The sequence below is a fragment of the Molothrus aeneus genome, chromosome 1, assembly GCF_037042795.1.
Source record: "Molothrus aeneus isolate 106 chromosome 1, BPBGC_Maene_1.0, whole genome shotgun sequence".
In the NCBI taxonomy this organism is placed as follows: Eukaryota; Metazoa; Chordata; class Aves; order Passeriformes; family Icteridae; genus Molothrus; species Molothrus aeneus.
In genome coordinates this window covers 41710636-41976194 of record NC_089646.1, presented here as the reverse complement: position 1 = coordinate 41976194, position 265559 = coordinate 41710636, and the positions used below count along the sequence as shown (strand labels likewise).

At 38.7% G+C, this 265559-nt stretch overlaps 3 protein-coding genes and 1 long non-coding RNA gene across 5 annotated transcripts; 1 reads left to right on the top strand and 3 right to left on the bottom strand.

The window, feature by feature from the left end:
* Positions 1–1619: 1619 nt before the first annotated feature.
* On the bottom strand, positions 1620–3874 carry LOC136571216 (uncharacterized). Its single transcript, XR_010785691.1, has 3 exons — positions 3733–3874; positions 1966–2138; positions 1620–1803 (listed from the first exon to the last, which is right to left on the bottom strand). It is a non-coding gene; the product is annotated as an uncharacterized lncRNA (long non-coding RNA).
* Positions 3875–15469: 11595 nt separating this feature from the next.
* Positions 15470–39995, bottom strand: GPD1L (glycerol-3-phosphate dehydrogenase 1 like). The gene is made up of 8 exons (XM_066555647.1): positions 39883–39995; positions 35031–35208; positions 34151–34291; positions 30981–31119; positions 29670–29782; positions 21797–22030; positions 21309–21415; positions 15470–18441 (listed from the first exon to the last, which is right to left on the bottom strand). The coding sequence occupies exons 1-8, from the start codon at positions 39933–39935 to the stop codon at positions 18345–18347; spliced, it is 1062 nt and encodes a 353-aa protein (XP_066411744.1). The 5' UTR covers positions 39936–39995; the 3' UTR covers positions 15470–18344.
* Positions 39996–64341: 24346 nt separating this feature from the next.
* OSBPL10 (oxysterol binding protein like 10) lies at positions 64342–176241 on the top strand. 2 transcript variants are annotated; one of them, XM_066571535.1, is made up of 12 exons: positions 64342–64637; positions 95234–95415; positions 97126–97205; positions 108256–108447; positions 127777–127987; positions 136370–136530; positions 154645–154791; positions 161291–161774; positions 170171–170357; positions 171801–171983; positions 173784–173937; positions 174647–176241. In XM_066571535.1, exons 1-12 carry the CDS (start codon positions 64342–64344, stop codon positions 174689–174691), a joined length of 2322 nt encoding a protein of 773 aa, XP_066427632.1. In that variant the 3' UTR covers positions 174692–176241. The 2 variants fall into 2 exon arrangements, with proteins under 2 accessions (XP_066427632.1, XP_066427639.1); XM_066571542.1 differs by lacking the exon at positions 64342–64637 and adding an exon at positions 76305–76396.
* Positions 176242–179521: 3280 nt separating this feature from the next.
* Positions 179522–230812, bottom strand: STT3B (STT3 oligosaccharyltransferase complex catalytic subunit B). The gene is made up of 16 exons (XM_066555633.1): positions 230533–230812; positions 208423–208531; positions 206404–206691; positions 204623–204688; positions 200924–201023; positions 196338–196436; positions 194610–194756; positions 192623–192671; positions 190743–190897; positions 188912–189123; positions 188634–188821; positions 187960–188131; positions 185452–185625; positions 184371–184484; positions 183149–183361; positions 179522–181185 (listed from the first exon to the last, which is right to left on the bottom strand). Exons 1-16 carry the CDS (start codon positions 230763–230765, stop codon positions 181105–181107), a joined length of 2400 nt encoding a protein of 799 aa, XP_066411730.1. The 5' UTR covers positions 230766–230812; the 3' UTR covers positions 179522–181104.
* Positions 230813–265559: the final 34747 nt, after the last annotated feature.

Here is a 265559-nt window from a genome sequence, read left to right as displayed (position 1 = left end):
GGACTTTTATACACTCGGGATCCCGTCTGCTTCCAGTGCGGCCGAGGAGCCAGGCTGAGCCACTGCTGTCTGTGCCACAGCCCCTTGGAAGGTCCAACCTCATGCCCCGGCCGTCATCGTGGCTCCGGGCTGTCACCCCTGGCTCCAAAAGCCCCAAAGGCTGGCAGGGGCCATGCTGTGCCGCAGGTGGCCGTCACCCCTGGCTCCAAAGGCCCCAAAGGCTGGCAGGGGCCGTGCTGTGCCGCAGGTGGCTGTCACCCCTGGCTCCAGAGGCCCCAAAGGCTGGCAGGGGCCATGCTATGCCGCAGGTGGCTGTCCCCGCTGGCTCCAGAGGCCCCAGAGGCTGGCAGGGGCCGTGCTGTGCCGCAGGTGGCTGTCACCCCTGGCTCCAGAGGCCCCAAAGGCTGGCAGGGGCCGTGCTGTGCCGCAGGTGGCTGTCCCCGCTGGCTGCCAGCGCCTGCGAGAGGAACCGCCACGAAGTGCCGCGGCGGGGAACGGGAGTCTAGGAGCTAACACAGCCCTCCCAGAGCTGGAAATGGGGGTTTGCTGGGGTCCGCCAAATAACCAAGAGACTGAACAACGCAAAAGACTTTTAAAAGCCATACAAGTCACTGGATATGTAAAGTATGAAGTCATTATTTACCCATGGCAGTGCTGAGCTGTCCCTTAACCTGTATTTTTCAGTACTCCAGTCTGAAGTGTCATTAAAAAAAACAAATCCAAACACTTCTGGATCTTTTAAAAGCTTCTAAAGAGATCTTCCATTCCACAAAAACCATGGGGTTTCAACAATAAGCAAGCAGGTTATAGTTATTTTCAACATTCAGGAACTCTAATTAGCAAAGGATTTTGTGGCCATTCAGTAAAAATGAAGTGTTTTCCACATGTCTGGTGGCTATTGTCCTTGAATTGTTTACTGCTGCTCTCCCACTGGATAACAAAGGCTGGATTTTGTGGTATTACCTTTCAGCAAGGGACTGAAGCAGCTGGGAAGGGAGGAGAAGGAGTATGGGAGAGTTTCTCCCAGAAATACAGGAAACATGAATTACCCAAAGGAACTGTTCTTGTGCATTATTGTGCCTCCACTCACAGTGTGTGTGTGTCACAGTACAGGCTCCATGGGCTTCTTGGAACGTGTATCTTGGCTCAGGCTCTGTGGAGCCTTCGTGCCCTTTACACTCTGACTAGGAAAAGAAGTATACTCTGATTAGGTCAAAATATGCAATTTGGTGAAGCCTTTCAATGTAAATGTTTTAGACACTGGTGACTTTTTAATTTAAGATGGCAGAAGAAATGTGGCAGAGTTTTGCAAACATGAACTGCAGGTCATCATAACACGATGCCTGTCACTTGACATGATAAGATATACAGATAGCATCTTTTTTCTTTTGTTTTTCTTTTTTTTTTTAATGAAAAAAAGAGACCATTAATACACACTCAAACCACTGAACACAACTCCTTAATCATGAAACAAGGAATTTTATACTTCTTGGCAAAACCTTTTTTTTTTTTTTTTTGATGACATTAACAGGATTATGGGCTTTTTTGTGTTCCTATTTTATCTCTTTCTTTTATATAAGAGTTGATATTTAAAGGTACAGAACACACCTGTGCACTGGTCTGTCTGGAGGCCTGCTTCAACTGGCTTGCAAGTAAAAAACGCTTTATCTGATTGTTCAGCACTGCCAAGGTTCCTTCCAATGCCAGAGCTGCTTTGCCATGCCCCTGTTGCTGTTTGTGAGGATCCATTGTAACTGCATCGATTTTCCTCTCTGAGAGATTCCTGTCTTTTCAGTTTTCCACCTAGAAGATCAGTAAGTAAAAGTGAGGAAATGTGGGGCTAAAATTCATGCTGCTATCAAAATTAACACTAATTTCAGTGTTTCAATTTCCATTTTGTTTGAGCCATTCACATCACTTTCCCTTTGAGAGCCAGTTTATTTTACACTAGATGTATATTCTTACCATGTTTCCAGGATGTTATTCACTGGTCTCAGTGTTCATGCATAATTCTAAAACTCTTTATTTATACCCTAAACTCTTGAGGGTCAGTGTTGGTTTTCTTTCAGCTATCAGAATCAGAGCAGTAAATTTCATTGCTTTTGGTCTGCACATCTGTTGTTTGAGCATCCCAGCTCCTGTAGGGGAGAAAAAAAAGTAGAATAAAAACACAGATAGGAAACCAATTGTTTTCTGCTTCAGCTCTATTAATAAACTGTACACTTTCAATGACTGTTGTAGAGGTCTAGTATCATGATTAATTCAACAAGAACTGGAGGGCTACACTTGTGGGCAATTTCTCTGAACACTGGCTGCCACTCTGACTTCCCTAGTTAGCTTATTTTTCTCCAGCAAACATATTCAAAGAATGAGTTTCACTAAAAAATGGGTGAACACTCCAGAAGCTTTTCTGTATCTGATATTCCTGGAAGCAAATTTCATTCTTTAACTTGACAACATAATACTTGACATTTTGAATGTTAATTGTGAGGCTCTAATTTTTTTGTTTTGCATCCTTGCACTGAGGGCTAGAACTGGAAAGCCTTCAGGGACCAGCTAAGCCTAGCTAGATTTTTTTACATGTAGATAGCATCAGAAACAGAATAATTGAATGCTGCTGCTTGAACAATCAACCTTTTATTACAGAACTACCAAGAGAGAATAAGGTGGCCCATTTTCTTTATTTTAAATTAACCTTTCAAGGGAAGGATCGGCAAGGCTTTTAAACACCAGTCAAGATTGCAGCCTCTTATTTATCAACTGCTATAAGGAAGTAAAGTCTGATTAGGAAAAAAATATGCAATTTGGTGAATGCAAATGTTTTAGTAAAAGCAGAATAGTGGATAAAGGTATTGTCAGGTTTCTCAGTAAAGGGATTATTCCTGAATGTCTCATTATCTAATTAACAGAGTCTTCCATTTAAGCTGGTTTTGTTCTCAAATCCTGAGGTATCAACATTTTTAACATTACTGATCAAGCTCTCTAGAACTACTTTCTTAGCAACAATCTGGCCAGCTGGAAGTGCTAATTAAAGTAGACTCACAGGCCCAAGGAGTGGAGCTGACTGGAATTTCCTGAACTGTTTTTCTGATTTTGAAATAGAGCTTCCCTTCCCCCTTCCCAAATCCTAGAATTTTCAAATGTGAAACTCATTCAGACTATTTTTTAGGTAAGTAAAACACGTTAACATATAAAAGATGAGTGAGATTTTTCAGTGGTTATCAGCAGGTTTCACCCCAAACAAAAAATTTACTATATTTATACCACCTGAGTGAGCTAAGAAAGCTAAGGAAACTTAATCTGAAGAGAGCAAGAAAGGAACTGTACTTTCCATAAAACCCAGGTCTCACACAAGGAATGGGGATTTATGTCAGATGTCCAGGACAAATATTCTCACCCTTGACATCCTACTGTGCAAATAATCTGAGGATGAGTTATTTTTAGTTAGCATTAAATCAAGAAATGATTGAAAATTTCCTATTGGCTTTTCAGAATTAGCAAAGTGTAGGCTTTGAGCTACAAAAGTACTCAAGTAAATAATTTATAACATATTTTACCCTTCGGCAGTTTACAACCATATGGAAAAGCTGATTTATACTAACCCAAACCAGAAATACTTGATTTGTACTTTGGTAGTAACATGTGCCATAGGCACATGATCAATCAGGGCAAATGTCTCTGTGTAGGAATCCATATTTCACAAAGAAAAGATGGTTTTCATGACTGAGATACCTGGATTTTCCAATGCTGCTGCAACAAAGAGAGAATAGGTGAGATGCTCATATTTTCAAAACATCCATTATTTGGCAAATCCATAGAGAATCCTTTTTTGTACATGGGGTCACTGAACATGAAGCTTGTTTTGTTTTGCAGCTTGGGCACCTAAAATTAAAGAACATAAAATCAATACCAATTGAAACAATAATCAAAGTAATGACAGTGCATGAGATTTTATCAGCAGGTGTTTGTTACTACCCTAATGCTGGAAAAGGCAGGACTTAGCTGTATATGTTCTGTACTCCTCTTATCACAAATATTTCTTTCTTTACATGAAGTTTACTTGAATTATATGCACAAAGTCCTGACTGTAGACACACAGTCATTTTACCTGCCAGAAAGCTGTCTTACAACATATTTTGCCATACAGATAATTAACTCTGTGCTGGGAACAGCAACATACTGACTTTTAGATTTTATTTTTCAGTTTTGAAACCCATGACACTAAGTAAACTGTGTGGTGATAGAGATTGTGCTAAGAAAAGAAAGCACAGAGTACATAAGCCTTGTATTTTCTTTGCATTAGGCTTTCACCAGCTGTTTTATCTGCTCTGGTAATCTAAAGATCTCTCCCAGCCCTGCAACACAGCTATGTCACAGATATTGTACTGAGGAAAAATTGCTTACTTCTTTCAGAGCTGGCTTGTACTTAGAACACACTGTCCCTGCACACTGAATATATGTGCTTAACTTCAGGGCAGAGAGCACATCTACTCAACTTAAAAAGAGTTTGTAGTGAGTAGTGTGAAGTCCACGTACAAATCTTCTCAGAACAGGAGTTGTGGTTTTCATATTTAGGGGCCTCAGCTCTGTAGTGCACCTGCAAGAGATGTCTGCATTTCATTTCCCAGGCTGCTTCCCAGCTGCTCTCAGCTGTCCTGCTCTCCAGTGAGCCTGCAAGCACAGCTCCAAGCACAGCTGCTGGCTGTGCCTTCTCACACCTGCAAATCAGAGGCCACTCCAATACTCAGGAGTGTCTGGTGTCATGTTGTGTGAGGAAGGAGCTGATTCTGCCCCTGAGCACGTCCAGGCAGGCTGTCCCTGAGGCACACTCATAAATACTTTCATTAGGGTCAGCAGTCCGCCACAGACCTTTAAATATTATTATGGAGCAAACGCATACTAGTGATTACATCATTGAGAATATAAACAACTTTCACTGAAGACATGTGCATTTTCTACCTGCTAAGGGTGGTGCTTGCCTAAGTGTTTATGTAAATCACGGCAGGTAATGTTTATATAGCAACCACGCCCAGTGCAAAACAGCTGGAGGAAAATACCACCTTCAACAATTGTCAATGCCATATTTGTTTTTAGATAATTAATGAAAGACTGTATAATTCTACCGTGGTTTCATCACAGCACCATCCAAGTTTAAGGAGAGAGTTCACAGCCAACTCAGTTTGCTTGAAGGCTTAAAAAAATATTAAACAGTCAGCTATGTTGCTCTGCTTTGGTTAATACAACACCATGACAGAGGCCTGAGACTTAAAGCGTCCCTTATCTCAAATTATGAGGAGGCCACTTGAGCTTGCTGTGTGTGTATATACACTGAGAGAAGACATGGATGGCAGGTAAAAACCTAACCAAATACTATGGCTAAAAGCTGACACTAGACAAATTCAGACTGAAAACAAATTGGTTTTGTTGTTGGGGCTTTTTGATTGTATTTTTTTTCACATAGCATGATTAGCTATTTGAAGGATTTCTTAAATAAAACATTAAACTCTCCATCATTTTATATCTATAATTCCAAGCTATAGGTTTATTTGAAATGTACCCTTTACCAGACTTACATTGACAAATTTGGTGGTCTTTATTATACAGAACATGACAAGAGATGACCCAAATGATTTGAGAAACCACAGAAATTAATTCCAATTATTTCCATAAAGTGCCAGTCTTGTTAACGCTCTAGTCACCCAGCTGTACAGTACACATGCAGTACCAATGCCTGACACATCTCCTGGAGTGGCAGCAGAATAAAGGATCTAATGAATCTTGCTCTGTCTGGACAATGAAAACTGGTGATGAAACTGCTGTACAGGGAGAACATACTGCAAGGTTTAAGAGTGGAAAAATTCTCATCCAGAGAAAGTTAAAAAGCCAGTGGGCTGACTGCAGGACCTGCAGAGAAAGGGGCCAGCTGACTGGGGTGAGGTGCCAGAGTGTACATGCTCTGTCATAGGGGGCTGAAGTGCAGGAGAAGAGAACTGAGCCTGGCAGGGCACTGACCTAAATCTTGGGGAACACAACAGTGGAAGGAGAAGACATAGGAGTGCAGGCAGATGTTTTACTGCTCCTCATCCTGGTTGGCACAGCCTTTCTGTTAGTATGGAGTATAGACTTTTGACATCTATCTATTAACAGGAGAGGAAAATGTTAACAGAGGACACGGTACACCACGTAGTGGCCTGAAATCTGCAAGCAGCTGAGCAATATAGCATTGGTATTTTCAAATCAGCACTTTATCTCTGCATTCAGACAAGTGTCAAACGACTTCTGTGCAACAAAGAACAAAATGACCCTGATGTTTGTATTTACAGAGCAGTCTTAGCCCTGAAACAAAACAAAAGCAAATAAACAATTCTCCCTAGTACAAAACACAGTCAAGTTCAATTCAAAGCAGGACACAGAGGTGCAGGCACCAGTGTTTTAGGACATACAGGATACTGCTCATGACTGTCAAATCATTGGATGCTTTCAGAGCATTACTGTTACAGATATGCAAAGAACCAGCATGCAAAGCTCCTGATACCTGGTAGGACTTGTGTCAGTGCATGAAAAAAACCCCTGCAGTGATGCAAGGCACTTAATGAATCCTCCAGTTCTAGCTTCCAAAAATCCTTTGCAAGAGAAGCGGGAGTTTGAAGAAACAGGGGAGAGAAAAATGTTTCTGTTATGACTGCATGTATTTATGGGGAACAGAGTGTGTTTTCTGCTGCTGGCCTAATAAAACCTGCTGGGATTTTTAAATGAATCAGAAAGACAAATTTAGTTAAATTTCTCAATTCATTTAGTTTTCTACAAAAATTGCAGGCTTTGGGCTGTGTGAGAACAGTGCATGATGTGAGACTATAGGACTCAGGGTGGACGATGGGCTGCCTTTTGCAGGGATTGGGATTTCCTCAGAACAAAGGCTTATTCCATTTACGCCATGTCTTGAGAAAGCTTATCCTGTCAAGTCATTTATCACCCTGCTAACTAGCTACTGAGAATGGATAATGCTTCTTCCCTAGATCAGTGAGGGAAAAGAGAATTTTAGAAGAAAGGAAGGTTTTCATTTGGGGATTTTAGGAGATTGGGAGAAGAGCCGATAGGAGTTAGGATATCTAAGCTCTTTGAACGATGAGAAAAACATACCAGGAAGGATTTTTCTAACAGCTCATAGTGCAGCTAATATAGTCTTTCTGCTGGGGGCATCCCTGGTATTTAAACTATGTGAACTGGCACAGCCCTGTGGTTTGCACTACTTGATTTGGAGTAAGTAGAGGATGCTCCATGATGGATGTGGCTCTAATTACAGATATTGAGGTGAATGAAATCCATTTGCAAATGTCTGGCTTAATGCTAACTATGAGACAATTATGATGTGAGATTTTTAATTATACAGATGTCCCCATACATCCCTACAATGAAAAAGCTTCTTTTCCTATAAACTTTGAGGTTGGCTCACCTTAATGATCAAGAAAAGTACAGACTCCATTGGTTGTGCTGGCTGCAGTGGGGATATTTGTAAGAGCAATCTATTCCATGTAGATTTTTCTACAGAGAGCATATCCTCAGTTATCCACATTCTTGGCATTTACAAGAATTTGATATCTTCTGGTAACCTTCCTCTGTTCACCTGGAATTGACTGATCAGTTGACACTATGAAGATGAGGATGTGACAGCTTCATCTCCTCAGCACATCAGAAATCTGATTTTTTAGAAAAATATATATATATACACACAGAGGCATACAAAAAAAGCATGTTTCATAGATCCAGACAATTATTAAAAAAAAAACAATAGTGGTCACTAAATATATAAAATCTATGATGTTACAAAAGCAGTGTGATTCTCTGAATATACCAATCAAATAATTGCTCACTTGCCATCCTCACAAGGATTCAGTCAGATGCCCAGGAAACAAGCTGTATCAGTGTGTGCAAATGAAGGTCATGCATCAAACTGCTGGGCTTTCTTTTTAAGTGATGCTATGATTGCTATTTCAGTGAAGGAGTAATCAGGGAGGTCATCATTTCATGATTCATTGTTCCAGCAGGCAGTGCAACAAAAAAATATTGAAGTTAGCAATAATATATTTAAACCAGGTATTACTTTGATGAAATCTCATTTGCTCCAAGGGAAGTTTAGATTTGATATTAGAAAACATTTCTTCACTAAAAGAGTGGTCAGGCATTGGAACAAGCTGCCCAGGGAAATGGTGGAATCACCATCCTTGGAATTGTTCCAAACAACATGTGGCTATGGCACTTGGGGGTACAGTTTCATCGTGAAGATGGCAGTGCTGGGTTAACAGGTGGACTCAATGATCTTAGAGGTCTTGTCAAAACTAAATGATTCTATGATTTCTTGCATGCAAGTATCCTTCTTGTGCTAGAATACTTCTTTTATGGGCTGTCTGAAATTACTAGTGAAGGTTTTCTTAATGTAATTCACAAGTAAGGGAAATATGAGTAAGTGGATTACATCAGTTCATCAGTGCTGAAATGCAGGATTTAACAAATTATCTTCATCAACAGCAATGAACAACACTGGGATACCTCAATGGGTATTTCAAGGTATCTATCTAACCAGCAGCTGATTTATAGGTGACATGCTCCAGCCTGCAAAAATACTCCAATATATAAAGCAAACCAGTCTAAGGCAACAAGTGATAAGAAGAACATACACATGGAAAAGGAAAAAAAAATGCCAGTGAAGACACCTGCACTACAAGGACAAGTATTCCACAGTGCTTTTATATGAGCACAGAAAGGGAATCATGAAAGGGGTCCTCTCTAGGAAAGGGGAAAGGAGAGTTTGTAGATCCTCAGTCTCCCTCATTTGCAGATCCTCCCTCCCTACAGTTGAAGTCCACCTCCGAATTTGGGGAAATGAAGAAGAAGCAGGACTTGAAGAACTACACCCCCCCCATACTTGCTCTCTGTGGATCCCTGCCTTGAAAAAGAAGCCATTATTTCCCAGATTTTCATTGATGTGATTGAAAATAATTTTTTAAGATGAGAGACAAAGAGAGGCATGGACTCTCCATGATCACTACACAGAGAAACTACCTTTACCCTGTGTGTTGGTGGTAGTGAATCCCCTGACTTAAGTTGTTCTAAAAAAAGCCACAAATTCATCAAGAATACTGGACTAAAGCAGATACAGGAAGTTTTGTTCATTCAAAGGCAGCACAGAAAATAAAAAAATTGCCAACCCAAATCACCAGCAACCCCAAACACTCTGAATCTGTATTAAATTGAAGATCAGCTATTTCTTGAGATTCGCCTACTGGATTTTGAGATATTTTACTAATCATCTCAAAATAGATAATTCCTTTTAAAGCAAAATAATCTTTCCAAAGCTCTGTCTAGCTACACGAACACTTGGAAATAGGTATGCCCAAGAAAACTGCATTGAACAGAGATAAATCATATGATAAGACTAATACTTCAGACCTGAAAGCAGACTTGAAAATTAAACATTTTTCCTGTTCAAGTGCTGTCTGTGCATGCATTTCCTTCTTAAAAATGTGAATTTAACACACAGAAGCAGGTAAACAGCAAGCAGTCCCAGGGAATGATGTCACTGGTTCCTTAAGGTATGTCCAGCAAAGTCAGCAATCCAAGGAATTACCTTCTAACAGTCCAGTTGAAATGCTTTTATCCCGACTCAAGCAGGCTGCCTTGAATAGTTTAGAGTCCCTGACTAGTTATATTCACCATATAACCTCTGTAACAATAAACCACATTTTCATTTTTAGTGATGCATTCAAGGAGGACTCGTGTGAAGCCTGGTTACCTGGTGCAGAATTCCCAGTCATTATAACATAATGAGTTTTAAATCAGTCTAGTTTAACTCAGTAATTAACATAAGGTACCTTGAGCTGAGCTTCTCAAGTGTTCCTATTCTGTTTCCTAAAATCTGCCTGTCCATTAGACTCTGGGCCTAATTACTGTCCCAACATTACAAGAACAGAGATGTTCAAACCTCCCAATATTTGCTCACTGCTCCTTGGATGCTCTCCTGATCCAGCCCACATGCTGACATGACAGGTTCTAGCTAAACATGTTCATTTCACACTAATGCCTCTTCAAAAGTCATGTACCACATCCACCACTCTTCACTTTAGGATTGATTACAGTAGCAATTAAAAAGAAAAAAAAAGCCCAAAACAGTGATGCTGGCCTTGTGCTAGGGAAGAGAGCTTGGGTACAACATGCAAGTTCTCAGATGGAAGCAACCAGGAAGATTTCTAGCCTTATTCTAACCTATATTAGATGAATAAAATCACATCTGGAGTCAGGAGTGTCCCTGGAGGAGTGCTCTTGCTCAATTATTTTCATTTAACCTCAGCCTCTGGTGACAACAGGGCAGAGCTGCTGGCAGCATTATACTTATTTGGTTTTAAGATTACAGAAGAACGTTAATAGCCAGGGTTATGGCTACCTTGCTGTTACCTAGGGCTCCTGCTCCTAGCTCTGAATCTGCAATTGCAAAAGAGAAGGAAGATAATTCTCTCAGAAATTCAGGAAGAGCATTTTGAGGAGCTTTGCTTTGAGGGCTTATCTCTAACTACTTAGTCAGACCTAATCCTGTTTAGCTTAGCTCTGAGAAAAATCACAAACTGATGAGGAGGTAACCAACACTTCTGATTACTTCTCACTTGTTAAATACAGTATATGCAACCCCGAGGAAGTTGCAGCTTTTTCTCTTGCCAGCCTTTCTCATGACCATCATCACATTTTCATGAACTCTCATGATCCCACAGCAAAGTGAGTGAAGTGCATATTTCCTCTGTATAAGTTGTCTATAACACATGAACAGCATATTTTTCTCATCTTAGTTTTCCATTTCTTGTTTGTAGAAACAATACATGGAATGGAAAGCGAACTTCAACAGCAATGGTTTTATCTCTATGCAGTTTGATAACACCAAGTGCGAAATCTCTCTTCTACTTCAGCAACTGCTAAATCCTCTGAGGAGACATTTTCCAGGTTTTAGCTTTGAAAGGAATGGTGCTGCACTAAGCTGTTACCATGAAGCCATGCCTGGTACAGACTGACAGGCCAAAAGGGGCTTCAATCAACTCTCAACAGCTTTGTCTTCACTCATGCTGTGTTACAGGGCATGTTCTTGTATTACCATCTCTTGCACTGGTTAAAACTGACTTAGGCTCATTCCTAATGTTCCAACAAATGCAATACTTTGCATTCTGTCTCCTCTCTTCTCCACACATAGTACATACAAGTTAACACTTAAAACAATTTACCTGTAGGGTTTGCAGTGCAATCCCATTCCACTCTAATCTGATTGCTTTCAGAAAGCTAATTGTGCCTGCTAGCAAACATGTCTGCTGCTCTAGCCTTGCCCAGCCTTGTCAAGGCAACCACATTGTATTTTGGAAGAAAAGCCACACCTGGAAATTGTCATACCTGGAAACTGCACATTCCTCTGTCAAATGGTTTCAAGGAGCTGAATTACCAGTTTTTTAATGCATCTCTGAATAATGTATAGTCATTCATAATGGAGATAAAATTTCTGAGGGGAAAAATTATGTGAGTATAGTAACTAGGTAGACTACACCTAAGTGTAGGATACTCTGGCTCCAGAGCAGGAATATATTAGAATCAACATAAGCAGCTTTTGTTACAAAGCTTAAGCAGTGATGGGTTAAAGATCATTGCTAGCTACCGAGATCTTGGTGTGATCACCTACTCAACAGACTTAAAGCAGACTGAGCAACTGCACCAGGAAACACCACTAATAAACAACTTCAGCTTCTGCCGTTTTAAAACAGTCAATATATGAATAAAGATGGGAGTGGCATAAGGATTAAACCCAAGAGTATGAAGGCTTGGAAGACCTTATTCCATTTAACCTCCCTGCTGGGCATCAAACATAAGACAAGGCTAAATGCACATGGCAGCATGCTGTTCCTTTTTTTCCATGCTGGCTAAATCTCTGGGAGTAATGAAAGGTATTCCTTATCTATAGTAGCCTACAGCCTGAAAAAATGCAGATAAAGAAAACAGGAGGGTAAGACTAAACAAAGACAAGGGAAGACTGGCACGACCAAGCGCTGCTGCAATTACCACCTAGCTGAAGCTTGAAGAAAATGATGTTGATGACACCTACTTTACATTTTATAAAAGTCCAGAAACAACAAAATACCCAAAGCATCTCTGTCACATGCCATTGCAAATCTGCATGGTAAGTGGAAATTAGAAAAAAAATATAAATTTGGTTTAAAAATACCACTAAAAATACTTCTATAAAACCTGGGCTTTAATCCAAAGCACAAGCACAGCCAAGGCTGGCTCTGCTCAGCAATCACAGTACAGAGCAGCTTGCTTTGTGCTCTCTTTGCTTTCAAGTATTTAGAGCTTCCTAAAGCATGGATCACAATACATGTAGGTTTATTTCTTGATGCAACAATACAGGAAGTGGGTACCATAAAAAAAGAACAGCATGTTAAAAAAAAAAAAAGCCTCCCAGTCCTGAGCAGCTGTGATGCAAGTGTTTGTGTTTGACTTTGCATTTCAAATGCTAGTATTTAAAATGATGTAGATCAGGAACCCAGCCAGTGCTTGCTAACAGATTTGGCTTGCTTTCCAGCTCTCTCCAACCTTTAAATAGCAAAAGAGCAAACTGAAAGTCCCCAAGGCTGTACTTTTTGAGCCTACTACATGCCTGTGCTCAGTAATCATCAAACTGAAAGATACTCACCAGGTCCTCAAAACCACAAATCATACAGAAAAAATCTATCACACTGAGAGCTGAAGTATGGTCCTATGATAAGAATTCAGTTTATAATAAACCTGGAATTGGAGAAAGAAAGGGCAAACTAGTTCAATTAATGTCACTATTACTTTCACCTGAATGTGAAATATGCACTGTTCTCTACAAACACGGCATTTCAAGAGCTTCAGGGACTGGCAGCATGGATGTGATACTGCTCCCCTGAAACAGTAGCAATGTTTTCAATTACCCCAACCTGACTTATTGCCATCACAGACACCGAGGACAGGCTGAAAGAAATCTATGCACTAGCTTCACAGCCAGACAGCTTTAAATGGATAGACAGACATTAGCGAGTGCAAATGGCAGCTGAACATTAATCCTCTTGGTAGCCTTGCTAAAATCCTGTGCAAAATTCCCAGCACCTAACAAGGCTTATTTGTGCACACAAACATTCAAAAGCAAGGTAAGCAGGGGTTTACCTGTGTAGATGAGCATGTGTGAGCATGTACACACATCCACCTTCTGATATGAAGAACTCTTCTTAAGGGTCACTACAAAACAGCACACACAGGTGCAGCTACACAAAGACAAGAAGGAAGCTGAACAGGCACGAAGAAAAGCTGTAGGGTGATGGACACTACATGACTCTCATCCAGGTGAGAAAAGGAAACGTGCACTGTAGCAACAAACAGCAACACTAACATCAAAGGGCAATGTGGATTAGACTGAGCAGACTCTGGCAGCTACATCCACCTAAACAATCAGGACTGCTCACACAGGTCAGAGCAGTACGTTATTTATCATTCACTGATTCCTTCAGCATAACTTACAGGAAGAGCATACTTTTAAAATCAGTAATTCACACAGAAAATCAGAAACTCACACAGTAATTTCCAGAAATAATCAACAAATAGTTCCCAATGTCCCTACAAGTACCCTTCACTAAACCTAAAACAGATACTGTAAGTAACAGGTAAATATAACAAATAGGTAAATTCAATTTAGACACAGGGAACTCTTGACAGAGATACCATTATGCTGGGTGCCACCCTATTGTACTCTTCTTAAAATCAAGTTCTGCCACTGTTTTCAGTAAGAGCAGGATTAGATTGACAGATGGAGTATCTAAAAGTCCTTACCCAAAGCAGGGATCTAAAATCAAGTTAGAACAGACTGAAAGAGAAACATATTTCATTCAACCTGAATGCCAAACACCTCTCCTTTGCACATGTTGGGATTGAAGGCAGATGCTCTTCTCATCCATTATTCAAAACAGAAGTGTTACCTTTTAGTGCTCAGATTTCCATCAGCTCATGGCAAATCACAGGAGAAAAATCCATGCAGCCAGGAGACAGGCAGAAACGAAACAGCTTTACACTTTCTAATAATATGACGTACCATGTGTTCCAGGACATTTTATTTCAGCTTTATCCAATTTTACTGCTGTGAAATCTATGTAATTCATTCATATGACTCCAGGCATACAATGAAGTCCAGGTTGGGAGCATTAAGAACTCTCAGCACAGACTGGCTTCTTGCCTGCCGTGTTTCTTGTGCAGCCTGGCTGTTATTTGCCATCAGACAATGAGAGACACCCAGCCTGTTTGCACTGATTTAGTGAGAAAGCACCACCCCCTTAAGAAGATACACAAAACAAGGTTGTCCATCCTAATTCTCTTGTGATGGCTTTTTACTTTGCTGTTGACTCAGGCTAATAAGAATTTAAGCCCTTTTGGATAGTATGTTTGAGATACTTACATATTTATTCTATTGATTGATTTCATGTATTCTTAAAATAAATATAATTTTGAGGTAAAAGAAGAAGAAATGACCTAATGGCTAAAATTCTGTCTTAAAATTAGGAATAAAATGCAACCAGGTACAGATTTGCTGGGCAACCATCTTTACTCCTCTCAGTATCCCTACGTGTAAATAATGGATTAAGACATTGCTCTCATTTTATTAACTCCTCTGAGGCTTTCAGTAGACAATGCATTATTCTGGTCACCAAGAAAACCATACTTGTTTTACAGTATGATGTCCCACACTAAGTAGCAGACCTTTCTTTCTCTGGATAAACACTTGTGACACCTCCCACCCCTTTGGCTGAAGTACAAACTGACAAACCTGAGCACAATGCGCTCTTGTTACTTCCCAAAGTCTTTCAACTTCAACACCCAAGAGAAAAAAATGTTGGGTACACAGTACAGGAACCCCAGTGATACTGAAGGATCTCACTGACTATGTTGTCCAGCAGCTGAGGTAGTGGCTGTTGCCCTGTAACAAGCTCCTTCCCTCAATTCCAGTGGTCTACAACACATGCATCTGGTGCTGAATTATAGCCATCTCCTAAATACAAGGAACACACTGTAAGACAGGTGCAGTCACACAGGAACCTCGGGAAATTTAGAAATGGTCAGAAGAGTAACTCCAGAGGGGATGGAATCAGCCACTTACCGACCAGTGCCCTCCAGTGGCTCCCAGAGCAACTGAAGGAACTGAAGACAAGAACCTGTTTTCAGAGGTCAAACACAGCACAGTTGTCTCACTAATGGAAAGAAAGAAAATGCTGACATCTGGAAGCCAAATAGGTCTTTTTAAAATTTATGTTCTTGCATGGCAACTTCCCATCTGCTATCATTACATACCACAACCAGAAAAACCTACATTCTGTCAAGTGAATAAAATATGAATTGCAAGCCTTGTAAAATGAGACAAAGAGAACAGAAACCAAAGTGATTCCCAAAATGTTTATTTGTACTAACTCTTCAAACAGGTATACATTCAACATCTCTAAACAAAATCAGTACATATGATGAGGGCAAGTTCAGTAAGTATCATTAGAATCTAATGCCTTCCTTAGCAAGTAAAGTTCATAACCCAAGAATTAGTAACAAATTTATGACCCCCTTACACAGGGGCTAATGATTTCAGTAAGACTATCTAGTACCAGGCAAAACAGAGTGTTTGCAGAGCAGGCTCATTTCGTTCCAGTACCATGTCACAGTCTTTTAATGAGCAGTAAATATTAGTGGGGGAAAAAATACATAGTGCCAAGCTGAGTGTTCTCCAGCACTGAAAAGCAAATGTAAATAGTGAACTATCAATGGAATTTAAATAAACTATTTTAGTTATTTTAGTTACTGAAACCTCCATTTTTGTCTGAAAAAAAAGAATATAGTAACAGACTGGAGCAACGAATTCCATAAAAACCTTTACTCTGGATTTGCCTTAGAATATAAGCTTCTCTAAAAAACAAGAACAATTAAGATTTGAGACTTTCAGTGGTAGAAGTAGTATTGGAATAATAAAGAAATAATTTAAAAATATATATTAATTTACCACATTTAGCTCATATAGCCCTTTATGTATCTTACAAAATGCTACTGTCCTACATACTGCATGTAAAAAAAAAAGTTTATATATATAATGTATATATACACGTACAAAGCAAAAGCCACCAATTTGGTATTTAAAAAACAGAACAAAACAAAGCATAAGCAAACACACTGAAAGTTATGCAGTAATGAGGAGTGTATGCTCCATGTGTGCGTTAGCGTAACAGTGCTTCCAACCTTAAAACATCCTCTTAAACCTCTAAGCAGAGTGCTTGCTCCAAGTCAGCTCTACCAGTGATGTTCCCAACTGCCACAAATGTCTGATGTCACTTAACTTCTGGCCATCTCTTATGTTTAGCACTAAATCAGAAGTAAGGCAAAATAACTTTTCACATCCCTGAATATCTGAGGACATTCATGAGATCTTCCAAATATGAATTCAAAATAATACAGGAGCACAAAAAAATGGTACCCCTAAATGGAAGGGTCTTCCTGTCCACACAAAGTTGCCCCAAAGCTTCCCCATTTCAGAGTAATCCAAGATATGTAAGTACGACAATTATTCCCAGGCATCCTCTTTGTTTTAGCAAATTTTGAATGACAACCTGAAGTTTCAGGATGGGTGTGTGCTCATGATTCCTGGTCTAAAACCACCACTGAGAGCAGTGAACAACAGTTCCAATACTGCTCAGATGTTAGGTGTGGATATTCAGAGCAGATGGGCAGTCTTGTTCTATAAATTCTAATGCCAACCCTTGTCTCCCAGTTGGAAGAAGGAGTCCACCCTTAATGTGTCTAGCATATATTTCACAAAAAAAACCCAAACCCCACACTTTAATATACAAGAAAAGCAAAACAGATTTTACTTATCTACCTTCTCTTGCATCAATCTTAAAAAAATCTAAAAAGACCAACCAAACCAACCACCCCCTGCCCCCTACCTTAAACTTCATAAAAACACAAATTTTCCAATAACAAATAAAATTAACCTCCCTGATAAAACAAAGGTTCCTGAAAAAAATCTAGTTGAGATCCCTGGGGAATAAAAGAGATGGATGCCTTTGAGAAGCTTTCTGGGAGATGAGTTGTAAAGGATTTGATTCAGCACCCATAAAAGTTTTGTCCAGTGAAAGAGTAACTCCAGAGCTGGGAAGGCTGGATCAGGACTACAGCCCAGTGGACGTGCCAGTGACTGGCAGGCACTGAAATGAATGCAGTCATCGTACTGGCACACAACCCTTCTGACGACACAACTGTGTTGTACCAGGGAATTTCCCTGACATTGCTTGGAGTGTTGTGTGGAGCTCAACACATTGTAGCTAAGCTAAAATCACAGCAGAACAACTTGGAGCAGTGGATAGCCAAGGCTATTCTTCATCAAACAACCAACAACAGCAGTGAAGAACAACCACAGGTAAAACGATAAAATGAACTGTAGGCTCAAGGGCTCAGAACTCCCAGGTGAACACCTCTGGCTTGCTTTGGGGAATGGGATTCTAGAAGAGCCTAACACAGAGGAATAGTAAGGGAGAAATGGAGAAATACAAAAATGCAAGGATTAAAAAACAGAAGGGGAGGCAATGATCCCCCTCTAGAATATTCCCTTTAAAACAGTGTAATTAAAAACTTTAAATTCATTTAGAAATTGGTTTCAAAGTAGCTTGACAATTTCAACAACTTTCAAAAATCAAAATATTCTTCACTAGAGTTCATTGAAATATCCCTGTAGCCCCATGAATAACTGCTACAACTTGTTTTGCATTAACATTGCTTAAATTAATATAGTCATAAGCATGCAAAATGTTAACATTTAATTGCGTATATAGAATAAAACAAAGTTCCAACAGATTCCTAATATTTCAAGGTCACACGCTTGATTCAGCCTCTGATCAAAACCACTGGGATTCTTCCCGGAGTGCCCGTGGACTGTGGACCAGGCTTTAATAGAAGACAACAAAGCATTGTGTTTTATGGTGCAGGAGCAAACTCAAAGTACACCTGTGTATATATAGCAGGCAGGTAGTGCAACTTTTGTATTGCGTTATCTTAGAGGAGTTGCACGTTAGCCAGTAAAAGGACAATCACCAAGCCAACACCGCGTGCTGTGTCACACCAGGCTGGGGACAGACACCGACACCTGCTCACAGACATTCGTGGTGCTCCTGTTGCCTAAGAGCAGCTCTGAACAAAGCTTAATGACAGCTACATCCACTGGAACCCGGACACGAATTCGAAAGGCAGAAAGCTGCATTAGTACAGCAGCCTGATGGATTTTACTTGTGCTCTGGATGATTTTGAAGGCAGGATATTATGTCTGTAACAGGTCTGCCTTCATAGCAGATTTCATACACAGCAGTGAAGAGTGGAAACCTGAGGAAAGAGGGTGGGGAAAGTGAACACAGTGTGAATTTATTCTGTAACATTTTATTAAATGAAAGAAATATAAAGGGGTGAGGAAAGGGAGGGGGGAAAGGGAGAGGTGGAAAAAATATTTCTTTTTTCTATTTTCAGGTGCAAATGCGAGGCTGAAAAGCAGGGCATAACTGCAGAATCTGCATGCATCTCTGAAATAGAACGACTCTCAGAAGCCTAGCTAGCTATAATGGAGCCTGAGACATTCATTATGTATGGCACAACCATAAAGTGATCTAAAAAATAAATTTAAAACATTTTTCCTGGCTGTTCTCACAGCAGTACCCATCTGTGGTTAAAAAGGATGACTGGCACATCTGTTATGCAGTACTTCTCAGCAATAACTTGATAATACAGTATATGACAAAAAAAGACCCAGGAAGACATTGAAGGTCAAGTTTTTTTAATAAGAATTGAAAATTAAACCTGGATTTTGAAATACAGAATTCCACATCTACTTTTTTTTTCTTTTTTAGATTGGCACATCTCCAACAACCTTCAAATTATTCAGGCTTCTCTGATAATCTGAAGGTTTGTTACAGCCAGGATACTTTACAGAATTTGTATTTGCTTTCTGTCCATCCCAAACAGTAACAGCCAGACAAGTTCAATTTCCATACAAAGCTTGGTAAATTTTGGGGGTTGATTTGTTCATCAAGTACATGTACCATTTCAGCATGGCTTTTTATACTGATGAATTTTAACCAATGGAGATAAAAAACAAGGGTCATTGGAGATGGTGAAATAGTAATTTCCAAGTGATTCAGTATACATCTGTATTAGGACTTTCTCCTTAGGAAATGTGTCCCACCAGCGACTCTACAGCTTTATCTGTAATGCCCATTTCAGAGTTGAGCAGTCCTGAGCACCATGTATGATGGCCTATACATTCTGCTGTCACTATTACATTGAAGTAATGCTGCTATCAGCACATCACCCTGAACTAGACCGACTTGAGTCTTGTTTCTACTTCATTGGTGGAAAAAAAATTAACACACAGCCACATAGCTGCTCTCTCAAATCCAATGCTAAACTGCTCAGATTGTAAAACCCCTACTAGGAAATCTGCAGAAAAAATTTATACAATGACTTCTGCATTTCTTAACAAACCTCACTCACCTTGTATGATGTACTGGGCTGAAGGGGGCATTACATTTGCTGCTGCCATAAAAGCTCATGTGTAGGCACTAAGAAATTTGCTGTGACTATGCGAGAGGTGGCCACAAAACAGGTGAACCTCCCGAAGCAAAGCAGGTTTCTCACAGGTTTAGGTACAATACTGGCAGTTACTTCTCAGTGAAGAAGCACCACTACTACAAGCCACAACCTGATATCTAAGTCCTGCTGCTTATCCCAGAGAACATTACTGTGCACAGGTCTGCCACACTTCACGTGCAGAAACCTGTACCAAGGCTGACTGCAGGCTCAGGGCCAGCAAACTCCAGATGCATCTCAGGCCTGAGCACATCAAGACAGCAAGGACTACAACTGCTGAAAAAAATTGCACCACGAGTATCAATAGGCATCAGCCCTGCTACCAAGGCTCTTCTGAACTTGGACGTTTGCACACTTCTACACAGACTTGGAATAGTTTTGTAGGACCAGAGTAGGAAATTCTACCCTTATGAGACTCTCTCCTCTTCACTTTGAAACTGTGGCTGCTCCACTGTGTTTTATGTTTTAAAGCAGTAGTTTTTTCAAAACACTTTGAAAGTTGCCTTCAAAAGTCTTGTTGAATGAGACCTTTTGTGAAGAACTGACATATATACGTTGGCATGCCAAAAGGAAATTAGCAACACTGTTTTCATGTCTTTTACTAAAAACACAACCCAAAATCATCTCTAATGCACTTAATTTGCTGTAAGATAGAACAGGATACAAAACAACCCTCAAACACAGCATCCTGTTTCATTTAGGAAATCATAAACAGTAAAGAATTAAGCCAACATTCTAATTAATTTTTTCTGCAGTTAGCTTAATTACTGTATAGTAAGGAGACAGACTTAGGTACCTTACATCCAAAGATAATATTAAAACATTAATCATTTAATGCAGCTGACGCATTAAAACTAGAATTTAAAAAATGCTTTTGAAAAAAAAAAGTAACAAGGGTTGGTCTTTCGACTGGCAGTTTTTAAATTTCTGATTTTTCCTCTTTAACAAACAGGAAAATGTATCCCTTAATTTTGTAAGGAGACAACTGCGTGTGTGGCTATAGGAATCATTCATTTTCTGACTTGAATACAAGTGAACCAAGCCAGGACAATCTGCTTAATGTCATAGCACAAAAAACCACCCTGACCTACAGAGGCAGATGGGAGGTTTTAGCCTACAGCAAACTGGAAGTCACATTAAGAAGGAGAACTGCAGTATCTAAGCTAGAATCCATGTGGTGGAGGCAGTCACTCTATACAGATGATCACCAAGCTCGTCTCCTTAGAGGTAAGTAACGAATTTACTACAATGAAATGAGATGTAGCAACTTTTCACAGTCTCTTTAAGAAGCTCTACTTCTACTTTCATGCATTTTTTTCTTTTCACATATTAAAACACACTTGCTGTGCTTTTCTGTAGTAGCAGAAGGCAACAATACAGTCTGCAAATAGGACATTCCCAAATTTAACGTCACACTAATAGCTCTATCTATACCAATATTATTTTCAGGTTCTATTCACTTCTCTTTGATTTTAACTTCTAATCTACTGTTATTACAGTGATTTTCTTTTTGGCTATTACTTTTATGAAGATATAAAACCAAATATGCAGAAAGAATTATGGAGATAAAAAAGGGGTATGTGGAAATTGTTTTATCTGTTCTTACTCACTTGTCCAGCATTTCTTTCTTCTTCAGGATCTGATGCACTTCTGCAGAAGTCTGTGGTCCTTGGAGTTTCTGACCATGCAACATTTCTTTCTCTAATTCTTCAAGAGACTAAGCAGCAGAGGAAAAAAAAAAGAAAGCAAAGAAGAGGTATGATAAACTTTTCACAAGCCTGGCAACATAATCTGGATTTAAAAAAATAAGTTACTGAGAGTTTTTTTCTTTTTCAAAAGTAATCTTGAGTGAGCATATGGAATATTCTCCTATGTTCTTATTTGTAAGTATTGTCTGTCAAGCTTTTTTTTTTAAATCACCACCCGCCCACCTTTTAATAGCTTTACACTCATTCTAGCCAACAGACTCAGAAAACACAAGGAAAGAGAAGGGTGCCCACTCAGTGAGCTACCATGACTCAGATAACTCTACTGTTACTCCAGCAATTGAGGAGTGGCAGTACTTATAGGAACAGATTTCACCCAGAGAATTAGGTACCTTTCCAGTTTTAACGAATGCTTCTGCTACACGTCGATTCCGGCCAGCGTAACACGTTGTGATGAGATCAGCAATGCCACAGCTCTCCAGAAAAGTGGCAATAGAAACCTGTCCCGTGCAAAAAATTTTGGCAAAGGCGATCATCTCCATTAGGCCAAGGCGAATAACAGCAGCTTTGGTATTGTCACCGTAGCCAAGGCCATCACAGAAACCAGCTCCCACTGCTACTACATTCTAATAGGAAGAGAAATGGGAAATGACTCAATTACTGCTTACAGATGTCCTTAAGAACAGCAAACACTTTACTACTGAAAGACTAGGTTGCTAGTTTGGGTTATTTTGGTTTGGCAATTTTGATGTCTATGGGATAACCTAAAAAAAGAAGAAAAAATATAAGGCAAAACATTTCCAAGGATAAAAGCATAGTTAAAACTCTGACACAAGTTGCCCCTGAGGCTGCGGAGCTATTATTATTGACCATCTTTAAGGACAAACAGGTTGCACTACACCCAAACAAAGTTTTAGCTAGACTGAGCTACTCCTGCCCTGAGGTAAGAGTGAAGTTAGACTGACATCCTACAGTCCCTTTATTCAGATTTTCTTAATGATTAAAACACCAGTACAGCTAAAAAGCATTTAATGACATCTATGATGACATGCTACAGGACCAAATTCAGCCAAGCCAATAGTATCCAGCCCTTTTAAGTATGCAGAGTTTCTATAACCTTAAATAGTTCGTAAAGGATTCACAAAAGGTTCAAGACACAGGAAGACCTCCCTTAGCAAAAAAATTGTTTGCTTTTTCCTTAGACCTGGTGATGACCTTCTACAAAGAATGTGCTGTTAACATTCAGCTATATGGTCCCTGCTTTGGTTACAGAACATAGATATTTGATGAGACAGAATTGAGTGAAGCAACTATAAAACCTATTTTCTGGCTTGGGAGTCAGAGCAGACACTAGCCCTGGTTCCACTATCCCCACTAAAACAATCCATCTAACACAAAAAACTCCAAAAAGATGGCATTCTGACATACAGATAAAGAAAGCAAGGAAGTAATGAATGTTAATATCTTCCTGCATGCAACAGCAGCAGCAGTGATCTCAACAGAATGCACAGGAGAACCAACATTATGACTCCTAATGTAGCACCCGATGCAGGGAAAAAAATAACATTAAAAAATCAACTTTAACTGTTGATGAAGAAAGAACTATAATCAGAAGATGCTACTGAAAACAACCACTGATTAACAGCTGGTTTGGTTTTGGACTGTAAGAACCACACATGCCAGGCAGCTGCAGAGCTAGGTGACTCTGAATCACATGAGGCTAGAGGATCAATCATTGGTGATCTTTAGGATCTAAAGGTGATCCTAAAAATTGCAGACAGATATCCCAACATTAGACCTGAAGTAGCCCAAGGCAGTCAACTTTAAAATTTGATTGTTCAAATCATCTTGGCTTAGATCTGTGGTGATTCAGTCAAGGTACACTTCCATCAGGCACCTCTTGCAGAGCAACCTTTAATATTTTTTCATTTGATGCCAAAGCAAGAGGAAGTCAAACAGATATTTAAGAAGTTTTCAGATGGGATAACCCATTTAAATGGATTTTACGTGTATGTGAAATCTCAAAGTATTTATCACTCATCTAAAAACACAAACATGACTGAGCAACCTTTGGGCTTTTTCCATATACTTCTTCAACACTCCCATACTAAAGCTTCCCCTTCCCTCCAGTTTTGTCTGCTTGACTTTCCACTTTGAAGCAGTCTGCTTGATCATAATTTACAATACAATTTGGCCTACGGTATTTTGTTGTCTATTTGTACCTTTTGCAGTGCTTGTCTTTGGAGGAACAGAAATACTCTTTTAAGTAAGTCATACCAAGACTATTTACATCTGAGGAAATGGGCTAGGGAACAAGGGAAGTTGTGAGTCCAACTCTAAAACATGAGCTCCTTGTTTGTACAATGTTCCCATTGTATATTTTTACACAGTTTGCAAATAATGAGGAAACAAGGCAACAGATTATGCTCTAGAACACACCCCCGTGCCTAGGAGACTGTTATGTCCTGGCAGACATATCCCTCAAGCCACAGCTAGTAATTTACAAGGTCTACCATCTGGTTTTATTTAAATCCTTGAAGAATCTCTGACAACTGTCTGGTACCTAATATACTGTAGAGAACTAATTATACCACATTGAAAATTATACCTTACTCAAAGACGAGCCATCCCTTTAAAAACAACAACAACGACAAAAAAAATCTCCCCAAACTTACAACCCAGTTATCTTTCAGTCCCAAACAAGATCAAAACAGTTAGTTTGTTACTTGAAGTCTCTGGCTGTAGGCACTAAGCTGAGCTTGTTTCAGGAAGATGCACAAGCAGAACACAAACTGACACACAAGAGCCTAGTGGCACTATCACTATTGTGAGATTGTGAGATTGTCTGGAAGTACATGAGGCAGGAAGGGTGACTGACCTGGCAAAAACATCTTTCTGTATTTCATATGGTTGATTTTGAATGTTGCCACTGACAAAGACTACACCTGAAGTGTCCTGGTTTCAGTTACCTTCCTTCTTAGTAGCTGGTACAGTGCTGTGGTTTGAGTTCAGTAGGAGAATAATGCTGGCAACACACTGGTGTTTTGGTGGTTTGCTAAGTACTGCTTACTTTAAGAAAGGAACTTTTTAGTGTCTCATGCTCTGCCAGTGAGTAGGTGAACAAGAGTCTGGGGAGGGGGCAACACAGCCAGGAGAGCTGATCCAAACTGGCCAAAGGGATACTCCATACCATAGAATGCTATGCCCAGTATATAAACTGGAGGCATTGGCTGGGAGCCATCAATTGCTGCCTGGGGACAGGCTGGGCACTGGCCAGTGAGTGCTGAGCAACTGTAGTGTGCATCACTTGTTCTTCTTGGGTTTTCACTCTGTCCTTCATTACAATTACTATTACTACTGCTGATCTTGTTACTGCACTTTCCTTGATTTCGATTATTAAACTGTTTGTATTTCAACCCTTGAGTTTTACTTTTTTTCCACTTATTCTCCTACCCATCCCTGACAGGGGGTAGGGGTTTTGTGAGTGAGCAGCTGCCCAAGATGCAGTTGCCAGCTGGGATTAAACCACAGCATGAAGTTACAGGAATTCCTGCAAATGCAGTGGGTATGTATTTGTGCAAGAGGAGAGAGCCCACATTTCCATGAGATTAGAAACTGACTGTATTTACATGCACACATGGGAGTCTGAGAGCCCAATAAGCAAGTGCCTACTGACAAACATGTTCCACAGGTTCAAAGATACTGTCACAATAACCCCAAAAGGACTGCAACACAATGTTCCTCTTGGCCTGAGGCATTCAGAGCTCTCAAAATCACTACATGCTTAAGCACACACACTTCCCCTATCTTGGCATTAACAGCTTTTTGCATGAAAGCATACATCCTGACCATGATTTACAGCGTGGTTTTATATTGCACTTGATTTTAAGCTACTAAAATACTTTGCCCTAACAGACGAGCTGTTCTGCTATCCTGGTGTTAGTCCTGGTTATTCTAGAACACGAACAAGGAATGGATTTAGTTATTTTTTCACTGGGCTAGTGAAGTTATGCTCCAGAAAAGAAATGCTGATCCCAGGCAGTGCTCACAGTATGTGTCAGAACAAATAAGAGAAAGTGTTCTTTACTTGCACACAACCTGCTGCAAACATGCAAGAGGTCACAAATGCAAGGACAACAGATGACCAAGAAAACAAGGACAACAAGTCTGCAGACTTTGCTGACAGATTGTTCTACTACAGAGTCAGTCCTCAGAAGTATCCAATATCCAGTGTACAGCACGTTTGTGGAGTGCCCATGAAGACAGCTTCAGCAGCCATTTCTGAGGCAACCATTACTTCTCCATAATTAAATGGATCATATTATTTCACCTTCCTTGAGGCAGTGTCACAGCTCAGCGTAGCCTGCTTTCTCTCTGTTTACACATGAACTTGGAGAAGCTCATTGCTTCCCCCAATGGCTGAGAAGAGGTCAAATGAAAAGATTCAAAAAATCAAAGACAGTATCAGCAGGACTGTCAGAGAGGTTAAGTATAAACTGTTTGCTTGCTCCTGGTTAACTTGAATTTCATTTCCAATCAATCTCAGGAAAAAGGAAAAACCTCTCATGATCAACTTCTAGAGTACCTACACTGACTATTCAACACTGACTGCCCTAAACACATTTTGCAAGTAACAATGCTGAGTTACATAACCTGGTAAACAATAAATCCTCACTATACTTCTTACTTCTTTATTAAAGGCTTAGCTGAAGCTGGAAGGTTTAGATGAGCCTGATGCAACCTGAAAGGCAACCCCTGCTGCTGCTTGCTGCTGCTTCTTCCTACAGTAACTCACATCTGTCTTGGTCTTTGGCTGCTGCCACTTGAGGGTTTTTAACTCTCTGGATCCCTGATCATCAGGCAGCTGTTTTTGGCTAAAATATGGCTATTTTTCCATATCCAGAGGTTAGATTCTTAATCCTCCTCCTCTCAGGCACCCCTTGCACTGCTGCACTGGGTAAGTGAGCTAAACTGGGGTATGGTCTACCCCCGAGACTGCAACTACCAGCGTTTAAATGGCCTCTCAAGGATGTGGCCAGGTTCATACCCCAGCTCAGTCTGGCTTCACATCTGTGCTGCTTCTAACACCACACTGGCACAGGTGGTGAGGACTCTAAGGACACTTCTGAGGTGACAACCTTGGGTCCATGCTGCTCTGCACTATCACATCCATCAGTATCCAACAGCACCTCCATATGTGAGCATAGCTGCACATACTATTTTTAGGTGACATAAACTTTAAGCATTTTCTAGGAAGGCCCATTCATCATCTGGTAAATGGCAGGTGTACTTGTAGGTGGCCTTGAGTCATGCTGCCTGTAAAGCCAACTGGGCACCTTGAAACAACTATCCAAATTTCAACTTTGTCAGTTTCTGTCCCCAACCCTTAGAAAAGGTCAACAGACAAATGTGAAATGGTCATCAGCCTTCAAAAGAAAAAAAATATCCTCACGAAGAACATGCCAAGCACTTTTGTTCCAACAGCCAGGTTACCGTAGAAAGCTGGTCCTCCTCAGTGCCATCAGATTTTGTAAAGCCACTGCCACTGTCTATTCAGCCAGTCTCCAAGCTGGCACAAGACTGCTTTTTCATGGCACTGATTTCTGCACTTCACTTTATCTCCACCAGCCCATTGTCACAAATCTAAATACAGTAAATGAAGTGGATATTCTATACATATCCATATATAAATAGCAATCAAGCACATGTTTTCCTATGATCATCCAGCTGCACTACCTAATACTACAGTCTGAACTCAAATAGGCTTCCAAAACCAAATTTCAAACCTGTAATTATCATTGTAAGGGAAAGCTGTGCTCAGAGCATTCTTTGTTACCCTTTTGTATTTTTTCCCAAGCTTTAGGCAACCACCCACGCTGAAAATCTTCCCTGCATAGAAAGGCTTGCAGAAATAAAAAGAGAGGTAGAATACAAGCTTTTAACAGCTAGTCCAATATGCCAGTAATAACAGGAAAGTCTCCTTTTCCTAAGCTGGTATTTGCAGGAAAGTGCAGAAGCTGGAAGAATGTAGTTTTCCATAGTGTACTGTTTCTCATCCTTCAAATACCAACACAGGAATTGTTTTTACGATTTCCACATCCAAAAAGACAGGCTGGAGTGACAATTTTGCCTGTTTACCCTGTCCTCCTTGCTGTAGTTCACAGTGCCACTACTAACATTTTGAACTGGCACTGAAAGAGAGTAGTGCCTCTCTTTTCATGCCAGTGTCTCCATGCAACACGACACCGTCACCTTCTGAAATTGGAACTTCCTCCTTCCAGGAAGTTAAACAAAGCTAATTTTTACTATTTTTTACTGAAGTAGCTTCCCAAGTTTAACAAACTGTCAGCTGACTGAAGCTACACATTAGATTTTACTCTCAAAAAAAAAAAGTCTACTTTTCAAATTTTTATTATGAAGACTATCAGATGAATGATAAGAAAGCAAAGCTCTGGTTGATACCCTTAGCAAACAATTCTTTCAACAGAAAATATGTACAGCTTCTAAGAAAAAACACTATTCATATCTGAGTTTTGCATTTTGCTTTGCACTATGGTAATAAAACCTTATCTACAGGTTTAATTTTAGCTTCTTTATTTTCTTTCAGAGCCAGACATGTTCCCAATGCATTAATAAAATTTTTCAGTCTTTGAGAGTAAAACACCTGAGGACATTATTTACATGCTGCCACCACAAGATTTAGGATAAACTAGAAAGGGTTTTAAATTAAAAACTACTTTAAAAATACCATTTTATTAATATTTTCTTTTAGATTAAGACAGACTTGTATGTTTAAAGACATCACCCATACTAGAATGATGGGTCTATGCCACTTTATGCCAGTTTTGCCTTTTAATTATGCAAGAAATCCACAGTACTTTTAAACCAGTTAATCTATCTTTAATTCACTTTTTGTTTAGACCTTATACCATGCATTTTTTGGAAATTTCAACTCAATTAATAAAATATACTGCAATTAATATGAAATGACGAGAGCACACAAATATAAACACCTTTTCAGAAATACAACTAGACAGTTCAGTCTGCAGGATGCATGATGAATAATGAAGCAGAAGAGAGCAATAAAGCAAGGTTACAAAAATCCCCTAAAGTCTCACCTTAGAATCTTTCCAGGTCAGGAAAAACAATCTATTTAAATGCTACTGCAGTTCCAAAGAAATATTGGTATCTTGCCTGACTTAGACCTTTACAGTGGAGTTTTGAGTGTCTGCTGCCTACCTGCCCAGTTGGACGGGCGTGCTCATCTCTAATGCCCTTTCAGGAGATTTGTGTGAATGAAAATTTCCTGGGACAGAACTCCTCTATCAGACAAGAATTTAAGCTAGTCAGAAAACATCCTGCTGAGCGGATTCCAAAGAAAAATAACTCTGCAAAACTTTTTCAAGGGTCTATACACAGGGATTTCTTTTCTGGTAACCTTCCCATATCACCCACATCATTTTAAAGCAATGTCTGTGGAGCTGAATTACAAGCTCCATAATCTCAAGAAATTTCTCTCTGTACAGTAACTCCAAAGCATGCTGCCTCAAAACACCTAATCCCATCAGTGCACAGACCCATTACCTCCTCTTTCTCAGGCCTTCCAGTATGACAGCTGTCAAGACAAAATTAAGGAAATTAATATGCCAAAAAATGCTATTGTATCTATCCAGCTACTTTCACTAAGCAGGAATCAGAGTTCCTTATCTTAAGACATCATTGCTTGGTGTGGTAGCTTTGCAAGCCAGTTAATTTAGTTTAGACAAAATTTCAACAGCAAAACCAAAGGCAGACAAAATAATTATTCAAAACACAAAAAATAAATGTTTATTCACTACACCCATCAGAAATCATTCAGGATAGGTATGATATAATGTGAGCTACTGTACTGTTTGCTAGGGCGCCAAACAACTTCTTTCACCCTTTCCTTTGGTGAACACACTGTTGCAAAAAGAAAAAGGGAACTAAAATAGATTTAGAAATATATCAGCCAGTTAGATGAAATCAATACCTGCTTCATGACTGTGTGTAAGTTAAGTGGAAGATGTAGAAAGAGAACCTGGCAGATGGTGACACAGATCTAAAAGCCAGCTCTCAGAAAATGCTGCTCCCTAATTTCCCCTCTGGTTCTTCTGGAAATGTTGTGTCGCAGTTCTACATATTATATAAAACACAATGAACTTCCTTTTTTACATGGAAATACCCTCTTTTCTTTTCCTACAAGGATCACTATTTCATCTGTGTATCACCTGCAGCCAATCTTACCTTCAAAGCACCACACACCTCAACTGCATCTGCATCATCTACTACAGTTATTCGGAAGTTTGGAGTCTGCAGGAGTTCTTTGAAGAGAAGGCCATTTTCCAAGATTTTGCAGCCTATTGAGAGAGAGAAAGGAAAGCTAAAAAAAAGGTAATAATTTATTTGTATGTTATTTAGCCTTTCCTGTGCAAGCCAAAATGCCTAAAAGTAGAGATAAGGTTGTTTTATTTCAACCCTAAATAGAATCCCTGTTCTAAGGGACCAATCACGTTGACATTGCACTTAAAAGCTCTGCACTGAGTTATTCAGGACTTTTTCACAATTTATTGTCTGCTCAGCAACAGGTTCTAAATAATTCCATTAATTCACTCTCTATTTCCATTAATTCACTGTCCGTTTTTTGATCACTGTCTTTAAAAAGAACAGCAAATAATAAAACAGAGATTAATTAAGAAGGAGCAATTCTACCAATTATTTCAAAGTCAGCACTCCAGAAAAATACCTACTGATAAAGGTAAGTTAAAGCTGCTTTATTAATCAAGCATCCTGCCCCTGACAATTGTTTTTAAACACTAAGATGCTGTTCAACCATTGAAAATTAAGTTCAATGCAAAAGCTGTGAATGAGATGTTACAAAGCTAGCAGTGCATAAAACTCTAAAAATTAACACTAAAAAAAACATAATATGAACTCTGTGCTATAAAGTGAGAGTATGTATGAGTACCTGCATGCATATACATACACACATGCCTTTCTAGAAACTGTAAAACCCAAGACTAGGCACATCCTTATGCTGCAAAGGTATGCAGACATCAACACAGAACTAAAACAATTTCTAGTTTTTGTGGGAGCGAAGTATTTTGAGAAATTAAAACAAGATACCTTAAAAAAACAAACAAAAAAGTTAAACCAAAACAAACATGCATGAAGGTACTATCTTTGACAATAGCACCTGAGCTGGAGTACAGAATTTATAATTGTTTATCCATGTAAAGCCATTCAGACCCAAGAAAAAATCTTAAACACAGTAATAAAACGAAGCAGTTTGTTATGTGAAGGGTGATAAAAAACATGCTTGTATTTCGCATACTAAGGTAATAACCCTTGTAAGAATAGGTAAAATTGTGGTTTTCTGTCTCCCTCTCTTCCCAGTATTGTCCCAGTACTTTTGGAAGTATAAACATTCTAGGAAATTCAACCAACAGCTTCTGATAACAGTCAGCTAATGTCGAAAACAGTGAAATTTGAGCTATTTGGTGTGCGCCTGTGAGGACAGGTGCATGTTTTAAATATTCTTACAACTTGGAACAGTACCTATTGTGGTTTCACAGAATTTGTCTGCTGCCACCTCATTGGCAATGTTAGCTCCCATCAGCACACTGATGTCTATTCCCATCTTCTCTCGAATAATGTCAGAGATCAGTTTGAGTCCCTCCGGGCCATGATCTATCCCCTGCAGCCAACATTAAATGGAATTACTAAAAAGTCATTCATTAGGCACAGTAGAGATGCAAGCAGAACACAATTAGTCTTGTCCCCAGGTGAGAAGTGAAACAAGGACTATTCAGACAGAGACTAGAATGACAGGTGTACTACCACAGGCACTTCTGCTATTTTGACCTCTCCAAGATGTCTCAGAATTGTAGGAGGCAGCACCTTAAGGCTTAGGACTAAACTCTAGTTGATGAAACCAGTTTTTATTCCATCCTCAACGACCTGATTCTAAGAAGTGCTGAACATTCTGCTTTTTTAGTTCAGAAATCAAGGGCTTATTATCAGTATATCCCTAATCAGTGAAGCCTAACCAATCCATCAGTTATGAACCAGACCTGAACTTGGATTTGAAATTACACTGAAACTCACAAAATGGCATCTGAATAATTTGTTTTGTGAAGAGATATCTGAACTGAAATAGCTGAGGCAGGTTCCCCAGTGTATAACCAACAACAGTTTAGTAGTAGAAATACAAAAGGAACAGCCATTCACAGACATGTAGAAAGCTGAACAACTGAGAATAATTTAACTTGCCCCTCTTCCTAAGCAGGCAAATAATAAACAGAAAAGCATGCACCCATTGGGAACAACTCCAAAAATGTAAATACCTATACAACAATTATTCATGCAAGTGAAAGGAGACCAGAAAAGCTTAGGTGCCAGATTTTGCTCCATTGTGAAATAGACGCAACTCCTGACAAAGTCAAGGAGAGCTGTACCTGTTTCTTGTAGAGTTAAATCCAATACTGAATGACAGAATAAAAACCGAACACCCCTTCCTCCCTGCAAAACCAAGGCTCCACCATGGGCATTTTCACTGGGCAGCAATGGTCTGCAGGCAAAGCAAGCAGACCTTACTGCTTGCATTCTAACATGCCTGCCAGAGCAATCCTTGGAGCCAGTAATAGGAAAATGAAAATGAGACTGATGTTGAGGTTGCCTGAAGAGTATTTTGAATGACTTTCAGCTAGCCTGCAACTTATGCTCACTGCTATACTGCACTCTAAGTTTTATATGGTTCCTCTCCCCACAGCCACACAGTCACTTGTAAGATTTTCATCGACAAAGAGCTAATGTAAAACAACACAGATGCAAATGTTTCAATAGAAACGACTATTAACCAGCAGATAAATGTTTTTATTTCCCAAAGACTCAGTTTTATTGTCAGACATTAGGCTCTGCATGAAGATTAGACTGTCAGAAAGAAAAAAAAAAAAACAAAACAAAAAAGGACTAAAAGATGACACACTGGTAACTTGACAGCCAATTTAGAAAGCACAGAAACAAGATGTCCCACAAATAATCGTTTTCAGAGCAGAACTGCACTTTAACTATCAAAGTTAACACAAGCCACTTTAACAGCATTAGCATTGAGCATGAGACTCAAAAATTATGACACTGATGAAAACAGCATGCCTAAAGAATACATAAAAGTAGAGGAAAGAATTTTGTGTTAAATCTCTACCCTTTCTTCTCAAATGACACTTTTAATCATGTTATGTTATGCCTTTTCAGTTATGCCTTTTCATAAATACTGGCATGCACTTTGCATTCTCCTGAAAAATATTAAGGGGCCTCAGAGCATTTCTTTGGAAAGGCTGCCTATGGATGCAGTGCTGCAATGTGACAGTGGGAAACTGCCCAGTAACCAACTCTGTGCTGCATGGCAAGTGGCAGAATTTCATTTCCACCACTACACTATGCATGGACTTCTTGTTTTGCTGGGGGTTTCTGTCTGTTTGGAGTTTAGCTTTTTTTTTTTAATGTAAGGATTTCTTCCCCTTCCACACCCTCCCTTTTTTTCTTTTTTGTTTTTGTTTTGCCAAATATAGCTATTAATCAACACTCCATTAGAGAACTGGTAATTAGTATCCAGAACTAATTCCAAGGGAATATAGCCCAGGACCCTGACTTCACATATGCTGACTTAAATCTCGTTTAGTCCAGCAATTTCATTAGTTACTCCTATCACTAGGAGAATATAAATCACATTTAGCAAATTAAAGGAGAATAAACATCTTGAGCACTTTTAACAGTGCCTTATTTTACCTTTCTATGATATGAAGAGTTTTTCTACAATTTGGAGTAAGAACACTTTGGAAGCATTACTTTTCCACACCTCACAGCAATACACTAGTCAGCACTGACAAAACAATAGATTTTGTGGGCTTTGTTAGCCAAACTAAAGAGACAAGCTTGCAGCATGCAGTGATTGAGGTTTTTTGTTCTTTTTTTCAGCACAGATCCATAAATGTATGATTTTCCAGAGATGACAGGAAACAAGGGAATGTGTGCCAAGAAAATGGCCTTCAAAGCAACAACAAACCACAATCTTCCAAACTTCTTGGGAATTGCTTATTATTTCCAGCTAAACATACAGAGGAAAAAAGCCCACCCACCCAAAAACAATCCCAAAAATAAGCTAATCCACATTTTAAAATTTTTCTGCCAGCAAAACTACAAACACTCCAGTGAAATGCCTCCCGCACCTCTGCCCTTTCCTATTTCCTATGCTCAAACTGTCTTTGGGCGGTGTTGAACAGACTCTCTTGTTGCAACATAATATTTGACATGAACAAGAGCACTATTCTCTCAATCACATGAAATTCTCTCAGCAGTTCTTGAAATGATCAACTCAGCATGTGGGATGTGCATTAACAATCAAAGCATTATGCTTGTGCTCTGCTCTTCATCTAATGATGCTTTTGGAAACAACAAATAAAAGACTGGAAAGCTTAGCGGTGCAAAACATATGGACTCCCTCTTTCTTTCTAAAAGTCTTGTGAAGAGCCTCATTTTCCCCTTCCTGCAAGCGTTGCATAACAATCCACTAATGACCAAGACAAATTCTAATCTTACATCTAGAAAGGTTTAATGGACCAATCAAGTGAATAATGCACCGAGACTTTGCAAATCAAAATATCAAGTCACCTTGTCTTAGAAGATTCCATGACACATTCTCGGTTATTAATGCAGGGTATTTATTGTACCTTTATGAGAGTTATGCCGAGGGCTTTACTGGGTACTTGTCCTGTGATTTCATCGCAGACTTTATGGATGAACTGGTGAGGAACGACAAAAACCAGCAAGTCTGCATCCTGTACCGCTTCACAAAGGTTTGGGATAGCAACCTGTGTAGTTATGGGAGAGAAAGGCTGCATAACTTCTCAAAATTAACACTACACACAAGTGGTATCTAATAAAAACTAAAATCATGTAATTAATTAGTTTGAAAAAGACCTCTGAGATTATTGAGTCCAACCTTGGAACAAACACCACCCAGTCCACTGGGCCGCAGCACTGAGTGCCACATCTAGTCCTTTCTCAAACACCTCCAGGGACGGTGACTCCACCACTTCCCTGGGCACCCCATTCTAATGTTTAGTCACTGCTTCTGTGAAGAAATCCCTCCGAATGCCCCAACTGAATCTCCCAGTTTGATCTTGAACTTGAACCCGAGCAGTTTGGTCGCATGCTGAATGCTACAAACTACTGCATTTTGTCACTGAGAATAAGCAGTAGCATAGACTTCCCAGACCAACAGCTCCAATCCAAGGTTGAGGCCAATTTTTTTTTTGATGGGTATAGTCAAAGCTGTTAATTTTGCTCTTGTTTCCACACTTGCTTTCTTGTACAGAAATTGAAATAACATAAAGACCAATAGTGATAGGAAGAAAGAGTACATTGGATTTACTTAACTGCAAAATTGCATAATTTTATTTGTTTAAATTTTTGATGTCATCAGTAAAATACCTTAGTCTGAAATATTATAGACCCTAGAGGTGTTAACAAAACAAATTTCTAACTCCATTTACAGCACAAGCAATATTCCCTGTGCTCCATAACTATAATTTAACTTTTGAGCCTTACCACATTATCAGGCAGCTTGCATCCAGGGAGATACTTTACGTTTTCATGGTCCGTATTTATGATTTCTGTCAGTTTTCTCCCATTAATATTCTCCTCGAAGACCCACATGTTCACTGTGGGAGCAAACTTCTGCAATTTTTTTACATTATTACCTATTATTTTGGCAACTGCAGAACCCCTGCACAAAAGAAAACAAAAACAGTCTTAAAAAATTATGATTTCGCTGTAGGAAAAAGAAGACTTTGTTTTTAAAACAATCACAAATTCACAGATTATTTGACCAGCTACCATAAAACATTCTGATCTAGTAAAATAAGTGGGAAAATACACTAGTCATTCACTAGTCATCTGCTGCTTTCTCTCAACTACAGCTAGAGTAGGTTGGACTGAAGCATTTACTGAAACATCCTTACTTATTTTGTTTTCTTATTGGCTATCTACTGAGAGTTTAGGTTACTGTATTTCCCCAAATCAAATTAACTGTATCTTCAAAGCCGAGGTAAAAGTGACATACTAAATTTTATTAAATGTGTCACTTTCACCTCTAAAAGAGATGAGAAGCTTCTTTGCTGAGATGACTGACTCATAAGTTGTTGTACAATACCAATAGGCATTGAAAGCCATGAATCGTTTATACGTCGCAGAAGTTGTGAGCTTCATGGCTGTGCAGCCAACCTCACAGAACTGAACTATTGTAACAGCATCCTCTGAAACTGCATGGAGACAAGTCCATTACTGTTACCCTCATATTCTCCCCAAGAACAGCATACAGTAAGATCTGTACTACAGTGATCAATTTTAATTCTGAAATCTCTAAGCAGTAACAAAATTAATCACAATTACAAGAGGGGGAACAAACACAATCTTCCCTTTCATCATTCTATTAAACCTCTTAACCTAAGTTCCTTTCCTGGGATAGGAGGTAATTTCATAATTACTGATAACCTACTACGGAGACACAAAAAAATTTAAAGATGTGATAAAAATACAGAGTAATGATCTGAGGCTTACATGTGTGTGTGTGTGTGTGTGTGTGTGTGTGTGTGTGTGTGTGTAAACCGCATACTTTATTAGGAAGTAAGTACACTAACATTTCCAATCTAGTTATACTCACATGATCCCCTGAATTTATATTGCACATTGCTTATAATAAACCCATAGCTGGCAACTGAACAAAGTGGGTTCATTCTGCTTCAAGATCTTATGATATGGCACAACTCATTGGGCTGTATTAAAGATGTGTGCTAGCACATGACTAAGGTCACTTTCTAAGTAGCAGCAGAAAAAAAATTTAGTACCCTAAGGAGACCTTTTATAGTCAAACCATAAACTGTGTGTCTTAAAAGACTGGAATTTACTTCTCTAATAGCACTTCACACACTAAAAATGTCCCCAGGTTCAGGAGGTGATACAGAAGACAATTGCAAGCCATCTCTTATCAAGCTTGACCAGCATGGTTTCTGCTGCACTGGTATACAGCTCACCAGCTCAGCCTCTAAATGTCAGATCCATACAGACAGCAGCCCTCACATTCAACACAGCTCAGGTATGTGTTCCTCAGAGTGTGCTTTGAGTTCCTTGAACAAAAGCACATTTACTCCTACAGATTTATATACACAGTTAGGATCCTGGCAAACCCACTGCCTTCTGTTTTCAACTTCACTACATATTCTCTGTGCTTGCTGGTGACAGAGCAAGACAGAAATAACTGATTCAGCAACTCTCTGACTGGGATTTTCAGTCTGCCAGCAGAAGGTCTGGCAGTGTGTACTACTTATGTGAGACATTAATTCTATTACTTTTTAACACTTAAATGCCTGAACTGTCTTTTTTTTTTTCTCACCCTTTGAATGCAGTATTAGGAAAAGTGGAGATTTGCCTAGTCTTAGTTTCTGAATTCAAGAAGACAAGAAGATTCTCCTGACTGGCTTCTCTGGTTCATCATTTCCCATGATGTTGCAATCACTCTTTCAGGACTATTTCATAGTTGGCCTGCTGTCCCCTCATCACTTTTTAACTAAAGCACAAAGGCAAAAAGTTCCTTAACTTGCCCTGATAACAGCAGCAGTGGAGGTCACAACATGCAAGTGCAAATGATATAATTATCTAGCTCTACCACTGTTCCTATAAAATCACCTCAGTTAAACCACAGTTCCTCCCAGTTTTCTACAAGTTCCCAGCTGCATAAACCCCTCTGTCCAGTAACTTCCCATCTCTTCCCAAATTTTACAGTTTCTGTTCAAGTTTGGCAATCAGGTTACTTAAAGACTGGTTCCAAGAAAATGATGAGGGACAAATTGTGGCTGTGCATACCTCATTAACTTGCCCTGGGAGTGTTACCAGAACAGGCTGCAGTACATGATCAAGGCAGGCTTGCAGTGCTTTAAATGACTCTGGGCACTGTCCTGGAATCCCAGGGCTCCAAGGCATACCCAAGGTGTACTCTCTCAACACTCCAGACACCTTACTTTATCCCCTGTCTTAAAAGATCCTAACAGAATCACTGATCCACCAGCTGAGCAACCCTAAAAGGGCAAGGCCAGCAGACAGCACAGCTCCTGCTCTCCCATGCTGAGCCATCTGTCCTGTCCCATGATCTTCCATCAGGTGTCAAGTGACCCCTGCCAAGTCAACTTCATTGTTAAGGTGACCTTCCTGTAGCAAACCAACCAAACAAGTCTGACTGGAAGTAGTCGATCAACCAAGGTGACTGGCTTAACCCTTCTAAAGCTACTGTCCTGCCAAGCTCCTTTAGGGTTTTTTTCATCCCAGATATAGGTTAAAGGGCTATGAGAAGACTTGTCTGAAAGAATCATCTCACACAGAACTCCAAAACCCACTGTCTCCAAACTGCTCAAGATGCCAAACCCCACTCAGATCAACTACTTACATGCTTACAATTTAGGCACCACCTATCACACACTCTTACAACTCAAGGTTCAAAAGTATATAATCCCGAAATATCAATGATCAGATATTTACAAATGCTTCAATCTCTTTCTAGTTACCTGCTTTAATGCATTAAATACTAATATTTTAATTAAATATTTTAGGACCACAGGCCCCAGTTCAAAAGGCACCTACAAGGTTTACAAATTTAGTCCAATTTAGTGCAATGATTACACATACACAGTGCTCATACACAGAATCACAGTGCTCTTTGCAGTCAGGGTTTGGTGTCTGTCATCCCATGGACTTTGAGGAAGAAACCACCTACCTCTCCAAGAATTACTATTTTCAGTTTTTGCTTACTTTGGTTTCTACTTTAGACACATGAAAACCCCTGCCATTACATATGAAAGAAGCTGTAAGTTATTTAAATACATTTATCCCCAAAATGAAGGGCGAATGCTGCTACCAGGCAGCAGCTTTTTTCTTTCTCTCAGCACAAGAGATATGGGCATTTTGCCACCAACTCATACTATTAGGCAGGAACTTTTGTCATTTATTAAACTTATCCAGTGAGATGAAAACAAAATACATTTGCATATGGTTATTGCTAGTAGGCAGTATCTCCAAATCCTCTTGCTTCTGCAAGTGTTTCACAGTCAAATACAAATGGAGTCAAACTTCCTGTGAAACTTTTTCTAGACTTCAACTATAGAACAACAGCCACCCACTCCTAAAAGACAAGCTCTAACTGCATAATTTCCTTGTCATATATAGTGAAATGCACGCATTTTACAAGCTGGTGCAAGGAAAGCAAGAGATACTGCACTGAAACATCAGCCATTCCCTCAACGAGGGGATCACAAAGAAAAATAAAACTTGGCAGCTGCTGGTGTTCTTAACAGCAGCAAAAGCCAACTGCACGGAGTGGGCGGGCAGAGGGTGAGCAACAAGTTTAAGATCATCCTGACAAAAGACTGGCAAATTTGGTTTAATAAAACAGTGGCTTGCTCTACATGGAATTCTTCTGAGTTTAATGTCTTAAAAGCCAATGCTACCCGAATAATGTGTGCTTAGCATTAGTAATTGGAAGTGACAAACTGTGAAGACCTATTTCTATAACACATTGTACCTAATTTATTCAGTGTAAAGAGGGATCTGGTGTAAGAAAGAGAAGTAACTAAAGAAGACAAAGGGTTATTAACACGATACTCCTCTGGAAGAATGATGTCAAGTAAGTCTATTGTTTTCAGTGGATGAAGAAGCAAGTTTATTTAAGTCTAATTATAAACTAGAGATAGGGACAGCAATAAAACCTTGTCTCAAGCTCTCAGTGTGCTTCAGCATAATCAATTTGGAGGGAAAAGAAAAAGAAGGTATTTCGAATAACCCAGGGTCTCGCAATTCTTTTTTGAACTGTCTTTGACAATAGATACATAAGAACACAGAAAACCCCGAACAACACTTTTGTAGACAAGCGAGATTGTTAGTGAAGCTCTATGAACAGGGCGTAAGTTGAAAAAAAAAATTAGAAATGTACAGCATCTTTAATGTCTACGTCATCTGCTATCGGACAAAGCGCATAACAAATACCAGGTTAAAAATATCCTAGAACAACTTCTTCGCAGGACACGCGGGTGTTTACAAGCACTAAAACTGCGGGCTCGATTCTGCCGCTTCTTCCTCCGAGTAAGTCACGGCAGCACCTCTGCTCCGAGGGAGCCGGGGGCACGGCAGGACGAGCCCTCCCGCACGGAACCAGCGCGACCCAGAGCCCGCCACGGTCCGGCGACACCGCGCTCCACCGCCGGCACCGGGTGGCCTCACGGCCGCCACCCGAGGGCAGCGCGGCCGCGGCGCCGGGCGGGAACCGACAGCAAGGCCCGGGCGGGCACCGCCTCCGAGAAAGCCGGGCCGCGGCGGCCGCCGAGGTGCCCGCCTTGCCAGGGGCCGCCGCACTCACCAGTTGCCCGAGCCCACGATGCAGACCTTGAGGGCGCTGGCGGAGAGCGCCATGACAGCGCCGCCCGCGCCCCGCCACAGCGACCGCGGTCAGGAGCTCCGTGAGGCGCCCGCCCCCTGCTCCCGCCTCCGCCGTCAGGGCATCGCCCGCTCTCCCTCCGCCCCTGCGGCGTGACGGGAACTGTAGTTCCGTCCCCCCGCCGCCGGGACCGCGGCAGCTGAGGGTGAGGGGGGCTCTGGAACAAAGCAGGCAATCCCGCAGGCACTGCGGCGTATCGCAGAGCCACGGAATCATTTAGGTTCGAAAAGACTTCTGAGAGCATCGAATCCAGCCTATGGCCGAACACTACAACCAGAGCACGGCACTGAGTGGCCACGTCCAGTCTTTCCTTAAACACCTCCAGCAACGGTGACTCCACCACCTCTCCGGACAGTCCATTGTAATATCTAATCACCCTTTCTGTGAAGAAATTCCACCTAATGTCCAACCTGAATCTGGCATAGCTTAAGACTGTGTCCTCTTGTCGTGTCATTTGTTACTTGGGAGAAGAGGCTGGCCCCCACCTGGCTACAACCTCCGTTCAGGTAATTCTAGACATCAATAAAGTCTCCTCTGAGCCTCCTTTTCCCAGGCTAAACAACCCCAGCTCCCTCAGCTGCTCCTCACAGGACTCATGTTCCAGACCCTTCACCAGCTCTGTTGCCCTTTTCTGCACACACTCCAGCACCTCAATGTCCTTCCTGAATTGAGGGGTCCAGAACAGGACACAGCACTCAAGTTGTGGCCTCACCACTGCCAAGTGCAGCAGAAGAATCCTTATTGTCACCATTATCTGCTGAACTAATATACATTTCAGCCATATCTGTAACAGCAAAACTTCTGCTCTCTCCTAGTGCCATATAGCTTTGGAGTAAGTCTGTGAAGGCTCCCAGGTGTGGAGGAACCAATGTATCAGGTAATAAAGCATGTTAGGCCTGGAGGGATCTTAGAAACAGAAATATGAGTGTTTCCAAATACTCCTTTGCCCTCAGCCTTCAGCCAAAATCATATTGTTCTCTATCCCACATGCTTCTCCAGATGGAAATAAAAGTGGATATGTTGTTGGTCTGATAGATGGGTGTGAGTCATCTGTAATAAACTTTTCCATCATATGTGTATTTCTACTGACTCTTTTAGCTGTATTTAATAATAAATTATCAAGGAAAGACTGAGGATCTCGTCATGGTCTGCAGCTTCCTGAGGAGGGCAGGTAGAGGGGCAAGTATTGATCTCTTTTCTCTGATGACCAATGATAGGACTCAAGGAAACAGTGGGAAGCTGGGGTGGGAGGTTAGGCTGGATATTAGGAAGAGTACTTCACCCAGAGAGTTGTTGGGCATTGGAACAGGCTTCCTAGGGAAGTGGTCACAGCACCAAGCTTACCAGAGTTTAAGAAGAGTTTGGACAAAGCACATGGTGTAATTTTTGGGGCTGCCCTGTGTAGGGCTAGGAGCTGGACTTAGTGGGTCCCTTCCAACTCAGCATATTCTATGATTCTATGACAATGCTCTTGTTCCCATACCAGAACAGTGTCCCCTTCTCTTTATGAAAATCAACCATGTATCAAGACCTTTTGAGCTTTTCATTACAGCACTTTTCTTCATTTGTACTTCTTCCAAATTGCTTGCTCGGGGTTAGCTGTCAATGAAATGCTCTTTCAATTAGAGGCTATAAAAGAAGAAAAGTTGGATCAGCTCTGTTGCCTTTTGAGCTATCATTGCTGAAGCAGTGTGAATTGCTACCTGCTGTTTTCCTTTTAGTTTAAAAGCACGGTTTTCATTTACTCCATTTACTCCACTGCCAGTTTGCTATCAAATTAAATCATAACAGAAGAGAAAAAAACCCCCAAAACAACAACTAAAACCAACATGCCTAAAATCCAATCTGCTTGCACTAGTATCTTTATTTCTACTGCAAGCACTTCCTAATGTGGAGAAAGCCCTCATCTCATTGTTTCAGCCCAGTGAGAAAGTGTTTTGCTTATGATTGCTTTAGGCATTCAGAGACCAGGGTTGATAATATCTGGCCTAAGTTTTGAGGGATTGAGGAGGGGATAGTTCTATAAAATTGAGTGATGAGTGACTGGAATCGAAATGCTTAATGAAATAGGGAACTGAATATTATGCAAAATGTACATCCTGAATATGAGCACTTCAGAATAATTTTGAGAGTCTGGACAGAAAGGTTAAAGTCTTTATTAGGTTTAATGTAAAATATAAAAAAATACAGATAAATTATAATTTCTATAGATTTTCTCAAAAAGCTGACAGTTCTTCAACAGTCTAGAAGGCTATGGACCATCAGTCTGCAGCATATTGTGAAGCTGTGTGTGTACTTCTCTATTTTTCAGAGAATTGCCATTGTCTTACTGGCAGCCTGCAACCTGAAATTTAACATGCATTTACACCATGAACTAAACTGCATTCTACTTAGATTGAGTTTACACAAACTCAAAAAAAAGCCAGAATATAAACTCATATTCATCTTGAAGAATCCTCAGATGTATTGCAGAAGTACATTGTGGAGATCTGCTGTGCCACTTTAAATTTTACAGAATAGAATAAAGTAAAATAGACTATTTCCGTTGGAAAGGAACTACAACAACCATCTTGTCCAACTGCCTGATGAATTTAGGGCTGATTACTTGAAACTGCTTCTGAAGTAAGAAATGACCAATCATTTAAATAAAAACATTGCAGACAATAGAGAAGAAAGGGCAAGAAAGAACTTTTCTACTGTTAAAACAAGTGCTACCAGATCATTAATGTTAGCAAGAATACAAGATTTTCTTTTATGCCTCGTCTGCAGACTCAGACAGCTGTGTTCAGGCAATCTAGTTATAGTAACAGAAGGTGCTGTCCTCCTGTCCTGGCGGGCCAAACTGACCCCAGATGGAGATTTTAATCTTCTTCTCAAGGCTGGCAGAAGAAATTACATGTCAGTGGCTTGAGTTCAGAGTCTGACATCTCACTGTAAATTGCTAATGAGAAGAGTCAGGAGCAAAGGCAATCTGAAAGATAATCTCAGGGAAATCAGACTTGCAGCATCTTTCATAAAAAACTGCATCCTGATGGTGTAGCTGTGACAGTCCAGGTATAATCAATTAATTGAAGTCACAGATACTCACATCCATATTCCATTCTGCTAAGCCTTGTAGAGCAACCAGACACAGGGAAGTGACAGACAGCTGGGTTCTAATAGATAAGTCAAGCAACTGTTGCCTGAGTTATGGGTTTTAAGGCCTTCAGATTCTGGGCTTTGTATGGAAGCAGCTGCAGCAGGAGCACATGTTCCCTTATGCCAGCCTTGCTATGGCAACAGTAGGAGCTCCTCTGACAGGTGAAGCAGGCAGCTGGGTTTGTTAAACCACCACTAAGATTTGACACATTGGATCTGTCAACAATCCCAAAATACTAAGTCAATATTAACTTTATTTAGTGCATATCAGAAAGCAGCTAGTGTGGTACCCATAATTCCATTACAGAAAAAAAAAAAAGAAAAAAAAAGAAGGAAGTTTGTTAACATAAAAATACATTTTGCTTGGGGGAGGAAGTAATATACAATGGTATCACTGTTCTTGTTTTCCAGTTTTCCTCTGCATCTAAGTGGTTTGTAGCTCCAGTGTCAATGCACATAAATCTATTTCTTTTCTTCAGTGCCTCATTTGACTTCACACACGGTGATGAAAAAGACAGCATGGATTGAGCAATCATTAAGAAGAAAAAAAAGCAACTCCTGAAAGGGCAGCATAAAGCTCTGATACTCTCTAGTTGCATGTTCTAGACTACTTATAGGCAGAGTCACTGTGCTTACAGCTTTATGTATTGATCTATTTTAACGAGACTAGATATTGCTGGGATGCCTGTTCCTCTTTTTCTCAGGAGTTCTCTATTTGCCTGATGATCCAAGCATTTTTCAAAACCTGACAAGCTCCTTTCAAAACTCAGTACCCAGAGATAATAAGATATGTGAGTGCTAATCTGCAACTGCAAAGAGTCCTGTACAAAGCAGAAACATCTGGCAAGTGTAAAATACAGAAGAGCTACAGTAATATAAAATATTTAGCTTCAATTGCAGGTTTCTGAAAGAGTCCTGATTACATACTTGGAAATTTTCCCTTTAATAGGCTGCTTTTCTTGTTGAATGTATTAGAAAGTTTTTTAAGATCTAATTAAATACATTAAATAGCAGTTTTCTTTTAGTTTATTCTTAGTATTCTGCACAAAATATAAGAATTTGAGTTATATGTAATTAGATAATTATTTCACCAGAACATGTTAACATCTTGAAACACATTTTGAGTCATTCTAAATTCTGGCGATATTCTAGGAATTTCTTTTATGTACATGCTGTTGTGAGAGTGTGGGACTTATAAAATTCTGTGATTCCTTTAGTACTGTGAACTCCTGTCTATGGATATGGATTAGGCAGCATAGCTTAGCCTCTCTGAGTAGGTGACCTCAAGGGGAAGCAGATTAAGATATAATAATTAATACTTTCTTAAGGCACCTCAGTTTCTAAAGCATCTCAAATACAGACCTGATGATGAAGTCCTGCCTAAATTAAACAAACATAGATGTAACTGAATAATTTAATTAAGAAAGTCACAGTCTTTGACTCTTGAAGGTGTACAGGATGAGAAGGAGTTAGGTTTGACTTTTAGCTTTTGGGATTTTATTCCCAGTGACTGCTGGGTAACTTTGAAGTTCCACAAAAAGAAGTGTAGATGAAGGCCAGGAAATGGTGAGAAGCACAAACATTTTACCTTTCCTCCCCTTCACATCCACTCCCTATTCATCCTTTCTTCACATAACCTGTTTTCCCACTTCTTATCTGTGCTTATTTTGTCATGTCTCCTCAAGTTTATTAAAAGGTTTCTCTTTCCAGTCCTGTTCTATTTTGATTGCCAAATCTGCATTTTTGAGTATAAAATGTTAATGAGGAAAGAAAGGCGATTTGTGGGTTAAAAAGCCATTTTGTTTTTCCTTACATTGCTTTATGTTTAGAGAACTACCCACCTCATTCAAGCACCTTCAAAATAAGTCAGTCTTCTGAACAGATCACACCTCTATGCTCAAAGAAGAAAGAATGTTTTCAGCTCTATCATATTGCATTTTGGCAGACCTTAAATACAATTTTAATCTAGCTGTGAACCTATGTCAAGCACAGATTATAAAGCTTAAAAAATAAGGAGAAATCTGGAAAAGAAATATCTGATTTCAGCTTCATAAAGACCTGTCTGTATCTTACATGTTATACTGGTACTGTTTTTTCCTGCACAACTTCTTTCAGGTAATTTGTTGCAGGTTACTCCATTAAATTTCTGCGTAACATCTCTATTAATTAAGGTCATAGCATGATAAACATTTTGTGTCAATAAAAAGGCTGACAATTGTCAGCCTCCCTCAATTGTCCATTCCCCTTTCTGCACTTTCTTCCCCCCACTTGTGCTAATACAAAAGTTGTCATTTCTGCTGTCCATGCAAAAATCAGAAAATCAGAAAGGAGAATCAGCTGTGTTTATCTGTTTTTCAAACTTAAACTGTTGAACGACTGTCTCAGCCCATAGTAAGAAGTCAAATATCCGACTAAGCAATTTAGTGCTGTTAGATTTGTATTCTGGAATACAGAGTCTAAATACAAAACGGCGACAGAATTATGTGGGCTGAGGGCAATACACAAAAATGATCTTTGCAAATACGGGTGTCTGCCAGGAAAGTGTTTCTTGCCTACAATCATTAGGCAGCGGAGAACTATTTTTAGAAGATTTGCTTGTCAATGGTCTGTACTATATATAAACAGCATTAAAGTCTATTCCTTACAAAACAAAAGATAAAGGCAAGTTTTGCTCTAGAGATGTGGATTTTTCCCTTGTTCTTCGAAGATTACCTCAGATCATTCCTTTCTTTTCTTTTCTGGCTTCCAGTCCTCTTGAAATTGTACTAGCCATCTCACCTTTCTCACTGAACCACTCGATGGCATGCAGAGAATGCTTTCTTTCTAACCTTTCCTCAGCAAAGCACACAATAACAAGCTTTGTCTTTGCAAGCTGGGAAAATGGTGTAGGAATGATGATGTAGGAATGTAGGCCTAGTTCCCTGCTGTTTAACAGTCAGCTTTAATAAAGCCTTAAATTTGCTATGCACAGGTCAGCATCTCTGATGTGACCCTTACAGCTGCTAGAGATTAACTAGTGCCTCTACTCTGGTGCTTATTCCAGAGTATGTCCTGCTCTCCTCATTGGGTTCTGCTTCATGGATAACTCTTGCTCAGTAGTTTCTCTGCCTTCCAGATAGTGCAATGAGAGGATTTCTTACAAAACTATAAAATGAGCCTCCCACTACTGTGCAGCCTCAATCCATGGAACTGTGTTCCTGTAGCTGCACAGAGCTATTATCAGGCATGTATAGTGCATAAATGAGGTTTAAGATGAGTAAATTGAAATAATTTACAGTTTATCATTTTTATTAGTCAAAAAGTTTTTAATCATGTGGTATTTTTCCCCCTGTTGTCTGCAAAGGGATTATTGAGGGAGGAAAAAAGACAAATTAATTACAATCTGGTTCTTTAGGTAAACTGCATTGGCTAATGTCCACATAGTATAATTGTTCTCATCTGTCTTTGTGTATCATTAACCATAGAATGCTGCAAATAGGAAAACTCTGCTTTAACTTGAGTGGAAGTTTTGTACTTCTTTGTTTATGACTGTGACGCCACAGATGGCTGCAGATCTGCTGCACATTCACTGGCATCATTGCCTCCACTTTTTAGTGTAAGAGAGTTGTAAGTGGGCTTGCAATCTCCTAACAAGCAGCAGTCAGGATTAACCACTACTGGTTTCTTGGATTGCTGAGTGCAGAGCTGTGCCCTATCATCATGCTGACTCTGGGCACCTCTGGAGAGGCTCTTGGCACCAGTACATTGTTACAGTGAAGGATCTGAGAGTAAAGTATCTGGACTTGAAGTGAAAACTGCATCTAGCTGGTCAAGATGTAAAGTGTCTGACTGGTTAGTTGAATCGGGGAATCATAAGTTCGTGGATGTCAGTGACATTCACAAGATGGGAAGCACAGCTAAGTGCACGGTTCTGTCAGCCGTAATGTAATCTGATGTGCTGTCCAGTGATCTGGAATCAGGACAGATCACTTAGAATCTCTCTCTACGATGCTCCAGTGACTGTTACTACATTTAGAATGAATTTTAACTGGCATGTGTAGCATTCACATTCTCTGAAAAAATTCCTTTGCTCAAGATTTTTCTCCTGGGAAGCTGAGAGGCCTCAGAGAAAAAGGAAAACAATTCTTATCTCATTTGCTTCTCCTGTGTTATGCTCGTCTAGAATGTGTTTGGAGATTGTTCACCCACAAGTGATTGCCTGGTTGGATTCTGGTGTGAGTTGTTTTAACTCTTTGGCCAATTGGGGCCAAGCTGTGTTAATACTCTAGAAAGAGTCACGAGTTTTCATTATTATCTTTTTAACATTCAGTAAGTATCTTTTCTGTATTCTTTAGTATAGTATAGTATTCTTTAATATAATGCAGTATAATAAAGTAATAAATTAGCCTTCTAAGAACATATTCAAATGCATCATTCTTACCTTTGTCGGGGCATCCCAGCAAATACAATAGGCATGCAACTAGACTTCCAGGTTTCTGAAAAGACAGTACCAGTTCTTCCCAAGTTTTTAGTAACATAAGATGTGAAGTTTGGAACTTCCAAAGTAAGGATTGAGACAGTAAAGGCATTTCCATTAACATAGGGAATGGTGAGTTATATATGCATATCCTCATTTTTCTTCATATAACACTTATTCAGCCTTATGTAGCCTGAAGAAAACATTCAGATAAAGTTATTGTAGGAAGATGTATTGACTGATTTTTTTAGATGTAATTGTGCCCAGCAGTCCCTGCTAGTCAATAATATACTTAGCTGATGCTCTCAATAGCTGTCTCTGAAAGTTAGTTTGTTACTGCTTAATAGCTTTTATTGACATAGACTATGTGAAATTGTATGCAGTTCCAAAATTGATTTTTTTTTTTGTTGCATTCAAATTTGGTTACGTGCCATTGTCATTTTTTTGGAGCAAATTAGTGAACTGTCATGTCTATCAAGAGAGACTGAACTGAGAACCATGGAATGTGTTTTTCATCATGTTAGCACTGTGCAACAATAAAAAATAGGAATTCGCTATGAAACAGTCAATATAAAGTACTAAAATAAGAAAGTAACTGTTCATTTTAAGCAAAATTACAGCCTCGGTGTGCATGGACTGGTGAATATTTGATGTAGCAAGGAGAAAAAAATATAGAAAGGGTACTCCATTTTTAAATGGAAATGAGTAGCTAGAAAAATCTTTACAGAACATTTGAACTCAGCTGCTGTCAGGGCCCTCAGTGGACCCACAGGTTTCAGTTATCTTGACCAATCTGTAACCATCATTTTCCATGAGCCTTCTCTGGAACGTCTTCCCCATCTCCCAGGCTTTGGCTGCCTCTGTTGGCAGGTAGCTATGGTGTGGCACAGCTGTGCAATGTAGGCTCAGGCTGCTCAGCTGTAAACAGCTAGGTCAGGAGCCAGCTGTGAGAAGCCTCAGATGGGACTAGGATGCACATTTCCATCCTTGCACATGCCACCCGTTGTCTCAGGAGCTGCATTTCAGCTCAGCCCTTGCTGTTATGTGGATGCACCTGTGCTGATCCTGCATCACTGAGAGGAGGAGTGAGACTAGCAACAGGACAATGATCAGCTGCACAGAAAGGCAGTCTATTTGTATTTCTAACTGACTTTATTTGTTTAGCAACCACAGAGACAGTTTATTTGCGTAATATTATGCAGGATTAGGCATTAGGGCCATATGAAGCTACAATGAGTACATGACTCATTCATGCAAGGAAGGTACATAAAAAATGTAAATTATTCCTGATTATAAAACTATTTAAGGCTGGAAGTGAAAATATCTTCTTATTCCCTTGTACTATGATTATGTGAGATTAAAGTGAAAATAAATCAGGTAGGATAAACCAAATCTATATCTATACTGTTATATATACTATTTAGTAAAAAGCAGCTTGCTAACTCCTGCAACTACACCAGCCAGTGTTTTATTAGCCACAAAATACCTAACAGATATTGAAATCTAGTTCCAATAGCCTTAAGAGATTCTTGGGAGACTTAAGAGGATCACCTTTTCCCATGGCTCCACCTGGGCAGTCAGGCTGGTTACCTGGTTAAATCTCAGTTAACCTCCTCATAATGGTTTTTTTTATGGCAGGAAAGAAGTTTGTGAGCCTTTGACCTGAATACCAAGCCAGGATGGTTGATGGACACCAGGTTGTGGACTATCAGTTGTGCAAAGCCAAAGAGTCTGCAGTAGTTCTACTATGTGGGACTCACAGGGTGGCAGTGATCCCAGGGTAAAAAAAAAATTAAAATATAGGCTGCAGGAGTAAGAAAGCCAAGTTGCACTTGGCTCTTGCACTGGGATAGACATGCCATTTTGTGGCCTCACTGTCTGCATCCCTTCTATTTGTTCTGTAGAGATCCTAATGCTCTGAATGCTGACTTAGTGCTATTTTAGCTGATTCACTGTACAGAACTATGCCACACTGCAGCATACAGATACAGATGTTGCTATTCTTGATCTGTACAGGGCATCAAGAGCAGATGTTGCTGCTCTTGATCTGTACAGGCTCTGTAGTGATCCTAATGCTCTGAATGCTGACTCAGTGCTATTTTAGCTTGTTCACTGTACAGAACTCTGCCACACTGTAGTATACAGATGCAGATGATGCTGCTCTTGATCTGTACAGGATATTGCCCCGTGCTTGTCTGCTTTGTAAGTGGTCACCACATACACTACAGGAGGGACAGCTTGTACCTCAGCTTCTGACACAAAGACAGCTGGGCAGCTGCTTGTTTCCTGTGTTCATCTTTTTCCCTGTAGTAGGTCATGGTAAGTGACCCTGTAAAGGTCTAAAACCACATTTTTGGACATCAGGTCATGATCTAATTTTGGATTATTGTAATGGGAGTTTCTTAGTGAGATCTTTCCTATAAGCCCCATCTCTTATTCTTTTCCACCTTTTTTTACAACTTAGCAAAAGATGGAGGCAGATCCAGCATTGCAGGCTAGTCCCCCTTCTGTGATGGAGGCAGGACAGCTGCCCTGCAGGACACCTTTAATGAGGTGTAACCTTATTTCTTCCCAGCACTCTACTGGTTTTTTGCCTTTACCACTTAGTTTCGTGCTGTTCCATTGCTGTGCCTCAGAAAACAAAGCAAGCTGTGCAATCCTAATGTACACAAAGCTTCTCTGCATTGAGTTTGACAACTCCAGTAACCCTTGTATCCAGTATGTGCAGTCTAACAGTACCAGCAGTGTGCAAACCCGCTTATCAGTGCACCAAGCCAGCATGGAATGCCCCCAGTGGAACTGATCTGCAGCAGCTAGTTTGTAACTCAAGGGCATAGGAGTTTTATTTATCTTATCTTCAGAGGATACAAACTCCCATAAGGCTTGCAACTTTCTGCTTTGTTATTCTGTGGTAGATTCCATGCATATTAACCTGCTGAGTATCAACACCTAGGACAAATTTAGCATCCAGAGTAACTGTGACTGATTTCAATGTGGTTGTTTGCTTGGAAATCATACACTTGGCATAAATTGTAAAAGCCACAGGGTTCTGAAACAGTTTTCAAAGATGGCAGAGAGCCAGCTTTTCGTTCCAGTCTGATAGGGCTTGAGTGTGTAAACCAAAGCTTTGCAGTGTGCCTAACATGTGTTTCAAGAAAAAAAATCATCTATGTCCAAGTGTGTCCTAATTTGCAAACCCAGAAGTTATTTTTGTTTCTATTAAATTTTAGTTCCTGTTAACACTTGTGTCAGCAGATACAACCAAAACTAACAGGAAAAAGACTTTTGAATGCTACTTTATAACAAGATCACAACATTAATTAGCAATGAATGACTTTCACAGGAGATTAATTTAGTGTGCTGTAAGGGAGGAAGCACCTTTGGCACTAGAGGGAGTTGCTGTTTTCTGGCAATAAACCTGTCCCATGCAGCTGAAGTTCAAACATATGGGGACTTTATTGGATTACAGGGTTTGTATGCAAACTGACAGAGCAAAAGACAAGATAGAGACAAAAGAAGCATTAGACCAAATGTTTCTGAACAAGATGTGCTACAAAGTGAAGTTTACAGTCAGTGAATATGTCACCTTTTATTGTGATTCTTAAAGTTAATGAATGAGTTGAACTAATTTTGGAACTAACTTTGGATTTAATTTGGACTTAATTTAATTTGAGCCTCCAACTTTTATGTTCAAGAAAGACTGGGACATCCTTCATTAGCAAAATCTAAAATCTAAAAATATGTAGTTTATTGATAGCTTCACAGGTTTTAGCAGCCAATTTAAGTCCCTGCTCAACAGAGATATTTCCAAAAGAGCTCTGAGTTCCAAATTCCTGAGTGATACCTTAGTTGGCTACTTGGGTGCAGGAGAAAAAACAGATACCCACAAGTGCTTGGAAAAAAAAACTATGAACTATGTTGACGTTAACAATTTCATCACTAGTTTTGATTTTAATAGAAGCATACAATCATAATAGAATCATACAATCATCCATACAATCTTAGAGGCCTGGAAAAGGCCTCTAAGATCACTGAGTGCAACCATTAACTCAGTACTGCTAAGCCCATCATTAAACCATGTCCCTAAACAGCACATCTATAGGCCTGTTATGTAACTGCAGGGAAGGTGACTCAGCCACTCACCTGGGCAGTTTGTTCTTTAATTTTAGATAGAAATCTATTTTCTATGAAGAAAAACCTTTTTTTTTTGTGATGTTTATGTATACTAATATGATTTTCAGACTTAAAATAATGTTCTAGAACTCAAAGTATTAATCTCCAAAGCTCATGCAACTTATCTGTTGCAGATAGGGTTGTGCAGGCATAAAAGATGGGCTTATAAGATGCAATCATGTTGATTAATAAATAGGGTGAGGAAGGGCTGATTTTTGGCACCACTGATAGGAAATAAACCCAGTAAATATCAGTAGACTGATATCAATAGATAACACTAGATAACAATGAATACCAGTGGGTATCTTCAGTAGAAGATAAGGGATAAATCCACTTTCATTTACATAAATCCACTTTGTGAATCAATAGCATGCCACGAAGTAATGTCTCAAAAGAATATAGCTATGATTTTATGTAGAGGACAGGCTTTCTCACTGTTTAATAGCCTAATTTGTATCCATTAGTTTAAAAAAGAAAATTCTTTTCAATTATTAGCACAAAGTGATTATCCTCTCTATAGTTATCCTCATCTCTGCAAACTTGTCTCCTCTGCTTTGATATTCTAGTTTATACCTAATACATAAGAATGGATAACAAAATGGTGTAGAAAACATTTGTATTGAAAAGTAGATTAACTCAGGAGATAATGAAACCTCTTGTTATTTGTATTTGTTTTCTTAACTGCTATATAACTTGCTGCATCTTTCAGAAGAAATGTTATCAGTTTTCTTGGACATTCAGATCCTCATATTTGCTGCTAGTAGAGATGATGCATTGTCAGTTGCATTGTCAGATGCATTGTCTGTGCACCCATAAACTCCATGGCATGACTAATTAATCTGCTGTAATAACAGTGAATGTAGTAGTTTATGGCTTAACTTTCAAGTTTGCAAGAGTATTTGAATGTTTTAAACTGTTTAGTGTGTTGGCCTTGAGGGCAGTAAAATGTGCACAGCACACACAAGCTTTGACCATTCAACATTTATCATCAGTAACACAATTAGAAGTCTTCTCAAGTGTGTGAGCTGTCCAAATAATAATGTAATGGAAAGTTGGCTTTCTAGTCATTAATTACTACATTAACTGGGCAGTTTCTTGCACCTTTAAACCTTGGAAATTTAATTAGAATATTGGATTAAAGAAAAATATTTAGCCTTTCATCACAGGGAAGAGCAAAATATATAAGCTTTGTAGGATGGGCTATTGCAGATGTATACAGGCAATTTTGAGAATGCATTCAGTGAAGAAAAATCCTTGGCATCAGCCACATTCCCTGAGTGTTCTTCCCTTTTGAGGAAATGGAACATGTTTCTCTTTTAAATATTTGCTGAATTCTTTGGAATCCATGCCTAAGTGGAATATTTTTTTCAATGATGCTGAAATGTTTTTGCTTTTTTGGTTCTTCTGATTGCTCTGTGGCTCCCAAAATAATACATTTGGGTTCTCTTCTCATGCTGTGGTAGGCACTTTTCTGGAGGCATGAAATCTGAAGTCCTTGAATTTTTCCAGCTCTTTTCAATACTCTGTGAAGATTTTTATACTTACCCAGGAAGATGTCTTCATAATAATCTGAATTATTTTGCTTTCCCTTTTGCATCTGAGGGTGACGTCCTTAGTAAGACCAAGGATATGAATTATTTTAAATCCAAAAGGGGCTTTTTGGTTGGGGCTTTTCTTTCCTTTGACACTGTTATAATTTATAGAAATATAACCTAATTAATGTATTATGTCTGTGGGGAGAGCTAACCACTGTGAAGTCTAGGTCCTATTGCTTAACTTCTATGATTAGTGGCTTTTTATTAGAATCTCTGCAGTTCTGGCAATACATTGGTTTTAAGCTGGACGCTGGTGCACAAAGCAATACATTTCCCATTTGCTTTCTAGCTGGCAGTCCATTCATCTCCTGGTAGAACTCCTCTGAGAAATTAATTAGATTTAATGAGGCCCTCATTGTCTCCTTTTTGGTGTTATGCACTCTGCTGGTACACCCTTGCAAAATGACAAAATGTATTAGAAGTTTTGCTTTTTTCTACATGCATTTTATGACATGTTTTCCTAGATTGTGCTGACTATCACAGAATGCAAGGCTTCACGTGGTATTTTGTTTGACTTTGATTTTGAGCTTTGTAAGCATATTCCTTAATACCCTGCGGAATTGAGCTTCATACTCGAGCCATCCTTTTTATTGACATTTTGAATTTTCAGTCATGTCTGCTGAGTTAGATTGCCATCCATCTGCTAGAAGCCTTGCTCTGGACTGAGTAGATCTTGAGCTAAGTCTAAATAATGTGCCCAGATTTAATTCTAAACCTGCCAGTCTTTCAAGCCCTTTGTGAAGCTTTTTAGTTGTGCCCTGCATTTCAATATTCTTTTCCTTCATGAGAAAACAAATTTGATTCTCCCATTTTCATTCAGCCACAGATAATCTAATGTACCTTGTACCATAGGTAAAACCACAATTTTACTTCTTACATTTCTATGCTGCAGTTTCCCTGCCTCCTTTGATCTGTATTAACAAGAGGTGCCTAAATGTACCTTGTATTTCAGCACCAGCCACTGTAAAAAGGTGACCTTCTCAATGTCGTTTTTACTTCCAACAATACCTCTTGCTTTTCTGTAAACTGTATAACAGTGTTTGAACTTCCTGCCATTGTCTGCTGGATTTCTGAAGAGTAAGAGCTGTGATTAAACCTTTACAATGTGTATTTTGATTTTATTTCTGATGCTATGTGACATTAGGTAGACTCTGGCAAACAGGATGCATAGCACAGATCAACTACTTTGATTCTAGTTGGGTTTGAATTTCTTTATCTTCTACGTTATGTAGCACAATTTTTTCAGAGGCTTAGCTCTTCCCAAAGGGTGCCACAAACAGTACAGGGAATGCACAGGAAGTTCAGTAACCAGTGAATCAGGAAGCTGTGTGCTTCCTGGTCAGTCCTTCCAGGAGTGTATTCCTGGATAGCTAAGGGCAGAGAAAAATAGAACTTTATTCTCTTTATTTCTAGGGAGAAACATTAATTGCATTGTGCTACAGACTGTTAAAGAAAAATGTACTGCCTTGGTTTTATGTTACAAATGGAGATTCACCCTTTTCTGTGAACTTACACTGTTTATTTCTATTGCCCCAGTCTTGGTTGAAGCAAACTGCTCTTGGCCAAATAAGAAGCTGGTAACCTTTGACTTGAACTAAAGTGGAGAATTTTCCTGAGAAAGAGGCTGATACAAGAGTATTTTCCTACCTTTCCTTCACTTTTATTTTTTTTCTTTTATCAAGACTCAAGCCTGAAGGACACATACTGCACTTAATCAACTTCATAGAGTTATGATTGTTCCATGTTAGGGACATGTTAGGAAAAAACAAAGTGGAAAGAAATTATTTCATTGATTTTTTTCCTATATGTATTAATTAATAAAGCCATAGTATTGCTGAATGCACATTCTTCCTGTCCTCTGTGAAGAAAATTTACTTGAGTACAAGGAATGTGTCAGAATCGTTATGCATAAAATTTGTGTTTGTGCAAAAAAAATAGGAGTGGTATTTTTCTTCAAAACTACTAAACTAAAGAAAAATAATCTTAAAACCTGTGCCATCAGCTCATCAGTTTACTTTCATGCAGAGAATACTCCTTTTTTTCTTAAAACCTTCTCTTTCTTGTGTGATGTCTTGGGTTGGCTTGCTTACATATGTTTCCCTTTGTAATATTTTCCTAAGATTCAAATTACCCTGAGATGCTTGCCTGGATGATGGCCTCTGACTTATTTCTGATGGACTGCATCATCAAACAACTTCAGTTTTCCTTCTGAAACTCTGTGAAAGTGAGAAAATGCTGTGGTTATGTCAGGGGACTTGTCTTCTCTTTCTCCCTGGGTTATAAACTTCCTGGCAGTTAAGTGCCAGGATTTTGACACGTTTGGTTTGTGTGTAGCCTCTGAAGACTTCATCTAACCTAGCCTTTTTTGGCAAACTCCCCATGACACACTTAGGCTGACACTGGAGCAGCTCCATCTCCACTGGGATTTCTAAAGCCAACCAGCTGCTTTTGTTGCTATCAGAAGTGTTGTCTAAACTTGGTTAGAACAGAACTTGCTGGCAAAAATAAGGCCATAGCAACTGCCAAAGACATTGCTGGTGCTCTGAATGTGGTGTGGCAGACCTCAGTGTTAGCAAAAATACATGAATATCTAAACCTCTTTCCAACTGACTGATTCTTGTCTTTGTTTCTGCCCACAAACCCCATTTTTCCCAGTCAGAAATACAATTCTAAGCCCTTCTCTACAAAAAGCAGTGCGAATTTTATTTCTGACATGCAGGAATCTGGGAACAGATTAAATTAGTATGGGCTGTGTTTTCCCATAATAAGATCCTATTCTAGTTTATGAAGCACATGCTGTGTATGAGCTTATTTATAGCTTTTAGATGATGATTTTGTTCAAGGAGTTTTCTAAAAAAAAAAAAAGAAGCAGTGCATGATCTTTTGAAGACCTTTCCTGTTCCATTTAATATTTATACTAAAACCTCAAATCCTTTCTACTTGTTTTTCATTAAGCATTTTGAATTGAAAAGTCTGTGAAGAACATATTTGGACAGGGAAAGTTTTTATTGAGACCATTCAAAGCTTTGTTATATTGTTGGCTTAAATTTTCATTTCTGATGACAATTTAAAATATTTGTGAGATATCTTAGAGATCCAATGTCTGTCTTCACAGACACAGATTGACCTCTCTTGATCAGGATTTCAAGGTCCCCCAGAATTGTTTCCTATTTTTCCCCAATAGCATAGTAAGATTAAATATTTGTCCTTCATTTCATAGAAATGGGATGTCAGAAAAATAAAACTATTTTCTCCAGCCTCCTGTGTAGCTTATAAAGTAGGAAGAAAATTGTCTGCATATGCAAACTCTTAGATTCTTCTTCTCATTGTCATTTCAGGTTACTAGCATCTGGAATCTGTTTTATAAACTTTCATAGCGTTAATGCTACCTCATTTTCTGAAAGTATAACCCTATTTTTTGGCTGTAACACAGTATTGTAGGGAGAAATATGATTGATTGAAGCTGGCAGAGCTCAGAGTTTAGAATGTCTGGATTTGTGGAACTGCAGCTAAGGAGTGCATGTTCCAGGCATCCTCTATGGAAAAGGCCAGGAAAAGTTAAACTGAAAAATGGCTGCTTCCTGAACTTTTACTTGCTTATTCTAAAAATTTGTTTCTACCTTTGAAATAATGGCAAATACTCATATCAAGCCATGTATGAATGCACATTCTATTTTTCAGAACAGGCTCTCAAAAGTCAAAGATCAAAGCTGACAGCTGAGTTTTAGAAACCAGAGGGACAGAATCATAATTCAGCTCTTTGCATATTTGAGGTTATCTCCACTGGATACTTCTGTCAAGGCTGAGTATGATATGAGAGAGTAAGCATTACAAACAAATTCACCAGAGAAGAGGGAGAAAAAAATATGCCTGTCTTTTTCTGTCCAGCAACCAGAAGATGATTGGATAAATGATCTTGTCAGGCTTTTATAAACCTCAGTTTATACTGTTCTGCAGAATCAGGGAAGATAACAGTGTGTGCTGTGGGATGCTGTTGAACATAATGTTGCCTATCTGTTATATTAGCTTTAAACCTGCAGACCACATTTGCATGAGGTGGGCAATATGCAGCACATCCCTTTTTTGTTTTGTTTTGTTTGGGTTTTTTAAAGCTAATCTTAGTTATTGTAATATGTAAGAAAATTTTGGTTCATATGTTTTAAACAAGCTATTATTATTTGTCTGTTATCAGTCAAACTTAAAATCACTTTGTGGTGAACCTTGGTAAAAAATGGTGTTATCCACAGCTTGGGATAATTACACACCTCACATAGTCTATAGTTAATTAAAGTATGACCCCCAAAATTATAAACCCCCAAACTGTAACAAACTCCCAAGCTTTACTGCCTTTTACTCCCTTTTGCGTGCTTATTGACTGGTTTTTATTGGTAGGAGCTAAAATTTAGAACTGAGTGGTAAAATACATTTTAGCAGTTTATTGAATTTACATGAGATTTATTTTGATAGTAAAAAGCAGTTAAAATATAGGTGTCATGACTTGCTCTAAAGGTCTTACTTTTTTGTGTATTTACAGTACTCATAAAGAACTAGGAAGTCTATATAAGTCTGCACATCTTCCAAAATATTGCCTGGAAAATGGAGTGAACATTATGAATGGTTTAATATGAGGTTCTGCAGCTTCAGGAAGTGTTTCAAACAGACTCTGTCATTTGTCATGTCTATATCTTTTAATCCCACATATTGAAATAAATGAATGTTCTTAATGCAGATTTGTGAGTAAAAAAGGAGGCAGTTATGTTGCATTAGAAACTAGTATTTGTTTTAATTAGGTTCTGTAGATGAATCTATTTGCAGAATGGCAAGTGAAATTATCAAAAGTAGTTTCTGCATAAATAGTTGTCAGAAAATTTTATTGACTGAAGTTTTCCTCCTTTTCTCAGTGCCAAAAAATCTTAAATGTTTGTGTTTTGCTTTTGATTTCTAGTGCATAGTTCTTTCATTTTTTTTAACTGTCATCCTATTGTGTGCTGGATTCTTACATTATCTAAAGAGTAGTTTCAAAGATGATGCGAGTGAAATAGAGCTCTGCTATAGGTAACAGGCTTAGAGACCAGGTCAATTTGAATGAGACTTGTTTTTAATCTGTAAGATACTGCTTGCTGATATCAAACAACTACAAAAATTGCTGTTGGTGGAGTGTGAGACCAGAACCCAAGTGTCATAAACTAGTATTATTTTATCAATAAATACACACCCTGCAGCATAAATGCTCTATAGCAATACTTTTGGGATGTGCAAATGGTTTTGCAGCTTAGGCATAAGATTACAGGTGCATAGATATCGCATTTAGAAAGTTGGGTGTTATTATAGTGATATACGGCCTCATGCCTTACGAATAATAAAATTGAAATATGGCAGATTCCATTGGAACCACTCAGCTCTCAAAAAAAGTGGGATAAAAGAGAGCTTTAGCACTGGTTTGAGATATGAGAGCAACACTGAGTGCCCTCAGTTTGGTCTTGGATCTGAATTTGACCTTTAGTGGGCTAGTATACTTTTCAAATCCCTAAATGTTTAATCACAGAGCTAGAAAAACAGGCAGTAAAAATGCCTGCAGACTGTTAAGATTTAGTATATTTATCTGTAATCCAACATCAAACCAAAAAGGGTTTCTGTTATCCAGCTGGTTATGCTGGATAATCTCAGTGTTCTCTTCTGGCCTCGGTCTATGAATGAATTTATTTTGAAGAACTGTATTTGTGACTGCCTATAAAAACTGTTCAAAGATGAGCTGGCACAGAATAAAGCTGTTCTCACTAGCTAAAATACACAATATATAGTAATATATAGTGTAAGTGATATTTGTGCTCTCTTAGTTTTTTATGCTCACTTAGTATCTTTATGTACTGACTTTGTATTTGTTTCCCATTGCAGTTCAAAGGGTTGATTCTAACCATGCAGAAAATGCCTTTCGTCATGCTTGTCATACACATCACTTCCTCATGCACATTTAATGACATCCAATGCAAATATATACATAACATGCCTAATATAAACTAGCATTTTCTCCAGCTAACCATCCCAAATTTTTTATTCCAGAGGATCAGCCATTTTGATCAAGTTTTGTTTCAACTGGTCTAAGCTGCAAATTACAGAGAAGTGCACAGTAGCTGAGTAAACAAGCTGTGAGAGTCTAGCTGTGACAGCAGAAGCCTCAGCCCACATGCAATGCCTTGTGGTTGAGTATATTAACCTGCAGGCAAGCCTGTCTCCTAGGCTCAATGTCCCTGGCAGTAAAGGTAGTTTGGGTGCTCTTTGCCATATGCTGTATCTCTCTTGGCTGTTTCCCTTGTCACCAGCTTTGAGCTGAGTGAGGCTTAGATGGGTGGTTATGCTGGTGGATGAGAAGCTGCTGACAATGGGATGAAGTGTGGCAAAGCAGCATGTTTGGCATACATTTCAGGCTTACATGCACCATGGAGGGAGGATGAGATGGATACTGGCTCAGCAAAGCTAAAGCTAAAGTTGGCAGACTGCAGAGTTAGTGGCTGTTTCTCTGTTCTCAGAATCGTTGGGCGAGAAGCCTGCTACTCATGGATGATGTGCTGGTTAATTCTAAATAAAACAATTATATGAGGGAGAATATTGCAATTGTTGTACTATGTTATTTAAAAGGTCTGCTTAGAGAGTCACTGTTTCTTTTGAACCTTCAAACTCAGGAACCTATGACGCTGAACCTAAGGGCTGAAGGACATGCTGGTGCACACCGTTCCACCTGCTACATTCACTCCCTTCTAGTTGCTATGAACAATTGGGAAGCCTTAGTGACAGTAGGCTTGGTGCAGGTGTTACCATGGCATGAGATGAACTTCAGGGATAATGTCCCAGTCATTCTGGTGCTGACACCTATAGACAGCAGGGAAAGAAGTGCACATTGACATGCTTTTACCATAAATATTGCCTACAGTTTAGTGACAGATGGACTTATCTCCAAAGCTCATGTGAAATGAAGCAGTGTCTCAGAAGGACTTTGTAGGGCAAGAAAGAACAGCTGAGCAAGCCTTGGGGCATTTCCATGGAATATATTCAATACCTGAATGTAGGCTGGGCAGAAATTGTTTCTGTAGACCATATAGCTAAATTCCTCCATACAATTGTGATGGTGGGAAGTTGTGCGGAAATTTGGTGGTGGAAGGAGATAAAAATAAATTGCAAAGTAATTTGAGAAAACTGTGTACCAGGAGAGTGTTAAAATGATATAGAAACCCAAACCAATGTGTCCAGGAAACATAAGTTAGCAAATAGATTATGAGCTGACCTCATTCTAGAAGTTAAAACTGTAGTTTAGCAAAGGACAGAGAAAGGTCTCTGTTTCCTGATAAGAGCGAAAAGCACTGAATTTGTTGTCTTAATGGATATTTTGCTTTCTAAAAGGTAGGATAAATAATGAGTTATTTTGATTCTTTTTGATTCTTAATAAAAGAAGCAAAATTTTGGTTTGGTCAGAGAGTGCAAGTAATGTTCTAAAGGAGGACTGTAACATAGCAGCTATGTTACCTTGGAAACAGTGTGAACCTTCATCATGCAGGTTGCATTAATAAATAGGTAATTAAGAATGCTTGTAACAAGGCATACATCATGTGGTATTGCATCAGAATAAGTCAGTGTGTATTACCCTGAACTCTAGCTCTACTAGGACAAACCATTAGCTAGTAAAATAAATACAGGTTCAGTCATTTTAAAGACCATTAAGAACTTAAAGCAAATGAGGTTAGGAGCTCACTCATATCAAGATTGCTATAAAAGGTTGTCCAGCTCTGCTAGGCTGCAGTATGTACAAATTAGGAAAGGGGATGAGAAGAATAACACATTCTTTTGCTTCAATACAATATAAAAGTTGCAAACTGTGTCAATGTTTGACTCAACCATACTTGTTGACCAAGAAGGAGGAATCCTTAGTACATGAAAAACTATACAATAGGTTAAGCCAAAGGTCTTTCTAGTCCAGCACTTAATTCCTTCCACAAGTAGGTGTTTAGAGAAAGACTAAGAACAGGGGAGGGATTAATTAATCAATAATGTAAAAACAGTCTTTGAAGAGTCAGAAGTTTAGAGCCTTTCTGAACTTCAAATACACCCAAAATACTTTGCTCAACCTTGTTAAAAGGTTCTTCAAGAACAATTGCTTTTTTAATCTTTCTAGGTATTTAGCATCCAAGCCCATCTCCATAAGAATGAGTTTTATGAGTGTAAATCATGTGAGAAAGTAGTTTCTTGTGCTTGTTTTAAACCAGTTGCCCCCATAGTTCTTGTTTCATGAGAAACAGTGAAGAATAACTTCTATTAACCTGAATATTATTTTATACATTTGTTGTTTATTTTTCAACTGAAAACCCTACTTAGTGACCTCTCCTCATATAAAAGCTTGGATTTACACTTTTCTCTTTCTACTCTGTCCTTTTTGAAAGAATATTATAAATGCAGGGTTGTATAGATACTGGCTGTACTGTGGATTTATATAGCAGCAAGCTGTTATTTCTGTTTTTCCTAATGAGCTTATCACAGCTGTTTGTTTGATTACCCTTGAACACTGACTGAGATGGAATTTTCAGAGGACTACTTAAAATGTCTCCAAGATCTCTTGCTTGAGAGGCTATAGCTAATTTATAGATCATCATGCCTGCATAGTAAAAGTTATTTTCTCACCAGGTGCTTTACTTTGGCTTTTGGCAAGATTAAATTTCAGGTGCCATTTTATCGGTGATTTAGTTACTACTGTGATATCCTTCTGCTATTTTTTTCACATTTGATTCTAGTTTTAACCATAAGCAAATGAAGAGATTCTGACTTAAGAAGATACTGAACAACACAGAACCCAACTCATAGCTGGGCTCTCAACCTACAAGAGAACTTCTTATGTTACCACATCCCAGCACTCCTTCTAGCAGCAGTGAACCATGGCAGAACTCTCTGGGGGCATAATATACTTACAGCCTGTTACCCCTTTTATTTCAGAGACTTCCTGATAAGTGCACCATTGCTACTTGAGTTTTATTGTACAGAAATGTATGGAGAGGCTTCTCTGTTCTTTTTTAAGGTCACTTTCTTTTCCTGAGGAATTTCTGAAGAATTATGTTCTGATGAATTTCTGAAGAATTATGTTCCAATGAATTCTGTGGAAGGCAGAAAATATTACATTCATTACCTTTAATGTAGAACACACACATGAAAGGTGTTGAAGTGGCTGATGTGGTGACACAGTTTATTAAAATATTGTTCCACAATTTTGGCCCCTCATTGTAACGTTATGAAGACAAGTGAAGGGGTCTCACCTTTATCTCCACCAAGCAGGATCTGAGCTTGCCAAAGGAGCATTCCTTGTTCATTTAAATGTTTCCTAAAAACTCTGGTCATCAAAAGTAGAGTTGAGCCTAAGAATGAGGATTTTCATGTTGTGGTAATAGAGTTTCTTTCCATAGCAAACAATGATTTGGGAATTTTACATGAACATCTCAAGTAACAGATGCAGAAAAATAATTACTCTAAAATATTTTATCTTTTAAAATAATTAAGTTCTTAATCTTTGTCTGTTCCACAAGAGTTGAGTGTTATATGTCCAACCCATGAAGTATTAAAATTCAAGTTTCCAGACTGCAGTGCCTTAGTATTTAACTGCAACATGAGAAGTCTAACCACCCAAAATTCAGGATCAGGTTGCCCAACATTTCAACCACAACACATATGGTAGGATTTTCCAGAGAGAAAACTGGGAGAATCTAAGTTAGGATCCCTCCTCTCTGTGCCGATTTATATGGGGAATGTACATATCTGGCTGTGTGTGGATTTGGATAGTATTAGTATCTTCTGAGGTGCAGAACAGAAGGCACATGTGATACTCTACACTCAAAATATCTCTAGTACAAAGGATTGTTAAAACTTTCCACAGGGTTGAAGCACAAAAGCTAAGGCTCAGTTTATACTTTTCAAGGACTCTCGAGTCTCCTCTACATTTCAGGTCTACAATTATAAACTGACAAGAAGAATAGTTACATCTCTGGTACGCTGGGAAGATACACATTGTAACATAACTGAGGCACTTGTCTAAGACAGCAAGGATGGCCGCAGAAGTGATTCGTGGGTCTGGGCTGACTGTACAGGATCTGCTTAGCTTGTTATGGTGATCTTGAGGTTACATCCTCTCCTTTTAGGAGGTGTGGACTTGTAGTATTTTTTTGTAAAGTCTGGATGAATGACATGACTCATGTGGTATGTTCATACACACTACCTGCTGTGGGTTGAGCAAGAATATTGCGTTCCCGAATGCTGGGCACAGCACTCAGCTCACGAGTGCGGGCACGACTGTGCTGCCGGTGTACAGTACCACCGACAGTCACCTCCTCGGCGGTGTCGGGGCACGGCTTGTGCAAGCGTCAGGCACACGCTGTGTGGCTTGGGCAGCCCGCTGTCCGCCGCTGTCCCGGCACACATCCCGCCGCTGCTCGGGTGAGTGCCTGTCATGTGGCGGGCGCGTCACGGGGGGCGCGGTGCGGCCGCTGGGGCCGGAGGCGGTCTCGGTGTGCGCTCTGCCCCCGCCACACGCGTGGGTCTGCACGCCCGCCCCATACCCGGCCACCGCGTCCTTCGGGGTCGCTCCCCGTGTCGCACGGCGTGTGCGTGTGTGTGCCGGCCGCGGGCACCATGCAGTCCGTGTGCGTGCTGTGCCTCTCCCCGTTCGCCCTGTGCCTCCGCGTGTGCGTGTGCGGCCCCCGCCCCTGCGCGGCCCCCGCCGCAGCGGCGCCCTGCCCCCGGCTCGGGCGGGCGGGGCGCCCGGGGGGGCGGCGGGCGGGACCCCGCGGAGCCTCGGGGCACCGACCGCCGCCCAGCTCCCCGCAACGCCTGGCGAGGAGGAGGCGGCGCGGCGGTTCACTCGCCCGCCGCGGCCCAGCCCCTTCTCCCCCGGGCGCCGCCCCTCTCCGCGCCGCCTGTGAGTCAGGGCTTTGCCGGGCACGGGCGGCAGCCGGGGCCGGAGCGGACGGGCAGCCTCCGCCGCGGGGCTCCATGGAGAAAGCGGCGGGCGAAGGCGGCGGCAGCAACAGCAGCAGCCGCAGCAGCAGCCGCCCCACGTCGGCGGGCTCGTCCCCCTCGTCCTCCTCCGCCAGCCGCGGGCTCCCGGGCCGGGCGGCGGCCGCGGGCAGGCTGGATGGAGGCGGGGGCGGCGGCAGCAGCAGCCCCGGCTCGGCGGCGGCCAGCCCGGGGGGCGCGCAGGCGCCCGGCGGCGGCGGCAGGCGGCGGGAGCCGGTGTTGGAAGGGACGCTCAGCAAATACACCAACCTCCTGCAGGGCTGGCAGAGCAGGTAAAGCGCCGGGCCGGCCCCCGGCGGCGCTGCGGGGCCGCGTCCTCGCCCCCGGCAGCCCCCAAGATGGTGCCCGGGCAACCGGCGCTGCCGCCCGAGCCGACCCCAATCCTCACCGGCCGCCGCGTCCCGAGGCCGGGCTCCGTTCCCCTCTGCGCCCGCTCTCCTTCCTTTTGTTGGACTTGTTTATTTTCCCAGCCGAGTTTGGCATTAGGGCGGGCGGGGAGGTGGCCCGGCGCAGGGTCGGAGCGCTGTTCCCCGGCGCGGCCGCCGCAGGTGCGGGCGGGGGCAGGGGAGGGCTGAGGCTGCACATACTGCTGTCCCTGTATGACAGGGCTCCGCTTTTGAGCTCCTTTGTCTGTCACGTTAGTATCCATCTCCTGTGAAGTTAGCTTGGATAACTCAAGAATGAAAAACTGAGAGCCTCCCAAAATAAAGGGGGGAAAATGTCATGCTTGTGATTATTACTATTGTTTTTGTCGCTATGAGGTGGGACAGCAGAAACAGTTTCCTTTGAGTTCAATAAAATAACTTCTGTTGCTATGTCCTAAGTTTGACAAGCCCTAATTTATGCTGATATGGTGACAGGCCCAGGTCCTGCAATTTGTTGGGTGTGGACAGGCTGACTTGCATCTGTGGAAGTCCCGAGGAGGGTCTGGTTTTGGTCCAGTTGTAGTGTAAAATTTTTACAGAGTTGGAGCCAGACTGTGGAGTTAATTGGGCTGTGTTGGGATCTGTTGAAAGCAAAAGAGATTTCCTGTGATGTTCCACTTTTTGTTGTTTAAATTTGTCGTCTTAATGGATGGACAAAGATGTGTGTCCAAAATGCAACTTCTCAATATAAAGCAACACTGTGGTGATTTTAAAGAGAGGATGCTATAGAGAGAACGAGTATTGGACTAATTATAAAGCTCTGTACAGACCTTTAAGAAAACAAACAAAAAGACTAAAACCTGCTGTTGCTTATATTACGTGATCACAAGCAATAAGAATGTGGGAATGGCTGGGATCTTGATGTTCTGACAGTAAATTTAAAGCATTTATAAGTGACAGAGTTGCAGAAATGCCAGTGATGCTCTGGTGCTGAATCGTGTGTGGCTAAATCAGTGCTAGGACTACTGTAGCAGTACTTCCTGGAGAATTTCAGGAGCTGGTCTAATTCCATACACTGGAGGCCATGCGTAGGTGTACCAGCTATAAATTAAAAAGCTTGGTATGAACTGGAGACATGCATCTCCATTGACTGCTTCAGCAGAGACATAGAGAAGGCCTTTTTTGCTGTCATTTGTTACTGTAGTTCTGTTCTAGATGCACATTAGACTTTTATCTATTTGTTGATTTATATGCTACTCCTGTAGTTTTGTTTAAGAAACAAATGCATTTTGATACCTAAAATGTAGGACTGAAATCCATGACTCAAAATTAAAAGCCCCCTTACCCCCTTTTTTTCCCCTGACACTTCCATCTCTTTTTATAGAGACAATAGCTTCTTTTATGTGTGTGATTTTAAGGGTTGTAATCTGAAATTGCAAAAGAGAGGTAATTGCTTATAAATCTTTGGGTCTAAAGCTGCCTGTTTTTTTGTATTTGGAAACATTAAATATTTGATGAGGCTAACAGCTGGAAATAGTGTGCATAATCTGTGCATGCCCAAGAAATTTTACCTGAAAGCATGATGGAAAAAAGACAAATGTCACTTAAACAGTTCTACCACAGCACTTGGAAATTAATGATAATTTACTTCTAGCAGTCTTTTTTTATACTGCTTTATTGTGCTTTGTCAATTGCTGGTTTTATTTTCTGTAAGTCTGGCTTTTTGAGAAAGTGATTTATCATGAGACAGCTTTTAGGATAAGTAACTTTTTTAGTTTGCTCACTTAGTCTATTCTGTTGATACGTGTAGCTGTGGTTTGGGATTTGGAATCTGATACAAGTTCTAAACAGATCAGTTGAAACTTGAGGCTCACAGAAGTTGATCTCATTATATAATGTTCAATAAATGAATAGTGATCCATGGTTTTGAGCATGGTTGTCCGTTTGGCCTTCTGTTATTCCATTTGTTATGGAATGTGTTTACTGTGAATTGGAGCTCATTCTGTAACAGTCTGTAAGTGACTTTGTAGCTGGCACTTTCAGCATGTTTGTTAGCAGACAAATTAGTTTTGCATTTACTTCATTTGAAAAAAACACAAGATTGTTCAACTGCATGATCAATACAACCAGATGGCATGAATATAAATAAAATGGGAAAATAAAGTGAAAACTGACAGAGTTCACTTATTGTGGATTTGGAATGTTCTTCTTTAAAGCTCCTTATCCATTAGCCTGAATAATTTAAATGTAGTTAATGTTAGCTCTTGCCGTGTGGTATTGAAGTTGAAAGGCTTTCCTAGGTTATCCAAAACTTAGTGTGCAGAGTAGCCTTTACAAGTCTGAAGCAATTACTGTAATTTGAATTATAATAAAGTAGTGTCACTTCTGGATAAATGTTCCTTTAGCAGGCATATGCAAGATAGTCTGATTGTGGATGAGGGAGCTGAATATGATTACTGAAGCATAACACTTCATTTATAAGCATTAACTGAAGTAATTGAAGGCCTCAAAATCAGTCAATCTGGATAGCTGTATTACTTCTTATTTTGAGAATTTCCAAGTGTTTATTGTTTGTTACTAAAGAAATCCATTTGTTCTGCTCAGGCAGATCAGGAACAACCTGATCTGGAAATTAGTGAGGTGATTCCTCACCTTTATGACAAACAGAAGGAAACAGTGGGTTTTTTTTGTTTCTTTGTTTTGAGGCAGTTTGTTGTGTGAGAAGGGTGTCAAGGGGCCTGGGCGCCATGTCTCCACTTGAGTCTGTGACTTTCTGTGGATTTATTCAGGTATGGATACAGGGAGTGGAGCTTAATCTGAAACAGACTCTTTGACATAAGAACACTTGTGTCTGGTCTGAGACAGTAGGGCATCTGGCTGTCTTTACTATGAAATTACAAGTAATTGTGTTCTCAATTGAAGTACTGTTATAAATAATTTCTATTAGGATTTACTTGTTACATGTTTATGGGAGGGTAGAGCTTGTATTTTAAGCAGGAGTTATGTGGATTTGATGGACAAATATGTCTCTGTAGTGTCATCTCATGTCATGCAAGACCTATTTTTCATTAATTAATTTGAAATTATTGATATACTTATTGCCTGTGATGTTACTATCCTGTCTTTTGAGTAGACTGGCAAAATGTTGTAAAAAATCTTAAAACCCCCATTTGCCCAAGGTAATGGGAAATTCACACTGTCTGCATCCCCCTCTCTGCTTTTTCCCTGAAAATACTTAGTACTTGCACTTGTAGGGTTTTATCCTGCAAGCATGTATAAAGTCCTGGGTCATCTGCATTTGAGCTGGGACTTAAATCTGGGTTCGTAACAACAATAAATGGAGCCCTGGCTGATGGATGTTGTTGCTTTTCTGAGCTGAACTGCTTTGTGTAAGTTGCTCTGTAGCCCAGGTGTTTTTTTTAAACATTATTTTGGCCTACTTCTGTTTCCTCTCTCAGTTGGGAAATGTATTGTGTTACCAGCCTGCATGAATCATGCCTGACTTCTTGCGCTTGGACACCACCAGACTTCTTTTGGGGTTTAGTTGCATTCCCTGTAGGTCAACAAAAAGTGTACTTTGGGGCAGTCTGGGGATTTTTTGCACTCAGGATCTTTATCAGGCTCTCCAATGCTGTGGTGTAATATCTTTTCTTGTGTAGTTGCACAGAGCAGTTGCAGTCTGACTCCTGCCACAAGAGAAAAGCCCTTTTTTATTACCAGTGTCCCAAGCAGGAGCTAGCCATCAGGTTTTAGTGCCACTTTAGGAGCTGATTTCACTGGGTCCTAGACCGTGTGCTACTCTGACTGCAACTCTTATGGGAGGGTTTTCTATGTACGCTGACAAAATGTGTCAACAGTGTATTGTGCTGTAGCACAAAAATCTGTTTGTAACATTTTTATTATTATTATTTTTAAAAATTTATATGTATATTCCGGAGAAATATATTGTGACCTCCTAGAAGAATTGACACAGGTACCTTCAAACACAGTAATAGCCTCTCTCTCCCTCTTTCTGAATCAGCTAACTAGTCTTTCACAGAGTTTTGTGATTGACACATCTGCTTGTGGAGTTTTGGGGTAGTTAGCACCCCTGGTATTCTTAATATTCTTCAGTGTAGTATATACTATATATAATACTAATATAGTATTCTTCAATGGTACCAGTCAAGTTGTTCGAGCAATGAATTGGGGCATTTTTCCAGTATAAAAAAACCAGTATATGGTTACTGAACAAACTATATGACTGTGGTAGACCTGTATAGCTGCTGAGGGGGAAATCTGTCCTAGAGAAATAAACTGGGGTTTTTTAGTATAAAAATAAGCCACACTCCTAATAAGCCATTTTAGCCATATTAAATAGCCTAACAGTAGACTGTATCTGAGAAGGAGAAAATAGCCACACAATTAATTTAATGTTTGTGAAGTTTGCTGAAATGGGAATTTTTTGTGTTCTTACTGGAATTAGATTAACACCAGCTCCTCCACTGCGTATTTTTTCATCTTAGTGTGATTCTGTGGCATGTCTATCCAGGGCTTTGTGTAGTGTTGTAACACCCTCCAGGATTTATTTGCAGAGTCTGTGAACAGGGAGACTCCCTTTTAAGGAGCTGGAGATACAATATATTCTGTTTCTTCTGTCGTTCTGCATCTCCTGCTTGAATTTTGGAGCCTTGCTAATAATTTGTTAGCAATTGTGTAAACCTTAAAATTGTCAAGGTGTTTTTATACTATAGTGCTAACATTTTATTAAAAATTTTACTTGCAAAATAGATTTTACTGGAGACTGTGTTGTCCCTTCATTTATAGGCTCTCTTTGTAGGAGGAGGCAATGTGAAAAGAAAGAAATCTACTTAAACCCAACTTATTTTAGTTCTCTGGAGCAAATGATGTTTCCTGTGCTAAATACTCAGTAGCTGCATATTTTACAATATTTAAATCAAGATGTATGTCATTAGTCTGAAATAAACTTTGCATTTAAAATGCCAAAAAGTCAGTTATTAGTAAGTTCTATTTTGGATTAAGGCACTAATCTGTTTTCTTAATCCTAAAATCTATGTAGCAAAAATAATCACATTGAAATGTAGGCTTTCTTTTTTCTTCCTCTCCTTCTTTCACTTTTTGCAGTTGAAACTTTTCCCCCTTAAGGATCATTAATGCTCACTTAAAAAACAAATGAAATTAAAAAGAAATAAATAAATCTTTTAAAATGTACATCCCTAGTTTCTTTGTAGGAAGATTTAAGTTAAGGTGTACCTTCTCTTTGTTTAGTTACTGGCTGATTAAACCTAACTAATTTAATGACAGGCTGGTTGATTAGTTTGAATAGCTTTTGCTGTTGCCTCTAAACCATCTCTGTTGGGAGAATGGAGAAGGCATTTCCAACAGCAAAATCAGAGAAAGAATTTTAACAAGGTAAGAGAGAGGCTGAGGAATCCATCATTCTCTGCCCTTCAGTAGTGCTTGCAGGGAACATTTGGAAGAAGACAACTTGGAACCTCAGGCTAAAATTGAAAAGGAGGGCCTCGTGGTTAAGGAATTGGTTTGCATTGTGGGGGTGTGGATTCTGGTTGGAGAGCTGCCATGGACATTTCTCTTGTCCCCAGGCAGGTAACCCAAGCTCTTTGTTCCTTAGCTGCTTGTATCACACGGTGCTGGGGCTGTTTATGCCTATGCAGAGGATAAATTCATATAATGGATAATAACCTAATGCAGAAGATGCTTGATGATAACGTAGGAAAAATCTGTTTGAAACAGATGAGACTCGGGCATTTTCACTCAGGCAGTATATTTGGGATTTGCGAGTGCTCTTCAGAGCTGAGCAGCAGTCTCCTACCAGAGGGAATGAAGTGACAGTCAAAATAGAGTGTGGTCTTCCTTTCACCCAGATGTCACACTTAGCTCTCAGGCAGTGCAGAGAAGTGGCAGTTGGCACTGGCACTGAAACAGGCACTTGCCCTTCTCTGGGTTTTGTTATTACTGGCTCATTTTGCTGCTAGCTTTTTTCAACGGTGATTTCTGTGCTTAGCAAGGCAATGATAAGTGTGGTTAGAGGGAGCACACATGCACTTGCTGGCTCATTTATAAAGCCCCACCAATTTATGAATATGGATTTTGTTAATGTAGGAGAAGTGACAGTAGGTTAAACTAAGTAATGTGCCAGGAATAATTTTATGAGTATATAAGTATTCAAAAGTTTTCCCCAGTCATTTTATATTTGAAACGAATTGTTCAGTAAGAATCTATTTGGTCTTTAGATTCACCTTATACTCTTTGTTCTTTATAATATATTTAAAAGACTGAACTTTCTAAGTGAAAAAGTTGCTAAAAATTGCCATGACAATGGCTATTTAATGTACAACTATATTTGTTAAATACGTATTATAATGAATGATGAAAAAAAAGTAATGAACTTGGTTCATTGAAAAATGCAGTTTGTTTCCATATAATAAACTAATGCAACTGTTTTTACAAGTATCTTGACATTGTGCTTTAGATCTTGGAGGCTTTTGTGGATATCTTTCTGAGATGTTTGATTACTTTTTGGAACACAATCTAGAGAGACAAAGTTTGCTTAGTACCTAACTGTTGCATATAAAAACGTTGCTGTAAATGCTGTCTAAATGCTGCTGCACTTCACTTTCCAAGATAGCATTTAATTTGTAGGTAATTTAAAGCTGAAGGGTGGAGATTCTTTACTACTCAGTTGTATAGCACAAGCCATAGTATTTGCCATGGTTTCTGTTGCATCTAGACTTGTGTTTCTCTTTGGATATTGATCTGAGGATTTATCTTCTGGTGATAGAGGATTCTTCATTATAGCCATGGGAACAATTTGCCCAGAGTTAATTACTACTTACACACTAAGTACAACAAGCAGTTTTTTATCAGCCTTTAACTCTTCACTGAATCTCATGGTGCTGGACTGAAGGTACCTTGTATCACATTTGGGCTCTACATTCATTATTTTTGGGCAGACTAAGTGGTTATCTTTTGTCTGAATTTGGAGTATGTAGACCAATGGAGTTTTCTTGCTGCTCTCCCAGTCACTCAGTTACAGTCCCAGTCACAAGTCAGCTCTCCCAGTAACTTCAGTAATTTATGATAGTCCTGATGGTTATTCAGTGTTTCAAAGTTTTTATTTACATGGGACACCAGAACTGTGTACGCATTCAGTTGTAGTTGCACTTGGGATCAAATACAAGAATAATGCATTCTGTTTGCTCCAACTCAATATTTATTCCCACTTTAAAAAGTTCAAGGACCATTAGCTTTTTTGATCTTTGTTGGTTATTTTTTAAAAATTAGGTTGTTAGTTTTGCCTTTTAAGTTTTATTGTTAGTCTGATTACAGGCAACACTGAGACCTCATGTTCCCTGGTGCTGCTTGGGTTCTCCTGACAGATATCTCCATACCCACACTCTTGTTATTTTCTGTTTACCTAAGCTGCAGCATCCTGGTGCATGTTATGCCATTTTCTCCTAGTATCCAGTATATTACTTTATCCAGGAACATATGGTATAGTACTACCCAAGTGAGTGCCAGAAGTGTCAGAATGAAGGGTAGCACTTCACTACCCCTTTTTTGTTTGTCTGGGAAGGTGCTGGAGAGGATTGCTGTGGGAGCTGTCAACCTGCAGACTGCTCTCTCCACAGTTAGCATGTTTTTGCATATCCCCAGTGATTGTTCTTGGGCTTTCTCAAGGTGCATGCAGGCCCTGTTTTTTGAGGGGGGAAAAATAGCAGTTAATTATTTGTTAGGAAGACAATAATTTTAAAATATAGTTGAGGAAAGTTATTATTAGTTGGAGGAATTATTTGACCAAAATAATCAGTAGGTTTTCCTTACCCTGAATTTTTATGAGTAATTTCTTTTCCAGGTGAATCCTGTATCTTGTAATTATGACTTTTTTGTCACTAGATATATAATTTTATTTTGACAGTATTGGAAAGCTTGATGTTGGCTGATGATAGCCTATTTTCATATCATCAGCAATCTTTATGGAAATTTTTCCTCCCATGTAGGTCATTGCTAAGCACTCCAAAGCCAAGTACTGATTGCCAGAATACCCTATTAGAAATACATTCACTCAAATAACCTCATTTAGTTATATTTTGAGGCTAACTCCCATCTTTTAACTGTTTTCCAGTGCATTTAATGTGTAATTTTCTGTGGTTTGGGTGCTTGCCCATTGTTTTTGATGAAGAGGAGCTGAATGCACCAAGTATTGATGAACCTTAACCTTTTTTTGTCATTCACTATATGCGTGGCGTAACCTAACAGTTTTGTTGGTGGTGTTTTTTTGTTAAAATTGCAGTGAAATGTGGAGTATGGAGTATGAGTCTTCAAAATAAAAGACAGGGATACACTGATGTGTAGTAGTAATTGCTAAATGCTTGATGCTTGTTTGGGACATTCACACAGGCTAAATGTGGTTGTTGTTGGGTATCTGCATTTGTAGGTGTCTGAAGAAGTCCTTCTAAGTTGAAATCCTTAAATTACTATTTTTATTGTGGTTTTGAGTAAGTTACTACTGCAAGTTCATGTATCAAGTACATATTTCTCAGTGACTGAGGAAATGGCTTTTTTCAACTGCACAGCCTTTCAGGGGTTATCTGTTCCTTGTATAACCCCCTGCTCTTTCAGGGGTTAAGAGCTGTGCCTTGTATAGTGTGCCTCTAGTCTGGTTTACAAGATTTTTTATAAAATAGGTTGATGTTTATTTGATTTGCTTGAGAATGGACTTGGAGCACGGTCAAGAATAGTGGTGAGGCAGGAAGTACATAAATGTAAGGTGGGATTGTGTGTTGATAAAGCTTCAGTGTTTATCTTACATACAGAATTGTGAACCACACTCCACTTACAGCTATGTTGTTTGCTACATCTTTCATTGAGGTAGAGCACATACACTGTGAGAAAATCTGCACGCTGCAGTCAGAGTAGTGTGTTTAACCTCAGCTGGAGAAAGGTGTGTGTGTTTTTCCAGCCTTGGAATATGGAGAAAATCTTCCTAGTAAAAGGAGACTTGTTTAAGCAAATGCAGGCAAGACCAGGCATTCTGCTATTTGTGTGCATGAATTTATTAAATGAAAAAAAAAGAGGAGGGAAGAAGAGAGGAAAAGGCCATTTTCTTGTCTGTTGCCATTATTTGGAGTTGTGTAAAGTTTCTGTCTAGTGCTTTTATCATGGTGATAGGAGGAAAATAATGAACTTAATCATGAAGAAGGTCCCAAGGTGTCGAAAAATTGACTTTATCCCAGCCCAGACCAGCACAGTGGAGGAGCAAAACAGGTTATTTACTGCTGCAAATATCAAGTATTTGGCATTTTTGGTTGGTTGGTTCATTTGGTTTTGGTGTTTTTATTTTGGTTGTTTTTTAGCTGAAAGGTTTGCCTTCCATGTCATAAAGTGTAGTGTGGATTTTGTCTCTACTTTCTTCGCTTCTCTGCTTTTCTCCTATTTTATCTTACCAGCTTAGTGAGCTTTGTTTTACATTGTTAGTGTATGAAATTCATCCTATTTTTATTATGCAAGTAGAAGGAAGCAATAGTTTGGCAATAGAACAAGGGAAGAAAGAAAAGAGTAGAATGGCTGGAGAGTTTTAGGAAAGGGGTTAAAGCACCTGGAGGATGGACTGATGAAGGCAAAGCACACTGTAGTGACAGGACGAGAGGAATTAGTTTCACGCTGAGAGTAGGTTTAGATGAGATGTTGGGAAGAAATTCTTTACTGTGAGAGTGACAAGGCACTGGCACAGGTTGCCCAGAGAAGTTGTGGATGCCCCATCCCTGGAAGTGTTCAAGGCCAGGCTGGATGGGGCTTTGAACAACTTGCTCTACTGAAAAGTGTCCCCCACAATGGCAGGGGGGTTGGAACTGGATGATCTTCAAGGTCCCTTCCAACCCAAACCATTCTGTGATTCTGTGTAAGGGAAGAAACAGGGGTGGGACAGAAGTAGATGCTCAACTGAGAACAGCACAAGGCTAGATGCTTACTTCTTAAAAAAAAACAAAAAACATCTGGAAGTTGTATAACATGAATTCAGAATGAAGTCTTGAAAACCCAAGTGAGAGAATTTGCTCTTATTTATACATTTTAATACTGCCATTAAGAATGGCACACAAGAAGTAGTGAGGAAAGTAGTGTTTTTTAAATTGCAGAATGTGTAGTGAGGATTTTTCTGGTTTTGCTTTCTTCCCTTTGCCCCTTCTGTAGCAGAGCTGATTTCAGGTAAGTAGAGGACTGATGTGAATAGCAGTCAGAGGAAGCTACTGACAGTATCCACCTGGATATATATTAACGTGCCAGACTTACCTTTGCCCTTTTAAACACAGTATTGATTATATGGGAATTCAGGCTTCTGTGATGATTATTTTCTTGCTAAAGGTTATAAGTATTGTTTTTGCATTTTTGATTGGAACACATTTTTGATGATCTGGATTTTTGTGGAACAGTATTTCTAGAAATATCTATATATATGTGTACAAAGCAGCAGCCTAACGTATAAAGGTCTTCAAAAATTGTTTGCTCACGAATTTAAATACTCTTTCTTCAGAAAGATCAAGGCTAATGCTCTGCATATCTTGCAATATGTTGATGAAACCGCCCTCTTACGGGTTCTGTGGACTCTATGTATAATGTTTGTAAGAGACAGTGTTGACTAGATACTTGTTAAAAATTGCTGCATATCAGCTGACAGGATAAAGACCAAACATGGAAACTTAAACTTCTCATTTCAGTCAATGAATTAATAGTCCTAGGAGTAAAGGCAAGGGAAACACTATTGGATTGTGAAGTATTGGCAGAGAAGGTTGAAAAGTTCCAACTATTCTGAGATGATGTAAGAAAGGTCTGATTTCTGCAAAGCTTTGTTTGAACAAGCTGGGTGCAGAAGAGCTGGAAGGAAACTAGCATGCTGACCTTGTTATCAAGATTCTTACTTTGTATATTGTATTTTCTCCCATATGATGTGTAAAGAAAATGCTGCATCAAATATGTTCATTCTTCCCAACTGAGAACTTTTTAGATTGTGGATAAAAAGAAAAATTTCAAATGCTAGGAAGAATGAACAGAAGGGAAGACATAAAATTGAGGACTTAAGAAATTCCCAAAGTAAGACCTTAACTTGCCTTTGCTTTTTTTTTTCTTCTCTGTGTTTCTCTCCGTAAATATAAGAAGTATATGCAGTACACAAAAATGGCATTAATATAACATAGGTGAGTTCTCAGCCCCTTGTATATGGCAGTGAAATTAATATTTCTCGTTCAACAGGTTTTGCAAGTGAAATAATATTTTCAATGTAACTTACAGTTGGGAGAAATGCCAACATTCATGTGGTTCAAGTTTGAGAATCTAGATGATAAATTATCTGCATTTTGAAAGTGAAAATAACAGCTCCTATAACCAGCGCAGTAAAAAACAGAACAAATTTAAAACCAGATGTTTTATTCCATCAACTTGCACAAAAATTATTGTTGAAATAGATGTATTCCGAAGCAGTTTGCCTGCTAGAAATTATCTGGTATTTCATGTATTCACTTAGAATATATGATAATACTTTTTGTCTAGAACAGCTATAGAGAATATGCCCTCAATTAATTATATAAGAAGTACGGAGTGGAATGGAGGAATGAAGAATTGGCTGGAGGACTGGTGTCTCCTGGCATCAGGTATGTATCTTTTTCTCCTGGAAATGACCTCTAAAATTTTTCCCTTTTTCTGGTTTCCCTTTTGCTGGTGGTAATCAGATTTTATTACTATGAATATCTTGCACATAAATTACATGAGTAATGTAGGTATGTCCATAAGCCAAAAATAGCTAAATGAATGTGAGGCAGGTATCAGAAAGCCAGATTCCTGAATACAGGAGCTTTGTATAGGTATTATAACTCTGCTGACCTAGATTGATGAAGATAAGCACTCTTCTAATAAAAGGTGTTTCAAATTAATTCACGTTCTGTTTTGTTAGAAATGGTAAAAGAAAAAAATCTTGCACCCATGAGCTTACGTTTTTGTTGGTATTGCAGTGCATTACTCAATAAAATACTTACTAAAACTGGTTTGTAGCACAACTGTTCTATTGTTTAAACTTTTAACACCATATTTTGGGGTAATAGTGTTTTCTTAAGAAACCCAAAGTTTTTTTTTTTAAAGTTTTTATCTTTCATCTGAAAACACCACAGGTACCTCACAAAATTTGAAGCATCAGATGTGATGCATAACATTCCTGAGGTTAGAGTAAGAGATGCTGGATCTCTAACTGACCACATCTTTCCTCATTAAATGATTGCTAGGTTATAAATATATAGTGTTTTTCTTTTCCTGGTGTAATGGTGAGGTCTAAAAATGACTCTCATTGATTGATTGCAAGATGGTTTTCAAATCTAAACATTAATTTTTTAGTTTACAGGAAGGTTATTATTTCTTGAGGTTTTTTATTCCTTGATGTTTTTAGCTGCAGTCTAGAAAGTAACAGTGAAGAGTTTCTATCTCCTGGCAATGATTCTTGCTGAGGATAGGGCATTGCAAAACAAGGATGAACTCTGAAGGTCTGGCAGAGAAGTCGGTGAACTGTGATACAACCTCAGTAGAACTCTGCTGACTCAAGGCAGCTAATTGAAAATTTATGCAATAATATCCATGGATAGGATGTGGTTATGCTTTGAACCTCATTGCATTGCATTATTGTAATACAGTACGGTCAGTATCTTTCTTTAACAGGATCTTGTTCTTAAAACGTTGACTTCAACAAAGTAGCTTCTGAATATTGAAAAGATGTCAACTTGAAATCGAATGGATCTAAAAACAAACTAGGAGTAGTCTTGAATATATTTGAAACTTTTTCTGTCATTTAAAAAACATAAATGAAGTGCTTACCAGTTCTTAACATAGCATGTACTAAGAAAAAAAAGAAGAATAATCTTACATAGATTTACAATCTTTATTAATACAATTACTTCCTTTTGTAGATCACTATGTAAAATTCAATTTTTAAAAAATTAACTGTGTAATCATGCTGTACTTCCCTGTCTACCCTTCTGTTGCTGGTACCTCTGTTCTCTTTTGTTTTTTCAAGCTATTTTGAACATCCTAAGTCATGTCTGTGATTCCATATTCTGTTTGTAGAAACTACATTTATATTTGATGCTGATGCAAGTCCTGTCCAGTTAAGTCTGTGTATACATTTAATACTTACCAGGCATCGTGCAGTATATCTGCAATTGTTCCACACCCAGTATGGAATGCAGTTTACTATGCCAAGTGAAGTCATCATCAGGGAGATAGTACAAGGGATCTGGAGGCTGCTGATAAAATGTGTAGTTCATATTTTTCTTTTCTGTTCCTTCTTTTCTCTCTGGGAGGTGACTTTAATCCAAACATGCTATTGAGGCTTATTTCAGAATATCTTTTCTCCTCCCAAGTCCCAAATTGCACTGGTTAGCGGAAAATTGATAATTTTCCCTAGAAGTGAAGGCTGGGGCACCTGATCTGGGAGTAGTTCTGTCTAGCTGGGTCTGTGCTCCTGGATGAGAAAAACACATCCAGAGACTGGAACACCAGAAACTTCTAATTTCTTGTTTTTCTTCTGTCATTAAATATCTTGCTAACAGGACTGCCAGTTTTCCCCCCAGTTGTTACATGTTGATAGTAAAATCCCTAGTGAAAATGTAATTATGCTGGGAAAAGCACTGGTACACTTATCCTTCTTTTCTAATTAAGATACTAATTTAGAGTTGATAGTTATAGGAGGCTGTGAGAACAGCCAGTATCTTAAAGCAGAGCTCACAAATGTGAGAATGGGTTGCAGTGAGCAGTTGATAAGCTGTGGGTTGTGACAGCCACGTTGTCCTTGCCAGGGGTTCAGGGGCTCAAACTGCTAATTTGGTTCTGCAGCTTTCCAGAGCTTTCCCAGCCTTTATGCCCATACCCCGTGCTGCTTAGGGGGTGTGGGCCGGTGATGCCCACATTCCCCACGCTCAGGAGCGTTTTGCTCTGGTGGTTTGTGCTGGCTGCTCTGGTGTGCTCAGCACTGCATGGCCTGCGGTTCATCTGTGCCTCTGAGCTCACTGCTGAGAGCTTTCAGCTGTTCTGAGCTGATTCACAGCTGCTGGGCCCAAAGGATAGATGGCAGGCATGGCATGGCTTGCTTCATTCAGCGCTTTAAATGTGTTGGCCAAAGGAAATCCTGTGACAGATCCTGTAATTTTGCTGTGCTCTGAACCAAAAGGCTGGCAGATTATTCAAATGTATCTCAGAGTTTCCTGTAGCACACTGTGCTCCTGTCTGTGAGGGAGAAGTATTGGAAGTGTCTCCCTGGGCTTTGACCTTTTTTAGAGGGGTCAGATGACTGTGAAAACTGGTGGGAGCAGCTTAGGTGGCTGCTCCTTGGGCATGGGGTTTCTAGTGGGAATCCCTGAGTTGAGAGATGAGCTGCAGAAAGTAGCTGGGCTGTCTAAGCAGACTGGAGCAGCTTACAACTGCTCATCACTTAGGTTCTTATCTTTTCTCTATGCTAGTTTTTAAATGGAGGAATTAAAGCCTTGAGGAGAAGAGCTGAGCAGCTGCCAGCTGCAGTCTTGCTCCTTGAGCTGAACAAACAGGTTGGCAGTGCAATATTGAGCTTTTCTGCAGGATCAGATAAATGATATGAGTCTGTCTGCCTTCCTTTCCATCTTCTGAGGCTCTCTCTCTTTCCCATTTATTTGATCTTGCTTTTTGATACTGTGACAGCAGGTATAGGGGGGAGTAGTGCTATAAGAGATGGACTGAGGAGAAGAAAACATTTGAAAGAAAGGAGATCAGATGTGAAAATATTACAGGTGCTAAAAATTAGAGGTAGATGAGCTGTGACCTTAGGTTCCAGAGAGGAGGCTAATGACATGATGATGCTTTTTGTAGGTTTTATTCCCCTTGAGCCTAAAAATTGATTTTTCAAAAGTGGCACTTGAACAGATTGAGCACAAGAGGCGGGAATAGGTGTCTCAACTGAGGGAACTGGAATGCTTAGTGGAACTGTCTCTAGTAATCGAGAAAGCAGCTGGTATAGGCAAAAATATAGTGCAGTTTCTCATAGATATTTTTTACTTGTGATGGTGTCAGGACACCAGGAACAGATGTCTGAGAGACTGAAAATACCTACTCTGAACTCTCATGTTGAGTTTTGTCTTTCATTGAATAATTCCCTCAATTGGATTTAATTATTAGAATGCTGAATTGTCTGCTTTTTAACAGAAAATGAATAGAATTATGAAATTAACTTGGTTCTGGAAATGTGAAAATGATTTCTGCTCTGGCTATTTATTTGTTTAATACCTCTGTTTGTTTTGTGCTTACATTCTGGTTTGTTGGTGGTCTTCTGTTAGGTACTTGGATTCTTGGATGGATCTCTTCTTTTTAAAGGAGTATTTTACACTTGTGAATTGGTTAATGCACTCCTCTTGTGCCTCCTTTCCGTACACGTGCCAACAGTGGGTTCAAATGTTCACTTGATTGTGTCATGGTTATACTGCTCAAGGAAAAAATCAAACTACCTTTTCTCTTTTCCTTCACAGGAAAAAGTTCAGCTTCTTGAAATCTCTGCTATATAATTTTTTCCTGAAATTCTTCTTGTGTGTTGTTATCTGCTTTTTCATTCTTTCAGAGACCGCATTGGAGGCAAGCTGGCTACTGCAGTTCTAACAGCAAGCATGAGGTTTACTCTTAGAGGAGTTTAAGAATATGCATAAAATTGTTGCTGGTGTTTTAGTCTGCTGTTAAGTTTTTCCTCCAACTAATTTGTGGGTTTTTTGATGTTTGTTTGTGTTTTATTTTTTGCGTGTGTGTTTTGTTTTTTTCCCTTTTTACATTGTTCTTTTGTCATGCTGTCTGCCTCTCAATGCTCGAAATGAAATGAAAAGCAGAGAAAAGGTACCTTGTCAAATGCTGCAGTGCAGGACCAGTGTGAGTACTGAGGAGTGTGGTGAAGGCAGGTAGTAGGGTACCCAAGAGCACTGCAGAGCAGGGGTGACCTTCAAATGTCAAATCTCTCCTAGGAAAGAGACTTAACAGCTTGTGATCCATAAAGTGAATGAATGCTGCTTTACAATGTTTTATTTTGAGAAATAGTAAGTTTTTGAAATGGCTGTTAAAAAAAATGCATCTCTCTGTAGTTCGAATTTTCATTTGGGATGTTTCTTTGTGGACTTCTCCCTACTCTCTTTTTTTTTTTTACCCTACCCTTTTTTTGCTTGAGCATTTCTGATTGTAATCTGGATATCTCAGATACAGTGAGCAAGAGGAATTATTTTTTTGGGGGAAGGAAGAAGTGGAAATAAATCATATGATGTCTATTTGTGGTGTCAGGTAAGAGAAACTATCAGCTAAGGAGCAACATCTATTAAGACTGTTTGCAAACAGTTGATAACATTTGATAAACTAAAAAAAGGCTACAGACAAGTGGAGAAGTAGAGAAGTACTTAACACACCATTGATTTTTTAATAGTAATTAGGGACAAGGAAAAAGCTAGATTTAAACTACATTTGCAGGAAAGACATTGGAATAAATTCTAGGTCATTACTGAAGAGAACTTAGTGTGGTTGAGTAATTTTACTTGCTTCTTTTTTTAAAGCTGTGGACTTCTGGTAACTGAAGGAAAACATACAGCTTATGTCTGCTAGTTGAGGAAATGGTTATGCTATAGTAATTTTCCTTCTTCCAAATCTCCCTGTAGCATTTCATTATTATAATTGTGGAGTTTCATGAAAACGTTTGAAATGTAACCTAAATGTTCAGGCACTAAAAGTAAGATTTGGGGTTTCAGCTGTTACTAGAACCATTAAACTTCAAGTCTAATAGATATCTCACAACTTGATGTTACTTCCTGTCATGTGGAAAAATGCCTGCTGTTTTTCTATATTTAAGCAAGGTTTTTACCTAAGGGGGAGAGCACAAGCCTGACCTGAGAGACTATAAACACCTGAAGCTGAACTAGAAGCAGACTCTAAGAGATGTTTTATTTGTCTCATTAAGTTAGTTCATTGTTCCATAGTTTTATCTTTTCCAGGCTGTTCATTCTGCTTTATGCCATTGATAAGCAGAGACATTGTCAGCATGTTTAAAATAATTTGATTTTGCTATAATATTGTCATTAGTGGCCTAATTTCTTCAATACCCATGTACTATTTTATTTCAAAAGGGAAGAAGTTAAACTTTCCTTTTGAAGCTGTTGGTTCATAGCTGTTCATAGCTCAAAAGTTCATAGTTTCAGTTATGACAAAGGAGTTATTTTTGTGTGGGAGGGTAGATTAGATCAGAAATTCCCAAATTGTTTTTAATAGTAGTGTGATCGTAACCATAGGAATGACAGCAGAAATTGTTAAGCTTTAAAAAAGTTACTAGTGAGTTTGACCTTTGCAGAACAGACTGCTTTTGTATTAAGAATGGCATCAAATTTTATTTGAAAGTACCTGCCAGCTGATCAGCCACTATGACTCTTCTCAGTCATTCAGTAAGATGCAACAAGAGATTTGACAGAAACATATGTAGTGTAATGTAGGAGGCTCCTGAAAAAAGGAGTTTTGTAATTTTAAAATGTGAGAACAGCAGAAGTTATTTTGGCAGGACTGAGTGGTGTAAATTGTTCTTACTATAGGTTTTTTGACTAAGATTCTTAGTGAAGTAGTTGTTATTGTGGGGCAGGCTCTGTTTTCACCCTGGGAAAAAGTAGTTGCACATAATTGAGTAAAAGCCTTCTTGCCAGGAGTTTTGGGTAGTTGAAAGTTGGTAATGGGGCAGCAAGTGAGTTTCTCTCTGCTGTCGAGTCAGGACTGCTATGTACAATCACAAATGCATGTGACCTTGTTTTGGATGAGTAGAATATGCACCTCATTCAAAAGAGAGAAGCAGTAATATGCTTAACTGAGGCAAAATTAATAAATTGACAGAGTTAAATTAATTTGATGGAATTAAAAAAGGTTTGGCAATAGTTTGACAAGGTTCAATAAGCTTGATGGCAAAGTTCATCTTATTAATTACTGAATGGAAGAAATATACACAGGAAAGTTGAAATAGAGTGAAATTGGAATGATTCACATGTAGACCAGAGATGCAAAGAGAAATGAGGACCCTCATGTTATGTCACAGCATTCAGAGAGAACCTTGCTTTCTTAACTCCTTATGGAGAATATGTGGAGCTGGATCCAATCTTAGTCTCAGACTTGGACAAAAATTGATCTGTAATGGAATTATCTGTACAATATCTATAATAATATTAGGCAGCTAAGTGACTTGGCAATGTTTCATTAGAGTTAACTCAGCATGCTATCATTCTGTCTCCAAGAATCTGTCAAATGTAAGGGATCTCTCTGCTTTGTGTAAGGAAGGATCTCTTGGTCAAGTAAGGAATCTTAAACCTGGAGAGGCATCCCTGCTCAAGGGGAGAGTCACCTGGCAGTTCAGTTGCAGTTCAGGGAGAGCTCCAGTTGGATCCATCCTGATAGGAATATTTATGCAGTGAAGTTGTTGGCTGCTTGGCAATAGTGTATACCAGATGGGTGTCTTCATTTTAGCTATTATCTTGTTATGTGCTTTGATTCCTTCCATTTTTGGGCTTTGAAACCACCTTTAGAAATATTTTTCCCAAGGCACCTTCACTCACTTATACCTGAGCCAGGAGCTTTCCAGCTCACAGGTTCACCACAGGGTATGAGACCTGTGGCTTCTTAGTCAGGCTGTACCAAATTACAGCCTGGGGCCAAGTATTCACACAGACCTACAGCTGAAAATACTGACAATGCAGTGGTTTCCATGTGATGTTTGTAGTTGCAGAGGAATTTTGTTGTTGTTGTTGTTGTTTTTTTTTTCCTCTGCTGTATGCATGACTCTGCAAAGTTTCCCTTCTACCCAAAGACTGACCTGGCTGTGTTATTCTGAATCCAGCTCTCATTCCTGGATTGGTGCTGTAGTGGGATGTGTTGCTGCGTGCTGCTGCTGGGCAGTGATGGGGACAGTGCAGGGAAGGTGACAGAGCAGGAGCTCTGCCTGACATCAGATAGGGGAGGCTGGTTCAGCTGAACTGGGTTTTTAAAGAGCAAGCCAGTAATTTTTCCTTGAGGAGGGAGAGAGAGCATTTACAACTGATTTCACTTGTGCTTTTTAAGGGCTGCCTTTTAAACTATACTGCCCAAATATGTGATGTAACACTTCATTGAGATTTTTGAGGAATGGTTGCTGTTTATTTTGCACCATTGCTGTGGACTGTGTTGTAAACATATTTCAGCCTAAATTAAGTGATTGGAATTTGGAGATATAAGTTGGACTAATATCTTAAGTTTAATTTTGTTTTTCCCCCTTCATTTTAGTTAACTGATCGTATATTGAGAAATACCAAATCTACTTCATGTATTTTCTTCAGTAACGTAGTTTTGAAATGGAATTGTTCACATAGAATGGAAGCAATGATAAGAGGATGGCTGTGCTGATTTCCTAAGTCTTCATCCATGGAGATTATAGAAAATGTAAATAAGATTAAATATAGTTTTTGAAAGAGTTTTAGTTTCCAGGGGAGTGTCACATTCTTTAGAATTTCATATCAGTAACTTGAACAGAATTAAATACCTCTGAAACTGGTGGGAAGTAGCAAAAGCCCTCAATTTTCACTAACCTAATAATTAGCCTAATGTACATATAATCTGGTGCAGAAGAGTGTTTTGCTCTGAATGGTGGTTGGAAGTCTAGCTATTAAAATGCTTTTTTAGACTGCAGTGCCAAATGATTCTTCAGACTTCTGTTTATTTAGTTTTAGGTAGATTTAATGAAAACCTTTTGGCACATGCCATTGCCAAACTGTTCCGCTTGTCTGCTCCTTCATCCCTCCACTTCATTTCCTCTCTAGATTGTTTCTTGCTTGTTGGCAGCAGAGTGGTTGTAGTAAAACTGATGTTCTGTCTTAATAAATCATGACATGTGACTGTTATAATTAATTTTCAGCAACATATTTCTGTTGAAAACTTGTAGGTTGGTGACATCTTTTTATTAAGACAGTTTATGAATCCTATCTAAACCTTATATTTCATGTTCAAAAATAAAAAATGAGGGCAGAGAGAAGTAATAGTGAAGATAGCTCAGTGATTTAGCTATTTAGTTCAATAATTACTATATACAAAATAGTGCAGTTAGAATAGAATTTTTATTAGAGTTGCATGTCTTTCCTCTGAGGTTTTGCATTGTGTGTTAAAGCAACCTTGGTTTCTAGTAAGCAGTAAAAATAAATTTGAAAGAACTCCAATGGCCATTTTGCTTGCATTGACATTTAGTCCTTTTTATTTATGTCCTGGTCAACTCCCTGAAGACTCCTAACTTAGCACTACAGGCTGTTATTGTTAAATATGGGACTATATTCACCTATGAGGAACATTAGAGTTTACCTGCATAGATAATATCCCTGGCTTTTAAGGCTGAGGCCAAATAGTTTGGGCTGAGATAACAGACTCCTTTTGTCTCTGTAATTGGCTTAAGACACGACTTGAATGATACTCCTAATTCCTGTACTCTCATTGTTAAATTGAACAAACAGCAGTACTTGAAAGTAGCTGAACTACTCTACAGCTACTCTAATTGAAGCTAGAGTAGTCTTGTAATTTGAGCTACTTCTATTTGCAGTCTTTGCTGTCTGTTTTGTGGTCTGATTACCTGAATAGTTTGCTTGATATTCATGCCTGGAGGTGTTAGGCCATCTCCTGGTTTGTCATCCAGTCCTTGTCTCCTTAGTGTCAGCATTTGTGCTGTGGTCCAAGGGTCACTCCCTGTGCCTTTGTTGTTTGTTTCATAAATATTTCAGTCCCTGAAAGCATTTTATCTCCAGGTGAAATCCTAACTAACATCGGGTCTGGAATAAAAAGTCGAGGTCATGCTGGTTTTCTCATAGCTGAGTGCTTTTCTGTATATGGTCTGTAATTCCTGGCAGCAGAAGAGAGCTCCAAAAATCTACAGATGTATAAAGGTGCTTCTCCTAGATGGAACATAATATTCAATAACAGCAGTTGTTGGAGAAGACAGGGGAAGAGTCGGGAGGTGCAAGTCAGGGGAACGTAAACCAACTTCACATCTGCAATAAGGGTCCAGTTCATCACTGGTACATCATAAGAGGGAAGTGATAATAAAGCTTAGGATCAGTGGAAGTTAGTGTGTGTTAGGGTGTGTGACTCTGTGAGGGTTTACTGCTTCCTTCATGCATTTTATGACCTGCTAGTAAAGTAGTTCAGAGGGCAAGCTCTAGTTGCTGAGGTGAAGGAGAGGGTTGTGGTATATTTCAACCGAATATAAGTTTTCTGTTCAACAGCCTTTTTCAGGGGTGTTTGTGTTTGGGATTGCTAAAATTCAGTGGCTGCAAATTGTAGAGAATTTGGATTACAGATGATAGTATTTTGAGATAGAACTGTGATTTAGACCTGGCTGACTCTCATCAATTCAGTGGGATGTGGTTTTCTTTAAACTCTGTTGCATGGTAATTCCAGACTCTGAGACTGTGTGTTATGGGGACATTATGTTAGGTGACTGAATTTGCTGCAAGTCTCTCATTATATTTCATGAGAACCAAGCTGTCAAATAAATATATTTGAGTCATTTGTGGATGTTGTAAAAGCAAGTAGCAGAAAGACCAAGCAAAGGTCACATCTTCTCTAGTCAATCCGTGAAGTCTCCTCCAGGATGTGACAGGTAGCAGACAGAAATCTCCATAAAATACTGCCCTTGGTCAAATATCACTTCATTATTGATTTGTCTTCATATTGGAAGACATATCTTCTTCATCTTGGAAGTGTGTTCTCTGTGTGTGTGCATATCCCTACTTAAAGGAGAGAATGTTGAAAGAGTAATACATAGTAGTGTCAGTCACTGTTGGACTCATTAGTGCTCTAAGCAGTTGCCTTCCCAGTGGCTGCCTTCAGTGCTGCCTTCTTTTTGATTACTTTCCTTCAGATTTGGTATTTAGTTTGTTGGAGAATTGTATTTTTTGATATGTCAGGCCAACTTCTAAGCTGTTTATTTAATTCTATATTTTTTATAAGTATTTAATGAAAGATGAATGCATGCTAGGTAGCAGGTGATTTTTGATGTGAAGTGTGCTTGCCAAACCTGTCAGATCTTTTGAAATGTTATTACAGAAAGTGTAAAGCAAAAAAGTGACATGTTTTTTCAGAAGGTCGAACATTTGGTGGGGCTTTGTGTTACAGAAAAGAAAAGGCAATAAGATTCCTTCCATAGCTGGTATAATTTTGGGAGGTGTTTGGGAGCTGTGTGGTAATGCAGCTGTTTGCTCAAGAGCAATTTTGATAACTGCTAATGTGACTAGAAGGATTTACAAATATTAGTATGTAAAAGTTTCTTTCACAAGCTAGGTATAATTGATTGTCTCATTAGATATACATATTTTTTATTTATTTTGGGGAAGAAACTCAATTTTTTTTTCCCTGATTTTTAGTGTATGTGTTGCCCTTACCCCCAGTATTTAGATTTAGGGGGCTTTTTGTATGTTTTTGCTCTTGGATTGTCTTAGTGATTTGTTACAAAAATGAAAGCAAATTAATTTTTGTCATTTACTTACTGACTCTCACAAAGTTTGCTAATAAGGTCTTCTAACAGTTGTTCCTCTGGGTATTCTTAAGGTACTTTGCAACTAGAATATTCCTTGACTAACTACATGCATTCTACTTCTTTGCATCCTCTTCAGGATGACTAGGTGAAAGCTAAACATCTGAATGTAAAGCCCAATTTAGCTAGATGTAGGGATGACAGAAGAAAGTGAAGCACTTGATTTCTGATAGCTGCCTTGTTTACTGGTGGGGTTTTTATTGCTAGTTGTGACTGAACAATACTGCACTTAGACTTGGAGCAGAGAAGCAGTTGTCCATACAGGCTGCAAAGTAGGTTTCTGTAATTTTACTTTCTCAAAGGAGCAAAGCCTTGTTCCTGGATAAAGTAGAAAGGTGGGACTGGGAGAAGATGGACCAGACAGCTTCCTTCCTTTTGGTGTCCAGGTGATTGCAGACAGCTCCTGTGGGCTTGGCTTCAGTGAGAACCAATTTTGCTACTGAGCTTTGTGTCACACAAAGCTGCCTTCCCCTCTGAAGGGGAATGAAGTTGGTGTGTGTACAACTAATTTTCTTGTGTATGTTTCCTTGACCTTGTTTTAGAATCTCATAGAATTGTGTCTTTCTAAAGGTTACCATCCTTTCATTACATGCAGATCATTAGAAGTGACATGTAAGTACTTGGTTCTTGTTTTGGTTTAGGTCTTCATTGTTTTTCTTATGAAGGAAAGCATATTTTCCTGCCTGGAAGCTCTGTTTTCAGTCTGGGACCTGAATCAAGCTGGGTAATAACATTTCCAGAATTCAAATTACAGCAGCCTGTTTATTCCCCCCGTTATATCTCTTTTCTCTTGACCTGCAATATGAGAATTTCAGTCTGCTTAATTGTTAAGTAGTAGTGAATTTGGAACAAGGAAAAGGAAGGTGGCAAGGATTACTGGTAGCCAGCCAGTGTGATGAGCTGTGAGCAGTAGGTGCTGTTAATGGTATTAAACTCAACTGTGTACCTTTTGTTTATGTTTGTCCCAAAATTGCAATTGCAACCCCTCAGCATGGCCATGTTGTACTGAAGCATGGATTAGTATGATGAATGTACTTCTCCACAATTCTCTATGAATTCAAAGCCTGATGGGTACAAATGGATGTGTTATTTTTAGGCCTATTCTTCCTCCTTCTTTCCTAAAAAGCAACCCCTAAGCAATTTTTAATGTTTATCCTTACTGTAGTCTCTTTTTCTGTAAAATCTGGGCAACATATCCATTTGTCACTACAGAGAAGTTCAGACAGTTGAAAATAATTGGCATTGCAAGCAGAGGTTGATGACCTGATGAGCTGGTCAGTAGCAATTGTTTCTTCACTGAGAAAGAAGTGACATTCTGGTTCATAAAGAGGGCTTGCTGGGACTTGACAAGACAGGAAAGGAGATTTCTCTTAATATTTTATTTGTGTGAGAATTCTGCAGGTGTTAAAATAATGAAGGGCCTGATCAGCAAAAATGAGCCGTTCATCTGTTAGTTGTGGATAATACTTCCTCTATTTCCTAACTGCATTTTAGATGCAGAACACCTCTAAAAGTATCAAGCAAATTGTAGTTCATCGTGACTGAATTCCAGTAATGCTGAAAAATTACTGTTCTAAAAATTCAGTTTTCATACAGAGATGCTTGAAGTCAGTAAAGGTTTTAATGAATACTGTGATTCTTACACTTTCCTATGTTAAAAAATGATAAATTGAGGAACCTCAGTGCAGACAGGGTGGTAGAGCTACTGAAATGTAAGCACGTTCTCCTGATTATCAGTCTTTAAATGACAACTTTGGAGATAAATTTTAATAATTAAGTCCTTGGCTGTGGAATGTGTGCGTTCTATGCTTTATCTTTATTGGCTTGAATAATTCCATTAGTTTTATGGATCAAGGTAAAAATGGAAAAAAAGAAGCTCTTGTATGAATATGGTGTACAGGATGTCCTAATAAGATACAGTTTCCTAAAAATGAAACATTTCTGTGTGACATCTTATTCAGTTACAGGAGCCATAAAGTTTGCTTTTGTTTGACACAGTAATTTACTTTATATCCTACAGTTCTTATATATTTTTAAACTACTTCTAAAAAAGGAAGAAAATTACAGAATAGTTTGATTCCTTATTCTTGAAAATCTTCCTTTAGAGGGTTATGGAATCAGTGAAGAATATGTGTTGGCAGTGACTGGGGGGAGATTGGAATGGAGTGAAAGGAAAACATGTTTGGAAACTCAGAAATGTTAAGAACAGTGGTTGAAGAAGAAGGTAGTGAAATTCCTCTGTTGTGAGCTGCTTCTGTTCTTGAGTTAATTTGGTGCTGAAGTATTGAGTAGATCATAGTATTTGTCACATTGTCTGGAATGATGAGTTCAGTAGTCTGAGAAGGGAAAATGTATGAATTGTTACTATTCCAGTGTGTGCCTGTCAGGGTCTTTTAAGCCTGAGTGAATACTGTCCTGTTTCAAATAAATGTATTTTTATTTAAACAATTTGCATTTTTATGGCTAAAGCAAAATAAAAAGCAGATCATAAAGTATGTATTGTGAGATTGGTTTAGGAGAAAAGATGTCTGCAGAAAACCTAAAGTGGTGTTTTAGAAAGAAAAGTTCCTCTATGTATCAGTGAGTTAAGAAACTGGGGAAAAAAATCTCCAAAAAGGTGAAACAAAGCTAGCCTGCTGTAGAAGCAACCCAGCATCCCTCCCCATCCAGAAGTACTTGCTGTGTTAGGTCATAATAAAATGAAAAAAATTTTGTTTTGGAAATTATGGAAAATTGGAAGATTTTTGTCGTTAGTCAGCAGGATTTGTCTGTGTCTAGTGTGCAGTATTTGGACATCCATACAATTTTAAACATAAAGCCTGGGATTAGACATGGTCCAGCTATGAAGCATGGACTCCAGCACAGGCTACCTTTATGAACCCAAGGACATGATTAATACAAAGCTGCTTTCCAAAAGAGTTGAGGTTCTTCCAGAAGATTGTGTCAGAAATTGAAGATTTGACTGGGACTGTAGTTGTCCAGCTGTAAATGTCTATAAAAAACCTCTGTCACATTATGGATTCAAACTGGAAGTTGTACAAAATCTGGTCCAGAAAACTGACTTAAGTGGGAAAGAAGGGTGTAAGGAATATTCAAATTGCTAGGAATGCATTACACAATGGAAAGATTTAGCAATCCTACACTGAAAATTTATTTGGATTACAAAGTAGTGAAAACATGGGTTCAGATAGTTGGTTTGTGAGATGTGTTCAGAATAAGGGAAGAAAAGGAGAAACTTGTTTTGAGGTGTTTTTTTCTGTTGGGAGCATAATTTTGGGTGCGTTGCAGGTTTGCATCCAAGTGACAGCTTCAAGGAGCAGAGCACCATGTTATGATGTGTAATTGAATGATGAAATACATAGAGATGTGATTTATTTTTTATTTACTTACTAAAGTATTCATTTCCACTGGAGAATAAGGAAATTATTAATTTGCCTTGAAGTGGGAAAATTAAAATTCTTTAATCCAGTGAGGTGAGCAAATTATGTGGGAAATGTTTGTATCATGTGCTTCTGATAATTATGTGTGGCTTTTAAAATTTTTTTAAAAATTTTTTATTGCCTCAAATCTGTTATAGTGTTGAAATGTCAGTTTTTCTCATGGAAGACCTGTTAAGCTGCTGTTGTTTGTTGACAATCTCTTGTGGTAGAGCATGTTCATGTCCTGCTATACTACCAGCATTTTATCACTCTTTAAAGCATAGTCACTGCTTTTTCTTAAAGTCTTCTTGAATAGGGAACTAATAATAAATTATTTTAATACTCTATAATTATATGAACATGTTATATTTATTAGTCTAATAAATGCTCTTATTAGTGGAAGCAACCCCAGTTGAAATACTTTATTACTACAGTGTTTGACCCTTCCCCTCTAAGAATTCAGAAGGCAACATTTCCACTTCCTAGCATATCATTCTTGTTCTGCTTGACATTTTAAAATTTTTTAAAATGGCTATAAATGAATGAGTGAATGGATGAAGGGCATGGTGAAACATAACTGTTTAATTAAGACAGTTGTAGAATTTATAAGACTTAGGATTTATGCAGAGAGGGCATTAATTTTGAAATATGGGAAGTAAAAGAGAAAGAAACTGTCATCGGGCTATATTGACAAACTCCTGAGTGACTTAAAGTAGCAATTCTAGTCATGTCAGACTTCAGTTCTGCAGAGTGTGGTGAATGTTTTCTCTTGTAATTCATGTCACTTGGTAATGGCTCTGCTTTTGGTTGGAGTGCCATAGGGGGACTATCCTGATGGATCTCAGGAGCTTAAGGGAAGCTGGGCCAGAGGAAGCTTTTAGTTTCTGAATGGATTTGAATCTGAAGTGAGAAATCCATTGGCTCTTCATTTGTGAAGCCTGCATTTTCTTGCCTGTAATTTTGCCTGTCCATTTTGAACTGTGCTTAAGCAGTTAAAACTGCTTAAAATATGCTTAAGTGGTGATTTTCTACCTCTCCTCTAGATGATTTTCTACCTTTCCTCTTTTAAGGACTATTAATTTAAAAAAAAAGTTATTCTGCTTTTGGAATAACAGAAAAATCCAGCTGTCTTTTGGAAGTGTCTTTCATTAACAGTCATTTCACAATTTCTCTGTAGCACTGATTTTTTGTGTGAGAAGTATGACATAACTGGGCTCTGCCACCTTCTGCCTGACTGTTCTCTAAAGAGTACATTTGTTTTCATCACTGGTATCTGAGATTTAATTACAGAAATATGACATCATGGGTAAATGTGAGCAAGGCCAAGTAGAGCAGTAAGGATGAGGTGGCCAGATGAATCAGTTGTAGAGAGGTTAGTGCTGTTATTTCCCTGGTAGGCAGAACAAATGACTTTTAGAAGTTAAAAGAGATCTCTGTCCTTTTGATTCAGCTGCACAGTGCTTCTAAAATGGGACATGTACCCTGCTCTTCTACTTTATATGTGTAATGCTTTTCCATCCTCAGTTAATGAAAGACTCTGGTCTTCATTTCTTCTGTGTTTTTGTGATGGTCTGAACTGGGTCATCATTTGGTCTGTGATGCGAGAAAATGTTTTTGAAAGCTGCTCCTGTTTTTCCTATCTCTTTGTGTTCCTCTCTCCTCCACCTCCTTTGTATGAAGCCTTGCACTGCTTGATTTGACATTTAATTCCTTATTCCTTCTCCTGGCTCTTTCTATCCTTTTAGCAGTTTTCAAAGTGTGTTATCTCCCTGCATCTTTGTGAGACTATAGTTGTCTGTGCAGTTTATTCTTGTCTTTTTCTGTGATACCACTGTGTGAAAGGTGAAGAGGGGAGTTGCACATCAAACCATAATCTTTGGAAAGGAAACGCTTGATTCTGTGTGATGTGAACAGTGTCATGGCCAAAATGCTTGTGAAAAGTTCCTGATTCTTTTGGGACAAGAAAGAAGGCAAGATACTTGAGGGTGATGTGAGGGCTTCTGAAAACTAGTTACCTTTTTCTTTCTTAAAATTACTGCTTGATTTCTGAATTGCTTGCTTTTGCAGGCTTCTAAGATATCATCACAAAAAACCTAAGGTACAAGGTCATTGGTGATGTTCTGTTTTTCTGAGACTGTACATAAAATAGGTTGTGGTTGGCTAGAAATCCAGTTAACACTACTGCTGTAGCAGTGATAACAAGGATGTGGAAGGTTGCAGTCTCTGCATTTGGGAATTTGCAGAAGTTGCTGCTGTCTGATGTCATTATGCTGGTAAAGGTATTATTCTGTACTCGAATGGCTGGTTTCCTTCCCTGGGGTAGCTTTAAGCCAATGCAAAGTCCATTTTTGTGGAGCTTACAGTCATTCTGGGAGTGCTTTGCTAGTCTAGCATGCAGAAGTTTCTGAGCTGAAGTGCTCGTAGTGTTTATGTAACTTAATAGATTCTGTTCTAATAGACTCAGAGGAACTTTTTTCTCCAAATCCTTTGGTCTTAATAGGAGAAGAAGAAACTTTTTTTTACCTCTCTTTTTCTTTCCTTTTTTTTTTCTCCTCTAGCTGTTGTTCCTCCTTTTGTTAATTGTAGATATGCACTTTAGTAACCACAATGGTGATGTCCAAGGTAGTAATTGATTAAAAAATGGCCAAATAACAAAGGCTGAAATAAATTATTTGTACCTGAACAATAAAAGGACGATGAAATTATAATGAGGATGGCATGGGCTGGGAATGAACATCACTGCATATAAAGTCTAGACTTGTTTGCTGAGCTCGGAGACGATGGGGAGAAGCATTAGCTCTAGGGTCAAGCTACTGTGTCATTTTCTCAGGGGCGTGGCATCACTTCTGTCTAGTGCTCTGCTTTTTCTCTTGAGTATGTAACAGATGTTCCCAAAATATCTGGAAAAATGAGAATGAACAAAATTAAAATTTACTATGAAATATGCAAGTCTGAGTTTTAAAAAAAATGTTTTCCAATTCTGCTATTTTCCCCTGCAGTTAAGTGCATTGTTTTCTCCTACTAAGCAACCTGGAGAGAAAAAGTGCTTCTTAAGGGGAAGAGAAGTATTGTAATCATTTAAAAATCAAACACAACAGGAAGGTTATGTACTGGTACAATACTAGTCAGTAAGGTAATATGAAATTTTGGCAGTTTCCTTTTAGGGCATCCTTATTTCTAACACTACTGTTGCAAATGTGGTTGTCATTCAGCTTCCATTCCTCCAGTCCTTCTTTGTGTTGAAGATAACCTGCAGAGGGAAGGTGAAGTGATGTGCTGCTACATGATTACAAAAGGGAGGCTTTCCATTTGTTTCTTGAGGAAAAGGATGCAGAAGAGCTTGTGGGAGATGGTGTCAGGGCAGAAGTGAAGGGTGTGGTGGCGCACTAGCTTAAAATTCTTTGGGACAGGGTTGTTAATCTGTAACAATTGAAAGAGAATTTGATCTTTGCTCAGATGTGGAGGCAGTGGCAGTAGAGAGTTAAGCATAACTGCAGCAAAGGAAGGAAGGGGTCCCAAGCAAAATGTCTGAAACTCTGTAAGTCTTAGGCAATAGCTGCTTGCATCATGTCCAGGCTTATTTGGCATGAATAAAGAGAAGAGCCAATAACTGCAGGCTGTGAAGATAATCCTGGAAATGTTCTGTGATGGTGAAGGTTAGATGGAGATGTTCTCAATATGGGGATATTGTGAAGACAAAATGTGGTAACTTGAGCAAGTTTGGGATAGACAAAGCAACAGAAGTCTAAATAACCACAGTTTTTGGAATATTTTACACAACTTCATATGACCTGTGGTAATCTTCTCTTAGAGGAACAGTAGCAAATATTGTGTGTTACAAATGCCCATGTTAGTGGGATTAGCCATATTGTTAGGGGTGGTTTTTTAGAAGCAGCTAAGGAGGGTTACCTGCATTTGTGTGATCTTTGGTCTAGGCTATGGAGGATTGTAGTAGACTGACCTTCGTGTGAGCCTGGAGGCTGCTGTCTGTTCCCTCTTGGTCAAGGGTTAGTGTTAAATAATTGTTCTTTGTGATACCATAGAAGATTTCCAGAGGGAAATGAAATTTAGGATCTGTGCTATTGTGAAAGAAGGGTTCATCTGTGGGGAAAAAAGAAATATTTTCAACTCCTGAGGCTGACACACCAACTTTGAAATGCCTTCACTTTCATTTAGTGCACTTGGGCAACCCAGTTAGTTTATTTTTTGTTTGTATGATCTTTCAGTCTTAGGTGTTGGTTTATTGTGAAATGGCTTGTGTTATGAATAAAGGAATAGATCATCTACCCCTGAAAAACCAAGCCTAATAACAGTACCTTATAAAATTGTAATTACAAAAATTACTTTAACTTTCTTTGTATATTTATGATCTTGATTTAAGATCAATCTGTGTCCTTTGTTGGGTAAATGCATGAAAAGCTTCTGTGGAAATACTGTATGCTTGTAATTTCTTTCAACAGGTACTTTGTGCTGGACTTTGAGACGGGGATTCTGCAGTATTTCATGAATGAACAAACTAAAAACCAGAGCCCAAAGCCACGAGGAGCCTTGTCTTTAGCTGGAGCTATAATATCGCCCAGTGATGAAGTGCCACACATGATGGTGGTCTACTCTGCTAATGGAGAGATGTACAAGCTAAGAGGTACAGTGCTGCTCACAGTGCCTGCTGAATTGTTCTTCTCTTCCACTCCCACTTCTGCATCTCTTCTCTCATGTCTCATTTCCCTGTGCTGTCAGAAAGTAGTGGCTATCCAGCTCTGTTATTACCCAGTATATTTTAAAACACGATAGAGGAGTAATCTGGAGTTAAGTACATGTGACTTTAAAATGTATAGACTTTCAGGGCTGGAAGGTACCTCAAGGTGGCTTCTGTAATCTGTTACTGTGGCATTTTCATTGAATGCTGTATCTTATTTGCTTCCAAAGGAAGAAAAAGGTGCTTTCATTGCTTCCACACCATAACATTTGTTTTCTAGTACTGTTCTTCTCTGCCACCATCCTGCAGATAATGTGCAGTAATGAATCTGATGATGGGTCAGAGAAGGGAAAAATGCCAGTGAGGGGTGGCTGAGATATTATGTTCTACTCAGTCTTGGAGTAATTGAATGCTCCTGTGATATAAAATGTTCTCTTCCCTTGTTCCCAAGTATAAGACAAACAATACAGGGTATATAGGAGATACTTTGGAATATTTACAAAAAGGAAGAAAAAAAAATGGCAGTGTTTTGATTTTAAGGTATTTTCAGTATGGTTGATTGATCATGTTGCTTCCAAGTCAAGCTAATTTATAAAAAAACCCTGTTATCTAAAAGAAAAGATAGATAATGCAGTGTAACAGAAGTATTCTTAGTTTTATTCTGACCACAGTTTACCAGTTGTCCAGCAGCACTGAGCATGCTGGAGTCCTCTGTGCTACAGTGTGTTGCTCTTTCATACGCAGAACTGAATTTTGAAACAACCAGGGAGAATTTCTGATAAAATGCTTTGAAAGTTGCACAGCTAGAAATCATGAGCACTTGTGTTTCATTATGCTTTTCCAATCACTTGAAATTATCAAATGCTTACAATATGCTGCTTTTAATTTAATGATGTCTGTGAATTTGATTAAAATCAGTAAACAATTTTTATGCTGAGTCAATAATCATTAAGATACTCAATAGCAGAGGAAGTAAGAGAAAATATTTACTGAAATTATCAACTCTGTATTGCTATTCTTAATGAGGATTCCTGTAGTAGTAGTTTAGGGAAAAACAAAAGCCTTTCTCCTAAACAGACTTAGTATATTACACAGGAGCCATCTGAGAGCAGTCAAACTCTTCAATGGTTTTTAAAGCTGGTTTTTAAAGATGTGTATGGGAAATTCCTATGTCTTTAAGTTGCATGTGAATGACATGGGTTTAGAGAGAGATTTAGTTGAACTCCATTAAAAGAGAAGCACTTAAGTATCTGGGAAACTGGTAGCTTGTCTGGTAGCTGATTGACAACCTGAGTGTAGAGCTTTTATGGATTTAAATGCTGTGGTGTATCCTTCACAAAGACAGACAAATAAAACAGAAGTGGATGAAAAATTTTGAACAAAGTAGTCTTCTTGAGGTAGGTAGTTCTGCCTTTGCTAACGCGTGGAAGAGATAACTATGAAGACTCATGCTTATTTCTTCCAACTGGCCTCTTAAGTACAGGTTTAGATGTGTGGCACTGAAAAACTTAAGTGTATTTATGTAGCATAAATTAGGATTTATACTTCATCCTACTCAATAATTAATCTTTCCCCCTCTGTCCTGCGCTGTCACCTCTTGGGCAAAAGAGTATTGATTTATGTGTGATTGCTTGCATTTTCTTGTTTCTGTTCTAGCTGCTGATGCAAAGGAGAAACAGTACTGGATAACTCAGCTTCGATCCTGTGCCAAACATCACAAGGAAAGTGATTCTAAGGTAAATAATTAAGAGTGAGAAGTAACTATTATGTTTTAAGTGGAGTAGGTGAAGAACAGCATAGCCTGGATGGCTGGCTGTTGTCATTAGTGGGTTGATGTTAAGAGGGTTTTGAGTAAAAGCAGCAAGTTGTCATTTGTCACTAATGGAGCAGGATAGGTCAGTTTGGGCGATCCTAATAAATAAACATTTTCCTGTTTATGACAAATTAGTAAAGTGCATAGTTAATTGAGTGGCTGAATCAACCATTTATTAATAAATATATTTATTATTAAATATTTAAAAGTTAACAAATACAGTTTTACTTAGTTTTATGCAACTTAGTGACTTTTATTATAGGAAGCTTCAGATAGGTGTTAGCAGCAGTCAGTCTTCATCTTCTTCACTAATTTGGAAAGAGCTCATCATATGAAGAGTTATGTTATTTACTTCTCTTTGGAACTAATTTTCCACAATTTTTTTCCTCAAGCAGCTAAATATTTTGGGCAGGTAAAAAGACCAACTGTGTAGACTTGAAAGATAGCAAAATGATGGGTTGAGGCTGTCTCCAACCTCCAAGTAAAAAATTGTATGAATTGTGGTACAAATAAAACCCTTTTTGAAGGAGAATTAAGTAGCTGGAATATTTCAGTACTTTTAAAATTCTTACACATTGGAATTCAATATAGTTTTTATATGGATGTGGCCCAGTACTACTCAGAAAGGTGTCAACTCTACTTGATCAAGGTACTCTTACAGTTGCTGTTGATTTGCAGCTCCTGTGCCAGATAATGATGCCAACTTTTTATACTCAATTGCCAGCAAGGAATTATTCCTCAGTATGTTTTCTGGTCACTTCTTAAAAGCATTTAGATGTTTAGCATCTATAACTGTGATGAGGTGGTAAAACTGCTGTTCAGTATATATGACATTGGAGACTTGTGCAATGGGATACTGATTCTTATGCTTCTGCACTCTATTAATTTTCATTATATTTCTTAATACTGGTTTTATTTTTATGCTTTTCCGGCTTGTGATAAATTATTCTATTTTAATAGCAAAATCTCATTTAGAATAGCAGTAATTTAGTTGAAGCTGATCTTTGTGGAACTGAAATTTGGATCATATTTCTTCTTTAGGTAAAAACTGTTACACTTGGTAGTAATTTCTGTTCAGACTATATTTCCATGTTGAGCTCCTTCAACAGGAGTAGTATCTGCATATTTAGTCCTGAATTAATTCATGTGTCAAGAGAAAAACCTTGGTGTTGCAACAATGAAAGTAAACAGCAATTAGTAGTGGTCCAAAGAAAGCAAACAAAATTTCAGAAATTATCAGGAAAAAGAAGAATAGCAAGAATACTTAGCTTGCTCTAACTCTGTCAAATACTTGTAATGAATACTTTTATCAGTCCCCTTCCATTTCTGAAATAAAAAATTGGAGTGGGGATAATGAAGTACTTTTCATCATATTTGTTATTCTTCTGTACAGGATGAACTCTGTGTGATGAAATTTGACTTCACTGTAGTCTTTTTTTTCTGGTGATGAGAATGGAAAGGGCAAATCAGTATAGTAAGTGCTCTACAGTGGCTGAATAGGAAGTATTGCTTAGCTGTTAATAATAATGTTGGTATGGGGAGCCTCAAAGAAAAAAGGAGTTGAAAACAGGCCAAACAAAAAACCAAAAAAAAGGCACCAAAAGGACATAAATAGAAAGTGGAGAATATGTTGGGATGCTTTGGAAGCCAGAAGTGTTCAGGAATTTGAAAAGCATTTGAAAAGCAAAATTTTATTAGAAAGTCTTGACTAAATGAGTAGGAGACTGGTAAATACACAGCCAGTTTCTGCCACAGAAGATCTAAGGCACAACTTTTGGAAACAGGAAGGCTTTAGAATGGGGAGCATCTCACTGGTCCACTTGTATTCTTGCATAGTGACCAACAGTGCTGTGGTTTGCTCTTTGTTCCTATGCTCATCGTGCAAGAAAATAAAAGTATTTCCTTAACTGAGGGGTGGTGGACATATGTAGCAGAGGAACTAAATGGAAGAGTATTTCAGATAGTAGGAAGAGGGTTCTTGCATTTTTCTTTAAGACTGGTAAGTTACAGAAACTTGGCATAGGAAGTTGGGAGTATAGATGTATTTTGGAATAGATATGTTTTAATTGGCTTGAATCTGTTGAGTATAAAGCAGAAATGCTGAAGAAAAGTATGCTTCTTAGTTCTGTGTTACAAATCAGACTAGGTCACTTTTCACTTGAAATGTTTGTTACTGAAGCACTTTAAGTTCTCTGCTTTTGTAAGTCACAAGCAAATAGAGAATATCTATCTTCTGTGTTTTTAAACTTAACAGTCCAGAAAATAAAATTCTGTGTTTTTAAACTTAACAGTCCAGAATTTATGTGCTTCAGATGACATCACTGATGACTCTGTTTCTTACTCAAGAAGTGGACTGTACTTGAAGCAATTTTGTGCTTACCTGTTCCTAGAAACTTTTCTTGTGACAAGATTTATCTCTTATTTTTAATATGCCTTTTCCCTTTTCCCCCTCCTGTTTTCTCAGTATTAGAGTATTAACTGAGAAGAATATTTTAACTGGCTTTAGTATCGCATATACGGTGAACTTGAATTTCATCTACAAGTAAGATTTTAAATTTCTCTCTGCTTTTCTTTATAAAAGGAAGGGATCAAAAGCTTAAATGCTACAATAATTAGACTTTGGAGATCAGATATCATTTGCAAGGTAACAATTCTTCACAGAAATTCCAGAAACTAAGGGGAAAAAAAAAAAGACATTTCTATTCTTTTGCTTTTAATTTTTTTTTCTTAAAGTTTCTTTCTTCATATTCACTGCCTGGTAGGAGATACGAGAAGCAAGAACTGCTTCATTTCATTGTATTGGTTTTTTTCTTTCTCTTGTGGCTCTTTATACTAAATGATTATTAGCACAGGAGTGGAAACATGCTCTTTAAAGTGTTTTAAATTTACATAAAATAGCATTCTGCTATTTTTAGCCGCCTTACTGTTTCAGCTTAGGGTCTGGATTTTCAAAGAAAGGTCTGTAATGACACAGAGATGGGTGTATGCTTGACTTACTTTTGCATAATCGAGGACTTCACAAAAATCTGTATTTTTGGGTTTTGTTAAAATAGCTCTACCACTGATAGGATTGTCATGATGTGATTTGTTATTCTGCTGTCAGCAAGGTTGGATCTCTTTATTCCTCCCTCTCTGCATACTTTATACTCTGTAGTAAGTGGAAACTGCCAGTTATCTGTCTCTCATCATGCTGTAAGGAACAGGCAGATACTCGTGTGTTCTGAGCTTCTGGAGTTTGAACAGAATCCAAGCTCTGTCTCTGCTGGGAACAGCCTCTGGGAAGTTGAAGTCTGAATGTTTGCTCCCAGCTTCTCCTGCAGCTTAAATTCACCTTTTTCATAGGAATACTGAGATGCAGAAATTTCTAGCTGTTCTTGAGGAGTCATAAACTTGAATGAGGTAGAATGGGAAGTGAAAAATATGCAGTGAGGGGTATATTTTCTATTATGCAAGTGGGATATAGTTTAAATGTGAAAAAACCCAATAATGGGATAACCAGGCAAGCAGTAGGAGGTTTTCCAAGAATACCAGCAAAGTAAGTTAGCGACAGGTTATTCATACTGGAGAGAGCACACTTTAAAAATCTTGAATAGATATTATTGGAAGGGAATTTGTAGAAAAACATGATAATTTGGAGGATGTGTTTCAAAGCTGAAGCCATGTCACCGTTTCTGTGAAATATTCAGAGAAGAGCATTCCTACTGGCTGCACTGGAGGTAGATCAGACTTAGTTTACTTTCTTTTTTTCAGCTACTGCCTGCTTCAAAATGCTACTGAATGACTGTTTTTAAAGCTTCAGCTGGGGATTGGAGTGGTGGAGGAAATTAAATAGAGAAGTGATTGAAAAAAGAAAGAAAAGGTTGTATACTAAAGACTAAATTTAGTTGTGTCCTAATGAATGGTCCAAAGGTGAGCGGTACAGTTAATGAGTGGATGTAACTCAAGCTAAGTCTCTGACTTTGTTTTAATTAAATTTTACATGGTAATGATAAAAAAAAAGCAGTAAAAGAATAGTGTTCACTGGCAAATAATTCCCATGTTGTCACGTAATCTTAATGTTCTTGATATTCCCATACAAGTCTCATTTCACTTAATTACAGATTGTTCAACCTCCATAAGTGCCAAATCAACTGTTTTGGAAGAAATCGTCTATGTCTGGATAGGATTGCTGGCTCTTTTAGACTATTCTAAGTGAATATTTTGTACAAGCTTTAATTAAAACATTAGTCAAATTTGCATTCAGTGATATAAAGTGCTTTCAAGAAAGAGTAGGCTTAGGAGTAATTTTTGTGGTAACTTCCAAGAATAATTTTGTATCCAGAAATTGTCACAAGCTTTTTAGTTCTTCTGTTTCATCTTCCTTTTTTCTTGACTGTTTAATGATGGTGGCTGTAAAAGCACTACTGAAAACAAACACAGGTTTTTAAACCAGCTCTTAATGCCAGTGTGTGGACTGGTTGCTGGATTTGCATATAGCCCTTGTATATCTCAGTGTGTCTGTATCAGGAATGTGACAGGGAACAGAACCTTTATCTTGTGAAGTCACTTCTGTGCTCAGATGGTAACTTTCAGCTTAGGTCTGTGTTAGAATAAGGAGACAGACTCTCAATTGTTTTAGCTTTTTGGTTTTGAGCTGCACAGTGAGCTAGCTGCTTAAAATTGGATGATGTGGATTCATCTTTAAGCTGAACTCATTTGCTGATTCCTTGCAGCTGTAGGTTGCAATCCAATTCCCTTCCTTCTGCTGCCACCTTTTGTGTGGGCTTTGTCATGTTTCCAGTTCTGGATTAACCTGGGCATCAAAAGTAGAAAAAATGGCATCCTACTAAAAAGAGCTTAGCTCTCTGACCAGCTCTCTGAGGAATGTGTGTCTCTGGCTCTGGCTCTCTACTGGCTTACCTCCCTGGAGTAATGGTGGGGAAAAAAAGTCCAAACCTGCCCCTGGAAGTATCAACTGCAGTAGCAGTTTGGCTATAATGTAAACAGCACCAGCAGTAATACCTCAAACTTAACACATCTGTCATATTGTTATGAGGCAGAGGTGTAATTATTCTCCACAGCTGGAAGAATGACTATCATGGATCTTTGGTTTTATCACGTTTCTTTTTGCTTTAGTAATGAATGGCCACAGAGGTCCCTTTACATTTTTAAGTGGATCATTGGCTGAGTATATTTAACATCTGCATGGTAACTTTCCATAAAGCTAAATTGGTGAAAATTTCAAGTCCTTTTTAGTGTTATTTTGGTTCTTCTATGCATGCCAAATTGCTTTGCCTTCTGAGCTTCAAGTGTTCCCTCTGTTGGTATGCTTGTCTGATTCCTCTTCTCATCCCTGACCTATGGAAGTCAACTAAAGAATGGCATTTCTAATTAAAGCATGCACTGAAATCCTTACAGTAGTGGGGTGAGAGGGAAGCAGTGCTTGGCTGTTGATAGTTGTGTGTGTTTGACATCTTTTTTCCTCCCTTTGGAAGCTTCATGAAAATAAGAGTTGGTCACTGCTTCTAAAATCTTTCTACAGAAATGGAAGAAAATCAATTTAGGATTGAACATGCTCAAATGATTCTTGATGAAGAGAAGATTTTATGATAGAATGATTATCATAGTCTCTTGCTTAAAAAAAGACATATATTGCCTTACTGAAGATGATGAAACAGTATGATATTCTATCAGAAAAGTTAGTACTGCAGAGTGGTGCTTGACAGGAATATGCAAAACATCATAAGCTAGTCCCTGTGTAGTGTTGAAGTTTGGATGATATGTAGGTTCTGTCATTTGCATTTTAATATTTGTGAATGATTATAATGTAAATGAAGCAGAACTGTGTCTAGGTTTATCTTTTATCAGTGTTTGTTTACTTAGGATGCATTGGAAAAGAAGTAGATGTGAATTAAAACACTGAATGGTGGTATCTCAAAATTGTAATTACTTTCTGATAGTGTGTGACTTCCCATAACTCTCAAGCTTCATGCAGGGATTGGTTTTCTGTGCTGTATATGTGCAGAGGAGTAAAGGAGTGTCATTTTGGTAATTATTATTCAGAGAAAAACATCTGTGGCAAAGTGCCTGTGAAAATGATGATTATCAACCATAAGCAGATATGACAATCACTTCAAAGTTATTTTATTGATCTCTGGAAAATTGCATTTACTTTCAAAAATAAACAAAATTGTTTGCTTCTGGTAAATGGTGAAAAACACTTCAGCTTCTTTGTGAACAGGAAGGGCAATCTCCTGGGAGAATGAGTCATGAAAACATTAGTATAGTTCGAACTTACTGTTCTGCAATTCCATTATTTTAATTGTTAGGATTTTTGATATCCAAATGGAAGCACTCATTATACTGCTTTTTTATCTTGGGGATGGACAAGCTATTAAAATAAAAATCTTAACCCAAATCTGTTTTAGCTAAGCATACTTTAGCTAGCTTTAGGTCATAAAACCCATATGAATGCAAGTTACAAATTAATCTTTTATTAGCTTCTTTATTATTCTTTTATTGGTTTCATTTTATTAGCAGGTGAAATGTTGGTGCAATGGTAAGGTGTAGCCTCAGGAAAGAAAATTTGCAGTCCTTTTGGGATACTTCAGCCTGTGGATTCCTTGACTCATTATTGGCACTGTGCATTACTAATGCTGAAGAGCTTACATTTTCCTTTCATCAGACTTTTCACTCTCTTTTTATTTATTTAGTTGCGAGCCAGAAAGCAGCAAGACCAAAGAAAATGAGGTATGATAATAATTAGAGGGGCAGATCAGTCATACGAGCAGTGCTGGGGGAAGAGCAGGGGATTAGGCATGAAGGCCCATCAGTTACTGTCATTGCTTTGATTTCCTTTGAGAGTGACTTTAATGGCTGTTGTAGTATGATTTATAATTAGAGTGCTTTTAGCAGTGGAAAACTTCACATAGGTTTTCACATTTTACCAGAAATGGAAAATTTGGATTTTTGCACAGCTGTGTGTCAAATGCAAAAAGGATGCTTGTCATTCCCAGTGTTGAATCTCAAGAAATTCTGCGAAAGAGGAGTCAAGTATTTGGCTGGGACATAGGTGTTGACAATGTACTGTAAAATTCAAAAGTGCCTGAGGGGCTGAGTGTGCAGTTCCTGGAGAGTCTTCTTCTGGCAGTGACAGGAAGAAGCTGTCAGAAGGAATTGGATGCTTCCCCCATTTTCTTGGATGCAGCAGGCACAGTACTCTGCTGCTGTTCTCTGTGACAGGTTAGTCCAACTTGAAAAGGTTTTGAGTGGTTCCAAAAACTGCCTCCTGCAGACATTCACATGCATACTGGCTGTGACAAAATTTTTATGTTTGTCATTGAGGCGTGCCTAGAGAGAGCTTCATGGGTAGCTGGAGGTCCTGGTGCTGAGCTCATTTAAAGTTTGTATGTTACAGATGCCCTCTAAAGAATAATACCAAATTTAGGTGCTGGAGTATTTGTGTTGTGGGCTGGTGGAATTTTCTATCATGTTGTTTGGAAATGTTGCGTCACTGTAGGTGGATGAAGGATGTAAAGAAGACAAAGAGATGAGGAGAGCTTGCTTCTAGACCTGTAGGAGCTGATTGTGGACCAATATATTTAGGTCTGATATTTTGCACAGACCATGTATGTGTGAATTCCAGATTGACAGTCTCCCTGACTGGATGAGCTCTATAGGACTGGTGACTTTTCTGTGCTGCAAGGGGAAGCAAAGGGCTCTAGGAGGCTCACTGGCAGAGGTGGTCTCTCCCTGGAGATCACAAAGCTCCATGCCTTGCCCTACAACATGCCGAGGTCTCTGGTGTCGAGATGACCCCGAGGTGTTAGAAAGTCTCTTTTTCCCAGTCCCGAGACCGAAGAAGAAGATGGGATTCCTCAGATCTGGTTCTCAAGGTTGTTTATTTTCTCTTATCTAATACGTTGTCTTTCTGACCCGCTGAGGTCTGTCTAGCAGGTCGGGTTGAGGCACACACTGACCGCCCTCAGGGCAGTGTTATCTTTTTATACTAAAACTACATGTACTTTATTTACAATAAATATTTACAAAAAATTGTTTTCCAATACCTATCACCTATGTTAGACAGTTTGTCTCTACTCTAAACCAATCCAAAAGTGCCACCATCACAGCAGAAGGTGGAGGCTAAGAAGCAAGAGGAAGGACAGGACATACCCAAATCCCTCCATCTTGCCTCCTGAACCCCCTTTCTAAGACTCCAAAATTCTACTTTTTCACCCTGTGATAAATTCACTAACATTCTACTCAAACTCTTGTGGCTTATAAATCTTTCCACAAAGTTGGTAACTTTTTCCATGGGCTAAGATTGAAGGCACAGGTGTTTTTGACTCCGTGCCAAGGTCTCTGAGCCCCCTGCCAGGGTCTCAAATCACCCAGGGCAGGCAGAGGAATGTCCTGGGTTCTGACACAACAGAGCTGAGTGTCAGGCACATCAGGCAGTGGATCCATGGGCAGCCCTTGCCAGGCTGTGTGCTTGTAGGGTCTTGGGTTTACCTTGTGTCCCTATAGCAGCACAATCTTTTTGAGCACCACCCACTACTGAAACTAGAGATGGGCTGTTTTTTCTAATTTTTCTCTCCTGCTCCACTGATCCCCATACTCCATGCTCTAAATGACTGTTCACCAGAAGTTGCTGTGAGCTACTACATACTTTGGCAAAACTTAGGAAAAGCCATCTTAAATGCACTGTGGTCCCACAGTCTGAACCAGTGCATGGATTTTTCCATATATGTTTTGTGTTAACTTTTTTTACGTGCAGATCTATAGCTCTCCCTCAAGAAAATCAAAACTTTACCTCTCACAGAATTGGGTTTGTTTTTTTTTAAGTGAATCTAATGGGGAAACTCAGTTTTACATGGCTGCTGTTAGTCTGAGCAGCAGACAAACTGTTTGTTTGATCTGTTAGGATCTGTTTAGCTATGTGAAAGTAGCAACTATGTATTTTTATTATTGTGATAGTATGATACTAAAATGTCAGTGAATCTCAAAAGATTTCATTCTAAAACAAAATCAACTTTTATTAACCTAAAAGAGAAGTTGATTTTTCAATGAAAAAAAAAAAATTATCTTGTTCTACCTCTACACCCTAACTTTAGTTTAGATGGTATTCTGATACTAGTCAGTTTGAAGAACAAGCATTAGTGAAGTATATTTCACACATATACTCAGAACACCCTTTTTCTGTGGAATATATGTTTGAAAAAGGAAATTCAGTTTCCCTCATCCCCTTCTTTCTCCCAAATACCTTTTCATCTGGCTCTTATTTTAATTGTAGTTAAGTCTAAGCTCTTTCAAATGGAAGATGAATTATAAACCTAGCAACCTTCTGTGCCCTTCTGACAAATTACACCTCGTGCTGCTTTTTTGCCTTAGAGTCTAATCCGGTTTTAATGCATTTGTGATTTATCAGCCAGGGTGGATATTTTTTTAAAATATGCTTATTATTGTAATCTTATTGGCCATGGTAGCAAAGAATATATTAATTTCAAAAACAGTCAGACCATCATTCTTGGAAGCATTTGTAAATGTTAAATCTAGACCAACAGAATGATAATTATTTCTATGAGATTAGCAGCTCTTTGCACAATGGCAATGTGATAACCCATTTTTTAAGCCTTCAAAAAGTCTAAAGTCTAGTTTTGTGTGGTGGTGCCAATGGGATTTTGTTATTTGTTTCACTCCTCTTCCTTGGCAGTGCCAAATAATCTGCCTTGTCCTTTACAGTCAGTGTGGTGGTAACATGGGGCCTGACTTCAATTGCAGTTCTAGCTGGAACCTGTTCAGCTTGGTTTGAAGATTACCACAGAATTGCAAAAAGTGACATGGAAGGTATAAGAAGAGAGATTATACCCAAGGAATACTTTTGTGTAGGAATACTTTTGTATAGGAATACTTTTGTTAGCAGGCTGAGGAGAAGTACCTGGTGTTGATGGTGACTGTCTTAGCAAGATTGCCATTGTTATTTGTGCAGATTTTGGAGAAGAGGTGGAAAGGTGTTTTAGTCATGGGGCTGTGTATTTTCTTCACTGTCTTGAAGTGCTGCTTAATGTTACTCTGTGAATTGGTTTGTGTTTCATGAGGTAAAAATTATTCTGTTTCAGTGTTAACCTTACAGGTGCAATCAACAGTTCAAGTAGAAGGGAAAGACTTTTTTATATTGCATTTTTATATATGATTTCCCAGGGTGATCTGGTGCCCATCTGAGCTTGACTGAGAATTGGTGTCCTACAGACCTCCAGGACCTTGTGTTTGAGGTCTGTGGAGAGCAAACTGAGACAGCAACACTGACAGATGGTTAGATAAAAATTGAGTGTCCTGACTGATTTTATAGGTTGTATGTTAAAAGTATTCATACTGCAGATACTGTTGGAGATTTAATTTCTGGCCTTTTTTGTATATTGGGTTTATCCCAAGCTTACTCCAAAATGCATTGATTTCTTTAAGACAAATTTTGTTTCAAATGTTAATATTTAATTGGTGTGTGGATTGGCCTTGCCAAAATTGAACCTCCTCTGATGTTGAGAACAATACTACACTGTTTCAGAAGTTGATCAAATGAAAGCATTGAGATTTTTTTTCTTCCTTGCTGTTCACACCAGTTTGGTGAATTGTAGGTCAACAGTTTCATGAAAAATATTTGTATTGGCATTGTTGTTATTCTGTCTGCAAAATCTTTCCTAAGCTTTCCTAAAAAGTAGGATTGTAAGAACTAAGCAGCATATTATTATGTAAGAATTTGTGAAGATATTTGCAAAGACCAATTATACAGGCACACCAAGAAACAAAGGTAACAGCTCTAATGTTTCCAAGAGCATCTCCTGAGCCGTGCATCTGGTTCAGAAGGAATAAATCAGTTACACCTGCAGATTAGGTTTGTGAGAAAAGTAGAACAATACAAATGTAAAATATATAGCCTGTATTGTAAATTTTTGCTTGTGTAAAGGTTGCTAATATCACAATCCTATTGCTTGTTCTAGAGCATCTCATCCTCACGAAGTAGAAGCTCATCTCTGCTGCCACCTGGGACAGCTAATTCTGCATCTCCCAGTGGCCAGAAACACACGAATCAAAGTGGGCCAACTGTTGTAACCATCACACATCACAAATCCCCTGCAGCTGCTCGAAGAGCAAAGAGCCAGAGATCTGGTCAGCTCCATGAAGTCCGAGAGGTAAGAGAGAAACATCTGCTGGTTTGCTATAGCTTGGAAGTGCTTATGTTGCTTCACAATAAGCAATTGAATCTGACAAGTTAACAATTATCTTTTCTTCCTACTTTACGACTGCTTTGTTTTGATCCCCTTGCTGAGCAAGAGGTGGGCTTTAGTTCTGGTTCAGCTTCAGGTCAGGTGTATACAGATTTTTTTATGCTGATGTTAAAATTGGTGTGTGCACGTGCTTGAAAGTGAAGTAGATAGGCAACAGCTCCCAGGCTTTGCAGTGGTATTGCAGGACTGGAGGAAAATCTCTTTGAAGCTTGTGCAGCAAAAAATACTTTTCAGATTGGAAAGTGGGCCCTGAAGCATTTAAATATAGCAGGAAAAAACTACTTGAATAATTCTGATGAAAGTGTGAATGGAGGCGTAGCTCCCCACACTCAGCAGTTTGTTGCTATGCTGTTGTAGTCTTAACTTTGTGTCAAGTTTATATTGCTGGCCTTGCAGAGGAAAAATGGTTCATCTGTATCAAATGCATGAAAACCAAGGCAGAAAGCTTATTTCTTTTAAAGACTGTTTGTACCAGTGTTTAAGCAATTTAACTCATACTGATTTAACTGTGTCTTTCAGACAACAAAAATAGTACAGAGTTTTAAGCTTAAATAGTACAGAAGATTTTCACAGAACACACTTTCATCTTTCATCTCTTACTCTTTTTCAGTTTGTCTTTCATGTTAAGAATTTGGATAAATGCTTGGGATGTGCTCTGAATGAAGGCTTAAATTGCACATCCTGAGGAGGAATGCTTGTTTTTCTTCTAGTAGACATTAGAAATGAAGAACTGGCTGTCTGAATGTCACCCACATTTTCTTTACATTAGAGAAAACATACATTTGTCTATTTTTTGTAAAAATATCGTGTCTTTGTCTACCAATCATCTCCCCCAGGTTACTCCTAGCATGCTAAACGTATTTCCTCTCATACGTTGAATTCAGAGTGCACCTTAAACCTATTAATAAAATCAACAGTGGGAGTAGTTGCAATTTCGTCAAATGGAGCTAAGTAAGGCTGAAAGCTATTTGAAAGGGAGTATTAGTGTATGTGCTGATCATAATAAGTTGGGAAGAAAAAAGCCATCAGTTGCAAAGAATACACCTGGAAGAAATAAATACTAACCTATAGTAAAACAATGAGGAAGAGTTCAGGTATCATCCCTGCAGAAAAGGCCAGTGAATTGCTGACTCACTTGTTTGTGGTGCATTGCAATATGATGTCATTCCAAAAAAGGTAACTATTGCAGGACTTCAGTCTATAATGATGGAAGGTGATTATTTTGTTTAGCTTGATGTGAATGGTACCTCTTAGAGGTCTGCAATAATAATGAAAAAAAAACTCTCAGACATTGAAGATACAATAATGGCTGAAAGAAATGAGTGCTTTTCAGGGAGAGAAAATGGTACTAAAATGAATGATGCATAAGCAAAATTTCATAAGACAATGTGTGAAGTTTACGTTTTTATGTGCTGGATATTTTGTGTGTGTGTGCTGCTTTCTAAAGAACAGCAAACAGTGGAGGAATCAGACCTTCTGCCCTCTTTCCCAGTCTTGTGTAAAAAGTGGCTGCTTAACTGATGTTGTTTCCATCTTGTGAAAGGCTCAGTCTGTTTTTTACAGATTAAAGAAGTACATTTTATTTCAACAGTATGCTCTGTGCACTTCCTTCTCCCCCATTTTCCAGAGTGAATGAAATAGACTTGGGTATATGATACCTGTGTTTTCAGGAAATATCTTTGTTCCATGTATGAGTCAAGCAGTGACTGTTAGATCCACCCTCCCTTATGAAATTTATCAATGAAGAGATATGTCCAGATCCCCTCACAAAAGTGCACTTAAATCTGTTCTAGTCCTGTTTTTTAATCTGAAACAATGAAAAATAGGAGCTAAAAGTACAGTGAGAGAGAGAGAGTTAATCCTTTCCTCAATGCCCAAATCTTTACTTTTTATTTGACATTTGTTTGGTATGATCTGGGTGAAGGGAAGAGACTGCAAAAGGATTATAGATCAATATTAGTGTTCCCCTGATTGAGTGATGCAATTGAAGCTTTGACATGCAAATAAGTTTTTTTAAATTGTTCCATAAATAGGACTGCATTAGCTAATTTTGCACCTTATAAATACAGTAGTTGAGTCAATGTAAAATGTTGATCTCCTTCTGGAAAATGAGAGGAAGCATGTGTGTTTTAAATTTCACAACAATGTTATGCTATGGTAATCCTACCATGTTATATGTGAGATCTTTGAAAAACAGTAATGCTGCAAAGAGGGGCATCCTTCACTTGGCACATGTGCTAGCTGGGACAGTGTTTGCTAGCTGGGACAATGTTCCTGAGAAAAGAACTTGAAATTGCTTCTCAATTCTGAACTTGGCACATGTGCTAGCTGGGACAGCGTTTGCTAGCTGGGACAATGTTCCTGAGAAAGCAACTTGAAATTGCTTCTCAATTCTGAACTTTCTTGGTCTGGCCATATTATCTGGAAAAAAATGAGGTGTATCTCCACCTTGCAAATAGGGCAGAATATACTCCTATATTTTATATAATGCAAGATGTTTGGTAATACTTGATTGTTCTTTCCCCCCTCTTTTCAGTTCATAATAAGAATAAACAAAACAGTAAGAATAAACAACAATGTTTCCTTCTGTGGTTTGTTCTGGTTGATTTAGTTTGATTTTTAATAGGCTAGAGAATTTTAGCATGAAACTAATTGTAGCAAAGAGGTCTATTTAGCACCAAACTGACAAGCAAAATCATATAAATGTAGTAGACACAACTGTCTAGGTCTGCAAAATGACACATGTAATAAGTGTTTCCATTGTGAAACTGGAATTTCACCTATTTTCCAGATTTTGGTAAGTTAAAATTGAGTATAAGTATGGAGCTTTTGACTGCTATAAAAAATTTATGTTTTAATACTTGCCCTACTTTTGTATAGTGTTGAATGGAAAAGGAGCTCAGGAGCATTGCTTTTCATCATAATGTAATTTTTTATTCTGTTTAATATCTCTTAAATCAGATTTTTGCTTATATTAACTTGGTGTTAATAGTGCAGTCCACACTGATTTATGGAATGTTACATCAAAACTAAAATTAACTGTACATTAACTTGTGAGAAATGATCTGCATCATGTTGCACTTCATGCAGAATTATTAGAGATCCTACCTCTTTATTTGAACCATAACTTAGCATGAAAGCACTACTTTGAGCTAATTTTTTAGTGATTTTATGGCAAACTAAGTCTCTGTGGTCTTGAAATTTAATTCTGTTTTTAAAACTGTGTATATTATTATCCTGTTAGAAATTTATGATCAGACTTATGCTTTCAGATTTCTTTACTGTAGGTGGTTAAAATCAACTGGAAGGTTAAGCCAAGTGGCCACATCACACTTCATATTAAATTTTAGCTGTCGCTGAACTAAATAATAGTGACAGAATGGTCAGAATGGTGTTTATTTTGGCTGAGAGTGTCTGACTCTTGTACAACCTCTGCCAGTGTTACAATTGTTGTTAAAGAACCAAGTGTGTGAAGATTTTGTAGTAATTGATTTTAATTATTTGCAGACATTTACAGAAATTAAACTAAAAGAAGTCCAGATAAATATTTCTTCCCAGAGTTTAAAAAAGCCAATGAAGAATTTTCTTTGAAATCACTTTGAAATGTGTTTGTTACAACTTTTGATACCGTGACTAGTCATCAGTATAGGTTTCTGAACATTTGGTACAGGGAGATCCAGATTTCACAGGGCCTCTACCAGTGTAACATCTCTTTTGTGTGCCAGTTGGCAGTCCTAGAACTTGGAAAGGACTGCTTTTCGATGAGATGACAGTCCTACTGCTTCTTGCACATCCTTTTCCATATATAAACAGTTAATATTTGATTCCTGCAGGAATTATGCAGCAAAGTGATAGTTCTGTGCTTCCTTCCTTACAATATGGGGAAATCTAGGATTTGCACCTAGGGCTTCATGGAGTGAGGCAACAATTTTATGTGCTTATTGGGAAAAAGTGATGATTCTGAAACACTTTTGAGGATTTTTCAAGTGAGGAATGAATGTCTTCAGGTTGCTGTAATATTTGGATAGCAAAGTTAGGAACTGTGACTCGCTACTGTAAGCAAAAAAGGATGCTGTTGTGTGTGGAGAAGTGTTTGTTGTGTCACAGAATTACAGCACTGCACAGGCAGCATTGTAGGTGACAAAGGAGATGTGGTACTTAAACCACTTGGGGTAGCATTAAGACTTGCAGGACTTTTCACAGGTGTGAACTTTATATGAAGGCTGCACTAAGCTGTCTGTTGATGTTAAAGCTTTGTAGTAAATGCTTAAGCTGGTAGTGGGGGAAGTCTTGATGGTTTTTGACCTATGCCAAATTTTACTTTGCAGCTTCGAAAATGTCAGGTTTTGCTTTTTATTTCAATTTTTTTCCCTCCTTTTTTTTTCTCTGAAAGCATGTACTTGGAAAGGTCAGTGGATAAGGAATAATGTGAATCCTAACAAAAAGAATGCTGTAGCTCCAGATATTTGGCATAGTGTTGAGGTTCTGTGGGGTTGTGCAATAAGGGTGCATGAAAAAAAATGGATTCAGCTTCTTGAATGGGATATCATGCTTAGACATTGTGAAGTATACACAAAGACCATTTAAAAATCCTCTTAACAATTTAAGTGGGTTTGACCGTATGTGCCTAATTTTGTGTAAAATTACTTTGTATAAGTGGGGAGAAATGCTGTATATTAGATCATTGCTTTCACTGCAGTTCTCACCTTGATTTTGGAGTGCAGGAAGATGAGAGCTGGCTTTTAACAAAGATGACCTTTCGGTCTGCATGAGTAATAAATCAAATATTTGCTTTTAGGAGATGAAAATGATCTCATATTCACCTAAGGTATGGAGGTAGGATGGGCTGCTAAACTGTGCTAACTTCAGTTTTTCTGGCCTAGTAATGTGGGTGCTTTATAGGGGAGAGCGGGTAACTGTGGACTGCAGCTAGAGTAGCACTGCTCAGGTCTTGTTGCTGTACCTTTGCTAGTCAGGTAAAAAACTAGTTACCTAAAATCATGTCCATTTTTCTTTCTAAATATGTTTTAGTATAACAAGGTACTTTGTGATGTTTTCTTTGGGGCAGTTTGTGGTTGATTCTTTTAATTAGTCTTCTTGCATTTCAAAACCAGCGTAGTAAATACACTCTAGACAGATTTCTCAGTTGGACTGACCAGGGCATTTCATCTCTCTTAGATACTGTAGAAAGTGTTTTTACTGTTTCAGTTTTGAAATCCAAGTGTCCTGTATTCTGTTCATTTTAGGAAATAATACAGTGGTACAGTGAGTGGCAATTTTGGAAAAGGAAGGGAGAGTACACAGAGAAGAGCAGCCTTTGTGAGTTTCAGCTCTCCAGTTTTTCCTGGACTTGTATTTAAAATATCTTCCTCCAATCCCCCACTATACATAAGAAATTACTAAAGGCTCATCCTATTGATCATCTTCTATCAAGTATGTCATAACATATACAAGATAATTAGTCTTTAATTGTCGATGGATGCTAATCAGAAAATGAGATATGTTACTGAAGAGGTTACATCCTCATGACACTGCATCTATACTTTATATGGATTGGATGTATTACACTTCCATTTGTCTGTAAACTCACTTTCAGAAAATTTTCACTTTTATTATCTGGGTGGGAAAAACAGAAGAATGTCTCCACTCTAAAACAGGTAATGTAAAAGTGCTTGGAAAAGAACTCAGACCAAAACCAGCTATTTCCCAGAAGGCAATGGATACTTCATGGCTTCAAGAAAAGTGAAGCAGAAGAAAAGACAGCAGAAAACCTTTGTGTCACTTTTGTGTCTGTCAATACAAAGTGAATGAGGCCTTAAGCCTTAATTCAGTAAATTCATAGTTATGTGGCACAGAACATGGTAGTGTCAGTTATTCTACAGCTACTACTGTTTAACTGTGCTTAGACACACTTTGTGAATTGAGGAGTGTTGTAATAGAAATTTGTGTTACAGGTACATTTAACAGCTCAGTTGCAGCTGAGCTCCTTGATACGAAAAGGATTGCTTCCAGCTGGGTTTTAACAGGAGCCATTGTGATTTGTTTAGAGGCATTAAATCTGTAACAGAGAAAACAAGTTTCAAACCTAACATGAGGTCTAAAAGGGGCCGCTGCAGGTGTTACCTCTGCATTTTCTTCTGAATTGGTGTTGGCCCCTGTTCTAGAAACCTGATATACTTGAACAGTGTGAAAATACCAGTGTGAGCACACTGAAATTTTCTTCTGGCCATACAGCAACGTTTGTGTGATTGCCCTTCATGTCCTCAGAGAGAAAAGCGGATTGGAGTGCATGTAGAACAGATGCAGTTATTTGGTGCCTTCTGTGGCACTTTCTTTGGAAGCTGTTTGTCTTGTCTATAGACATCTCTTCTGTATCTGCTTATTCTATCTCAGGTTAGCTCTGCTAAGATCAATAGAAACATGTCTCCTAGGGGAGTAAATGGGATGCTTATATCTCTGACAGAATCAGTCTAGTACCTCCCAGAGTAGTAAATGTACATGTGCTTCTAAAAATTATTCAGTAAGTAGCATTAACTGTCTCACATGGGGATGAGGAGATGGAAATTATTCTAATGCTATAAACTAGCTGTTACCATTACATAAACATGATCTGAATACTTCTGATCTCTGAACCTTTACCTTGTGTTTGCAATATGTTTGAGGTCACTAAGAGTGCATATAAGTAGCATCTTCCTAAACTGCACTTTGTTCTGTGCATTTGATTTTGTATTCATGTGAAGGTTGAGTCATCCTGGGTTCCAGATACCCAGGCAGGGAGAATTAAGGTTGCTATGGGAATCGTAGAGCAAGTGTTCTACTAAAATTACACTGTTTGTCCATATGGGTTATGTCAAGAATGAACCTGGCTCATTATTTTTGATATTTCCTTTTACCAGCCCCCCCTTCAAACCTCAAAAATGAGTTATACAAACATGGCTTCTTTTCATAATTTTTTTTCAGCCTGTAGTTTAGCAGTAATTGAGCATGTGCAAAGATGATAATTTTCCATCATTTAATAAATGGCAATTAATAAATTAGGGATAATACAGTACATATGATAACTACATTCAGAGATTGCTGCAGCATTCATTTTCTTAAGCAGTTGCAGAGAAGCTAAGATTATTCTTTACAGTTGTTAAAACATTTAATTGCATTTCAAGTAAATGGTAAGTTCCAAAGGGATCCTGAGAGAAGTTATATTTGAAGGGAATTCAGTCTCCAGTTTCTGTGTGCCTTCAAAACTGCCACTTAATTCTGCTTTATGTACAAAATGCAACTGTTTTATCTGCACATATAAAACAGCATAGCGTATCATACACATGCATTTTTTGAAAACTACAAGGTTGTTTTCTTTCACAACTATAGCACAAATACTGCAGTAGTTTAAAATCAGAGTCTCAGTTTGAAAATGAAGCTTTAAAGAAAAATATTAATATAAAAATATAAAGAAAAAATAACATAATTCAGTAAATCTTTTCTTGGATGAGGATATCACATCTCATGGTTTTGTTTTCAGTGCAGGTTTCTGGGTGACTTGCTGATGCAACAGTGATTTTCACAGCAAACTCTGAACAAGGGTGACAAGGGGCACTTTCTGCAACTCTGTAATGTGAATTACTGCTTCCAAGATACATGGGCCATTTTGTTAACCCACACTTACATGCTATTTTTATTGAATTAAGTAGAAGGTATTTTTGAATGTTCTCAGTGGTAATATATGACAATGTATGGTGGCTAGCGAGGTTTCAAATACTAAGTACAGAAAGTACTTCTATAAATGCCCTCAAGAAGAAAGTAACCATAGAAATGGCTCATATATTTTAAGCATAGCATTAAGTTTACATTATTATACACGTTTATTGAGGGCTTACTGTAATCTTCAGCTCCTTGTGTGGCACCTGAAGTACTGAATGCTACTCTAAGAAACACAGGAAGCATTTTAAGTTTACAACAAATGTGAATAGTAAGCCCTGTAACTCTTAGTTATTTAACAAAGACCTGATCTCTGACAGCTTTTGCTGCTTGTTCTTACTGTAATGCTTGTCTTGCAGGTGTTGAATGCTTTGCAAACTGTGCTACAAGGGTCCTTTTCAGCAGCTGCTTACCTGCTTCTTGGCTGCAATTCTGATTTCTAACAGTATGCTTTTAAAAAATGGCCCATAAGACAATAGCTAGCAACATCTCATCCAACAAGCAAACCTGAACTACATCTGCCCAAATCTGACATATGCTTTAAAGTAGCATTTAAGAATATAATAATAATAATAATGATGATGATAGTAGTTGTAAAACATTTGGAGTTCTTTTTCCCAGCACCAGATGTTCTGACAGTAACCTGTGGCTCCTTGAAACTACTCATGTTGAAATGTGTAATTTATGTTCAACATGGCCTTTTCTCTTCTGAAGACTAATTTCACTTGAAATCCAAAACCCACCTTTTATCAATTGTGTCCTATGTTGCAGTAAATTGATAGAATTTTCCTGTGATTGCTTATGTTGACCTAACGGCTGGCAGCAACATTTTCTGAGCTCTTTGGAATGCTTGAAATTCACAAACGAGCCTAAATTCCTGATAACCAAAATATGCTTTCCAGACCAGGATTATAGCTGTTAACTTCAGCAAAATGATCCTCCTGAAGCATAAGGAAAGCTGCTACTCAGGGGAGCCCATGGAATAACATCTGCCTATGAGTAATGTTTAATGACAAAAATAATGACTTTGCAAGGTAATTTTTATAGTAAAATTGCATAAGAATAAATTCCCACAAAATTCTTTTTATAAACTGCTCTCAGTGCTGTATTCTGTGGCCTAAAATAGAATTGTGTGCTTCCTGCTTGGCTAGATGGCAGCCAGCTGCCATCCAAGATTTACTTGAATTTGTGCATGCCTTCCTTTTGCTTCTCTAATTTTTTGGTTCTGGATTGCTGAAAGCAACTTGAGGTGGGGGTAACAACCTTGGGAGCTGCTTTTTCTCTTTACTGTGATTTTTCCTTGAGATCCCAACTCTCTGGTCCCATTGAGTTGTGTTTGACAGTAAAAGCAAAGTCTCAATAGATGACTTTTAGTAGGATATGATTAGCAGAAAATACTCAAGAGATCATGGTGAGAAACCCAGCACTTATTAGTTGTTTTTGTAGAAAATGTCATGTGTTACCCAGATACATGGAGTATTCACAGGGAGCTCTAACAAAACAGGCAAAAAAGGAAAACTGTCATGTCTCCTGCAACAGGCCCTGATGCCCTGACCCCTCCCTGCAGAAGCAAAGTGACCAGTGCTGTGTTGGTACTGATCAGTCATTTTGCAGAAAATTAGCTGACTCTGATTTGTGGGAAAACGCAGTGCTCATTGATACAATTTGTCTGAATCACATGCTTTCACTTGTGTATTTCTTATGGCAGCCAGCTCTTTCTAAAAAGATTTCACTTCTCACCTGAAGACTTGTGGAGTGATTCCATGAAACACTCCAAGACAGCTGACACTATCAGAGGAATTTTATTTTTCTCTAGTGTTTTAGTACTTTGGTTTGTTAGTAAATCTTCCTCTTCCACAGGGAAAACAACATGCAATTGATGTTGTTTTGTGAGGGAGAAGTGTTCTCCTTCAGATTTAGGCAGCAAGAAGGTAGTCTCAGAATCATAAAAAAGATTTTGGGAGAATGACAGGAAAAGCTTCCCTCCCCTCCCCTCCCATTTTTCCCTCCTGTATAATGAAGCCACTCATGGAAAACTGAATATATATTAGAGTACTGATTAAGACTAAAAGCATCCTCTGGTTTAGAAAATCCAAGATTCTGTCTGCTTAAATATTCTCTGAATTTGAATTTTTTGTCCTAATCTGTCTGCATGGATACAAGGTCTTTTCCTCACCCCTGCCCCAGTTGCCTTTGTGTCATTCAGTAACTCATTTCTCAGGTGAGGAGGACAGATTGAATACAGAAAACACGCATTTAACCTTGTGTCTGGGGTTGTCATGTCTGGTAAGGAGGTAGCAAAGGGAGGCAGTCGATTTGTTTTGGCCTGACATAGGTGGGCTGTTTGGCTGAGATTTCTGGAGGCATTCTCAGGGATCCTGCCAGAACTGCTTTGATCCTCTTTACTTTAACCATTTGTGTTGCAAGGGTTGTGAAGCTCTCTGGTATCTCTTTGCTTCCCAGATTTAAGAAGCAGACTTCCTTAAAGACTCAGAACACTCAGATTGTCCTTGGGAGTGTCTTGCATCCAAATTGTCTTCATAAAGTCCCAGAGAACCCTGACAATTACAGATATCATATACAGATACTCATATACTTTGGAGATGGATCTGTTAAATATATCCTGTCTTTTATTCTTCTGAACAGAATGATGCTTTTGTAAAACAGGTAGTTAAGATAGGTCAGCTCCCTTTCTTGCTGAGCCTTCTGCCTAGTTTGGAGGGAGGAAGGGAGGAGCTTTCTCTCATATACCTGAGCTGCAACCAACTGAGAATTTCTTGGGAGGGTAGATCAATTTTCCTCCTCTGCCACTGCATGGAATGTTTAAGGCTTCCAGACCATTCAGCAAAAAAGACCTGTGTCCCCCTTTTCCTCTATCCCTCAAATCTGGTAATTTCATGGACTAAAGCAATAGGATTCAGACCTACAAAATATGAAGTCTTACTATTGTAGCTCTGCAGCTAATAACAAGGGAGCTTGCAGGTGTGATTAATAAGCTACGGGATAGTAGGCCAGTAAGAAGACGTTTGTAGTTTATCAAATGATTAATGAATGTTGTTTGTGCAAAATAGAATTATATTATATTGTAAGGATATGCAGTAAGTGTCCAAGTAGTAGAATTTGAAGATACAAAATAGGAATTGAATGTGTAAAAAAAGGAGCATAGTTTCATGTTTAGTATATGAAAAAATTAACTAGCCAATTCAAAATTTTCATGACAGATGTAGGTAAATAAGAGCTGCTCTCTGGAGAGTAAACCCTGTGCTGAGGTCTGTGGAGAGCTCATAGCCCCAGGAGGTGCTGATGGCGACCAGTGGGACAGCAGCAGATTGGTAAGAGTAGCTGAGAACAGGAAACAATTGAGCCAGCCTGCCTCCTCCACTCCCTGTTTTTCTGATTGTCTTAGACTTGGCTTTTAGACTCAGTCCTGATGACATTTGATGTTTGCTCTGTAAGGTTTTCCTCACAAGGAACCACCCTGTGGAGTGTGTGGTGAGAAGACTGAGCACAAAAAGCCAAAACAAAACCCCAAAGGAAATAATGTTTTGTTAGCTGAGACAATGAAGATATGTAGCAACTGACTTTTCAGTTTTTCCCGTAACAGATTGTGGGTTCCTGGTTAGGGAAAAGATAACAAAATAACAAATGGGGGTGGAGAGAGCTTGTTTTCATTCTCCTTTGAGGGAAAAAATTGAATCGTGACAGCAGAGGCAGGGACTGAAGAGAAGAAATGTGCCTTAGTGATTAGCTTCCATCCTGATTGTCAGAGGTATAGTTCTGTTTGTTCTGTTACTTTTTGTGTCTCTGCAAATTACATGCCAAATGAAAATTAACTTGCTCCTTTGAAGCTTTGTTGATGGGATGTATGTGTCTGAGCCTTAATAACTATTATATAACAAGTCAGTCCAATTTTAATGTTCATTGTTTGCATTGTTAAAATAATTGAGGTCAAGCTGGCTACTGCCCTGAGGTGATGATAATGGAGAATTTCGTGCTTATTCCCGGTAATGGGAGGGAAGCAGTAATCAGGAAAGGACAGCTGATACGGATGTCATTATCTGGTTCCATCTTTCCAAGGCGCTTTCAGAGTATCTCACTTGGTGTTCTAGGATCTTTCCTTAAAACATTTTTTGCCATTAGCATAGTAATGTCTGCAGAGGCTACTGTGGGTCTTACTCCAGATTGAATATTTGTGGGTAGAATTCTTTCCTGTTTACAATTTAAGGAGGTTCTTTTTGGTCTGAAGGTCAGGTTTTATTGCAGGCAAAGTGTACAGATATGTTACTGGTGGTCATCTGGTCTTGTACCTCTTTCTACTCTAGACACTTTAAAAGCTGAAGTGCAAAATTATCTTGATAAGAGATTTCTGTTAGCTATTGGAGTACTTCCAGCAGCAACCTCTATTCTTAGTTATTTCATCTTAGTTATATATTAAGCTGTGATTTTTTTCTTCCTGGCTTGCATGCTATAGATGGAATGCCATTGCAAAATCTGTTATGTGACTCTACTGAAGAAAAGAGTTACTGTAAATCCTCATCAGAAAATTTATTTTGTCAAGTAGTAAGATGGACATAGCAAGTAACCTTGAGCAGTCTGAGAACTCTTCTCAGTAATTTAAGTGAAGGCAAAAGTTCACTTCCTCTGTTGTGGTTATGCTTAACTCAAAACAACAGAGCATTAAATTTGTAAAAAAACCCTCCACTTTTACTGTATTTGTATGAATTACCTTCATTTGCCAGACATCTCAATTGGTGAGGTATACTTTCTGAGCTGATGATTAACAGTATTTATTGTAGTCTTTTTGCGTGTGTGTTGATGCTCTTTCCTTTTTCAGAATAAATAGTGGAAAGTGGGCAAGTTTAATGGAAATCGTGTTGGATTTGTGAATATTAGCTGAATTGGTAGCTAGCGTGTCCAATTAGTGACTGGTTTGATTGCTTTAGTGACATAGGGGTTCCAGGTATCAGTATCTTGCATTTTGATGTATTCTTGATAGATGTATGTGTATAAATATACACATATATTCTACTTATACTGGCTGGTTTAACTTTTGATTTTTGCATATGACAGTCTGTGGTGTTGATGCAATACAGGTCAAGATTGCAAGAGGAGTCCTTGATCAAGGTCAGAATTGATGACTGTGTTAGGTTCATGTGGCAACACAATATATCACATTTACAGTGACTTAAAAGGTTTTTGTTTCTTGTGTGTGGACTCTTCTGTTCTTCATTTGCTTTTAAGAAAAAAGGTGTTTTCTATGAAATAAAAGAAAAAAAATCCAAACTCCTGTCGAATCTGCTTGTTTACCAATCGTTAAATGTCCTCACTCATACATCACTTGTGACTTATTCTAGAGTAGTTTGAAAAGCTGGTCTCACCTCCTTTCCCAGTGTTTTCTGAAAAGTTATTTTTCTGGTACTATTTTCTAAAAAGCAAAAAACCTAGTATTTCCAGAAAGTGTATGTGTGCATGTGTCAGAGAGAGAGAGATTGTGTTTTCATATTAGAAAACCCACCCCAAATGAAGCGCCAATCAATCGAATCCTGCCGAAAAATAGTTCAGCAGCAAGCTGGCTATTTCCCAGTCTTAAAAAGCAGTAAACTTCTCACAAGGACAGCAGCTTGACTTGGAGTTTTAAGGAAGTGATGCATGTTGCATTTCTATTACTATTAAAGTGTCTAAAGATTTTTCTACACAACTGTTTATTTTTACAGATGCTCTATTTTTTGTATAAGCACTTTTTATTGTGTTGTTTATTTTCCCATGTTTTTAATAACTGTTTTTAACTTGCATGCAGTCAATAATGGAAAGGATTTAAAAATAAAAATGACTGCATTAAATTTTTCAGAGGAATTGCCTACAGATAAGTTGTCAGACCACGTGCTGCTGGCGATGGTGCACAGAGATTACTACAGCAGAGAAAAAGAGTTATTAACTGATGGAGCAGAATTTCTCTTTCATGAATGATTTCTGGCATGTCACAGATGAGCTTGATGATACAGGATTTTTGTGTTTTTTCAGTGCTAAAAGAATGTTCTCTTTTTTCTCTGGAATGTTTTGGATTTTTCCTCATGCATGGGTAGGCATATCTTAATACTGACTGTAAAGGATTCAATTATGTTATCAACACTATTTAAACAACATTTAAACTAAATTTAAACTAAAATTGAAATTGCTCATGTGTGTATCAGATTGTGGTTGGCACAGTCTGAAGAATCTCACTCATGTTTTATATTCTAGAAGGAGGATAGAATGATCTGAAGCATTTAAATCATTGTGTAGAAAGACAGGATTGGTGATGCTACTTGTTTTCATGGCCAGCTCCACGTGGCCCCTGTGACAAAGGGAGAGTGTCTGCTTGCCCTCTGAGGTCATATGGCTGAGGTCATATGGCTCTCATTCTTCCTTTGAGGAACCTGAATTCACTGTCTTGGGAGGTGCCCCTCTGGCAGCCGTGGATTGAGAAGTTTCACAGATGGCATAAAGCTGATGTTTGCTTTAGGTTGTTATGATACACTGTGTTAATTGGGCAAAATCCTGTAGGATCAATAATTCTAGAAAGAAGGATGCCTGATAATACACATCTGTCCTAGACAAACAGACTTCTGCCTATGTTAGTCTTGGAGTCTGAATAACAAAAGCATTTAAAATAAAATCATGTCAAAAGCAATCATATGCTCTTGCAGTTAGGTGTGGCTATTCAGTTTTCTGCGTTTGAAGTTTCTGTTTATTTTTGTTGTCAGATGGGAGGAAAAATCTTGAATAGAGATTATTTGTTATTGTACTTAATAATTTGGAATCTCTCCCTTTCTCTTTCTAGTTTCAGAAACCAATTTAAGTCTTAAATCAAAAATAGCATTCAGATTTTTTAAGATGATTTCTCTGCATGGGAAAGAATAGTGTATCATCTAGTATTTTATCCAGATGTTGAATTCCTGTATTTTTTTCTTTTAGCATGGAAAATAGCACTTCAATTTTTTTCATTTTTACATCCTAATTTAATTTTTAATAACTAATTTTAGCTTATTTACCACATGAAAGAATGTTCTTTCATCTTACTATGTCTGAAATAAATTTCTTTGCAAACCTAGGGTATCTCATGGCTTTTTCTGCTTATCTTCCACATACTGTGGAAATAACCCCGAGAATTAGTCATTTCTACTTACCATTTGTTTGGATTCTCATCACATAAGTGTTTGGTCTCCTGCATTGTGGTTGGCTGTGTGTTCAGAGCAGGAGGTGCAGTTCCAGCTGTGAAGGAGTAGGTAGCAGTTGCTGGGGCTGGGTTAAGTAGGGAAAGTGATCACACAGGATGTTAAGATCAGCCATGAAGAGGAGGAAGCAGGCAGCAACCAAAGCTGTGGATTGTCTTGTTTTGGAGCAAGTGGTAGGGAGGGCATCACCTAGAGAGGAAAGCATCACATAATTTCCTGTTGCATTCTGACATTCATGATTGGGTCATTGGATGGCAGGTTTCTTGGAGTGTAGTTTTTACTCAGGAGAATTTGTTGGCTTTGCCTGGCAAGGTTTTGGCATGAGAAGGGCCACAGACATGGCTTCTGTGAGAAGCTGCCAGAAGCTTCCCCATGTCTGACAGAGCCAAGGCCAGCTGGCTCCAAGATGGACCTGCAGTTGGCCAAGCCCATCAGCCATGGTGGTAGAGCCTTTGGGATAACAGATTGAAGAAGGGAGGAGAAACTGCTGCTGGTAGAGAAGAGGAGTGAGAAAATGTGAGAGAAGCAACTGCAGACACCAAGGCCAGTGACAAAGGAGGGGAAGGTGGTGCTCCAGGTACTGGAGGAAGGATTTCCCTGGAGCCTGTGGTGCAGCCCATGGTGGAGCAGGATGTCCTACAGCCCATGGAGGCCATGGTGAGCAGAGATCCACCTGCAGCCTGTGTAGGACCCCACCAGGACAGATGGATGTCTGAAAGAGGCTGTGACCCCGGGGGAAGCTCGGGCTGAAGCTGACAGGACTTGTGAGCCTGTGAAAGACGTGCACTAGAGCAGTTCGTGCAGGACTGTTTGCCGTGCTGGATCAGGTGAAGAGAGCAAGGAGCATAGAGTGGCAATGTGTCATGATCAGGCTGTAACTGCCCCTAACTGTCCCCCTGTGCTGCTCTGGGCAAGGAGGTAGTGAAACTGGGAATGAAGTTAAGCCTGGGAAGAAGGGAGGGTGGAGGAAAAGTAAGATTTGGTTTTATTTTCTCATTGCCTTACTCTGATTGATACTAATTAGACTGATTTCCCTGAGTCAAGTCTGTTTTACCTGTGATGGTAATTGGGTGACCTCCCTGTTCTTATCTTGACCCCCCAAACCTTTTGTTGTTCAGCCAAGGAGGGGAAGCAGTGGGCACTGGGTAACCACTACAAGAACACAGGCAATACCTGAGAGTTTCTGACAGGCTAAAAGTCTGAATCTCCTTCATGCTTCAGGAGCAGCTCTTAATTGGGAACACTTGTCATCTGCTTGTTCTCCTGAATCAGAAGATGGAGAAAGAAGCAAACTATGTGTTTGAGCTGGTGTCTTCCTAGGATGAGGTTTCCTCTTACTGAACATTTTGCAGTTAAGTAAATGCAGGCCTAATAATGCTAGATATTTGCACACCTGTAATTCCTTTTAATATATATAGTCCTGATGGTTCTTTCAGTTTTTTTATTGTACATCTTGGAGTTGTATATTTGAAGTTTCAGTGCTTTTCTGATAATGTTGTTTTGTTATATTATGAGAAGAATATATAGGTGAAGAGGAGTTGTCAAATCCAAAACAAGAGTGGAAAGAGAAATAGGTTAAAATTGGTGAGGAAACAGGGGCAAATACACTTTGTTGTTGTTACAAGTAGAGAACTGCTACTTTGAGCTGTCTGTATTTGCAAATGGGAAGGATGGAGAATTGTAAGGTGCTGAGATAAGCCCATGTAAGAGCAAAGTCATTCAAAATTAGGCAAGTTATTTCACTTTGTGAAAGAAAAGTTAGAAACTTCCCTTTTTCAAAATCCAAGCTTTTCCTTCTGATTTTGAAACAAGCTTACAGTGCTAGTAAGTCAAGCATTTTACCTCTCCTCTCCTGGGAAAAAGCAAAAAACAGACCCACCAGTAAGACAGAGGATGGTGCTATAACTGCATGACTTAGTGGCTGTCCTGTTAAGGGTTAATGTGTTTAATGAGTTTCATCTTGTATGGTTTGGGGTTTTTGTGTTTGCTCCTCCTTGATTTACTCTCTGTAGAACAACTACACTTCAGGTCTTCTGAAATATTTTGTCAAGGTCTTTTAAAAGAAATTGGCAAACATATAAAAAAAGTTCAATTATTTGAATAATATATGTAATTTCCTTATGCTTTTTGCCGTTGAGATCTGTCACTTTACAATAGGGGAGGTTCTGCATCTTTGTTCTGGGCATTCAACACCTTTAACAGTGTGGTTGTGATCAGTTTTTGAGCAGTAAATGTTCAGCAAGTTCTAATACTTTGAATCCTACACAGAAGTTGCAGTTCCAGATGTCTTCTGCTGTGTCAGGTCTGTAGACTAGCTGCTGGTATCACAACTATAGCATGAAACTAGATAGCAAGGAAAAGCTGAATCAGAAGGCTGCTGTAAAGCTGTCTTAGGTCAGCTAGAAAACAGTAAGACTTGGACCAATATCTTGTTTTGGATAAAGGTAGAATAAATCTTTGATTTTATTGAAATTTCTCCTAATCTAGGAAGAATACAGCTGACAAAAGCCTGTAAACTTCTGGGCTGGCTGATAGCTGCACACATTCAGTTAATTTTCCAAATGTTTTCTAAACTCCCGGATCAGTTTATCTTATGCTCCTATCCAATCTGCAAAAGAATAGAGTTCTTTACTAAGGGGGAGAGGAAAATTAAAATGTTTGAAGTTTTCAACATTTTGCTTTTGGTTTTCTTTTTTATTATAATTTTTTATGGAAGCATGTCTTGGATTTGTAAGCTCTGCCGCCCCCCCCCCCCCCCCCAAAAAAAAAAAATAGGAAAACTAGTCACTTGGAAATGAAAATAGAATACTTCTGTCACTGTGACATATGAGAAAGTCAGGTTTTCAATTTCACACTCTTCTTCAGGATGGGAAAAGGAGAGGAGCAGTTTTCCATACAATTATATTGTTTAGTCTTCCAGAGAGATGGCCATCTTTTTTTCTCCTGGCTGTTCCTTCTGTTTGCCTCCTTGTGCTCTTTCCATGAAGGAGGAATACTTGCATTGCCTGGGATTGATTCTGTGGTTCCCTAAAGCTGCATATTGGAGAGGTTTGTGTCACCTTCTGACAGGTCTTGTTTTCTGCCAAAGGGAATTAAAATTGTCTGTGGCTTTTACTGAAGTTTTGGCCTCTGTTTTAAATGTTGATTATTAAAATGTCATGTTAACTTTCAGCATGGCATTTGGCTAAATTTATGAACTGCAACATCATCATCATCATCTTGTGTAATTCTGATCTTTTCTTGCAAGAGTGGTTATTTCACCTCTGAGTTCAGTTTCCTTTCTAGCTTTTCAGTGCACTCAACATATATTTTTTAATCAGTCAATTTACAATAATTCTAGGAGGGCTGCAGGAAACACACAATACTTGAAAATATAATAATGATAATAAAAAAGTCATGAAGTTTATAATACATTTTTACAGTACAGTAGTGTGGGCAAATGGAGCTTGAATTTTTGTTTATTATGATGTCTTCAGATAGATTTTTCTGAAAACTTTGGTTATCTCAAGTGTAGGACCTGTAAATTTTTGCAGCAAGTTTTTTGCAAGGTAAGAGTAAGAGGCTTGTCATATGCATATATGATTTCCTACAGGCTGCAAAAATGGAAAGAGAAATTTTGAATATATTCTTTTTCTTTTGGCTTTAGGATTTTGAAAGCTTGCCAATTTGCTTAAAGAGCAGCCTGCTCAAATACTGCTATATTTTTACCTGCTATACAAGCACCCCTTTCATCTTCATCTGGATGGTCCAAACCTAGAAAGAGGTTAACTTTCTGCCTGACAGCTTGTATTCATATTGGATATGAAATAAGTACTCTAAGTTGCTTCCTATGCTAATGTCTGTAAACTTAAAAATTACTGCATTTTGTAAAAGCAGGTCCTTAGTTTGAGAAATGAGTAATGCCTGTTCTTAAACTGTGATGAGATACTTTATGTAGGAAAGGAGGAGGGACAGTGTAACTTCCTTGGATGTCTCAGATCACATACCAAGGCAAGAAAATCTAAGCCTAAATCAATAATGGAGAAGGAAGTAGAATTTTCATACTTTTCCTTACAAAGACTTGCAGAAAGTATGAGTCACTATTAAACCTACTGTGAAGCTACTATTTTAAGAGACTATTTTCTCTAACATAGTCTTGACATTTTTACAGGCCTTTGGTAGTCTCAAGCCCTTCGTTTTTGTAGGTGAGTATATGGTATGTTTGGATCAGAACATTAACATCCATTTGTGGTAGTTCTTCACATTTGGTCACTATTTCAATCCATAAGAATGTAACAGCTATATAGTGATATTTCCTATGACAGCAGATGTTTTTGGACCTTTACAGATCATGAGCCAAGCTGAAGGACAGCAGAAGAATCTTGTACAAGCCATTGAATCTCTCCCAAATTCTGGACCTCTTACTGCCTTGGATCAGGACTTGCTACTTTTAAAAGCTACCTCTGCTGCCACCCTGAGCTGCCTTGGAGAATGCCTGAGTCTCCTACAGCAAAGCATGCATCAAGTGGGCCAACAGCATAACAGGACACTGTCATCAGGTGAGCACAGCTCCCTTGGGTATTGTTTCATGTACTTTGGCGTGTTTTATTATGATATGAAGCAGGCAAAATTAACCATTCTCAGAGAGGCAAGTTGGGATGAGTTGCTTGTGAGCTTCTGCAGCCTCAAACACTGTAATTCCTTACCTAAAAAAAGATGCAAAATGTATTGCAGTCAAAGAGGGGAGGAAAAGAGGTGGTCCTGAGTTTTCTCAGAGAAATTGGTCCTGAAGACAGCTACACAAAAAAGAAAAAGGGGAATGGGGAAGAAGTATATATAAACCTACATTCTTAATGGCAGTGTGGAACCAGCTTGGTTGTTTTGGTTTGCCCCCCCTTCTTTTTTATTTTTAATAGATTTCAATCTCAATACAGATTTGTTTGATAAAAATAATGCTATGCAATACTACAGTGAAAATAATATTTCTAGTTTTCTGCATGAAAGGATGCTGCTGAGGTGGTTTTATTTTGGTCTGTGATTTTCTTTGAGTCTGGAAAGAGTTCTCCATGCTTTAAGCAAAAAAGAAATGTGGCAAGTTTTATGAGCCTAAAATGTCAGTGTGATACTACAGTGAGCTCTGCAGGCATGAGCCTCTCCGTCCCCATGTACGTCAGTTTTTCCAATTCACCCAGTTCTGGATCTGTCCATACTACTGGAAGTTGGACCTTGAGCTTTCTGGAAGGGTGGTTAGCATTTTCCCATAACTGCACGGCCAAGTTTTAAGAACAAGAGCAAGTGTTGATGTAAGAGAAGCAGCAGCAGCAGAACTCTGGGTACAGGGTGGCTTTTTGTGTTTCCTTTGGGTGCTTCCAAAACAATCCCCCTCAACCTGCCCTTACTTGCAGTAGGTTCACTGCAGGGCAGGACATGTCCTCAAGGCTGCTGAGATGGCACACTGGGACAGCCTCTGAAGCATTCCCATTGTGAGGAGAATAGAAATGGGAGAGGGTTAGTTGGGAAGCAGGAAAATTATACGAAAGTGGTTCTTGGAATAAACAGTATTAAACTTTTTGACACCTGTCCTATGGTATGTGCTGACTTTCCCATATCCAGATGCTGTTTGGTTTCATAAAGGAACATGATTTTTTAAAAATTGCCATTTTCTTGTAGAAAATGCAAATCTCTCTTGCACTTACCTAAGTAGTAATGATAAAGTGGATTAAATTAAATTATTTGATATAACTTTATTTCAGAAAATTATGGTTTGAAACACAGATGAAAAGCATTCTTCAAAGAAAAGTTACTTTCTAGTTTCAAGGTCCCTGAAGGTTGTTTTTAATCTTGATGTGATCTAAGTGAACTGTCAAGAGATAGATGCCTTGAGGTGTACATATCCTTGACTCTGTGTCCACATAATCTTCTGTTAAATCAGGCTTTGTTTTGACTTGATAATGTTTTTTGAGGATCTATGGACAGGAAGAGAGAAAAGCAAGCAAAGCATTAGTAATTACTTAAAGGGAATCACCTTTTTTTTTTTTTAAAGGAAACTCATGACTATGAAACACTGAATTATAAAATTTAATAATTGTTTTTATTTGTTCTTCCTAAGACTGTAAACTTGCATGAGAATCCTTTCAGGAATCAAAATCCTGTAGCAGTGGTTCACACCAGCATTTTTGGTGTAACTGTGAGAACTTGAATGCAAGCAGTTAATTCTTCAGTGTGTGGCTGGGTTTATTCTTTGGTATGGAAGTAAAAAAAAGAAAGTACTAAGAAGGGAGCTAAAAGCTGCTGAAATATTTAGTCTCTTCTTCCTGACTGAAATTATTTTTTTTCCCTAGGCCTTATTATGCAACACAGTTGCCTGAAAGAACCTGGCCTACAAGTCTTGATTACTGATTTTCCTACACACTTAATCTTTTCCAGGAGTACTTTGATAGACTTAATGTTTGTGCTGAGTCGTAGAGTTTCAGAGTCATCGAAGCTGCATAAGCTCATACCTATTCAGAATAAAGCCTTTAAGTAATCCCCTAGCAAACTAATTCTGAGAGATGATCTAGTTCATTTTGATTGTGTCCTCCAGGTGAATTCTTTTAATTTTATACCCAGCAGCTACAATAGAAAATGACCTTTTCTGTCACTGTCAGGTGAACATGACGTTGGTTAGTTTAAAAACCATGTGCTCCCGTGGTAGGAATTCTCAAACACCTTGCTTGTGAGATGTCCTGTGCAATTTATTGCTGAATGCTTCCATCCCAGTGCTGTCTCATTCCCTGCTGTGTGGTGTAAAGATGCTAGTGGGCATTGTGGGGCAGAATGCATAGACAGAGACAAGATAGAAATTTCATTATTTATTTTCTTGCTTCTAGCCTTCAGTTCATGAAAGCAATCCAGTCCAGGCAGGCAACAGTCTTCCTTGTGTGAGTGTGAGAAATACTCAGTTGCTTACCTTGGGTAAATTGAACCTACCCCTGAGTTTGCTTTCCTTCAGCATCCAAAGCTTTCACTATTATGCCATAAAGAGAGAGAACTGCCTTAAAAGTAGATGTATAACTACTTAATCTGTACCTTTCCTTGTGTCCTTGGGGTCTTTATACCCGATTGTGCAAGTTTTGTGACTTCCCTGGAGGTCTTGCAGTCTTACTGTCTCTAAAGCAAAGACTTAAAAGTGGCTGAGAGTTTCTGACCAAGTACTTATGGAATGTTCTCATGAAGATTAATGAAATAGTCACTATTTTAAAAAGACACTGACAATTATTGTTTTAGACAAGGAAAAAAGTGTCTTCTTTCTTTTGATGTAAATATTTTTGTTGCTTTGTTTTCCAGTAATTAGAGTAGAAAGAAATTAGCATTCACTTTAGTAAAATCTTGTCCAGAATTTAAAATTATCTTGGTCATGACTTAAAATATTTTTATGGCATCCTTTCTAATAGAATAGTTTAAGGATGACATGATTTTTCCATTTCATGTTTCTCACGAATTGTCGGTCTAAGACCTCAAGCCTACAAGCAGACATGAAGATTAAACTGAAGTCTTCAATCTTGTCTTGAAAGCTAGTCAATGTTTTTTTTTTATTTCTACTCTGAAGCTTTATGGAAGGGTTTTTGTGATTGTCTATTTTGGAAGTAAATTAATAAGAACAGTCACTGAAGCAAAATCCTATCTGTGTTTCTACTCTTAAGTAAAATTAATGCAAAAATAATTTCTAACTGTCATGATTAAAGGTATGTGGATTGATCATTGGCTAAATTTTTGTAATTTTTATTTACTTTCATTGAAAAATATGCCAGAGAAGGGTATTATTAGCTGCAAGTGTTGGTTATATATAGTGTGAATTGAGGATGAGAGATTGTATCTTTACAAGTTTCTTTGTGTTTGGGAATGACATTTTTTTTGTAGGATGGTGGAAAATGTCAAGGCCTTTCTTTTTGTCTGAGAATGTCACCACTTAGGTACATCAAAAGTGGCTTCTGACAGGCTTGAGTTTATTTGGCGTGCAGACAAGGAGCAGGCACCTTTGAAAATAAAAATGTGGAGAAGGAACTTTTGTCTTCATTTCTAACTTTAGAAGTTCTAGTGTTATTTTTTTCCAGCTCTGTTTACAGCATTTGGCAGAGGAGTATCTCCAGAGCCTGCTGACTGCAATTGTTAACATTTTTCTCTCCCAGACTGCGAACAGAGCAAACTTGAATGTTTGTTTTAATTTAGCTCTACCAGCGTATGTTGTGTTTTAGATCTGGGGTTTTTTTTAAATTTATTCTGGTGTTTTGGCGGACAGAATCCTCTCCTGTAGTAGCAGCCCGCACAGATCAATCCATTCGTTTAATCTGCATTTCACTTTGACCATTCATTTACTGAATAAAACATCTTCCCAACAGGAATTCCCTCCTATATTTTTCCATCTCTCCCTTGCCCACTTTTCCAAACTGTAGAACGTTTTTCTTAAGATTTTTTAAAAACAAAAACCAAACTCATCCTTACTATCGATTTTCTGCAATTCACTTTAATGTGCAAACGCTGCTGATTTTGGGTCCCATGGAAACAAATGGATCAGAGATTATTCTGGAGTTGGGGGCAGGATATACTTGAGTTTTTTATTCTCTATTGTCTCCCTTTTGGAGAAAATAAATGGATAGGAAGGACAAAATCTAGATGCTTTCAATTTGTTGAAAAATGACTCCTAGGAATTCTCCTGCAGCTGATGACAAGAGAGAAAAATGAGTAGAAAAGTAAGTCCTTGTTTGTGCTTAAATGCATGTGGAGAGGGAAGAGTGAGGAAAGAAAACATGAGTACAAATTCTTTGTTACTGGTGTACTTTACTAAAGTTGGCTTGGTCAGTTCGTTTTCCCTTAATTGCACCATCCCCAGCCTTGCTTCTGTCAAGAATAACCAGAACAGTTTGCTGTTCTATCTAAAGGCTAATACATTATTCCTTACATGTTCTTCTTTCATTGGAAGATAGCATTATTTTCTAGTCTCCACACAACATTAGCAAATGCAGTCTCATGTGAAAAGCAGATGTGCAGCTGCCATTTGCTGTTGCTGGTTCAGTGTGCTGTAGGGATTCAGCAGAGAGACCAAGCTGTCACATCCATCCCTGGCAGGGGAAGGAATCCAAGTCTAATATTGGTTTCTCCTCAAGGCCTGCCACTGCACTGTTAGGGGATATTTGTTAGAGTATATTTACTCATGACATATTTAAAATATGTCATTAAAATGTTATAAATAAATGTTAGTTTACAATTGTGTCAGGGAAAAAAGGCAGAGTTTTTTTTGTAGTCTCCCAGGCAAGACCAGAGGACTTCAAATTAGAAACGTTTTGTTGCGGAATTGAAATATGTTAAGCATATTTCATGCATCAATTATCATGCAAAAGTGAGTTTGAAGGTACATCAGGTACCCAGAAAATCGAAACCAGCAAAAGAAAATTATCAACATTGCTTAACTGAAAAATCTCCTGTAAACCTTCTGTTTGGAGAGAATTCCACCCACTCCTGCAGTGTGCACCTGTAGAAGGGAAAGATGTTTCTCCTGAGGGCATTTGTGTGATACAACCTATTGTGCCCTCTAAAATAGATGTTGTGAACTGCAGCATTGCTGTGGGGAAAGGATAAATAGGTTGTGTCTGGATGCTGTGCTTAGGTACAGGTGTTCTCATGTGCCTTGCTGTACTTGTCTGCTGCACGTTCATCACAGCGGAAGCTGCTGTTGAGGGGAAATGGGAAGGAAGCTCATTTTTGGGTATGTTCTAGAAGAACTCCTGTTTTGTGTATACATATGCTCTGAAGTTTCAGAGGAATCAGACTTGGGTTTTCACTCCTGGAACTACAGAACTGACACAGTGCAGCTAGAAAAGATCTGTTTGATTTTACTAGTTGTTTATTTGGTATGTCCTTTCTACTTTTTGCATCGTTTACTGCAGAAACAGATGTTTTGTTTTAATTAGTGTAGTGCTTGGCGTAGTCTTAAAGCAAGTAGTTATGTAGCTGTCAATATTTTTATATCATTTGTGACTGCCTTTCTGGAGAATTCCTTTAGAGTTCTGAAATGTATCAAAATAGATTAGAATTTACTTTTCTGTCAGCTGTCTTTGGCTGTGACTGAGAACAGAGAAAAAATGTGGCTTAAGAAAACCCAAACCAATGACAGCAGCTTTTTCCTATTCTTATCCAACTCAGAAGAAGATAAACTTTCTCATATTATGTTTAATTTATATATATATTTAAAGTGTTTATAAGAACAGGGATTGAACTAGTGATAGAAATTTTTGAGTCCCATAAAGTGGCAAAGATGGCAACTCCATTAGAGTGGATCAAATTATTTACAGATGGCAGCTCAAACTGTGGACAGTAAAACAGCTGGATTAGATATGGCACACATAACAGCTATACCTGTACTTTTTGTGATAAGAGTAATTTGTACTAGTGCAGATGAGAACATTTTGGGTGTATGAAAAACTGAAGAAAACTTGAAAAACTGTCCAGAAAAGTTTTGGAAAATTGATAATCCGAGTAGGAGCCATATTGTTGTGGCCTTTCACTTTCTACACAGAGATTGTATTCTAGTCTGAGTTGATTTTAAGATAATTTCTGATGAGTTCTCTTATCAGAGATTGTTTTTGCCTGAAACATGAGCTGCTGTATTCGATATATGGCAAGTCCCTTGGGAGGATATGAGAATGCTGACATCTCAGAGTAAGATCTGTAGATTCAAGTCATCACAGGTTCACTAATGGCGCTTTGAAAGGCGGGATTTGTTTTTCAATTTATTCGGAGAGATACTGTTTATTTGTTTAGATTTCTGAGCTGTGTGACTTAATATCTTTCCCTGCATATTTCTCTTTGGCAAAGTACTCAAATTCCAGATGCACAGTTTAACAAAACAATTTTTCTTATATGCAAAATTTTTCTTATATGTTGAGGAAATTAATGTGCTTTAAAATCTTTTGCACTGTAACCCTTGGCATCCTGTTGGTGTTGGCTTGGTCATAATGTATTTTTAAGATCTGTTTAAAATTTGATTAGGCTGACAAGATTTGTTCTTTTGTGAGGGTAGCATTGCCCTTGATACAGGAGAGAAAACATGCTTGCCTAGTTCTAACAGTTTCTATTTCTCTTAGAGACTCTAAAATGTGCAGAGAAATGTAAAGGTCTTTTTACAACGTGTTTGCACTGAAGACAAAAACTAGTATAGTTCTTTTAAAAATATGTTTGTGATGATGAAGTAAATGTTCACACTTTAAAATTTCCCCTGAAGTGAGGTACTTCTTCATGTGGGAGTTTTTTTATTGTGCTTATTTACCTAAACTAGATTTAAAAAAATCAAAAATTACTGTTTACAGTGAAGGCCAAATAGATTGTTTGTGCAGAGAGAAAATGGATAGCCCAAGGAAATGATGGGATGACATATTTTTAAAGATTAGCATAAAGAGAAGTCAGTTCAATTTTTTTTTAGTGTCTCTGTAATAGGAAAATAGCAACAGTAATCCATTATTCAGCTTCTTTGACTGAGAGAAACAGAAAACTAGATCGAGATGTGTTATTGCAAAATAATGAAGACTGAGAAATAATTTGACAGCAGAGCCACGAAAATGTTCTTCCTTTGGCAAGAGGAATTTTGTGTAAATGTCTGAAATACACATTTTAAAAGAAAGCTGGATTTTTTTTCCCTGTTGGTTCCTCAGATCTTTGAAAATAATTTTGTTTAAACTACTTGCTTATGCTTTCCTCACAATTTCTTCAGCAAAAGATGGCGCCACAAAAGCACTGTAAGCAAAGTAGATCTGAACTCCTGCCATGTCTTCATAACTTAGTGCTGTTTTAGATGAGAGGAATGTTCTGTAACTGTTTTGTCTCTAGCATTTGGTAAGAGTTCAGTCAGCTATGGGATTTGTGGCCCATTTTTTAATAATGGAAGTGCTACTATAACACTGTGCAGCACAGTCTCTCCAGATCTAAGCATTTACTTCACTTAGGAGGCAATCTCTGGTAACCCTGGTCATGTGGAGAGGAGAAAGTGCATGTTCTTTAATGTACTTTGTGTTGCTTTGCATCATCTTAAAAATTTGTCAGTGCTGAGAGGAAATCCTCCCCGTGGCACTAATTGTATATTCATATATAAATTAAGGTAATGAGTGAAGAGCTATGATTTTTTTATCCATATCTCTATGTTTTACAGCAGTGTGTAATTAATGGCTGAAATTATAAGTCCTGTGCTGAGGGCTAGTAATTTGACTGTTGAGACTATGTTTTAGAGCACTTAGGGAGGAACAGCTGTGCACTTGCCTTAGCTGATTGTACTTTCTGTCATGCCATCCTTAAATACAGACCCATCCAGGAAATCAAGTGCCCCCAGAAATAAGGGCTGTTCTGATGCCAAGTTTCGTTTGATTCATATTTAATGTGTATCTTTCTAATGAGACCTCTTTTAAACTGTGGTCTTGGTACCAGTAAAGCATTTTAGAAGAAACTTTTAGTAGTACAGGCAGAAATAAAATACAGCTGCTAGGCTTAAAACTTTGATTTCAGGCAGAAGAAATTGAGAGTTTAGTTGGATAACTTCATAGCTATGAAAATAGTGGGTGGAGAATTCTTGCTTAATTTCCAAGGTATGCCAGATTTCTATAGTCATATATTATTATACATTATACATTTAGGTGGTAGGGCTAACATTCATTGACTTAAAAAAAATATCACAGATAAGTTTGCCTATAAGATGCTTACTCTGGTTATTTAGGGTGTTTCTTGCTTCCAAAGGCAGGAATATCATTTGAGATACTGCATAAGCTAGTTCAGAAAGTACAAGATCATTTTTTACTGAAGTAAAGCTGTACATGGAAGCGGAGAAGAGATACAACTCATTTAGATCAGTAGAATGGTGAGGTGAATGGAGGAAATCTGTAATCTTTCTTTTGTAAGCTGATACCTATTTTCTGCTTCAGATGGTATCCTGGGATGGCCTGGGCCCAAGTCACACTCCACAGAGGAACTGAAAAATAGTGCCCTCAGCTCCTTATCATCTGCTAGTGCCAACATTACCTGGGCAAGTACCATAGTACCATCTGCAGCCCAGGATGCACAGGCACTACAGCCAAACACTGAGGTAAGAGTGCTTGGTCTCTGCAGAGATCTCTGCTGGTTAGATGCAAACCATGTGTGATGGTGGATACTTTCATTGATAAATTATTGTATTTTGTCTGGATAATGTGCTCTTTGTTTGAAGTTACTTGTGAAAATGCTAAGTTTCATGCAACAGTGCACTCCAAAAACTTGAAAAATTTGTTGATGATATTGTTCTGTGCTTTTACTTCTCTGAGGTGCTCAGGTCAGCAAACTTTGGCAAGTGTAAAATGTCTTTCCTGATCTTAAAAGCAATCAACAGATTGTCAATACATATTTCTATCCTCTGATGTAAATAAAAGCTATTTATTTATCTTTCATTCTGGTGAGGTACACAGGAGACACTACTTGCTTGCTACTTGCTCTTCCGTGTTGCTGTTTCCTTTTGGGCATCTCTTGAGTATAGCTGACTGTTCTTTGATTTGAAAAATGATGTTATTTCCTGATCCCTTTTCCTGTTAAGTGATTATGGGCAGAACTTGTCCACATCATCCTGCGTCAGCCAGCTGATTTGTGCTTTCGTGGCATTTACTTGGTAAAGGGCAGTTCTGAAGCATCCACTCTTTGAGGAGACTCACAGCTGTCTATCAGCCATCTCATGCACTGAAAATCTCTCATCATGACAAACTTCTGCAGCTTCTGCTGTCTGCTTCAGTAACCAGTCCTGCCCACAAGGAAAACACTTCACTCTGAGACCCTAGAGATTATAGGGCACCTGGAGCACATGAGACTTGGAGAACTGGAACAAAGATTTTGAAAGAACTGAAGAAACTAGTGAATGCTCTGGGCAATTGGAATAGCTTAAATTAAATGACATCACTTTAAACAAAATATGTAATGGCTGGAGACATCAATAAAGCTGTTTTTCTTGTTCTTTTGTAGTATGTTGAATTGAATGTAGTTCAAAAAATAATTCACAGATAAACCAGTTTTTTTTTTTTTAACATGTCCTTTTGGTCCTCTGTCCTTAGAAAGGAATTTTGAATTCTGTTACAACTAGTGTCCATTTACCAAAATGTTTAAATTACCTGTAATTACTTTTTATTAGGAAGTTGTGTAATTTCTTTTTTCAGATAAGTCAAGTGTACTTTTTACAGTGTGTTTTTAAGACAAGAGGCTATTTAAGAGTATTGTTTTGGGAGTTCCTACTTACTTGAAGCACTGAAATCTGTTTCATTAGGAGTTTTTTAGTTTTTGTTGATATTCTTTTTTATTCTTGATCATCCACTAAAGCCAAATGGGATGTGGAAGCATGAGCTTTGCAGCAAGAACATAAAGAGCGGGAGCTGATTTTACTCACATTGAGATATCATTTTGCAGTTGAGTTGAGACATTTATGACATGTTTTAAATTACAATATTTTTTTATGAGTCCAATCCCTTCCTGTTCATTTGCTGATGAGAGACACTGAGTTGTGTGCGTGGGTTGAGGTACTGCTTTGCTTGTGGAACTCATGATTTATTGAAAAGGGAGTGCCCTTGAAGAGGGGAAACAAGAAGAAACAAGAAAGTGTAGCACTGTTTCTAGTGCAGAATCCTCAGTGCTTTGTGGGCAATCTTCCTGAAGGCAGCAACCTGCATTTGGAGGCCCTGAGGCATTAGCCATTAAAAAAGAAGAAAAAGAGATGGGGGCAGAAAGAGTAAGATTTTTAAGTTACAAAAAGGTCAGCTCAAGATGGTGTTTTTGGTAGAAACAGGAGGTAGAAGTTTGTGGATTGGTGGAGCAACGGGAAGCTGCTGGAATCAGGCGTGCAATTTTTGTTATGTAGTAGTAGAGCTTAATGAGCAGGAATTTGGTTTTGCTCCGAGGAAGTGGCTTAAACCAGGATTCATTCCTGGAAGTTCTTTAGAAACCTGCATCTTCTCTTATACAAGTCTGTGTGTGATGCTGAGATTGATATCGTTGGCTCTGAATTTGAAGGTTTTTTAAAAATGTAGCTGATACACTTTTCAGTTTTGATCATTTTGCTAAACTTTTTTTCTGAGAAACTTAGCAGTTACTCTGGTAAGAATGCTATCTGAGCCAGGTAGTCACCGAGGAGATGATGTCTGGCCTGCCCAAAGTTATCAAACATGTTTGATTTGCCACAAATAATTTCCCACATCTCTGCGCAAGATGTAATCATATTTTTAAATATATTGTGGCTTTGTGTGTCCAAGGCAAGCGCCTAGATCTGGCACTGAGTAGGCACTTTAATTTCAAAGGTATAAAGGCACTGACTGTGCTAATTATTTAACATGTATAATAATATATAAAAGCAAATGAAAATCATCACTTGTTTGTAGTCCAGATACTGTGTTGTTAGTAAGTGATGACATTAGCAGAGAATGAGAAAATGCTTCTAGATGCCATTACCTGACATTTTGTTGACACTGAATACCCTGATTTCTTTTTTTTTTATTTATGTGATAGCTTCTTTTAGAAGAAAAGAAGAATCCACTAGTGTAATTCAAATGAAGCTTATTTCTCTTAATGATTTTCTTTTTAAGAAAACCCAACTAGGCACTAGATAATCTTGGTTTCTTGAAGAAGCTGCTGAGATATTAATGGGGCTCAACTTTCCAAATATACCTGCCAGAAGAAATAAGCCTTGCTTTTACAGAAGTTATGAGATGAGAGTGCTAGTTCCTGTATCAGTGCTATCAAAATTAATTCCACTCTCTTCTTTGACTGGTCTAGATTAAAAAAAAAAATTCATGAGGTAATTTCATGGTATAACCTCTATCTGTTAGTCAGAAGCAGAAGCTATACCCCAAAGGAATGGAAAAGAGCTTTTTGACTAACTCTGTGTAATATAGGAGATGGACCAACCAAAAAATTGTGAATTGACCTCTAGTCTGAAATAGAGAATGCCATTAAATGGCTAACCTTGAGGAGCAGCAGACTCAGCTGCTTATATTATGGAGTGTTATTTATAAGGCAAAGGTAGTTTTAGGAATGTGGATGAGCAGTGATTTTAAGAAGAGAACCGAGATGTGTTGGGGCACAGGGGGTTGTGGGTGAGTGCTGAGGAATCTCTCCCATCCAGCTGCCTGCCAGTGGCAGCAGTTTCCTGGCAGCATGACCGAGTGGCTGAGTGTGTTTAGTGATAACTGTGCTAATTCTCAGCACGGCATTCAGACACTTTGCAGCTGTGCATCATTATAATAATGATTTTAGGGACAGGTTTTTATACGTTTATGAAGAAGTGTATGGATCTTTACAATTCTCTGAACAAGGTTCATACTCAATTTTCTTTGAGTACTTAAGCATTCTTGAGGAATGTAGAAAGTTCTGGAGCTGAGTTTTGATACCATAGGTAACTAAAGTAAAACTTTTCTTTTTGGTTTGTTGTACTGTCAGGGTTTCAGGAATGCAGTTTCTTCTCTGGTGAAATAAGGTAGAAGCTAAAGATTATCCTCTTTAGATAATATGTTGGTGTTTACTTGCTTTGGTTTATTTAGGGTGTTTCCTGCTTCTTAATGCAGGGGTATAATTTGAGGTAATGCTTAAACTTGTTCAGAAAAGAAAAGATTTTGTGACAGAGATTATTTTCTTGTGTCTTCTGTGCCTATTATTCTTTTAGAGTTGTGATATAGAACAGCATGAAGTTAAAGCCTATTATCTTTACTGAAAGAAATAACATCTGAGAGTGAATTCCCAGATCAAGCAATTTTGTCTCTTATTTGCCATATTGGTTTTAATGTTTTATAAGTCTCTAACTTTTAGTTAGTGGTTTTGGTTTGGTTTTTTTTTTTTCTGTCCACCTGAAACATCAGATGGAAGGGATAAGGGTTGAGCTGCACAGAACTATCCTCAGTCTAATGATAATTGATGTAAAATGCTCCTGTGCATCCCCTAATGAAGGACTTTTTGGCATAAGTTGTGTTATAATTTCAAGGTAATTTTTAGGGTTTTTCCTTAAAGCAGAACAGAAACAATCCAGTGTGAAATGTGCCAGAGGTACATTCTTGAGACCTCTGATGTGAACTTGGTCTCTTTCCAGGCCGCCATAAATGGGACCCTGCTTTCTTCATTTAAGGTTTAATAATTTTGAAATTCTTTTCAAGAAATACTGACATTAATTAGTTCGAATCTCATAGTAAATTCGGTTGTAATAAACTCGATGCCAAAGTAGAATAAAGGTGTGAATCACTTTCATGTGTGTACTATTGCAGTTCAACTAATTGTCATTTTGGGTGTCAGAATTCCTCCTCTGAGCTGACAAAGAGTGACTGTGGGCCAAATACTCTCCTGTCAGCTAAATACAAATAGGTAACAGACTGTTATTTTTGTGGGGTCTGAAAGGGAAGGAATAATTTTCTTTGGATCTAATAGTTCTGTTAAGAATTACTAAAAAAAATGTTCTGTAGCTAGATCTGCAATATAGTCCTCTTCATGTGATTTTTATGCCTTAAAATGCCATGCCAGCTGATTCTTCCCATCCTGTGGATCTGGTATCTGTGCTGTTTCTCTGCTTTCCTGTCCCTAACTTTCCCTTGCCTGTGAGCATGAGCAGCTGTATGCCTGCTCCAAATGGAAGTGTCTTTTTAATGAGATTGAAGTTTGAGCTCTGTAGGATTGAGCCTTTAGCTCTGATTATCTAACTGCTAAAGCAGGTTTTAATTGTGATAGTGATTGCAAGGGCAGTCAAGTCCAGGTTATTAAAGATATTTTGGTCCCCTGGATGATCTGAACCTTGTTTTCAACTGTAACAGAACTGTTCTATTTGGAAGAGTTACTGAATTGTTTAATGTTGTAAGTTGATGTATTTTTTTTTTCCCATTTCTTCAGGTGATAGTTTTTTTCAAGCTGTAATTTGTTTTTTATCTGTATGTAAGTATATATCCCAATATGACTTTAGACTTTAGAGCTATTACAGAATGTATTAGAGATACTAAGAAATAATTTAAAAGATGCTCATGCAATTTTAGACACTCAGCTGGATAAAAGAAATTATTTCTAATTCAATATTACCTTTATTTATCTGTGTCTCAGCAGATGTGCCCAGGTCTGTGGATTGTTTCCTGGTATAATTTGTTTCTAGTGTTTCCTAATTCCTTTTTGTACTTGACAGAAATGTGTATAATTGATATTGGGAGATGCCATGAACATACAGTGCTAGCCACAAGTGCAGTAATGGAAGAACAACAGATCAGGAGGGGAAAGTAATGTTTGCAGTAGTACTGATGGTTCCCTTTCACTGTTTAGTACAGACATTGCAGGGTTTCTCAGTGTGCTCTGCTCTTTGTCCTCTGCATGATTAAGTACTTTTCAGGCTGAAGAGCACAGTGAATGGCCTCTAATGATTTAGCTAAATTAATCTCTAGGCAAAGATGGTACCAGTTAATCCATTCACTATGCAGACCATCTAAAAAATGAAATCTGAGATAATCAATTGAAGGTATATTTAAGGATAATCAAGGGAATGTATATTTAAGGATTAAATGTACAATTAGACTAAAAGTAGAATTAAATGACCCTAAGCCTGCTACAGCAGCACTGACAATGACTAAGATAATCTAGCCAATTTTGATTTTTTTTTTTGCTAGCTTTCTGGAATAGCTACTGTGTCAGCAGGCAGTCCTCCAGTAAATCTGTTTATGGAAATAATTAATACAAATTTTATCACCAGCCAAACCCACTGCATATTATTGAATCACTTCTACCTCTAAAATGCATGTGTTCCAGCTGCTATCTATATATTTGAGAGTAATACTCTGTGTAAGAAAACTCTTTTTCCAAATCTGCTTCTAATTTGAATAAACATGAGGTTCTGATTCATGTGGCATTCCATAATTACTAGTGAAAAGTCAGCAAAATCTAATCATTGGAGTATAAAGAACTTGGGTTCCCTTGCAGTAAGGCTTAAAAATTACCTTTAAGTGGATCAGTTGCATACTCTATTCAACATAAAACCCGTGCCCCTTGCTAAAGGAACTCCGAAGTCAATGTTAATTTTATTTCAGGATTGTGTGCTGGTTTGTTATGTGCCAGTTAATTTGCTTTGTGCTATCAGTTTTATTTCTTAGTATGTGTATATATGTAGGCTTGGTGATACTGCCCATTAGAAATCTTACCCATCTCATTAAGACTGTCAATTCCTTAATAGACCTTACTAAGTTGCTCAACTCTCTTACAGGGAGAGTTTGTCTCAGGTTGACATTGCTTTATCTTGCTTAGTGAATCATCTAGACTGGCTTCAGCTGTTCTGTCTGGTTTTGCTAGAAAAAAACCTGGGGCTTTCAGCTTGTGGTGATGAACAGTAGTGGTTCTTTATTTGAAAAGCCCAGAATGTGGAAATAAATCCCAGCTGTGATAACAGAATTGAATTCTAAAATTTGTCCCAGAGGAGGAGTTGGAAGGAGCAGGTGAAAAAGGCAGAACTCTTCTACATTAACAGAGAGTTTTCATTTTGAGATGGACCAAGTGTTTGATTCATCAGACTGAGAACAATTCTTAGAAGCTTTTCAAGCAGAGAGTTCTACTGGCCTCAAGGAGTTAGACATATAAAAGAAGACAATCTTCTAGGCCTAATTTGTTTCACATACACAGTGAATGTTCTCCTGCTATGATTAATAATGATTCAGTTTTCTTTTGAAAGACTTAAGGATTTTTGTTTGGGTTTTTTCAGTTGTGTGTGTTTATCAACAATGTGAATGTGTATGGTGGATGAGCAATGAAATTGCAGGAAGAGTCAGGGTGGTTTAATAAATGTGTTGTCTTGGGGCAAGACTGTTAATACTGCTTGGATTAACATGTCTTTACCATTTCTGTCCTTTTACAAATATGCTGACATGTGATACTGCGCACAAGAAATAGCACTGTGAGAACTGGATTTACATATAGATTGTTATTGCAGGACCAGATGATTGTAAAGGTTAAATTTGTAGTTGTCCATCTTTTTGTGCCCTCTTTGCATATGTGAGTGGTGTATTATTGACTAATGTGGCAGTACTTTTCTTCAGTAAATTTGCTTAGCCAGCATACAAAGCGACATAAAAGAGAATTACAGCTGGCTAAATGACTTCAGCTCTGTTACTGCCTAACTTTTCACTTGCTGGGCATTGCAGGCAGAATCATAATGGAATCATAGGGTACTCTGGCTTGAAAGGGACCTCCAGAGGTCCTGCAGCTCAGCACTGTGAGAGCAGCACTAATCAGGTCAGCTTGTCCAGTCCTGAACACCTCCCACAGTGGGGGTCCCACGGCCTCTCTGCAGAAAATCTTTCAATTCTCTAGGGAATTATGCCAATGGGAGCTAAGGGTTGTTTGCTAAGGAAAGGTATCATACTCAGTGTGCTGTACTGTCTGGTGAGCAGCAATAAGGGACCTACCTGCTGGGGCCCTTACCAGAACGTGTTTGTCCTCCCCTTCTTGACGGGAATAGGAGGCCTGAAGAACCTACTACTTCAGGTTTCTCCCCAAGGATCTCATTCTAGAGAGGATGCCTTGTAGTACAGGGAGGTGTCTAAAGTGTAGCTTTCTGCCAGCCTTTCCCCCATGCTACTCTCCTGCACTGACCTGCAGCTCAGTGCAGTCTTTTGTCTTCAGCTCCCCAAAAGTTATAACCATGCAACTTGCAGACCCCTTGGAGTGTCTGAAGTGCTGCTTGGCAGTGGCTGGAATCTGTCCTGCTGCATCCTGTGGTTTGTAAGCTTTGTACACTTACTTTGGATACTCTATTTGTTGCCATTTGCTTCTAGAAAAATTAATTAGTAAAATAAAATTGAATATGGTTGAGGAAATTGTTCTTCACTAGTACCTGCATTGCATTAGGTATAGGTTTTGTTAAAATTGTTTATGCTGTGATACTCTCTAAATTATGGTTGTGATTTATGCCAGCCTTCAAGGTTTTTTTGCTTTAATTTAGGACAAGTCCATGGGGCTTTTCTCTTCATGCATTTTGTTTCATAGTCTCATGTTACTATTTCTTTCTGATGATACCAGTGATGAAATATGTTTATTCCCAGTTCTTACTGAATTTATGCAATACTGCAAAGTAGAATTTAGGATTCAGATTGAACAATTCTGTACTTCAGTAGCCCTCATTTCATGAAAGGTGCTCACAAGCATGTGTAGACTGATACTGATACTTAATCTTTCCCTTAGAGTCTGTGCTTGGGAATTAGCTGCTTTTCAGCCTGTTTTCAGAACTGACTACCTTAGGTTTATGAAAATTGATTTTTGCAAGAGGAATTGTTTTATGAAGAAAATATGAACATGTGGGGGAAAAGTTGTCTGATAAACATTATTTGGTGCATAACAGTATTACAGTGCTGTAGGTAACTCAGATGAGGAACTCTGTTTAACAGGATGTTTAGTCACTGATAGATTCTTTATTTTTAAACATAATCACTTTCAGAGCTAGCTTATTTTTTCTGAATGATTGCACAGGCTATACTGCAATGTAAACATAGATGTTCTTTGTTTCGTGTTACATGCACTTGCTCCTATCCTTTAAGCAAGAAACCAGTCCTTTTTCTTCTGAAATCTCTTATTGTCTGGTCCTCATCACTGCTTCATTATGTTCAGCCCTAAATATAGTCAGAGGTTGTCGTAAAACACATCTGCAGTGTGGGAAAAGGAAGCTTTCTGAGCTTGTTCTTTAATGATGGAAAGACTTCTGTTCCCAGAGATACTCCTGCAAAACATTAACAAAAAGGCATTAGTACAGTTCTCAAAGTGGGTAGTATCTGGATAATGTGCTTGTCTCCAGATGCCTGGCAGATTGTTTTTGTTGAGAAGGAAAAAGATTGCAGACCTATTTGTCATCTAAGGTAGAGGTTTTGTGATTGTTTTCTTTGCTTGCATTGTCTGTGTGTCAGCCTGTCTGTGCAGTGTTAGTGTCAAGATTCATTTCTGCTTTGCTTGCTTGCTTTTCTTGCTTGCAGTGAGGGGATATCTCCTGAAGAAGGATAGGTTTCTCTTGGTTCAGTAGATGTCTCTGCTATTACATGCTGTATCCAATTAATCTTGTGTGATAGACAGATTGCCACACTTTTGATCCTTGCACTTGTCCCTAGCTGAGAGATTTTCTGAACATCAAGTGTGTTTAGCATAGTCAATGAAAAACAACCCCAAGCAACAAACCACAAAATGTATACAAATTATCCATACACACAAAAAAGAGGTGTTTTAATCATTGATGGTCCTAGTTTGAAGAATTTTATTTTCTCTGAAGACCTGAAATACCAAACACAAATAACAAATATGGCAAGAAATTAATTTCTGGGCACTCTGTAAACATTCTTCCCTGATGTAAGCTTTCTCTACCAAATAAGACCTGATTTGACCTATTAGTGCTGAATGATGTATCCACAGTTACATAAATGTTTTGGCCCCATGCTGTCAGAGCAGAAACTCAGATACAGCAGTTACTTACTTATTCAGATAGATATGGCTGGATTATTTTTCTTGTCATATGTAGCTTAGGTAAGTAGAAAATCTGCCTATTATGGCATTTTTCCTTTGTTATATGAAGGAGAAAGTAACTGTCTTGCTGATTGGTTCTCTATGTAGATAACAAAAAGAGAGTGGTGTTCTTGCTTGCCATGGTGGTGGTGTGTGTAAGTTATAGTGTATTCACTTTTTCATTGTAAAATCCTTCTCATTTGATTCTCGTCCTCTATTGCTTGCTTCAATATTTTAAAAGTTAACTTTAATTTTGGTTCATCATTATTAGAGCTAAGCTCTAATGGCAGAATGCTGGAAGTGTGACGGTGGGTGTGTGATTTGGGGTTTGAAGGGGGTGGATTCCCCCTTGAGGTAGACTTTTTCTGCATTAGAGGAAACAGTTTCTATGAAATACTCTGAGTAAATTTTAAAAAAATGCAGCTCAACTGAGCCTGCCTATTTTGCTACCTTTAAGAAAACTTTTTCAGGATGAAAGGAAGGTGTACACAGGTAATAAGTTTTGCTCTCTAAATTCACCATTTAAAATCTGCTATGCTTCTGGGCTCATTGTGTGGCTTTGAAAACATCAAACCTGAACACTGGACAGCCTTTGAAAGTCACTAACTTTGGTATCCTGGTGCCAGCATTACAGTGGGCATATGGGATGTCAGTGTGTTTGAGGTTTTATCCTTGATCTGCTCATTCTTTGCAGTGATCAGTCACAGATGCCACCAGAAGCAAAGCATAAATAAGACTACAGTAAGATGGAGGGAGGCCAGGGCTCAAGCAATGACCTGACTTCACCACCACTTTTCCAGCTCCATTTTTTGCCTTTCTCTGCTTACACTGTGTGGTGGTAAACGTTGAGAATAGTATTTTCAAAATTATTTTTTATTTTAGCTGCTCTTGAAGAGTAGAACATTTTATATAAAGAGATCAGGAATTTGTTGGATATTAAGAAGTTCTACTGCCTTATAGTTAAGATTAGGCTTGAATAATAATCTGATAATCTGATTGATAATCTGTAAATGACAATGCATTTGGAAGTTAGAGAAAAAGTGAGTGGATGAGGATGATTTCAGGAATCAGTCTTCACAGTGGGTAGTAAATGTGTTTCAAGACTTTGTTTTATTTCAAGATTTAGGTTTAGTTTCTATTAAATTCAGTTTTCTATATGGGCATGATTCCTCCTTTAAAAACCTATAGTGGGTTTGTGTGGCAAGATTTTGGTATTGGGGACCTACAGGGGTGGTTTCTGTGAGAAGCTGCTGGAAGCTTCTTCTGTGTTTGACAGAGCCAATGCCAGCTGGCTCCAGGAATGACCTGGTGCAGGCTGAGGCTGAGCCCATCAGTGATGGTTGTAGTGCCTCTGGGATAACTGACTTATGAAGGGAGAAAAAATGGAACCCTGCAGAGCAGCAGCAGAGAGAGGAGTGAGGATGTGAGAGAAGCAGCTGCAGACACCACAATCAGTGAAGAAGGAGGGGAAGGACATGAAACAGTCCAGCTGCAGCCTGTGGTGTGGACCGTGGTGGGTCAGGCTCTCCCTCTGCAGCCCATGGAGGACCACAGTGAAGCAGATACCTGCCCACAGCCCCCTGAGGACTCTGTGCTGGCTGGGGCAGGGACCCTGTGGAAGCTTATGCTGGAGTAGATTCCTTGTAGGATCTGGATTTATGGATCTGTGCAGAGAAAAGGCCAATCCTACCAGAGCAGGTTTTCTGGTAGGATTTGTGGCCCTGTGGGGGACCCATGCTGGAGCAGGCTGTGCCTGAAGGACTGTAGCCTGTGGGAGGAACCCATGGACGTGCAGTTTTGTGAAGAACTGCAGCCCATGGGAAGGACTCACATTGATGAAGTTTGTGGCTGACTGTCCCCTTTGGGAGGGAGTCTGTGCTGGAGCAAGGGAAGAGTCTGGATCACAGTTCCCTTCAGGCAAGGTGTGAAGTACTGACTGCAACTCCCGTTCCCTGTCCCCCTGCCCCACTGTGGGGAAGTTGGTAGGCAATAGTAAAGTTAAACCTAGGAAGAAGTGGTGGAAGGATGGTGATCAAGATTTGTTTTTATTTTCTCATTACCCTACTCATACTTGATTGATAATAAATTGAACTAATTTTCCTAAGTCAAGTCTGTGTTAGCCATGAGGTAATGGGTGAGTGATTTCTTCCTGTCCTTAACTCAACCCGTGAGCCTTCTATGGTATTTTCTCTCTCCTGCACAGCTGAGAAAGGGAGTGAAGGAGTGCTTTTGGTGGGCATCTGGCTCCTAGCCAGGGACAGCCCACGACAACCAGTAGCATGACAATATGCTAGTCTGTATGTAAAATACTTTAATAAGTTCAACTTACAGCACAAGCTACATTTGATCACTGCTAATAAGGGATAGGTACAGTAAGCTTGCATGCTTTTCTGCCAGGTGCATGCTACAATAAGTGCAATTAAATGTGGGGTGCCCAGTGGAAGAAGACAAGTGGCAAGTTAGTGCAGTTATGTCACTTCTGATCCAGTGACAAGCCCTGCAAGAAGCTAACAGCTCATTATATGCTACTACTTTGGGGTGTTCTTACTGTATGTGCTTTACAAAAAGAATTCTAACTTTAGTATTGAAACTGGTGAAAATCTTACGGGGCCCATTTCTTGCATTAGTGTAAATGTGCTAAAGCTCCCTGACCTTACGGAGTTATATTTAATCTTACACCCACGGAAAACCTGCTTGCAAGCTTTTGAGTTACACAAATGGAAGTGTAAATGATGCTTGTAAACCTATGCTATTACTGAAGGCAATCTGAAAATCAAAATGAGGCCCTTAACTTTTATATCCAGTAATAGGGACCAAAGATAATTAGAGGACTAGGTGGAAAATACAACAATCCTTGTCTAGTTTGAGAATGCTAATTCTGTTTAATATTTCTTCTAACTTATTCCATCTTCCTCTTGATGCAGACGTGTTTTGTAAATAGGGGCTTTTTAACAATCTTTTGCATTTTTTTTTGAACATAGAAGGACTTAAAGAATACTTCCCTTGGAATATTACAAAATGGTATGTTTTTATCTGGATGTTTTAAGTTCCTAAGATTCATCTTCTTGCTCCTAACTACAGTCCTTTTTATAGTACATAAAAATGTTTTCGTGCCTAAATGAAGATTCTTAGAATGCTTTTTTGTAATTATATGAAGAATATGAGGTCCTCAGTGTGTCCCTGAGATACGTGTCCCTGATATCTCAGGATATACACAGTCTCTGCTTACTGTCATGGTGGAGAAAAGGCTGAGTTTCTCTATGCCTTCTTTACCTTGGCCTTTACTGGTAACAGACTTTGAGATTAGAGGGAAAATCTGGAGGTAGACAGACCCTTCATGGAGTGGGAACAGGTTAGGCAGCACTTAAGCTGCACATATACAGCTCCAGGGTCTTTAACAGATTATGGAATTTGGGAGAGGTTTGTGTAGACTAGAGGAAAGTGAATGTCATTAATTTTTTAAAAAAGGGCAAGAAGGGACTCTCTGGGTGTTCTGGTAACATCTGGGGTCCTGCAGGTTTGTCAACCTTTCCTCAGACCCTGGGAAGGTGGTGGAGCATCTAACCCTGGAAGGTATCTCCAAACACATGAAGGACAAGAAGACAATTAGAAGTAGTCTTAATGGACTTACAAAGGGAAAATCATGCTTAACCAGCATGATTCCCCTCACAATGATAGTGACTAGCTTGGTGCTTATGGGGAGAGCAGTGGATGTTGTTTGCTTTAACGTTGATAAGGCTTTTGATGCTGTCTTCCCAAACATCCTCACAGAACAACTCAGCCCAGAGGGTTGTGATCAGTGGTACAAGGTCCAGTTGGAGGCCAGTCACTAGTGGTGTACCTCAGGGGTCCATACTGGGACTGGCACTGTTCCACATCTTCATTAATGACCTGGATGATGATGATGCAGAGTGCACTCCGCATCTGTAGGTGATGAAAAACCTGGGAGGAGTGGCTGATGAGCCAGGGGGTTGTGCTGCCATAGAGAGAGATCTTGGCAGTCTGGACACAGAGGAGTCTCTTAAAGATAAGCTCAGGGAAGTGCCAATTCCTGTTATCTGGAGGATATTTGAGAGTAAACTCTTGCACCAGTACAGGCTGGAGGCCATCTGGTTGGAAAGCAGTTCTGCAAAGATCTTGGGGGACAGCAAGCTGACCATGAACCAACAAAAATGTTTTTGTGTGTCCAGCAGCTTCCTGGGCTGCATTAGGAAGAGTGTTGCCATCAGGTTGAGATCCTTCCCCTCTACTTGGCAGAGGTGAGGCCACATCTGCAGTGTTGTGTGCAGTTCGGGGCTCCCCAGTGCAAGAGGGGCATGGACTTAATGGGGTACGTCCAGCACAGGCCCCAGAGATGAGGAGGGTTCTGGAGCATCCTTCCCATGAGGAGGGTCTGAGGGAGCTGGGACTGTCCAGCCTGCAGAAGAGAAGGCTCAGGGGTATCTTATCAATATACATGAATACCTCATGGGAGTGAAGAACAGGGAGACAGGTTTTTCTCAATAGTGCCCAGTGACAAAACAAGAGCCAGTGGGCACTTGGAAGTGAATCTGAACACCAGCAAATGCACTTCTGTTGTGGAGAGCATTGAGCACTGGCATGGGTTGCCCAGAGAAGTTGTGGAGTCTCCATCCTTGGAGATAATCAAAACTTAGCTGGGCAACTGGTTCTACATGCAGTTGCTTCAGCAGGTAAAGGACAAGAAGATACCAAGAAGTCTGTTCTAACCTAAATGAGACTCTGATTCTGTGTGTTCCTTTCTTCCCCTCAAAAATCTAACCAAGATGAGACCCAGGTCATTCTTGAATGTATTGTTGCATTGTATGGTTTGTGAAGTATGTTGGGAAATGAAGCTCTGAGCTGTATATCTGTATTAATTACCTAACAGTTAATTTCCAGCACAACAGTTAATTTGAAAAATTAACTTGTGGAAGAAGCTGTAGAAGGATAGAGACACATTTGCCCTTTCACAGAAGTATAGCTTTTGACTCTGTGATTCTATCCCAGGCTTGTCAGTGTGTTTTTTCCTAAAAGCATTTTTGTAAAATGCAGAATGTTTCCTTCAGAAACTATTTCTTACCTTTACAGATTTCATCTGTTAAAAAAGAATCAGCATGTTTTCTGTTGGAGACTGCTGACTAGAACATCCATTTTGTGTCCCTGCAGATGACCTCTCTAAATTAATCGATCTCAGTTCTAATGAGGTGACCTGTTTAAAATAGCTCTCTGCCGGTGTGTATTTTCATGTCTTTGGCATTTAAACTTTGAAGTGCATCTCTTCCTGGGATTTTTAGAAATTATCTTTTATTTTCTCTTCAGATTTTTCTGAAAAATGCTGGTGCTTCAGCCCAGTATTGGAAACCAATTTTGATTTAAATGATTTTAAATATAAGCCCCTTTTTTGTGGTTGTTTGTAACTGGTTCAGTATTGGATTTCTCAGGGTCAGCACCTAAGCCAGGCTGTGCTGTTCATTCCCCAGCTGGGCAGTGCACAGCTCAATAGCTTTTACATTATGCTCTGACCACGCAGGGGTGGAGCAGATCGCTGCTTTCCTAGGTCAGTGTGCAGTTACGTTTTACAGGACAAGGTAAAAAAAAGTCTGTGTTTGATAATTCAGAAAAGCTGCCGTTAAAGGATAATCAGTCCACATAATCCTTTGCATTCTGCTGAATGCTTACGCACTGGATACTACTAAACTGCATGCTATTTTCATGGATAGAAAAAGAATTAAAGAATGATTGAACTTTTATGACACTTTAAAGATACATCAGCTTTGTATTTTGTTACTGCATGTGTCCACTCACACGGTGTGGTTGTTACATGCTTACATGTTGGTTTAAGAAAATGTGTTAGTCAAAGTTACTTTATGTGCTCCTATAAACTTATTTAATAGTGACACAGAACAGCTAATGAGGAGAGAGGGAGAGAGGGAAATATAGAAAGGATATTGCTTTCTGAAGATGTCTGCTCTTCAGTTCCTCTAGCACAAATTGTAAACTGCTTCCTTAAATTCGTCTCCTTGGAAAGTGAGAAAAGCGCAGTTGTCTGCATGTCACTCCCTGAAGGTCACTTGTGTGTTGATGACTGTAATAGCAGAGTTTGGTTTTTTTGGTGACCTTGCACAAGTCCTTAAAATAGGGATAGTTAAGGTAATTAAGATTTTAGTCTTTACAGTGTGCTCATTAAACACGATTGATCTTAATGTTACATTGTGCTCATCCTCTCTGATGATCAGAAAGGCTTTCATTTAGAACAATGCAAATGCTACTTTGGTGAGCACCCCAAGTGTCCATAGGGTGGCTTGCTCTGACCGTGGATGTTCTGCAGCGTAGCAGAGAGGGGTGACTTCACAAAATATTCTGAGTTGCTTGCTATTTTGTTAGTAACAGTTAAGAGGCAAGGAAAGCCTAACACCTATTTCATCAAGAAAGAAGGAAAGAAGGATTTTCTGGCCCTGGGTAAATGTGCAGTCTTTGGGAGAAAAAGAAAATTCTTATTATGTCATTTAGTCTGCAGACTGGTAATGGGTAATTTGTTTGTTTTCTGATCTGTTAGCAACTTAAGGCTATGCAGCTGCTACATGTTCATGTAAAAAGATGTTACCTGCTGGCATGTTCTCTTTCTGTCCTCTTTCTGTCTCCCACTTGTGCACACTCACACAAATATGTGCCCCTTCCCCTCCCTCCTGGAGAACCACCGATCAGGATATCCTCTGGGAACAGCAGCACCATTTCCCAGTTGGAGCTGCGTGCATTTAAGCTCACTGATCTCAATGCCATGTGACTGGAAACGCAAGGAGCAGATTGCCATCCGGTGCACACTCTCCAACCCCTCAGTTGGAAAAAAAAAAAAAAAAAGAGAAGAAAGAGAGAAAAAAAAAAGAGGGGGTGGGAGTGAGGAGGGGAGGTTCCCTTGCTTTTTTTGTAGCGCTGTTAATTCCTGCTGGAGCTTGTTTGCCGCAAGCTTGGTTCATGGCAGAGGCAGCAGAGCCTATTCGGTTGCTCAGTGCTCTCAATGAGGTCAAGCTGCATCAAAGGGAAGCCTCCTGTGGAAGCATCTCCTGTAAGTTCTGATACTGCTTTTTCCCTGCTACCTCCAAATAAATCATAGCCTGTATGACTCTGCCAGGCTTCAGTGCTTTATCCCTCCCTGACTGATAATTTTGTGTGAGATTGTCAGGTTTTATGTTAATTGAACTTGTCATTGAGGCATCAGTTGGGTAATAATGCTGTGCATTTTGGGAGAAAAGGGCTTATCTTCTCTCCTTTTATTTTCCAAGGGAGTGGGAAGAAGAAAGTGTGGTTTTGTCCTTTTGAAAAGCTCCAAGCTGTTGAGGTTACAGCTCACCAGATTCTGTTTTATGTAATCTACATATTCTACTTTCTAAATAAAGCAACTGTAAAGTGTATTGCAGATGTCATTGGGTTTCACCAAAGAGCTATTATTTTAGGAATAGCTACCTAAACATTTAAGTAATTAAAAAAAAAAAATAGAGAAAGTACTTTATTCAGATTTTGGAAACCTCTGTAGTAACTTAATTTCAAAGAAACTCTCCTTACACAAGCTGCAGTTCACCTGAGGGGTCTCTAATGTGATCATTCAGAAATATTCCTTTGAAACCTAATTCTGGATATTAGCTGGTTTTAGTGAAACTTTTCAGTTGCGTAGGCTTCCACACAGATGAAAAATTTCTTGTTTTATGTAATGAGCTAGCTGTTCCTGCAGAAATGCAATTTAGCATGAAAGAATGCTAACTTTTACAGGGAGTGTTGTCTCATTTACAGCATGGAATCTTTGGGCAATAATGACATGCTGGGCTGTAATTTTTCATCTACATAACCCAGTTTTTTTTTCCCTTGAAGTACAAAAAGCTTACTTGAATACATATCTGGAAGGCTTGCAGAGTGGTTTCAATGGCTTGAACAAAGTAACTACCACCTGTTTGGATTATTGTTAGTTATACATTGTAAACCCTGAGGAAAAATAAAATATCACAAGTCATTATCCCTTTTGCTGTAAAGTTCCTCTTGAAGGGACTGGCATGGTGCCTGTCTATTGATATTCAGCTTGTATTTTTGGAAACTCAGCAGCACGGGCGTTGTGCTGTAAGGTGATGAAGTGTTGCGATAGTTATAAAGAGTTATGGCACTGCTCTACTTCCCAAAATCTTATGTCTTTGGGTTTTTTTCAAAGGTGCGTTCTTTAATTATAGTTGTCTTTTTATCTTCTTTAGTTAATATCTTGACTTTCTTAAATATCTAACTTTGATATTGGATAGAGAAAGGAAAAAACCTGTGAAATCGGGTCATGCAGCATCTATGTATGACATGAATATTTGCTGGGGAGATTTATGAAACAAACTTGAAGACTCATTTTCAACTGCATGTTTCTATTTAATGAAAAGATGACTTGTTACTTAAATATGCTATGAGATTTATCTGACATGACTGCAGTATAAATATGAGAAGAGAATGTGTAAATTAGCATCTCGTACTTAGTACTCTCCTTCTGGGAAATGGATTAAAATGCTTTATGAACCCATCACTGGATTTTTTATTTATTTTGACTATGTATCTTTTCTTGTCTTTAACATAAGCTGTCTTCAGTTCCATCAAGACAGCTCCATTTTAAAACATATATAGTGGTGGAAAATACCCATTCTCTGTCTTTTTGTCCAGATGGTGATGCTTCTTTTCATTTCAGCATTCAGCTTCTGAGTTGATCCTAGTTGAAGATGAAATGACAGATACTGAAGATAATGAAGAGGAGGATTTAGGAGTCATGGATGATCAACGCAGTGTAATTCTCCATCTCATCTCTCAGCTCAAACTTGGCATGGACCTTACCAGGGTAGGAACACTGTATCTCTTTTATATCTGTTCACTATTGTTTTTTCTTCTGTGTGTTTATGTGCACAGCCAGTTATTGTGAGTGTGTTTTGCCCCCGTGGACAGTGAAATTTTCCTCTATAAAAATGTGGTCCCTGAGAGCTGTGGAGTGCTGTCTCTTGCTAGGCAGGCTTTCACATGAAGTGGCCACATCAGATATGTTAGAGATGGAGGGGGAGGGAAGGAAAAAAAAGAAGAAAAAAAAATCCTCCAAAACTCTTTCTTACCTTTTTGCAAGTCTTTCAGAGAGTTACTTTCAGAGTAACCATATGTTGTGTATGTAACCCACAAGTATGTCAGGGTGCACTGGGGGTTGGAGGAACAATAATGGCAATTGTATGGATGAAGGATATACATGTTCACATAACTGCTTTGTGGATCGGATTCCATTTAATTGCAAGTCAGCTTCAGAAAAACCCCATGCTGGTAAAGAAATTACAGTCTTCAGTGTATCAGTTCTTGTCAGTGTTGAGCAGCTCACCAGTTTAACCTTCTGTGCATTCTTCTGGTCCTAGAACCAGTATTGTCACAAGCTTGTCCATACTGATATGAGCAAAGAGATTACAGTGTCTGAGAAATTTTCCCTTCAGTCCTTGGAGTTTGGGAAATGAGGTAGATGTTAAGGAAGCAAGGACTGCTTCTTTTTGAATAGTCTTGTATTCCAGCGAAACCTTCTCATGGGGCTTAATAAATAATCAAGGAGATTTTTGTAAATATATGGAATATCCTTTCCTTGCACAAGGGTTTTCTAATTAAAAATCCCCCAAATAAAACTCCTGTTGTCCACTTCTCACAAATAAGAGTTCATTCTGACACTCTCCACAAGTAATACAAAGTTTGGAAGGACCAGACAATTTCTCTGGCACATTCTTGAAGTAGTTTTGCAGGAAGTTATTCTCATGGGCATTTTGATATTCTGAAGAGTTAATCTGCTTTTATTTTTTTAACATGTTAATCAAAAACCGTAATTTTTTTACAAAATAAAGTTTTCTCAATATAGCTTTTCCTGCTTGCTCTGGAACCATTGTCAGTGTTTTAAAATAATTACAATATTAAGACTGAGCAATCCTGCGTTCTGTTGCTGAGTAGCTGCACAGAAATGAATGTTTTATTCTAAATAAAATGAAAGTTTCATAATTTCATTTTGAATAATTTATACCGCTCACATTTTAGTATGTCTGGGGTTATATACAGTTCATTTTTGATTTTGTTTTTCTTACATTCTCACTTTTTCTTAGCTCTTCTTCTTTTCTGTGTTGGTTTTCTAGGGCTGTCTTGAGTCTATAATGTTCAAACTAGGCTAAGATTTCTTATCCGTAGTTCTTGTGTCTTCAAAACATTTTGTCTTTGTCTAAAGACAAGATTTTTCTTTTCTGGTTTTCACCATCATCTTCTTGTCATGGCAGAGTAGGCAAAACCCAAAGATACACAGTTAATGTAAGTAAGAGAAATTCCTGTAAATAAGAGAAGAGTAGACAGTTACAAGAGAAATATGAAGGTAAATACATATATGATGACCTGTTTCTTACGTAGTGTTCTTAGAGCACAGTTTTTAAAGATAATCATATATGTTGAAATGAGAAGAGGAACAGGCATATGGCAGAGTTAGATGTGTTTGTAGTCTCTGTGATGCATGAATACACATATGATAAGTATTAATGAGACATGCCACATGTGCACATCACTTTTCTGCCCATTTTGAGGATTAAAAAAAAATACAGGACAGCTGGCTGCTTTTTTTTATCAACTTTGCTTACTGACATGAGGCCCTTAGGGCCGCTGACATGTGACAATAAAGCTGGGTTTGTTGGCTGCACTTCTTCCCATTTTTCATTATTCTTCTGAAAATCAGATTTCAGAGCACCTTGATGCTCATCACCTTCTGGTGGAAGTGGTTGTGGCACAATAGTTGCTAATATCAGAGGATGTTTTTACATGTTTCCATTTGCCTGTGCTATCTTCCCTAGGGCTGTGTCTTTGGTTCATTCTGAGAGCTGCATGATACTCACGTGAACAAACAGCTTTTTCTGAGCCCTTGGGGGTTTTGGGTTCTGGATGCATGAGCTTTACCTTTACATTCCATATCACAAGAAACAGCATCTTATGCTTATGTTACCATGGCCTTGCCTGTGCTGACGGCAGTTTCCCACAGTGAAGACAGCCGCATTAATGTTGTGGAGGTGCTTCCCTTCTGGAATGTGTCATACTGCTTTGCCTTTTAGTGAGGAGTTAAGGAGTAAAAACTGCTGTGAAGGAGAACACCTGCAGTGAAGTATCAAATCTGTGTGGGGATTTGCTAGAATGGTCTAAACTTCATCGTGGCCAAATAGACTTCAACAGCTGCTGGAGAGAGTTTGGTGGGGAGCAGTTCAGAGCAGCAGAATGTGGTACACAACTGATGCTTCAGACTGGAATAGGACTTTCAGCCTCATTTAAAACTAGAATTGCTGGGGAAAAAGACAAGTTTCTAAATTGTTTGTTCTTCAGACTTTTAAAAAATGAAAAACAGCGCCAAAACCCCCTGACAGTCTTTGTTGGCAAATGGCATCTAATGGATTGCAGTTAATGCTAACAGCTTGTACAGATGGGTGGTCACTCCCCTGCATTCCCTTACCTTCCTTTACACAATTAATATATGCTAAAAGTAAAGGGTTGCCATTCTTTGTAAAAGAGCTGCCAGTAATTCTGCAGAATGTCAGCCTGTTGTAAATTAACATTGTGATGTGTTCATGTCATAAGTTTTTACTTTGCTTGCCAATATTCTTTTACCTTGCAATTTTCAAATATAAGTGGCATGAAAATAGCTTGTTTTATTCCCACAATGACACAGATAACAGTGGAAAGAAAGGTTTTACACGTCTAAGAGAAGGCTATCTCAGCAGGAGGTACCTTGGCTGGATTTCTGAAAAAATTAGGGAATGATGCTGACACCCATGTTTTTCCTCACAGTAAATAATAGTGGGGATAAATATCTCTATTCTTAAGACATTGTGCTCATTTTTCTCAGTTGCATTCAGATCTAATTAAGTGAATTCAAACCTAGGAGGTTATAATCAAGTTTTCAACCAGTATTGTCTTTTTAACCTCAATGAAAATGGAAGAATGCCTCTTAAACTGCTTTCTTTTCATCTGAAGCCTGAGAGAGAGTAAGAATAGATTGTTCTAACATTTTAGAATGAGGTGAGGTGATTTTTTTCCTTCAGACTTCAGCAACTTGGTATTTCTTCCAGAGTGTTTCTTTTGTCCAAATGGTTGTCATGCTGGCATTTTCTCAGAGGAAAAAATTAGTCAGTTTTAACTTCTTATGCAATTTAAAAAAATAATTCATAGTCCTGCCCAAAGCCAGTATAAAGAACATAGGTCCTAAGTGGTTTTTTCTGGACACTTCTTTCTGTCTGGCTGCAGAAGAGTTGAAAACCTCATTCCTTTAAAAGCTGGAGTGCTAGCACAAGTGCACAACAGCCCAGTGCTGGCAAGAAGAATGTTATACGCTTTCAAATTTATTTATTTTTGTTTTTCTTATTTCTGCAGAAATCAAGATAGGGCCAATTAAAAAAAATTATTGGTGTGATTTTTTTTATTTTTTTGGTGCTGTATTAGTGTGTGGTGGTGTTGCATATTGAAACTGAGGGTATGAGATTATTTAATAAAATGCAATGTTTTGTAGGCATATTTTGTAATACTGCAGTTGTGTAAGCTTTAAAAGTAAAATATTTTTATTTCATAGTTCTGCCTCCTTGTGTGGAAACAATTCAGTTATTCAGTGGATCCATTCCTGCCACAATTGAGGATTTAATTTCCAGCTTAGTTAGGCTTTTAAGGCAAGATCATTTGAGCTGGAGTTCAGGCCTGCTCAGATTTTAAATTGATTCTTGAAACTCAATAGTTAGAGTCCAGTGATTCATCACATCTCACCTGGTGGCAGTGCTGGTGTAGCTGTGTTAAGCAAAGCACCCATCTGGGACTTAAGGGAGGAGGTACCAAGACTCTGTGACCACGACAATGGGATGAGAGCACGGCAGTCTTAGTGTTGTACCATAAAATCATCTGAAGGATGGTCTGCAGTTTTCTTCTCCTCTGTTTGTGCTAATAAAGGTCACTGTCTTCAGAGAGAAGCTCTTGGACATAGTGAGATGCAGAGTGCTGTTTATTCAAATGAGTTTGCCCTTTCAAGTCTCTGCAGTGAACTCACAAAGGCACTACTGGTACTTCTAGACAGAAAATATGGGAGATTTTTTGTATGTTTTGCTGTCACTTTCCCATCTTGTACCCTGATCTTTTGTGTATGATTTATATTAAAATGAGATCCTGAATTGAGGATTTCAACTGCTGAATTGCATTTTCCTAAAGATTATATTGGATAATGAATATCTGGTCAGAATGAGAATGCTGCAAATAAGATGGAATTGTTTAAAGAGCTAAAAATAAAAAAAAAACTCTACTGGCTTTCTGCTTTGCCTTCAAAGTTTTGGATTTCATTTTGAAAACCAATATCCTCAGCCTGCCACTGTCACACCACCAGCACTGTAGGCTGTCATTAGCACTCAGTCTGCCACATATTGTGTAAAATTAAGGTCCTCCATCATTCAGGTTGGTAGCAGAAATCATGTGGAGTCCTCAAAGCTTAGAGAGTAGAGTCAGAGGAATATTACAGATGGAACTTTGCTTGATTTATATCTAAACTTGTAAAAATTATTAGCCTATGAAGGACTGTGTGTGTGTAAATATAAAATACAGAAGGAGAGAGCCAATAAGCAGATAAGTTACCAGATGCAGCAGTTCTCTCTTTTTGCAGGAGGTGCTGTGACTTGCTGTGTAGCTGTAAAGACTCTGTTCGAGCTGCTGTGACTGGAATTCTTGTTCCTGTTTACAAGTTCTCTTTGAGAAGGACTGAATGATTAATAAAAGTTTGAAAGCTTCTATTTCATTATCCATGGGATCCAAAAGGGCTGATCTGTGCTTTGGTCCTACTTAGAATGGCAAGCTGGACCAGCAGGGGGAAAGTAAATGTGTTTGTGACAAACAGTGGCTCCCTGCCAGCTGTAAATAACCCTTGCTTTTGGGAAAGGGAAAAAGTAAAAATTTAAAGTGAAAATGCAGTGAAAATTTAAAGAAGCAAGCAGAAGAATTGCTGTAATAGAGGACAGCAGGTTTGCATCTGGCATCATTGAGCCACTTGGATTCACATAAGATAAATTTGTGTGTGCCAGAAATTCCTTTTGGTCATATGAGAGCAACCCTTGAGCTCCCCTGCGAAAGACCTGCACAAAGTGGGGAGCATGGGGGCAAAGAAGGGAGAGAAATAAATTATGTTCCTTAGCCCTTGTTTGCCTTGCAGTACCCTCCAGGATGCTTCACTGGAAAATTCCAACAAAGTGTTATTGTGAAGTGAGTGACCTTGGCGACATCTGCGTTGCTAGAGAAGGCCCTTGAGACTGTATCCAAGTCACCTGGGGCTGGCTCCCTCCAGGGCAGACTGCCTAGTGCTCAGCCCCAGGTTTTTTTCTGGGCCCAAGGGAGCCTCTCTATTCCCATGATATGAATGTAATGGTTTGTGCAGTTTGTCTTTCAACTTGTCTGAAATAAAGCGCAGCCATGCAGGGGCCCACCACAGTGACATGGAACCATCTGAAACTGAGGGGGTGTGCCATGGGCTTGGGGGAGACAGGAGATCTTAGGGATGGCAAGGGATTTGGCTTGGGAATTGTGGGGGGGCATGACATGTGATGACACTCTAGGGCAAATGGGGAGTGCTTTCTTGCCTACAGCCTCTTGGGAAGGCTCCTTGGGATGGTTTTATACTTGGAAATAAACTTGATATTTGGTTGTGGTTGGATATCCTTGGGTTGGTTTGTTAGAGGCTGCAAGGGACCTATTCTGTGTAGAGTGGGTAGTCAGGGGCCCAGGAGTGAAATATGGGACAGAGATGTTTGACAGAAGGGATGGATGTACCCCTTACATTCTCCAGCACTTAGGGGTTGGTGATGGGTACGTTCATATAAAACACTCATCTTCTGGTGGTTTTGGAGGGTGTGCCCCTCCCATTTTGGAGGGTTATGATTAGTTTGGTTTGTTGACATTTGGTGTACATTAGTTTATATCAAAGTATGCTTTTGTGTCCTGTAAACAAAGAAAACAATGGCTGGTTTGTTAGAGGAGAGGAAAAGGTGGGTTTCCATGTGCGTGGAACAGCCCATCCCTGTTGTGTGAGCTGCTCCTGAAAGTCACGATGAAATAGGAAGCAGCCTGCATGGGTATCAAGGCCACTCCACTGCTTTTTCCTTCACTCATTATTTACACTGCAAAGAAAATTAAATTGTTGTGGAATGGGAGGGAAATGTGCTATCCCAAAATTTGGCAGGGTCAGAATTACAGCTGTCCTAACTGTTCCCTCTCCCCCTTTCCCCTCAGTAGTGTGATCACAGGGAAATCATATATGCCTTTGTCTGCTTTGCATACAGGTAGTGCTTCCAACATTTATTTTGGAGAAAAGATCCCTGCTGGAGATGTATGCAAATTTCATGGCCCATCCAGACCTGTTTTTGTCAATTGCAGCTGGAGCCACTCCCGAGGAAAGAATTATCTGCTTTGTGGAGTATTATCTAACAGCTTTTCACGAAGGCCGAAAGGGAGCAGTTGCCAAGAAGCCCTATAACCCTATAATTGGTGAAACCTTTCACTGCTCGTGGGATGTGCCTAGAGATAAAGTGAAAGCATTCAGAACTAATGGTGCCTCCATGGTTTCTAAGGACTCAGCCAAGGAGCTTGGCCAGGACCAGTCCTCGTGCTACAAGCTGAGGTTTGTAGCTGAGCAAGTGTCTCATCATCCACCAGTATCTTGCTTTTACTGTGAGTGCAAAGAGAAGAAAATGTGTGTGAACGCTCACATATGGACCAAAAGCAAGTTCATGGGCATGTCAATAGGTGTTTCTATGGTAGGTGAAGGTAAGAAATGTGCTTTTATTCTGCTTTTTTTTAGCTAATATTTCTGGGTGTCAACAGAAATCCAAATGTTTTCCTACTTGCTGTCCCTCTGACCTTTCATTTGAACCTTATGACTGTTTGCTTTTGTGAAGTTTGGAATTAAAACTGTAGGTTTCATATAACCTTTTGCTGTCCAGACAGAATGTGAAATGAACATTGCATATATAAATGTGTGCTTATATTGATGAGACTCTGTTAATTTATGTGGCCAGACTTCAGAAATAATTAAGTCATAATAGCAAATGACAAATTATGGCATATTCTGTGAGATCATTTTTGGTCACTTTCAAAGTAATATGGGATTTGGTGTTCATTATTGGAACAAAGCAATGAGAAGAAACTCATTTTTGCATAAACCTGACATTTGTTTTTCATAGTTTCTGCAAAGAATCATGATTTCTGTAGTGTTTGCAAAGTTAGTCTATTTACATAAGCTTTCTAGAAAGTCACATAGTAGAGGTGTGAATCCTGCTTTTCTATATCCTACACATGCAGTGTACATTGTGATAAATCACTGCCCAACTTGAGTTCAGAAATACAGGGAGTCATAACAAATCCTTAATGGATGATCTGAACTGATGCACACACTTGTACCAGTATTGTCACTGACTGTTAATGCATTGAGAGAAGTGTGTTTCTAAGCAATTTAGTCCTTTTGGCTGTTTGAGGGTAAGATGCTATGTATGGATTTTACTTAAATAGTTTTTGGACTGTAGTCTCAGAAGTATGAAGACAACTTGCTTCTTTTTGTCACCATTATGTTAAATACTGTGGTATTAATGGCGGTAAAAAAATGGAGTGGGAAATGCAGAAATGCAGTGGCTTGGCTTTGCTTATTAATAGCAACAAAATAACTATGGTGAAAAAATACAGATATATTCTGCTATTTCCACTATCTAAAACTAAAGACCAGTGGAAAGGACTACAGTTGCTCCTTCCCTGATGGCAATATATTCCCTTTTTTTAATAGAAGAGGCATGAAACCTCCTTACTACTGGTTTTGATACCCTTGTGATAAAAGTCTATGTTAGCGCATGTGTTTCCTTCTTCCCATGACTTAGGTATTTTGCTTTGAGTACAGAGTTAAGGAAGTTGGCAAGGGAGTGTCAGAACGGAAATTGGTCTGTCTGTCTGTCCCCTGCCCATACTACTGCCAGTCTGAGTCACTGGCTTAACATTCTGCATTTTTCTGGTACATGTTCGTTTCTAGTACTCTTTTGCTGAGTGAAGGAACTATTTAATGGAAATAAAATTAAACACAAAGTCACTTATGATTATGTAGGAGTAGGGAAATTTCTTTCTCTTGCTGCTAGCACACACAGTTCCCTGGGATTGGGGGTGTCTACTGTGGGGATTATTTAAGACTTCAAAGTCCTCATGTGTCCCAGTTTTGAGAGAGAAAGGGTCTAAGAATTAACTGCTTACTCACCCCAAGGATTGTTTAATGTGTGCTTGTGAGAATCAGTTCCTCCCTATGCTCTTTCTTTTTTTTTTTTTTTTGTGATCCTGGAGACATCCCAGGAGTGGAGGCGGGCTTTGGGGAACATCTGCAGTAGCAAACTCTTTTATTCCAAGGTTTGCTGCTGTCTCTGTGATGTGCATGCTGGGAGGAAATCTGGGTTCACCAGTTCATAGTTACTATTCATCTTTGTGTTCATGTAAGCAGTGCAAGAGCAGGGGCATTCACAGCCACAGCATTTCTGGGAAGTGATGGAGACACTTCAGTGCAGCCCAAGCATATCTGTTGCATGTTGAGAGCTGGCAATGGTCAGCAAGAACTTGTACCACTGAGGCTTTTCTGTCATCTGAAAACAGCAAGCCTAAGCCTGGCAGCCTCAGTTTAAAATGTGCAGTTCCTTCTCTTGAAACTGCACTTTCTTTAATTTTTTTTGTTTATTTATTTTAGGTCCAGGGAAATCTTCCTGATTAAGTTGGTGTGTGGATTTGTCAAGCTGTGCAAAAATTAGAATCTACTGGAGATGCTTCTTTCTTATGTGCTGCATAAGTATAAATTCTGTAGTAGATTGAGGTCAGTGTGAGTACCAGGGAATAGATTGCTGAACCAACAAAAAGGAGATGTTGGACTAAAAGTGTGGAAAATCTAAGGCTGTATTTTTGTGCCTAGGCAATGCAGGGCCTAATAATTTTAGTAATGTGAAATATAATTTCAAAATTTTTTCCTTCTGTTTAGGGACATATTAGAGTTGCAATATTTCATATGGGCTGAATTAGTCTAGCAAAGTTAGTGAGTTGGGGTGTGGAAAGGTGCTGATAGTCAGAAGGCATATGAAGCTACTTAAGATAGGTAGAAACTTAAAGTTAGCTCCTTGGAGAGAACTTCACACACCAAGGTTAGCTGGTAAGGTTGTAGAATCTTATTTTAATCTTTTAAAAGCAGATTGAGTTTCTGGGGAATGAAATATCACTGATCCTACTTTTGATGAGAGACAAAGTAACATCTCATGAATCCTCAAAATCTCTGGGTTTTGATTGTTGTGGGGTGTTTTTGCTACTGTGCATTGGATGACCAAACTAATCATGTGTTATTGTTGGGATTTTTTCTTGTCTCTTTCTCCTTTTTTTGTCCTAAATTCCCCCTCATTATTAACATGCAGCACTTTTTTTTGCCTGTTGCTGGAGTTAAATTACATACATGTGTGGGTCTTTCACTCTTTGTAAGAGGAGAAAGGATTTTAGATGTGGCATCATGTTACTTAAAATACAGTTTCCTCGATGCCTCTAAAGTACCTGTGTCTGTTTTGAGACTTGGGTTAAATAATTCTGCTGTTGGTTCAATATTAGGTTCATTATACTACAGATTATATCAGTACTAATTGATATGGGAGAGGGGAAAAACATCCTTCCAGACAGAGTGCTAGAGAATTGTAATTAATGCTTTGGATAATTTACTGGTAGTGAGTGACCATCTTGTTCTAGTCAGATATGTATCAGAACAGTTCTGTCTGACCGGGCTGGCCAGAGAAGTTGTGGATTCTCTGTCCTTGGAGGTTTCCAAGGCCAGGTTGGATGGGGCTGTGAGCAACCTGGTCTGGTGGAAGGTGTCCCTGCCCACAGCAGAGGGTTTGGAACAAGAGGATTTTTAAGGTCCCTTTCAACCCAGGCCATTCTATGATTCTGTGACAATGACCAGAAACTTCATTGTAGCCTGATGTTGAACACAAGCAACTGAGGTGTGTTTTGAACATTCCAATGTGTCCCTCCAACAGTTCAGTGGAGCTTTTTCTACTGCAGTTGGCTATTTGCAGAAATAAAGTAGTACTGAATTTTTGGACCTATAGTGTGTGTAAAGAATATGGTAATGGTAATGTGTCTGTGGAGGCTTTGAATCATATTTTTATAGCAAGTCCTTGGATGTATAGAGCATATTGCTTTTAATGCTTTTTGTTAGAAGCTGACATAGGATGTCATGGAAGTACAAAGATTTATAAAGGAATTTAAAGAATTAGGGGATTTAAAGATGGTATGGTCTTGGCACACAAAGGCTACAGCTCAGTATCTCAGTGGTGTGATTTTTTGTGTGTGTCACACCTCAAAGTGACTAAGATTTTTTTTTTCTGTCTGTGATTTTTGTTTGTTGATTCAAAGTAAGTATCAGTTGCAGAGATGCAGAACAATTGGGAGAGCACTGCTGGAAATCCATGTGGGGAGCTGTTTTATATGCTAGCCTTTCTTCATCTCTGGTTATGAGTGCTCTAAATCTGGCTTGCTAATGAAGCCTTGCAACTTTTCTTTGCTGTATGACAAAACCCCCATTCTTCAGAGAAGTCAGCACCGAGTTTCCTCATGAGAAAGCCACCTGGAATAGAAAAGAGGGTATTTTGCATAGAAGAACTTAGGTTGCATGTGCAGTCCCTCATTCTGGTTAATGTTAATTATGTACTAATGAAAGAGTGAGGGAGGAGATGAGGCTGTAATGAACAGGGTCACATTAAGATTTAAATTAGCAAAGGATGAGTCAATATAAATATTTAATGGTTTTTACATGGTCCATAGAATCTTTAAAAGGATATTGGTTGTGGGGTAATGGTGCTGTGGTGAGCACACCTCAGTGTCAGCTGTGCCTGTTCCTTTTCTGCTCTTGGATTTTGGTTCAGAGCAGCAAAAGCCAACAAAAAGTGTCATCTTTGATTTATGGGTTAATTTTGCAGAGAGCATAAAGTACATTTAAATGGATTGCTCTGTATTGTCAAGTGGCTAGTTACATTTGATGTTTTCACTTCTGATATTTTAAATGTTTTAAAAAGTAGTGAGGTATAGGCTTCCAAAAATTATTTTTTCTCAAATGAAATCAACTTGAAAAGATCTGATAGGTGAGTAAAAGGTTCAATGCTCTTTCCAGGGTAAATTTAAAAGAAAGCAATGAATGTTTTTTCCTCTTTTTTTTCCTTCTGTTCAAATACATGTATGTGTATGTATTAATAGATGTACAGATCTATAATTTCTAGTACTGAGAAATGAGTGACTTAAAATTTATCAGTCCCAAAGCTTGATTGCTCCATGCAATTAGAGCTAACTAAGTATTTCCCTAAGTACTCATTTTTGCGTTAATATTTTTAGCCCAGTGTTTTTAGAACCATTTTGATACAGCATGGCACTCTTTACCTAATTTAGCAAATGGTTCCAGTCTTTGAAAAATGAGCATTGCTCAGCACAGCTGCCTGGAAGGTTTGAGACAATAAGAGCCCAGTTCTGGCTTTTCCTGTTTTCCTGTGGGGGTCTGGGCAGTTGGTGATGCACAACACCCGTGTGGGGCTCCTCCTACACATAACTTGCTCCTCTTTGTGTGTTATGAGAAACACAGGGTGAAGAGCTGCTTAAATTGGAAAGCTGCCCCAGACCCCTGGAGTCCCACGTGCCATTTGTTGTTCAGATTGATCTCCATGCAGGCAGTGGGAAGCATTAAATCCCACATGTCTCTTCTGCAGCTTATTGATCCAGAGCCTCCTCTGGGGTTTTTTGTCAATATGTGTTACTGGGAAATCAATTCACAAAGCTGCAGCATCAGTGAGGGACATGTAAGAGTCAAACTGGGAGAGTGATATGCCAGGCCATCGCTTCCTTTAATGCAGGCTGAGGGGTCATGGATAGGGGTGTGACTCTGAATACATTGCTGGAGTCAAAAGGAGGAGTAAATGGTGCTGAGGACATTTCAAGGGGGAATTTCAATATCCTGCAATGGTTTTTAACAAATTCAGCCTTCTCTGTAGCATTTTTTCCTAACAAACCAGATTACTAAATCCACTGTTCCTCCCAGAGTATTGGTCTGGTGTATTCTTCCTTGTGCAATTGTTGCCTATAAATACTTTAGATTTTTTTTTTAAAGGAATTGGAAGTTTTTGAAAGAACTCTTAGTTATGAGAGGAAAAAACTAAAAATGGGAGAATATTCTACAGCTTTACATGTGTATTTACTTATAGCCATTTTTGAACTAAACTTGAATCATCCCTTACAGCAGGGAAGCAAAAAAAGAAAAATGGCTTGTGTATTTTCCAGCAGTTGTTTTTAAAGATCAGTTGCAATGTAATGATTATGAACAGGTGTAAAAATGACACATTGTAAAGTAACTGATAGCTTTCAGTTAATTGGCTTTTGATGTCTCAAGATTGAGACTTTGCAGGGTGGGGAGTTACTTCAAATTGCGGTACCTGTTACAAATGTTGAATCTCAGTGTAATTTTTGGCTTCCTCTCCCCTAAGGGAGCACAAGTCTCTGTTCAATGTGGTGCTGCAGCCACAGTGTTTGTGGTGCTTCATTTAAACGAGGTTTTGCATGTGAGCTCGGTGAACAATGGAATGCAAAACAGTCAGGTTAATACTAAAAGTATTATCAAGTCATGGGTATTTCAGATCTGCCCTTTAATCTCTTTTAGACTGTAATTATAGAGCTGGAGTCACATTTCAAGTGAGATAGCACTTCATTAAAAAATGTATTTATTCAGGTGTTCAAGGAATTCAGAAAATATGCTACCGGGTGCTAAAAATACTGCCAAGAGAGCTGGGTTCAGTTTTTAATATCTAACCTGCTGTGGTGGTTAAATATTTACATTGAAGGTCACTGCTGCTGTTTGCTCTGCACTTTAAATGTGCTTGGCAGCACTGCAGCTCTGAGCCCCTCCCATCTGACTAGGGAGAAAAATCTCTTGATCCCATCAGAGGGACAGAGGCAAACCTATACTGACCCATAAAGAAATTTTGTTTATCATACCAGTTTCCTCTCACACGAGGAGCATCACATACAGTGGTGATCAGAGGAGGATGGGAGAGGTAGGGAGACTTTTTACAAGGGCATGTAGCTACAGGAAAATGGGGTAATGGCTTTAAAATGAGAATAGGTTTAGGTTAGATATTAGGAAAAAATTCTTTACTGTGTGGGTGTTGAGGTGCTGGAACAGGTTGCCCAAAGAAATTGTAGATGCCCCATCCCTGGAAGTGTTCAAGGCCAGGTTGAATGGGGCTCTGAGCAGCCTGGTCTGGTGGAAGGTGTCCCTGCCCATGGCAAGGGGGTTGAAACTCAATGATCTTTAAGGTCCCTTCCAACTCAGGCCATTCTATGATTCTACAATTGTTTTTTATTAACTTAATGCTATTGTAGCATCCATTTAATGAGTTTGATAGCCAGAGTAGTTTTTTGAGTATAAGTTATTTCTGGGTGCATGTCCAGGGTGAGTTGGGTAGTTCAGCCTCCCTGCAGTGTGTTCAGCTGGGATGTCTGTGCAGGTGTGAAGCTGAGGAAGCTGGAGGCAAAACGTGTCTGTGTGTTCTGGCTGTGTCCTCCTGGCCTTTCCCTGCTGCTGAGGGCTCAGCACGTGACACGAGGAACTTGTGGCTTGCCAAGCTGGAATGATTAAAGGTGCTTTTGAGACATGGCTTTTCTGTGTGCTTTTGCACTCCCAGCTCCTTGTGTCAGAGCTGCTGGAGGGGACGTGCTGGCTGTGTCACTGCTGGGAGGCTGAGGTTGCAGAGGTTCTGAGAACAACTGCATGAAACTGTTCTGGTTTGCAAATGTTTTCCTGTGCAATAGTTCAGAAGGCAGAAGTGACAAATTGCAGAGTTTCCTGTACCTGTATTTAGTTTTGTTAGCTGGAGCCTATATTCAAGATCAGGGCTCTCTTAGAGCTCTGTGCTTTTAATTTTGACTGTGTTTTAATTTAAGTTTGTATTTCTATGCAGTGTTAAAGGCATATTTTCATATTGGCAGCAGTAGTGTCATGTTCCTATTTAATGCTTTTTCTTCATTAAATGTGAGATCACTTTGAAAAAGTAGTGTCAGTTTTCCCTTAAACAGATAGATTAATCAATACCACTAACGGTGTGTTCTTCCCCTGCCTGCCCCAGGGTGAAGGCAAATGGGCTCAAGCTTATCTTGCTACTAAACCAATACTATTACTGTGTCAAAATATCTTTCCTTTCTTTTTTTTTCCAAATATTTCTGGGTTGTGAGTTCTTCCTGTAATAGGTTATTTTCAGTCCCCGTTGTGAAAAAATATTTTCAAAGCTGTCATTTTTGCCTTTAGGCAGTTAGTAAATGGGACACAAAAGACTGTAAAACTCTAGTAAAAAATACACTGCAGACATTTGGCATGATCTAATTCTGCGTGCAAGGTTTATGGTGCTCTTTTCCTGGTCTTATGTCCTGTTATCCTGAAGACCAAACTACAGTTTTTATGGAGATAGAGTTGTATCCTTAGCCCCAGGGGAAGCTGCAAAGGTCTGATCAGGAAAGCAACTTTCTTTGTGCAACTTCCAAGTAATGTTGAAAAACGGCTGTTGTCGTGTGTTGTTTTTAGTTACAGCCTCATGGTGCTGAGGGTGGAGGAACCTTTACAGAAAGAGATGGAATTACCAGTAATTTTCACTGCCTGGTAGGGACATTGGACTTGGTGCTGATAGAGCAGTGGCCCTGCTGGGCACCTCTTGGATTATGCAAGATTTTTTCGAAGCCAGTGTGAGAAACCAGCCATTTGGAAATTAAAGAGCAAAGTTAATAGGAAATTGACAGAGCATCTGAATTTTCAGTAAGGTTTTTTAGGTGTATATTCTATGTTTATCCAGCTTTTAACACTAATGCAAAGTAAAGAATCCAGTCAGATTTTCTGAAAATTTGTTTGGTAGCAATCAATATGTCAGGGTGCACAGTCAAATGGGATGCTTTTGAAAATGCTTATTGGAAGAAACTTGTTCTAGAAAGCAGAGTTTCTTAGCAGACAGTGCTCTCCTTCAAGGAGGGCTGCACATGCTCTCTGTGGATGTCCATTTTGATGGTGCTTAATTGGTCAGTGACCATCAGGTCTTATCACAGAACCTTTTATCACCTCACTTTCTCCTCTTCCTGCACAGGTGTCCTTCACTTGCTGGAACATGAAGAGGAGTATGTCTTCACCCTGCCCAGTGCCTACGCTCGCTCAATCCTTACCATCCCCTGGGTGGAGCTTGGAGGGAAAGTCAACATCAGTTGTGCCAGAACGGGCTATTCTGCCACGGTCACGTTCCACACCAAGCCCTTCTATGGAGGGAAGGTCCACAGGTACAGCAATTACTGCCTTACTCTTGTTTACCTGCTGCTGCATTTCAGGGGAAGGGCTCTGGGGCATCTGTTCAGTTCTTCTGTTGCAGTATTTTATAGACAGATAGCTGAAGTTCTTTTCCTATTAGTGCTGGAGATGACTTAAAGCTCTAGGGCAGTTTATTGTAGCAATACATATGATGTTGTTTAACTGAATTGGATGTATTTCTCTCATTAAGATAAAGAGAATGTATCTCTCCAGGCTTTGTTGCTTGTAAAAGTTGCTGTAAGTGTAGGATCAGAAAAATATACGTGGAAAAGGCAATATTTCTGTTACCCCAGCTGCTGCTTCTGTGTGAGTCTTGTAGATGAACTGGTGTTCCAGGTGGAGCTCCTGAAAAGAGGAGAGAAGCAAAAGTGTCACTGCCCATGTGGTACCTCCCTAATGGGGACTCCCATCTCTGCACTGAAATTCCAGATGGTGAAAATGTTGTTTACCTTCTTTGGTTCCCCTTTACTAATGGTGCAAATAGGCACTGTGCAGGACAGCCTCCTGTCTTGCTTCTATGCTCAGGGTATGTCCCAGTCATTAACATTGGATCCTTTTCTTGCTCTGCTGTGGACTGTTGCAGTGTCCAGAGGAGACTGTGCTTTGCATGGTTGCCTCTGTTTTGTTTCAGATGGTGTAAGTATTCTTCCATATGTGTGTGTGTCAACCATTTCAATGTTGTGTTCAGGTAAATGTCCACATGAGGCTGTTTTGACAGGGCTTTTCTTTACAAGTTTTAGATTAATAATTGGTGCCATCAGGGTGAGTAAAATTTTGGGGAAGTTGTGCTGTATTACTTTAGTAATTAAAAAATTGAGTTTACACATTACTTTACATGGCTTTCTAAAGCACATGTGTGCATGCTCATGGGCACATTCACAAAACTTCTCCCTGCATTTCAGTTTTCTAGTACTACCTGTCTATTTTGCTCACTCTCAGACCAGTTCTTTGACTGGTGAGGTGGCTTTAATCATTGCTTCTCAGCAGCTGAGAAGTGAACTTGCAGAGCTAAAGAAAGAAAACAAAGATACCCAAAGTTTTTGACGTGGGTCTCTGAGCAGCATTATGTTCAGGCATGAAAGTATCATGTATTGAAAATGTCACATGAATGTCAGGGATTGTTTTTCAGGCTGCTGAGGTAACCATTTGGTCTGGGCTTGAGCCAGGTATCACAGTTTTAAGTTGGATTACTACTGTATTTAGTGAGAATGTCATCCCCAAGTTGTTGCTGTGTTAGAAGAGCTTTCCTGGGATGAGTCTTTCTTTTTTGGAGGCAGCATCACTACTTTGCTTGAATAATTGATTTGTGGAGGTAGAAAGCTGCTTGCACCTTTAGCAAGGTGGTGCTTTCGTGTGCTGATAGTAAATGGTACCAGTTATGTCTGTGGTCTGTTTTTCCTTCCCCCTTGAATCAGAGTTACGGCCGAGGTGAAGCACAATCCGACGAACACCATTGTGTGCAAGGCACAGGGAGAATGGAACGGCACCCTGGAATTCACTTACAGCAATGGAGACACCAAAGTGATTGACACCACCAAACTGCCTGTTATCAGGAAAAAGATCAGGCCCATAGCAAACCAAGGGCCACTGGAGTCGAGGTAAGGGCAGAGGCTTTGCAGTGCTGTCCTGAACTTTGGGTGGAAACAGAGCAGGGAAGCCAACTGCAGCTCTGAGTGCTGTGGTTCAAAAATTCCTTGCTTCCCACAGCACAGAAATCTGGGCACAGAGAGCTGAGTGAGGCTGTGTATTGGTTCCTTGGAGCATATATTACACTGTAGTGACGAGTACATCAATTTTGTAGATGGGGGAAAGGCCTGTATTTGTTTTAATGAGCATCTGGAAAATGGTAATGCAGTGTTTTCACCTGCTTCTTGGAGTGATTGCGACATGGTAGGCAAATCAGCTTGTTGCAAGCAATTCAAACTGGTATATATATTATATGTTGCATATCATTGAAACTGCTTCATGTTTTACATATTTTAGAATATGTATTTGTATAAACGTATCTAAAATGTGAGGCAATATGAGATATAAAGACACACTTACAGGTGGTTTTGAGCCTCTTGGCACCTACATCATGTGCCTAACTCGGACTAGGTACATTAGAAAAACCTGATCTGTATTCACTGTCAATAACTGTTCATGTTTATCTTCAGAAAAATCAATACCTTAATTGAATTTAGGAACATTTTATTGAAGGATTTAAAAATATGAGTTAAACTATATTTTATTATCTGTAAAGGTCTTTTTATTTTACAAAGGTGTCTTGAGTCATTGTGCAGGCTCAGATACAATTTGTCTACTTTCTAGACCACTTGCTTATCCACAAACTCATTTTTCCCCTGTAGTGTGGAACATACAGATTGTAGTAAATAAGGAAACCAGTAGCTTTTCAGTGTATTTATTGTGTTTTTTAGATACTAGTCAGCAAATTGCATCCATCCAGTGGCTCTGCAGGATCTGCAGTTTATCACATTGTGAACACAATCTCATTTAAACAGCCCTGGACATACGTGAAAGCTATGGCTGGTTTCAGACAGAGCAGTTTGGATTAGATATTAGGAAGAAGTTCTTTAGTGTGAGGGTGGTGGTGATGCCCTGGCACAGGTTGCCCAGAAGGTGTGGATGCCCCATCCCTGGCAGTGTTCAAGGCCAGGTTGGATGGGGCTCTGAGCAGAGTGATCTAGTGGGAGATGTCCCTCCCCATGGCAGGCGGGGAGGAACTAGAGGATCTTTAAGGTCTCTTCCAACCCAAACCGTTCTATGAGGATTTTTCTCAGTGCTTTTCTGGGCAAAGATTCTGCTAGGCTGATATAAGGCACTGTATCTGAGCATGATCAACTATGTGAGAAATGTGTAGCTCTGTGCTGGTAAATATTGTAACTGGGAATACAGAACACCGACCTAGAGCGGCTCCCTAGAATCAGTTCCTCTGCTAGTGACCTTGTTGGACCAGTCAGTGTCCCAGTTCAGTGCACTCTTGGGTTTTGCCTGACACTTCCTTATAATTCAAAAATTTACCTGCAAAAAAACGCAGAATGAAACTCCTGTTATTTGGAGGGTGGAGGACCATCAGTAAGGAATGTGAACTGGAAATGGTAGAAGTAAATCCACCTGCTTTGAGAAAAAAGCTCAGGTGGTGAACAGAACATAAACAGTTTACTGAGAAAGTTGCACTGCAAAATACTGGGTGAATCTGAAAATCTGAGTGAATCTGAGAATTTGGTCCACAAATGTGATGAATATCCTAGGAGAGTGATGGTTCCCAAGCTGTGGGACTTGGAAATGTCCGGCATGGATATTGTGGCCTCAGCCTGCTGCCCAGCAGTGTGGTGTCCAGCAGCAGGGGCTGTGGCAGAGCTGTTGTCACCCTCCCCTGTGCTCTTGTCCCTGGGCAGGCGCCTGTGGCAGCACGTCACCAGCTCCCTGAAGGAGGGGAACATCGATGCCGCCACGGAGCACAAGCACCGCCTGGAAGAGAGGCAGCGAGCAGAGGAGAGGCAGCGGGCGGCGCTCACAACTCCCTGGAAACCCAAATACTTTGCCAAAGAGGTACTTGGAGTCTCTTGGTTTAGAGACCTTTTAGCAAGTTCCTGCACAGGGGACAAGTGAATGTCTGTGGATTTTGTCATGGGCTGGTGTTGTTATGTACCACTGATTGCTTAAATGTTCTTTTTGACAGTCTGGCTCTTGAATGAGAGCAGTGGGCTTTTCCATCTCTATGTTGTGGACTTGTTCACCTTAGTTAGATTGATTTTGATCTGGATTTTTGGTGCCTAATGTTAGGCACATAAAGTGATGTGTTTTTCTTTAAAATCCAGCCCTTACTTCTCAAATTCTGCATACTCACTTCCCCCATAATCTTAGCATACTAAAATGAGCACAATGTAGGGAGATTTATCCAGTGTAAGTAAGCATTGACATCCTAAACACAGTCTTGGGTTTCATCTGTATGAAAGGAAATGAATTTTAACAAGTTCATCTTTCCCCTTTCTTGGAGGAAAGGTGGAGGGAAAATGAGACTGACTGTGGGAATTGTTCCATTAGCTGCTATTTAAATCAGCATCTCTTCTCATTGCATCTCTTCCCCCTCCTTGTAATTTTTTCCCTCCCACCCACATTACTTGTCAATTCTTTAAACACAGAATTTTCAGGTGATAGGGATGGCTTCTTGTTTGGTCTTATTTTAGCTTTTGTGTGGACATACACGGATCTGGTATTTATAAATCTTGTTTGTAAACTCTGCTTAATTTTCTTACAGGGCGATGGTTGGCTGTACATGAATCCTCTCTGGAAGACCCATTGACAGGAGAGAGCAGTTGCCTCCTAACTTTACCTGAAAGGCATTAAAATGATACAGTATGTAACTTCAGGATGTCCTTGGATAGGTCCTGTTCCCAGAAGATCCCCATGGGAAGCTATGTACTGTGAATGATACATCTCACAATAAGCACGAGCTCGGGTTTATTCAGGAGCCATTTTGTGTGTGCAGATCCACAGGCACACAGGCACAGGTCCCTAAGTACCACGGTGTGCATGTGTTGTGTGTGTTATTTACACTACATGTAAACAGTACCAACACCAACAGCAACTCAAAGACCTTTTCCTCCAAGTGTTAGGGCACAGAACCCTGGCTGGACTCGGCCAGGGTTCCCTGAGTTGTGTGCTTGCAGGATCAGGCCCTGTGCTAGTATTTAAGAAAATACTTTTTTATTAGTACTGGTTAAGGTTTTTCTATTTTTCACTTTTGCCAAAAATGTTTTGCACTTAAAACGTGACGTGTCTGTTAATGGCAGTCGATCTGTCTGAACAGTCAGCGAGTAACTCACTCGGATGTAAGAATGATCCACTGGCCGTGCTCGCTTCGCTCTGGGTTGCCCAGGTCAGGGCGTGTTTCCTGTCACTGATGAGTGTGAATTTCCTGCCACCCTCTAAGAAGTAGCAATACCTTCTCCAGAACGTTGTTCTTCACACTAACCTGTCGTGTCCTCGCTGCTTTGTCTGTTCATGCTCCAGCTGTTCAGTCCATCTCTGGTCACCACCCCTGAGCCAGCTGCTCTGGTAACTTTGATCTTGCTGTGTAATGTTCTCTGGCTGCTGGCATGCCAGCACTTCTGGCTTACATGTTCCACTAAATGGGATTGCTTCTGATAAAACATCTGGATGAGTAGAGGTGATGTAACTAGCCTTCCCAGAAAAATGATTCCCTGATGTAAAAGTAACAATTTAGTAAATTATTCCACCGGGATAATAACTTTATGAATGAAACAAATGAAATGGGATACAATTTGTTTTGTAGTGTTAAAAAGAAAAATCAAAGAAAATCCTGTCACTTGATCTTGCTTTGTAAGGTACCCACTGTGACACGGACAAAGTGGATTCTAGAAGTGTGTTAAGGCTTTGTCGCTTTTTAGGTTTTTATTTGTTGGAAATGAAGATGTTTTTGAGAGAGGTGGCAGCAAAAGGCACATGTAAAATGTGCTCAGTGCTCCTTTCCACAGTGCCCCTTAACAAAACCACTGTATTTCTAACACACAGTAGCATGGATGCCCATCTGTAGAGCTGAGTAATTTTGTGCCTTCCGTCTGCTCTGTTCATACACTGACTTATGCTTATACTGCAGAGATATTCAGGTCACAGCACTGCTCACATCTGTCCTTGTGCATCCTGCATTTTGTGTTTTTGGTAGATGTTAAAATCTCTTGAGCAGTTCAGAAGGCTGAGTGGAGGAGGTGTGTGCACAAGGAAACATTCCATTAGTTGTTCCTTTGGATTTGAACTTCAGATCTCTATTTAATTTTAATGAAGGTGTGGCTACTTTTCCTCCTAAATCTATTTAGTCCTCTTGTCTGTCTTTTTTTTTTTTTTTTTTTTTGCACATTAGTAAGATTTGTGTTCTAAATGATTTAAATCCTATTTTTAAAAAAAAAGTGGATTGTATGAGCTTGGTTTTGTAACTGACACTTTTTTTTAAGAGGAAAAAAAAATCTTATTTTTTAGGAACAGTTGATGTAACAGTTTTCTGTAACAAAACCAAAATGATGCTGTTGCAGTAATCACTGAACTGCTACTGAGTATCATCAGGAACACTTGTACTTTATCACCTGCAAGAATTCACTTTATAATGGATCCGCTCTTGTTCTAGAGATTAGTCTGATAAGTACCTAAGAGTATTGCTACAGTTTGTAGTATCATCACAAAGAACAATGGAAAAAGCAGAGTTAAACATGGAGCATCCTCCCAGAACTCTCTCACACACCAAAGAACAAGACACATACTCACTAAATAGCCATTGCAAACCTCTGTGTCTCAGGCATGCAGGCCTGGGCCCCTGAAGGAGTAGACCTCTTTCAGCTGGGATGGTGTGTCTGTCAAGGCTACAGAGATGCTGTAGCTGTTCTTTTGAGGAGAAATTTGAATAATTTTCTGCTTGTAATTTATTGAAGATTCTCTGTCTGCATGGTTGGTTGTTTCTGCATGCCGAGGACATTCCACTTGTGCTCTGGCCAATGTTTTGTTCTGTTCTGATGCTATGAAGAATCCCCTGATGCCATTATCACTGCTTCTTTCCCAAATTAACTTGGGAGACACGAACAGAAAAAGTCCTTTCAGAAAAGATCCCATCAGTGAGAGATTCCAGAACAAGATTCACAAGTGTCATGTTATTTTTCTGATAGTATGTGTTCAGTATATTTTGCAGGACTGAAACGTAAATATTCATAAGCCTTATTCTGTAGGTTGTTCCAGTAGCTGTCTTGGAATTGCAAGTAAATACTTTCCTTTTCAAGTAGCTGATGTACACTGAATTGTAATGTAAAAACTTCCATGTACTTCAATTTTTTTTTTGTGCACACCTGTAGAAAGCCTATGCAACCTTTTTCTTTCTTAAATTAGAAATGTTCAGAAAGAAAATTTATACCTTTATCATTTAAAAGATGCTCTGGCAGTCTCTTCTGATTTGCCTTCCTTTCATAATTTGTGAATTTAAAATGAGAATGCTCATGAATAAAAGATTTGTTTCATTTAGCAGTGGGCTGCCCTTTCTCTTTCCATGGAAGCCTTAGTTCAGTGGTGTCAGTCACTGACTGTCCAGGAGCTGTGTATGACACCAGAGCATGGTTCCCATGGAAGTGATTTGCTAGGTTAATCTGGGTTTGCTGTGAGGCTTTTCCACCCTTCTTATTCTCCCAGACACTCTGAAGGTAAGTTTTTTGGTTAAATTGGATAGCTCTGCCCAGGGAAAATGGGGCTGGGCAGCAACAACAGCTTTAGGAAAGGCTGGGGAACAACTGCTTCATTTTGGCAAGTAAAAAGGAAATAGGTAAAGGTGTACCCTTGCTTCTGAAAATCCCATTTCATTTAATCTTCATCACCAACAGGGATTCTTGATTAGAACCTCTTAAAACACAACTCTACATTATTACAGCATTGGGCACTTGTGTGAGGAGAAAAAATGTTCTAAAGGAATCACACAGATTGTGGTCAGCATTTTTCAAGTGTTAGATAATGCCCTTCTGGTTTTCTTTGAACATTCATCCACAGTGCTGGAAACAATCTTGCTGGAACACTTTGTTTTAATGCAAAACGGAAAAGAACGCTGCCTGTAAATAGGGCAGGAAACACTACCCAGCCCTGTTCCTTGCCTTCCGTGGCACTGCTTCAAGGCCCCATCTTGGAGCAGTTTATCCACTTGGGATAAAGATGTGAGGGCGTTTTAGTCACAGCCAAATACTCTTTTTTTCAGTTTTTACTCCTGATGAGACTGGTATGTACGAGGAGCTCTGTCAAAGCTTCAGCTGCTTATTCAAGAGTAAATCTATCAAGATATTTAATTAACAACTTTTCTCCTTGTTATGAAATTACTTCTGCAAGTCAAAGTATTTCTTCTGGGATTACCAACAGCACTGTCTGTCTCACTGCTCCCACCACTAATTATTAAGAGATACAGAACCTAGGCATTATTATTGAATTCTAGACACTTGCAGCTTTAGTTCCTTAGCAACTGCTGACGCGAGCCTGGCTCACGTGTCTTTTGTTGTGTTTGGTTTTATTGTTTTGGTGTTTTTTGGGTTTATTTTACTGTTTTGTGGCATTATGCTTCAAAATTTGACACAGTAGAACAACGAAAGGAAAAAGGATGGCTGGAGCTAAGGAAATAAACTAGTCTGGGAAGAGTGTGTGATGAAGAGGGAAGAGGCTGATAGTCTTTGCTGGTAGAAGCTCTGTGCAGTTCTCCCAAAGAGGCAGGAGTTAGTTCAGCTGTTTGATTCCAGGATCCAGCTGTAAACATACCCAGTGTGCAGATTCCTGAGGAACCAAGGAAGGTGAGACAGTGCCAGTTCTTCTTCGTAATGTTGCTTTTTCTAAGTGGATGCCTCAATGACTCCCAACTTTTTATTTAAGTTTAACTGCAGAACATTGGCAGAATACTTGAAGTCATGTTAGATTTAGGAAAAAAGTAAAGCTCAGGTAAGTAGGAGGCAACTTTAGGCCCAGGTTGGCTGGGATGCCTGCAGTTGGCTTATTTTTATTTCACATGCCTCAGATCCACTTGTTTCTGCTGTTAAAGAGAACACTGCTACCTAAGGCTGAAGACTGTCCAAATGTAAAGGTACGTGAAGAGGGGAGGGCAATCGTGTATTTCCTTTTTTAAAACAAGGCTGAGTTACTGCCAAGCCACAGACTGACTGACAGCCTCTGTCCTGCTGCCTTTTCAGGTGTTCTTCCAAATGTTAGATCCCTTATTTCTCACCCATGGTCAGGATGCAGAATGGCTTGGAAGCAGCACGACACTAGGAATCGTGCATCACATCATCACTCAGCCCTTCTGCTGGTGGGTGAGCAGCTGTAGCAGCTTGGGGAGCTCCAGATGCTGGAAGGAGTTGCTGCAATGTGTGGTTGGGAAGGCAGGCTGCTCTTCCCTGGAAATATGACAGCCAGCTTGATTTCATCACAGCAGAGGCCCTGGATTTGGCTTGGTTTAAGCTGGAGGGAGTTAAGAAGATGCTGTGGCTTCACTACAGCAGCTTGGTGAAGGCAGGAGATTTGCAATATGGAATTCCAGTGTCTTAATTTATGACTAGGACTACAAACAACATGTTACCAAGTTAATCACAACAAAACGGACACAACAGCCTTAACACAAAACTTGAATTAACTTTATTTTCCCCTACAGTTGACAACTGGTCTGCATTGAGCTTTAAAGCAACAAAATAAAATGAAATCTCCAAACGACAGGGGCCAGAAATCCAGATTTAATTACCTTTGTGAAAATGTTGCAGCTGTAATATTGGTCTGTATAAACCACTGAAGTCAAAAATGAGTTCATAAATCAAAAAAATATTCTACACCTTGGGAAAGAAGTCAGCAGTAACATTCTCACAGAACACTGTAAATTTACATTTTCTTCATGAAAGGTACATACTATTCTGCATTTTACATCAAGTTATTGATGCAAGATTTGTTTCTATAAAAAGTTACAACCTGTGGCAGGAAAACAAACTGCAAAAAAACCCTTTCCTTTTAATTAAAGAAAAATTTCAAGTCTGTATAAAGTTTCCTTATATCTGGAAAGTGAACACGTTCAGTCTCCGTTTATATTTTAGTGCATTTAATCTGACAGCTTTCACCACTTAAAAAAAACCCCAAACCGAACCAGTATAAAAGACAGACAAAGCAAATAGCACTAGAGCAGGAATTTCTTCAATTGATTTAAGCACTCCAAATAAAATGCAGAGAAACAGATTTCCAGAAAAACTTCCACCCTCACCAGAAAGGCAGTGAGGGTTTGCAAATCTGAAGAGGTTTGCAAATCTTCTACCTTTGATAGCCACAGAAAAGGGGTTTGTATACCTGTCAACCTTCTTTTCCCCAGTAACCAGGCTATACTTGTTTTACCAATGTAAACATTCACCTAAAATAGTTTAATTTGTGTTCTGAAGCACCAGCAGCTCCATGGTGCTCAGCTGTATGTCATTATAGCATTCATTACTGTCGTTTCAGATCTTTCAGGAGGTTACAAATTTAGCCCTTGTATCTACAGTGTGCAAGATTTGCCTTGTCTACCTTGTGAAATGACAGTGTAAGGCAGCAATACTGCAATCCCGTGTTGAACAAAAGCAGCTTGTCCAATTCATCTGTCCTGTCACCTCTTGTGAAAACTGCAGCTTTGCTTCTTACACTCCAGCTCAAAACCAGCCTGCAGCAAGAGTAAAAGGACATTGAAAGAAACCATTGAAAAATAATCGTGGGAGTAACTTGTTTTGAAAGTTGAATTTGAGAGAGCTCTGCCATCTCTTTCTTGTTGAAAAAGAGTCATTTTCAGATGTCACCATTCCAGTTTTCATACTGCTGCTATTCAGCTGAACAGTGTTCTCCAGAAAAGATTGACAAGTAATGCATGTGCCAAGGACCAAATTACAGGGTTCTTTGGTAAAGTCAGTCCAAATTTTCAACAGATTTGAAGGATAATATGTACCAATAAAAAAAATGCTGCTAGACTTGGATAGCAGCTCTGTCTTGCTTCACATTACAAATCTAAAACAGCTGTTCTCAATAAGCCAATATTTTTAATCAGACATTGCCTGAAAATTTTGTACAATAATCTGGACCAATGATGGTTCTGTACCCTCATGTTGCTGTGAAACATGATTTGAGCTAAAGGCAAAGACTGGTTATCTCAAGGACAACTGCTTCGTATTAGCAATCAGAACAGTGTGTTTAAACTGTCTTCCTGTTGGGTCTCTTGCCTTTCTTTAAAATTAGTTTATTCTTAATGTAGCCACGCTTCCTTTTGGAGGTCTAAAAAGAAAAACAGAACAACAGGTATTAGTTAATGATTTATCTTGACCGCGGTTTCATGTGCATTCAGTGCCTGAGCTTTAGATTGATTTTAAAGAGCTTGAATGCTAAACCCTCACCTAGGCATTATCCAGTTATTATTTTTAATGTGGGATTGTTAATTCCTGCCTAACAGTTGCTTTTGCACAAGATGTGCTTTTGTAACCCTGTCTACTAGATCTGTAGAATTCTTTTCAAAGCATGTGCTGAGGGAGAATTAATCATTAACCAACATGATAAAACTCTAATATGCCCATAGAGCAAAACATATTGATATAGATCTTAGTTTTGTTTGGAAACACCTTCTTGCATCTTTTGCACTATTTTATTTTCTTAAAAGTTAGGTAGAAGTATTTCCTCAAAGCAACATTTTTCAAAAGAAAAAAGCCTGAATAATCCCATTTTTGTCTTCTAAACTCCGCTGTTGGTCTGTAGGTTGCTTAGTTAGCACTTCCTGCACATTCCTTTATCAGCCTGTTTTAGATTCTTTTTTAGGTAGTAATGAGGGGGACCCATTAATATTGGTCAAAGGTAAAATTAACTTCAAATTTGTGTACATAGCTTGTGGCAGGTGCAACTGTACATTCAACACACCTGCCAGGAGGCAGCTCCCACCCTTGCTGCACTGTGCTGTGCTTACCAGCAGGGTCTATTATTATTTTAAAAAACTGCATTTAATCAACATGACACCACCAACATGATTATAATAAAGTGAAATAGATACAAACTAATATGTAATATTCAGGTACATACTGAATCTCTGAGGTTCAGCAATGTCATTCCTAACATGACAGGAGATGGACTGAATTTCCAGTAAGGAAGCAACTTCTGAAAAACTGTGGCTACTAAGGAGCCCTCAGACTGTGTATTTAAGAAATTCTAGTTTGTATTTAAGAAATCCCATGCTCTCCCTGGTTCTCTGATTTCTTAAGGGGAAGTACAGCCTGTTTGTACTGCAGCCTTCAGAAACAGCATCAACTTCCAGACAGAAAACTTACACATCCAAGGCTCAAGTGGGGTCAGAGCATCTATCATAGATAAACACAGCCTTGCTTGTCATTAAAGATCAAAAGTTACAATGTTAAGTGTATGACAGGCATAATAAAGCTTATCATTTCAAGTTATGTCTAGCTGCAGTGGCAACTCCCAAATGCCTTATTTTATGTACTTCCCATCAAATCACAGAGATAAGCATCTTTACATTTAGCATTCTCTACTTGCAGAGAATGTTCTTTACTTGTATTTCCATGACACAGTTTAAGTCTACTGCCTATACTAGTTTGTTAGGCAGGGTTCTGCAGCTCCTTTTGCAACATCTATTTGAATATATAGAAAACAGATGTTGTGAAGGAGAGGGCTGCTAACAGTCTCCCCAACTCCCCTGGGAACAGGCCTTTCTTAATAGACTGAAGGAGGGCAGCACAACAAACACTTTAAAACTGTGAAGATGACTTCAAGCAGTAAGCAGACAGACACTAAAGTTCCATCAACAAAAGTTTCATATTTAATTTATTTCATACAAAATTGCCATTTGTAAACTTCTAGGCATCACTACTTTCAAACAAAGTCAGAAAGCAACTTCCACATTTACTTAGTGAGCCATGGTTACTGAAACATGAATTGATGTACTTTAGAGATTATACTTCCAGTTACATGAAGACTTAAGAGTTGTAACAGCCAGTGACACACTCTATGTCAAGTCAGCATTCTGCCTAAAAAAAATCTAGCCTTGTGTCTTCACATGCTTTTAAGTTAAGCAGACAGTAAATTAACAATTATTACCAGCAGGCAGGTCTGATATTGGACACTAACATGAACAGTATCCATAACATTCTGGCTAGTGGAAATATATAATTCACCAGCTGTGTGATTCACTGTTAAAAATAAACTCCTGACCCTTTCAGTTACTTCACTGGGAACCCACCTTCTTTGACAAATACTTCTGTTTCGGTACAATGTTGGTTACTCTAGGTTTGTGATCCAGTGTCTCTCTGTTGTCTAGTTGTTTGACCTTGTATATTCTAACAAGCCAGTGCTCTGAGGTAAAGGCTTCCTCCAGATGTTTAAATTTAATGTCTTTGTTGCCTATCTCTGCATTGCGTGTACGGTCAAATCCTGGGGGTGTCCGAAAATCCAGCTATAAAAATTAAAGTTGCATGTTAGTTTGAGACAAAACCCAGAACACCAATCACTGCAAACTGTGAAATTTCCCAGATAAAGCAATGCTTTCAGCTGGCTTGAGTCAGAGGGCAATACTTCTCTTGCACTGGTTACTCTACTACACAGAAAAACCTTTGAGATCCTAAGGGACAAATTCATTCTTACTCCTACAGCTGTCACAGGAGACAGTACTTAATAGCAAAACCACCTTGTCTGCATTCAGAGATGAAACAACTCAAAGAACAGTCTGAGCTGCAGCAGCCTGGGTGTTTTTTCAGCAGAGCTGCTGCCTTTGTGCTCTCGCCTATACTGCAATTATTTGGACTTCCACAAATTTCCAAATAATCCAGAAGTAGTTCACAATTATCAGTTAAATTTGGCCCCACTGTGTTACAAGTAAATCCACTGAAAAAAGAATTCTTGTGCCAATACATCAGAAGGAAGGGCCCCTGGTGGGGGCAACAAGGGAAGAAAAGGAAAGAAAGAAAACAAACAGGTTTAGCTCCATCCATGTGTTTGGTGCTCCCAAAGGGGAGTGACAACTGCTGCCTTTACTACACAGTGTAGTGTTATTTTATACACTGATGTGACTTGGATGGAAATCATGTCGTTTCTGACACACTTCAAACAGTCAGCAGTTCACTTGCATGTTGCTATTCTAGCAAACAGATCTAAAGCTCTCCACAATGTCACAGTGGATGCTTTAGTGAGCACACACCAACCACAGTGCAATCAAGATAGTCATCTGGGGCAATGTGAAGGACACCAAAAAATGAAGTACAAGTGTGGGTTAACAGCAGAAATGCTTTTTGCTAAGGGTTATAAACAGCAGACCATGACTGGATGTATTTTAATTTGTAAAGCTCACTCTTACTGCATATTCTGCTACTACAAGCAATGCTTAATTTACAAGATAGAAAATACATCAAAATAATATTTGTTTTCTCACATTTCAGTTAAGATTCAGAAGAAGTTGTAGCACTAACCTGCATCTCTCCAAATCTGTAATAGGACATTTTATACATGAGGCAGTTCAGCAAAGTTGGAGAGCCTGCCTTGTCTACCCGGAATTCTCCCTGAGGGGTAAAGTAATCACTTTCCTTTAAAGAGAAAAGAAGATACAAAGAGTCAATGCAAACTAAAATCTTAAGGAAATTTCTCATTCCTTTCCCCACAGAAAGACATCTAAGAATCTCAACTGGCTACTACAGTTTAAAAGCTGATTTAAGGTAACCTTAAAATGAAAGAAATGGTGCTCATTAAAGGTGAAATAGTTGCAAACTACCTTGCTTGTAAGCCAGACCTCAATGGATCAGTTTTCCTAAATCTGTACTTTGTGCTGTTAGAAGTTTTGTCACATCACTGTAAGTGGTTCTGGAAAAGTTACCTCAAACTGTAAAATTTAGCTGGGCATCTATGCTTCAGAAAGGTGATGAATACTTTATTGTTAATATAAAAGATCTGCAGGGTCACTCTAAACTTCATATATTCTCCATGTTTAAACAAATTTCTGCCATTTTCATCTCCAGTACAAGATGAAAATACACACATAGGCTACTCCCTTAAGCCTGTGCTCAATATCTAGGAGTTTTTGTTAGGCTTAAGAAAATATTACTACACACTTCTGCAATCTCAGAGGTGTTTGAACAGCTTAAACTCTACATAAGTCAATATTAACACTTTCACTTGTCTCCTGCTATTACAGAGTTTGAAGAAATTTGTAATGCTGTTTAAATAGTCCAAACACTCCTACTTTATTCAAGCATGTGATGATGCACAGAGACATACAGACAAGAATTACAGAAAAAAATCTTACTTTTAGTATCATGCATAAATGTGAAAAGCTTTTTAGGTTACTGACCTTTCAGAATCAAAAACATTGAAAGAAACTGGGCTACAGGCCCCTGCACTCCTACTATTCTAGAAAAACAACCCCAGCACATGCTTCAAATAAAATGGCAATTAAGTGGTAGAGATTTCCCTCCACTGTAGTGGCCACTCCCAGAGGAGTGATAACATAAATAAAAGGGTTTTTAAAAAAAACCAGAAAGTAGAGGTTCCACTTACCCTTATATCTTTGGGATGTTCCCCCTCTGCTATTCTCACCATCCACAAGAACTTATTAATATCATCACCAGAATAGCCAATCACACCACCAAAAATAATCAAAACATAATCCACATCCAGGCTTCTCATGATCTCATATGCTGCAGACTCATTTGATGACATTGCCTTTCCCACCTGTATAATTGCAAAAATATCTTAAATTTCTGCATAGCTGCCTATGGAACAGCTCCACAGATCAATACAGCCAGACCAAAGCCCAGGAATCCTGTGCCACGTGCTCTAGGATGGTCCTGCTTGAGCAGGGAGGTTGGACCAGTACCCACTACACTTCCTTCCAGCCTCTGGTTCTGTGATTCTCTAATGCCTACTTGTCAACCAAAGCCAACATTTTCATTCCAGATAAAGAAAACCCATTGTGAATATTTAGACCCACAAAAGCCCAGCCTAAACTGAAATATTTTCTCCTCTGTAAGAGGAGTGCTGCCTGTTGAAAGGAGTGTTTTTGGTATGAAATGTAGCAACAAGGGTTTTCCTTTTGTGGCACCTACATATTCTTGAAGTCACAGCTGTATTACCAAAAGCTTAAGTGTTGCAGAAAATACCGAATTACAAATTATTTTCAAAGCTTTAGACACAGCCCAAAGTGTACAAATTATTTGAATGTAATTTGTTTTTTCCTTGAGCTCTGTCCTTCATTAATGAAGCAGCCATTGTGCATTGCACTAAGTAGCACACAGGTGCCCTCAGCACTGAATTCAAGGTAAATCTACACAGAGAAAATGTCAGAATAAAACTTTTTATAGCTGTATCCAGCACCTCTTGTAGAAGTATCCTGGTCACTTCAAACACTTAAAAGAATTTGCTCAGTAACTGGCATGCAGTTTAGCAGTTTTGTTTCCTCTTGAAGCTCTTGTACTTAAGGCACAGTAAGGTATTGCTGTAGTCTCAGGGAGTAACTACAATATACATAATATTGTGCCTGACTTGGTAACATTCAGCTAAGAATGTAATTAGAGAGCACTAAGCTTGGGCAGCAAGCTGTCATAAGACCAAGAACCTCAGCTTCTTGGCCATTATCCTAATTAATTTGAGGTTATTTGCCAGATTTCCATCTCTGTGCAGGAGAAAATCATCTGGACACATCTCCAGGGCATGCCTTGTTTACAGCACAAGTGCAGGTATTGACCACAACACACATTTATTGCTTGGGTCCTCCTTTATGGAGTCTTCATTCCAAAATGGAACTTGACAATGCAGCACTCATACTCAAGAGAATTCTTTACTGAAAGCCATTATAGCCAGTTACTGCAATGTGTGTGCTTACTGTGCTTAGGCAACACAGATGACTTCCACAGTCTCTATTCACATGATGCACCTTGTCCTGCAAGAAACTGTGAGTTTGGATGCAGTACCTGCATTTCTACCTCTTGTAGCAGAGGGAGGCACACAGGTATCAGAGCTGAGTGTCCATTAAAATACACCCAATGCTGTCAGGTCACCAACCAAATTAGAAGTGTCTCAGAGTACATGGCAATGCATGTTGACTGACATTAGACTGATATTAACACCATCAGTACAGTTTCTCAAGTTTGCTTCTAGCTGAATGTGAGTTTCCTGCCCTGTAAAAAGTGTGGATGTGTGATCTCTCTTCTCCAACACACATTTTTTCGGGACTCTGCTCAAAGCACAGCTTCATTAATTTGTTGGCTTTCTACACTGCTTTTTGGCAGATCTGGTCCACAGCTGTACTCAGTACTGACCCAAGACAGGAAGAATACAAAAAGCTATCCTAATTATCCTAATTTCTTGAGCCCTTCCCCCATCCTGCCCTTGTAGCAAAACATTCTGGGAAGAAATGTGATTGATGAGGAGTCATTCATTGCACAAGTTGCCCAAGGTGGTGCCCTGTAACCACAGGCAACACTAACACCCTGCCTTAAGCACACGTACAAAGGTTAAACTTACTCCTCAGAAGTGAAAGAAATTAAAAGCACAGTCATTTTGTCTATCTGCAAATTTGAGAAGCCAGAATTGCATTAAGTCTGCTACACTTCCACAGCTAGTCATAAATAATCACTTCCTATGATTTCCCAGATGTCTGAAAATTTGTCAAATCTTGTGGTCAGTTTTCACATGCCCTTCAGAAATCCACTCAGTAGTGACACTGCTGAAATGGAAGGATCCTTACTTTGATAGGCCAGTGGGTACCAGCTGTTACAGCATTAATCCCAAGGGGAATGGTTACCTTAGGTATTGTCTATCCTCCCCCAAAGAAAAGAAGAGAAACTGAAGTGAAAGTGAAGTTTTGGAAGCTCCAAGTAAACAAAATGAAAACTCTGAAGCAAAATTGATCCCTTTACTTGAGTTTTAACAAATGAAAGAAGTATGTCCCTTCCACGTTTGTGTTTCTCACTCTATGCAATTTCTCCTTAATATCAATCACCCTAAGAGACATCTGCAGTGTAAACATTTTGGTGTTTCTGCTCTCTAGAAAACTGCCACCCTTACCAAGGCGATGTGGCTGTTGTTCCAAGTGTTGTTATCAACCAGGGTTGTCCTGTTGGCCATTCCTGCTATCTGATAGCCATAGTCCCACCACGACATCACTCTGGCATGCTCGTCCGTGTTCTGCCTGAGCCAGTAATAGGCTTCTCTGAAGTCATCCAGGATATTCCGAGTGCTGCAAAACAGTTCCTTTGATTTGCATCTGTACAGATACTACCAACAAATTAACGGCACCATGGTTAAGTCTGGGTTCACAAATAAGGGTTTTCTTATGAGTTCAGCTCCCTTTGAGGGATTTTGTCACCAGCACTCATAAGTTTGAACTCTCTGACAGCTGAATGTCCAGAAGCTGAACTGCTTTGAAGACATGATTGCTTTTGAAGACATGGCTAAATGCATTTCCAGTCAAATATATATTCTTAAACAAGTTTTCCCAGTTCACTCCAAGGCTTTTTTAACCATCATTTTTATTGGCTTTGGGTAGGATTATTTTTATATATTTCATTAAATATTTCAGAAAAAGTTGTATCTTTTTGAAAACTAGAATATGAATAATTTATTATTCTGGTCACAATTCCTTTCTATAATAAGGAGTGATTTAAAGAAGGCAAACCAAATTGCTAATGCAATGGCAGTAAAAAAGGCTTTAATCACTTCAGACTGTAGACCTTACTTACCCATCATGGTTATAGGAGGCAAGAACCACGCTGGGGCTGGAGTATGCATTGCTGGTTACCCAGGTACAGTGAACAGCAAACATCATCAACAACATCAGCATCAGCATTGTCACAATGTTTTTGATATTGGGGCCCAGCCCTTCTTCTGTTTTTTCCTGCTCAGACACATGTTTCCTCACTTTGCCTGCCTAAACAAACACAAATGTACCTGTTATGGCAACTTCTATCATCCTTGACATTGGAACCTAAATTTTCTAACTCTTGCTTCCTCCCCTCACCTTATCATACAGGTTGCCAGGGTTCCTTTTGTCATCCTCATCACTGCTGTCTTCTACTGGTGGATTTTCCCTCTTCATATCATCACCCAAATAACGCTCAAAGACATTGGAGAAGGCAATTGCTGACAGCATACAGACCACTGGAGTCAAAGTGAGCATGAGGCGGACCATCACCCCAGCAAAGTAAACAGCGCTGATTGCATACAGAGCAACTGCAAGGAAACACAGCTAATGGTGACACTTGGAAAATAACACTCACTCTGACTGCACACGTACATGCTCTCCATAAAACTGCTTCTGGAAGTGGGTTGAGCATCTGTGTGTATAAAGGCTTGAGTGTGCATCTTGCATTTCATTGCTTTTTAATGTACAGACATACGGCTGAATTAACGTTTATCCCTTTGAAGCCTCAAACCCTTCCTGAGATTCATCTCCACAACTATTAACAATAACACAACCCCATTTTCAATATTCATTAGTAATGTGTCAGAAGATACATTATTAGTGAAATTTAATATTATACACCAACAATGCTACTGGAATAATAGGTAATTTCATTTGATTAAAAAAATCAAACAGCTCTAGACCAAACAAGTTATTAGAACTGAAAAAGCAAAAGGAAGTGTTACAATTCATGTAAATATTAAATTTTGATTTAAGTTAGAGGCATCTGTGGACAAATTGGGGGCTTGTCTACATTATAATTCTATACAGATGAATAACATGATATTGTGAGCCCTATTCTGAAGTAAGTATTCCTGAGCAGTATTACCTCCACTTTGTCTTCCACAAAATATAAACCAAGATTTTCAGAATACTACAAAACATTAAGAACACATTTAGTAGAAAGAAAAAAAACCCAAACAATCCTGCATACACTGATTGGGAATATCCAATAGTGATTTCCTTGTGGTAGACTCATCTGCTACAGTTTAACAATATCCTCTTGTGAAAGATTTGCCACAGAGATCAAGGGACACTGATTTATAAGATTACATCATGTAAATATTTTCTACATTGTGATGAGGCAGTATGGCTCTCCATCCTCACTCATAGGTCTCTTTAAGCTGGGTTAAATGGAAGGTGCAGCCTTCAGTAGGAGGCTGAAAGCAAGCTGACAAACATTCATTGAAAACATTCATACTGCCCACCCATCTCTTAGGTTGTCTAAGAGGCAGCTATATTAGCCTGGAGCCTCCTGTCCCTGTAAAAGTCCAAGATCTGACTGATCTTCACTCCTCCATATGGGTTACAAATGCTTACAAGCCTCACTCAAAATCAGAAGATGGCTTTCACAATACAGTTTTGCATTTAAAAAAAACCAAAAAACGGTTGTTACTGACACAGGGAGACCCCACACTTCCATTTTGGCTTGTGCCTTATCTAGCACTTCTTCCAAAGCAAGAGATTCTGTTCCCCAAAATAGCAGAAAACCTGGAAAGCAAGGGCATTTTGAATAATTTGTGATGGGGTGAGTGCCAGACGTCCAAAGTAGGGACCCTGCCTTTGCACATTGTTCTCCTGGCTAACCTGTACTGTGGAACTGCATCCCACCAGAATGTGCAACTCCAGCTGCAGAACTGAACACAACAAATGACTGCATCCCACCTCCTGGGACTACACTCCATCACCATTTCAGCAACCTCTGCACTTTTATAAACTGCTTTAAAGACTGCTGGGTGCAGGCAACTCTTAATAATCAGCTTTCAACACATCACTTTAAAACCATATTTTAGAACAAGCCACGTATCAGCTTTGAGCAAACAAAACCAAAGTAAAATGAAGTTGAAGGCAAACTTTTTCAAAATAATTTTAAAATATTTTCTCTTACCAAAGACTCTTTCATCATTGATGTTTTTGATACAGAACCACAGCCCTGCTGGGAAAGTACACACGAGAATATGCAGATCAAAAAAGAAGGAAACCCATGTTGTAGGCTGATGCTCAGACACAGAGGCAATGATCGGGATGTGAATTTTCGCATACCTTTTTTAAAAAAAATTCAGTTCAAATTATTTTGAAAAGATAAAATTATTAAAACCTGTAAACATTAGGAATTCTGAAATTCATCTCAAAGGAAGCATTTCAATTTTAAATGGCAAGTGCCCTAATCAGCAGAAATCTGATGAAACTCTTATACCAAAGAAATCCCCAGGCCTTACTGGATCTAGGAAGCATTTAGTGTATAGTTATTTAAAACAACTATTATTTCCATACTTATTAAGACAATTAAAATTATAGATGTTTTATTTGTTCATGGCTAAATATGAAGCCAAATTCACCAAAATGGAAACACACAGCTATGGAAGCACCTTTTTTTAAAATTTTTGAATCATCAATGCCAGTAAATCACCAAAATTTTCAACGTTGTATTTCAAAACCTCTACACAGAATATCTTCATTTTCTTAGTAAAGAAAGTTAGAGTATTAAATACCAGATCAATTACTGATGCACCCATATTCTTTCAGATCCTGAAGAAAACAGGCCTTGTCTACACTTGGAAACACATGTCATCTAAATAACATGTCAAACACTCAGTGCAGACAAGGACAAAACTGTGTTCTATATTACAGACAACTATACATATGGACCTGATCTAGGGTGCTACCATGACTGAATGGTGAGGTATCTAACATATGTCCTTTTCTTCACTGAGATCTAGTTCTCATTCAAAACTGTATTGTGTGTTTTAACACAATATGTTTTTCTAATGTAGACAAGCCCTCAAAAGTTTAATGCTCTGAATATACATGTATTTATATATATGTGTATACATATATATAGACAGGCAAAGAACAAAATCTTTATATTCCTCAAGTAAATCTGAGGCTTCTTTACTAACATTTGTTCTACCATTTATCATAGAGCTGGGACAGAATCCTGTATGAGGTGGATTTTGGAGCCTGAAAAAAAGTCTGAACTGCACAAAGTTTGAAGTTGTTCTATCCTTGCTTTAAATCTTAAAAAAATCTAGCAACTGAATTTCACTTTAAAATATTTATCTGAGAAAAATACTCTCCATTTTCTCAGATAAATATTTTAAAGTGAAATTCAGTTTTATTCCTTTTCTCTGGGCTGACTAAAGAATCCAACATAGGATTTTCAAAGGTTAACTAAAACAAAAGATTAACAAGATTTTTACCTGTGAAAACACACATTAATAAAACAATTGTTCAGAGTGGACATCTGTATATAAAAAACAGATGTAGTAATGTAATATAGAGGCAACATTCAAGATCATATGTGCAACATTTTGGTGATTTCGTGCAATATTGCACAATGAAAATAGTCTAAGGGTCTTAGTAATTTTTAAATGTGTACTCAAGTGTTGGCACAGCTTGCAGTTATTTCATGCTCACATACATACTACAGTTTCATATAGAAAAAACATATTACATATTCAAAGATTTGCAAAGAAGCAAGAATTTTCAGAGACAAATTAGTGAAGTGGTTGTAAAGACCCTGAAATAGCGACTATAAATACTTTCTTTAGATAACTTGTTGCAGTGTGATGTCATAGCCTGTCTCAGTTATCCCGGTTCCTTCCCCAGGTGTGCCAATCACCACTCCTTTCCCCCTCCCTTGTCCCTGCTGAATGCTGTTGATTCTCCTTGACTGAAATACTAAATGGATTTGGGGATGAGGAGAGGAAATGATTATTAGTTTTCAGTAAAATGCTACCAAAATCTAAATCTTATATGCTTACTTACCCAGTGTCCCACAATGAATAAAATCTGCCACTCCAAGGAGCAATATAACCTGAAAAAGGAGGAAGAAAAACCTTTTTGCTGCCTCGGTTTTTAAATGAAATAATTTTTCTACTCCCTCAAGTTATAACACAAACCCAAAGAAATTTTCATTGAACTTGTAATATATGTGAACCATACCTACTGCATTAGGCAGGCTATAAAATCCACCAACCATGAAGCAAGCTGGTTTTAGAACACAATTACAGGATCACGTTGTACTTGTTAAGTACAATCTGAGTATCAAGACACACACACTTCCAAAAGTCAGAGCAATGCAATACTAAACATTTTTCAAATAATATGACAGATAGCAAACTATACTCTGTGAAGGAGTACGAGAAAAAGAAAACATAATTGATAAGAAAGTATTTCATTTTTCTGAAATGTCAGAGCAGGAAACTGGGAGCACTCTATAGCCGAAACACAAACACTGAATGAAATGCTGGCTTCCTTTTATTTCTCTCCTGGTGAATCTACTTGTAGCATGGAATATAAAAGCTGCTATTAGACATGCTGATAAGCTTTACGTATTATTTGATAAAACAAGGCTTTTAGGTAAGTTGAATATGATAAGATAAAAAGAAACAGTATAATTATTAGATGAAAGATAAAAAGTATTATTAAAAGTTTTAAGATGATTCTTAAATTTTTATTTCTGCTTTCTTTGCAATTGTTTCAGCTCCTCCTGAAGACAGATACAGACAAGGAGAAATAAGAGAAGGTTAAATCCTTTCATTATTATCCAAGTTTTTGTGTGTGACTCAGTACGTCTTCCTGTATCTTATATTCAGAATGAGTATAATCTGACTGAAGGGTTACTTTAGTATCTAATTTAGACATTTAAATATTGTGGTTAACTTTCTAATACAAGACATATTTTTCCCTTCAGTCTTCAGATGAAAAGATTGCTGCCTATCCACTATGTGCACATGAAGAAGGAGCTGTCAGTACACAGGACACTACTGGTTATGATCTTCTCTGGATGCAGACAGCCTTCACCTGAGGGTGCTGGAAGAGTTGGCCAACATGAGAGCTACCCAGCATCTTCACCTGGGTGATGAGGGGGCCTGGTGCCTGGGGACTGGCTACTGCTGCACCTCTAGGCAGGGCAGGAAGCTGTATGTGGGAACCTACAGGGCAGTAATCTGAGCTGCTGAAAAACCATGGAACAGCCTCCTGAAATACATTGATAAATGTTTTCTTCGTTGCTCATTAATAGCTGAAGAAGAATTGACAGGACAAACAGACTATTTGACTGGTTGAAAACTGGCTGTCCTGACAAGCTCAAGGTAGTACACAGTGGACTGGGGTCCAACCACTGGCTCACAGAAAGTAAAAATATCCCAGAGGCCAAAAGGAACTGTGCTAAATTGAAAAGAGTGGCTGACCTGCCTTGGTGGCAGGCAGGATTTCAGTCCAAAACCTGAAGCTCTTTCTTCCACATGCTGGGATAAAGGGTCTAGATGTGGGCACCCTCTTGTGCAAGAGGAGTATTAAGAAAATCTAGAGAGGTCAGAGCACTGTGAGGTGGGCAGGAGCCCAGATCACACAGCCTGTCAGAAGCTGGGGGAACAAGGCCTGTTCCAGCTGATGAAGCAGGGATACTGATCAGTGAATTTCAGAAGATGAAATCAACACTTCCCAAGAACTGCAACTGAATACATATTTGGCTTCGTGCTGAGATTAGAAGCCCATTTTTGTTTTGATATGCCAGTCTGAAAACTTTGCTAACTTATGCATGGAAAAGCAAATCAAACGACCATGTTTTAGAAGACTTTGAAACAAACAGAGATGCTAAAAATTCTTTTGGAACTATGATATCATAAGTAACAAAAATAAAACTGCTACTAAATAGTCCAAAATGTTGAAACAACTACTTTAGGCTAAACCAAATGTCGATCATCTGGCTTACAAGCTGTGAAGGTAAATGAGTTTCACATTTATTTACCTGTGTATGTCAAATAGATGACACTCAGGAATACAGTACCAGCAGCTAGTGAGACACCCAAGAAGAACAATGTCTGAAATTCTTGCTTTGTTAATCTGTCTCTCAGATACTGCAAAAATGCATAAGCCTGCAGCAGTGCAAAAACACCTGCGGAAAGAGGAAAGTTCTCGTTTAAATGCTCAAAAGCAGTACATCTGTTAAAGCAACCAACATATTTGCCAATATTTGAATTGGAAAAATAAACATAGGGTACACCCTAACATCTAGAAACTAGTGTAACATCACTTTCTGACAAATAACCTTTAATACTTAACAGGCATGACACTTGCAAAACCAGAAACTTCCAATGAGATAAAATATTCTAAAGGAGAGAATCCTCTGAAAAGCAGATTGCATTGATTGATGAGAATACAGGTTAACATATCTACCTAGATGTGGTGAAAAATTAGGAGACAGACTTCAGGCAACACACAATGCTAATACAGAAATGTATGCAAACTAAGTTACTGAATAAAACGGGAGGAATTAATGAAAGAAAAAACCAAACCAAGTAAGTACTAAGTCAACTGAATTATATAAAGTTAGTGTTGAAACACCAGAATTCAATGGTGAAGCACCCGACACACTCAAAAAGGCTGTTCAGAGTTTAACATTAAACCCAGAACTTGGACATGGTATTTCAGTTATTATTCATTTCACGGTATATAGTCAGATCAATCCACTGATGAATCCTTTCAAAAGTGAAAATTCAATGCTGGCTGTCACAGGAATAAAATAAAACAGAAGTGTATCATCTTTCTTCAAATTAACGAATTTGATTCGTTAATTCTTCTTAATTAAAGAATTCAAGGTACACAATGAAATTCACTAGGTCTGAGCTCATAGAGAAAGACAAAAATTCTATTCACTAAATAAATGCAAACAATCTTCAGAATCTGAATATGGCTGGGTATTTTTTTTCTTTTTCCATTATATTCAGATTGTTGCAAGTCTCCATTTTGAAAGTATTTTTGTGTTAAATTTTAATGATGGTCCCATTACTGTCCCAAATACATTCTGGTAAGTGACTAAATGTGACTAAAAAGTGACTAAATGTTTGTTAGATTCCTTGGGGAATCTAACAAACTGGACTCTATCACACAAACAGTGTGATGAACTCACTGTTAGCAAAGGTTATTGCTGTCAAGAAATCAAGATGTCTGACTGCCAACAATTATGGAAAAATCAACTTAAAGAAATCAAAAAAACTCCAAACAAGATTGAAAATGGTTATTTTAAAAATCACCCTCCTGATTAGTAATTTATGTCATTTGTATTTAGCCTGCGTTGAAAAATTACAGAAGATTATCAACTCTAAAACCAAATGGCTCAGTAAAAACTGTGTTACCAATGTTTCTATTGTACATTGGAATATTTCAATTGCACAACGTGTGAAGGAAACATTGTATTGCAAACCAGCAGAGATTATCAATGTGTAAAGTAAGTGCTTGTCAGAATACTAATTGATCTAGTCTTATGGAAGCATTTTATCTCCATTAGCTCACACAAAAAGAGGATATTGTGTCAATTGGAAAGAAAACTTCCCAGAAGACACTAGATTGTACCTCTTTCTTTAACAATTTGTTTAGTTAGCTGGTGTTTTTTCTAAAACAAGGAAATAAAGCTGCAAGTGTTTGAGGTTTTCCTGTGCTGAGGAGGCTGTTGGATGCAGAAGCTTCATTTTCTTACCTGCAGCTGCCATGTGTTCACTTGTTCTAATTGGCTGAAATCCCACAAAAGGTATCTGCATCGATAATATTAACCCCACAATGTAGAAAGTGCTATATGCTAGGAGAGAAAAATGTGAGGAGAGGGGAAGAGAAAGATGGGAACAGAATTAATACATGTTTGAAAAAGCATTGGCTCCATCGTCAGAGAGGAGTCCACCTTCTCCCCTAACTCCACTGACAGCAAAACAGAACTGTAGTATGCTAAATATTTCAGCCATCTGAATTACTTTTTTTCTTCACTGACTAGAATAAAGCTGTCCATTGCAACCCATTTTGGTGGATGTAGCAGCATACTGCTCTTTCAAATTGCACTGTTTTGTCTCCTCCTAGGAAAATAAGCCATTAACCTAAGATTCTTCAGCTTGTAAAAAGGTTTCGTTTCCCATCTTGGTTTTGAGAGTCATGGATGTAGAAGGAGCTCTCAAATAACAAGTGACATAGGAAGCTTTCTATATGAGGAGAAATTAAAGGGACCAGACCTCAAAAAAGCAGAACATTTAAGAGTCCACTACTTCTTTAGAAAATGCAAACAGGCACCATTGTTCTTTATTTAACACAAGAGCAGAGGGAAGGCAAGAAATTGAACAATAGAATTAAAAATTAATAGTAAGCATATGTATTGATAGATCTGTATCAACCCTGGGGATTTATAATCCCCCAGAAAACAGAGGCCAAGAGCATCATTAATTACTATTATTAATATGAATTCTTATTGTACATGCATTAACATTCATATACTTTATTTTGAAAGGGGTTTTGGTCCTCAATACTACAAGGTGAAGAAGAGATGGAAGGGGAAGATAAGAATACCAAATCTGAAAAGCCATGAGGCTGATTACATTTGAAGTAACCAGCCAGCCTAAAGTCCAAATGAAGTTCCATTCCTTCAGTGGAAAACAGCAACAATCCACCTATCATATTTTTAAACTCCTACAAATCCTAAACCATTATCTGGCTGTAGATAACCTGGATGTTACCAAGAGATCCCTGTTCTCATGGAGCCCTTTAGTAACTCCATGAGGTCAGTTCTGAGGAGTGCATCACTGAGCAGTGGTGTCAGTTCCATAGCACCTATGTGGTCTCACTGAGGGATTATGCTCCCAGGGCACTGTCTGAGTTCCAAACCAGCCAGAAGGGATGGTTTATTCTTTCAAGCACCTGTATTGCACAGCTTGGCCTAGCTACTCACCTATGCCCTCTTAAGTCACTGAAATGTGTTTTTCCTGTAGGAAGCTCAATTTTTGAAGAATTCACTACAACATAAATCATTTACTGTACCATGCAACTGTTACAACACTGCCATCCTGTGGAAGTTCAATGGTTGGCATAAATCACTACATTTCACATTTGTTAGACCACTGTAAATCACCATTTTTAAGCCCAGTCCTGCAACTGCTATACTTGCTATGTGCACTGCCCACCCCATCCCAATCCCTTACTCCCACTTCTTTCAAAAAGGTACATAGTGCCTGGTACTGAAAAGATTTTAAAAAAGATAATTTACACAATATGACATTTTTTCTAGGAACTTAGAAAGATCAGGACAATATATCATCACAAACTTTTAATATTCCTTTATATTCTACAGATAGCACAGTCTTTGCAAAAACAAGAAGTTAATTTTGATTCTTCCATGCTGTTCTTATGGTTATAACTTTGATCAACTCCAGAACAAAATCATTCTGACCTACTGTGGATAAAGTCATTTTACAAAGAATTTAATTTGCAGTACACCACACAAACACAGGAAAGACCTACTGAAAAGCTTCTCTGGAGAGTATAATCATATACTGGCCACATACTTTCAATTAATGGATTACAATCACCAGAAAAAAACACTCAACCTGAAATTTTAGAACACTGAAGTAGTTGATATAAATATAATGCCTGTTCACTGTTTTAATGATAAAATACAAGACATACAACAAGGAAATATTGAAATGAAGTTTTAAATTCTGGAAGATCCTCACGTGTTTTATGAAATATTCTGATAATTATACAGAACCTAAAAAAAATTGTATGAAAAATTACAAAATTTAAGTGTGCAAACATAACATAAATCTATACCCTTCCAAGTGTAAAACCATTTATTTTTTAAACATATGAGAAACTAAAGAGAGACTACAATGATAGAATATAGTATCAATGGTTGCTGTATCTGAATAAAGAAGTTATTCACTGCTCTGTTAATACACTGGAATTGTAAGCACTTGTTCATAATGATTAAACTAGAGGATCTGAATGAAAGGCACTGGCCATTGTCAAGATGAAAAAATAATAAAAGCACAGCTTGAGCTTTCAGATGGAGGTAGCATCATCACTGTTGATGCCAAATGGGTCAGAAGCTATCTGGCTAATAAAGTCATCTCCCTTTCAGCCCTAAGATTGGCAAACCCTTCACATTCTGGAAATTTTTACTCATTACACGATTCTGAGTTACATTCCCAGATATATCAATCATGTCCCACTAACCTTTTCCTTGGTGTATGAACACTCTTATGAGAAATATATACCAGGAATCCACCACTATTTTTAAAAATTTGGTTCTGGCAAATACTGTTCTCTACATTTATGTTATGTTGGATTAAACTTAACACAAAGAGCCTTTATAAAATGGCTCATGCTAGCTTGAAATAAATGTAAACAACTGATCTAGAGATTAAAACCCCCAAAATTCTCCATAACAGTAAAAAGTAAGTAGAGCATTTATTATCTATTGTCAGCTGACAATGTTTTTCAAAAGTTTTAGCTGCACATGGTAAGTTTTTTAAGAACTGTAAGACTGTTGCAGGTGCAGTAGCAATTGCAACAGAAACTCCCCAAATATCTTTATTCTCCCTGCTTCAAGGAGCTTTTGTAAACTCTTCTCCCTATCTGAATAGTTTGGAGGTGAAGCACACTCGAATTTCCTCTCAGAAGTGCTTGAACATTCTTACCTGTTTTACAAAAACATCCTGTTAAACAAACCTAGAAATGACATAGTAATGTGAGCTGTACAGACTTCTCTAGGGCTTCCCATGAAAGCTTAAATTAAGACAGCAGTTGCAATGAAACAGAGAGCACTGATCACATTTTCATTCTGACAGCTCCTTGGCAGCACATATCCCTCACTGCTGAAGGGCAATAACATCTCAAAACACTGCAGCTATTTGCAAAACAAACATCTGCCAAACCCTTTAATTCATATGAACTTGCAGTACTATTTTTCCCACATGAGTTCAAAGACTAGTTAATTTAAAGCTGAAAAAGCAAGAGCATTTATTCCTTATTGTTTCTGGCTACCATATTGCTTCAGGATTTTATAATTAGTTGATCTAATTTTCTCTTGCCTAATTCATAGAAATCAGAAAATGAAAATATTCAATAAAACAATTTTAAACAGAAAACAAGATAAATTACTTTCCCCTTCAGTTAGGAAGAAGTAGTTAATGAAGAAGTTAACTAATACTAACAATTCTAAGATGGGTTAGAGATTCTTCTTTCTCTCTTTTTAAAATTTTAATGAATTTCCAATTCTTACTTACATAGAGTAGCAAAGAAGTATGGAAGCAATATTTATAGTTTTGATAACAAAAATTCAAAACTGAACTTGAGTAAATTAAGCAATTGTGATATATAGTGTTCACATATATGTACTTGAAGTAATTTCTCTAGCAGGGACTCAAAAATGCATTAAAATAATTGAAAATACAAAGATAAAGCAGTACAAAAATGAGGAATAAAAATATATTTACAAATATGAAATGCTTTGTGATTACGCTTTAGCACACATTATGTTCTCCACCTACCTATGGTAAAGGCTTCACATTAAAAGTGTTCCAGCTAACTTCTAAATCTCTGAATACCTGAATTGCTTACTAAATATTCCATTCACACACCTACATCATGGCCAACTGATTTTATTGGTAAAGTGTCAGTAAAAACAGTTTACACAGTATTTAAATGTCAGGCAAATCAATAAAAACGTTAGGCTCCCAGGATCCCTATTCACACATTCCTGAAACTGGAAGGAAGACTGACCAATGAATCCAATAAAATTTTAAGGATTCCCATGGAATGGGCAGACTCTTACTGTGCATGTCTTTTCTCAGTGATCTAAAACTTACATGGCTGCTCAAAATTTCTTATGTCTTTATCTAGATGTTTGCATAATTTCTGCTATATAACTTTTAAGAATACCAATTGTTTTATATACTTGGAAAAGAAAAAAATATAAAACATTATTAAAGGCACACATGTAATGCATATTTAAAAGATATTAATAGGGTTCTTTTACATCAAACCACCCATTTTTCTTTCCTATGCACTAGAAATGAAAAACTTAATTAGTAGCAATATATATGAAATTTTGGAAGTGTGAGTATGCTTCAACTCCTTATTTCCATGTTGTAGAAAATAAATGACTATAATCAGTAATCAAATTAAAACAACTCAATCTGATATGCAATTACTTAACACCCACTTGATACAAAACACATCAGTACAATAATTTTGTATCTCATGTTTTAAGTATTTGAGAATGACTTTGCAATGAACAGAACTTACCAATGTAGACTCTCCTGCTGTATCTCTGCATCAGCAATAGAACAAACACATGCAGTGGAATAAGGTTGATGATGAAAACATAACCACCCCATGCAGAGACCTAAGACAAATGGAACAGGAAATTAGACCTGAAAATATCTGCAAGTTCTTAGGACAACCCATGGTGGATTTATACATCTTGATGGTCTAACAAGAAAACATACAGCCCATCTACACAAGCAGTCAGAACTACTACTAATAAATACCACCAGAATCCTCCTCAATATATATTATAAAAGAAAAAAACAAACCACAACAAAGCCCACATATCAGAGGTGTTTGAAATGGGCTGATGGATTTCCTAGGCTACCCTTCCTGGATCTCCTCCTTCCAAGCTAATCTGGCCATACTGGCAAACGAGAATGTTATGCTGGAAGCCCTTCCCCATGGTGAAGGCTGCAACTCAAGGCAGTGGTAGGATCTGCAGGGCCATGAGCTGGGCTTTGATGATCTTTGTGGGTCCCTTCCAACTCTGGATATTCTATAATCTCATGTAGGATGCACAACTTTCTTTGACAAATTTAGCACCGTGCACTTTTTGCCGAGGACAGGAAACATTATCTCCAGCTAGAGAGGGAAAGGGAGCAAGGTGCACCTCCAGGAGCACAACTCTGGGACCAGAGCAGCCCAGAGCAGCCAGTGCAGGCTGCAGTGTAGGGAAATGAACAATGGGAAGTGTGGAAGCACATGAAAGTAGGACTGAGCACTGTGGAATGATATACAACAATATTATAGACAGTGCAAACCTGTGGCAACAAGAGCTGTTGAGAAGGACTGGTGTACTTAGAACTGAAACACTACAGTGTTATTAACAGATTGCTGGTTTCAGTGAGGATTTAATGAGCTATCATTACAATGTGCTATCTAAATTTCTAACATATTTAGAAAGGCTCATATTGACTAGACAATCTGTATTTTAACATGTCCTCTTGTCATATTACAGTCTAGACTTATCCCATATGCACCATGCCTAACCTAGATCTTCATTTTTAGCATGCAGTAGCTAATGTGGTTTTCACTTTAATTGTACTTTAGGGTTTAGATTCATGTAGCTATTTTTAAAGCCCTAGAATCCAAAGAGAAACCCAAATGACTATGTTCTATAGAACAAATTCTAAAAAAACCATGAGGCCAAGATTACTGTCTTTTGACACTAATACTACAAACCCCAGCATTTCAAATTTATGATAAGCAATTCAGACAATATGAAACAAGTAGAATAAAATAATCAAAGTTCTCTAGTAACTCATTTCAGATTATCATAATCCTAGTGCCTAATTACTTGGATGAAGTATCCTGTTTACACAGCTAAGTTTATTTAATGGGAGAAAACATGTACCTGAAGACAGGTAAGACAGAATAGAGTTCAAACATGCAAATAGAACACTGTCAAATTCAGGGAAAGGTTTGAATGAAGGAAGTCACAGCTTGCATGGACCAGAGACCTGCATCCCTAATTATCAAAATTTGAACCCAAATCTAGGCACTGAAAATTATACTGAAGATGTGCTTTGGAACTTTTCAAATAAAACTGAGGCATCCTCACAGATTGGCAAAAAGAGTGGAGACATGCTATTACTCCTACAGGATTGCTTCAATGTAAAGCCTCTTTTATTTTACCTCCTTGCCATGAAAAGCCATATGAAGCAGAAGCTGATGAAGTAAAACAAAGGCTAAAAATATAAATCCAAGGAGAAAACACCCTTCTCTATATTGAATCCAATGCAAGGCTATGAGTCAAATCACCACAGTGAGTAAGGTATATATTATAAGGCAGATTTAGTTATCAGGAAAGATTTGTCAGTTCATGCAATATCCCTTCGCCTTTCAAGCTGTTGTCCAAACTTCCCATTCAAGGACTGAACTCTTACTACCTCAAAGCCTAAACTAAATTTGATTTCATTTCCAACTTGCACTGAAAATTACTAACTCCACCAGAGAAAGACAAATTATTACAATGTAACAAATAGAAAATTACGTTTTGTCCTAAAAATATATTTAAGCAAAATATCTAGAAGGGCAACTCCACAAAATTCTTTCCAAAAGGTAAATACAATGTAGGGAAGGCCATCATATGTGGGATAATGCAAATACAAGCAATAAAATTCTAACATCTATTCACTGAGATGTGAAGCTAAGCTACAGATGAATCTGAACCTTTCATGAACTGATAGAACTTGAAAGGAAAATAACAGCACCCCCCATTTATATATAAGGATTGACTGTAATGATTACATTGATTCTTAAGTTCAGATACCATGTACACACATGATCACATACTCTCACATACAATCCCACACACCAAGATGCTAAGAACCTGATATTGTGTGATTTTTAGCAGTAAAATTGTGAAAGTATTGTATTTGTTATTTGTATGTTTATGAAGGCACTGTTAGAGAATCTTAACAATAAACTGGCACAATATAAAAAATACTGTGTTATATAAATATTACAATTCAAAAATTTACTTGCAGCTTTTATACTGGACTCATGTACCAAAGCTACAGGACCTTTTCACTATAAAGCTATATAAACAGCAATGCTGCGTATAAAGAAGTGGCTCTCTATTAAGCAATGTGGCAAAAAGGAGGAGAAATTGAATTAATAAATGTACTCTTAACAAGAAATAGATCTCTTCATATCTTTGGTGACAAACAGAAGGCTATTATCTCCTATATTAACTGTAAAAGTCTCCCAGAAAACCAAATGGACATTAAAGCTAGAGGAAAACTAGACAGCATCCAGATAAGCTTTGAATTAACCTTGACTTTAAGGTACATAAACCAATCCAGAAGCTCCTTGCTTTTGCAAACTTAGCTACCTGATGATAGAAAAGCAGTATTTGAGACCTCAGTCTTAACTGTCACCAAGCAATTAGCCTGACTGTCCTAGCACTGGCTATTTTGAGGGTAATTTATTTTTCATACAGCCACAAAAAGTTTATCAGTTAGGGGGAAAAAAACCACATGTTTGACTCAAACAAGAGAATTCTTAGTATAATGTTTCAGAAGATGGAGGAGGAGGAAAACCAATTCCCTCCATTTTTCTATTAGTTTTATCTCCTCATGTTTACTAGTGTTTTCCCCCTCTGTTAGCCCTTAGGAAAATCTCTGCAGTAGCCTTCATTTTCACAGATCAAAAATGAAAAGGGCATTTATGATCATTTATTATGACATTGAAGTCATTCATCAGTTCTGGTGGTAAGCTTTACTTTATGGCATAATTATACCCATAGAAATAGCTTTCAAAATTATAAAAAGGTAACTTTGTCCTCACATCTAAATATTCTGATTATTATTGCATTATAGTAATGACACACAGACACATAAACATTAAAGTTATACCTTAATTTACCTGTACCCAAATAAAAATCCAACTGAATCAGAGCACCTTTTCACAGCATGGGAAAATTTGTAAGTAAAGTTATTATATTTTCATTTTTTACCCCAATCAATCATGTTTAATCATGTTGATTTAAATACTTTACCTTTACATACTATGTTGTTTAGTCATATATTTAAGGTTTTAATAACAATACAAAGCAAAAATTTTATATTCTGGTTCAACAAAGATGAAAATAGCCTTATTCTCTTTTTTGTCAACATATTAATTATGTAAGTTACTCAATTAGCTTAGCTATTATATATACAAAAGCCTTACCATGTAAAAGTAGGATAGACAGCAGCAGATTGTCCAAAAGACAGACCCAGTTTTCACAGACTTCACCTAGAAAAATAACCAAGTATTTATGAATGACAAATCCTGGACAATACACTAAAGTTTCATCCCAAAACAATTGTTGAGAAAACTTTAGCCTGCACCAAGTTATATTTGATGCTTCTGAACTGATGTCCATAAAATCCTAACACAAATGCAATTCTTTCACACACACAAAAGGTTAGATGTATTTCTCTAGCAAAAGCATTCAATCCAACTCTCTGCCTTATGATCTGATGTAGAAATGTAGTTGCAATGGCTCTGTGCTACTTTCTCTGAGATGTTAGAGCACTTTATAATTCTAAGTGAAGACCATCCATGCCTTAATTTGTCTGGCATCTGACCCAACTCTGCCATTACAGACAAAATAGCTATTCCAAAAAAATTCACTTAAGGTTAACAAGAGCATCCAGATACTACTAAAGGTTTAGAAGGATCCAGAAACTGCCCAAGGAATATGAATTTGTCTGAAACTGATAGGGGTGACTGTGGTGAGGAAGAACAGGAATGAAGAACAGACATTAAAAAACGCTAGGAAGTTGTCTATAAAATGTATTTGATTCTACAAGAGTTCATGCAAACATTATTGCACTCTGCAGTTTAGTTAAATATGAATTCCATGAGAACAGGTAACTGCTATCATATCTCAGTTACTCTAAAGTAACAACACAGGTTGATTCTATTATTGTTATCAAACACAGCACACCTTTCCAGCTGCAGCTTATTCTAAAACCAGATTAAGAAATACTGCATTTAAGTAACATCAGTCACTCAGTCATGAAAAATTCAGTTCTCTCCCATTATATTCCTACCAAATATATCCCAAAGTTTGAAATACTCTAAAGCTAAAACATTTGTGGATATGCATCTGCTCATGAAAACCAGAACTCTTGACAAAATTATGGAGAAAGTTGTAGTGACCATGTACTTATATGGAGCCCTCTAAATGAAAAGTGCAGGCATTCCAGAATACAAGAGAGACAGTACCCTACAGTGTCTGTGCTGAATTAACAATAGTTACGCTATTTTTGTTATTTCCAAAGTAGGTTCAACAGCCCAGAAATACTCTAGCTTTCCTAAATTCCTTCCTGCAAAACTACCTTATGGATGCAATTCTACACAGATAAAGGAGAGGCAGACATGTTGCTTTAGCAAGCAGGCAAATGAAAAGACATCAGACTGGTTTTTTAAGCACACAAGAAACACTAATATCTGACTCTAGACAGCTTTGACCATTTAATTTGGATACTGAACTCAAAGCCCAGACAGTCCATACAGTCAAAAGTCTTTAGAGAAGACAATTTAAAGCATATTCATATTCACAGTCTTCTCTGAATATGTTATATTAGCATATTATCTATATAGCTTTTCACCAGCTATATAAGAAGGCTAACATTTGATGCACACAGCACTAACACCTCCAAACTGAAAAACAAACAACCCCTCTGTTTGCTTTAAATTTCTAGACTCATCATCATTTTTATTACTACTACAGGACACACATACTTCAGTGGAACTGTGCTTTTACACAGCAAACTGAAGAGCATGATTATGGAGTGGTTCAGATCATGTGATTTCTCAGTACTTGCCTAATCAAGAGCCAAGGGGAAGAGAGATGAGAGGGAGGAAAATAAGAATTCAATGGATTCTAAGAAAAATCAGTCATTTGGTTGGAGGAGGAACTAAAAAACCTTTCCAAAGCAAAAGACTCAGCAATTACTTACCCATAAATAGTATGTGAACTGCAGTGCAAAAATAGCTATGCCTTCATTGTCAAAAGATCCTGCTACTGATCGGGATATGTAACCTGGAACTATGGCAATAAAACAGGCAGCTAAAAGCCCTGCTCCCTGGTTCCACAGTTCTCTGGTGAGCAGGAAAGTAGAAATAGCTGTAAGGCCGCTAAAAACTGGTGCTAGAAACACACATACATCTCTTATATGGACTGTCACATTTAGCATATTTAAAATCCAATGTATAAGGCCTGCTGTCACCATCAGTCCTGGATATACCTACATGGAGATAAAAACCAAAACAAACCAGAACACTAGGTTATTACAGAAAACTGTCATGGTATGCATGTTTACACAGAACTTGCAATTAAACAATAATTTTTAAGCTGATATAAGCACTGAGTATTAGCATAAGCTAACAGAATTATTTTAGTACTACTTTAATCATGTTTTGACAACAACACTGAATACCCTAGGCTCTTTTAATTTTATCCAAATGCTAACAATAACATATAATCTACTTCATAAATGAATGAGCAGCATACAGATAATATCCCATCTCACTTGACATTTATCATATAATGAAAACAATTTGTCATTAAGGTATGGAAGCAGAAACCAAAATCTGCAACAGAATTTTAAGCCAGCTACCGGTTTTAAGGAAATGCAAAAACAAGCCCGACAAGCCTAAGACATCAAGAAGAAACGCAAAATTTCCCAGTCATATCCATTTTCCTTTAAAATACACCATACTATTCTTTCACTTCTTGGTGCCAACGGGGAGAGAAAATGTACTTCAATAAGATCTAATTTTTTAAAGATGAAAAGCTGATGGTCAGTCAATTGAATACTACATTTTTACAAGGTATCTGTAGACATCTTTGGATATGAAGAATTAAAACAAAGTCCTGTAAAAATTGAATTAAGATGTGCACCAGGAAACGTAGCACAGGCTTACACAAATCTATTGAATCCACCATAGAATATTAGAGAACTTTAGAATATTCTTAGTAGGAATTCTACCCTCCCACATTTATCAACATTAGAAAAATCAATACATCCTAGACAAGTTAATATGTACTTCACCTGCCTTAGTTTCTTTCAAAAACTAAGAAGGACATTGTACTAAATTAAATTAACAGATGACTGAACATTCCCCTGCATATATTTAAATTCTTTTTCTTAAGAGGTTTTATTTTGTATGAGACAGGTGTGAAAAACATGCACTTAAATGTTGCATAAAGAGTGTCCAGTATCTCTAAGATACTAAAACAATGGTGATCTAACTGCTACAAGAAACTTATAAATGCCTTTAAGTGGTATATACTAGCATTAAAAAACTTTAATGAACTTTAACACATTAAGAAACATGTGGCTGCATTACTTAGAGTTACTAAAGCTATTCCAATGAGTGATATTTGCATTTTGACTCGATAACATTGTTTTATACACCTTTCCTGTCTTGTGACTTGCATTGATACCAATCTTAACTAGTCCTGATGCTTTGTACAGGTGCCACACTGATCTAATTTCACATGGTCTTCTCCCAGTGAAATCCTAAATTTTTTCCATACACATATGAAGTCTACTCAGCATACATAATTGGATTAAAACTTGTACCTCAAGAGATTTAGGTAATGATTTTTTAAAAATGTTTAAAAAAATGTTTTTCCTGTTTTGATTTCATATACCAGAACTGCAGGAGCCATAATACCCTTATTTGTTACTTATTAGAATTTCATATGAAAGGAAGTTCTGTATTTCTTGGTCACAATGTGCTATTGGATAAGGCATGTTGACTTACTTCGTTTCTGCAGCTAAAAATTAAAAACATCTTGATATTCCCTCTGCAGCAATTTGACAATTAAAAGCACATTTTATTAAGATTCTCCTTTTATCAACATCATATTTGTACTGAAAGTTCAAAAAACTTCCTGAAAAGTCACCTTTAATTATTTTTTACTTATTAAATGGATTTTTTAAAAATAAATGTGTTATTACAATACTTACAGTTCCACCTACTATTCTTCCTAGTGGATACCATGCTCTTTCATCAAACCAATTTAAAAATTCATAAAAGCCATGAGAGGCAAGATGATGTGTTGATCTATAGTTAAACCTAGAAAGAAACAGAAGAATAAGATAAAAATCAAGAGCTTTAGCCTCTTATTTACTATGTATATACAATGGTCCTCTCTAAACCTGCAGAGTTTTGAAGTAAATTACTAAGTTCTCAGCTACTAACTACTATATTTTCTTCACTTCTACAGCCAGTGCATATACTACAGATGACAGTTCACAGTTTTTGGTGACTTCATTTTTGTGCGCAAACTTTAAAATGTTTTCTTTCACTCTGATACAGTACTCTGGTTATTTTTGTTATTCCTTTCTAAAACTATTCATTTTCAACTACAGTCTATCACATGCAGTCAAGGCAAGATTCCCATTCTGAGACAGGATATTTACACGTGCAGCTGCCCTACTTCATGTAAAATTGACAGGTGACTCATCCAGTAACAGGCAACAGGAATCAGTCTGTTTGTTCACACTATCAAACCAGTGGCCTTCTTTCAATCAGTAAGAATTTACACAATGTAGAACCTCTGGAGATGAAGTTTCAAAGTTTGTACATATTCTGCTGCAGAGAATTTCTTGTACAACAAATGGTCTCTCACACACACCTTCAGTTCAGCCTTCCACACTGTATAAAAACCATTAAAAAACACCAACAGACTGCTATTAAGGCATTCATCTTCCATCTTCCTGGCACAAAATATCTCAAACATTTGATAACAAAACTTTTAAACTATTAAAATGTCCATTAGTTCTTGAAATTAAGTATCAGGCTGCAAGAAGCACTACAGTGCATGTCACCCTAAAGCAGCAACTCTTTCATGATCACTCATTCAAAGGCCAAACTAAAAAGGCTACAGATAATGAGAATGTGAAGCTTGGTAGAGAAAGCTTAGGTAGAAAAAAGCCTGGGTGAACACAGATTCTAAAACAAGCAACATTCACAAAGCCAACCCTTCTAATAGATACTCTAATTGAAATTCAATTAAGCATGTGAAATTCATTGGTTAAAGAAGTATTAAAGATTTTATTCATCAGTTAAGTAGAAGTTCAGGTGACTAAATGGAATACTACAACAGACAAAAGGTTAGATGGGCAAACCACCACAAAAGACTTCCAAAGACACTGCTAGAATTCAAGCCTAGAAAAGACTGTGTGTGTTTTTCTTTTTATCTATTTTATGGAAGAATTCCCTTATATCAGAAATATGCATCCCTTCTGACAAAAAAATTAAAACTAATTCAAATTCTTTTGCATATCTAGGATTCCCAAAATATCACAAGTTTACTTTGAACCAATTCATTTCCACAGAATAAAGCTAAGGTCATTTAAGACTGCAAACCCCATCAAGTTCCTAATTGTTTAATCAGTACAAGTAGTATCTGAAATAAAACCACATTGAGGTCATGAGCAGATTCTTCATCTACACAGTGGAAGAACAAAAAGAACTGAAATTCAGGTTCAGATGTCAGCAAATTTGCATGCTTCAAGTGTCTGAACTGTCACAGCTTCAGTCAAATTATATTAAAAATAGGTAAATAACAGAGTGAAGTATTTTCAGGAACACTCTCTTATATCCTATATCTGTTAAATAAGCATTTATATAGGATTAACTGATAAAACTGTGGGCTTTCAGAAGTCATTAGTCATGTTTATATAAGAAAATTCACACGAACATCACTCATTCTGACCTAGAAATCTTTGATTCAAACAGCAATGTGACACTGGTTTCTAATAAGCCTACAACTATTCCCGTTTGAATAGATTTCTAAATATTAATTAATTCTCCAGTTCTGAACTGTCAACTCTAATGTGATTTCTGAAATGCTGTACCTGTAAAATTAGCCTCTTATCTTAGGACAGCAAGGTCTATTGTTAATTTGTTTAGTGCCAAGTGCCTGCAGTATGGTATGTAACAAATCAGGAGTTTCATATTGCACAGGACACACGGAATCCATCCAGCTACAGACAGGACTGAAAACCCACCGAATATTGTTATCCTAGAACTTCAAAAAGAGACCAAGTAAGATGTTTACTAACACGAATTACTTTCAAATTTTTAAATCATAATTCAAACTCACAGAGGCTACAAAAGTATGACTAATGTTTACTTTTACATCATCAAAAGATTAGTTAAACAAACTAAATAGGCAAGAAGAATACATATTGACATTCTCCTCATGTTTCCAATTAGCAAAGCTTCGTAACTGACTTCAGAAGGATGCGAACAACTGTCTTGAGCTTTGGCAGCATCCCATTAAGTCTTTAATAAGAATGAATTACCACTCAAAATTGAAATGCAACGTAACAGCATTTTACTTCTACCACTTCAGAGGTAAGAATTTAATCTTCCCTCCTGATATACTCTTATACTCTTGGATAGACACAAATCTATTAGCCCTTCTTTCAAAAAAGTGATTCTTTTGCCACAAATGAAAGCATGCAGTGACAGCTGGGCATGTCTTTGCAGCAGAAATTACTGGCAATACTACAGTGTATTGTGAGAAGACCTGTGAGAACAAGAAATAATCTTCTAGAAATAAAAATATTTAAAGCTTAATTCAGCACCTCACTTTGACTTAAAAAAAAAGTGTCCACTTCACCTCCCACTAGGTTACCTGCAAACCAAAATAAGTTAAAAAGTCAACATAAACCTATGCACACATCAGGAAAAGATTGCTGTGATGTTGCGTATCAAAGCCAGCTTCAGGCATGGACAAACTGGCAGCAATGGACAGTGCACCAGACAAAAATCTAGTTTGGCACTCATATGATGATGCCAGTATTATGCTGTGGTATCACTTAGCCCTTCAGAGCACTTTTTTAGGGACAAGCCTGAACCTTGTGAAACTCTTTCCCTTTAAGCTAGGACAGAGAGTGCTGCTAACAAACAGTGAGCATCACAACCAGTCACACCTCCTTACTATCTTGGTACTTTTCAAACTGTGCTTCAAATGCAGCACAGTGGTATTGTATTTCTACTGCAATGCTATCACTGTACCTGCAAATATCTATAGTTTCCACAGGGGTGTAAAACAACCCTAGAAAATATCACAAAAAATTGCCATCTTTGCCTGCACCTGCATCTGAGAGATTCAGTGCTGCAGCTGAGGAAGGAATCAGAATGGAGGCAAGAACAGCCACTGCTGTGATAGAGGTTGCATGTCAGGTTTGGGGGTCATTGCCTGCCCCAGTTCTTCCACTTGCAGCAGCAGCAAGAAGAGGTGGTATTTAGGTGTGAAATTTTTTGAGGGCTGGTTTTTATCCAGCCCTCCTTCTGACCTACTCCATCTTATCCAAGGAGACACTGGAACTGAAGTACACTGCTGGTTGCACTGACTAAACAGTATGCAGCATGATGTGACAGAATCAGAGCGAAGGACAGGATCCCTTTTCTGCCACCCTCAACCCTCACATCCACCTGATCTTGAGGTATGGAAACAGATTACCCATTTCCCAAGATTCCCTCTCATCCTCCCTCACCCCCTTGAGGCAAGTCGATTTGAAATAGACCTGAGAAGAATAAAGAACAAAATTATGTGAAGCACATTTTAATTAAATACTTAGCTAGAAAACCTGAGTGAAATATTCAAGTTCTCAGTCCGTGCTGTAAAGAATATTCACACTTGCTAAGATTCAGCTAAGGGCCTGACACCAGGAAGCACTGACTTATTTCAGTAGACGTTCTAGGGGAAAAAGTGATGTTCTGCTGTTCTCTCTTTCTGTCATGTCTGTAGTTTGAATTATTTCCTCCTCCAAGCTAAGCTTTAAAGGAATAAACAATCCTAAGTCTTTGTACATTTCAGAATTTCAAGTCCCAACCTCCAAACCAGGCTAGTATTGTAGTTTGAACCTTGAGGGGGATGCTCTAATGATTACCTAAGTGCTCTGTGGATGGTAGCATTAATTTCGTGGCACTGTTGGAGATACCTACATTACAGCTGGTTCAGTGGACAACTGGAGGTAAGTTAATAAAAAATACAGTTCTCATTTAATATATTTTAACATAGAACAGAGTATAAGCAGCAACTGCAAAATAACTGAAACAGAGGCATAATCTTTTTTTTAGCAGCAACATTAATTTAGAAAGCTTAACTAGGCAGCTTGCAAAGCAAAGCCTGTGAAGTTTTCACTTATATATATATTATGCACTGTTAATACATAATCTTAACTATCTGTTCATGTTTAGGTTTGATTCTTATTCCCTGCTATGAACTACCTTTTTGATGACACAAGGCAATACTGTAGGATAATTACTTAATGCTAGTCACAGCAATCACTCTCCATCCAGGAGCTACAGAATTCTCCAGCACTTCACAGCAACAATTACTGCTATATTTATAAAGAGACATCTCTGACGTTCCTAGGTTTAGTATTTCCTTGACAAAGTACTATTTAAGGTGAGTATTAAAATAAAATTCAGCCTACTGAGAAATAAGAACATATAGAAAAGAATAGCACATGTATGGCAGTGAAGTTACTTCATCCACATCTTAACAACACTTAAGGCAAATTACACTGACAGCAATGGAATTTATTTGACCCCTCGATTCCAAGAGAGTGCAAGATCAGTGTGTTGCTTCTTGTGGGAATGGTGACTGTCTAAACCCCAATCAATTTCATGCTATTACTGCCCCATCATCTAGACTTTTTATCCAGCATTTTACAGCCATCTGAGAATATGTAATCTCCTTACGAGCAGAATCTGTTGAAAATTTTCTAAGCCTTCAATTATAAAGGCTTCTGTGCTTTAAAAGTCTTCAGCTGCAGATGCACAAAATTTTCACATCTGCAAACTCAGAAAAATGACAAGATACAAACTGTGAACATTACAAGCTATAGGAGTAATTCTAGGAGTCAGTTTTTAATGCAAATGTAGATTACAGAATCAATTTGGCCATACAGAATCTAATTAGAGATGGCAAGTGTAGATTCCTGAAAAAGATGGTTGCAGATTGACTCCATATCCGACATATTCTTCGCATCCAAAGGAAGAATACATTCAGCAGCACTTTATGGGAAATCTAATGAGAAACTTCAGTAACTTCCATTGAAACAAAGAAACATATATACGGTATTCCAAATTAAATTTTAAAACACCTGCTTGCCCACAGACTATACTACCAGCACAAGATCCTTCAAGTCTCATTCTGAGCTCTCTATCTGCAAATGAGCAATTAACACACTCAGTTCTGCATAAGGTTTTTAAAATGGAAGTGTAGAACCAATCAATCACATAATGAATTCAAGGCACCAAGGAAGTCTTTCTCATCAGGAAAATTCTTATTTGTGTTGTGTTTATAACCTTGGTAAGTATGTGTGGACATTTAAGCCATTTTCAAATAATCAAGATTAGAACTTTGGAGCAGCAATACCTACAGGAAAAAGTACTTATGACACATCAAGAGCCTTTCCTAGTGCCCACAATCCAAACCTGAGGTGTTAGACCTCACAATAAGACTGAAGAAAACATACACCAAGCTCGACCTCTCTCATGTGTAAGAACCCATGAGATAGAGGGTGGTTTTCTGTTTCCCTGAGCCAAAACTGACAACTCTGCAAAATGGAAGAACCACCAGGCAATTTTATTTTAGAAAAACCTCACATTCCTTTCTTTTTTTAACTTACATTCATGTCAGTGGAATGGTTTTATTAGGTCCTAAGTCTAATACATACACTATACAATTAACCCTAAGTATCACATTATATATGTATATATAAAGTCCTTATGTGACCACACATCTTTTTCTTCTGGAATTTCTCTGGATAGACACCTACCATGTCTTTATGGGGAAACTGTTATCACTTTGCACACTCAAGCTTCTGTACCTCACCAGAAAACAACCACCCAGGGAGTCACGAGCACACTAACTCTACCCCATCTTTCACAAGGGACACAGAACAGGTTTGTACAGCTCTTGTGAAACTTGATTGAATGATTGCTAAGACAAGTCCACCAGAAAGAAAAAAATAAAAGCTTTGACTGATGCAGAGTTTAATATCATCCTAATTCTGATGATTTTAGGGGGTTAAATATGCGATTTTTGATTGTTTAGTCTTTACATTTTTATATCAAAATATCTGGATATGTAATTACTCTTAGCATTCTGAGATAATATCAAGTATTTGTGATGGCTATTGAGACTGCGCTACACTTAGAGAGGCTCAAATGATTTGTAGGGGTTTTGATGCAAGCAAGGCCATTGAAAAGAGAAATACATGTCCTTCAAGCTGACTGTCAATCACAAACCTTAGAAAAAAGAATTGGCAGCTGTACTCCCATTCTGAGTTTCCTCAGGTTCAAAGTTGGCCACAGACCTGTTTCTGATTTCAGATTTCACCCCCTCAGAAAAACGTGGCAAAGGCTCCCTTGTTAAACTAAGCTTAGTAAGAATGATGATGTTACAAAATGGCAGGAAGTTTTGCAGTGATGTGACCACCTAGCTTCAAAAATGATGGAAATTTTCAGTCAAAGGAGGAAGAAATTTCTGTCCCTGGCATCCAGCTGAGAAACAAAACTCCTCTTTTTTGTAATATCTTTAGAATAATCCCTGAAGGTAAACCAGGAGAAAGCCAAGTCAGAAAAAAAGGTGGATGACACAATCAGCACGGCACACATTTTTTCAGGCCCAACACTCAACTAAGCTCAATGGAAATCCCGAAGAATACCAGAATGTTTATAGAATAACCATTAAGAATTACCATTAAGAATATCAGATGTCCCCAATGTGTTTAAGAAGGATTACAGCCTTCCTACCGCCACTACTTGGCATGGTATTTTCCCTGCCTGCAATAGGATGTTACGCTTAGCAAGTGCTAAAATCAGGAACTGCATGCTGCCAGTAGCTTAATGATAAAAAATTCTACAAGGAGCATACAGGAATTCAGCTTCTTCAGAGAACCCAGGGCACCTCCAGTATTTTTGCTAAGAAACTGTGAGCTTTTGAGAGCACTCCATGATCACAATTTGTATTTTTTCACACAATATATCACCATCTGAAACCACGATATGCTTCCCATCACCACTGTAGTGGGCGTATATCTGTCTACAACTTCAGACACTTCCCCTGATGCCTATTAGGTTTTTTATTACTTTTTCTCTGTCTTGCTTTTGAACTATTTCATATCTCAAGGCAAATTATTATGAAAAGCATTGGTTTTATCAATATTGAAAGGCATACTTTGCCAGCGAATTCTGCCATTCATAACATGTAACAACATTTTAGATCTAAGAAGAAAGTGATGTTGACTTTTTCTTGGGACAGTCAAAATTCCCAAGAGGTTTCAAAGACAAGATGGAAACAGAGTAATTTGAAATTTTTACAGGCAAAAATGGAATGCCTGTTTTCTTTTTTATGGATGGACATACACTTTACCCCAGATACCACATACAACTGGCATCCAAATTGATGACAATGTTGGTTCTGTACCTTTTGACAGCATCAGCTTCTTGAGAGGCATCAATTCTCTCCTCAATACAGTATTAACGACCACAAACTCAAAAAACCCTACAGTGCTATGTTTGTTTCTTTCTAAATGCTCTTGGGCTACTCTGTGACACAATACACCTCGTATGCTGCAACTGTGAAAGCTTTGCACCAAATTCAAGAATATGTTCAAGAGGGTGTTTTTCCAGATCAAATTTGTGCTGTACTTGTTTTAAAAATGATGGAAACAGCTTAACTCCAAGGTCTTCTAAGTTAAAGACTGATACATGAGGATCTGCTTGGCAGGAAGGAATTAAGAGGCTATTAGCTGAACAACATATTTTAAGAGCAAAATATCCTTTCTGTAAAAAAATCTGGTACTAAAAATCAGTGAGGTGAACTTCTCGTGAGTGCTTCATGAGAAGTAACAGGGAACAGAGGACAGCTAGCTCCAAGTCACTTTTTTCACCGTCTCCTAGTATAGAAAAGCAACCTGTAACACCTAAATAACTACGCTGGACTCCTATTAAACTGATCTCAAAAACACCTGCTATCTTGTAGCAAGATCTAGTATGTGTGCAGAAGTGAATAGCACCTTTTGTAATAGTCTGAAATACAGAGTACAAAAAAGGAAATTTACTGCTCATTGCAGGTATTTTAATTATATTTTAACTTCTTGGAAGTATGGGGCACAGCCTTCATCTCTATTACATAATAAAGTCACCTATATGCTGCAATGCTGTGGCAATCGAGAAAGTACCAGTTACACCCAAAATGCATTTGAACCAACTTCACTTCCCATTAAGTGAAATGTAAGAAATCAGTCTGGATGCAAGATGGCCTAGCAGACTGCTTCTACCCTGTAAAATACAAGACATGGTAAAAAGTAAACAGGACCCTTAGAAAGGCTCCAGATCCCTCACATCACAGATGATATTTAAGCATTGACAATCTTATTTCTGGCAGAACATTTAAACAGCTAGAGCATCACAGAAGAGCTTAAGCAGAAATTATTTTGCACAACCCTCAATTGTCAAGAGTCTGTTACTTGAACTTTGTAACATGACAAAGGGTAAATCCAGGCAGATTCAGACATTAGACATCAAAACACTCGGTACGAATTATGGCAACATAAGGTTCTTTAGCTCATAAGAATTAGAAGTAGCTATAGTGTTGTGGCTGCACATCTAAGTCAGTTTAGCAAGTTAAAATAGGGTAGCTTTTCATCCAAAAATCCTTACATATTTGCTCTTTAGTACATTTCTTAATGCATCTGCTATTCTTCATCCTGCATCTAGGTCAGTCTACCTTGCCTTAATTCTCTGACTATACTTTCTTTCCATTGGTCTCTCTGTAGGTAGATCATGTTTAGTCCAAGAATCTGGATCTCTCATAGTGCAGCTGTTGAACTCCATCTGTTGCTCTATTGACTTACTGACTCTTTAGTACAATAACTGCTGAGAAAATAAAAACTGTTTCAGAGTGGATAATACAAAGCATCATCAGAGCAGAACAGAGTTTAACTTGAAGAATTTCTGTCCTGTGATTAACACCAGGTTGAAGACCTAATTTTATCTAACTTGAATATGTCTGCTCAAATTCTGCTTAACCCTTCAGTAACCTGGCATAAATAGACACAAACATTGCATTCCCAAGAACTGTACAACCAATCAGACAATTTTCACCTGTGGGTATGTATTTATATAGATAGAACTACCTGCAGAACAAACCAAACAATACACACAGGGTTTACAGGAACCTAGCAACAGATCTAATTATGCCCTAAACAAAAAAAGCTGAAAAGAAAAACACATGAATAAAGCCCAAAGTGGAATGGCATAAGGGTAAAAAAAAAAAAAAGTATTCCCAACTCTAGGATGCCTTGTACTAAATTATACATGCAAATTTAGCTGTGGCAGTTACCCTTCAACTAACCTTTGCTAGCTAAAAGGAGTGCAGAAGTGCTCCTAATCCGCTTCTGTCTGCAAATCGGACAAATTAGCTCGAATCACAGCTAAAAAGCAAACCACTCTAAAGATGCCATAAAAGACAACAGAAAATGCTTCTATAAATGCATCAGCAACAAAGGCAGGGCTAAGGAGAAACTCCAGGCTTTGCTGGCTGTGGAAGGAAACAGTGACAAAGGATGAAGTACCTAATGGTTCTTTTCCTCTGTCTTTTACAGTAAGACCAGCTGTTGTTCGAGTACCCAGCGCCCTGAGCTGGAAGACTGGGATAAGCAGCAGAATGAAGCCCCCATACTCCAAGGGGAAATTGTCAGCAACCACTCAAACACACACAATGCTGTTTGGGGTCCACCCAAAGGTATGGAGGGAGCTGGCAGAAGTGTTCACTAAGCTATTTTCAATCACTTCCCAGCAGTCCTGACTATCCAGAGAGATCCCACTAGACCAAAGTCAGCAAATGTGATGTCCACCCTACAAGAAGGGTGTGAAGGAGGATCCAGGAAACTCCGGGCCTGTCAACCTCATCTTGGTGCCAGGGAAGGTTATGGAGCAGATCATCTTCATACAGGACAATCAGCATCAGGCCCATTCAGGATGGGTTTATGAGGGGCAGGTACCTCTTGACCAACCTGATCTCCTCCTGTGACAAGGTGACACTTAGTGGATGAGGGAAAGACTGTGGATGTTGTTTTTGTAGACTTTACTGCAGCCTTTGACAAGATTCCCATAGCATCCTGGAGAAATTGGCTGCTCATGGCTTAGACAGGTACACTCTTTGCTGGATGGCCAAGCCTGAAAAGTGGTGGTGGATGGAGTTACATCCAGTTGGCAGCTGGTTACAAATGGTGTTCCCCAGGGATCAGTGTTGGGGCCAGGCCAGTTTAATTTGTTTATCAATGATCTGGATGAGGGATTGAGTGCACCCTCAGTCAGTTTGCAGATGTTGGGTGGGAGTGTTGATCTGCTGCATGGCAGGAAGGCTCTGCAGAGGGATCTGGACAGGCTGGAATGATGGGCCAAGGCCGCTTATATGAGGTTCAACAAGGTGAAGTGCTGGGTCCTGCACTTGGATCACAGAAACCCCACTGAACACTGCAGGCTTGGAGAAGAGTGGCTGGAAAGCCAAACTGCAGAAAAGGACCTGGTTCAACAGCAGCAAACATGAGCCAGTCTGTGCTCATGTTGAGGTGAGGTCACACCTGAAATCCTATGTTCAGTTTTGGGACCAAAAAAGAACACTGATGTGCTGAAGCGAGTCCAGAGAAGGGCTGGTGAAGCTGGTGAAGAGCCTGGAGCACAAGTCCTGTGAGGATCAGCTGAAAGAGCTGGGTCTATTCAGCCTGGAGAAAAAGAGGCTTATGGAGAACCTTATCACTCTCTGCAACCACTGAAAAGAGGTTGTAGCCAGGTGGGGTCAGCCTCTTCTCCCAGGTAACAAGTAAGATGACAAGAAGAAACATCAAGTTGCACCAGAGGAGATTTACATTAGGTATTTGGAAAAATTTATTCACTGAAAGGATTGTTAAGCATTGGAACATGCTGCCCAGGAAGTGATTGACTCACCAACCCTTGAAGTGTTTAAAAGAGGTGAGACATGCTAGTGCTGGGTTAATGGTTGGACCCATTGCTCAAAGAGGTCTTTTTCAACCTAAACGATTTTAGGACCCTGACTATTTTAACTGAATTTATTCTGAAGCAGATGAAAAGTATCCACATCTATTAATACAGTCCAACAGAAGGGATGATGTCCCCTAGCTAAGGGCAAAAAGAGTTCCAGATGCTTGCAAAGTGACTGTATATTCTCACACTGGAGCAAATCAGTGTGGGAATAGAATAAACAAAGACCAGGAAAGTAGCTGAAAACTGAAAGTTGCCTTTATCCTTCCTCATAACTCACAGAGTGGAGTTTATCTTTCTAACCATATTTTGCATTCAGATACTTTCAGTGTCTGATTTCGTCTCAAGTAAGTATGGCAAGCAGAATTTAAAATGAGTTATGAACTACTTCTATTTTGTATCTTTCATACTGCTTCAAGTAAGTCCAAATTACAAAGAAACCCAAAGTTTTAGCTGAATTTAATGTAACCTGTTAAGAATTGTACTTTATGGTTACCAGTATTTCTTTAAAGACTATGCACAGGAAACACAAGTGTAAAAACAGAATGTTATTTGCTTTTTAGGTATTCTCACAGAAATGCTAAGGATTAAGTATACTGTGATGACTGCAGTACTCAGGATTTAAGACAGTATTTATAATTAATATTAAATTCCTGCCATGTACAATGTGAAATTGAAGTTACATGCTCATTTTCTCATTACGTGATAAAACTTCTAGTATTGCTCAGTCTATTCTACTGTAGATATTGAACTATTTCACTGTGCTTCTCTGTCATTTCAGTAAAATCCCACGAATGCTTAGAAATGACCTTAAAATGTGAAGGTGGGGGAACACTTCAACCATGAGCTAAGCTTGCTATTACACACATATGCTTTGAAGCTGTCACAAATGTTAGTACAGAAATATTCAGAGACTACACCCACCATTGCCTCCTCATGTCCTATGTCCAAGAACATGCCCTTTCAAAAGCAAACCACCTCTTTGACCAGCCAGCTACATTGGTATATACAGTTTGGTAGCTACAGCTCCTCTGTCTTAGAACGTTAAAAGGATGAGTTTCATTTCCAAAGCCATTTTATTAAATCAAAGTGCATCCTTTTGCTGCTGCCCCACTGTGACATAATGAATGTGTGGCTGCCCATGAAAACGGGGAAAGGAGGAAGCTAAAGCAAGAGGTTCAGTTTCAATTCAGGTGGGGTTCAAAAGTCATGTACTCCAAGAGTATGTGAGAGTGGTTGGGAAGGACCTGGGGGAAGTTCTCAAGGGACAGTTCTTAGGTCACATAATCCTAAATCTTCTCTCTTCTTGTTCTCCAAACATGAATTAAGCTGGTCTGTTCCAGGACCTTTCATGCTTCAATCCCCACCAGACCATATGCCCTCTCAAACCCCTCTCCACAAATGCGTTGTTCTGTGGCTTTTTCTTCTTGAAGGTAGCCCTGAAAGAAGACAGCAGATGGCACCATGTGGAACACACTCTAACAAAGCAAAACCATGATGTGCATAGCTAAGAATGTTTTGTTGAAACCAGAGTGCAATGGAAGCATAAAGAAAAAAGAACCCTGAAGATGACTTACAAAAGCAAAAGCCAGAAAATAAAATTCAGTGATGGAACAATTACAAGCATGACACATTTCACACAAAACACATAATCCAAGCTTGTGCCTAGCAAAAACTGGGCTTTATTGTGGGAGAGTGGGGCTATTGTTGGTGAAGTAAAGGTGGAATACAAAATTAAAATACTAAAATTTCCTTGGCTCCCATTTAGCCATAGGAGAATAATTACAGTTGTCATTACTAGCTGACCTGAGACATCACAAATTAAGATACTGTTGCTAATATTTAAGGTAGTGTCTCCAGTGTCAAGATCCATTTTCTATTTGGCGAATGAAAGATTAAAACTGTTACAGAGCAAAATTGATTGTGAGACACAAGCAATAGCTTTTCAACTGTTACTTCAGACATCTGACAATAGATGAATCATTCTAGTCACCTGAGTAAGAAAAAGTCCAAACACAGTAGCATTACCCAGCTTCTTGGAAAACTCAAACACTGCGCTGGCTTTCATGACTTTCATTCTACAACAGTGAGTCAAGGAGACATCCATTTACTGTCATTGTTACCATTGATACAATGCCAAAGCTCCAATTTTGTTTTGCTGACTTTCTAAATCAGAAGAATTGCAACTTTAAGGCATTTTATCTATTACCAGAGAAAGAATTAAAGATGTTTTAAAGACCTTTAATACCCAAATCATCAAATACTTCAACCATGAAGATGAAATCACCTTTTTCCAAGATAAATGTTTCAAAAATATTTATGAAATTTTAAGTTATTTAACTGAACTTCCAAATGCTATTTGGGCTAAGTTTAGGACAAGGAGTTAGCACATTCAATGTATGCAATAGACTGTGGATATATATATAGATAGATAGATAGATAGATATAAGTAAAGTTAGGTAAGTACTCAGGACAGGAAAGCTTGTTTTGTTATGTTTTGCTTCTGCATCACTCTATTTTCAAATCCTCTGGCTATAGCACACACATTCTTTTAAATGTGTTCCTCTCAATCAGCTGCATCCTCTAAGAGGTACTTTCCATGCCTAGACTTTCTTAACATATCAATCTATTGTGAAGATAGGAATAAAAAAAAAATAAAATCACTTATTCAATTTAAAAAAGTTGGCTATCATTTATAGCATAGTAATTGTAAAAAAGAGAATACAGAGACTGAAAAAAATAAAGAAATGAAAAAATGTAGTTACCTGTGCTAGAACAGTTTAAAATTACACAATTACATGTTATTTCTCCCTTCTGCAAAATCCATATTAAACCAACAGGACATAGAGTGCCCATCCATACAGTGAGCCACTATTTTAAACAAATGTAAATAATACTTTGTAAAACAGTCTGAAGGAAAATAGATATCCCACTAAGAAAACCATCAAAAATAATAATCAAGCCAAACTCACATCCTCCATTGCAATGTAGTTTCCCAAGGAGTTTGTTTGTTTAAGTGAGGGAAGTTTTGAAAAGGTGTTTTGCAATTCCTCATGGATTATCAGCTGAAGAGAACTTGAACATGCTCTTTTACCTAACAAACTAACATAACCCATCATTTGACTGCCACAGAAAATTATATGATAAGCATTGTAACGCCTGGAAGATATTATCATTTACAGTTATTTATGTTAGATGGGCTCTGAAAAAGTAACATTTGATACTGGACTCGGGTCCCCCACAGCAGAGAGACATTTTAAATACCATTTCCTGCTCTTAAAGCACTCATGTACAAATACTCAGTTATTCCTTGTTTAAAACAGACCATTTCTTTTTCTAAAGTGCAGGAATATTGCCTCACATAATAGCAAGCACTTTTGAAGTATAGCAAGTATTTAATTCTCTAAAATGCCAAAGGAGCTTTTACTCAGGGAAAGCAGCAGTAAGTTGGGAAATACAGACTCTGATCTATTTTATTCGTATCTATATCCTTAAATTCATTCCCCAGGCTGCTTCAACTTATGTAAGGTGTGGCACAGCATTAGGGTCAATTTCACGGTACCCCTCCAGCCCAGACCTAGCAGCTACCCACATTATTATAAACACCTCAGTTTGGTGCCCAGCAACAGCTCAGATGAAGACCACAAGCTCTGCTCAACTATGTGGCCGGAAATGCACTCTCTGTGCTGGACATACTATAAAAAGGCTAGAGCAATACATATCCTAAGTTCACTTGGCTCTCCAAGCAAGTAGTGAGACTGAGGGCTCCAAGAAGTTTTGCTAAAGGAGTTAATAATAATAAAAACATTGTCACACATCCTGCTACAGGGTGCAGGCTCCACAGGCCCCAAAAGTGGCAGTTTTAACAGCTTTCCTAAGTAGAAAGGAGCCCTCAGGAGTAGCCCTAAATGTCAGTACAAATGTACCTCAAAGGGCTTTCAAGAATGGAATTTTCAAAAATTCAGGAGGAAACTCTGCAATACATGCACAGTTAGACATTAAATGGAAAATAACCTGACTAAATTAGAGGAGATTCTTGTGGAACAGCAAAGACACCTCCCTAAACGTAGTGTCCCCTCAATCCATTAAAAACTTAGTTCCTACAGAATTTTGAATTTTGCTCTAACTATACTAGCCAAAATTTTTATTCTCTCCTTCCCCCACCAGTTCAACATGAGACAGGTTCAAAAACATGAGTATTAGGATTACAGGCTGCCAGAACTAGAGACTATTAGAGAGAGTTATGATAGGAAGCAAAGCTACCCTTTATAAACCACTCTAACCCTACGTAATTAAATCAAATTTCTGTTTTAAAAACTGATCATATTAAGCTGTTCAAATAATAGGATATCTGCCAAAAAAAAGTCCATTCAAGGATTTTAATTGTAGCATTTGCTATAGTTAGCCAAGTGTTTGTGAGTGTTTGCTGAAGACCATTCAAAAACAAATCATGGCATTAAAAACTTAACTTGATGGTTCAGTTGACCCAGCCTACATAAAACATTTGGATATGTTTTCTTTTTCATGTTTCATTCTGCTATCCATAAATCCATAAACGGGTCAACACTTTGCAAGCATTCTATCTCACCTCATATGTTTTCCACAAGAAGTCTGCAGGGAGTCTCTGCACGTTTTATGAACACTGCCCCTCCTACCTATCATGCATAAGCCCATTACTGCACCCACATGAAATCTGATGAGGTGCTCACCCCAATTACAAGTAGTGCAAGTGAGGAGAGGAGCACTACGTGCTAAGTAAAGATGGTAGTAGACAGTAGTAGATACAGAGCAGGGATTTGATTCTCGCATGACTGCTATTTTATGAGGCCACACAGTGAATTGCTTTTCAGCTGCATCACTCCAACTGAACAAATCTAGCCTGAGGTCTCCCCACTCACAAAGCAGTTTCTGCTATGCCTTCAACTCTGTCCAATGTTCTTTTACCAAATTATCCTCCTTCCCTTACATTTCTAATATTTACCTATTTTTGCAATTTCTCAAGCAGTAGAGAAGTCCAGTACAGTCAAGTGCACATCATCTTGACTTTACCACCATATCAACCTTACAGAAAAATTTACTTTTCAAAACAGCTCCCTCCAAGTAGGTCAACAATACCTTATAATGGAGAGACCCCAAAAGCCAGGCTAAGCTGTGCTAACAGTTTCTCAGCCCAGTCACACTGCAATAGAAGTGGTCAAAAAGATACCTGATTTGGATCCTCTTCATTAAAGGGTAGGTGGTGGTGCAGTGGCAAAGCCTGGAAGACTATTCCCACATGAAAATCTCTAACCTTTCCCTTCATGAGCACACAGTCCCCACTGAATCAGATCTGGACTCTATGCTAGAATAATTTTCCTACTATAATAAAATGGCAGAAACGAGTTTGAGTTACCTGAAATCCTGTTAAAATTATTAGTATTACTAGAGTATAAAAATTCATTTCAAATCTTAACAGTAAATATAATACTAAAAACTATATTTCAATAAAATAGAAATACAATACTTCTCACTTCACAGAATCAGAACACTTGTGAATGAAGAACATGTAGTAAGTTCTTAATATGAATCTCATGAAATTTGCAACATCTCAAAATTAATTCAAAGTGATTATATTCAAACTGAATTGGAATCAAATTCTTTCCTGAGGTCTGGAAGTTGTCTAAAATTACAAACAAAAGGAATTGTTTTGGGAAAAAACCCTGAAGTCTGTGAGAAATGTTTCCTAAAGAGATCACATTTATGTACTTCACTTGAACAGGACTGTGTACTGGGTTGAAAGGCTCCATAAAGACAGATCCAGTTTGGAGACCAAAGTGCCTGTCAACTCTCAAGAATTCTTTTAGTACACAATCTGATATTTTCCCAGCAAGAGGCACTAGCAGGGAAGCTAGTGGCCAGATGAATTACCTGGGTGGGCAGTGGTAATTGGTATTATTGACACTATCCTCTTTACGCAATTTTTTCTCTTCTCCTTATGAACACTAACTTAACATGCTCTTATTCACCTCTTCTTTCATCACCTGCTACTCCATCAATCTGCTCTGGTTGTATTTGTATGTGCCTTCCCTCTGTCACTCAGTCCCAGTTTATCCCCTAATATCAGTCACTATTTACATTCCCTCCTGATGTTCATATTCTTCCTCAAAAATAAGAGATTAAATGGTAATATAAAACCTGGTGGCAAACCAGCTCAGGAAACTAAAATGCTATAGCATTTCAACAATTTACCTCACTGAATTTACTATGACTGCTTTGGAGTAAGCAAGAAGAAGAAAACCAGACTGCACACTGGGCAACAGAGGAGAACTACTCCAGAAGTCAGCTATCAAATCAGGTAACTACAACACAAACCCACAATCACCAGCGACTGATCAATTCCATACACCACTTTTTCTGTTCACTTCAGTCACACTTTGAATTTTAAGGAAGGTTTCATGTCATATTTATAGATGCTAAATTATGTTTTCATTAATGAAACAAGTTTACAGCGGCTCAAGGATCCATCTGGCAAATATGATTGATTTGAACATAGCAAAACCTGTATATTTGACTGCATCTGACTGAGATAAAAATCTCAGCTTCCTTTAACCTGCCTGTCTCTGAAACTCAAGCAATGCCACTGACCTTAAGTTTATTTTCACCAGTTAATCCCCATTCACCAAACCCCACTAACAGTAGATTATGGTATCAACGATGAGAAAGTGGATTGCTATTACATCTATAAGCCATATTTGCTACCAGGACAATTATGTTACCTCAGAGCGAGGTACAATAAACAATGGCCACCCCTGATGGCAGGTAAAAAGATGGTGGAGAGATCAATGGTGCTGGTCTGGAAGAGCCCAAAACTGTGTATGAGATTGTGGTAGTGCTCTTCATTACCAAAAGCTGGCAGGGATGTAGAAGGCAACATTCCCAGCAGGAGAAGGTAGGCAAAGGGAACTGACAAAGCTTGCACTGGTGTATCACCCTGCATATGCAAAGTGGTAGGAAGAGGGTCTCATGCTCACACATATGAGCTTTGGTATTCCAGCCTAAGAAAGCTTTCACTAAGGTAACTGGTATTAATCTGGCTTTTAGCAAGATGTTAAAATTCTCAGGGGAAAGAGAAGTTTGATCTCCTGTCATGGGATATGATTAATGATTCAGATACAGTTCTCACACATGTGACTTAATGGTAAGAACTGTACAAACACAATGAATGTACTATTTTGACAGTACTCCCTGAAGACTACTGATGTACCAGAAGTTATCATCATTTTACTTGGTAGCAGTATCACAATGCAACAGTCTTGCTATATATATATATATATATATATATATATATATATATATCATATATATGTATACATATAAGAGATATATATATATATAGATATATATAGATATATATATATCTCTTATATGTATACATACGCACACATACAGATTTTTTTTATACATATACACACACACACACATATATATATGATGCAAGCAGCCAAAAGAAATAGCATATGGACATGCTGGAGCTGTACTTCAGAAAACCAGTGCATAGAAAGTAGCCTCTGTTCAAGGGCTCCATGATTTTGGTTGCCTTGGTTCTGCAGCCAGGTTGACATTTAAGGCAACATCTGACAGTAAGAATGCTCTCACTTGACAACTGAGTTAAATCTGCTGTTGTACTTTCATGTGCAGCTTTCACTCTGCACTTGTGTGTACACAGCACCAAAATTAAGCTCTTGATCCACCCAGATGCCAAACCAGCCAAGAGATGAACCAGATTTCAGACATGAAATCTGTCCATTTCAATGTACCATCACTATCCATGTTTCAAGTTCTTGGCCTTAGAATGAAATCCTGGAATTAAATGCTGGAGGCCTGTCAATGGCACATCTTAATGAGCTGCCTGACTTCACATATCAGCTCACCTGACCTAGAAGCTGCCAAGAAGTACACACATTTCTCAAAGTCTCTGGACCAGCTCAAGTATGGAAAATAAACATGACATGAGAAATAAATCAAAAAGTGAAAATACTGCACAAAATAGGTAGTCAGTGTGAAAAAAACCCCAGTAAACTGAGTCATAATGTACAGGTCACAAGTTCTTAAGTGACAGCGTGGTGACCTCAAAATACCAGTTTGGTTTCACCTTGCACTGGCATTGTATTTCAATGGAGATCAAAAATCAAACACCTTCCTCCCTCTACTGCCTTGGCCTATCGTACTACATTTGGGTCACTTCTGGAAGAAATGCCAACACAAGTGAGTCCCAGCAGCTGATTTTACAAAAGCAGTAAATCTCCTTTCTATGCCAAATCAAAACCAAATTTTACTGTCAGAAAAGCAGGTCAAAAGGGATGTTAGGAAAAAAAAAAAGTGCTATTTGATTCAATTAATATGTAGAAAACCCAAGGCAATTCTGCCTTTCTTCCCACCCTTGGCGGTTGCATATGTCCATACCAGGAAACTGGATTCCTAAGTAAATGGGAAAGCTTTCTACACCTTAGAGGCACTGATATTTTTCAATTCAAAAGAATAACTGATTTGTCTAATGCTCCTCGTTTTATCAGATTTACCTCCGTTTCCTCTCTGGAGCACAAAACAAATACTAGAGAATTGGTGACTTAACAACACACTGCAAGATATCCTATGCAAACTTGACAGGAAAAGCCAAAAGAATTGAGAAAAATATCAAACTGTTTCACAGCAAAGTCTACGGCCACTGTCCTGAAAAAAAAATCCAGTTTACCTGGAGAAGCTGCTAAAGAAGTGGTTTAAAAAAATTAGAAACAAAACACTGCTACTGGTCTTTTCATAAGCTCCTTTCCCATATTACATTCAGACTTTTAAGACCCTTGCAACTGTGAAAAACCATTCCCATCTAGCTACTCCACACTGTTTAAGAGAGCAACATCATTTTTTACTCTTTCCAACAATTTTGCTGCTGCAATAGAGAAAGTCCTTTGTTTTCACTCAGTTTCTACCATTTTAGGTCTCTTTTCTACTAATTAACTTAAGTGCATTTGCCTCTACCATTTCTGGCATGCAGCAACAAGACACTGGCATGATTCTTGACATTTCAACTGCTTCTCACAGACCTGCATTAAAATCAATGAGTTTTGTCAACTTCATCTATTCCCTAATTAACAAGGGTACATCCAGCAGCACAGGCAGCAATGCCTTCTGTTTGTGTACTCAGGAAGATGACTTTGCATCAATTTACACGTTGCTTTAAACAGGAGTTTATCTTTACAGCTAGATCATTACTATGAACTTAACTCCCATAGCACCATTTTAGTGTCCTTCAGGGCTTAGTAAGAAGTTACGCAACTCAGCACTGTAAAATTTTCGTTTATCCAACAAGGATGAGTCTTGATTATAAAAATTAGATAAAACTGGCACAAAAATGTAGGTTGCATGCCTAAAAGTTTCCTCCATAATAGACATGAAAGCCTTTATGCTTAAATTTAGATTAGAAGGTAACTACTTCACAGGATACAAACTCAGGTTCATAGTCTCACTGTAGATGTGTTTTAACTATGCTCCCCCTCATTCTTAACTTTATTAATTGGAAGTCTGCACTTCTTCCATTCATTTGTGTCTGCAGAAAAACACTTAAATCATGGGCAATTACTTGACATTTTGAAGATATTTTGAGATACTTGGCTTTCACATCACAAAGGTTTATTACTTCACACAGCATTTAAAAACAAAGCCATTCCTTGTTCTCTATCCACTATTCTGAGCCACGATTTGTGAATGGATTACATTTGCGTGTGGGGGGGGAGAGAAGTGAGGGGGGAAAAGCCAACTAGAAGAGAGGAAGTTGTGCTTTTGAAAGTATCAAAGTGGAATGCATGCTTTGCAGAGAAGTACAATTTCAGCAACAATTTTAGGTGAAATTTAACACAGAATATCTAGCGTACATTTCAAAATGAAGCATCTCCTTCCTTCGTGCAATTAACAGTGAGACCCAAGACATAAAATTTTAAAATAAAATCTGATAATTCACTATTCTAAAGTCATCTGCCACTTACCCTACTTAAAGTTCTAAAAACCCCACGGATTCCCAGGATAAAGTAACCAGTAATACAAAAATTCATTGTCACGTTTTTGCATTACAACAACCCTGCCCCACAAGTCTTGTCATCCTTTCACTTCGCCTTGCTGCAAGGAACGAGTGCAGCATTTCTTCATCTCATCCATAAAATGGTTTCGGTCCCCTCCAAGAGGGAAAAAGAACAGACGGCTTCTACAGGAGGGAAAGCAATCTTTGGAAAAATCAAAATGTGTGGGAAACAGCAAAAGTCCTTGGGCTCAGAAAGGCAGCTTCGAAACACCTGGCAGTAAATCAATGTCACCCATTTCGCTGTAATCCCTCAAGTCACTTTTATGAAGATTACTTCCTGCAGCGCATTCCTCGCCCTGCTCCCTCCCCGCCCGACAAGGACTCCAGTAAAGACCACTCCGGGAAGCCGCACCGCGCACACGGCACCGGCGCCGCGACAGCGGGACCCGGACCGGGGCGCGGGTCACGCCTGGCACAACTGTTTCGCTACCAGCCCTGACTCCGGCCCCACTCCCGATTCCCTGCCAGCGCCACAACTTTCTTTCCCCGTGCCCCTCGGAGAGTCCTGCCGCAACTCCGAGGGATGCGGGGGAACTGCCGCCGCCCCGTTCCCGAGGTCTCCGCCGTAGGGGACACCCCAGCGCCGGCACCGCCGCTCGCTCCCGGCGCTTCCCTTCTCCCGCGCTGCGGTGGCGACCCCTCACGCTCCCTCCGACCTGCCACGGCGTGTCCCGTCCGCACCGCCTCCCTCTCTCTCCCCCTGCCTCCCTCCTCGGCTCCCGGGGCGGCCGCGGCTGCCGGCTCCCTCCGGGGAACAGCCAGGGGCGCAACTTCGCGGAGTGGCGGAGCAGGGGGCGGGCGGCGGGGCCCTCCCGCCGTCTCCGCGGCCAGGGCGCAGGGAAGCCGCGGGTCTCCCCCGCCGCGGCTCATGGCGCGGTGCTTTCCCGCCTCCCCGTCCCGCCCGGCGGCGGCGGCGGCGACTGACCAGGGGTCGAACTCGTGGATGATGCTCTCGAAGCGGATGACGGCGAAGAGCCGGGAGCTGAATCCAGCCAGCCAGGCCAGGAACAGGATGGTGAAGGAGAGCAGGGACTGCCAGCCCGCCGGCTGCGACAGGCCCCCCGACAGGCCGCCGCCCGCCCCGGCGCGGCTGTGGAGCGGCGCCGCGGAGTTGGCGGCGGGTCTGTGCTTGTGGTCGGGGGCCGAGTGCTCCGCCATGTTGTACCCGGGGCTCCCTCGCAGCCTCTCCCTCCGCCCGGCGCGTGCGGGGAGGAGGAGGCGGAGGAGGGGAGAGGAGGGAGGAAGGGCAGAGGGCGGGGGGCTCGGCAAGGGGCGGGGCGGAGCCCGCCCGCTCTTGCTCGGCGCTCCTCGCTGACTCCCCGCCGCCTCCTGGCGCACTCGGGCTCTGCCGCTGCCTCCTCCTCCCGCCGCCGCCGTCACTGTCCCCTGGCGCGGGGGGGAGCACGGCGCGGCGCGCGCCGACCCGGGGGGCGGGGCCATCGTCAGGGCGGGGGCGGGGTCAAGGAGCAGGAGGGGCGGGGCTGGAGACGGCCCGTGTCGCGCGCGCGGCTCCGAGAGGCTGAGCCGGGGTGGGGAGGGAGCTCCGCCAGCAGGGGGCTGCGGACGGGACCCGGGCGGGAGGGACAGGGGCGGATCGCGGCTCCTGTTCTCCCTTCTTCCTGAGCGGGCCGTTTGACATTGCCGCCCCTCCGGAGTGGGAGGAGCTACCGGGGGAGGGCGAGGCTCCCAGGAGAAGGCGAGGGGGCGGGACCGATCCCCTCGGGTAGCGCCCTCCTAACAGGAACTCCGGTGACGGCCTGTCACGGAGCGACAGGTATTTAAAAGGGGCGGGTCATCCTCGAGTAGCCAATCGGAGCGGCACTGCCCCGCGCGCAGGGGGGACGTCGCTCCCGGTGCCAGCCGTTGGGGCAGTTGAGTGGCAGTCGTTTGGCCCAATCGGAGCGCGGCTTGCGAGTCACGTGGGCGCCCCCGGCGCCGTGCCAGGGCGCTGCGGTGCGTGTGGGCCGGCGGGTGGTGCCGCTCCCGGCGTGCTCTGGAGCGGCGCGGAGCGGAGCATGGCGGGAATTGTAGTCCGCCCGTGCGGGGGCGCGGCGAGCCCCGGTAACTCCGTTTGCTAGGAATGATTATTTGTCCCGGTGGAAACTGCGATGGCTGGCGCTGAGGGATGTGGGAGAGCTTCGCCCTCATGCAGTTGAGAGGAGTAGCTCAGGGCAAGGTCAGGGAGAGCCCTGCGTGTGCCACTTGCCTCAGCTGGGAGCATTTTTATGGAATCCATCAGTGCATTAGGTTGGAAGAGACCATGGAGGTCATCGAGTCCAACCTGTGGCCGAACACCACCATGTCAACTCGACCATGGCCCTAAGAGCCAGATCCAGTCTTTCCTAAACAGTTTCCCTTCCAGGGACGATGACTCTACCACCTCGGTCAGGCGCAGTGACCAGCAAAGGGACACCTTGGCTTTTTTGGGAGGGTGGGATTGTTTGGGTTTTTTTAATTGTCTTTTAGCAGTTTTCCTATTGAAATGCTATTTGGGAGCCTTTGTAACTCCCTCAAATGTTTTGCAAAACATGTGGCTATAAGGAGAAGGTGGACAAAACTTCGGGTTGCACATGCCTCATCAGCTTGAGGCATGCTGGCCTTTTTTTGACTCTGAGATGGCAGGGGACAGCCTGCTTTTAGAAAAAGTATGATATTAAACACAGGCAGAATAAAAGAGTACACGGCTCTTTGCACTGATCACACGAACAACATATGTTTTATGGGTTTTATGCAGGACTTCAGTTTTGAAATTAAATAGCTCATGTTTGTTGTCTGAGGTCTGGGCATTCCCTTTGATGCACAAATGTGGCTCTTCAAAGGTCCTGAAGACTTGCAGTTCAATTTCACCAGTATGGATGGGGACCATACTGGGTCTTAGTTGACTGATACAATTCTAATTAGTCCTTGATGTTGTCTCTAGCTTTATTTTGTTTGGCAGAGGAAGGAAACAGTATGTTTCTTTCTATGCACAGTGGAAATCTTTTTATTACAGAATCCTAGAATGGTTTGGGTTGGAAGGGACCTTAAAGATTATTTACTTCCAACCTCCCTTCTATGAACAGAAGCATCTTCCACTAGACTAGGTTACTCAAAGCCTCATCCAGCCTGGCCTTGAACACTTGGGTCATCCTTCAGCTTCTCTGGGCAACCTGTTCCAGTGGTTCACCACTCTCACAGTAAAGAATTTCTTTCTAACATCCAATCTAGACCTACCTCCTCTCAGTTTAAAGCAATTCCCACTTGTCCTCTCACTACCTGCCCTTGTAAAAAGTCCCTCTCCAGCTCTCTTCTAGGGCCCTTTTAGGTACAGGGAGGTGCTCTGAGGTCTCCCTGGAGACTCCTCTCCTCCAGGCTGAAAAGCCCCAACTCTCTCAGCCTGTCTTCATAGCAGAAGTGTTCCAGCCCTCTGATTATTTCCGTGGGCCTCCTCTGGACTCATTCCAACAGGACCATGGCACTGCTGTGCTGGAGACCCCAGAGGTGGATGCAACCCTCCATTGAAGTTGCTGCTTTAGGGGAAAGCTCTGTTCAACAATCCTTAGAGAATGTAACTATTTTTCCTCAATCCCTGCATTAGCCAAGGGGAGTGACTTGGTCCCTGTGGTTGAAAGCAGAGGAACTGTATTGTCAGGTGTGTTGTGTGTATATTTTGATCTGAGCACTTTGATATGCTGTTTCTCCTAAAGGACTCCATTTCACACAGCCACAGAATGAGGCTAAGGAAAACTTCTGGAAGATTTTGAGGTTCAGTTTTGCTGAATCTGGCTTTTAAAAGGCTAAATTTTTGTGAGGTAGGGATTTTTTGTGTGTGTTCGTCGTGGTTTGTTTGTCGTTGCTTTTTTACGCACTGTATTCTTTCTTGCTTAAATAGGCCAATAATATGTTAGAGATAGACATTTACCCCTTTTCTAGTGTTGTCAGTGAGGCTTTTTTAATGAGCTGACCAGCTGGCTTTTCAAGTGAAGGATTTTTTTTAATTGGTTCATGAACGCAGAGCAAACGCGAGCAGAAATTTGCAACTATCAAGTGTTTTCTAAAAGGTGCTGGCTGATTTTACAACAGGCTCAGTCCTGATCTACTTTTCTGGATTTCTGTTCTGTCAGTTGGCATCCTGTTTTTGGTAACAGCATTCAGGCTTAACGATGCAGCCGAGGAGCTGTTTCAAATGGCAGTGTTGGACGCTGAGAGAATACCTTTGTGTTTTCTTTCCTTCCTGACCATTTTTCTCGATGTTAAGGAGCCAAAAAGGACCGATGATTCATATTAGCTGGGGAAAAAATGTGTATATCAGAGCTTTTTTTAATGTATAATTTACTACCAATGTTAACTTTCCTTGATTTGGAATCTGATTTATTTAAAAATTATTGCAGATCATGGTGTGGATAAGGTTATGTGATGTTTACTTTAAATTTCAGTGCTATAACTTTTACTTGCAACAGGGAGGTTATATCATTCTGAGTGTACTGTCAGAGTTAGATCAGACAATTTTTTGAGCACAGACAAGCCCAGACAATGTGATTTATTTGAATGCTGACTAATGGTAAAGTGTTTCTTTGTCATTGGTAACAAATTATATTGTTGCCTATTTATTTTCAAACTGTTCAAAAGGCTGTACTCTTGAATATCTCAGAGCTCGGGCAGTGCAATTTAGTGGCAGCAAAAGCATAGTTCTAGTAAAAGCTTTATTAATGTTTCTGTAAATTTATTGTTTGAAATGAAGTAAGGCTTAATAGTCTTATGATAAAATCAATCAAACAAATGCAGACAGATGGAAATTAAGAGACTTCTATAGGTAGATGGAAGGATTCAGTCGGTTTGGTACTACACAGTCATGACAGCAATGGAAAGTACATTTCTGTAGAGGAGATGCAAATGGTGCCTACTGGAAACTTCATTCAACCCACACTCATTGCTTGATCGGCAAGGACATTTTCCATTTCTCTTTTTATTTTGTCTTATTTTATTTTTACTTCCTCCATCCCCCATCCTGTTCCCCCCTTCTTGTGTTCTTTGATTTGTTTCAAGGTAATTTGGTTTGATTTGTTCCACTGTGTGTGGTGGTGCATTCTGTGAAGACAAAACCCCACAAAAATGTCCACATTAGTGACTGAGAAGTTGACTTTGCATACTGATTATGAACCATTTTGTGTATAGAAAATCAGTTTCCTATTCTGAGCGTGCAAAATAATGGCCAAATGCCTTAAGGAAAGAAAAAAGTCTTTCATTTCCAAGTTTCCTTAATAGTGGAATTATTCAGGGGATAATGCCAAATGCAGAATTCATATTATGGTTGTACAAACTAGAAAATCTTGAAAGCTGTGGATCTGCATATAGGAAAATGTCAAATGAGAGCTTTTCATTCCTCAACAAGAGCTACCATGTGTCAGTACTGCTGAAAGAATGACAGCAAAATTCCTGCAGAAAAAACCTGCACATGGACACATCCAGGAAATCAATTATTACTCAGAAGTACAGGCTCATGGTTCATATTTCTCACCAAACTTCATTAGCAACAATTCAGCAGTGTTTAGTAACAGGAGTAGACACCTTAGTTTAGAAAGCCATTTGAAGAGCTGTTCAGGTTTGAAGGAGTAAACAAGTCTCTGTGTTCCTGCAGCTGAACAAGTTGTTAAGCTTGATATTAAGATATTTTGAGGATGGCTTTAGAAATTAATGACACAATATCTCCTGAAATTAAGACTATTAAAATAGTACAGTTAAGCATAATTTGATGTGGTGGAAGATACTTGATTTCAGCTATGTGCTCAGATGGTCATTGATTTAAAAATGTTCAAATGAGAGAAAACATAACCCTATTGCCTGAAATTATCTTTGGGAACCTGAAGTTTAATACACTTAAAAAATCACCATCTATTAGTCTCCATATAGACAAAAATGACATGAGTTTAATTGTAAAATGGATTTTATTCAGCAGCTGCAACCCTTTGTGGACATGTGTAAATCACTTAAGCAGTGATACAAGATGGTCTGTAAAGAGTTTTGCACCTGTGTAACTATAATGAGGTTTGTAATTGATTTGAGTAGAAATTGCATAACTGGTGTGTTTAGACAAGGCCTTCATCTGGCGTTTAATTCAATGACAGGAGAATCTCAAACCTTCCTTCTTTTCTTTCCAATAGTTTAAATGTGTTGATGTTGCTCCTCTGCTTCTTCTGTCTTAATTATCCTGCTTAATTTGCCTTTCCCATGACCTGTACAGTGGTAGAAATCACTCCAGTCTGCATGCACAGATCTGCTTTTTTGCTCTCCTTAGCCAAGCCCTGACATAATCATCTGCCACCGTAACCTTTTGCATCAACCTGCCTTTACTTCTTGTGAAAAAAATGGGGCTTTTCCATCTCTTGGGCTGGTGCCAGCCCTGCTAAATCTTCATCCCTTGTTAAAAACTGAAGGAGAGACACACGCTGGGCCTTTCTTTATATCAATAAAAAATGCCATACTCAATGTTCTACATGTGTATTTTCTAACCCACATACATAAATGCTGTACAACATTTAAAACCTGTGGACCTCTGAAGTACCTATCTTGAAACATGTTTTGTCATCTGTAGTGTTTGCAAGCACCTTAACCAGAATTTAATTGTTCTTGGCAAATCCTGCACTCGAGTGTCTTTGCAAAACTTTCATTTTATTCATTCTGTTAAGAAGGAAAGTACAGCCTTGGGGATGATCAAAAAAGACTTTTAAAAAAGGCCATTTTCTTCAGGGACATCAGTAAATGGCTCATCTGAAGAGTGATGTTTAACATGTAAATGCTAGGTACCTAGGTATTGTAGATAGTGGGTCTTATTAAAATGTTTTGTTGGAACAGCAAAGCTGCTCAGGGAACCAGCTGGAGAGTAAAGCCAACCTCTGGGGAGTGGAGTAAAAGTTATATTCAGTTTAAGTATATGAGATCTCTCACTGTTTAGTCACAATTAAGGTGAATTTTGTTGAAGTGAGAGGGGAGGGCAGAGTACGGGAAAGGCATTCCGCTGTTTGCTGTAACACCAGCTGCTGTTACAGCATCAGGGTAAGATGTGTGGAAACAGCAAAAAACAGAGGGGCAGAGAGGAAAAAAAAAATTAAAGTCATTTAAAGCCTGTTGAAATCAATTGGAGATTTTTCTTGGTAGCATGTTGATCATCCTTGATTTGAATTTTTCTTCATTGCCTTCCTCACCAGAACATTCCACATAGTTTCTGGTAGAAATTGAATGTAGGGGAAGGGGTAAAAGATTTTATTTGCACATTGTCTGTAAAGTGTTGCTATAATTCATTAAAGCTTAGCTCTTCTGATTTTAGTTTGGCTGATAAATTTGAGCAAGTTGTTTAAGTTGGAAAATTATTCTGCAGTATCAAAGAATACTTCAGTAGGTGATAAAAAAAAATCGTATAGTAAAATATCAGCAAAGAATTCCCCATGCCTGGAAGTTTCACTCTAAGTATTGTGCAGTATTTTTCCATAATTGGGTTTATAGTCTAAATGTGAACAGCCTTGAGGAAAGAATTTTGCAAAAGATTTTGTCTAGTGCTTTTCTCTTGGTAGCAATTCAGACTAATTGTCTCCTTGCTGTTTTCTAGACTACTTTTAGGTATTTTTCTGGTCAACTGCTGCATTAATAACTGTATTAAAATTGTAAAAGAATTTAAGTCACATTGTTGTGGAATAAACTGTGCCAAAATGCGCTATGCAATACAATATAGGAGCTTATGGGTGCTTTGGGATAGTGTAATTTCAAACCATCCTTGCATGTAGATCTGAAGTGAGGATTCCATCATTGTCAAGAAGAGAACTCAGCAATGACTAGTTTGACTTTATATTACTTGAATTTCTTTGGCTTCTGCAGTGGCATCAAATGATTAGAGGATGCAGAAGTGAAAAACTGATGTATTGAGGTGAAGTTACTATGAGGTTTTTACTGCCTTCTGTCCACATATGAACTGAGACACCACGTTCTGTGATATATAATCTGTAGGCTTCAGGTCCCCAGCAATCTCTTTTTGCAAATGACTGTAGTGCCTGAATCCTAGATTTATTGTTATCCAGTTGGATTTCTGTTTTTTTGTTGCTTTTTTACCTCCCTTATCATATGTGTTCTGAAAGAATGAATCTTAATGTTTAAAATCCTCTCCTGGGGAAACTGACCCCACAGTCATTAATCTAATCCTTACTGCTAAACTCTCTTCTTATGCCTTCCTTTCTTAAATATTTGTTCCACTTTATACATCTTAGAACATTGTAATCCCTATTGATACTCTATGCCATTTCCTGGTACATTCCCCCCCCCGTTTATTACTGATACTTGCTCCCAGACATAAAAAATCATAGTATTTCCAATTAATTTGTGTAGAATGGATTTCTAGTTGCTACAGGAAAGCAGCCACATAAATTTGATGCAAAATAGAGATCCTTTTCTTATTTGACTGTAGCAGAAGTACTCATGCAAAAACAGGACCAGGGAACAGACTCTTCTACCAAAGCAGCCAAACCGCTGTTCAAGGCAGGGTTCATTCTCCTTCTTTGACATGGCAATCAGCAAGTAATACAACATTTATGTAACAAGCCATGCCATACCTTTTAAAAGCCTCTTTGTTGTATTCTGATGTGAATTCTGTCCTCTAAAATTTTTTCCTAGTTTTTGCTTTTGTGCTCTCTGTACTTCTGCATTTAGAGACACTTGGGAGGGAGGAGGGTTTGCATGAAGTTGTCTTAAACACAAAGATACAAAATTGCCTTACAAATGCTGATTTAGTAACTCTGCTGCCCTGACACATGCATTCAGCCTCCCTGGTCTCTTCCTTCTCCCATCTTGTTTGATATTGTGCCATTTATTTTTGCATGGAACCAGTGCTGCTTGAGATCATCCAGAATTTCCAAGACAACCCTAACAAGGGTTACACCTAATTAGGGTGTAACAACCCTAATTTCAATACTTTCCTTTCTGAGCTAGAGCAGATGCACTTTGGTTTTGCACGAAGGACTACACTCAGTATTGCTTTGGCTTCATTGTGCCATGGATTTTGTGCCAAATTATTGACCTTCAAAATTATAAGGGTGAGAGATTGGAAAAATCTTCCAACTGTTCCCTGTCCATGTGCCTCAAGTGTGGACCTTTATGTACAGTATTCAAAATTCAACATGAGATCCTTTCCAGTCCCATAAACTACTGCAGGGATATCTGTCATGGAGCACTTCTTCCCCTTCCTTCTCCTTCTCCTTGGAACTTGGTATTCACTCTGTTGTTTCTAACTCTTTTCTAACTCTTCCTCCTCCTCTCTCTAGCTGATGCCTTGTTGTATTTCTTGCATATATTTCAACTTGGCTGTTGGGCTCAGCCTTGATCTTTAGTGGAACCACTGTAAAGATTTCTGGAACCACAAGTGTCTGGCACAGGGCAGTCCCTGACCTCTTCCCACAGGTTTGCAAGTTCACATAGGCAAGCTGGATAGGGAATATGACCAAGCTATCTGCATCATGATTTTTTTTTGCTGGTTACCAGGATTTTTTTACTTTACTCAAATGTCTTTTTGTTAAGTACTGTTCTGTTTATACAATGTCATGTATTGAATATTGTGTTTGAAGGCCGTATGTATTTATGGAGTCATACAACTTTTGAAAAGATCCTATTTCTTAATATTGAGAATAAATTCAGGAGTTTCTAAGGTAATGGCCTCTTTTTTAGAGAAAATACCCCCATTATCTTACAAGGTTCTTTAATTTGCTGAATTGGTTCTACTTACATCTCCTTCATGCGACTTCCACCTGAAGCAGAGATACACTTCATGATTTTTATTGCAGGCAGATGGTAAGATTTGTGTGGAGATCCTAGACAATTTTTATTGGACTGTTAATTACTAGCATTTGAATTATTAGTATGGAATTATGCTAATATTTTGTTATTTCTGCAACAGTTACCCTTCTTCTGGAGAGAAACGTGTCTTGTGACTTTCTTGTTTTCTTCATTAGCTCATTGTGGTAGGTAACAATAAAAAGAAGACAGTGTTCAAATACTCTTTCAAAGGCAGTAGAGTAATTCTGCCAGGCTTAGAAAAAATGCAGTCATTTCACTGCAGTCCCACCACCCTACTGTGACCTGTGGCTTAATGTACACTGTCCTAACCTGGACTGTCAAGTATAAGTTGTATATGGTTTCTTCTAATGTGATAGGAGAAAAATTTTATTAATACAGGCAGCACAGCTTCTCACAGCTAGAGACTAGAAGAGCTGCGAATATTCAGTACAAAGACTGACCATCTTTTACTTAATTCTCTGTTTTAGTTGAGAATGACATATGCCTCTGAAGATCAGCCAGGTCCTCCAGAGTATTATAAGCCCTGTCTGTCAGCTTATATATAATGCAATTATAAAACAATAAACATATGCAATAAATAGTTTTGTTTTGGAGTCCTATAGAGGCTCCTAAAAATCCAGAAATGCAAGGTCAAACCCTGAGTGCTTTTAGGCATACAAGCCTGAGTCATATAAATTTGTGATCATAAAAAGTTTTCTCTCTCTGATACATGTTAGAACAATCTAAAGAATGACAGATCCCCAGTAGGATGAAAAATCAATATTTTAGTTACTCTGCCTCCATATGGTATTATTATCCTTTTACTCATACACCCAACATTATGGCAGCTAGTTTCTTGAAAAGGAAGCAGAAGCAATCAGCTTCCTAAGCACTAGTGCAACATAGGTCTGTAAGAAATGCCTATGCTAAAGGATGAGAGATTTAATCATGGCTTGTTCCACCCATCCATGCTTGAGAAATTAATACCTCTCAAAGCAGGTTTTTAATTTGGTAATTAGACATTCTTGTGCTTGATCTTAAGTTCATTTTGGAAATAGTACTCTTGTAATTTCTAACCATCACTTTTTATTAACTCTTGGGAAGCCACACTTCTGTGTATTGGGAGATTAAGTGTAATCAGATTCCATCTCACTAAAGCACTGCAAGCACTGCTGTATAAACCACTTCACCTTCTGTTTAACTGAGAAACTGAACATGGAGAGGCTTTATGTTAACAAGGAAAGGATGAATATTTAAATTGGCCAGAATGGTATTATGGCTCTTCTGAGCCTCTTAGTACATAGTTACTGGTATTGCCTCGTTGCCTATGCTTATGTTGTCCTTATTTTCAGGCATCTGCAAGGATTGGGAAATGCTCTGGAGTTATGAATATTACACCAGTAGAAGAATTGGGATGCTAAGTGTTCAAAACAAGCTCATCAGGGTATGTGTGTCATGAGCAAACAAACACTGTGTTTTTACCCACCTTTCCAGTCAACTCTGCATTTTTGGAAAATATAGTTTCTGAGGACTAACTTACCTGTGGCAGAGCCTTTTCCCACTGGAGGAATAGAGGCCAGCCAGTTCTTTTGGTAACAATCCTGTTTGCAATTTTCAGACTGGTCAGTGGACCCTCATAACGGCTGCCTACAAGGAGTTTGCCAAGCACCCACTCCCAAGGACCTTTGACTGACTGGAGAAACTGCTCTTCATTGGAAAATGAAAGGTGAAAAGAGCTGAAGCCCATTATTCTGTTGCAGTGATTATACTTTTGGTCTAGTGCAGAGTATCCTACTGTGAGCAAGGATCTGCCCAAGTCACATCTGCTGATGAACAGAATTTAAACTTAGAGTAAAAGAACTGTAAAGATGTGGTAGTGTATTTTGCCTTATAGACTCTGTTTGAAGTGTCTGTCCTGAAACCTAATAATATCTATGTTTTGTAGGGCTCTGAAGAACAGTAGTACAGATTGGCAGATGTTTTGATCTGATGGGAGCTGAAATTCTATTCTTAAACCATTAATACTAAATAGACCTTAATTTCCTGCACTTCAGCTCTGTTGCAAGAGAATTGATTGGGATATTTGAGACGGAAAAGAAAAAAATTATGATGGTAGTTGCTGAAGATTTTACTTCAGTTTTAGAGAAATGTAAGAAATATTTTAAAACCAAAACTTTTATCCTATGCTTGTGGTGGAGTGAAATTAAGGAGCACATATGAAATTATCAGCAGGAGCATTCTTGGTGCTTAGCTACTTGGTTAATCTAAGAACTTGCCCACTGTAACAGAGTTAAATGTTTCTTGCAGTGAATTTTCAAATTCTTTTGAAGATAGAGTTGCTTGGATTCTGATCAGACTGAATCTGTGACAAAAGAACTGGGACTATGAGATGAGAAAAATTGGTAAATTTTCCTACAAGGATTTCTATCTAGGTGCTGTGAATTGTTGCCAGAGCACACTTACAGTGATATATCTGTTGGACTTGTGTCTTTTATGTCATGTCCTTCCTAGAAGCCAGGAAGATGCTGCTGCTACTGGTGTTAGTCAGGATCAGAGTGATAGCCTCTTGCAGAAGCACTTTGGCTTAGTTACTGGATCAAAAACCATCCTTCTTGGCAGTGTTATTGGCAGTTTTCTAGGTATATTTTTAAAATATCTTTTTTTTCCTCTAGGATAGTTAATAGATGAGCTCTGAAAAAAAATTGCTGTACTTCCTCTAGACATCAGGATGTCTTGGACATTTGTGTTTTGGTTATTTATCAGGGTGCAATTTCTCTCTAGAAATGGTGAGAACACTTGCAGATTTTGGGTGATAGGGAGAAGCTGCCAATGAGTTTGGAATATTTTTATAAGATCTCTTTTATAAAATCTATTTTTTATGTTTTACTTGAAGACAATAATTTTAAAGTCATTAAAATGTATAATTCTTAAGTTCAGCACTTGAGCTTGTATTTCTCTTTGAGCATGTGAATAACCCCAATAAAGTGCACAGAGGTAATCTTATGCTAAAGTATTTTCGCTGAATTGTGTCCCTAGAAAACTTGATATATGCAAAGAAAAAACATATCTAAATATATGAGCATTGTTCCCAGATTTGGTAGAAATGTTTCTGCTTTCTATATGTACTTATTATAATAAGTTTCCTTTGAATGCAGTTTGAATATAATTTTGCTGTTCAGCAATCTTGATGTAAGAAACATGCCATAAATATCTTGCCTTTCTCTCCCTCCCCCAAAGTTGCATTTGGCAAGTGTATCGTGCTATATGTTGATGTTACTATTTTATAAAGAATTTACAAAATTTTGGACAGTAATGACATTTTTGCACTGTTCCATAAGCACAGAGAAAAAGCAAGACCACTTACTCTCCTACTCCAATCCAATATAATATTAATCATTATGCCCAAGAAACTCTATTATCACTCTGGAAACAGGATTAAACCACCCTTGTCCTTAAGAGTTATTCATAATTCATTTAGGAAGAATCAGCCCACTGGAGTGGATCTCAAATTTTTAGTTTTGGTGACTGGGGTGAATAAGCTCTCAAGAAGGTGCACAAGATATATCCTGAGGGGGGTAAGTTTATGAGGAACCTGATGTTGCTCAAGGCTCACCAAGTTGTAATAAAGAGTAGCTGATAGGTATAGGCAGTGCACAGCCCAGTTATTACTCTTACTGTCCAGTAGGAAGCTCTGTATGGTTCCAGGATATGACCCTTTTATTCCCTGGGGAGAGGAGAAAGCCAGAGCTGGATCTGCGCATCACAGGTCTCTGCTGTAAGAGTTGAGTAGCTGGGATCATGCAGAGCAGTGTCTGCTAACATTTCCATGGGAGGATTTGAAACTGGAATCCCAGGAGTCCTTTTGAGACAGGGATCAATGACTGAGACTCCCTGTTCAGTCTGTTTTCCTTGGGGTTGTAGGTAGCCAGAACTGCACGGCAGAGCACCTCTCTTGTGAATGGGTGTAGGTGGATCTCCAGGTGACAATGTTAAATTTAGGTATTTTGGTCAATATCCCAAGGGAGGCTGGAAAGACTCCAGGCCATTGTGTTATTTCAGGAATTCTCACTGATGTGATCAATCACTGATGTGATTGCTCTAAACAGACCAGTAGATTTACAGCTCCAATTTGGCTTAAATACCTGTTGTGTACCCTTTGTTTACCTGTGTGTCTTTGCTCTGGGCACTCACAGCAAGTTGTGTTGGACCATGATCAAATGTAAATGTGTCAGAGTCATGTTTTAGAAGCATAATTATGATACAGTACAAGTGAAATGGTGCTTAATTATAAATAATTAGTTTTATTTTGTTGCAATTTTAGAATAATTAGTGGACTTGTCTGAGTTTTCAACCTTAGTGTCTCCTGGAATAAGGAAGGATAGAGTTTTCAAAAAGTGCTCTTTATATTGGTTAAAAAAAATTATCAGTCATCTTCATTTACTATACGAATCACGGGATCTACAGATGGGAAAGACTTACTACTTTATGTAGTCCATTGCCTTTCTCAGCAAAATGGTTTTCTGCCATAAACTTTTCCAGTGCTTTGGGCAATTTAGTTTTAAATATCTTTGCAAATAAACAGCATTTTCACTGCTTCTCTAGGTAAGTTATTGAACACCTTTTTTTTTTTTTTCCAAGCGATTTCATTATATTTTACTTTATATTTAGCATACATATATAGATAGCTAGATGGATAGAGATATCTTTTAAAAGACAGAAATTTGTTATCTGAGATTTTCTGAGTTAGATAGAGGAAAAAAAAAGTTCTCTCCAGTCCAATGCTGTAGATACCCAATGCCTCAGCAAATGCTGAGGTTTTGCAATTATGTTTTCATATCTATTTTGTTGCAGTAAGGATCCCCTGAAGAGTGAGAGAGGGTATACTATTGAAAAAAATTCTTTCAAATACATCCTGACTGAAAAAAAAAAAAAGGTCTCCTATTACCATGACTACTTATCACAGCCATTTTGCATACTGCTGATTGCAATGACAGGTAAGCAAAATGAGATTTGTAAATGATAGCTCTGTATTTTAAATTAATGACTACATCTTTGCTACTGTCCTTAGTAATTTTTGCTCTCAGGCACTGCAGATCTTTGTAGACATTCCTTCTGAACTAACACTGTTGTTGTTGAAACAAATTGCACCGGTCGTCTTCTTTTAATCTCTCTAAAATGTTAAAGATCAAGTAAAGAAAAACATTATAGAGGCACAAAAATCTAGCATTCACTTTCATTTTTTTTTGCCTTTAATCTAACTGTAACTGCTCCTGCTAGAAGTGTTTTTGTAGCACATCTATTTGTCCAGAAATGTAATGATTTGTCACCTCTTTGGGACAATTTATGTGATAACAATGACTTAGTGTGTAAGACTCTACAACGAGGGGGTGATTAAAAGGAATTTCAGAACAGAAAATGTTTCTTGAACAGGTCAGTTTAAGAAAATAAGCCTAAAAATATAGCCTGCTAAAACAGTTCATATCAAAATAAAGATAGCATCCTCTATTTTAAAATTTATATATATCTTTAATATTTAAAGTTTTAAAATATTATTTTTATTAATTTCCTGAATAGCTAGAATCCAAATAGATATAGGTCTTCCAATAATTTTATTCTTGGTAATAGAATCATTCATGGTTAGAATTTGGCAGGCTTAAGTTCCTTAATAAATGGTATCTTAATGAAATCACATGATTGACTATGTAGCTGTAGATCAGTTCATGACCAAAAAAAGGATTTGAAACTGCTATTGCCTTCATCCCTTAATTTCATACAACAAACTTCTGATATTTCCCCTCAGAAATGATAAAGTTCTTAAGAAACTGATCTGCTGCCCTCCCTTCCCAAAAATATTGTTGGGACTTACATGCATGCCAAAATGTTTGAAGTACTTAATGAACTTTAAATAAGTTGTATCTGACTTTTGTATACTTTCTTTTCCAAGGATTTTAGCTTCATCTATAGAATATCTATGGAGATATTTTGCTCAAAATAAAACCAAAAATGAGGTAGAAATGAATCCATAAGGAAGTAGTGCTCCCATCTGAGTTGTCATTTGCTACCTTTGGTTGTCAAAATTGCTGAGCAAAGTATGCAAATGAGCAAGCTTGTTGCCCAGAAAGTTAAAGATAGAAATCTTCAGAATTTTTGCATTCCTGTGAGAGGCCTTTTGGATCAGTTTCTTGTGAGAAATCTTCCCACCAAAGTTTCAGATGGAACTGAGGAAACATAATGTATTTAATTGATTAGGAATTTACTGGATAACCAGTAGTGGTGAAACCTTTAACCACCATGAGTAAATGCGATTAGATGCTAAAAAATTACTGAATTTTCATTAATTAGACTTTATGTCCAAATGCAATTTCCAGAAAGTAAAATCTTATTTCCTTTACAAATTTGTCTTTGTCTCTTTCTGCTCTTATCCTGAGCAATTTTTAATTTCCAAAGCTGATGAATATCTGCAGTCATCTCTCATATCATACATCTACACTCCAGTCTAACAATGTAGCTATAGCTCCTCAGGATACATCTGAGCTAGCTTTAAAACTGCTCTTGTGGGTACCCAGCACAGTGTAGCCAGACAGGGGCTTGGGGTTTCATTTAGGCTGTTTGATTTCGGCTTTAACAGTCTGTGCTGGGACTCATCCTGCCTTGGGATGGACTTTTGTCAGTCACTAAATTGGTTAGATAAGTCAGCTTGGATATGTACATCCAAGCTACCCTGCCTAGTGTCATACCAGCATATTCTTGATTCCACTGGAAGTTGTGTAGGGTAAAGAAAGGTCAGTGTGTTCAGATTCCTGTGGAGGGAATAAAGGGATTTGCAACATCTAAGTGGCCTGCAGTAGCTTCAAAGTGAAAAAAATACAATGCAGGAGTTACATCATTGCCTTGAGTGTTTATAATATTTGATTTCTCTCCCCAGTAGATGGATAAAAGACCAAACTCTGACAAGAGTAATGGATTTGAACAAATCAACCTTAACAGAAAATATTACAGTCTAGAGTATTCAGTCCAATCCCCATGTCATTTAGCATAAAAGCTATCAAGCAAACCAGTACCAATTTCTTGTATTACTCCCACCTTCCTTAGATTACTTGTCTGAGATTTATTTTTGCAAGTTCCCACTTTATAGTATATTTTTCTTACCAGTGATAGAAATATATTTATTTTAAAACAGGATGTAACAATATTGCAATGTGTTGCCCTTTGTTCAGTACCATATTTTACTCTTTTCTTCTTCTTAGTAGTAATAATAATAATAATACTTAACACTTATAGTACCCCATGTATTGAAAAGACCTTTGCTGCCATCAACTCGGTGTCTTGTGTAGACTAGTTAGATATTGTATCTCTATTTTAGAAATAATCTGAGACGGGAGATCTTTAACAACCTTTGAAAAGTATTCCTAATTGTCTCTCAGTGAGTTCTTGTATGTATAACTCTAGTTTCCAGAGGTTCCTGGCCTCTTCTGTTACCTTCACCAGGGGAATAAACTATTACTCTAAAAAGAGGAACCAAGTAGGATAATTGACAGTGTGTCTGCAAGAGAGTAAAATGCTGTTTCCTCTTATGTGCACTCTCCTTCAATCTCCATGGGTTCCATACCATACCCAGCATATACTCCACCCCTCTTGTAGCCACAGACCCACTGCTGCAGAGCTCAGCCGGCAAACCTCAGGCTCTGGAGACTCTAGAGAGTCTCTAGTTACAAAATTTTTCCTTCTCACTTTCTGTTGATCAATCATCTCAGTACTCCTGCATATTATCTGCTGATTTATCCATGACTTCTCTCTAATTGTAGTCCCTTCCTACCATTCTGTTCTCACATTCCTATGCCTGCTGGAAAGTGGCTCAAGAATCTTAGTGGTATAATTGTCATGGATTTATCCATCCAAAGGAATGTTAAAATTAAGAACAGTGTTCCAACATATGTTACACCCCACACTTGCTACCACCATCTTTTGTATGCAGGAGTTCACATTTGGTTCTGCTTTCCTTCCCTCCTACACTTACATTTCCTATACATGCACACACACACACAAACATCTGTTTTCCATTCTCCAATCAATAGTATAATTTAGCTGCTTAAATAAAACTTGGTATATTTGGGGTCTGTAGATGTAACATTCAGAATGAAAATATCATGTATTTTATCTGTCCACGGTGAATTTTGTAAAAGGACCTGCCATGAGAGTATTTCTAGTCCAGGAAAAGAGCAGAAGACAGCACGAAAGGCTGTCCTGTGGGACTTTTTGGTCTCTGTACTTGTATTATTTTACAGTGTAAGGCTGATGACTTTGATACGTTATCTTTAATATGCATTAAAAGTGTATTTTAAAGTTTATTATTTAAAATACTGTAACAAAGTATTCTTAGGATTTTTGCACATGCTGCTTATGTATCAATGTATTATGTAGGATAGCATATGAGGGTTTTTTATCACTGAGGTTTCATCAAAACTGGACAGAAAATAAAATTGGAAAATCCTCTTTTTTCATTTGGGGGGATTTTATTTTTTAAATAGTTCACCTCTTCCAGTGTTGGTTTAAGCAAAAAAAATCCGATCTGAAATGGGCTTTTGAACAAAGGTCTAATTTAAATATAGATAGAAAAGGGCAACATTTTTTCCTTTACTGCATTTTGTGCATGCCAGCAAAGTCTGCCAGTACATCTTGATGATTATTTACAAATAAGTTTCTGTTTCTATCCACCAAAATATTTTCCATCTTGAGAACATAGGCTTCCAATAACAATTTTATGGTTAAAGTTGTAAACCAATTTTTTATTAAGAGCTTTTGATGCTGACTTTCATAAAGGAAAACTTTTTTGAATTTTGAAGTGTGACGTGTAGTCAAAAAGGTACTTGGAAAGGACTCAAGTTTAACTGCACAAGCTGTTTTTTGAGAGGATGGAAACTGTAAAGAACTTGTTCTAATTTTTACAGCAAGAAAACGTTTGCTTTTGATAAACCATTGAAAAATGTCTTGTCTGGAGACTCAATACTCTTGACTAGCGTGAGAAAGAATTGCAGTTTTTATTAAGTAGGCAGGTCTTTCCCTATTAGATTGTGTTCAATGCAGTGGAGGTAGTAGAAATGCTTGAACATAAATTAAAAAGAAATGTTTCTTAAACCTTACAAGACCAAGCAGCTCTTTTTAGCAGAACTGTACCCCTGGTCAGCAAGGGAAGCGAAAAGGGCAGAGAGGCTTGCTTGTTTTCATATGTCATACTTGGGTCTTTAAACCAGCAAAGAGATGAGATCTCTAAGCACATCCAAAAGTTTGACACTGCTGAAAGGAGGATTTCATGTTCTGTTATCCCTGCTTCCTCTTCCACTTTCCCTTACTTCTGCCCCAAGGTCCAACTTTTTTTTTACAGCCACTGTTACTTGTTCAACCACTCATGAGTGGATCCAGCTCGTTAAGTAAGCAGAAAACAGGGTGTTTTTTGCTGAACTAAGCAGGCTTTTGCAATTTTACTTGTTATATTTGTAATAAAAAAGTGGCTACACATAACAAACAAACAATCACAGTCCTGAAAAACATACAGTGTTTCATAAACCAGAAGGATTACTTGTGTGCTTAAGCCATTATGAGTTCAAAACCCGAGAATGAAACAATTTATCTTTTCTGATGGAAAATAAAATCAGGATATTTTATACCAGAACCAAAGAATTTCTGCAGTTGCTATCACCCCAGAGTAATTGAGAAACAAGGTTATTTTCTTCATTTAAAGGTCTGCATGGATGCTAGGATTTCACAAAGACTAAGTAAAGGCTTCCTCTTCAGTTTTAAAACTGGCAAACTTTGCTCCTCTTAACCACTCTGGTTTTAGCCCCTTGTGTTTTCCAGAAAGTTCAGAGACACATTCCATTCTTGTTTGAAAAGACTTTTGTTGGTTTGTTCAGTGCTCTGAAATAAGCAGGTTATATTTCCTTTCTATTGAAAATCATGACGTAATGGGCAAAACATCAGGAATTTGTTATGAAAATTCTCAAGTCTTCATTCCATAAGAGAAAAAATTAAAGGTGCCAAACTAAGCTCTTCTATAAGCTTTTTAGGTTTTCTGCTTCTTGAACAGCTCTGAATGTTTTTAGACCATAATTAATGAAAAGAATATAATGTCTTTGGCTTTTGGTACAAAGTCTATTTTTCTTTTATTCTTTTAAGTGAGGATAAAGCACCAGATGAATCTTGTTTTTCAAAACTTGGTTTCCAGTGAATCAACATGTAGTACTTTAGTTCTGCAAATATCCTAAGACTTCAATAAAATGGGTTCTGAAAATAGTTACCCTTCCAAAAGGCCAAAATTAGACATAACATCCTTGTAAGTGCATGTGTTCAAGAGCAGGGTATTTTAAGACCTGCATTTTAATCTAAATGTGTTTGCTATCAGCTACAAAGGTTAGGCCTTCACAGATTGTTCTCTGCACAAGGAAAATCAGTGATTTTGTTTGAGGTATGAGTGCTTTTACCTTTACTAACCAGCAGTGGTGAATAGAAGAGAAATTGAACCAATGGTTCAGCATATTTTAGCCTGGTTCCAGCCTTTTTTTCTCCCCCTGAGTATAGATATACTCTCTGAACTGCAATAACTACAACCCACCTACAAGTGTTAAGATGCTCATTACTGCACATGTCACAAGAGGGATTTGAAAAACTATCTCTGTGTAAGGAAAAACTATTTATGATGCCCAGTATTAAAATTTAAGTGCATATACTTATATTAGCTCTCTTGAGGAAAAAGAAATCTTATATAAGGGAATGAAGTTTTATGTACACCCTGAATATGTAATAGCAATTTTTCCATAGGCAGAAAAATCACAGAAGGAATTCTAGATGCACAATAGAAGGATGACAATGATTAATTAGCTGAATTTACAACAAAAGAATTGTTGCACAATTTGACTCAAATATCAGTAATATAATGGAGCTACATAGCTCCTTCTACTCTGGATATAGGATATTGAACAAAAAGCAGAAAGGTCAGTAATACAATTTGTCCCATTGGCTTTCTGATACAATACAAGAAATAGATTGGTTATGAGTTTTCAACCATGGATTGCATAGATTACAGAAGCAAAAAAAAAGTGAGTTATGAGGGATTTTTTGTTCATTTTGCCTCCAGCAGTTGAACTTAGAATGAAAAACAGAAAAAGGATACTCTCTTGACACACCAGTAGTTTCCAGCTCTTTAATTATAAATCTTAACTTTGGCCTAAATGCCTTCCAAAATGTTTAGAATTTCCTAAAATCTAAAGTCTTGTTTTAGGACTTGCAGAGCAAGCAGTTTTCAATCTGAGAAATATAGAAAAAGCCTCAGTTGGGCATTGTCACAAGAAGACTTATTTGAGAGCCTGTTACTAAATCTTGTCCTTTGGTATGCAGATCCAGAGTCATTGTGATTGCTATTGCCTTTGCAGATGAACAAGCTGTGTTGCAACTGTTTTTAGGAATGTTTTGTTGCCATTAATTTAGCAGTCACTTTTCTTTTTATGGGCTTTCCTCATTTCAGAACTTGAGACTTATCTACATGGAGCAATTCGTGAAAATTAATGTGAGTCAACTAAAGATGTGACTTAGAAATAGATCAGTTAAACGTCATTAAAACCCCTAAGGACCTTCTTATCCAGAATTCAAGTGGTCCTAATTTAATTTAATTTACTTCATCAGTGAAGTTAGATCATTCAAATGTAGTTTCTAAAGGAGAACATCCACATTAGGAATTAATGTAGTTTTACAGCTTCTCTTTAAAGTAACATTTTTAGTTAATTCACTTTCCTGATTGTCTTCATATAAATAAATCCCTAATCCCACAAGTGTTTTTAGTTCTGGCTAATCCTTGACACTACTTAATAAGAGACTGCATAATCCAGATAGTGTCTATACCAATTGCTCTGTTGGAAAACATCCAATTTCCAGTCTCTGCTGCATCTGGTAAGACTCTTCTCTAACTATTCAGCTTTACCAGCAAACTATAGGGCAGTTGTAAGGCAGGCTAAACCTACAGCAAGAGGGTTTTGTTCCCCAAAATCAATTAGCTGATACTAATACAATGAGACTTCCATCTATTAGCCAAGCTAAAAAGCTTTTAAGCTGATCTGCAGGGGATATCTTTAGCATCTTTATCCAGACTTTCCCTGAGGGGTGAACCATTTTCAGTTAAATGTCATGCTTGAGAGGATGCTTGAACCTTGCTGCAATGCTGAGGTGCAATTGTTGAACAGAGATGGAGAAGTCTGTGTAGGGGGCAATTTAAATTCCATACTGGATTTCATGAGTGTCAGTCAGCGAGGGCTGCATAGGGAATGTATAGGATCAGTATATTTTCAGCAGGCAGCTCAGGCATTTAGGTAATTTTAGGTGCTTTGCGTAGATTATGGCATTATATATTTCTCTGAAAGAACTTAATGCTGGTAAGAAATCAGACCATTTGAGCTATATTTTTAAACCAAATCTGAACTGCTGTGCTTTTCCTTTGTTTGCTTTACAGTGGACCTTTGAAGCAAAGACACAGAGATGAGTAAAAATATGGATAGTGATGACACCGTTGAAGTAGAGTAGTGTTTATGGTATGTAGAGATGTGAATTTCTGCCTTGTGACAAACTGTATGATTGATCCTGCTATGCATGTGGGCTGGTTTGAACTGGGGTAGAGACAGTCATCTTCACAGTGGCTCTTGTGGGCTCTGCTTTGGATTCCCCATGAAAACAGAATTGATAATAGACGTTTTTGTTATTGCTGAGAAGGGTTTGTGCCCTGAGTCAAGGCCTTTTTTGCCTCTCATACTGCCCTGCCAGTGAGAGGGCTGGGGCTACACAAGGGGTTGGGAAGATGCAGCTGGAACAGCTGCCCCCACTGACCAAAGGCATTTTTCAAACCATATGGAGTCACGCTCAGCATATAAAGAAGGGAAGAAGGAAGGGGGAGACTTTTGGAGTGATGGTGTTTGTCTTCCCAAGTTACCATTAGATGTAATCTAGCCCTGCTCTCCTGGGGAGACTTGTAGCACCTGCCTGTCCATGGGAAGCAGTGAATTAATTGCTTGTTTTGCTTTCCTTGCATGTATGTGTGTCTTTGCTTTAACTTATTGATCTGTCTTTATCTCAACTCATACATTTTCTCACTCTCTTTCTTCTGATTTTCTCCCCCATCCCACCAGGGCGGAATGAACATGTGACTAAGTTGCTGACTGAGGTTACACCATAACAGCATGCATCCCTGGTCATTTGGGTTGAGTAGTTGAAAGTAATGAAGTGGGTGGACAGATGCATCCATCATTTGTATAAAATTGGCCACAGAAACAGTTCTTTTAACTATGCTGGCCTTATAAGCTGCCAAATTCAGAAGAGACTTTTGAGCTGAATTGCTTTTGGATTCTACCAGCTACATTGATCAGTTCTCCACTAGCTACAGTGGGAGTGAATATCTAGCTCACATGTAGAACCTGATTTTTAGATGTCTAAATCTAAAGGTAAGTCCTGACTTTTTACTAAGCATCACATGGGGCTTTTTGATCTTTGAATGTGTGTACAAACACTAACATGATGATAGAGTAAATTCCACATTAGAGCTCCTAATCTTGGATGGAAACCACCCTAGCCACAGGACAAAACAATCCCACTCACATGGCTAAGTTAGACTTCTCTGAAATGTTGTGGTAGACTAGGTTTGCTCCTGCTGACCTTATGCCAATTGGCCATGGATGGTCTGTATCACTCCAATTTTAGGGATCACTGAAATAGGAGTACAGACATTTCCCCTTGTGGGGAAAAATACCCGCAAAACCGCAACTGAAAACCAACACCCCAATAATCTTTTGAAATTCTTCTGCTAATTACACTTGTATTTTAGGTCTTGGTCAAAAGAAGACAGTTTTAGTGACTAGGTACCAATTGAGTTTACAATGGTGCAATAGTATCATCGTTTCTTCCTTGGGAACCAAGTTTTCCAAAAAGGTTTCCTATCCACATGTTTAAAAAGGCCCTCAAACCTAGCATCTGAGCTCTGATAAATCATAGCCTGAGGTGGTCTGGTTGGAAAATGAGAAGCCACTGAATAAGGAAAATGCTGAAATTTCACTCTCCATAGGGATTACCAGTTTCATTAGCCTCGGTGAAAACCACATTTCACTAAATTTAGAGCTGCAGCAGAGCTCAATACAGATAATGCATTTAATGTATGCTCTGGGCAGTGAAGTTGAAACTATTTTCAAGTAATTTTCTTCAGTGTTGGATGCAGCCACCCTGGAAGTTTCCTGATAAATTAGAATTTTTCTTTCTCAAAACAGCAAGTGACACTGTTCCAAAGCACCTAACGTATTCTGTGTTGGTGAAGGTGTACCATCATTTCCCATAGAGTCATGTTTTATCACCACCTGGTAGTATAATGTCACAGTATGATAGCACATGCAATTTAAAGATATGTTTTTTTCCCAGTTCTATAGCCATGTCAAACTAACTTCAGTAAAAAATGCAGAGGCTTTACTTTTTTCCTTTTTTTTTTTGCACAGGAATCTTAACTCTACCAAAATAAAGACAGTTTGGGTTTGGTGGGGAGGCAAAAACCCCCAGTATATTCTCCTTAGAAAAATGAAGATGTAGAGATGGTGTATTTATACAAGGCAATAGAAGTGTTCAAATAAGAAAAGTGATGATATGGCAGACAAAGCATAATTCTATGGCAAATATGGTTTAGTTTTTTCATAATATTGTTAACTGTGGAAGAATGCCACTGTATTTTACTGTATTATGGGCAGACACTAAACATTTATCTCATTTTTCATACCATCAACTGTTCAGTTTTCTGCCCTGAAGCCTTTAAAAATTACCTTTGACAATGCACAAGTAAACTCAATTATGTAGTAAATATAACTTTTCAATAGTTAAGATGATGTGACTTCATGGCCCATGACTATGTCTCTTGGTGACAACAGCAATCAAACGATACTAAAATGAAACAGAACTTTATTTGGATGTTTATGTTGGTTCTGGAGAGATTATTTTTAGCAGCAAGATTTATACTTCTTCCAGATTAAATCTACAATTTTCTAGGACAAAAATTTTTGTCTTGTAGTGAGTTTTTTTGGCTATACATTTTAATAGAATTTTCTAGGTGGTAGTTTACCAATATTTAAGAATTTGGAGATTTGAAACAATTCTTTGATGGAAAAGACCATGTGCTATTAGAAAGAAGATGTTATATGTCCCATCCATGTTGGATGGCCACCTTATGTGCTCTTTATTTCAAAACAGAATAAGTGCAAATACTTGTACAGGCTTAAGACATAGGGGAGCCTGGCCAGGTAGAGTTAAATATGTAGTGATAGAATTAATACAAGGTGATAGAATTAATGTCTTGTGAAAAGACAACTGTTTTCAAAGTTATGTGCTATGTTCTACATGACTGAGTAGTAACTAAACCCTTCAAGCCTCTTGCACACCATTTCTCTAAAGGGCATGTATCTCTGTAAGAGATTTTTAACAGACTTGCAGTTCTCAGCAGGTATTTATGTTCCTTGTGACTGGAACAACAGCAAATTGCAGTCTTTCCCATATTACTAAACAGGCAGGAGTATTGCATAGAATAGAGCTCTACTATAGGAAAGTTGAACTGATCTACTGTATTTTGCTTTATTTCTAGTGTGCAATTTATTTTGAAAGGCTCAAGGGTGGCTGGAATTAAAGGTCTCAGAAATAAATGTTTTTGTCCTTGTTGTTCATTTAAACAGAGGGATTATCTGAAAATTGCACTGCTAGGGCACATACCAGTTTTTTAATCTTTTTCACTTTTTTCCCCTTGGTATGAAGGAAGTGGTAGCTAAGAAATTAAATTGTATTAAAAGGATTCCCATGAAATATATCATAGCAGCAGTAAGGAAATCTGTGGTCAAACTTGGAATCAGATGATACAGATAAACATTCATGAATAGCTCTGTCTCAAACCCTGTAATTTATGGTTCACAGGAATTCTGAACCAAATAAGCAAAACTGAGGCACTGTTTCATATTAAAATCCTGACTAAATCCAGAGGGATGAATTTTAAGTGTGAAGTCTGACTCTAGGGATGGTGAAGAGCTGTCTAAGAGTGAGTAGGTTTTTGGTGTGGCACATGCAATCACTGTTTCCATGAGGCCTAAACACTGAGGAGTGCAGAGGCATACTACTGAGAATTATTTGGCTTTCTTCAAACTTGATTTAGTGGCTGAAAAAGTGTTTTCCAGATAATTGCTGAAATGGAGCCAATGCAGTGTCTACTGTGACCTCCATATGGTAGATTATAGACTCTGCTAGCAAAGGCATTCCTTAAAAGATTTTTAGAAGAGGAGCTCTGTATTCTGCTCTAGTGAATTGCTCAGGAGAGAGTTTTTCTTGCATTCCTTGACCTCTGTAGAAGAGTAATGACATAAGGGAAAGAAATACACTTCTGGATGTAAACAGGTGGATCACAACTATCTTCCTCTTGCTGGGAGCCCAGTAGCAGCACCTTTACTCATTTAGCAGATGTAGGAAAAGAAAACCCCAGTCTGCAGGGTTGGGAATTACCTGTTGCCTACTAAATTCCCCAATAGCTTCAGTTAGGTGCTTCTTTATTTTGTCTCCTAGATTGTGATGGAATGTTACCCATTGTGCAACAGGTGCCCATTCCCCACTAGAGCTAACTATGTAGTGCAGTGTAGAGTTGTCATATCTGTGGTTTTCTTCCACAGGTGGCTGACAGGTCAGCTAAATGTTAATGAGCTGTCTTTGCCTCTGGATCTAGGCCCTCTCAACTGCACAAACTTTCCACATGCTGTTCTATCAGACTATATTTTCTTCAAGGTTTTACAGATCCTTATTGTCTCCTCACTGCTTCCTTTCAGTCAGTCTGCTTGCCTTTACCCTTCTCTCTATTACTCTAGTATGGAACCTACTGCAGGTGTGAGCTTGGAAGGATGAGGACAAGGAAATGAATCTTCTTGTCAGGAAGAGAAACACTTTGGGCATGCTTTTTCCTCTTTTGTGGTTCCTCAGAGGCATCCCCACTTTGATAAAAGCTTTGGTTTTTAATTCCCTTGCTGAAAGGGACTATAAAATGCAGCTTTCACAAAGTGCTGAGATGCAGGTGAGATGAAGAGCCAAGTGATTTTAGTATTGGAAGAGATAGTTAACTGCCCTTCTTCAAAAACAAGATTTGTCATTCTTCTATGTAATGGACTTGTTTGTGCCTCTTGAGAAACAGGCAGTAAGCTAATAACCTACCATCTTTCTTAGGAAGCCAGTTTAAGGAATTGTTTTCAGCATCTCTCTGAGTGGAGTTGACTACAAATTAGTATCTTTCTTCCCTGAAATGGATGTATTTTCTATTATTATTCTGTCACACCAGAGCATGTCTGCTACTTGCTGTGATACTGCTAATATTGTGGCACCTTCATTCCACTGCTCTCTGGAAGCAGTTACCACTTGTCTACAGTGTTAAGATGAATAAAAGAGAAAGCCTTTAATATGGTGTCTAAGGATAATGATCACCAGAATATTTTTCTTCAAAGGCTTCTTTTTTTTTTTTGCTAGCTTTGCCAGCATTTTTTATTCAATCCCACTTTTATTTATTAATAAAAAGCATTAGTTTACAGAAATAAGTAAAGACAGCCGAAGATAATAATTGTTGCAAGGATATAGTGGTGACATAAAAGTATTTTTTCCAGAAAAATAGTGAAACAGAAATGAGATTGATGAGGGTTTGTAAGTAAGCTTGCTGCCTCTTGAAATGTTAAGCACTATTCTTTGCCAATAGTGCTGACTGTGTTGGTTGATTCTGAAGGGAAGATGTGATTAAAATGGGCAACAGCTCATGGCTAACTACCTTCCCAACTCCAAAGAAGAAAACAGAAGAAATGAAAATAATAGGGGCCAGAGCTACGGACTAGATAATTTAAAATAATCTCACATGTTTAATACATGGAAGAAACGTTTTGGAGATTGTGTAACCTAATGGTTTTGCGTTGCCTTTTTTTTTTTTTGTTGTTGTTGTTGTTTGTTTTTGGGTTTTTTTTGTTTGTTTGCTATTAATTACAACAAACTCAAATACCCCAAAACCTTGGACAATAACAAACCTGTGCCACAAAACAGTCAATTTTCCGAACAGTTTTGAATGCAAGGTTTTGAGTATTTAATAGGATCCTCATAATAAGGCCTTGGAATTCTTTGTAAAACTCATCCTTAATCACAGAATGAGTTGAGTTGGAAGGGACCCAGAAGGATCATCAAGTCCTACTCCTGGCCCAATATAGCGCCATCCCTAAGAGTCACATCATGTGCCTGAGAGTGATGTCCAAATGCTTCTTGACTACTCTGTCAGGCTGGTGCTGTGACCACTTTCCTGGAGAGCCTGTTCCAGTGCCCAACCACCCCCTGGGTGAGAAACCTTTTCCTAATATCCAACCTTAACCTTCCCTGACACAACTACAGACCATGAAGAAAAGTAACAAGCTAAGATAGGATGAATGTGTGTGTAGCAGTTATCAGAGCAAGTAGAGCCGTATTTGGCCATGTGAACTTCTCATTTAGATACTTTATGTAACTTAGCAGGTAGATACAAAGATATTACAGCTGTTAAAAGCTTCTGGCTGTACCTGCACATTTCATGTGAACTTCATGGCCCCAGAATACTTTGAAACCTTGAAACTGTATGTCTCTATTACAAGCTGCAGTAGGATTGAGTGGGCCTCAGAAGATGAGTTCATTTTGCTGACCTCCATGATAAGATGCGTTCTGAGGGCAAATCAGTCCCAGTATCCTGCAGCACATCCCTGAAGAAAGCTTATGTGCTCTCAAAAATACATGGGGTTTCTCTGCTAGATGCACTAGTCATGTTGCTGTAGAGCTGACCCTTGAGTAAGCTTTTGCAGGGAAGTGCTGTGAAAAAGTGACTAATTCAGCTTGAGTCTGAGATTTAGGCTATTTCTACACAGTTGTTGAGATGTTATCAGTTAGCTGACAATTTATTCTCTCACCAAGCTATAAGTAAAGCAGTAATTTTGAAGTTCATAGTTTCTTAAACCTTCTGATTCCTCACATCATGTTTTTCTTGGCATTCCATTTTAACTCTTCTGTTCAATACTGTCCTCTTCTCTAATGTTATTGTTCTGTGCTTTGCTTGTTCTCTTTGCTCTAGCTGTGCCAAGCAAACCCCTTGCCATGACAGTTCACATTAATGTTAAAAACTGACTTCCAAAAACCTGAGGTTTTAAAACCCACTCTTTATTACAAAAGTTCCTTCCTAGTTTATAATTTAGAAATCAATTTCCCTATAGTGTTATGGGCATTCCAGAAGACAAAAGAGAAGGTCTATCCATAGAGCTAATGTGTAGGCCCACAGTTTGTGGTAATTGGGAGTGGGGCTGTGGCTGAGCCTCATCTCTAATGGGCTACAACTGTGAAAAGCAGGTGAACAGCATTGAAAGCAATGAGACATGGAGTGCCCAGGTGCACTGACCAACCACCAAAGGGAACAGAGGGCACACAGGTGCAATGCATCAACATGAGACGTATAAAAGGTTGTGCCAAAGAACAAGAAGGGTGGACACTTGCAGCCTTCTGAAGTGATGTTACTCTGTATGGTAGGGCCTTAAAGCCTTCTGAAATTGTATAGTGATGCTCTGTATTTTATTGCCGTTTTAACTGTGGTGTATATGCTGCAATGCTGATGGACACCAAAAGCAGTAAGAAAACAAAATTGTCTGTCTGAATGTATATGGATGTTGATAGTATTTAGCTGATATGGCCTGCTTAAAACTGCTCATACTCCTTTGCTCTCATGACAAAAGAAAACACTGTGATCAGTATGATGATGGAGTTGTGTTGCAAAACATTTATTTATTTTTGAAGAGCAACTGTTCCTTTTTAAATAAAAATCTGTATGAACAGAACACATTTTAGGATTATGATAAACAAACAACCCTGAGAATTTATTTTTTTCCTCTAGTAATTCACAGGTTGAATGTTTGCTCATTCAAGCTGTGTGTCTTTGTCTGCCATTGGTTGCCTAGTGAAGGGCTAAGTGTTGTCAGTGTGTGTCATGCCTACCCAGTGTAGGACATGTGTGTCCCTGTGAAAAGCACATCTGTTCCGGGCAGGGCTCTGCCCAGTTCAAACAAGGTGTACTGCAAGCTATGCAGCTGCTGAATATGGTGCATGGTAGATCATCCTTTAAGAAGATATATTTTGAACTGTGTTCCAAAACTTTATGTTTTCATTATGTTTCTAATTGACTCTTGCTATCTCAAAGCCCAAATCTCTTAAATGTCCTTTTTACTATTTAGGCAATTTGGCTGCTTGGTATTAGGTATCTATAACTGAAAGAGTTGACATGTATATGCTTGCTGGAATTGCACAAATGAAAGGAATTCAACATTTTAAAACCATTCAGCAGTGATAAAATTGGATAGATCTACAATAAGCTATGATATGTATAGATTTCATGTTTCAGACTTCATGCTGGTGCTCTTTTATTGCTAAGATGTTTATACCTATATAGCTATCATTTTAGCAAACACCTCTTGAATTGTATAAGCTCTTGGGTAGGAAAGCTAATCTGGCAGAAAGAATGAAAATATTTGTATCAATATCTATATTTATAAAATTTTTACTGTTGGAACTGAGAAGCTTTCACATTTGTTTATGTTGGAGAGCTGTAAAAAGTTTCTCTCTCCTGAGAGAGGGAAATAGTACCAGGTTGTTACTGCCCTTCACAGAAACACTGCAGGGAAATACTTCTAATACTTCATGACTCAAGCTCTAAAAGCAGTTTTGTACAAATAGGCAGTCTGGTCATGGATCTCCGGTAAATTAAAATCCCAGAAAAATGCTGGAAAATAGAAAATGCAAGTATGCAGTGTGCAGTGCACACTCCAGTGTGTCCTTACTTATAATTTTTTTATGACCTGAGGTAATCCAAGTGAATTTCAGATAATGGTATACGAAATGAGATGAATAAAGGTCTGCTCTTGGAAGGTGTTATTCATCAATCAATTAACTGAGAAAATTTTTAAAAATTCTCATCCTCCTGCTTCAGCTATGCTGGAATAAAGTGTGACACCCAGGCAGTGAAATTTTCTCCTTGAAATATATACCTTGATACAGTGCTTGAGCATCCGTATGCTTTCTGAGGTGAGCAGATGTGGCCACTTCTGCAGTGTGAAGTAAGGAAACATGCTATGTCTATTCTCCTGGAAAAATACAACATGCCCTTACATACATACTAATTTTTAAGTAAGATTGAACATATTTGGATGAATGAAAAACAGCTGCATTTTCTCAAAAGGCAATATAGTCTTCTTCTTGTAATTGGTGCTGTATCATACATTTATAGCTGTTTGTTTAATTTTTTAATGTGAAATGAATCTTTAATTTCTGGCTTACAGTGAGTAACAGTGATTTAAGCACAAGGTCTAAAATGCCATATTATTTCAGACTGGCCTGAATTATTAGGGGACATTTCTAGATTAATAACTTAAGAGTCCTGCACAGTAGAGAATGCATTTACATGGTCATGTTTTAATGCTCTATTAAAATATTGTGATATATTTTGCTATGTTTAGCTGCTTGAGTCAAACACTAGAGGAAGATCTTAGAGTTTATTTTTAGTAAGTATATGTTTTAGAACATCTCTATACGCATTTCAATTTAGAAATAGTAATGTATAAATATTTAACCTAAAGTAATTTTAAATGTGCCTTTTATCCATTTCTTGGTGATACCATCATAGTCTATGATCAAAGAATAAATTGCAGTATGCTAAAGGTTCTTCCATCAGCATAATATACTGCTTTATCAGGCACAGTCTTTTTGGATGTCCCTGATGGCTGACACAGTTCAAGTGAGATAAGATCTAAAAAGACAGTGATGGATTCAAGTAAAGCTTATCAGTTCTCAAATCTGCTTATTTTATCTGTTTATTTTTGTATTATACATGCAACATGAGCACAAAGTTTCCAAAATTTAGTTTCCTAGGAAGTAAATAAAGTTGTGAGAGCTAGTAATTAAAATTGGCTTGTTTGAACGGAATTCTGTTTAACATAGTTTCAGTCTTGCTTAAGTGAGTATGTAAATATAAGGTATTTTCCAACCAAGCTGGAAAAGACAGATTTATTGGACTAACAGCTGCCACCACTACTGATAAGTGCTCAGCATCTGACTTCTCTAGCTGCTGTTAAACCACATACAATTCCTTAGGCTGGGAAAGTAAATAAAGATAACGGAGTGCAGTAATCTGTGTGAAACCAGGGGAAAGAACATGGGTTGCAGGGAGCTCTCAAAGACCACACATAAGCTAATCTGCATGCATGTGGCTTTGCTGTTAATTGCAGCCTCAGCATCTGTGTAAATAACTTGTTAAAAAGCCAGGTTGGTGTTATAAACATGGAGTCCTCTGGTACTGTTGTCCAGTACATGGTGCAGAAATGTGTCAGCAGCAATAATTGCAGAGAGACACACCTTCCCCTTCAAATATTATTAAATGGAAAACAAAACTAGAAATAAACAGGTGGTCAGGGGAGACTTAAAAAAATTTAACGGTGACTTTCCAGACAAAATTGCCTACACAAACTAGGAAGAGGTTAAAAATGCAATTGAGCACGTGCACAAAGGAATAAAGATGAGAAAATTACTGTAAAGGTTTTCTCTGCTGTCTTTCAGGGAAAAGATGGAAAAAGAGGCAAATAAGATGCTGTTGTGTCTGAAACACTGGGAAGACTGATAGAAGTGCTTATTGAGTAGTGTGACCCCACAGAAGGAGATCATGGATAAGAGGCTGTTGTGCATCTTGTTATTTTCTACTGAAAGCCAAGTGGAAGAGGAAATTATAACAGGACCTGAGAAGTCTTGTAGCTCCAGAAACTCAGGAATCTTTAATGTTTCCATGCTAATGACATATTTGTATATGGCAGACAAGTTTCTTATGAGAAAGACTGTAAAGGAGCATATATCCTGTGCAGCAGCGATACTTTCACTAACCACAACCATGGCAGTCTCCTGGGAAAGTATCAAAGTTATAGTGGCTACTAGGAAAAAAGCCCAAACCAATCAACTGGCTCACAATAAAGAAAGTGATGAACTAGGAGACATTGAGGCTGATAGTGTGGTTTAGGGCAGACATCAGAAAGCAGCATGAAAAATAAACAAAACAAGTGCCCACTCTGTGGACAGGCATAAGGACTAGAAATACTTCTTATCCTGAAGCTGAAACTAACATCATAGTGGTCAGCAGCAGTATGGGTAATGAAAGGAGCCTATTGAAGTGGTTGCCATGTGTACATGATCCCCAAACTAATGTATATCTCTATTCATGCCAAATAATGTTTGAAGATCTGTTATTAGACTGGCAACCAATTACATTCCAGCTGTTTGTAATTCCAGCTGAGCCTGAAAAGTGGTTAGATTTAGGAAGAATGCCTACAAAGTGATCAAAGGTAGTAAAACCTTCCTGAAGTCAGTGAAGTGAGTACATATTGTCCATGAAAATCCACCCTCCTCCAATGACAAGTTATTTTTTAGAATTTCCAGTAGTCCAAATGGGACTGTACCTCCCACTGTTGAACAGCAATGAAGTCCCTGATGGAAAAGAGAAATGAAAATTGTCTGGTAGCATGCAAATAGATTTCAAGGAAAAGGACACCTACAGTGCAGGGTTGTTTTAGAAGTATATTCCCATGTTTACTGTATGAGACAATGAAATGTTTTTAAGTTCTCCATAGAAAGGAATTGGCAAAACAACTACCACACTGTGTACAATAAGTATTTACAGCAGACCACAGTGGTAATGTAGTTCTACAAGAAATGAGGGAGGTAATATTCAGATAATATCAGAACCTGTACTGAAGTAACACTAAAAATAAGTCATTAGCCTTATCCAAAGACTGTGGGTATAGGATCTGTTTTATCCTAAAAATACCATTTTAGGTGGAATGAAGTACATGTTTTGATATAATAAGGCAAGGCAACTACCTTTACTGTTAGTATTGGGCTGACTGCAAGTAGCTTTAAGTATCTGTGTGCCTTCAAAGGAATTCTAATGTTAATTGAAACATGCACAAGAAAAATCTTAAGACCAGGACTGATGACATTCTTGAAGGTGAATGAGGCATCAAGGAACAAGAAACACATAATGTGAAGGCACAACAAATTATGAGCGAATACTGTGGAAAGTACACCAATGAAAACCTGGTCAAGGAGAAGGTGAGAAGAACTGAGCTCTGTAGATTTCTAGGAAATAATTTTCAGGTTTTGAGATGCTATTAGGAATATATAAGATTGATGAGTGTGAGGGAGGGCAATAAGGATAAATAACTGTCTTCCTAGATGCTGCATGCTCTTGGAAATAGCCTTTGATACAGGTTTTGATATGTAGCAGTCCAATGTAAGAAGAGTTGTGTGTCCAAGAACAAACATTTGAAGAATAAAAGTAGTATAGCCAAGGTATTTGCCCAAAGTATTTGTTCTGCTGAAAGGCAAGGATGCTGTGGTTACTAAATGTATTAGCTTGCAGAAGTTGTTAGCATCAAGAGACACAAAAAATTTGCTTCAAGAAGAAGTTGTGGACCAAGTAGTTTGCAAATAAAGGTTTCCATCAGCTCACCTGTATGTGCCAGCACTGTGAGCATCCCATCACAAAAACTGCATTCCAAGTTGAATGTTGTGTAGACTGCAGAACTATGTAGCATGGAGCAAGAGTCACTGTTAGTAGCTCACACTGAACTGGCTTTCCTGAACACAATGCACACATCTCTGAGATGGATTCCAGCAATGGACTGTACTGTTCTATTTGCTTCTTGAGAAGTGTATGTGCTCTCTCTCTCAACATAATTCTATACCCTAAATGGGGATTAAGGAATAAAAGAGTTTATACTTTGGCATTGACCAGATTGTGAGGACCACATGAAACTATTTCTTACATGACATGATGGGTGTACTGTGTGGTGGGGACATTTTTTTAATAGAGAATTGAGTCATAATCATAGGAGTTGGCATGAAATGGACAGCAGTTCATATATGAAATGAGAGACATCACTAGGTCTGTTCAGAGAGCTGCCTGCTTGGCAGACATGAATATCTAATTTAGGGCATGTATATTACTGGATGATGAATTCAAAGACAATATGTGATACAGTCTTTACTAATCTCAGTTCTGGCGGAAGGTGAGAATGGATTTGACTTCTGGTAACAGTCACCCATAATACAAGACACACATTTCTGGGAAGTGCCTGATGAAGGACATGCAGGCAAGAGCTCTGCCTAGGGAGCAAAACACCCCAGGGGTGTTTTGAAAGTATGTGTTTGGCCTGAGATTACTGTACTCACACAATAGTCCACACTAACTAAATTGGCATCAACAGGACTTGGAGCACAAGGGCACCTTCTTCATGGGTAGCACAAAATGATGGTACAGCACAGTTGGTGTGCTGTACAGACAGGCAGGAGACTGTTGATTTAATGCAAAACAGAAAGGAAGGCAGACAGGAAAAGATCCTAACAGATAAACAAGAGAGTCTACGGGAGCAGATAAGGGAATGCAAAGCTAAACACAGAACAGTGAAATGGGTGAGTGAAGGTCTTGTTGTGCCCAGATGGTCAGGTTTGGATTAATGCAAAACAATGGCATAAGGCAGCAATACAAGATATGATGGGATCCTAAATATTTGTGTAACAAATAAAATGGAAAAAAACCCCAGGATTTTGGAGCAAATCTTAGGAAAAAGCTGTGTTGACATGGGAGAGACAGAATAAGTTAGTAAGAGCAAAATGCAGAGAACACCACGGTGCAGAATGCAGAGAGCTACTGTTTGGAAGCCTGTAGTCCAACAGTAGCTGATAAAATAAGAAAAGATTAGCAGACAGTGGGGAAAAAAATTATTAGACCCGCTTGTTCAGCCTGAGAAATCCTAACTGATCAGCAGCTATATTCAGAGAAAAAACTATACTCTTACTGTGGCCTTCCTGTTGAAAACACCTACATACCCAGGAGAAAAAAAAAGAAACTATCCTGAAACAAATCAAATGTATTATAGAGATCTTACATGAAACAATAGTAACCTTCCATTTGGACTATTCATTCAGTTTGGTCACTTAATTTCACTTAGGCCAGAAATGAAACAGGAGATAGAGAATAGTAATGAGAAGGAT

Excerpts from the sequence above, each read along its gene's own strand:
- GPD1L (XM_066555647.1), bottom strand. The coding sequence starts at position 39,935 with ATGGCGCTCTCCGCCAGCGCCCTCAAGGTCTGCATCGTGGGCTCGGGC. Across the intron at positions 21,416-21,796 it reads CATTCGTTAAAACTGGAAAG|TCTCTTGAAGAATTAGAGAA; the intron begins GTACCTAATTCT and ends TCTGCTGCTTAG. Across the intron at positions 18,442-21,308 it reads AAGAAAGAAATGCTGGACAA|GTTTCCACTCTTCACTGCTG; the intron begins GTGAGTAAGAAC and ends CTCTTTCCTCAG.
- OSBPL10 (XM_066571535.1), top strand. The coding sequence starts at position 64,342 with ATGGAGAAAGCGGCGGGCGAAGGCGGCGGCAGCAACAGCAGCAGCCGC. Across the intron at positions 127,988-136,369 it reads TAACAGGACACTGTCATCAG|ATGGTATCCTGGGATGGCCT; the intron begins GTGAGCACAGCT and ends TTTCTGCTTCAG. Across the intron at positions 161,775-170,170 it reads TGTTTCTATGGTAGGTGAAG|GTGTCCTTCACTTGCTGGAA; the intron begins GTAAGAAATGTG and ends CTTCCTGCACAG.
- STT3B (XM_066555633.1), bottom strand. The coding sequence starts at position 230,765 with ATGGCGGAGCACTCGGCCCCCGACCACAAGCACAGACCCGCCGCCAAC. Across the intron at positions 188,822-188,911 it reads CTGGCAACCTGTATGATAAG|GCAGGCAAAGTGAGGAAACA; the intron begins GTGAGGGGAGGA and ends GTGTTTGTTTAG. Across the intron at positions 184,485-185,451 it reads AACATCCCAAAGATATAAGG|GAAAGTGATTACTTTACCCC; the intron begins GTAAGTGGAACC and ends TTCTCTTTAAAG.